The sequence below is a fragment of the Sarcophilus harrisii genome, chromosome 4 (genome assembly GCF_902635505.1).
Source record: "Sarcophilus harrisii chromosome 4, mSarHar1.11, whole genome shotgun sequence".
Lineage (NCBI taxonomy): Eukaryota > Metazoa > Chordata > Mammalia > Dasyuromorphia > Dasyuridae > Sarcophilus > Sarcophilus harrisii.
In genome coordinates, this window is record NC_045429.1 from 361286111 (window position 1) to 361574468 (window position 288358).

Sequence of the window (288358 nt, forward strand, 5' to 3'; positions counted from 1 at the left end):
GCACATGTTTAACACATACTGTGTCACTTGCCATCTGGAGGAAGAGGTGGGGGGAAGGAAGGGAAAAATTAGAACACTGGGTTTTGTAGGAGTGAATGTCGAAAATTATTAATTAAAAATAATAAATAAGGCAGCATAATCCAGGATATGATGAATCTCAAGAAGCCAGAGACAAGTTTACTTCATAAACCAATGAAACATCCTTAGTGTAGCAAATCAAACAAATACCAACACATGCCTTTCACATGTCTCAGTGCAGCCATGGGGAGCAGCAAACTCCAACTTCCAGAGATGCCATGTTTTTCAGTATAGTCCTGGGCAAATATCCAGTGATCAGCCCTATAAGTGCTTCAGCACAACTCTGGGCAAACTCTGGACACCACAGCACCTGGGTCCCATAGCCCTGGGAAAATAGGGCATCCCTCAAAAAACCAGATCAATGTGTTTCAATGTCACCCTGGAGAAATACAGAAATACCCCACTAATCAGACACCAGCACTGGGAACCTAGCTCAGCACCAGTTAATCTGCTAGATCCCTCCAGTCTCTAGCAGTACCAATGATTCTTTATCTTACCCCCTCAGTGTAACACTGGATAGAAGCATACCCTGTCTAGCCATCATCAGTCTAACTAGGTAAAGGTAAAAACCGGCAAAAGAAGCCCAAGACAGTACCTCTTTCATCCTGCAAACAGAACTAAAATTTAAAAGAAAGGAGAAAGGCCAAAACAGAAATGAGCACAAAACAACAAAAAACAATTGAACCATAGAAAATTATTATGCTAGCTGGGAAGAGCCAGATACAAACTCAGAAGAGGACAACAATGTCAAAACCCCTAAGGCAAAATTCTAAAGAAAATCAGGCAATGATCTCAATCCTAAAAGAACCCATGGAACAGTTCAAAAAAGAGCTTAAAATCATATAAGAGAAGAAGAAAAATATGAAAAAGAAAAGAGAGTGATACAAGAGAATTGTGAAAAAGAAATCAACAACTTGGGGCAAGAAAACAACTTTTAAAAGTAAAATTAGACAAATGGAAAAAATTCAAAAATTCACTGAAGAAAACAACTCCTTAAAAAGTACAATTAGCCAAATGGAAAAGGAAGCTCAAAAGCTAACTGAGAAAAAATCTATTTAAAAGTTAGAATTGGACATATAGAATCTAGTGACACTTTGAGACATAAAACAACAAAAAAAAAATCAGAAAAATTCAAAAGAATGAAAAAAATTGAAGAAAATGTAAAATACCTTATTGGAAAAATAACATGAAAAACAGATGCAGCAAAGATAATGTCAGAATATTTGTACTATTGCAAAATCATAATCAAAAGAAGGATGTAGACAGCATCTTTCAAGAAATTAGCAAAGAAAACTGCCTTAATATTTTGGAACCAAAGATTCCAAACCAGGATTGAAAGAGTCTATGAATCATCTCATGAAAGAAATCCCAAAACAAAACTCCAAGGAACACTATAGTTAAATTACAGAATTACCAGGTGAAGAAAAAAAAATACCACAAGTGATCAGAAAGAAACAATTTAAACATTGGGGAGCAATAATCAGGATAATAAAGGATTTAGAAGCAACAATATTAAAGGATCTGAGATTATGGAACATAATATTTTGAAAAGCAAAGGAGCTATGACCGCAATCAAGAATCCCTATCCAGCAAAATTAAGCATCATATTTCAAAGGGAAAAAAAGGTCATCCAATGAAATAAAGGGATTTCAAGCTTTCATAAGAAAATCAGAATTCAACAACAACAAACTCATCTCCAATATCAAGACCCAAAAGATGCATAAAAAGATTAATAGGAAAAACAAAATAGTAAGATGAAATTCTTAAAAGTTGTACAATTAATAGTACAACTAAAATAGGACAGGAACTACATGTAAAAATATTTAAAGCAGTTCTTTTGTGGTTAAAAATATTGGAACTTAATAGGATGTCCATCAACTGAAATAATGGATGAAAAAGCTGTGAGATAAGAATAAAATGATGAATAGGATGATTTCAGAAAAAAAAACTGGACTTACATGAGTTGGTACAAAATGAAATGAGCAGAATCGTACTGTTCTTATTGGTTTTCTGGAGGTCTCTGGACCAGCCTTCCTTTCAGTATGGTAATCATCACAAGAATAGCCAGTGTTGAAGTCCAAATTCTTTACTGCCTCCTTACCTGGGGCTGGGCAGCTTTCTGGAGAACCTTTCAGACTGGACTTGGTCTCAGAGGAGGAAGTACAGGAGGCCAACCACCAGAGTGGTATGAGATGAAGTGAATAAATCTGGCTCTGACCCTGGCTGAGTTTGTCCCAACTTATATGCTCTACACTGAGTATAAACCAATCATTATATCACTAGGAAACCATTATTTGTTGTAAGATTAAATCAATCATACTGAACTTAGAGAATTATTAATCACCAAGCTAAACTAGATAACCATTGTCTTATTAATTCCACTGAGTTAGCACCTTGTAAGAATCCTTATTTCAATTACAAGTACCTTGACTTCTCAGGGAGGTGATAACCCCAAAAAGGAGGTGATCATGCCTTCCCTGACTTCTCAGAAAAAGGGGTGAAAAAAACATAAAAGAAGGTGATCACACCCTCCCTGACATCTCAGGAATGAAGATGAAAACCCCAAAGGAAATGGGTAATCAAACAAGATTAGTGGGTTTCTGAAGGGCCTCACTTGAAACAGATATACATAAATCCATATTTCACAAGGACATCGCAATATAGCACAGGCTAGTGTGATTTAACAAACAGCATGAATCAATATGAGGAATTATACATATCCATAAGTCCTAGAAATAGTCCCAAACCAATCTATTGTACATTACTTCATGTGTCGGGGAATCCAATGATTCCTGTAAGTTTTGAAGTCCTGTAATCGTCTCATCTTGTTTAAGGGAATCTAATGATTCCTGCAGATTTTGAAGTCCTATATCAGTATTATCATGTCTCAGGGAATCCAATGATTCCTGCAGGTTTTGAAGTTCTGTAACAGTCTCATTATCAGCCATGCTCTTTCAGTGTCAGATGTTTCTTAGTTCTACTCCTTTGTTTTGAGATTTTTCTCTGTTTCTGTCTCTCTCTCTGATGGACAAGGTGAATATGGCTCATTGGCACTCATCTGATCCCTTCTCCATTTGTAGAGATACAACCAAACTCTTTCTCCCAAGCAGTTAGCCTATCTAGTCCCTTCCATTCACCACTTTCTGGATTTCTCCTCATCACCTGGCAATTACATTGGAGCTGCTCGTACTGGATACTGCCCTTCTGTTGGGTTAAAAAAAAGCCTGTATTCTCCCCAATTGTAATCCCTTTCTCCCATCTATTTGCTTTTCTGCTGATTGATCATATCAAAGTCCTGAACTTCTAACTACTCTTTGGCTGTGAACTTGGCTGCTATCATGCCCCACCTGTTTTTTGTTTGAAGTCTTGGAGCTGGGCCCCACGGCTCATTTCCCTGGGTCAATCTACATTCTGAGGCTCAATGAAAGCCTTTGTTGCATTTTGGGAACAGGGTTTTGGGTTTTATTCTCCCATCCTGTTTTCTTTCTCTGTCTCTATGCCTATATTGAACTTTCAGATGCCCTACTTTACCACACTGAAAGCATCAACTAGTTTCTCTGGAAGTCCCTTGCCATGAGGGACACTGTGTTCCCATGTTCTGCACCATAGCCTGGGTATAAAAGGCATTTGTATCCACTGTGGCTCAACATCTTATGATGTCCTCTAAAGGGGCATCGTTTTGTAGTTCCTATATAATTCTTCTACAAATCTCATTAGCATTTTCTCTAGTAAATTGTTTGATCATTATTCCTATTGCAGCATTTTCACCAATAGTTCATATGACAGCTGTCTGCAGATGTCCCACAAAATCAACAAAAGATTCATTTGGACCTTGCTCTATTTTTTGTGAAGGCTTCCCCTCTTATCTTTTCCTGGAAGGGAGCCCCATGCTTTTATAGCAGTAGCAGCAATTTGCTCATATGCTATTAAAAGGTAATTAATCTGTGCTGAAATGTCTACATACTGACCTTTACCTGATAGTTGGTCAAAGGTGATTTGTATATTAACTCCAGTTTGCCTGTTTCATTTGGCTTGTATTCTATAGAGTTCACTATACTCCAAAAGCCACAACAAGTTTTGTCCAGGTTCTAAATATATCCTTGCTATAGATTTTCAATCACTAGGAGTTAAAATTTCATAAGCCAAAATTCTCTAATACCATCTTAACATAAGACGATGTAGACCCATAAAGAGTGTAATCCTTTTTCAAATCTTTGATTTTTTCCAGATCAAAAGGAGTGTATCTTTTCCTTTCTTGACTTGAAAAATGAAATTCTTCCAGAGTTCTTTTTCTGGGTATAGCTAGTTCAGTTCATTACTGCTCCATTAGAAATGATTTGGTTGATCTCGTTGCTGAGGATGGCCTGATCCATCAGGACTGGTCATCATCTAGTATTGTTGTTGAAGTATATAATGATCTCCTGGTCCTGCTCATTTCACTTAGCATCAGTTCGTGTAAGTCTCTCCAGGCCTTTCTGAAATCATCCTGTTGGTCATTTCTTACAGAACAGTAATATTCCATAATTTTCATATACCACAATTTATTCAGAGATGACTAAAAACCACTACATTGAATTCCCAGTCCCTATATTTATGCACACCTGCATCTTTGATTTCCTTCACAAGCTAATTGTACAATAATTCAGAGTCTGATTCTTTTTGTACAGCAAAATAATGTTGTGGTCATGTATACTTATTGTGTATCTAAGTTATATTTTAATATATTTAACATCTACTGGTCATCCTGCCATTTAGGGGAGGGGGTGGGGGGGTGGGGTAAGAGGTGAAAAATTGGAACAAGAGGTTTGGCAATTGTTAATGCTGTAAAGTTACCCATGTATATATATCCTGTAAATTAAAGGCTATTAAATAAAAAAAAAAAAAAAATAAAAAAAAAAGAAATAAAAAAAAAAAAAAAAAAAAAAAAAAGAAAAATGAAATTCTTCAATCACAAGGTATGCTTCTATTAAATCAGATATATCCTGTCCTTTTTTAGCTTTAATTAGTGCCTTTTGTAATCTTGTCATAGACTGCTTTCATAGATGGTGCTGATTGTGTCACTGCCCCTCCCCTCCTCCTTCTCCCTCCACCCATGAAGGGTTAATTGAGGGGGGTAGGTCAGGGGTTGGGGAATTTTCTATTGGCTTCTGCTGTAAAGTACCACACTCCTTAATTTCATCAGAATTGTGCTTAACTCCTTTTTTTCCTAATGCATGATGCTTTTTACTTAGTTTGTCAGTATCCTCCCTGTACTTTCTTCTTTTTTCTTATTTTAACACTGATATAATTACTTAAAGCCAATTGTATTAAGTTATATGTTAGGAGTGTTTCTTTAAGAATTGAATTAGGACCATTATCATTGTAATATTCACATAGTTGCTCTCCTACTAATTTCCACTTGTCTGGATCTAATTCTTTTTCCTTAGAGAACCAAAGGGATGTGTATTGTAATGTTTTTAAAAGTTCAATGATCTGCTCCCAAGTTACAATCAAACCTTTTTTTATGAATTTAACTATGCTTTCAACACATTTTGCTTGAGATGGAAAAGAAGGCTGTTTTCTAAACATTTGTACCATTACAGCTGAAATGCTACTTTAGCCCTTAAAAAAGTTTACTTCTTCTCTATTTTTGTACTCACCCTAATTTCTGGATCACAGATGTAGGTCCTTAGCCCCACATTGGGTGCCAAAATGTAGTATTCCTAGTTGGTTTTCTGGAGGTCTTAGAGAAGCCTTCGTTTCAGTAGAGTAATCACCACTAGAATAGCCAGGTATTAAAGTCCAAATTCTTTATTGTCTCCTTGACTGGAGCCCGGTTAGTTTTCTTGAGGCCCTTCAGACAGGCTTTGGTCTCAGTTGGGGGGAGCAGGAGGACAGGACAGCCACCACAAGGCTGATGAAAATGGAATGAATCTATCTCTCCTTGGCTCCAGAGTTTGAGCTCCTGCCTCCAGTCCTCTTGTTTTCTTTGGTTCGGTCTCCAAGCCTCTTGATCCCCAAGGAGAGCCACCAGGAGCCTGACTAAAGATAGAATTGACTCTGGCTCTGACTTTGTCCGAGTTTGTCCCAGCTTAGATGCTCTAAACTGAATATAAACCAATCATTATATCATTAGGAAATCATTATTTGTTGTAAGATTAAATCAATCATACTGAACTTAGAGAACTATTAATCACCAAGCTAAAATAGATAACCATTGTGTTATCAATTCCACTGAGTTAGCACCTTGTAAGAATCCTTGTTTTAAGTACGAGAGTTCTGGCCCATAACACAGAATCAGGAAAATATTGTATATAATATCAATATTGTGTGATGATCCACTGTAAATCAGAGTTAACTCTTCTCACCACTACAATGATTCAAGAAAAGTACAGAGGACTTACAAGGGAAAATGCTATCCATATCCAAATAAAGCACTAATGAACTGAATCCAGATCAACATATACTTTTTTTTCATTTATTTTATTCTTTTTCATGTTTCCCTATTATGATCTGTTTCTTCTTTCTCAGCTATGACTAAAATGGAAATAAGTTTTATATGATAGCACATTCAAAACCTCTATCAAATTGGCTACCCTTTTAGCAAGAAAGGAGGGAAAGGATGAAGGGAGAAAAAAATTGGAACTCAAAATCTTTTAAAAAAGAATGCTAAAAATTGTTTTGTCATGTAATTGGGAAAGTACTATTAAAATAATTAATTGGAAACTAAATGAATGGCTGGGTCAAAGAATAAATCATAGAAACAATCAATAATTTCATTAAAGAGAAAGAAACCAATGATTTAATTTTTCATAACTTATGGGTTGCAGCCAAAGTAGTACTTAGGGGAAAATTCATAACTCTAAATATGTACATCAATAAGAGAAAAAAAGAGCAGATCAATGAATTGGCCTTGCAGCTTAAAAAAGGGGGGGGATTTAAAATACCCAATTAAACACCAAAATGAAAGTCCTGCAAATCAAAGGAGAGATTAACAAAATTTAAAGTTAAAAAGTCATTGAAATAATAAATAAAATAGAAGCTAGTTTTATGGGGGGAAACAATAGAATTGATAAACTATTGGTTAACTTAACTATAAAAATGAAAGAAAACTAAATTAACAGCATCAAAAATGAAAAGAGTATATGTATCATCAATGAAGATGAAATTAAAACCATTATTAAAAGTTATTTTACCCAATTATTTGCCAGTGAAACTGACCTACAATTTGAAAAGGCAAGCAATATAAAACTAAATACATTATGTATGAAGCCATGTAAAACATGTTTCCATATTACAAAAAAAATAACCCACATACATGTAAATGCAAAAATATAAGTGAAAAAAGGATGCTACAATCTTCACTAAGTGTTCAACAATTTTCTTTCTGGAAATGGATAGATTTTTCATCATAGGATCTTAGGTATTGTCTTGAATCATTGTCCTGGTTAAATTAACTAAATCTTTCACATTTGATCATTGTTACAGAATTGCAATTACTGTATACAGTTGTCTCCGATTATATTCACTTCACTTTTAATAACTTCATATCAGACTTCTAAGATTTTTCTGAAGCCATTGTACTTGCTATTTCTTATATCACAATAGTATTACATCCTGACAACATACTTAAACATTTAATTATTTTTCAATGGGAGAGTATCCTCTTAATTTCCAATGCTTTGCAAACATAAAAATAGCTGCTATTAATTTTTCTGTACAGATAGATCCATTCTTCTTTTATTTTGTCTCCTTGGGATATAAACCTCATAGTGGTATTGATAGATCAAAGAGTATGCACTTTTTAATAGTCCTTTGATTATAATTCCAAATTGTCTTCAAGAACTACTTCACAATTCCATCAACATTATGTCCCTATTTTTTCATTTCTCTTCCAACATTTATCATTTTTCTTTTCTGTCATATTAGCCAGTTTGATAGTTATGAAATGATACTTCAAACTCTTTTAACTTATATTTCTCTAATCAATAGTGATTTAGAAAATTTTGAAAAGTAACTATTGATAGCTTTGATTTAACTTAAATAGAATTGTCATTATTATTTTGCCTCTAGTGATCGATATTTCTCTATTTAACTAGGTCTTTATTTGTGTAAAAATGTTTTGTAACTGTGTTCATGTAGTCTCAAATATTTTATATTGCCTACAGTTATTCATGCTAGGTTTTGTTGGTAATAAATGGAAATGCTGACAATTTATGTGGATTAACTTTTTTATCTTACAACTTTGCTGAAGTTGTTCATTGTTTAAACAAATTTTCATTGATTAGGGTTGCTCTTTGTAGAGACCAGTCAGAGATTGGGAAAAGGAGCACTTCTCTTTCCTCCATCTACCAGCATCCTCTTTACCTTCCTATTTGAATTCACAGCCCAATTTGGAAGTTGGTATTGGACACTGTTCAAATTGACCTAAGTATCTTCTTTTCCCTGAGGTACCACTTAATTCTATCCCCATTCCTGCCTTCTTCAAATGCTTATCCCAAGTCTCCCCTAGGAGTTTTGATTGGCCAAATCATCTTTCCAGTTATCTCTTCTAGGAGAAGTCCCCTGGGAAGTCAAAGATTTGGTTCTTGGGACAAAGGGAAAAGAAAACATGAAGCACCACTAGTGTTTCCCTCATTGACTCTAACTCAGGAGAAATAAAACACAGACCAAACCAATCATCCTCAGCCCAGCTCTGCTTAGTTCAGCCCAACCCAATTCATCACCGTTCAGAAAGAATCTTCAGTTCCTGATCAGGTTTGGAGACTCATTGTTAATGTCTAATATCCAAATTCTTTACAGACTGAAAGCTTAGTTGAATTTAAATCATACAAAAAAAACAAAAACAAAAACAAAACGAGGAGGGAATTGACTCAACATTTCAACAAATATATTCAAAGTGTTTTAGAGAGACTTTTCACATCTTTCCAGAAGATCAATGTAGCTATCTATCAATTATTCATAATAATAGTGATGGCTAGTGACCTGATAATGCAAAATTATTTTTAATTGGCTTGAGAATGCATTTGTTTTGTTGATATTTACTTGTTTCAGTGCACGCTTTTATTCCCTGAGCACATAAAGATTTATGTTAGGGGATAAAAATGGAAAATGACAAACTAGAATCCCCAATACAAGGCAGCATATTTTTAGACCTCATAGGTGTCCCTGAGACTTGACTGGAAAATTCTCATTGTAATATTCTAAAAAGATACAAAAGGAACATTATTGGAAAAATTGTTGGAATTTATACTAAGCTATATTTAATCATGTGAGGAAAGCAAATAACTTGAAGTAAGAAGGATCAAAATCCTTCTGGATTAGGGGTATTCAATCTGGTTTAAGAATAGATTTCAGAGAGTTCAGGAACTTTGATAGGAAAAAATGCATGTTTTGTTTTTCTCATCTCTAACTGAAATTTGTTTTTTTTTTTCATTTACTTGAGAACATTATTCTGATGAAGGGTCCTTAGTTTCACCAGACCATAATAAAATAAAATGAAAAACTTCTAACTTAGATGAAGGTCAAGAGAGGAAGAAGCAATATTATTACTAAAGTATAATACAGACCACATAGACAGAATGAGGAAATTAAAAAAAAAAAGAATTTGGAGAAATGGTCATAAGCAAGAGGGGGACTTAATTTATCCAGGTTTCTAGAGGTGTTCTTGCCATAAGCAGAGCAAATAATTACTGCATGGAAGATACCAATCTCTAAATATTTAAAATGAGCTCATGAAGAGGAGGGATTACATTTCTTCTCTTGGGTTCCTGAGATAGAATCAGGAGCTATGGAAGGAAATGGAAATTTTGGGATTGATGTGAGAAAAAACTTTCTGAAAATGGAAACTATCCAAAAAATAAAGGGCTGTTTTATGAGGTTTGTCTTACATCCTTTAAGGGTCTTCAAGGAAAGGCTAAGAAAATTTATCAGATGTATTGTAAAAGGAATTCTTTTGGGGATTATGGATTGGAATAGATAGCCTACAAGAATCCTTCCAATTCTAAAATTCTGTGATTCTGTAAAATTAAGAAATTGAGAATTCACTATAATGGTCAACCTAGGATGGGATTCTGGCAAAGAGTAGATGGACATTTTTGTTCACATATATGTGTAGTAGGAGAGAAGGTGATGCTTTTTTGTATAAAGGGATTAACTATGGTTGGAGCTCTGGGAGACTGTCAATTGCTTTCCTTAGCTATTCCCACCATACTCCCAGGAAACATTCATCCTCTTCAGCTTCTAACTGAGTCAGAGTCAAGTTTTCTTATCTTTACATGGAGTGGGGTAGCACATATATGAAGCATACAACTTGGGAGGAAGACTGAAGTGAATAGCAATCCTGCTGTTTTTACAGATAATGGTCAGATGGTGGTGGTGATGATTGGTGATGATATGAATAGCCAATTCTATATAACAGCGAACATTTATATAGTGCTTACTATGTGCTAGTTCATTGCAGTATTTGTGCCCAATCCATGGCAGAATGTTCTGTCTTCACTGTACCATAACTGCAGCATTGTTATTTCCGTCCTCTTCAAGAATAAAGGACAACAACCAAAGAAAAATGTGCCAGACATTGTGCTAAGCATTTTTTGCAAATGTTCTATTAGATCCTTACAACAACTCTGGGGGTTATCTCCATTTTATAGTTAATAAGGCTGAGGCAGACAAAGATGAAATGACTTGCCCAGAATCACAGAGCTAGTAAGTGCCTGAAGTTGCATTTGAACAAGGTTTTCCTGAGATATTTCTGCTCCATTCATTTGGACCTAAAGAATGTTAGAGCATGAAGAAATCTTAAAAGATCACTGAGTGCTAATATTCTCATTATTAGGGAAATAGAGAGCCAGAATGACCAATTGAACTAGCTAAAATTACACAGCTAATTAGTGGCAGAGCCAGAAAAAAAGCCCAGGTCTTCTGATCCCCAATAAAATATCATTTTCTCTCCCATTTTGCCTTGGTGTCTCAGTTTCCTTCATGCCATTTACCATTTCATAGCTTCCTCTTTCATGTTCCAGAATTTCAGAGAAAAAGGTAAAGCCTAAATGATATGTCTAGGTGGAAAAGAGATAAAATTCAGAAAAGTTAAGCAATTTATTCAGTCAAACTGTAATTTGAAAATGAAGCTAGAATGGAAATTTAATTATCCTTACTCAAAGTCCTATGTTGGGTGGCATTGTTCCAATGGGGAAGCAGTATCACTAAAAGCAATACAATTGGATTTTCTTTCACAGGTATTTTGTAGTTAATTGAGGGAATTGGAATGTGAGTTTCAAGGTGTCTCCAGCTTTAAACTCCCCTGTTCAAATATTCTGATTCAACAGATTTCTCCTGAGCTCTCCAATCCCTCCAGTGAAAGAAATTTTAGAGTAGAGAAGATAGGCCCAAGAAAGGGAATGATTACACTCCAGATGAAGTGGCACATAAATAAATCCCACGACAAACTAGGACTTCTTAAAGAAAATATTGATCATAAGGGTTCCTTTTGTCTTTGGGACAGGAATTTCCTGAATACTCAGAAAGAGGGAAACAGACAAATTTCACAGAATCACAGTCTCAAAGTAGGGAGAAACTGTAATTAGTCCCTAGTATAAACTGCTTACCTGAGTAGAGAATTTCCATTACAGCATCTCAATTAAGTGTCTATATAGCCTCTGCTTGAGCACCTCTCCTCATGCTCATTATCTCCTAAAGCAATCTGATTCAATTTTTGAATATTTATTTCTGCAACAAGCCCCAGAATGTACAAATTGTTAGCTTTGGCTCTTTTTCCTCTTCAAGATTTTAGAGAGATAAGTTCATATTTTCTGTTAAACAACATAGTTCTGTTCCCATCTTCCAACCTCCTAATGAAAAATTGAGTGAGATACTTGAAACTTGAATAATAACTTCATTGATTTTCATTATGTCTCAAGTCTCAATTTGAGATTTTGAGAATTCTTTTGGGGGTTTGGGGGAAAGAAAAAAAATACCAATCTCTTTGGAATAGGCTGGAAAATCCTTAGGGTGTCAGTAAGCAGGACTTCCAAGGTCTAAAACCATATCTTGAATCTCCTCCCTGGAAAAAAAGGCAGGTAGTAGATTTTTACATAGGCCACTAGCATTGACCTAATTATCCTCAGGTATATTGTTTTCTATTTTCAATCCTCATTTCTTTTTAGAAATATTTCCTTCATCTCTTGTTGATTCATTCAATTTTTCATTGTGACTGTTCCAAATTTCCTCTGATTATTGTTATGGGCCAGAACTCTGAACTTCGAACAAAAGATTCTTACAAGGTACTAAATCAGTGGAATTGATAGAGACAAGTTATCTAATTTAGCATGCTTCAGTATGATTGATTTAATCCTACAAGGAGATGTCATGGGCCAGAACTTGAAACAAGGTACTAAATGGAATTGAGGAGACAATGGTTATATCTAGTTTAGCATTGATTTAATCTTACAACAAATAATGGTTTCCTAATGATATAATGATTGGTGTATATTCAATGTGGGACATATAATAAGCAAGAAGCATTCAGGGCCAGAAAACAAGCACACTAGAAGCTCTCAGAGGCTGAGACAGATTCATTCCATCTTCAACCTTTGTTGTGGCTGGAGGCTGAAGCAGAAACCCTTGTCAGGGAGATTCAGAAGCCAGAGAAGGCAGGCACGAGCTCAAGCTCTCAGAACTGAGACTACAGAAGGCCTCTAAGAAAGCTAACCAGGCCACAAGAAAGGAGACAAGACTTGGAAAGAAACAATAAAGGATTTGGACTTTAGCACCTGGCTGCATTTGGGGTAATTACTGAAATGAAACGAAGACTGCCGCCAGAGACCCCATGAAAACCCCAACAAGAGAATATTCCATTTTAGAGAAGAATATTACAGATTATGAAAAAATCTCTCCTCTGATTATGAAGAAACAAGCAAGCTCTTACTTATGAACAACTAGTTGATACTAGTACTAGTTGATACTAGTACTAGAGTCAGGAGGATCTGAACCTCAGACTGAACCTCTGTGATCCTGGACAAATCCCTTATCCTCTGTATGCCTCAGTTTCATCATCTGAAAAATGGAGATGAGGGTACCTACCTTCCGAGGTTGTTGTGAGGATCAAATGAGAAAAATTTGTAAAGCACTTTACAAACTTTAATATAATTTATGAATGTTATTATTTCTTTGCTAAATGTAAGACTATCTGAAATGAGATCCTATACCTTTCTCATCTCTGTCCTATAAAATCTCTTTTCTTCCTTCTCCTCTACTCTTGTCTCTTAGGCTATATAGTTTTCCTCATCTTTGCTAAGAATTACCTTTCCTCTGTGTCTTCAATCCTATCCTCACCTACTAGCGCCAGAGCTTACTCCATAATGATACTTCTTTTGTATATTCAGTTTCTCTCTACAGGTTCTTTGTATTTTGCCTACAAAACACAATTTGGTCTGTACATCCTAATAGTAAAACTAAACAAAATTTCTCCTCTTAACTACCATTTCTACAATCATCTTGTTTCTTATTCCATTTTATATCTAAACTGGGGGGGGGGGAAGCTGTCTATAATTGCTGTCTCCATTTCCTTACTACTCATTTACTCCTCAGTCTCTAGTATCTACCTCTCATTTCTAGTCCACTGAAAATGCCCCCTCAAATGTTATCAAAAAAATCTCTCCATTGAAGACTTAATCCCTCTTAAAATTTTCTCCACCTTTTATTTCCATGGCACTAGAGCCTTCTGATTAATTTATTCATCTAAAATTTCATGAAAAAATTATTATATCAATTAAATAAATAAACAAGTATTTAAAAAACACGCATTGTATGGAGAACACTGTGCTACACATGAGGATGTAAACAAGAAAAGTTAGATACCTGACTCCAAAGAGTTTATGATCTAGTGAGAATAATAGAAATAATAAGATTAATAATAATAGCCTACTCTTCTGTCACTTCCTTTTCTCTCTCCTCTGATGATTCTTCTATTGCTACTTCTAAATATAAGTATTCCATAAAGTTATACCAGCAACTCCCTTTTATTCATTCTCTATGGCCTCTCTTTCAGTAGGTGCCTTTTGACTATCTCACCAAATTTAAGATGCCTCAAACGTACATATTATCATACTCCTAAACTAACTCTTATTCTGTATTTATTAATTTTCAACCCCCTGAGTTAATTCAAAACAACAATCAGTAGTGTCTGATTCTTTCTGATCTCATTAAGGGTTTTCTTGGCAAATTTACTGGAGTGCTTTGCCATTTCCTTCTCCATGTCATTTTCTCAATCTTCCAATCCATCCTACATGCTATTATTATTATAGGAATCTTCCTATAGAATGCCTCTGATCATGCTTTCTCCTTTAAGATCTTTCAGTGGTTTTCTATTGCTTACATAAGTACATTTAAGACTTTCATGATCTAACTCTAACCTACCTCTCCTAGAGCATTTCATAGCCAACTATTTCCTAAGATCTACCCTGCCATGTAGCCAAATGGAATTATTCATTGCTCTCTGAACATATACCATGGTTCTTTATTTCCCTGCCTTTTTCTTATGTTCTTTCTCTGTTTAGAGAGTATAGATAATCCAAAGTACTATGTGCACCAAAAATGACTGATTCTCTGCTTTTGTTTTTTCCACAATAGAGAAGGAAATGCAACAAAGATCCAATATTGAGTCCTACCCCTTTCTCTAACTTGCTTTTTGATGTAAGGTAAATATTTTTAATTTCATTAAGGTTTCCTCATTTATCAAATTGATATTATAATCTAATAACCTGTTCACTTTGGGGATTATAAAAATCAAAAACAAGGATAGTACTCTTCATTCCCCACTTTTGCCTTTTTTCTTTGTAGCGCTAATTGGTATTTTCTTTTATCAGCTTTCAAAAAGGTTTCAAAAAACTCTGTGTTGTATGCTGCCAACTGCCAACAATCAAACGACAGGTTGTCTTGTTTCCCACTAACATGCAAAAGGATCCATAACTAAAGTAGGTATCCCCAAAAGGTATGTGCTGGGAATTGGCTGGATTATGATGGAATGGTTGGAGAATAGGGTAAACTTGCACTGTGAATTTACTGAAGGAGTAATAATGGTTCCCTATGATTTATTGAACAAACATTTATTTAGTGATTATTTGTATATAAAGTACTTAATTAGGCATGGGAAAGTTCAACAGCGAGATGACACTGTCAAAGAAAAATATAAACTGCACCATAATAAGATTAACTTCTACTTGTTGCATTTGTTAGGTAGGTTAACACAGATATAATTCTACCATTTTGGATGTCTTTGAGCCAGGCCTGTGCTTTCTTTGGTAAGGGAATTTGTGGAAAAAAAAAAAACTCAATTTGTCAATGCAGATTGATTCATCTCTACTCTTCAATTTACCGTTTATGGGAGATTGCCTAGGAGAGCTGAGAAATTAAGTAATTTGACCAGCATCAAAAAGATAGATGTATGAGGTAAAATTTGAATTCATGTCTTTCTGACTCAGGTTATTCAATATTACCATAGCCCTGTTCATTTTATAGATAAGAATACTGAAGTTATTTTTGCATAGTTATGTGGTTAATAATAGTGACAGTAATCTCATCCAGGTTTTTTTTTTCAAATCAAGTGCTCTTTCTGATACTTTTTATATGGTACCGTATTGTCTCTTAATTTCCTCATTTATAGAATTAGAGATTCAGATTAGATTAAGAATAAATGATAAAAACATCAAACACATTTATATAGGACTTTAAAGTTTGCAAAATCCTTTACAAATATATCAACTCCTTTTCTTCTCACAATAAGCCCCCCAAAGTTGCTATTATATACTCATTTTACCTATGGGAAAACTGAGATTGAGAGAGGTTAAATAGTTTGCTTAGTAAGTATCTTTAGACAGATATGAATTCAAATGTTCATGACTTCAGAGCTAGTAGTCTATACATCATGCTCTAAAAATTATTAACTTTTCAAAGCAGGCAAAACTGTCACCAGCAACAGAAGGGAGAAACAGGAATGAGTACTAAGGGTGTAGCATAAATTGACCTTATTTATCCCCACAGCCAACTATGAATGCCAAGCTCCAAGGGGAAGACAACTGGACAGTTACCACCCAATTCATCCTTCTGGGATTCCCCACACAGCCTACCATTCAGCTACTCCTCTTCTCACTCTTTCTGGTAGCTTACCTGCTAACCTTGCTGGAGAATTTTATTATCATCCTTGCCATCCGTAGTGATGGACAACTCCACAAGCCCATGTACTTTTTCTTGAGCCATCTTTCCTTCCTAGAGATGTGGTATGTCACTGTCATCAGTCCCAAAATGCTGGTGGATTTCCTCAGCCATGACAAGAGCATCTCATTTGCAGGCTGCATGACCCAACTCTACTTTTTTGTTACCTTTGTCTGTACTGAGTACATACTCCTTGCTGTTATGGCCTTTGACCGTTATGTAGCCATTTGCAACCCACTCCGCTATCCAGCCATTATGAGCAACCAGCTCTGCTGTGCCCTTGCTGGGGGCTGCTGGTTCTGTGGCCTGATGACTGCCATGATCAAGATGGTTTTCATTGCTAGACTCCGCTATTGTGGCAAGCCCCACATCAACCACTACTTTTGTGACATTTCCCCACTCCTCAATGTCTCTTGTGAAGACTCCTCCCAGGCTGAGCTGGTAGACTTTTTCTTGGCTCTGATGGTTATTGCTGTCCCACTCTGTATAGTAGTAGCATCTTATATTGTGATCATCACCACCATCCTAAAGATTCCTTCTGCCCAGGGCCGCTACAAAGCCTTCTCCACATGTGCTTCTCACCTCACAGTTGTCATTCTCTTTTATTCCACTACCCTTTTCACCTATGCTCGACCCAAACTCATGTATGCCTACAATTCCAATAAGGTGGTCTCTGTACTGTACACAGTCATTGTCCCGCTCCTTAACCCAGTCATCTACTGCCTGAGGAACCGAGAGGTAAAGGTGGCCTTGAAAAAGACCATTCTTTGCAGAATTGGAGGAAATGGGGAAGACATATCTTTGCATACTTGATTGTTAGACAGAGTCTTTATGGATCAGTCTCAGAACTGAATCTTTGCATGATAGCTGCCCTGCCCCACTTGCACTTAGCTTTTCCCATTATTTCATAAATTGCTCATTGTTAATTCTCACTTCTAAGGAATTAGTGCTCACCATAAAGAATTAGAGAAAATAAGCATTAGAAGAGATTTCTAAGAATGCCTACTTTTTTTTTGTCTTGAAAGAGAAGATGTGGGATAGTGAAGAAACACTAGCCTTGTCCACTATCTTTGAACAAGTCACTTAATCTCTCTATTTTTCCTCATCTGTAAAATAGAGGTGGGGGTAGATGTGAGGATAATGTGTTATCCACTCACAGAGAATTTTTTTTCTGGTTCTATATCAAGTTTATTTCAGTAATTTGATTTTTTAATATTTTCCCCAATTATAGATAAAAGCAACTTTTAGTATTCATTAAAAAAAAAAAAAAAAAGTTTTGAGTTCCTATGTTCAAATGGCGATCAAACTGTACTCTTTGATCCAGCAAATACCACTACCAGATCTGGATCCCAAAGAGATAATAAAAAGGGGGAAAGGAATTATCTGTACAAAAATATTTACAGCTGTTCTCTTTGTTGTGGTAAAGACTTGAAAATAGAGGGAATGCCAATTAATTGGGAAATTGCTGAACAAATTGTGATATGTGAATGTAATGGAATACTGTTGTTCAGCAGATGGATTTCTGAAAAACCTGGAAAGATATAAATGAACTGATGCTTATTGAAGTGAGCAGAACCAGAGGAACATTATACAGTAACAGTACATAATACACAATAATAGCAATATTGATAGCAATAGCAAAAATTGATCTCCAGATTTTCCCCATGTCTCTCTCATTTCCTCCTTTTTAGACAATAAGGAATTTGTATTAGGTCATATATATATACAATCATGTAAAATATATATTTGATGTTAGTCATGTTCATAGAGATGTTTGTAAAAATCAAAAGAGAAAATATATGTAAGGTATTTTATAACTCTAAAGTGCTATAAAAATGTAAGTTTTTATCATTATCACTTTACCTGCACTTTATGTGCATATTACACATATGAACAAGTGTATACTAATTGATAAAAGTGTGGGGAGCTGGCACTAATCTACAGGCCATAAGGTGATAAGGCCATATTCCAAAAGACTGCCCTAACCTTGAATAGGAATCTCCTAATCACATCATGGAGTTTGACTGCCCTAACCTTGAATAGGCAGATATCTAGGCATCTCCTAATCACATCCTGGAGCTTCCTACAACCAAAGGCACCTGATCAGCTCATCCTTGGGCGGGAAACCAATCCTTTGTCTAGGACCCCCACCCTGTACTAAGTTCAAGCAACCCTGCTGCTATATATATCTGTACTATTGCACCCATTAAAGAGAGGCTTGATCATATTGTTTTGTCTTGCCTCCATTCTTCTGTGTGTCCCCTCTCTCTTGCCCTTATGTCTCTTTTCTTCCAGGGTCCACACACTCTGCCTCGCAGGCTGAGGCATAAAAGTATTGTGAGGAACAAGTGGTTGATCAATCCATCCTTCTATCAATCAATAAAAAAGAATATTTTACTTATCTACAATATATGAGCACCATGTAAGGTATAGGAAGGATAGGAAGACAAAATTGAACCAGTTCCTAAATCAAGTAGTTGACATTCTACTAGGAAAATATAGCATGGTCACAGATAAGTAAATATAGGATCTTTATAAAATAAAGATGTAGTGACTGAAATTTGGGGCACCAAAAATCAGAGTAGAAAGGACCAAGCTTTTTGAAGATGGCAATTCTTAAGTTGACTCTTGGAAACTAAGATTTCCAAGAAATAGAGATAGGAGAATATTCTGGGTTTGATGGAAAGCCTGTACAAAGATATAAAGATGGAATGCCATGTACATGAAACATCAAAAGTTCAATTTAAATAGAATGTATTTTTCTTAAGAGCTAGAAGAAGGTAAGCTTTTTTTATTGTTTCACAAATGAGAAGTCCAGAAAAAACTCAGCTCCTCAAACTACTATTCTCAAATGAATAGATTAAAATGATTCTAAATTATACTAAATTAATTACACAGGGAATGAGGGAAAATTTGTGTTTTACTAATATAAGTCTACAGCTGTACATGATTTTGAAAAATCAAATTTAGCAATCAAAACTTTGAATCTTAATAAGTTAGATTTACCTTTTAAAGATGAATGCCTTTTAAAGGCAACAAGTCATGGGACACCTAATTACACCCATCCATGTGTAATATATAAATGCCTATAATGTATGTGTGTGCCAGTCTTCCCTGTTCCCACAATATATATATATATATATATGTGTATATACACACACACACACACACACACACACACACATACATTATGTGTGTGTGTGTGTGTGTGTATATATATATATATTGTGGGAACAGGGAAGACTGGGATTCATCTTCAGAGGAGTAATTTTAATAAAAAGAAAAAAAAAGTTTCTACCCCTAAGAGTAATGTGAAATGGCTCCCTGCCCAAACAGAATTGTAGAAGAATTTAAAAATCAAATGAGAGACATTTAGGAAAAACTAAAAAAAAAATTAATAAAAACCATTCCAGAAAAGCAAGATTATGAAAAAAAATAACTAACTAGAAAAGGAGCTACAGGGTCTCAATGATGAAAATAATTCTTTAGAATTGGGCAAAGGGAAGCCAATGAAACTATTAGAGACCAAAAAAATAATAAAACATGATAAAGAATGAGAAAATAGAACAGAACGTGAAACATAAGAAAAATGACAGATCTGGAGAATAGATTAAGAAGAAAAAATACAAAAATAATTGAATTGATAGAGTACCAGCTTTGAAGTCAGGAGAACCCAAGTTCAAATCTGGTCTCAGACACTTAATATTTGCTAACTGTGTGACTCTAAGCAAGTCATTTAACCTCAGTTGCCTCAGCAAGAAAAAAAAAAAAAAGAATAATTGGATTGACAGAAAGTTATAACTAACAAGAGAACCTTGATATGATAATGCAGGAAATAATCTAAGAAAATTTTCCTGGAATGATAGAATATGAGGGGAAAGTAGAAGTAGAAAAAAAATCCATTGATCACCACCTCATTTTGCCAAATTTTAAAATTCCCAGATCAAAGAGAAAATTTTGCAAGAAAAAAAAAAACAATTCAAATATTTTGGAGCTACAATTAGAATTGTACAAAACTTATCAGCAGGTACAATAAAAGCTGCAAGTCCTGGAATGATATCTACTGGCAGTCAACAAAATTAGGCCTGTATCCAAAAGTATCATAACCAGCAAAATTATCCATAATTTTGAAAGAGGAAAAAATGGATATTCAATGACCTTGCAGATTTTCAGGACTTTCTATTAACCAAACCAGAACTTAACAGTTTAACATAAAAGAGCCAATGTCAAAAATGAATTTTAAGGAACTCAACATGGACAAACTGTTTAAACATGGACAGATTATTTATTTATTTTTTGCACTGGAAATGTGTACTATATGTTTAAGATTTACATCAACAATAGGGTAACTCAAAGGAAAAATTGACAAGAGTTAAGGTAAAAATAGTAATTGTGTTATACAAATGAGCTGCAGAGGAAGAATAGACACAAAGACATTAGAGTGAGGAAAAGGGTTTATAGTTCAGAAAACATACATTGGGAATGGGTTCACTAGGCAAGACTATACATATATACCAAGAAGGATATATCCCACTTCATCTATAAAGAAATAAGAGGAGAGGGGATGGATGCATGGGAAGGCAAAGGGTGAGGGAAGAAGACAAGGTAGGGATTCTTGGTGGGGTGATGTTAAGTAAATAGCAAGGCAAGTTATGGAGCAGAATTTAATTAAAGAATCAGCAGGTTTAAGAAAGATATGTGTCTATGTGGGGGGGGGATGTGAATGTGTGTATGTATGTGTAAATATATGTATATGTAAATAAATCTTTTAACTGTAACTTGCTTGGGGGTAGTGGGAGAATAAAGAGGGGGAGGGGGAGAAGAAAGTAAATAAAGCGCACAGCAGAAAACCAAAGAACAATTTACAAGCAAGTAAAGAAAAAATGGACATTCATGAATATTATTTTTTTGTTAGTATATATACTTTCTGGTAATTTGTTATATATTTGCCTCTTCCCTAATATTCTGCTGTGCACATGACAATGTTATCTTTTATTTTGTTTTGTATTCTTTTTCTTTTTTTTTCTTAAAAAGAATTTTTCAAATTAAAAAAATAAAAAGAACATTATAAAAAAATAAAAAGAAAAGAAAAAATAAAAAAAGAAATAAATTCCACTTACCTGCCTCATATCTCATATTATAAAATCATTGGTTTAAAGCAGGAAAAGACCTAAGGAATGATCTGGTTGAATCCTCTCATTACAGGTGAGGAAATTGAGATTGATATCCTAAGAGAAAGAGGCAGATATGCAATTTCAAACCAGTGGCCTGACTCCAAATTCATTATGCAGTTATTACTAAAAAACAAAACAAAACAAACAAACAAAAACATGTTTTCTTTCTTAGATCTAGCATAACATTTAGTTGTATGCTTCCCCTCTGTTCTATTCATGTTTTATAAGAACAAAATACTAAAAGCATTCTTTATTAGAAATCAGTCCTCTGATGTCTTGTGACAAAGACATCCTTATGTTGAGGTCTAGATTTGGGGTACCTAAATAAAATTAGCATTTAGTTGAGGTCTAGTGGCAGGTTTGGGGTACAGGGAGTCAAACAGAGCTCCCCTGCAACCCCCTTGGATTCGGTGCAAGGATAGGTGGTAAATGAGGTCTAGTAGTGGCATGAGTCCCCAGTAAAGGAATTTATTAGCCTGAGAGCTAGATTGATAAAAGAGGTTTATTATTGGGTTTAGAAGTAGGAGATAGGTGAAAGTAGAGATAAGGAGGGCACTGGACAGAGGGTCCAGTGGACAGAGGGTCCTCACATGGCTGCCATGTTTGGAATCTCTGCAAAGAGGGGTTCCCAGCGTAAAATAGGAGACTTAGCTCAAGGGGCTTTTGGGTGTAGCCCCAAAGTTGGCTCAGATCCAGATGGGGCTGGGATAGGTCCGGATCTTCTATTGGAATTCAAAGGGACCAGGATTTGTGAGTCAAAGGGTAATTTACATTAACTAGGGGGGGTTGGGAATCAAAGATTGGAATCTTTCCCACATCACTTATATTTAAATAATCTAAATATGTATCCAAGAGTCAAAGTGTCTCACAGCAGGAACTTCAAATAAGATTCTGCATTCTCCTCACTTTTCATATGAACATACATGAAAAAGACCCATAGATACAATAATATTTATAGTTCTTTTCATAATGACAAGGATTGGAAATTGAAGGGGTGTCCATTAATTGGGAAATGGCTTAAAAAGTTCTGTTATATGAATATAATAGCATAATATTATGCTGTAAGAAATAATGCAGTGAATGGTTTTGGAGACATCAAGGAAGATCTGTAAGAACTGATATAAAATTTAGTGAGCATTTAAAACAGAAGCTTGAGGTTTTTTTTTTTGTTGTTGTTGTTGTTTTTTTTTTTTTTAATAAAACAATATTGTGAAGATAAACTTTGAAAAACTTAGGAATTCTGATCAACTAAATGACCAACCACAATTCCAGAGAATTCATGATAAAACATATTACCCACCTCCAAATGTGGAGGTAACAGACTCAGAATATAGTTTGAGGCATTTTTTTTGACATAGATAATGTAGGAATTTGTTTTGCTTGTCTATATAAGTTTGCAATGTGCTTTCTCAAAGGTAGGAGGGAAGTCTGAGAGTAAAATAAAATACAATTGAATTAAAAATATAAAATACTCATTTGATTTTTAAAACTTGACTTTTTCCTACATTTCTGATGTGGGTGTGGTCCTTTTAAGATTCCTTTCTTTCTGATTTCCAACCCCTCCTAGTTGACCTTTTGATTCACAAATCCTGGTCCCTCCTGTATGTGCATGAATGTTTGTGGCAGCCCTTTTTGTAGTAGCTAGAAACTGGAAACTGAATGGATGTCCATCAGTTGGAGAATGGCTGAATAAATTGTGGTATATGAATATTATGGAATATTATTGTTCTGTAAGAAATGACCAACAGGATGATTTCAGAAAGGCCTGGAGAGACTTACACGAACTGATGCTGAGTGAAATGAGCAGATCCAGGAGATCATTATATACTTCAACAACAATACTATATGATGAACAGTTCTGATGGACCCGGCCATCCTCAGCAAAGAGATCAACCAAATCATTTCCAATGGAGCAGTAATGAACTGAACCAGCTACGCCCAGAGAAAGAACTCTGGGAGATGACTAAAAACCATTACATTGAATTCCCAATCTCTATATTTATGCACACCTGCATTTTTGATTTCCTTCACAAGCTAATTGTACAATATTTCAGAATCTGATTCTTTTTGTACAGCAAAATAACAGTTTGGTCATGTATACTTATTGTGTATCTAATTTATATTGTAATGTACTTAACATCTACTGGTCATCCTGCCATCCGGGGGAGGGGGTGAGGGGTAAGAGGTGAAAAATTGGAACAAGAGGTTTGGCAATTGTTAATGCTGTAAAGTTACCCATGCATATAACCTGTAAATAAAAGGCTATTAAAAAAAAAAAAAAAGAAGATAAATATGCTATTCAACCAAAAAACAAAAACAAAAAAAAAACCAAATCCTGGTCCCTTTGAATTCCAATGGAAGATCTGGACCTGTCCCACCCCTACCTGGATCTGAGCCAACTTTGGAGCTACACTCACAGACCCCTCTAGCTAAATCTCCCATTATAAAAGGGCCACGCTGGGACCCCCTCTTTGCAGAGGTCTCAAACATGTCTGTTTGCCCTGAGGCTCAAATCTATTCTGGTTGTGGGAAAAATCTGGAGAGCTTGGAATTTACTAATCTATTCTACCATCTTCCCAGAATTTTCTCCCGCAAGTATTTTTAAAAAGACCAATTATCAAAAAAAAAAAAAGACCAATTATCTTTTCTTTCTCAGATCTCCCCATAACAGTTAGTTATATGAGTTTCTGCTCTTTACATATTCTATATTCTATTTGACATTAGAGTTAGTTTTTCAGTTCATTTATTTAGAGCAGCCTAGCTTCTACTTATAAACTTTTAATTCCAGAAGACAGGTCAGAGGAAAAATAGATTAAAGTGAGGAGAGTACTACCCATAGTTTTTGTTAAACCATTATCCCTAACTTTTCAATGTACCCACATACGTCACCTAGTTGGCACAATGGCTAAAATGCTGGTCTTGGAATCAAGGAGAATTGAGTTCAAATCTCCTTTCAAGCAGTTATTTAGCTATGTGACCTTGGTAATTCATTTTATCTTTCTAAGTTTTAGTTTCTTTATCTGTAAAATTGGGATTATAATAGTACTTCCTTCATAGGACTGTTATGAAAATACAATGAGATAATCTATGCCTCATTTTTCTTTTTTTTTTTCTTTGATTACTACTTGACCAAGACCAATTAGTATCAGCATCTCAACTCTGAGTTGAGATGAGTTTAACCTATGCTTATACTTTACTGATCCAATGTGGATCAGAGCAAGAAGGGGAGAAGAGAACAAGTTTCATACTAACCATTTGAACAGGGGCTATGTATTTTCTGAATCCCAGAGATAATTATCGCTCATAACTGAGTAACTTCCTTAGGACCATCCCCCATCCCCACTCATCAGACATAAAAAAGTGTCCCAGTATCTTCTTTAAAGAGATTCCCTTTCAGCTGTGTGACCCTGGGCAAGTCACTTAATCCCAATTGTCTCAAAAAAAGAGAGAGAGATTTTCTTTCTTCCAATTTCCATCTCTGAGGTTAAGATATAAAGTCATTTACCAGATTGCTCTACTGCTGTAGCAAGAAAAAGTTAAGGCAGTCATGAGTTGGAAAGGAGGTGAGATGAGAAGTTATGTTAAGAGCATACTCTGATTTCCTCTGATTAGAGCTATCAGAGAAGTGACATTGTGAACCAGAGGAATCTAGGATATCTTTGAAGAAGAAACAAATTTATCCATGTGCCAATCACCATAGCATCTACCATTAGTTTCCAGAGGAACAAGTGAGGTCAGGGGAAAAAAATTAAACCTCTAATGCTTTATGAGACCAGTTAGTGAGGGTCACAAAGAAAAGAGGAAAGTTCACTAATAGCAAATAAGTAAGGCTCCTGTATTTGTACTCCAGGGCTCCTGCTGAGTTATGCTATCCTAGATTCCAACAACTCGATTTTCTTATGAAACAAGTTGTCATTATTGTTTAGCCAATCAATAGTATGTAATAAGGTTTGAGAAAAGGTTGCCATTTTGAAATTTGGAATTCAAAAGGGCATATATTCCCTTTTCAGTCTTGAACATTATGTGGGATTGCTATGATCCTTGAGGCATAAGAAGGAATTGAGTCATGTTTCATAGTTCTGAAAAAAAAAAACATACAATCTATGGGAGACATTAAAAAGAGTAGAACATCAAGAGCTGAGTTGAAAGAATCAGTGAAACAAAGACAATAAGGGGAAAAAAATAGAGTTTAGCTGAGGCAGAAAAGGAAAAGATCAAGGAAGTTATGCCCTTTAGGCATTAGAGCTATTGTGATTAATTTATGATTTAATATATACCCTAAAATGAGCTTAATATTTTAATAGAATGTAGCTGATTAAATACTCAGAGGGAAAGGCGTCAGGAAAGAGGAATACTAAAATGTAAAACATAATTAAAGAAGTATTCCCCAGATTTTCTGAATGATATATAAACTAAGTACTAATTGAAAGAATCCAAAGATCACTTTGAGAAAAAAAAATCCTATACTTCAAATTCCAAGATACACAGTAGTTAAATTATTAATTCCAATGACACAGCAAATTCTGAAAAAAATTCTGAAAGCAAATGGTAGAAAGATATTCAAATGAAAAAGAAAGGAAATCTGAGTAATACCCACAAGGAACTGTTGAAAGGAATAGAATAATATTTTCTAAAAAGCAAGGAAACTTAAGAAGAAGCTCATATTGATATAACCAGTAAATCTAAGTCAAATCATCAGTGAAAAAAATATGAAAATTTATTTAACATGAAGTATTTGAAGCATTCCTGCAGAGAGGAAAAGAAAACAGATTTAAGTATATTATCTGACTTGAAAATATATCTAGTAACCAAAACATAAGAAATTTAAACAAATATATCTATCATGGAATGAATAAGTAATGAAATAAATTATTCAATCTCTAAAGATAATTGGAAAAAAAACTAGAAAGAAAAAGTTTTTTTATTGGGCTAAAGGACAACAACAACAACAACAACAATAAAAAAAAACATGAAGAGATTTATTTCTAAGAATCTATAAGATTATAATGATGAAAGCAAAATTAAAAGAGAGAATTGGTGATGGATGAGAAGGCTTAAAATATTATTGAAGAAACTGAACAATTCAATTGCAAAAAGTGAGTCAATATATATTTTGGGACTTAAACGCAAAATGAAAAAGTGAATAAAAGAAGAGAGAAAGGTACAGGATACAGGGAAATGGGAGATATATGCTGATTACTAACAAAGTTCATGAGTAAACAATGAGAGAACATAGTTCTTGTAAATTCTTAGTAAAAAGAGAGGTTACAGGAAAATAGAATGGGAGTGGTAAAAGAAGGGAATGAGTATGAAGAAACAAAGAAGACATTTACTTAATTATTGGAGTATCCCACTTAAAAGCATCCACCAGTAAATAAGAGGTGTATTCAGTAATGAGAGATGGGGACTTTGTAAAGAGCCTAATTTACAAGAAGTTGGAGGATATAAAGAAAAGTTTAAATTGTACTACAGGATTTGGGACAAAGAACAATATTTGACTATTAACAATTCTATCTTGGAGGAGTGGCGCCAAGATGGCAGAGTTAAGGCAGTGCCTTGCCCAAAAACTCCCTCATCCTCTTCTCAATATTTCTAAATAATGACTAAACAAATTTTAGAACATGAGAGTACACCAAAAGATGAAGTAGACCATTTTTCCAGCAGAAAAAAAAAAAAAAAAAACTTAAAAGGTCAGGAAGAAAGGCACCAGGATGAGAATCCAGTACACAGTCCCAGAGTAGGCCATGGCCCTATCTAGTCCTGGCCCAGCCTAGGCTTCAGCAAGGAAGGAGTGGGCCTTGGGGTCTCCAGATCAGTGACAATACTGCTGGTTTCCAGATCTTGCAGTCTAGAAATCACCAAAAACTACTTGGAAGGTTGACAGGAAAGGTTATGTTATGCCAAATCTCTTTGAACTGTTCTACCTCAGTTTTCCTGCACTAGTTTCCCTTATTGTCCTGACTGAGTTTCCCTGAATTGTTCTACCTCAGTTTCTTTAACTGTTCTACCTCAATCCTCTCAGTTGTAAAACCCCTCTCTGGTTTATTAAGACCGAGGACCATTTGTTCTAAAGTTATAAATTGTCAATGTGACACTCAAGATGAGGGGGAGATCAGACTTCCTGCTCCTAACTCCTTCTGCCCTCAAGAATTTATGGCACTACCATTCTAAAATATTGCAAAAGATGAGACTATCCCAGATAACTCCTTGACATCTTTATTTCTGTTTATTCAGACATCTTGACTCTAGCTTTTAGTAAGAATTTATAGCCTCCCCCCATCTGGACAGAACCAAATGGGTCTATAAAGAAGTTTCCCACTTCTTTAACCTTCTTTGTCTAAAAAAAGTATATAAAGACCTGGGATTTTCCCATTCGTCACTGGATACTTTGAGACAAGAGTCCTGTCCAGTCAATTATACTCTCTAATTAATAAAATATTAAAAACTCTCTAATCTCTATCTTGCCTCAGTTTCTCCGGCATTACTGTTAGTCACACTAGAGTGAAAGAGCTTTGAAGAACCATCAGCAGTGGTAACAGCTAAGTCTCAGCCCAGAGACAGTAAGGGAGTCAAACATCTGAACAGAAGGCATTCTCTTTGCCAGCACTGAGGAAGTACAGGACTCTGTTGCTATAGTACTCTAGAATTTAAAGCCACAATGGAGCAGATACCTTCCTCACAGTTCTAGGGCAGCAATGAGAACTTGTAATCATACAAATACACTTGTCCCTGGAAAACTTACAGCTTCCTAGAAGGAGCTCTGAAAATAGCTGCAACCTCCCACCCTACCCTGACAGTGAAATTTAGCACATTGCACCCTCTACCCTGGAAACAGAGCATGCTTTAACAATGAATTAAAAGCCAGGTAATACACTGGGGAAATGAACAAACAATACATAAAGATTCCAACCATAGGAAGTTACTCTACCGACAAGGAAGATCAAAACACACAATCAGAAGAAGATAACCAAGTCAAAGCCCCTACAACCAGAGCCTTAAAGAAAAATAAGATGTTATCTCAAGCTATGGAAGAGTCAAAATGGATTTTTAAAATCAAGTAAGAGAGATAGAAGGAAAATAGGAAAGATAAATGAGAGTATCACAAAAAGAAATACAAAAAAAAAAAACAACTAATAAGAAAAATGCCTTAAGGAAAAAAAAAAAAAAAAAACTTGGCCAAATGGAAAAAGATATTGAAAAAAAAAGATATTTCAAAGAAATTTTTTTAAAAAGAAAAAGAATGTATATGTATAAAAATATTTATAGCAGTTCTCTCAAGTTAAAAAATTTGAAATTGATGGGATGCCCATCAATTAGGAAATTGCTGAATAAATTGTGGTATGTGTTTATGATGGAATATTATTGTTCTATTGGAAATGATGAACAGGATGTACACAGATAAATCTAGAAAGTCCTCTATGAACTCAAGCAAAGTAAAATGTACTGTGTACAAAGTAACAACAATGTTCTGGGATGATCAGACTTTACTATTATCAGTAATACAATGATCCAAGATTACTCTGAAGGACTTAGAATGAAAAATGCTATCCACAACCATAGAATAGTTTCTGAATACATATTGAAGCATATGCTTATTTTTCTTGAAAGTTTTTAAGGGGGTATGGGGAATCTGAGTTTTCTTTAGCAACAGAACTAAATGTTTTGTATAACTTCATGTGTTTCGTTCTCAGTGGAAAATGAGTGAGGAAGAAGGGATTGAATCTGGAACTCAAAGTTTTAAAAACAAATGAAAAAAATTATTTTACATGTAATGAGGGGAAATATTAAATTTTTAAAAAACCTAGGAATAAAAAAAAATCTGTCTTTATTACTTTCCTCATCAATTAACACAGCTAAGAATGAAGCACAACAGAAAAAAGATAATAGAGCAAGATTCATAAAGGTAATAATATAGATGTTGATTAGATGATGGTAGCCATACTTGATACTTTAGACGCTTTAATTTTATTAGTAACACAAAAAGACCAAAAAAGGAAAAAAAAACTATTCTTATTATGAAATAAAAAATAAAAAATAAAAAGGAAAAGGAAAGAGGATTAATGAAGAGAACAAAGCTTTTTAGGAAAAGGAATAGAACATGCCCTAAAAGATGGATTGTTGGACATTATCTCCTATTCTCCTAACTTCTCAAAATTCTTCAAAATAAGAATTATGCACAAGAAGGAAACTAATCACAGTTGTCTTCATAGGTTAAAACATCATGATCAGGCAGCAGTCTGTTAAATTAACAGTAGAGGTTGCCGACACTAATCCTTAATATACATATTTAGTGTTAATTGTAGGACAATGGGCAAGTCACTTAACTTTTTTTTTTTTTTTTGGTCAGTCTTCTCAATTGAAAAATAGAGATAATAATAGCACCTTCCTCCTGGAGTTGATGAGATCAAATGAGATGCTTAGCATAGTATCTGCCCTTACTAGGTATTACATAATTGTTAGTACTGTTAAACTGGTGATGCTGTGCTGCTGAAGCTGTTATTATTATTATTATTATTATTAATATTATTATTATAATTACTATTCAGCTGAAAGTTTCTCTTCTTCTAATCCATTTTCTAAATTGCTATCAAAATCATCTAATATAAGCACTTTGCTCACATCATCTCCCTGCTTAGATAAAATTCAAAATTTTCAACTTGGCACTGAAGCCTTCCACAACTAAACTTCCCTCTCCCTGTCCAGGACTACTGCACATTATTTGTTTCCATATACTTTAAGTTCTAGCTAAACTAATCTACTGGTTGATCTTCAAACTTGGCATTTCTTGAAACCTTGCCTTTGTTTCCTATTTCTGGAATGTCCCTATGCTCACTTCTCTTCAAAGTTTAGTTCATGTGCTACCTCCTATAGAAAGCTACTCATGATGACCCAATTTGTTTATTTCTTTTGTTTGAGAAGTACTTAAAATATGTTTTATTAATAAATTTTATTTTTATATCAATTTCTTTTGCCAATAAATTTGTGAGTTGTTTCTCATCCATAGTGCTATCCCTTATATAAGAGAAAAATAGAGAACATCAATATGTCAGTGAAATTTGAAGCATATCAAGCTTTCTATATTCATAGACTCCTCTGCACTGACTGACGGTGGGGGGGGGAAGGGATACATTCTGTTTTCTCTTTTTGGGGGGACAGTTTGCTCTCATTTTCCCCAACCTTTATAATTTTCATTTTGATTTTTTTCTGGTCAGTTTTGTCAATATGATGGATATGAGGTGGAACCCTGGAGTTGCTTTAATTTGCATTTTTCTGTTAGTGACTTGGGCCATTTTATAATAGGGCTATTAATAGCTTAGATTTCTTGCCTTGAAAGTTGCTATTTCATGTCTTTTCATCATTTGTCAGTTGGGAATGGCTCCTATTCTTATAAATTTGAATTTGTTCTTTATATAACTCTGAAGTGATATTTTCATCAAAGAAATGTGGCATGGATATTTTTTCCCTACTTAAATATTTCCCCTCCAAATCTAAAGCAATAGTTTTGTTTGTATAAAATCTTTTTGATTTTATGTTATCAGGATTATTCATTTTTTCTTTTGTGGTTCTCTCTAACCCTTATTTGATCAAAAAATCTTCCCTTGTCCCTAAGGCAATTTCTTCATTCTTTCTTTGTTATTAATGTGATCTTTTATATATAAGCAATGTATTTATTTGAAACCTTTGTTGATATATAACATGAGGACTAAACATAATTCATGGGAAGAGACTCAAGTGATTATGGGTAGATGGTAATATACCAGGTCTTAGAGGGTCCAAGTTTCCCCTTCAGACAACCTAGAAAACTTTGAAATAAATTAATCTGAAAAGAAATAGAAGCAATCATGTGTAGGCTTCCCCATTTATCTGAGGAAATCCAATGTAGAGACATGTGACAGACAAAACAAAATAGATCAAAGTGGAATACAGGTAACTTTAGGTTGCAGAGGGCTCATGAATTTACATGACAAAAGAGCCTTAATTTAGCAGTATCTCAAACTGTACCTGAAACCCAAAGCCAATGGTTATGCAAGAGCAGCCTTAGGACAATGCAGATAGGTTCAACACAATACAGTCCTTGATTACAGCAATCTAGTGCTCCCCTAGAGAGAAGCTCCAAAGAGTTCCATACCAAGTTCATTATGCTATTAGCAGTCCAAACCTAGTTTGAGGGAATAGGCCTGAACAAAATCTGACCAAAGGAGTTCCTGATATTTGTGATGGGACCCCAGCAAAGAAGTAGTGCCAGGAAAAAAAAAAAGGGAAAAAAGTCCAGGAAGTGACTACAGAAGGATAACTTCCTATACATTTGTAGTAGGAGGGATCCCCCTGCCCTCCAAGCAAAACTCAATACAGAAAAGTCCCAGAATCTCTTGAAGAAGGAACCAAGTCTGGGCCATCATACTTAAGACCAGATCTGCCTACACCATTCAGTTGTAGAGATTGACCTACGCACAGGTCCCTCAAGCTAGAAATTGAAATAGATGAAATGAACAAATCAAAGTAAACTATGAATAACATTAGGGAAGACTGTGATTTGAGAGACTCCTAAAAAAGTTGGTTATTCCACTATAAGTTCAGGTGAAGACTCCAGGTAAAAACTTGGAAAAAATAATGTCTCAACCACAGGAACAGCATGAGTAACTGGAGGAAGAGAACCAAGAGATAAGACATGGGAAAGCTAGGGAGGAAAGATGACAAGGAAAATTTGAACAGATTATGAAAAAAGCTAATGCAAAAGCTAAATGTCCTGAAAATTACAATGCTTCAAATAGAAAACTATGACTCAGGAAGACAAGAACAAATATTTTAAAGGACTATAAAACAAAACAAAACAAAAATATATCAAAAACTCTGGCTTGAAAACCAGGTCAGGAAAAATAATCACAATATCTGAAAAACATGGAGAGGGTTTTTTTTTTTTGATTATTTAAATGCTTCTGAATATTGTCTTTGGGGAGAAATGAAAAATTAAAACTTGCCAGAACTCATAGTGTCAAAGTAAAAAGTGAAAACAGGAAGAATTTTCTGGATATCTAGGGGAAAATGTACAAAATGAGAACCCCTTGGCATTGTTATAGTCAAAATCAATAGTTTTCAAGTCAATGAAAAAAAAAATAAGCAGTTGAAAACAAATTTAAGTATCAAAGAACCATAGTGATAATAAAAATAAATAATAATCAAAAACACATACAACTTAGCTGGCATGGAAAAGAAGAGGAAAATATAAGAGTATGACATTTAAAAAGACAAGAGACAATATTTTATAAGTAAGGATAAGCTATCTAGCAAAACTAAGTATAGTTTCATGCTCATAAAAAAAGGAGAAAAACAACATACCAAAACTTTTAGGATATAATTTAGGCAGTACTAATGGGAAATGTATATTTTTAAATAATTTCATAAACAAAGAGAGAAAGAAATCAAAGAATTAGGAATTAAATTTACAATCAAATCAAATCAAAAGTCCCCAAATTAATATCAAAGGAAATGAATGAAAATTAAAGGAAAGATTAAATTTTGAAAATAAAATGACCACCAAATTGATAAAGAAAACCAAGAGCTTAAAAAATCCTATCAAACAGATAATTTTATCTTTAAAAAGAGAGATGAAAACTAAAATGCAGATAGGTTCAACACAGTACAGCTCTGGTTACAGCAAAACTTGTGAAAAACAAGAATTTACAACAATTGAAAAAGAAAAAAAGAAATCACCAGAAAACATTTTGATCAAATTATATGCTAACAAAGCTAATAACTTAGAAAAAATAGATATATACTTACAAAAAATACCCAATTAACCAAAAAAGGGATGTTGTTATAGCCGAATTGTTTCTGATTCTTTATGATACCATTTGAGATTTTCTTGAAAAAGATGTTGGATTGTTTTGTCATATATTTTTCCAACTCATTTTAGAAATGAGGAGTGAAGGCAAATAGGTTAAATGACTTGCTCATCACAGCTAGTAAAGATCTAAGACCAAATATGAACTTATGAAATAAGTTTTTTTTAATTCCAAATTCAGTGTTCTATACATTACACTAGGTTATTTAAATAGGTAAGAATCAGAAAAATAAATTGAACAAATCATAAATGGACTCCTAAAGAATAAAAATGTCAATACCAAACTATTAACAAATTAATTATATAAAATATTCAAATGACAAATAATTATAATATTACATAACCCATTTTTAGAAAGAAGAAAATATACTTACAGTTGCTTTTTATGATATAAATATGGGTTAGATAATTAAATCAAAAGGGACAAAGCAGAGAACCAAAATTACAAACTAATATTCCTAATAAACATTGATGTAAGAAAAATTGAATAAAATTTTAGCAAGTAGGCTATGATGATATATTATGATAAAGTTCAATTTATATCAGGAATACAGAGTTCAATATAAATTAGACTACTATACAATACATTATGTTAAATGTGTGATCAAAATTAATAAAAATAATAGTTCAAGACATGCTGAAAATGTTTTGGACAAAACCCAAAATCTCTATTAAAACTATAGAAATCATGGGAATAAATGAAATTTTTCTTAATTTCATTTATCTATATAAATCTAAGACAGAAACCATTTATATATAGAAACAAATTTTTAAAACTTCCAATAAAATCAAGGATGAATAAAAGGATACTAATTATTGCCATTATCATTTAATATAGTACTAGAAATGCTAGCATAGCAGTAAGACAAGAAAAGAAATTAAGGTGATAAACAAAGAGGAAACAAAACTAATTTTTTAAACAAATGATATAGTGATAAACTTGGAAAATCATAGTTGTTCAGTTGTTTCAGTCATGTCTGACATCTTGTGACTCCATTTGAGGTTTTCTTGGCAAAATACTGGAGTAATTTGCTATTTCCTTTTCCATCTCATTTTACAGATGAGAAAACTGAGGTAAAAGAGGTTAACATAGGCTCATTCAGCTAGTAAATGTTCAAAGTTGGATTTGAACTCAGGTCTACACTGTATTCATTACACTCTTAGCTGACTAATAAAACCATTGAGAATTAAACAAAATTTAAGTAAAATAATAACTTAAACTGAAGTTGTAGGCTATAAAACAAACACACATAGATCATCAGGATGTCTGTAGGTAACAGAACATAACAAAAAGAGTTTAGAAAGAGAAATTCTATTTAAAATAACTACTGAAGTTATTAAGTATTTGGGAAGTGCATCTATGATTATTCAACCAAAAATATATGAATCCAAATGTTAATTACTCTTTATAGAAATAGAGACACTTAAATAATTAGAGAATAATTATTTGTTCATTGGTAGGTCAAGCCAACATCATGAAAATGGCACAATCATCTAAAATAACTTATTTTATTTGGTACTGTACCAATAAAGCTACCAAACTGATATTTTGTGGAATTAAAAAAAAAAGTAGCAAAATTCACTTGGAGAAACAAAATCTCAAGAATCTAAGGAATAATAATATAAAAAAATGGAGAAAGGAGGGGAATTTATCAGTACTAGATGTCAAACTATAAAACAAAGTAGTAATTACAAAAATTATTTTGTGCTGATTAAAAAAAAAGAAGAGCCTAATCAATGAAATAAATTACATATTAAATATATAAAAGCAAACAAGCATAGTATCCAATAAATTTAAAGACCATAATTATTCAGGCAAAACTCACTTTTAACAAAAGCTTCTTGGAAAACCTAACAAAAGTTTGACATAAACTAGACTGAGACCAACACGTCACAGCATACACCATGTGTCCATTTGGATACATGATCTACAAATAAAAAGTCACATTATCAAAAAAGAAAATTAGCAGAGTAAGAAAAAAAAAACATCATTTGAATATGTGGACAATGAAAAAAAATGCTTTAGAAAAGATTAAACAAGTTAAAATGGACATTTTAGAATGTATAATTTTTAAAAAGCTTCTGCACAAATTGAATAGTTAGAATTGGAAGGTAAGCAAATAAATGATGGAAAAGTTTTGCAACAGTTTCTCTGATAATAATATCAGATACTATTATTGTTTAGTCATTTTTAGTCATGTCTGACTCTGTGACCTTATTTGGGATTTTCTTGGCAAAGAGTTGTTATCCATTTCTTCTCCATCTCATCTTATTGATGAAGGAACTGAAGCAAACCGAGTGAAATAATTTGTTCAGTGACATAGCTAGTCAGCCTCTTGAGTCTTCTTTTGAATGCAGGAAGATGAATCTTCCTGACTTTCAAACCTAGCACTCTATCCACTCTAACCTAGCTGAAGATATATGTAAAGAACCAATTCAAATTTATAAGAAGAGCCTTTTCCCAATAAACAAATAGTCAAAGGATATGGCCAAGCAGTTTTCAAAGAAGAAATCTAAACTAACAGCAATGACATGAAAAAAAAAATTTTTCTAAATCATTTATAATTAGAGCAATGTAAATTAAAGGACATGCCACATTGTCAGACAAAGATAATAAGAAAGAAAAATGAAAAGTATTGGGGGAAGGAGGGGCTGTAAGAAATGTTTATCCTATTAGTTTATCTAAGAATTACCACAGCCATTCTCAAACACAATTTATAACAATGCCTCAAAAGTTACTGAACTATGGAAATTGTTTGATCCAGCTCTACTACTATCAGGTCTATTTTTTCAAAAAATCAAAGAAAGAAGGATAAGATATGTATGTTCAAAGATATTTGAAGAAACTCTTTTCACTGTTGCTAAAATTGGAAACTAAAAGGGTATCTTCCTATTGGGGAATAGCTAAACAAATTGTAGTATATGAATATAATGAAATATTATTGTGCCTCAGGAAATGATAAAATGGATAATTTCAGTTCTAAATCACTATTGATTAGAGAAATCTTAATTAAAACAATTCTATCAGATTGGCTAATATGAGAGAAAAGGAAAATAACAACATTCTAGAGAACAATTTGCAACTATGTCCAAAAGGCTATAAAATCATGCATAGCCTTTGGTCCAGGAATATCGCTATTAATCCTGTAGCTCAAAGAGATTTTTTTAAAGGGAAAGGACATATATGTATACCAATATTTATAGAAGCTTTTTTAGTAGTGGCAAAGAATCAGAAATTAAGAGTCTGCCCAACAATTAAGGAATAACTGAACATGTTGTGGAACATGATTGTAATAAAGTTCTATTGATTAGAGAAATGCACATTAAAACAAGGTATTGCCTCCCACCTATTAGATTAACTAATATGAAAGACAAGGAAAATAATGTTGGAAGGAATGTGGGAAAAATGGGACACTAAAGCACTGTGAGTAGAAATGTAAACTGATCCAACCATTTTGGAGAACTACTTATAACTATGTCCAAAAGGCTATAAAACCATATGTAGCCTTTGATCCAACAATATCATTACTAAACATGTCCCAAAGAGATTTTTTTTAAAGTGAAAGGATATATATGTATAAAAATATTTGTAGCAGCTTTTTTAGTGGTGGTAAAAAATTAGAAATTTAGAGGATTCCACCAATTGGGAAATGGCTGAACATGCTGTGGAGCATGATTGTAATAAAATATTATTGTATTATGAGAAATTATGAGCAGGATGATTTCAGAAAAAAAACTGGAAAGATTTACATTAATTGATGAAAAGTGAAGTAAGGAAAACAGAAGAATGTATATAATGACAGTAATTTTGGATGATGATCAATTATCTATGACCTAGTTATTCACAGCAATACAATGATTCAAGACATGTATAAGGATTAATGATAAAAACTTATATTTCTCTAGAGAAAGAACTAATAGATTCTGAATACAGAATGAAACATACATTTAAATACATATATATACATGCATACATATATATGTATAAAATGATCTTTCTTTCACAACATGACTAATATGGAAATGTATTTTGCATGACCACATGTACAAGTTATATTAAATTACTTTTTCTCTCTCTCTTTTTTGTGTCAATATGAGGTAAGTTGCTTTCTCAGGATCACACAGCTGGTAAGTTTACCTCCTCAATGAGGAAGAATAGAGAGAGGTAGAAAATTAGAAATTCAATTTTTTTTAAAATGAATGATAAATTTGTTTTTATATATAATCAGAAGAAATAGCATATTTTTAAAATAAAAAAGAAATGGACAATTTCAGATAAACAAATGCAGAGGAATGTGAGCAGAATTAGGAGAGCAATTTACACAATGAAAAGCACACTATAGAGACAAAGTTTTGAACACTAATCAGCTCAATAAGAAATCATGAATCTAAAAGAATGAAGATAAACCATATCACTTACCATTTGCCAGAGAGTCAGTGAACTTAAAAAGAAAAAAAAATATGAAGTAAATTTTTGAACGTGACCAATGTGGGAACTTTCTTTGTTAACTTACACATATGAAGGCTTAATGTTTCCTGTTAGAAAGATTGGAAAACACAAAAATAAATGAACATTTTCTTAATATAGTATGTAATATTTGTCTAATAACAAGAAATGGAAGGAATTTCATTGTCATCTATTCTATATGACATAATATTAGAAATGATAGCTACAGCACAAGAAGCAATAAGGCAAAAAAAACAAAACAAAAAAAAAAGGGTGGAATAAGCTCAGGCAAAAAAGAATCATAATTATCATTTTTTGCAGATGATGTGATGGTTTACTTACAGAATCCAGGAGTCATCTAAAATTAATTGAAATAATGAATAATTTTACCTAAGTTTCAGGATATAAAATATATTTACAGAACTCAACAACATTTCTATGTATAACCAACAATAAGAAGAAACAGAAACAGAAGTTTCATTTAAATTCATTGTATACATGTCTACATTATACAGTAATCTGTTGTCTCCCTACCAAAAACACAAGAACTATATGGATACAATAATATAATAGAACTCAACAAAGTAATGACATACTCCATTTTGGAAGAAATATTAATTACCCATGGGAAGTTTGAGCAACATCATAAAATTTATAGTACTATCTAAATTAACCATCCTAATAAATGCAAAAAAAATAGTGAAGGATTACTTTTAAAGCCATAAATAATAATACTGAAATTCATTTAGCAAAATAAAAGGTCAAGAATTTTCAAGGGAAATAATGCAAAAAAAAAAAGTGGGAAGGAAAGGAGCATAGCAGTATTAATCTCAAAAATATGCTGCAAAGAACAGTAATCATAAAATTAGTTTGATTTGCAAACCTGACATACAGAAACAAGCAAAACTAGTAACCTACTGTCACCTAAATTGTTTAGAATTTAGTTATTTAATACCTATTAATTTTAATTGTTTCCTTTCTGGATCTTTATTGAATATAATTTTTATTACATCATCATCATTAAAGGATTTTTTAATATTTCTGTTTTTATGTATTTGCTCTTGAAGTTTTTATGCCCTACTACATAACCACTTTTTATAAAATTATCATTGACAGCTGATAAATATATATATTTTTTATTCCCATTCAATAATCACTGGGGATCTATAATATCTAATATTTCTACAATTATTTTTTGAGTTGAAATTATTTCTGCATCAAATTGTATGTGTAATTGAATATTCACTTCTATGATATCTAAAGTTGTATAAAAGTAGTTGCTATCATTTTCACATATCTATAGTTTTCCATAAAAGTTATGTCTGTAATGATAACGCCTTTCAAGGATAACTTTAATTATGCTTATGAAAGAATATTTGCCCTGAGCCTGCACTCATTGACATAAACACGTTTCACTAGAGAGTTAAATATAATAATAAGTTCTAAAAAGACTATGCTAATATCTATTTTAGCCTAGTAGAGGATTAGATGGTTGAATGTATTTCTTCTTATAGTAGTTCTATTAATATGTAGTGCATCTTTCCTGATACTTGATCTTTATTACAGTGAAAACCAAGAAAATGAAATTCCTATACAGATTTGAGTTAGAGCACATAAACTATGGCTATGATTATATTTCTATAAAGTTCTGTAATGTTTAAATCATATGTTTTTAGAGGAAAACTCTCTCCAGAGCTTATCACATTCTAAATAGTTACCCAGACATCCTTGTTCCTGAAACTGTAAACCACAGAATTAAATAAAGTAGTGTTGGTGTAAGTCATTGTCACCAGCTGGTCATTTTCAGATTAATGTCTAGATGAGTGTCTCTAATGGACAAAAGATTCATATACAAAGTGTACTACAACTACTGTGTGGTAAAAGCCCCAAGTAGGAAAGGCTTTCTTTTCTCCCTCAGTTAAATGTAATCTTAGGGATCCATTCTGTCAATGAAGCCATAGGTAATGAATGCAGATGAAAGTCAGGGGCAGGACATGAGTATCAAAACCTCAGCAATTAATATGGTCACCTCACTAATATAGGGTTTGCTATAGATGAGATGAATGATAGGTGCAATATTACAAAACTAGTGATGAACCCTGATGATGTTACAGAAGGGTAATCTTAAAACCAAATAACTACCAACCATTGAAGTCAGAAAGCTAGTCACACTACAAGTGGCTGCCATCAACTTCAAAATCCATTAATTCACTAGGAATGAATAGCAGAGAGGGAAACAGATGTCATTGTTTTAGTCATAACCCTTCATAGTCAACAACAGACAGCTGGGGATGGCAAAGCCAAAAAAGAACATTTAGATAACACAATTGATGATTGATGTTGTCCTAAGCACAAACAGAAGATTTATGAATATCTTGGGTAGAATGATAAAGGATACCTAAGAATACATAGGGATATGGAGGCTGTATATATATATATATATATATACTGTTGTGATAATGGTGTTGTTTCCACCATTCCACCAAGTACAACCAGGTAGAGTCAAAGAATGACAGCAAAGAAAACTATATTTCTTCATGATTTGAAAACCCCAGAAAGAGCAATTCAGTGACCACAGCGAGGTTGTCTAAAAGAAGGTGCTTTGAGGGAATGATCTAGAGGAAGTAAGGCGGAGAGGTATCACTGAGGAAAACTGGAGTTCATTCATTTCTTCTGAATGGTCTAGATATTTTTTCTACCATGGATTTCTTCAATAATTATATTCTTAGAGTGGGAAGAAGGAAGGAAGATTAAAGGAGAGTGGCTTAGAAGTGAGGGTAACAAAACTCTATTTATGGCAGAAATTATTTGTGTTCAGTCAGAAAGATTCTGGTCAATTTGTGGAGTATATTTTCAAGAAATTGACCAAGATTCTGAGAAAGTTAAGTCATGCTATCAGAACATCAAGTGAAACAATCAAGGATGTTTTATCTTGAAAGGAGAAGGGGGCTTGTTTATTATGCAATATTTGAGAAGCTAGTATGTTTGGAACTTTATTCTACGCTCTTATAACTCACAGGAATTCTTCTAGTATTTCTAACTACTATTCTTCTATTAATTCTAATCCAAGTATTAGATAGTAGCTATCTAATCTTTTAACATCTACAGGGATCAGCATTTCAATACCTTATTTAACCCCTAAAGTAGCCCATTCAAATTTTCACAGCTTTATATTTTAGGAAATTATTTCTTAACTATTCTAAAAAAATCTTTTTTTATATTTCTAAAAAGTGAGTGCTTTTTCCTATCTCTGTCAAATGTTTGGGCATCTGATTTTTAAATCAAATCCTTAAATCTCCTGTTTCATAGGAAGCACATTTGCCTTTTTTTTTTTAACACACAAACTTGTGAATTTATTCTCATCTGTTGCCTACATGTTAGTATTCCACAACACAGGAAAACAGAGCCAAATGCAACTTCAGTATATTTTCCTTTATTCAATCATTGATGAAAATATTCATTTCATCCATCTCTGTGGGAATCCCTAGGGAGCCTCACTCTTCCTACTTTTTCAAGGTAAGAGCCTGTTAAATCCTAACTACTGTTTTCTATTTCCAGCTACATTATCTTTCTGTCCCTCTCTACTAAAGAGCTGAACAATGGCCTTGTAGAAGAAGCAGCATTAGAATTGGGTTTTGAAAAATTGTGGAATTTTCACAGGGGGAGATATAGGGAAGTGACATATTCCATGAATAGAACGATTTACAGGTACAAAAGGGTAGTTTTGAGGAGATGTATAATGAATTAAGTTCATTATGCTAATATAATATTCTTTAAGAATTAGCAGAGCTATAAAATGCAAGACAGGTTAAACTTTTCTTAATTGATTTTAGAGGGTATAATAGGTAAAATGGATGAAAATTGAAAAGAGGCAGATTAAATCAATATAATAAATAATAAAAAAAACTTTCTCAACAATTAAGATTATAATCATAGTGTAATGGATTGCTTCAGAAGGTACTGCATTGATATGTTCTAGAGAGTGGAGCCAAGATAGTGACAGGGATTCTCCTGAGCTCTCTCCCAAATACTTCCAAATAAAAGGAGTAAATTTTCTTTTCAACAATTCATGGAACCGATACAAAAACTGGCCATATATTAGGACATAAAGACCTCAAATTCAAATGCAGAAAGGCAGAAATACTAAATGTATCCTTTTCAGATCACAATGCAATAAAAAGTATATTCAATAAAAAGCCAAGCGAAAATAGGCCAAAAAATAATTGGAAACTAAATAATCTCATCCTAAAGATTTTTTAAAATCTTAGATACTTTCAAAACCAAAATCTATGTAATAGAAATTCATAATCTCATAGATCATTTTTTCCTCTCCTTTGTAAATGGAAATGTGTGTTGATTTTTGCTAAAGCCACAATAACAAAAGAAATAAAAATTTATCATAAAAAGAAAAAAATAAATTATCAGGGAAATCTGCCCTGATATTCTGGAATCAGAGGATAAAACCAAAATTGAAAGAATTTAACAGTCACCTCCTACAAGAGTTCCCAAAATAAAAACTCCCCAGAATATTATAAACAAATTCTAGAGCTTCCAATCAAGCAGAAAATATTGCAAGCATCCAGAAAGAAACAATTCAAGTATCTTGGAGCTACAGTCAGGATAATACAATATTTATAAGCTTCTACCTTAAAGGATTAGAGATCTTAGAACATGATATTCTGGAACTCCAAGGAGCTAATATTACAATCAAAAATTACCTATCCAGCAAAATTGAGTATAATCTTTCAAGGGAAAAGGTGAAAATTAAGTGAAATAAAGGATTGTCAAGAATTCTTGATGAAAAGACCTAAGATGAATAGAAAAGTTGATTTTCAAGTGCAAGACTGAAGAGAAACAGAAAGATAATCAGGAAAGGTACATCATAAGGAATTTAATAATGGTAGACTATTTGCATTCCTATTTGGGAAGATGATACTCATAACTCATAAGAATTTTGTCATTATTAGGGCAGTTGGAAGGAGTGTGTATATATATATATATATATATATATATATATATATATATATATATACAGAGAGAGAGACAGAGAGAGAGAGAGAAAGAGAGAGAGAGAGAGAACAGTGTTAATTGAATATGAAGAGATGCCATCTAAAAAAATAAATAAGGAGAGAAAGTTTTGGGAGAAAGGGAAAGGGGGAAATAGAATGGATTAAATTATTGCACATAAAAAAGTCAAGAAAAAGCTTTCACAGTGGAGGAGAAGAGGGAAGAAAGTATAGGGGAGTGAGTGAATCTTAACCCTCATCTGAATTGGTTCAAAAGAAGGAATAGCATACATACTCAGTTGGGTATAAAAATCTATCTTATCCTACAGGATAATAAGAAGGGAAGGGTTATTATACTCTTTGACCAAGAAATACCACTACTAGGTCTGCATCACAAAGAGATTTGAAAAAAAAGGAAAATGATTTATGTGTACAAAAATATTTCTAGCAGCTCTTTTAGTGGTGGCAATGAATTGGACAGTGAGGGGCTGTCCATCAATTGGGAAATAGCTAAGCAGGTTGTTAAATATGATTGTGATGAAACATTAATTTACTTTAAGAAATGATGAATAAGATGCTCTCAGAAAAACCTGGAAATACTTAACATGAACTGGTATAAAGTGAAATGAGTAGAACCAGGAGAACATTATACACAGTAACAACAATGTTGTATAATGGTCTATGAATTACTTAGCTATTCTCAGCAATGCAATGATCTAGGACAATTTTGTAGGATTTGTGATGAAAGGTGTTATTCATCTCCAGAGAAAGAACTGATAGAACTTCTTTCCTTTCTTTATTTTTCTTGGATTTTTAGTCTGTTTTCTTTCACAGAATGACTTAGATGAAATGTATTTTACATCACCACATATGTGTAACCTATTTTAAATTCCTTGCCTTTTCAAAGAGGAAAGAAGGAGAAAAATAATTTGGAACTAAAAATTTGAAAATAAAAGTTAAAATTGTTTTTACATGTAATTTGGGAAAAAAAATTAAATAAGAAAAGCATTGTTTTTTAAAGTATTTTCTTATCAACACTAATTCCCATACCCTGATCTATAATTGTCCCCATAACCCTGGGGAACCATTACCAACCAAGGTTGTTCCTTTCCTTAATTAGTAACTAAGATTCAACAGGGGAAACCATGGTTAGGTAAATGAATGCCAAAGTGGTGTCATCATATTGGGAAAAGAAGACACTAAGAAGGAGAATTTCTTGGTTTTCTTTCATAGGTTTCTTTGGTTCTCACTAGGGAGCTGGCTCTTATTATTATGTGTGAAGGCAACAAGAAGTCTTTGCCAATTTCCTCTGTGAGATTTATATGTTTTCTGGTTCTTAATTTCTTAAATTATGAGATCCTAAATCAAACTGGTTAATCCCCAACTTCATCTCACCTAGAGAATAAGGCACTAAAGTTGGAATCATAATGACCTAAGATCTAATCCCACCTCTAGCATTAACGAGCCCGGTGACTCTTAGTCTCTATATTTCAGTTTCCTTATCTGTAAAATTAGGAAGTTGAATTCTATGGTATCAAAGGTCCCTTCACCTTCCAAATATACCACCTATTATTTTCAGAACTGGCTAGAACTAGCAAAATTGAGCCTGCAAAGATAGCAATAACGAGCAACTGGGCAGCAGAGAGAATTGGAGCATCATCTAAGACGTTTGCAAAATGATACTAACAATTGTTCAATTGGTTTTTTTTTCTCCCAGCTTCAGGGAGCTCATATATGTTTATGTTGAAGGTGACTAGAGGAAAGGGAAATATTCTGTCAGAAATTAGGCAGATAGGTGGCAACAGGCTGATTTCCAAAGGGGGTTCAAACCATTCTCCTATCTAACTGATTTCCACAGCCTCAACTTCAGCCTCATCTAAGTTCATTTCAAAAAAAACCATAGTGATAGGCAGGAGAAACAGGGGTGCTACAACCAGTGATGACATTTGAGGCCAACAAATACGCTTGTGAAAGGCTAAAGCCTGTCTTTCAAGGGAAGACTCTTCAGGAAGGAAGAACTTTAATATTATTGAACCTGATGATTTGAACCAAAAAAGTAAAAGTTAATAATTCTGTACAACTAGAATCAAATGATGTGTGCAGTCAGTTAGGGCACTCTATTGTGGAAGACATAGTGTTAGACTTGGATTCAGAAAACTTCTACTAAAGTCCAAACTTTGACAATGACTAGCTTGTTTGACCCTAAGTTAGCCACTTAAATCTTCAGATTTCTCAATCTCAAAATGTGAATAATAATATACTATCTCAAAATAAATTCTCTATAATGAAAACAATTTAGGTATGTTTTATTTTATCATTACATAAATGTAACTTATTATGAGCTTTATTCTTATAATCAAGACAAACCTTTCCACTTTTTGGCAAATCTGTTAGGAAGATTTTCTTTCTCCTTTCCTGACCCTTTAAGACAACACTTTTTAATCTTTTAAATATGCTACCTGAAATTTGGGCAGCTAGATGGTGCAAAGGATGGAGCACTGAGTCAGGAATATTCACCTTCATTTTTCTAAGTTCAAATCTGGTTTTAGACACTTACTACTTGTGTGTTCCTGAGAAAACTATTCAATTAACCCTGAAAATTTTCTCATTTGTAAAACTATATAGAGAAGGAAACAGAAAACTGTTCCAATATCTTTGGTGGAAAAAACCCAAATATGGTCACAAAGACTAAGACACAACTAATCATCAACAATCTTAAGTTAATTGTCCAAGATTATACAATTAAGAAGTTGAGATTTGAATTCACAAAGATGAATCTTCCTAAGTCCAGGCCCAGAACTATACCCACCGTACCATTTTAGCTGCCTCTATATTCCTACATAGATATATGGATCTAGTACAATACATGTTTATATTAATGTTTCCCTAGACAAATCACTGTCTAGCAACTTTCTTCACCTCTTAGATTTGTGAAGATGACTTTTTTTGAAGCCAAGTATATGATTTTACATTTATATTAAATTTCAGATTCCTTAATTTAGTCCATCAATGTACCCTGTAAGGATTTTCATGGCTCATTGCGTTCATACTTCCTCTTGGCTTTGGGTAATCTGTAAATTTGATGAGTTTGCCAAATAACTTTTTATCACAGTCATTGATAAAATTGAATAGTCAAAGCACCAAAGAAAAATCCCAGGAGGCATTCTCTAGATTCCTTTCAAGTTATCATCAATCCGTTAGTAACTACTCTAGGTACATAATTTGACAAACTTCCAATTCACCTAACTGTACTATTATTTAGCTCACATTTGTTCATCTTCTTCACAAACATAATATGATAAACTTTGTCAGACATTTTCTTGGAAAAAAAAAAGTTAATTTAGCTCTAATATACTTTAATCTACCAGTCTAGTAACTTTTTAGGGAAAAAATTGTTTTGAGCATAAATGGTTTTGTATGTCTATATGTATATTTCATTATGTGCTCATATTATACACATGTGATATATACATATATGTCATTTTGTGTGAATAAAATTAATATTTTCCAAATATCCAGGAACCTTTTCAAAATACATTCCTTGAAAATAATTAAGGAGCCAGACTGTAGGGGGTGGAGCCAAGATGGCGGAGAAGACACATGCATCATTCTAAGCTCCCCTTCTACCCTCACTACTAATTACCAAATTCAACCTCAGAAATAATGCTTGATTGGTAAAATCCATGAATACAGGGAGTACAACAAATTTCCAGCCAAAGATAATCTCGAAGATCGCCAGAAAAGGTTTGCCCTAATCAGCAGGAGTAGGCCAGAGCAGGCAGGGAGGCAGAACACAGAGGCTAGCACACTGAGCAGACTGGAGGCTGGGGTGGTCTCCACGGGTGGAGAATTTGCAGGGAGGACCCACTCTTCTTTGGTTGCAAAGCAGAAGATCAGCAGAGAAGTTACACAAATGCCTAAGAAAATCTCCAGAACTTAACAGGACTTGGCTATACCCACCCAGCACCAGAAGTGACTCAGCACAGACCAAGCACAGCCATATTCTGCAGCATGGGGCTTTTGCCCAGGGCAGCCATGCTTCTGCACAGCGGGGGGGTGGGGGTGGGGGTGGGGGGGTGGTTCTTCCCAGGGCAGTAGAACTTCTGCAGTGTGGCCATGCTTCCCAGGGCAGAAACACTTCCACTGCGGGGCTCTTCCCAGGGCACTTCTGCAGCTCGACTGCTCTTTGCAGCCCATTTGCAGTACAGTTGCTGTCCGTCTATCTATCCCTGTCTACAGAGGAATCTGGTAACCTCCTTGCCCTGAAGGCAAACCCTAAGGACTTTTTAAAAAATGAATTAAAAAAGCCAAGCAAATGCTAACTATCAATAGCTTTTATACAAAAAGAGAGCAGGTTTTCAATCATGAGGAGACTAATAGCAGACAGTCTCCAGACAAAACCTCAGAGGGAGATGCAACCTGATCCCCATCACACAGGCTCTTCTAGAAGAAATTATAAAAAAATCTTAAAAGAGCTAGAAGAAAAATGGGGAAAGGAAAAAGAAGCTATGCAAGAGAGTACAGAAAAGGGTTATAACTCACTTAAAGAAAAATTTGATGAAGTGGGAAAAGAAAACAACTTCCTGAAATGTGAATTGGAAATGGTAAAGAACTCCCAGGGAGTGCAGGGAAACAGAATGTGTGAATTAGATAAGATAAAGAATTCCCAGGAAATTAGAATTTGAGAATTGGAAAAAGAAAATAACTCAGTAAAAAAAAAAAAAAATAGTGAATTGGGAAAAAAAATTCCACTGAGATAAACAACTCATTTAAAAACTCAATTGGACATATACAAAAAGAAGTAAAACAAAAGCTAATGAAGAAAATAACTCATCAAAAATAAGAACTGAACAAATAGAAATGAATTATTAGTTGAGACATCGAGAATCAAGACAAAAAAAATGAAAAATTAGAAAAAAATGTTAAATACTTACTTGGAAAAACAACAGACCTGGAAAATAGATCTAGGAGAGATAATCTGAGGATTACTGGACTTCCTGAAAATTATGATGAAAAAAAGAGCCTAGACACTATTTTTACAGGAAATGATCAAAGAGAACTGCCTATGTAATAGAATCAGAAGGTAAAATAGGCATCAAAGGAATTCATCAGACACCTTTTGAAAAAAGACCCTAAAATAAAAACTCCAAGGAATATTGCGGCTAAATTTCACAACTATTAGACTAAGGAAAAAAATATTACAAGCAGCCAGAAAAAAACAATTTAAATACTGAGGTACCACAATAAGGTTCACTCAAGATCTGGCTGCCTCCACATTAAAAGATCGAAGGTTCTGGAACCTGATATTCTGAAAGGCAAAAGAACTTGGAATGCAGCCAAGAATAAACTACCCAGCTAAGCTGAGATTTTCTTCCAAGGAAGAAGATGGACATTTAATGAAACAGATGAATTCCATTTGTTTCTAAGGAAAAAACCAAAACTAAACAAAAAAAAAAAAAAATCTCCAACCATAGGACTCAAGAGAAGCAGAAAAGGTAAAAGGAACTCTTGAGAATTGTATTTCTGTTGTGGATATATAAAAAGACTACATGTATAATTTGATTTTACTGATATAACATAAAAAAAGGGAAGTAGATATGGAAAGGAAATAGAAGGGAAGCCATAAACTGGGAAAATATTTTTACAGTCAAAAGTTCTGATAAAGGACTCATTTCCAAAATATATAGAGAATTGACTCTAATTTATAAGAAAGCAAGCCATTCTCCAATTGATAAATGGTCAAAGGATGTGAACAGACAATTCTCAGATGAAGAAATTGAAACTGTCTACTTATATGAAAATATGCTCCAAGTCATCATTAATCAGAGAAATGCAAATTAAGACAACTCTGAAGTATCACTACACACCTGTCAGACTGACTAGAATGACAGGGAAAGATAATGCGGAATGTTGGAGGGGATGTGGGAAAACAGGGACACTAATACATTGTTGGTGGAATTGTGAATACATCCAGCCATTCTGGAGAGCAATTTGGAACTATGCTCAAAAAGTTATCAAACTGTGCATACCCTTTGATTCAGTAGTGTTACTACTGGGCTTATATCCCAAAGAGATATTAAAAAAGGGAAGGGGACTTGTATGTGCAAAAATGTTTGTGGCAGCCCTCTTTGTAGTGGCTAGAATCTGGAAATTGAGTGGATACCCATCAATTGGAGAATGGCTGAATAAATTGTGGTATATGAATGTTATGGAATATTATTGTTCTGTAAGAAATGACCAGCAGGATGATTTCAGAAAGACCTGGAGAGACTTACATGAACTGATGCAGAGTGAAATGAGAGGGACCAGGGGATCATTATATACTTCAACAACAATACTATATAACGATCAATTCTTATGGATGTGGCTCTCTTCAACAATGAGATGAACCAAATCAGTTCCATTTGTTCAATAATGAAGAGAACCAGTTACACCCAGCAAAAGAACTCTGGGAAATGAGTGGAAACCATTACATAGCATTTCCAATCCCTGTTTGTGTCTGCTTGCATTTTTTATTTCCTTCTCAGGTTAATTTTACATTATTTCAAAGTCTGATTCTTCTTGTGCAGCAAAATAACTTTATGGATATGTATACATATATTGTATTTAACATATGCTTTAACATATTTAACATGTATTGGTCTGCCATCTGGGGGACAGGATGGGGGGAAAGAGGGGAAAAGTTGAAACAGAAGGTTTTGCAAGGGTCAATGCTGAAAAATTACCCATGCATATATCTTGTAAATAAAAAGCTATAATAATAATTAAAAAGAAAGAAAATAGTTAAGGAAATATGCTTAATAGGATGACTGAAAACAAGAACACAAAGTTGCCATTTTTGTAACTTGGAGATTACTGACATTGATTGATGTGTTTTATCTGAGTTTCATTGCTTTTCAGTGTTCAGATACATTCAACCAGCATTTATTAATTATTTATATAATTTTAAATATATATTTAGATATAATTTATATGTTTACATAATCTAGACATTTATATAATTATTAATAAAATTAGTTATCAAGCACCCAAGATAGACAGAAAGAAAGAGAGAGAGAGAGAGAGAGAGAGAGAGAGAGAGAGAGAGAGAGTCATAGGGAAAAAAAAAGGTTAGTTCTTTGCTTTCATGGAATTCAGAATTCATGGAATTCTACTTTGGGGAGATTGGGGACTGTGGAAAAGCCAAAATTATGATTTGTTCCATTGACATAGGAAGCTCCCCATGAGAAAACTTCTTATAGGAGTACATTTTTACCAAGCTTTATAATCTTTAAAAATTGCTTGAGTCGCAGAAAAGTTCAGTAAGTTTTTCAGTATTGAATGAATATAATGCTAACCCCAGGACTGCCTCTATATTTTCTATACACATTGATTCTACTTGGAGTAAAGTAAATGTATATACCAAGGAAAATCAAAGTAGTTTTAACAGAAAGAGTCCACTAACAACTGCAGGGAGGAGAAGGGAGGAAGACATCAGAAAACATTTTTTTCCTAGAAAACAATCCCTGAATTGATTTTTGAAAGACCTTAAGGATTCCAGGAAATGGATTTAGGAATAAAAAAAAAAGTTCCAATTATGGGGGGACAGCTTAGGGATGGTGATTTCTTTCACAAATTACTCAAATTACTCTCAAAAATTGAGGGAGTGAAAAGCATTTTACCATATCCCTTTTTTGAGAAAAGCTTTTTTAATACCTAAATAAGGGAAAGATAAATTTCAGAAGCTAAAAAGGAGAACTACAGACCAATATCATTAATGAGTTACAATTTAAAAATTTAAATTAAAATTTGGCCAAATAATATAGTGATTGATACAAAGTCTACCAAGGTATGATTACTACACATTCTATATCTTCTTGGAGCTGCAGAGGTGCTAGTCTTACCTGAATAAGCATGTGGTACAATGGATAGAGTGCCAGATCTGAAGTCAGAAAAACTTGAGTTCAAATGTGATCACAGACATTTAATAATTATATGTTCCTGGGCAAATCATTTAACCCTATTTGCCTCAGTTTTTTCATCTGTAAAAGGAGTTAGAAAAAAATGGCAAGCCATTATAGTATTTTTATCAAGAAAATTCCAAATGGCCTCATAAAGAATAGCCTAAATAACTAATCTAGTTTCTGTCCAGATTGTTTGACACAATCTGGTTTCTGTCAAGTATTGTGGTAGAAATGCAAGTAGAGGGAAAAAGTTAAAGGTGAAAGAGTTAATTGAAAACCTTGGAAAATGTCGTTGATCTAGAGTGGCTAGATTGGAAATCACATTACAAAGATCTGAAAAGTGAATAGGAAAATGATGCAGTGAAAATATCATACTGTATTGCATCATTGGAATCCGGTTTTATTTTTGTTGTTGGGTCACTGCACATCTTATCCTCTAGTTCATTTCCCTCCTACATTTCTTCTTACTATTCTTCCCATGTTTTGTTGATTTCTTCATATATGCCATTTCTCAAGGCACTACTTTTATAGTCACGTGTTTCTGCTTCAAGGAGTCATTACTAATAGGTGGGAAAGGAAAGGAAAATCTCTTTCTTTCCTTTTTGTAGCACTCTCTTGGAAGAACAAGAACAAAGGTAAAGAGTAAATTATTTTCTCTGGTCTCAGGCAGTATGACTTCAAAGCTAACTGGCTTGTTTTTTAGAGGTCAGTTTTTTTCTTAACCAGTCAGTTTTATTCAATAACCAATCTCTTATAATTCCTTCAAGTTTATGGAAGAACTTGTTTAAACTTTATTGTTAAGTTAGTTGAGTAATTACTTTTAAAAACAGAGTTGTGTTTTGAGCTTTTCTGAATGTATCATTTAGAGCTACTTTTTTTTGACTTCCTGAGGCAGCATCAAAATGGAGTTATAGAGAAAGCACTCTGCTGAACCTCACAACATTCCCCTCCAAACAACTTAAAAATAACACCATAAATCAAATTCTGGAGTGGCAGAGCCCACAAAATGTAAGATGTTCTTTCATCTCAAGATAACTTAGAAATTTGAAAAGAGAGATTTGTGACACATGGAGACTGACTATGAGACCATATGGATTAAACAACAATGGTGGAATTTCATGATGGTCACAGAAGCAGCACCATTTTGGGAAGCTTCCAAGTTATAGATGGTAAGAGGACCCAGTAACTGATCATAAAGAGATTACAGAGGATTCTTGTCCTTGCATTGGACAGAAGGCCAAATAATTTTTGGTAACTCTATTACCTATATTCACTTTCATGTCATAGTTCAAAGGGAGGGAAAAGCACATTCAGTATTGAGAGAGTGGAAGCCTGAGAGGCAGTATCAGTTTCAGTACCAAGGAATTAGGAAATCTGAGTGACATTATCAATTACAATCCCAAGAGATCAGGAGTCTTCCCTGGGTAAAGACCAGAGTGTAAAATAGATTAATAACCACAGATCTCACTCCTTTGGAAGCCCTGAAAACTTCTAGCCTCTACCCCCATAACTAGTTTTGAAATGGAAGCTAATGCCTATATAAAATATCAAGAAAGAAGAAAAAAGTCAAGAACATGAGATGATAAAAGAAAATGTGAAATATCTCATCAGAAAAATAAATAACCTGGAAAATAGACTGAAGGGAAATACTTTAAAAGTTATTGGATTGACTTCTGGGGGCAGAGCCAAGATTGCTGAGATGACACATATTTCTCTCTGACCTTCTTTACAACCCTCACAATAATTACAAAATCCAGTCTCTGAATTAGCTCTGGACAAGCAGAACCCACAAATATTGAAAGTGCAACAAATTATCAGCAGAAGATAATTTCAAAGATCACGAAAAAAGGTCTGTTTCAATTGGAAATGGGAGGGAGACAGCCATGGCAACCAGTACAATTGCCAGCACAGACAGCTCAGAGTCTCAGGGAAGATAATTTATAGGAGGAAACAGACCAGAAAAGATTTGTTTCAATCAGAAACAGGAGAGAGGCATCAAAGCACAAACAGCTGACCACTAACACCAGCACAGAGAGAGAAGAGCCTTGGGGTGAGCAGTCTCAATGTGTTGGTGCAACCTCCATGGGTATGTGGAACCCACAAATATTGAAAGTGCAACAAATTATCAGCAGAAGATAATTTCAAAGTTCACCAAAAAAGGTCTGTTTCAATTGGAAGCAGGGGAGAGACAATGAGGCCCGGGCAGCTGACCACAAATGCCACCACAGATACCTCAGAGTCCTGGAGCAGTGCAGTCTCAGAATGATGGTGCAGACTCTGACCACAAATGCCAGTGCAGACAGCACAGAGCCCCAGGACATTGATGATGACTCCACATGGCAGACCCAACAACAGGAGTGAATCAGACCTGACCCAACATCAGCTACTGTGGCTTAGAAAACCTCTCCCACCATAAAGCCAGACCTTAACTTAAGTTTAAAAAAATGAGTAAAAAAGTAAAGAGGACTCTAACAATTGATAACTTTTATGGAGGAAGAGAAGAACAGATTTCAAACCCTGAGGAGACTAAAGGCAGATTGCCTCCAGATGAAGCTCCAAAAAGTGATATAACTTGGTCTCCATCACACAAGGCTCTCCTAGAAGACCTTAAAAAGGATCTTAAAAAAGAACTAGAAGAAAAATGAGGAAAAGAAATGAAAGCTTTGCAAGAGAGTTTGCAAAAGGCAACATAAAATAGACACAGTGAAATGGAAAAAGCATATAACTCATTAAAAGATAGATTTGACAAATTGGAAAAAAGAAAGCAACTCCCCAAAACAAAACAAAACAAAACAAAAAAACGGAATTGTAGAGTGGTTTCTCTCCATCAGACTCTGTTCAGAATCTTAGTTTCTAGGGTTGGAGCCAAGATGGCAAAGTAAAGTCAGGAAGCTGTTTGATCTCTCACAGTTTCTCTCAAAACCACATGAAATCCTATAAAGAAGTAGGAAGAAAAACAGGAAAGAAAAGGGAGGTATAGGATAGAAAGGAGGGCAGGAATACTATGAAAAAAGTTAAGAGAAGGAGGGAAGGAGTGATAGAAAATTAGGAAGTGGGTGGGTTAAAAAAAACACTACTAAGAGAATTGGGGAGGTGTGATAGGAGATAAAATAGTGAGTATGATGGGTTAAAAGCACTAATAAGGACAGGGTGCAATGACAGAACAAAAGTATAAACAGGAGAAGATAGGATAAAGGAAAATATAGAAATGATAATCATAATGGTGAATGAGAAGAATCCTTCCTTAAAATAGAAATGGATAATATAAAGGATTACAAAACAGAATACTACAATATGCTGTTTTCAAGAAACACATTTGACACAGAGAGACACATGCAGAGTAAATATAAAAAGCTGGAACATAATATATTATACTTCAGCTAAAGTAAAAAAAAAAAAAGCAGGGGTAACAATTCTGATCTCAGATAAAGCAAAAGTAAAAATAGATCTTATTTAAAAATAGATAAGGGAAAAAAGTACATCTCAGAGGGTACCATAAACAATGTAGTAGTAAGGTACTAAATGTATATGAACCAAGTGGTAGAGGAATCAAATTCCTAGAAATTTTAAGCCAGTTACAGGAAAAATATAGGCAGCAAAACTGTACTAATGAGGGACTTCAACCTTCCCCTCTCAGACAGACAAATCTAATCACAAAATAAACAAGAAATAAATTAGGAAGGTTAATATAATCCTAGAAAATTTAGATATGATAGGCTTCTGGAGAAAATTGAATAGAAACAGAAAGGAATATACTTTTTTTTGGCAGTATCTGGTACCTACACAAAAACTGACCATATATTAGGGCATAAAGATCTCATAATCAAAGCACAAAAAGGAAGAAATAGTAAATGCTTCTTTTTCAGACCACAATGAAACAAAAATTTTATTCAATAAAGAGCCAGGGAAAGATAGAGTAAAAATCAATTGGAAAGTAAATAATCTAATTCTAAGAAATGAGTGGGTCAAAGAACAAATCACAGAAACCATCCATAATTTTATCCAATGACAATAATGAGACAACATACCAAAACTTTTAATAAGAGCAGTCAAAGCAGTTCTTAGAGGAAATTTTATATCTCTAAATAGTTACATGAATAAAAAAGAGAAAGAGGAGATCAATGAATTGGGCATGTAACTTTTTTAGTTCAATGAGGTTAAAAAATTTTACTTTATTTTATGTAGAAAGATGATAATTTTTTTTAAATTTTGTTTCTAATTTTTAGGAAAGTTAGAAAGATTCTACATAGAGAGTATAGGAGTGAGTTAATTATATTCAAATGAAGTAAACAAAAGTAGATAGGCAAGAGAGAGGAATCTTTTAGGAGAAGGGGGAAGGAAGGAATGGAAAAAAATATCTTAAATAAAAGAAGTGTTCAAAGAAGAGCTTGTATGATGAAGAGGAAAATGATGCATGAGAAAGCACTTGAACATCATATTTATATAATTGGAAACTAAATAATCTAATCAATTATTTCAGCAAATACAATATTGTCAATGAAATAACATACCAAAATATTAGGGAAAAAGTTTATATCTCAATTTTAAAAAAATAGAGAATGAGAGAGAGAACGAGAGAGAGAGAGAGAGAGAGAGAGAGAGAGAGAGAGAGAGAGAACAGATAAATGAATTGGATATGCAACTAAAGGAAACTAGGAAAAAACCAAACTAAAAATTCCAAGTCAAATAGCAAATTATATATACTAAAAATCAAAAGAAATTAATAAAATTAAAAGTAAGAAAACCACTTGAACAAATAAATAAAATTTGGAAATTGTATTATGAAAAAACTAACAATCAAATAGGTAAGTCATTAACCAATTTGATTTTTAAGAGAAGAAAACCAAATTTCTAGCATTAAAAATGCAAAGGGTGAATACACCATCATTGAAAACGAAATTAAGGCAATTTTAGGAGTTAGTATCAAGAGGCTAATCACCAACATTGTAACATTGTACTTGAGATCTTAGAGAAGATCAGCCTTCTCTTTTTTTTTTCCCTGAGACAATTGGGGTTAAGTGAGCTGCCCAGGGTCACACAGCTAGGAAGCGTTAAGTGTCTGAGACCAGATTTGAACTCAGATCCTCCTGACCTCAGGGTTAGTTCAATGAGGTTAAAAATTTTACTTTATTTTATGTAGAAAGATGATAATTTTTTTTAATTTTGTTTTTAATTTTTAGGAAAGTTAGAAAGATTCTACATAGAGAGTATAGGAGTGAGTTAATTATATTCAAATGAAGTAAACAAAAGTAGATAGGCAAGAGAGATGAATCTTTTAGGAGAAGGGGGAAGGAAGGATTGGAAAAAATTATCTTAAATAAAAGAAGTGTTCAAAGAAGAGCTTGTATAATGAAGAGGAAAATGATGCATGAGAAAGCACTTGAACATCATATTTATATAATTGGAAACTAAATAATCTAATCAATTATTTCAGCAAATACAATATTGTCAATGAAATAACATACCAAAATATTAGGGAAAAAGTTTATATCTCATTTTTAAAAAAATAGAGAATGAGAGAGAGAACGAGAGAGAGAGAGAGAGAGAGAGAGAGAGAGAGAACAGATAAATGAATTGGATATGCAACTAAAGGAAACTAGGAAAAAACCAAACTAAAAATTCCAAGTCAAATAGCAAATTATATATACTAAAAATCAAAAGAAATTAATAAAATTAAAAGTAAGAAAACCACTTGAACAAATAAATAAAATTTGGAAATTGTATTATGAAAAAACTAACAATCAAATAGGTAAGTCATTAACCAATTTGATTTTTAAGAGAAGAAAACCAAATTTCTAGCATTAAAAATGCAAAGGGTGAATGCACCATCATTGAAAACGAAATTAAGGCAATTTTAGGAGTTATTTTGTTCAGTTATATGGCAGTAAAACTAACAGTCTCAGTTAAATGGACAAGCACTTACAAATAGATTAATTGACTAGATCAACAGATGAGGAAAAAGAATATTTAAATAACCCTATATTTAAAAAAGAGAAATGACAAACCAACCATGGACTCTCTAAGAAAAAAATCCCCAGTTACAAATGGATTTAAAAGTGAATCCTACCAAACATTTAAGGAACAATTAATCCATCCCAATACTAAATTAACTATTAGATAAAATAAGTAGAGACAGTCACACCATATTCCTTTTATGACACAAATATGGTGCTTATCCTTAAACCTGAAAGAACCAAAACAGAAAAAAAATTATGAATCACTTTCCCTAATGAATATTGATGCAAAAATTTAAACAAAATAGAAGCAAGTGGTTACAGCAATGTATAACAAAGATCATACATTAATATCAGGTGGGATTTCTATTAGGAATGCAGAGCTGATTCAATATTAGAAAAATTATCAGCATAATTGATTATATCAACAACAAAAATCATACAATTATCTTAACAGATGTTGAAAAAACCTTTCACAAAATATGACCTCATTTCCATTAAAACCATTAGAGAGCACAGAAATAAATGGACCTTTCTTAAAATAATAAGAAGTATCCATCTAAAAACAGAAACAGGTGTTATCAATAATAGGAATAAACTTGACTTCACAATTAGATCAGGAATGAAAGATGGACATTGATTATTAATATCATTATTCAATATTTTATTAGAACTCTGAGACATAACAATAAGATAAGAAAATGAAATTGAAGGAATAAAAATAAGCTTTGATGAAACAAAACTACCTTTCTTTGTAGATGATATGATAGTATACCTAAAGAATTTTCAAAAATCAATTTAAAAAACTAGCTTAAGCACATAATAACTTTAGTAAAGTTATGGGATAAAAAATAAACCCACATTAATTATCAGCATTTCTATGTACTATCAATAGAACATAGCAGCAAAAGTTAAAATGAGGAATTCCATTTAAAATAATTGTAGACAACCAAAAATACTTGGGAATCTAGCTGCCAAGACAAACCCAGGGATTATATGAACATAATTATGAAACTCTTTTCACACAAAGACAAGCATAAACAATGGGAGAAATACCAACTAGACTGAACCAATATAATAAAAATGATAATTCTACTTAAATTAATTTAAATATTCAGTTCCATATCAATCAAACTATCACAGGATTATTTTATAGATTTAGAAAAAAATGACAGCAAAATTCATCTCAAAGAGGAAGTCAAGAATATTAAGAAAATAAATTTTAAAAAATAAAGAAGCTAATCTATCAGTTCAAGGATTCAAAATATATTACAAAGAAATAGTCACCAACACAATTTGATACTGGCTAAGAAATAGAATAATGGATCACTATACTAGATTAGGTAGACACACAGTTGTAAATAACATAGTAATTTAGTGTTTGAGCTTTGGCTCAAACATTTGGCAAAAATTGCTAAGAAAACTAGACAGCAGTTTTGTAGAAACTAGTTATATGTCAGACAATATACCAAGAAAAGGTCAACTTTGGTATATGATTTAAATATAAAGAGTGATATAATAAGTAAATTAAGACAACATAAAAAAAAACCATCAAATTTATGAACAAGGTAAGAGTTTATGACCAAACAAGAGATAAAGAGGATTATGGTAAGTAAAATAAATGATTTTAATTATATGAAACTAAAAAAATTTTTGCACAAAGAAAACTAGCAGCTAAAATTAGAAGGAAAAAAGAAACTGGTAAAAAAAATTACAACCACTTTTTCTGATAAAGACTTCATTTCTTAACTGTATAGAGGACTGAGCCAAATTTATAAAAATAAGAGCCATTACCTAGTTATTAAATAGTTAAAGGCTATGAACAGGCAGTTTTCAAAAGAAGAAATGAAAGTTATGAATTGTCATATGAAAAAAGTGCTCCAAATCACTGCTGATTAGGGAAATGTAATTTAAAACAACTTTTTATACTGTCTCTCATACCTATCAGATTTGTATTTTCATCCTTAAAGGTTCTCTTTCAATGATGTATCTTTTTTGAAACAAGAAAATCATTCAAGATTTCTTGAAAGATATAATGGAAAAGCCTTATTCAGGCTGGTCATAATCACTGTGCAAGACATAAAACTAAGATGTTCATCATTGTGATAAGAGAAGACATAACATAGAGTTTAAGATGTATTCCTTGTGGATAGTGAATTGCCCAGATGATCCCTTTTATTAATGGCATCATGCTTGTAAATCAATCCTGGAATACTGACTGATCTCTTGGAAGATATAAATAATTATTCCAAAAATTACCAAAAAACTAATTCCAAATCACCCACCCTAGAAAGATTAAAGGAATGAATAAATGCCATTGCCTAATTTATGCTATACATTGAGAAGAATATGTTAGAAGCCTGTGAATCAGATAAAATATACCCTTAGGTCCTAAATTGACAGCCAGATATGATGAACTATTGTCAGTGATATTTGAAAGATAATGGGGAATGGGAGAGCCATCACAAGTTTGGAGGAAAATTATCTAATTTTCTAAAAAAAGAGAAAAGAATTGAATGTGAAAACTATATGAGCTGCACTAGAAATTTTAGAATACATTATTAAAAAGGTTATTGGCAAAGTGTCATGCCAGACAGATTCAGGAGACACCTTTTCTGTCAGAAACTGTCTTCCCAGGGGCAGAATCCAAGGTTCCATTGGGTAGGAGATAAGGATAAATACTTGAGGTCAACTAGCATGGTATAGAGATGACTAGGAAGGAGTCTGTAGGCTATATTTGAGAGATTTGTCTAAGGTTCACTTATCAGTGCAGAATTCCCCTGGATTAGAATCCAACCATCCAGTGGAAGAGACTTGAGGATGATTACCAGAACACAGACAATATGTTATACATATATGTATATATACATATGTATATATGTAAATATTGTTTACATTTTGTGCTTATATGTCTATAAGAAAAATATACACAGATTTATATGGATATATATTCATGAGATTTATATGTATTTATGTTGCAATATTCCAATGGATATGTGAAAATGTCACTGTTGATATTCTCTATCTAATACTGTAGATCACAGCCAATCTATGATTAACCATTTTGTGAAATCTGTCTTCTTACAAGTTCATCCCCGGGGAATACACCCAATGTATTGGTGCCTTTCCTTCTTTTGTTTTGACATTTTGTAGGATATCGATGTAGAACAAAGACTACTCCTCAATCTCACTATGGGATCAGTTCCTATTTAAAAAAAAAATAATAATTCTATGTTCCTCCTGTCATATCATTTATACCACTTTGAATAATTTCCTGTTTGTTGTAAATTGTAGCTTATCTATTTTTACATATGCCATGACACTGTTCTTTGTGTGACCCTCAACTTCAATTCTTTGGAAGCTATAATATTCTATGACCTAATAATCAGCTCTCCAAAAAAAGAAAGCAATATACTTTTAAAATTGAACCTCCTGCATTAACATTTTCTCCATTACTTGCTTAAATCCCCAAAATAAAGCTAAAAACAAAAAACAAAAATCTTCGCCACCAATAGCAAATAAAATTCTAGTTTTAGTATTTGCCAATTTATTAGATGTAAATGCTCACACGAACATTTAACAATTGACTTTTAGGAGCCAGTTGGAGTTGTCTCCAGAAAAATTCAGCTTGTGTGTGTGTGTGTTGTGTGTATGTGTGTGTAGTCAAAGTTTTTCTGTATTCAATTAATTAACAAATGCTTATCAGGTAGGCTCTGGGATATAATACAGTAATAAAATGGTCCCTGCCCTCAAAGAGCTTGCATTCATTTTTTTTAAAAATTATAATTTTTTTCTGAACTTAAGAAGTAAAACAAGTATTTTTATAATGTAAGAAAAAAAAAGATTATGCTCATGAAACTGAAAATCTATTATTTTTCAATATGGAGAAAACAAATCCTCTTTATCCATTTATTTTATCTTGTGTAGATAATTACCACAAATTCTTTTGAATGTCTCTGAATCTCATTTAGGAGACGCATCAGTTTTCTAAATTTCATGCAATTAGCATGTTATGTGTCACAAGTGGGAACACTTGAAATATTTCATCAGGTATAGGGTAATTTTCAACTTGATCTTAGCTGTTTCCCTTCAAAGATAGTAGTTGATATTCAGTAAACTATATCAACTATTTGTGTCTCATTTTATGCTCCCCATGTTATGAATCAAGGAGTCTTTTAATAAGTTTATCTTTGCTGTTATATCTTTCAAAGGAAAGTTATCATCTTGATGTGCATGAGAAAAATCTTATTGGTAGAAATGCTTTCTTTCTGATGATATTTTACTCTGCTTAATCAAAAATCATTTAATTGCCCTAAACACTAAGTACAATGGGATGGTGCACTCTATATTTTTCAGTTAATTATATGATAATGAAAATATAGTCTTCTATGGAATATTGTTTATATAAATCTGTCTTTCCCTTTTTAATGTCCTTGTAAAGTATGATCATACATTTTTATATATAGATGAGAAACTAGTCAAATTGGTCGGTGGTTATTGATATTCTCTTATTTGTCTTTTTTTAACTAAACATACTTAATATTTAATTATATTATCAAATATAAGCAAATAGGGACACTTGAGAACTGCCCCTCCTCCACCATAGTTGTGATTATCATTTCTCCTTTTGATACTTACTGTCCCTAACCATCTTTGTGCTGACTCTCTTCCCACCCTTATCTATTCCCTAAGAAAACCACCAGTTCTGTTATGTTAAGACTCATGGGACCACTAATGCCTTTGCAATAGCCATCAATCATCTACAAAACCCCCCTCTCTCTCTGCTTGGGTGAGCAGAAAACTACCAGCTATAATCCTTCCAATAAGCTAGCAGACTGCAGGGTCTTACCACCTACCCTGATGATTTTGCCTTCTTTATCTACCTCCAGGATTTACCATCTTCCCTGTCTCAGAAACCTGCTATATTTGAGTTCCTTGAACACCAAATTCATAATTAGAATTTTAGATCTTTGAGAACAGGTGCTGTCTTGCTGTTCTATTTGTATCCCCTACTATGAGCACAGTGTTAGACACATAACAAGTGCTAAACAAATGCCTTTCCATTCCACACATGTATTTTCCTTTTTTTTTTTCTTAGCATCTTCCAGAACTGAGCCTGACATCTTCAATGTTCTTCCCACCTCATTGCTTGACACTATCTTCATGGATTTTGTTTCACAGATAAAATTTTTCCCGTGGCCTTATGGGAAACTCATATTGTGAGAGGTAAGAAAATTCAATTATTTCTCAAAGACTAAAGGATTTCTTCTCTTACTTGATATGTGAAGAGAAAGATAGAGAAAGGGGAAAGAATGATAAATTGAGATAACAGTGATAAATAAAGAGTCACAAGGTTATTGTAAGAACTAAAAATAAGCTCAGTTTGAAAGAGTAAAAAAGAATAAAAGATAGGGGACTGGTTAGAACAAGTAATAACAATGTTTTGTATCTGAAAACTGGTACAATTCTGAGAGATGGTAAGGTCTAAAATATTACCATTCTGGTGTGGTATACAAGTAGGATAGGCAAGGAAGTAGCCAGCATTAAAAAAATTAGGAATTTTATAGCTTAGATGTAAGAGAAGTTGTCACTTAAGAATTAAAGTCCATGTCAAGAGGTGGGATGGAGAAGAATATCATAAGTACTAAAGTCAGTGAAAAAAGTTGGGAGAATTTCTTGTAAGTTGTAGATGACAGTAAAAACAATAGTTATATGCACCAAAGATGGCAGTGATCTTTTAAGAGGAAAAATTATAGGGTGATGGTGGTAGAAAAATAGTAAGCAAGTGGTACTTGGGAACAAGGAATAAGTTCATCCTTTGCCTTAGTTAGGGAGTTGCAACAGTGGAAAAGTATGTTATATCTTTGGAAGACAAATCATGTTTCTGATAAAGGAAAAAAGGAGCAAAATTAACAGAATATAATGTTAGATCTAAAAGGAATGCTAAAACATTAAAAAAAAAAAAGAGGGGAGAGAACCTTAGAAATAATTGATTTCAACACTATTATTTCACTAACAAAATCTGTGGCCTAGAGAGTCAAATAGCTTAACTAACATCAGATAGTCAGGAAGTGATAGGTTCCTCTCCCCATTGTACCATGATGCTTTCAAAGAGAATGAAATTAAAAACACAAATACAAATTTACAAATATTTTATTGAGTACTTAATATGCATCTGACATAATGACCTCTATCATGAGTAGACTGATAAATCAGGCCCTAGAATATATTTCACTTAGTCAAAATTTCTTCCATGGCTTTTTGATTTGAATAGTTGAGAAAAATGGAATTTTCTCAGTTCTTGAGGTCAAGTCAAAGTCAGATTTTATGATTTTGGAAACTACCTTCTGGTTTAGGAACCAGGAAAACAAGTGTAATGCTACCAATATCACCAAGGATGGCATTTTGGATCAGGCTTGATCCAGGCACAAGAAGACATAACTCTGAAGATCAGTCACTGATGAAGACTGGAATTGGATAATAGGAATCATAATTACAGTGTTCATCACTGTGGAATTAGAGAGAAGGAACTAGGTAGAATACCTGGTTGGTCAAGACCTTTCATCTCTCAAATGTCCAGTCTGTTGTTTTCTGCCAATTATCCAGCTAAGCCTCTTGGACCAGAGAGAATTCTTTTTTAGAATTGAAAGAGACTCCAGAGATTATTTAATATAACCTCTTGTGGTTTTCCCCCCAGATGATTAAAGTCAAATGGAAAAAAGGTTTGGTAACTTATCTTTATATTTTTATCTTCTAATTCCAAATACATTTATATCTATTACTTAGCATCTTGCCAAATCTGATCTAGAAAGGTGGGAACAAGAAAATGGCTTATCTATTGATGAGTAAAGAAGATGAAAAAGAGATGGAACCTCCCCAGACCTCTGTTATGGGCCAGAACTCCGAACTTGAAACAAAGGATTCCTACAAGGTACTAAGTCAGTGGAATCGATAGAGACAATAGTTATCTAATTTAGCTTGGTTCAGTATGATTGATTTAATCCTACAGGGAGATGTCATGGGTCAGAACTTGAAACAAGGTACTAAGTGGAATTGAGAAGACAGTGGTTAAACCTAGTTTAGCACTGATTTAATCCTATAACAAATAATGGTTTCCTAGTGATATGATGATTGGTTTGTTCTCAGTGTGGAACATATAAGCAAAGGGAATGAGAGCCACAGAGGAGAAGCTCTCAGGGCCAGAGAGGACAAGTGCACTAGAAGCTCTCAAAGGCTGAGACAGATTCATTCCATCGTCCATCTTTGTAGTGGCTGGAGGCTGAAGCACAAACCTTTGAAGTTGGGGAGATTGAGAAGTCAGAGAAGGCAGGTGGGAGCTCAAGCTCTCAGAACCAAGGAGAGAGATAGGCCTTCAGAAAATTCTATTTGTGGTTCTGTGGGGAATATAAATACTTTCCCTCCTATGAAATATTTTACATACTAGTAAAGATAGAGCATATACAGGGTGTCCCAAAAGTTTTTAGTGCAGTTTAAAATTATTAAGATCTTAAAATCAACTAAGACTTTTGGGACACTCTGCAAACAGGCTCAGTTTTGATGCTGAGCAATGTATATATGGCTCAGTTTTGATGCTGAGCAATGTATATATACTATATAAAAGGTCAAAGTGAAGCATTATTTGCATTAGGTTAAAAAGAAGAGAAATTGTGGCTTAGGGGAAAGTGCTGGCTATAAACATGTTGGGGCTTATTAGCTGACTTTGAACAAATTACTTCATCTCATCTGGCCCTGAAGTTTCCTTCTTTGAAAAAGTGAGGAAATTAAAAAAGAAGATCAACGTCTCAGATTTGAAAGGAAATGCAAAGATTATTAAACCTATAGTGAAACAGGAGTTGGCTCTGAAACATCCCTTTCAGGTCTCTTAGAAGATTTATCTATACTCTCCTCTTCTGTAAAATTCAATGATTAGGCTAAATTTTTTCTAAGTTCTCTTTCTAATAAAGCACACATGTTTTCTTCTGGGGTTGTGCACTACTCATGAAGCTGTAGTATTCTCTCAGGTGCACAGATTATCCTTAGACTAAACTCAACTAGGACATCATCCCCTACCACAGGGAAAAAAACTTTGTGTACTTCCTCCACTTTTTGTTCTTGTTCTTGTTCTTCTTATGGTTTTAGTTCTCCTCCTCCTCTTTCTTATTCTCCTCTTCTTCCTCCTCCTCCTTCTCCTCCTCCTTCTCTTCCTTTTCTTTCTCCTTTTCCTTCATTTACTGTTGAAACTTAAACTGTACTTTTTGAAATATATTATTGCAATCCTTTTGTGATACCCTTGTGATGGCAGAAGAGTATTATGTTATTTGAATTTTCCCCTTTATGTTTGAAGATTTTTCTCCTGCATGGTTAAAAAAGGTATTCTTTGTCATTGAAATTGTGAAATTTCACTACCATATTTCTTAGACTTGAGTTTTTTCCTTCTGCCAAAAGTAATTTTTGGATTCTTTGAACAATTATTTGCTATCTATATTCACAAATGATTGACAGTTTTCTTGTTTTATTTTATGCATTGGCCTATAAATCACAATATAAAGAGATTATATTATCTCTGAACAACTATCAGATTTTATGTTGTTTACTTATTTTCTGCCAGATTTTCCTCACTTCAAAATTTTTGTTCCAAATATTTTTATCTTATTTCCTTAGAGACATTCTCTAGTAGATTTTTCAAAATCTACTAATTGCTTTTAAATTCTGTATTGAAAGTTCTTATTTCTAATTTCTCTGTTTATGAACATATTTTCTCCTTTGACAATCCTGAAAGTTTTTCCCTGTTCTTACATGCTCTCTAGGGAGTGGTTCTTGTCTTTTAATAGATGTTATCAATTTACTTTATGGCATAATATAGTTTTTAAGAGAGTTTTGAATTCTTTTTGTGGTTTTATTCATTTTGCATTTTGTGTTTAAGATCCTCTTTGTTCATTTATTTGTGCTTGTATATTGATTTCTTATTGAGGCTTCTTCTTTTGATACTCTTAGTGTTTTTTTTTTCTTTTTGTTGTTCAGTCATTTCAATTGTGCCTGGCTCTTTAATGGAATGTGACAACTAGGAGCCAATTTTATGAATTTAAAAAATGTGTGTTGATGACTTCATATTTCATTTCTTATTTAAGAGATTTATTTAAAGATTTATTTAATCTTATTTAAAGATTTTCTTGACAAAGATAATAGAGTGGTTAGCCATTTCCTTCTCCAGCTCATTTTGTAGATGAAGAAACTGAGGCAAACCAGATGAAATGATTTGCTCAAGGTCATACAGCTAGCAAGTAGCTGAAGCCAGATTTGAACTCAAGAAGATGAGTCTTACTAATTCTAAGTCCAGTGCTCTATCTACTTGTCATCTAGTGACCCCCTTTTTTTCCTATAAATTGTTTTCTCCTTTTATCCCCTTTACTTGTTCTCTGGCACCTGTGCCTTGTCAGCCTCATTCATCACTCCGAATAACTTGGGGGAAAGAAGGGAGAGTGAAACTAGTACCAGCTGGCTTTCAGCATCTTTTCCTTCAGGCTTGATAATACTGCAGTTGCTGGCACCTTACACAATGTTCCTTCTTATTTTCTTATTTCATTGATAGTTAGGAAAAAGAAGTATTTTCTGCTTCTTGTCATATGGGGGACATGGAGTTTGGTTGTTCAGACAGAATTTTTACAGCTGTAGGGGATCCCAACACAGGTCCTGAGACATAGATATGTTGGTATTGTATGTCCTGATTTATTATGTGGAGAAGGCTTAATAAGTGTTGTACTAAAGATCTTTCTATAGAATATCATAAAGTATTTTTTCACCTTGTCATTGTTTTATCATTTTGCATTTTCCTGTGGATTTAGCCATAATTATTTTTTCATTTTTCACTAAATACTAAAGGTTTGAACAGGTTTGCAGAAAGTAGTTGATCTTGCTGAACGTTTCAACTATGATTTTATATGTAATGAAGGTATTATATACTACATGTTCATGTACTAGATATGTGGTAATAAATACTTTTACCACATTTACTTACAGTATTTACATTTATGATGCAGTCACATGGGAAAAAAAAATCTGGGCAAAGGGATTTGAATTAGGTTGGAGTGCAATATCTAATTTAAGCCACTAGGTGGTAACCTAACCATTCTTTAATGATCCATACCTATATGGATCTATTGCTATTTTATAAACTGCAAAATTTCCACTGGTCTCTAGAGTGAATTCAATCCTACAAATGGGGTTCTCTTTGTAATCCTCCTTCCATTCCTCCCTCCAAGATTTTAACTTGCTTTTTACCCTTTTGCCTCAGAAGCTGCATTTTATCTATCCCCTAGATGTAGTCTTGCTCTAAGAAATGAAATATAAAGTCATCAACACATTTTTTAAATTCATAAAATTGGCTCCTAGTTGTCACATTCCATTAGAATTCTTAACACCTTCCCAATTTCTCCTACCTACTCCCAGACCTTCGTGATTGTCTGGGCTATAGCTCCACCATCCAAAAACAGAAATGGAATATTGTTTCTCTATAGATCAAAAAGTGTAGCTTTATGTCCCTACATAGGGTTAAAGAATCATGAAATTGGAGGAGATCTCCAAGGTCCTTGAGTTCAACTTATACCCCACCCCAGCATCCCTGACATATTAATGTATTTCTTTCCCCAGAGCCCATTTCCGTTCTCTGCCAGCAGCTGTACCATAGAGCTGCTCACATATAGTTCAGTATAAAAGCCTTGAACTCTGATTTTTTGATTAAGTCCCCACTACTTAGAGATCAGCTTCCTCTTATTTATACCCCCTCCTACTTCCATCCCCCATCCTCAGATATAAGGTCTGTACATACCATTTTCATTAGGCCCTACCTATATTCTGCACAAGGCTGTCTCACAAGGGATAAATTATGCACTCAGGCTGAGAGTAGATTGATTGGTGCACATACCCAGCCAATTCCTGTTTGAGATGACTGCTGTGATATATATTTCTTCTCTTTCTTAGAACCTGCATCCTTTTTAATGGGAGATAACAAAATTTATTGTTTTATGTACCCATTCAGTTGCTCAGAAGAAAAAGGAGAGAAAGAGCCCATCTCCCTTCATTGACCTAAGTATCATTGTACATGATGTATGGAGGCTTAATAAGGAAGCAGCCCAGGGAACAAGGCTTAAGGTGGTGATTCCTTGGAGATTAACCAAACAACAGTGCAACAAAGAATGAAGACTCTATACAGATACTTCTTCCAGTAAGACTACATTAGAAATGAGCAACAAAGATGGGTATGCTATTCAGTGTTGTGATAATATTCTGCTTATTGCCAATCTCCTTTGTTTAGTGGTGTTTACAACAATTCCCCAGAGAGTACAGAAAGCTAGGGGCTGTATTAAATAAAATTTGATTCTACTTCAGAATTAGTAGGTTGAACTATGGGAGAACTGACATTCACATTATCCTGCTTATCCTTTAATAAACTTTTATAGCTTTGTAATTTTTTTCTCACTCATTTACTTACTTGTATAATCTTACAATTTAAACATTAATTTGTTAGTTCATCAAGCTAACACAATAAGGTTAATTTTGTTACAGATACAATCCATGAGCTGAGCTACATTAATGATGACCAGTCAGTGTTAATTGGTCTTATGAATAAGAAATAACTCCCAGTTAACATCCTATTCTTAAAACATTCATTGTTCAGTCATGTCTAACTCTGTGATCCCATTTGGAATTTTCTTGGCAAAGCTACTGATGTGGTTTTCCATTTCCTTCTCCATCTAACAGGCTTAAGTTACTTGCCCAGGGTCACATAGCTGGTGTCTGAGGCTGGATTTAAACTCAGAAAGAAGAATCTTCCTGGATTTTAGACATAATACTTTATCCACTGTGCCACCTAGTTGCCCTAGAAACAATTATAGATAAGGAAGATTTGAGAATTAAAACCCACTCTTTCAGTATAATTTTACCCTGACCCATAAGGCACATAAATTCACTCAGGAGAAACGGAGTAGGAAACCAAACATCTGTATGAGGCTAGTATTAGCCAGATGTCCTATAAGAATATGTTTGAGGCAGTCTAATATTCAGTCTACATGCACATACCCTTTGATCCAGCAGTGTTACTACTGGGATTATATCCCAAAGAGATTATAAAGAAGGGAAAGGGACCTGTATGTGCACGAATGTTTGTGGCAGCCCTTTTTGTAGTGGCTAAAAACTGGAAACTGAATGGATGTCCATCAGTTGGAGAATGGCTGAATAAATTGTGGTATATGAATATTATGGAATATTACTGTTCTGTAAGAAATGACCAACAGGATGATTTCAGAAAGGCCTGGAGAGACTTACACGAACTGATGCTGAGTGAAATGAGCAGGACCAGGAGATCATTATATACTTCAACAACAATACTAGATGATGACCAGTTCTGATGGATCCAGGCCATCCTCAGCAACGAGATCAACCAAATCATTTCTAATGGAGCAGTAATGAACTGAACTAGCTATGCCCAGAAAAAGAACTCTGGGAGATGACTAAAAACCATTACATTGAATTCCCAATCCCTATATTTATGCACACCTGCATTTTTGATTTCCTTCACAAGCTAATTGTACAATATTTCAGAGTCTGATTCTTTTTGTACAGCAAAATAACGTTTTGGTCATGTATACTTATTGTGTATCTAATTTATATTTTAATATATTTAACATCTACTGTTCATCCTGCCATCTAGGGGAGGGGGTGGGGGGGGTAAAAGGTGAAAAATTGGAACAAGAGGTTTGGCAATTGTTAATGCTGTAAAGTTACCCATGTATATATCCTGTAAATAAAAGGCTATTAAATAAAAAAAAAATCAGTCTACATGCACAGAAAGTAAATATTCTAGTGAAATGGATAAGTGGAGAAGAATTCCAGAGTTAACTAACAATAAGAAATTCTTGCTAATTGTTATGGTCTAATCATGACATGGTTGTATAGATATAGAATGACCCATCCCTTCAATTGTAAATACTGCCTCTAGCAGTGTGGCCCCAATCTATTAATATGATTAAGCAATTTGTGTTTACTGACACTGAGAAAGGTAATTTATATATACATGCTTGCTTTTCCAGAGCTCAGTATACAAAAAATAGGACATTTTTGTACATAGTTGTCAGTTTGTAATAGTAGGTAGGAAGCTTACTATATTTGGAACCAGAAAACCTGGGTTCTAATTCTGATGCTGCCTTTGCCATTAGTATTGATTTTTTGATTAAGTCCCCTTTTTGACTATCAGGTATTTTTATCACTAAAATAAAGAAATGAGTGTGCAATCAAAATGGTGGAGTAAAGGTAGAGATTAATCTGAGTTCTCTCAAATTTGTCTCCTTCAAAAAACTTTAAAGTAATCAATCAAAAACAATTTGAGGCAATATAACCTACAAAAGGTCAAAGAGAAACAAATTTCCAGCCCATGACTACTTAGAGGGTCAGTTGGAAAGGTCTCACTGAGATATGAGTTGAATACAGTTTAGGTGGCAGAGTCAGGGCAGGCAGCACCTAGTAAGCCAGAAGAAGGACTAGGCAGTAATTAATATGGTGATAGTAGTAGCTTCCAAAGCTCTCGGTTCCAAGGCAGTAAGGAGGTCGGACAACTGATCAAAAGAAGATTACAAGGGATATTTTGCATTTTTTGAAAGTAAAATTCTGCTGCTTTAACCCATATGTGGTTCTAGGTTGCAGTCCCAGGGTAAAGAAGAATACAAGCAATAGTATTCTAGCAAAGTATTCTAGCATGGATACTAGCAGAGAATAGTAGCAATAGTGGGGATTCTGATTACTGTTCCAGGAAAGAAAAGAAAGCTAGTGGTAGTTCATTGATTAGAGCACAGGCCAAGAAAACAATGACCATCACTCTTCTTAGATCATACTACTTTTACAAAGCTTGAAATAGCTTTAAAATAGCAGCATGAAAAACCTGTGCTCTCTTCACCTCAGGAAAAGCACCCAAATTTGACATAATGTTAAAAATAGAAATATAGATTGTAAAATTAGCAAATAGAAACAACAAAAAGAATCTGATTACAGCAAGTTATTATGGTGAGAGGAAAGATCAAACCACAAACTCAGAAGAAGATAACTACAGGCAAAATATCATGGAAAACTATGAATAGGTCTCAGGGCCAAAAAAAAAAACAAAACAAAAAAAAAAACTTCCTAGAAGAACTCTAAAAAAAAATAAAAAAATAAAAAAACCACAAAACAAAATAAGACTGGTAGATTAATTGGGAAAAGAAATGACTTCCCCCCCAAAAATGAAAAATTCAACTACTTGGTAAAGAAGGTACAAAAATTTACTGAAGAAAATAACTTAACAACCAGAATGGGCCAAATGGTAAAAGAGGCAGAAAAACCCACTGGAGAGAACTATTTAAAATGCAGAATTGGCCAAATGGAAAAAAGATACAAAAATTCAATGTTGAATGTAATTCTCAAAAAATTAGAAGTGGATTAGTGGAAATTAACGACCACAAGATATCAATAAACAAAGAAAATTTAAAATAATGAAACAACAGGAGAAAATGTAAAATCTATCATTGAAAAAGACAACTGACCTGGAAAATGGACTGAGGAGAGAATTTAAGAATTATTGGGATACCTAAAAGTCATGATTTTTAAAAATAGCCTAGAGTTTTTTTTTCAAAAACTATTAAAAAAATATATCCTGATAATCCTAAAATTAAAAGATAAAATAGAAATGGAAAAAAAAATCCACTGACTGCCTACTGAAAAAGATCCCAAAATGAAAACTCAAGAATAATGCAGTCAAATTTCAGTTCTTAAGTCAAGAAAGAAATGTTCAAGCATCCAGAAAGAAACAATTCAAATATTATAGAGTCATAGTTAGGTAATATTGATTTGATGGATTCTACATTAAAGGATTGAAAGGGCTTGGAACATACTATATTCCAAAGGGCAAAGATGCTAGAATTACAATCATGAATTGCCTACCCAGTGAAACAGTATAATCCTTCAGGAGAAAAAAAAAAAGAATGTTTATTGAGATTAAGCACTTTTAAACTTTTTTTTTTTTTTTTTTTTTTTTTTGTGAGAAGGCCAGAGCTGAAAAGAAAATCTAATTTTTAAATACAAGTCTCAAGAGAAGCATAAAAGATAAACAGGAAAGTAAAACCATAAAACGGTTTATATTCCTATATGTTAACTCTTAAGAACTTTATCATTCTTAGGGTAAAGGAGTATACTTAGAGAAATAAGGTCAAGGTTCATGTTGAATATTATTGAAATCTGTTGTACAAGTTGTACAAGAAACATACTTGAAACAAAGAAGCACTCACAGAGTAAAGGTAAGTAGCAAGAGCAGAACCTATTAAGCTTCCTCTGAATTAAAAAAAAGAAAAAAGAAAAAAAGCTTGGTTAGCAAACATGAGACAGAGTGCATCTAATTCAAAGAGAAAAGCAAGGCAATTATATCTTGCTAAAAAGGTGCTGTAGACAATAGCATTAATATCAATTAATTAATAGTGATTAATATAATAATTATATTGATTGTAACTATATTTTGTATTTATATAATATATTATTAATTAATATAATTTATATCAATTATTATATTATAATAATATATAATAATTAATATTAAACATATACGCACCAAGTGATATAGCATCCAGACATCTAAAAGAAATGTTAAATAAATTACAGTAGGAAATAGTGATAGATTCTACATTAGGAGGAGAGCTCAACTTTACCCAGTTGAGTAAACTGATACTCAGAACCACATAACTATAACCAAAATAAATGAGAGAAATTTAAAAAATGAATAAAATGGTAGGAAAGTTAGATATGATAGACCCATATGAATAGGAATAAACAGAATAAACTTTTTTTCTCTCAGTGGTACATGGCACCTTCATAAAAACTGAGCATGTCTTAGATATTAAAAACCACAGAACCAAATACAAAAAAACTAGAAAAATTAAGTACATCATTTCAGAACATAATATAATAAAAATTACATTTAATAAAGTGCTATGGAAAGTAGATTAAAATTAATTGGAAACTATAATCTAATCCTAAAAATGAGTAGATCTAAGAACTAATCACACACACACACACACAAAAAAAAACAGTAACAATCAATAGTTTCATTAAAAAAAATGACAACAACAAGAGATAATACACCAAAATTTATGGGATATAGCCAAAGCAGTACTTAGAAGGAAAGTTATAACTTTAAATGGTTACATTAACAAAATAAAAAAAGAACAGACCGATGTTTTGGGTATGCAACTAAAAGAACTAGAAAAAATGACAAATTAACAATTCCCAATTAAGCATCAAATTGGAAACCCTGAAAATCAAAAGAAGGATTAATAAAATTGAAAATAAGAAAACCATTAAATTAGTTAATAAAACTAGGAGCTGGTTTTATGAAAAAAAATAAATAGACTACTGATTAATATGATAAAAAAAGAAAATAAAAACTACCTAGATCAAAAATTAAGAGGGTTAATTCACTACTAATAAAGAGGAAATTAAAACAATTCTTGTTATTTTATTGTATTATACTGCAATAAATTTAACAGTCTAATGAAAAGACTCTATTTACAAAATCATAAAGTGACCAGATTAATAAAAGATTGAATAACCCCATTAAAAAAAAAAAAGAAATTGAACAAGCCGTCAATGAGTTCCTGCAAGAAAAAAATCCCTAGAATTAAATGGTTGCAAAAGTAAAATCTACCAAACATTTAAAGAACAATTAACTCCATTACTATTTAAATGATTTGAAGAGAAAAAAAAATGTAAATGAGTCTTACAAAATTTCTAAGCTAGGAAGAGCAGAAATAGAGAAAGAAAAATATAGACCAATTTCTTTAATAAATATTGATGCAAAAATTTTACATAATATTACTAAGAAGGAGATTATAGCAATATTTCATAAAAATCATACATTATGACAAGGTAGGATTAATACCAAGAATGCAGACCAAGTTCAATATTTGGGAAACTATTGGCATAATTGACAAAAAACCCCAAAATCACATAACTATTTCAATATATGTTAAAAAAAAAAAACTTTTGACAAAATATATAATATTCATTTTTATTAAAAAGCACTAAGACAAAAGAATAGAGCTCTCTCTAAATCGATAAGTAGTATTTATCTAAAAACCATTAACAAGCATTACTTCTAATAATAGAATAAGAGCTATAATAAGAAAATAAGATCAGTAGTAAAATTAGGATTCCATTATCATCACTATTATTCAATATTGTATCAAAAATGCTATCTCTAGCAATAAGAGAAGAAAAAAAAGAAATTCAAGGAATTAGAATAGACAATCAGGAGACAAAAGTATCAAGCAGGAGACAAAAGTATCACTCTTTGCTGATGATAACTTGATATACTTAGAGAATCTGAGAGAATCAACTAAAAAACTAGTTGAAATAATTACAACTTTAGCAAAGTTGCAGGATATAAAGTAAACCCATATACATTATCAGTGTTTCTATATACTACCAACTAAATTGAGTAGCAAGAGATAGAGAAATTTCAGTTAAAATAACTAAGTATAAAATATTTGAGAATCTACCTGCCAAGACAAACCTAGCAACTATGTGAACACAATTACAAAACACTTTTTTGTGCAAAAAAAATTAAATCTGAAAAATTGGAAAAAAATATTAATTGCTCATAAATGAGATGAACCAGTATAATGAAAATGACAACTCTTATCTAAATTAATTTACTTATTCAATGGCATACCATTCAAACTGCCAAAAATTATTTTATAGAACTAGAAAAAAAATAACAAAATCCATTTGGAAGAAAAACAAAGGTCAAAAATATCAATGAAATTTATAGGAAAAAATGTGAAAGAAGATGGCTAACCCAAACCAAGATCTCAAAATATATTACAATGCAGTAATTATCAAAACAATCTGGTACAAGCCAAGAAATAGAATGGAGAATCAGTGAAATATATTGGGTCCACAATACACATTAGGTAATGACCACTGAAATCTGATATTTGATAAATTCAAAAGAAGTTACTTGCATGAAGAACATTGAGTCTATGCTATATGCAAATCAGTTAAATGAAGAAGAGATAGCTTAAAGGGAACATAGTAGTTATTTTCAAATATTGAAAGTATGTGATTGGGGGATTAGCCTTGCTCTCCCTGAATGCTAAAGTAAGCAATAGGTGGAATTTTATCATGTTAGTGCTATGGAAGCAAAAATATTTCTGAACAATTAGAGCTATTCAAAAACAAAGAATGGGCTCCTTCAAGAGTTTGTGAATTTTCCCTCAAGAGAGTCCTTCAGCAGAGACTAGGTGATCACTTTATTGAGTATGTTAGAGCCAGATCTAGTCAATTCTTATTTCTTTGTATATCCCCCTTTGTATATTCCCCCTTTCCCTGCAGAATAATCCCTAATAATCATCAAGGTTCTAAATTCCCTCTGGGGAACTAGAGAGTCCTCAGAGAACACATTTATTTGGCTGGCAACTGATATAGGCTCTAACTGAGACTAGAGACGTATGAGGAGACTTTACTACCATATGGATATATGACAGCCCTGCAAGAACAGTAATCCTTGAGATGATGTCTCAGGCCCACCTTCTATGCTTAGAAGTAGTGGTGGTCATGGCCAAAGAGGTATTAGAATGAGCAGAAAACGGAGGTAAGCAAAGAAGCTTCTCTCAGAGTCCTAATGCAAATCATGGTAAATTCTAGAGCAATGTTTCCCAAAATAATGTGAATTTAGAATACTCTGGGCTTTAAATTCATTGGTAAAACTGGGAAATTCTGGTCTGGAGAAACTGGGCTCATGGCATATTTTGGGGAGTAAAAGGGGTTAAGGAAATTTTCAAGAAAAACAAAAGCAATTAAATTTATTTTTAAGTAAAACGCTGCTACACAATCAGTTTGTGTTTATGCACATATTATTTAATATTCAATGTTTTGGGAGGACACGATCAAAAACATAACAATGTTCTTATGGGCTCACCTTTCTAAAAGATGGAACTCCAGGGTCATAGGGTCTTGATGAGAGAGATCTCATGGGTGATCTAATCCAACCATATCATTTAATAACTTAAAAAAAAAAAAAACAAGCTCAGAGAGGGGTCTAAGATTACATAAATAGTAAAACAGCAAGAATTCTAATCCAGATTATCTTATTCCAAAATCGGGGCTCTTACTGGCTTTTGACACCGTTTGGAAGAATATTTATTCAAGAGGCATTCAAGAGTTCTGTACTGGGGAGTCAACAGCTCTGGGCTCTCAGCCAACTTGGGCTCTGGAGCCCCCTCAGATTCTTTCTCTCAGAAAGCAAGGGGATAATGATCTCTGCATCTCCTTCTCCCCTTATTTTATCATTCTTCCCAAAGAAAAAGAACCAACTCCATATCACTGTAATGTATTTAAACTATGGTGATGAACAATTGCTTATTCTTTGTGGGTATCCAGGAAAGCAGAATAATAAGGTGCAAAGGGTATGATAATAATAATAGTTGTTATATTGTAGTCATAAATTCTGTTTCTATCTCCAAATCTTGTGTGATTTTCAGCAGGTTACCCTTTGAATTCTGGTTTTCTTATTTGCAAATGAAAGAGTTGGGTTAGATGCTTCTAAGAAAATTTTTATTCCTAAAAAGCCATGATTCTAGTTCTGTGGCATAAGTCATTTGTGTGTGTCTGGGCATTTGTATAAATGAGTTGGAGTATGGCTATATGCCTATTTGTTTTACATAAAAAATAACAACCTAAATTTAGGATAATGTCTTAGAGTTTTAGGACTCCACAGGATGTGGGAGGAAAGATTCCCCAATTTCTTTTCACAGTAAATCCCCAGCTTCATTGGCAAGCTAGATACCCCTTACAAAGTGCACTCAGACAACTGAGAAAAGCCTGATCTTTCTCCTCTTAGGATGGGACTGTGCAACGAAACCACTTGGAGGAATTTTGTCTTCTTGGGCTTCTCCAGCTTTGGGAATCTGCAGTTCCTGCTCTTTGCCATCTTCCTCTTCCTCTACCTCATCACCCTGACCAGCAATGTCTTCATCATTATCATCATCCGGTTGGACAGTCACCTTCACACTCCCATGTACCTTTTCCTTTCTGTGCTCTCCTTCTCAGAAACCTGTTACACTCTGGGGATCATCCCTAAGATGCTTTCCAACCTGGCAATTGGGAGTCAGGCCATCTCTTACGTGGGTTGCGCTGTGCAGATGGACTTCTCTGCCTCATGGGCCTGCACTAATTGCTTCCTCCTCGCAGTGATGGGCTTTGACAGGTATGTGGCCATCTGTGCCCCGCTCCATTATGCCAGCCGCATGCACCCTACTCTCTGTACCCAGCTAGTTGGTACTTCTTTCTTTAGTGGGTATCTCATAGGGATGGGAATGACGCTAGTTATCTTCCGACTCCCATTCTGTGGTTCTCATGAAATACATCACTTTTTCTGTGATACCCCTCCAGTGTTGAGCCTGGCCAGTGGAGACACTGGCCTGAGTGAGCTGGGAATCCTTATCCTCAGCCTTCTGGTCCTCCTTGTCTCTTTTGCACTCATAACCATCTCCTATGTCAACATCTTGGTCACCATTATGAGAATACCCTCAGCAAAGGGGAAACAAAAGGCCTTTTCCACCTGTGCTTCCCACCTCACTGTGGTCATTATCCATTATGGCTGTGCTTCATTCATGTACTTGAGACCCAAGGCTAGCTATTCCCTGGAGCGTGATCAACTCATTGCTGTCACCTATACTGTTGTGACTCCCCTCCTCAACCCCATTGTTTATAGTCTGAGGAACCGGGCTGTACAGGCTGCTTTTAAAAATGCCTTCCAGGGGAAACTTCTGGGAAAATGATGAGGGCAAAGGAGGCAGCCTAATACGGTAAACAGAAAGCTGAAGATGGAGTAGGAAGAAAGATTTTTTAAGAAAGAAGTTTTTTCTTCCTCTTACCCCCCAAAACTTGTACATTTTAAGTATTTAAAAATGTTTATTGGATGGAATTACTGAATCTGAATCCCAACAATGAGACTTAATTTCTATGTCACTATGGCTATCTAACTTCTCTGTTCCTCATTTGACTCATCTGTAAAATGGTGATAAAAAATACTTGTACCAGGGCTGATGTGAGAAAAAGCTTTGTAAATATTAAAATGCTAGAGAATTGTAAGCTATTGTGACCTTTTTTTGCGTGTATGTGTATGTGTGTGTGTGTGTGTGTGTGTGTGAAGTTCTAAGATTCTCAGTATTTCATTATTAGCAAAGAAACTCAGAAATGCTTTCAGGGGTGGTAAAAAGGGAAGACCTAATGAACTGAGAAGGGACAGCCTTCCTCCCTTTTGGGAAAATGCAACAAGATCAGGGCAAAAATCTCTCAGAAGCATTTGCCTTGATGAATCACGCAGGAGATTTCTAACCTGTAGTGTTTAGAATCTAGACCACATAAAGGAGGGAAAAGAATATTCTGCTCAGCCCTCCACTAGCACCATCAAATCTGAATACTTTTCTTTTTTTATTAAAGTTTTTTTTAAATTTTCAAAACATATGCATGAATAATTTTTCAACACTGACCTTTGCAAAACTTTGTGTTCCAAATTCTCCCCTCTTTCCCCTCATCCCCTCTCCTAGATGGCAAGTAATCCAATATATGTTAAACATGTGCTATTCTGTAAGCTATTATTATGGAATGCCTGAGTGGATAATTTTCTCAGAAGGCTGGGCATATCTGCAAGATATAAGCCATTGAATTTTCTGGGACTCAGGCAATTACTGTTTTGCTCTTTATTTGCTCCAAAGGAGAGTAGATTCCTCTCTTGATTGCCCTTCTAAACTCTTGGCGTCTGTTTGGAGGCAGTGTGATGCAGAAGAGAGAACATTAGGTCTGGAATCAGAACACCTGGATTAGAATCTACCATCTGTGTGACCTTCGGCAAATCACTTAAATTTCTGAACTATAGTTTCCCCCTCTGTAAAATGAGATGTTGGAATAAATAAGAAGGTCTCTTTCTTCTTCTAAATGCACACTCCTTTGACTTAGAATGGAAAGAGGCAAAATGCTTATATAATAAGCCTCATCACCTTTATTCAAATTCTGGTTCTGATACTAAAGAAACTGGATGACCAGGGGCAAATTATTTAATCTTTGAACTCTTTTCCTCACATGCAGAATGAGGATGATCATACCTGTGGCACCGAAGGCAGAGTTGTTCTGAGAATTAAATATGTATAGTTCTTTGAAAATCTTAAAGCATGAAATACATGTTGGTTATTGTTATTCATCTTTATTTTCAGTTTCAGTCACACAATATCTCCCTGGGCTTCCATTTCCTTATATATTCAATAAGGGGAATAGATAAAATAATCTCTGAGGTATTTTCTAGCTTTACTCTCATAATTAGATTTTCTGTGGATTCTACTACTATTTCATGTGTCATGCTGAGTTGCATAGGAGATAATAATCCCTCTACCCAACTTCACTCATCTCCTTTCCAATATTCTTCTACATTCAGCCCCATTCCTACGATAGAAATTCACTCACTGTCACTGAATTGATTCTTGGATTCTCACCCTTAAGACGCTAAATTCCTAATAATTAAGGATTATTTAAATAAAATCTTAAATGATGCTTAACCTCTCTAAAGTCTCTTTCCTCACCTATATAATATAGGACCTAGACTAGAAGATCCAGAAGGTCTGTTATTCTCTCACTTTTTATGTCATAGTAGGAGTGATATGGGACAACTAGATAGTACCATGGAAAGGGCACAGGGTCTGGAGTCAGAAAAAAAGTTCAAATTTGACCTCACATACTTTCTAGCTGTGTGATCCTATGCAAATCATTTAATTCCTGTCTGTATCTAAGAAATGACAAACTCCATAGACATTTAGTCAGAAATGACTAAACAACTGAACAACAGCAAAGTACAGTATTGTGGACTAGATTTAGAATCAGAACATAAGTTCAAATCCTATAAAATTCAACTAGGTGGCACAGTGAGTAGAACACCAGGCCTGAAGTCAGTAGGACCTGAGTTCAAATGTGACCTCAGACACTTAACACTTCCCAGTTGTGTGACTCTGGGCAAGTCACTTAACCCCAATTGCCTTAGCAAACAAAAGAAAAGAAAGAAAGAAAGAAAGAAAGAAAGAAAGAAAGAAAGAAAGAAAGAAAGAAAGAAAGAAAGAAAGAAAGAAAGAAAAGAAAGAAAGAAAGAAAGAAAGAAAGAAAGAAAGAAAGAAAGAAAGAAAGAAAGAAAGAAAGAAAGAGAAAATTATTGTTATTGTGTGATTCTGGAAAATTCAAATAATTGCCCCATGCTTCATTTTTTAAAAAAATATTTCTTTAATAGTATTTTATTTTTCCAAATACTTGCAAAGATAATTTTCAACATTCAATCTTGCAAAATCTTATGTTCCAAAATTTTCTCCCTCTTTTCCTATCTTCCCCTCCTCAAGACAGCAAGCAATCTGAAATAGGTTAAACATGTGCAGTTCTTCTAAACACATTTCCATATTCATCATGCTGTGCAAGAAAAATCAGATCAAAAGGGAAAAAGATGAAAAAAAACCCAACAAAAATGTAAAAATGTTAGGCTTTGATCCACATTCAGTCTTCATAGTTCTCTCTCTGGATGTGGATGGCACTTTCTATCACAAGTCTACTAGAATTCATGCCTCATTTTCTTTACCGTAATATAATAATATTAAGTTTGATAATGTCTAATGTCTTTTTCATTTCTAAATTTATGATCTTCTGTCCTTTGTCCATTTGTGGTGCCCATGTGTATGAGAGAAGGGAAAAGAGAGAAAAGCAGAGGGATAAAGCAAAAGATAAATAGAAGAGTGTGAGAGAAACAGAAAGACAAAGACAGAGAGACAAGGAAAACCTTTAGGTTGAGATTTTATATCTTTCTGAAAGATAATATCATCCAATTGAAATGTAAAACAGGGATCATGGAAACATTCAGCAGAAAGCCAGAAGGAAAGCTTCAGCACTGGGATCTCAATCTGTAGGTCCATTACATTGTTTATAATGTGTAATATAAACTTGGAAGCAGAAGACTCAGCTTTGAGTTCCAGAACCATGGTTTACTAGTTATATAAGCACTGGTAAAATATTTTTCTTTTTTATACTCTTCCATTATTTCTGGAAAATGAAGAAATAATACCTGTTTGCTTATTCTATATGATTTTGGGGATGATAAAATGAAACCATGTGTGAAAGTATCTGGTAATTTGTGAAGTACTTCAAATGCAGTAGAATGATATGGAGGATGAAATCAGGACTTATGAGATGAAATGATATGTTTTGTCTCTGAAAACATCTCCCTTTGGAAGATAAGAATATGACTTTACTCTTAGAATCATAAATTGAAGACTCTTAGGGACCTTAAGGAGCACTTGGTCATCTAACCTCTCATTAGATGAGGAAACTGAGGCTTAAAGAAGGAAACTTGTTCAAAGTCATTCAGGTATTAAGTCATAGAGCCAGGGTTCTATCAATTTTCTGATACTACGTTCAGTGCTATTTCTATCTCACATGTTAATGGTGACATCAAAAATATCTTCTTGATGGGGTATTTGGATTACTCTTGGACTGTTAACTCATTGATATGTTATTGAAGATGACTGGTTCAGTGATGACTCTTTTAGATTTGTCTTAATTCCTTGGACCCAGACCATGATTTGGCCAAAGACAGGAAAAAAGAGGTTTTCCTTTCTATTTTCCCCCTTATTCAGCTTCCTTTTGTATTATCTCCTCCTCTGTTAGATTATAAGCTTCTTGACGGCAGGAACTTTCTTTTTTCTAAGTGTATCCTTAATACTCAGCACAATGTCTGGTACATAGTAGGTATTTAATAAATGATTACTATATTATTGCATTATACAAGGAATCCCTCAGCCTCAAAGAAAGAAGGCAATACACAAAGACACCAGAGTCACACAACTATTAGTAGGTAATAAGTAGTCAAATCAAAGCTGCTTCTACCTCTAGTATCACATCACATTCTACAAAGGACTGGTACAATCTACCGGACTTAGTGTTATCCCCAGATTTGGGGTTTCCATAAAGGGAATTTTGCTAGAGATTTAATTTCCTTCCCTTTGGAGATCATTAGTAGATGCCAAGGTCCAAGTTTGTGCCTTTACATCTGGACCATTCTTCTTATATTTCTCTCCTCAAGTCTTGGTTTGAGGACTTTATAGAAATTTAATTCTTTCCATGAATCAAGGAACTGAGTGCTCTTCAAGGCAACCTCTTTGCTTAGGAAGCTAGATCCAGAGTTTGAAGTAGAACTTCCTCTATTCTCTCTTAACAAACTGAGGCCAGGAATACCTATTTTTTCTAGTTGCCTCTAGCTTCTCACATATTTCTGGGGTCAAAGGGTTGCCTTGTGAGTAGGCAATTTGGTGAGACAGGCTTATCTTCTACTAAGTACTTTAATCTTATTTTGGCTTATCTTTAGTTCTTCCAAGATTTGCTTGCTCTATTTTATAGGCCCCAAACTAATAATCTCTAATTACTTGAATCCATCAATTATCTACAGTGGGCTATCAATAGTTCAAGGACTTTTTCACATTACGTAAAATGTCTTTAATCATATTGTAGTATCATTGGGGATGTTTCCACCTTCTAGAGGAAGTTGTTTTTAAAGATAATGATGTTTAATTTTATTAATCCTCATAAGATTCCTCTAGGTCACACTGTCTATAATAATACTCAAGTGGCAAAAGCAAAAAATGTGTTCCAGTATTAAATAAAGATTATTAGGTGATTATATTATTATGATTATTATCCATTAATTCTGGAAAGCACAAAGACTCAGTTGAATCAGTAGGACTTTAATTCAGGTCATCCCTTTACAAAGGGAGATCTCAGCTTCATCAACCCACACATTCTTCCCCCCTCAACCCTTCCCCCCAGCCCCCATGGTAGCTCAAATTACACCTAAAACTAAAGTTCTTGCTAATATCCAGGTTCTTGCCAAGGTATAAAATTTATTGTTCAACCATCTTCCCTCCTTTCTTAGACACATCAAGATCTTCTCATCAGTTACCAAAGTATGAATTTGTGAATTCAACATAGTCATAGCCAGCAGTACGACCACGAGAATCTGTATAGGGTTGCATCCGTGAGGCACAGAATTGTACCTGCTCTGGAGTGAGGGCCTGGAAGACAGAAAGCTTTGGTGATAAGCATCCTAAGGAAAATTGCTATTTCAGTTTCTAAGCCCACTGATGGAAAGAGCAATAGATGTAAAAGATAGCGCTATTTCCCCCTTAACTCATCTCTCCCACCAACTTTATACATATATATTAAGATGGCTTTGAAATTCCTAGAGCTTACCTCATCCAAGAAATCTTTCTTGATAAACCCCCAAGTAACTTCACTGGAAATTACTTAACTTCCTTACATGGATCAAGAAACTGAGTGCTATTCAAGACAGCCCTTTTGCTTTAGAAAGCTAAAAAGCTAGAGCCAGGGTTTGAAATAGAACTTCCTCTCTTCTCTCTTAACAAACTGAAGCCAGGAGTACTTATTTTTTCACAGTTGTCTCTAGCTTCTTACATATTTCTGAGCTCAAATGGTTGCCTTGGGAGTAGACAATTTGGTGAGACAAGCTTACCTTCTGCTAAGGACTTTAGTCTTATTTTGGCTTATCCCTAGTTCTAAGATTTCTTATTTTTGGCACATTGGCTTGCTCTATTTTATAGGATCAAACCCAATGATATGATTCTGTTCTCTAATTACTTGATTTTATCAATTATGCATTAATGCATTAATCTGTAGACTATTCCTTTGCTTTTATTTTTTGAGCATCTGTAATTGCCTCTATGTCTCTCCATTCAGATAAGAAGCAACCAAAGAGACAAAGTCATGACTTGCTGATTCTCATCCTCTCTCCTCCTCTTCCCCACTCCAAACCTAGGCAGAATAAGTTTCGTGGGTGCCTTTCTTCCATAATCTTCATGCTAATCCCTGTATTCTCTTCTTTTTTCCTGAATTAATAAAGACCATCACCCTTAGGGGAAAAAATCCAGAATATTCATTCCACATAGACTCTCAGGTTTACCACCCTTCTTTCCAATGGTTATATATGAGGACCTCTACCTTTGGAACATGCATGGCTGTTCAAACCACTTGGATAAGCAGGGAACCACAACTATAATCCCACTGGTAAAATACAGGATTTCCAAGACTAATCTTCTCCCTGCTTTTGCATTCCAAAGTCCCTGGGGCCTTACAATCAGATTTGGCTTTGCCAGTGCTCTCATGTGACTTGCATCATCATGTACCCTGAGAATTCCTGGGTATTCAAGGTCTTTGCATTTACTCTGTAGTCAAACTATCTAATATTTGTTGTCTCTATAATTAGAATGTGGGCTTCATGAATTCAATGACTATACCATTTTTTGATATGTAAGCTTAGAGCCTCTTACTGTGCTTGATTTATAACAAACACCCATTTTTTTTTTTAATCTAGTCATTTATTTTATACTTCTGGATATCTCTTTAGTGCTCAGAGGGAAGAGAGCATAGAGGAAAAAGTATTTAGAATCTGTTCAGAAATTACTAAAGAAGTTATAAAGAAGTATTTAAGCAATATAGGGATCAAGACTGACCATAATGGTGCATTTGGAGGTCACTGACCTAATTAGGGATCTAGAATTTGGGTTAATCCTCACCAAACAAACAAACAAAAATAGAAGTAGCCTTTCGAGTAGAGGAAGGAGAGGAGGGAAAATTTCACAGGAGGACTGGCCTATAGAAAGACACAGAAGCAACAACCAATTTAAATGCAGGGTGTGGAAATATAACCAAATTTGCAGCATAAGAATTGGTTATAGGGTTGAAAGACTTTAATACAAATTCTGGCTCCCTGGTTCTGATACTATTTATTTAGATTTTTGGAGTAGATGAGAAAGGAGATTCTTTGCCTCAATTGTGGCCTCAATCAGACTGAGAACTGTTGAAGACAAAAAAGCCAGGGTCTCCCATTACATCCAGGGCCATCTTCAGGGATCCTGATTTATATCTGACCACTGGACTCAGATGGTGCTGGAGGGGAAAGTAAGGTGGGTGACCTTGCATAGCCCTCCCTCACTTAATCCAATTAGCTTGTACATTATGGCATCACTTCCCTCATGTCATGGTCCTCTTACAAACAACAATAATAATGTCCTTGGGCAAGTAGAACTCTGTGCAAATCATTTTAGATTTCTTAGGTTTTGGTTTCCTTATCTACTAAATGAGGAATTCGGTGATTGGAGGATCATTCTAATTAAATCTTTGGAGAGTATATAGTGATCATAGATATTACTAATAATAAAGATTAGTATAATTAATTAATAAAGATAATGGAGTCCAGTTTGAAGGTGAAGTGGGAAAATCTTTAAAACAAACACAGAAAGGTCCAGATCTTTTGAAACTATACAACTTCATAATTGATCACAAAACTATTATAATTAAATAATAAAGGGAATGGAATCTAATTTGCAGAAATGGGGAGGAGGAAGTTCTTTAAAGTAAATGCAGAAAGTTTCCAATCTTTTGAGAACTCACTGATCACAAAGATTAGTATAATTAAGTAATAAGGGAATGGGATTTAATTAGGGGAAAATCTGTGAAGAAAATGTAGAAGCATTCAATTTGATATGGTAGTCAAAAGAAAACTACTTTTGTTCTTGGGTGGGAGAAGCAAGTAATGTAATGTTGGTTCCTAGGACCATAGATTTAAAATGGAAAAGACCTTAGAGATTGTCTAGTTATCCAACCCCCTCATTAATGGATGAGGAAACTGAGGCCCAGAGTAATAAATGATTTGCCCAAGTTGTATAAGTGTATACTCTCAATCCTGTGGATGCTCACAGGATTGAGCATATACAGGAGTATACTTGAATCTGCTTGTATCAGCTCAGGAAAATATACTTAAATATTCAGCACAAGAATTTATATATCAGAAATCAGCAAAAACTATAAATCATTTTGCTAATTATCTAGATTTAAGTGATAAAGACAAGGCAAAAGGGGCAGATTCAACTTGAAAGTGCATATAAGTATAAGAGCTAGATATGTTCCCTCCAAATCTAAAACTCTTTCTGGTGTATTATCCAAGTTATTCTACCAACCATGTGTAGGACGACCCTATAGAAGAAGCCAAAGACCAATAAGCAATTAAGTAGCTCTAGCAAGAGATAGTTAAGTTTTATAATCAGATGCTATGGGAGGAAGGGAGGTGAAGAAATGAAGAAGGGATGGGATGCAGAGTCTGACCTGTTTCAAATCATCCTTTGTGATGTAAGGTTTGCCCTCACCCAGGGCCTGGAAGCCATACTCAATTTCCTCTTTAGACTTAATGTTCTCTGACTCCTTGTCAATCAAGAATGAGGTATATTCATCCAGTGAGATATAGCCCTTCCTGGGGGAGAGGGATCAGAAGCAAATAGTTTAGCAGCTATGTCCTTTCTTAGGAGAAAAAACTCACATTCAAGTTCAAAAAGCATGGATTGAAGAATTTTTATCTAGGTTCCCATGGGTACTAGAGAAAAAGTTGACCACAAAGATAAAATATGAAAGTAATCTTTATATTTCAAAGGGTGTGAACTTTATCTTGGCCTTTGACTTTTGATTATGTTTGCTCCTTTGGAGGTCACTGACTCACTGATCATCTTTAAAGTGAGGATATCAGATGACTATCTCAGGTCCTTTCCAGCAGAAGTGACTTTCTGCTGGCCCTTTTAAAATTCTTTTTGACAAGCAGATCTTTAATCTCATTCATTGAATCTATAATATGTCTCCCTCGCTTCATGAATTTTAGACAGATCTTTTCCCACTACTGTGGCTCCCTGAATGCCACTCATAGAAATTCTCACATTTTTAATTCTGCTTCTGACTCTATTCTCATATAGGGCCAGAGAATCATCTATTCTCCTCCTTTCACTCCCCTTAAAGAACTAAACAAAGTTCATTACCAAAGTCATATTTAATAATTATGAACAGACTTATTAATCTTACAGATGATATCAACTTTGCCTCCTACTAGTCCTTCTACTTGCCACTCCATTTTTCTTTTTTTTTAAATTATTTTATTTTTAATTTATGGAACAAAACAAGCATTTCATAATATAGTATAATGAAAAAAAAAGATGAATGTATTTTTCACACAGTCTTCCTCTCTCCTACAATTGTCCACCATAATCTCTTCTTTTTCCTATTTTTCTAACACTTCCTCCATGTTCATTTCTATTATGGTGATTAATTTTGGGAATCTTGAATATATGTTCTGATAGCCTAGGTGGACCAGGAGACACAGAGTCAACTAACATATTAGTACTTTCTTTTATTCTCCCTATTAAAGGAGAAACCCAGTGAATAAATAAAGAATCTGCTCTATCATGCTTTTTGAGAACCTTCTTACTCCTAACTTGCAACTGCTGTTTTCATTTCCATCCTTTTTATACTTCTTACCTTTCAGGATCCACAGCATCCAGGAACTTTTCAAACTTGGGCTCAGGTTCCCCTTCCTCCACCATGGGCAAATAGTAATTGAGGCCTCTGAGGCAGGACCTAAATTCTTTGTGGCTCAGCCGTCTAGTGAAAGTCTCATCAAAGTGTCTGGATGAGAAAATATTGAACACTGATATTTCTTATGGAATAACATCAATAAGTCAGTCAGTCAACAATGATTCATTAATCACTATTAAGTGCCAGGCACTGTGTTGAGTTTTTTTTTTTTTTTCATTTTTTAAATAAAAGCAAAAACCAGTTCCTACCCTCACAGATAGTTCATTATAATGTGAGAAATTTACATTATAAGGTAAATAATTAGGTAATACAAGATATATACAGAACAGGTACAAGCTAATCTGAAAGAGTCCATTTCTTTTTTCTTATAATCACTTTTATTCCAAATCCTGTGGATGCTTGCCTTCTTATACAGGAGTATATTTGAGTCTGAATGTACCAGCTCAGGAAAGTAAACTTAAATATTCAGCTCAAGAATTTATATCAGAAATCAGCAAAAATAATAAATCAATGCTTGATTTATCATTTTGCTAATTGTCTAGATTTAAATTATAAAAACAATGTAAAAGGAGCAGATTCAACTTGAAAGTGTACCCTGTGTTTTCCTAGAGAATCAGTTGTTAAATATTTGCCAGCACATCACTGGTATCATACTTACTGATAGGTTGTATTAAATTCCTTTAGTGTCTCTTCACTCACACCAATCATGTCCCTGTAAAGAATAATCATAACATCGCATACTTTGTCACATATGCCTCCTAGCTCTATCAGTTCCCACTAAAAGAGACTGCATCCTCATCTGCTAATATCAGTTCACTTGTGATTGAAATGGATTCCCTTAAGAATGGCCCATGGGCCATGAAACAAAAATTGGAAAGCTATCGGTGCCTTGTGGCATTCTCAGCTGGTTACTATTTATAACTCCATAGTGGAAAAACCAAAGAGTCTTCAGAGATACTGAAACTGAAAAAAACTTACTATCTGGTAGAGTAACCATACCCATAGGTTATAGAAATGATAGAATCTTGAATATGGAAGGGCCTTTTAATCCAGTCTTTCATTGTTATTTCTTAGTCTTCCAGAAATAGGAATTTCCTGACTGACTTCATTTCAATTTTACTGGGGAGTAGGAGAGTGAATTAGCCAACAAACATTTATTAAATATTTACTATATGATTATTGGCTATGTATAGAAAGGGCAAACTGCTACAGCACTTGAGACCCATTTTGGCTTCAAGGAGATCCTTCAGAAAGACCTTACACCTGAACTTAAGGAAACAAAAGCTAAGAATATAAGGAACTTGAGAGAAGTTTCAGGCCAGGGACAAATACCGTTCCAAATCATTCAGTTTCACTTGAAAAGAAATTTTATGTGTGTATGAAGTGTATAATGTATTTTGAAGGGCATCCTGACATTAGATTGAATGCTTAACTTGAAACCAGGAATCCACATCCAAGCCATATTAGATGCATGACCAGGGGCAGGTTATCTAACTTTTGTAAGCCTTAGTTTCTCTTCTCTAAAATGAGTATACTAATACTTATCAAACATAGTTAATGCTACAGTGAAGTTCTGATGAGATAACATATAAATTTTGAAAACTTTAAAGTTCTATTTACATATCATATTATTATTATTATAGTTAGAATATATACGTAATCATAAAATGCTCACCAGAAAAAAATTCCATTGAGAAGGTAGTACCGGTAACCTCTAAGCACAAGTCTTGGCTACCTACCCTACATGGCAAATTCCATGACAAGTTGTGCTTTTGTCCCCAAACTCTCACTAATACATCTAGAATTCTCACCTCTCCAAGTCTACTCAGTCTGGAAGGTTCCCAGATTTCCCAGGGACCAACGTACCTGACCTGGATCTGCTGCTCAAGATTGTGCTGTCTCCTCATTCCTAGCTGGTGGAGCTGGTCCCACTGCTGGGCTAAGCCAATAGTGCTGTATTTGATATCCAGGATCAGAGCATCCTCCATGGTATCCCCCAGGTCCTCAATCTTGTTCAACTGACGCTTCATTACTTGAATTTCCTTCTGCTTTCGCTGGAGAGCAAGAGGAATGGAGAGAGATTAAGGTTGATCAATGGAATGACAGCAAACTGGATGGATGTATATACTGAAGTACCTTAACCCTCTTCAGTTCAGCAGCCTGGATTGATGGACATAGAGTCTACCTTGGAGCCAAATCCTGCTTCTTTGTGAATCTAGGCAAATCACTTACCCTCTTAGTGTTCTAGGCAACTTTCTAATTCTATAGGCTTTTGTTCAGTCATTTTTACTTGTGTCTGACTCTTCTTGATCTCATTTGAGATTTTCTTGGCAAATAGAGTGGTTTGTGATTTCCTTTTCCAGATGAGGAACTAAGGGTTAAGTGACTTGCCCAGGGTCACACAGCTAGTAATGTCTGAATCTGGATTTGAAATCAGATCTCTCTGACTCCAGGCTTAAAACTCTATCCATTGTGCCATCTAGCTACCTAGTGGGAGGGTGCTAGATGGTCTCTGGAGTCTCTTGCAGATCTAAGTTTATGATATAACAAAATAACGATAAATGTAAATTCCAGCATTTTTATTAGTAAACACTTTTACCTTCTAAGAATAAGAAGGAGACATTTTTTATATTTTGTGTTGGAAAAACAGGGTTTTAACTAACAGCAAATTTAATATGAAGCAATGTTAACATGGCTGCTTAAAAAAAATTTTAATGAAAAATTGAGAAAAGAAAATTTTGTGACTTTATACAATATTAAGAAAAGGATAGTGTCCAGAACAAAAGAAGTGGTATTCATAGTGTACTCTCCCTGGTCAGACTAATTGGCAATACCAGTTCTGGATGCTATATATTTAGAAAGACACGGTTCAGCTGGAGTATATTAATTAACTGACCAGGATAGTGGAAGAAGTGAAGAATATAACATCTTAGCATTCATCAAAGATACTAGGTCTATTTAGCTGAAGAAGAGAATATTCAGAATGCACAGGACACCCAGTCATCAGGTATTTGTCAAAGGGCACAGTACCTGGCACATAGTGGTTCTTAATAAATGTTTATTGAATTCAATTGAGATGTCACTTTAGCCCCAAAAGGAAGAACTAAGAATAATTCGTGGAAGAAGCCCACAGGTTAAAAGCCCACAGATTATTTTTAACTTTCTTTAAGGAAAAACTCTTAACAATTAGAACTATGGGAATTAAATGAACTATAGTAAACTTCTAATCATAGAGTTCTATGAACACTTAAAAGAAATGTGGTAGGGAAAATTCATTCCCTACCTTGTTAATTCATTCAAGGATTGGACCAGATGAATATAAAGATTCCTTCTAATTTTTATTCTGACAGTTATCTATGTCATGAATTGAGGGACAAGAGGGCAGATAGGGTTCTGGCATATTTCAGTTGATTGATGGTCCTCAATTATCTAAGATCTCCCATTTTTTCCATGAAAATTGAGAAAGAGCATGCAGCTGTAAACTAAAAGGAAAGTATGGTAAAGGGACATTCATGATGTATATCCTGCTAATTTCAAGATAACTGCCTACTAGTTACTGTCTAAACTCTCAGAAGACCTTTTTAACCACCCAGCAAATTCTTTGAACTCCTCATCACTATCAGGCCTACTCTCCATCACCATTTTCCTCCACCAAAACATATGAGAATTACGTGGCATTTTGATCTGCTTCAGCTAATTTTTCTCTCCGTTTTCAGATATTTTATTGTCTTATTCTACAATACATTATAGAATATATTGTAGCCTTCTTACAGCAACAAGGAAAGCAAAGAACATAGAATGTGATATTAGTGCTATTCTCTCTCTTCACCTTGGAGTTCACTTTCATTTACTTTTATAGAGATAGTTATTCTAATTATTGGAAGGAAACTTTGTCACAAGTAATCCAAAATGTAAAATTATCCCCAAAACATTCCATTTGGGTTTAGGAATATATTTTGATATTTTGCAATCATTAATATTTCTTAATTCTGATTACAGAAGGAACAAAGCTATATATGATTATATCTATATCTCTAACAAGATCTTAACTTATATCTATCTATGTATCTATCTATATATCTATGTATCTAGCTCTATCTATCTATCTATCTATCTATCAGAATAAACATATACTCTTCACAGTTACCACAAGGGGAGGCCTTTTCCTCTGAAGATCTAGTAATAAAGAAGAGAAAAAAATTCTTTATGACATGTTAGCTTGGGGCTCCAGAATTTGATAACATTATAATGGTTCTGGCTAATGCTAAAATTGGTCTTCATTTTCTGGACATCCGTTGACTGACAATGAGAGGGAGATAGTGCTAGGTTCCATGAAGAAACAGTATGGGATTAAACATTTATACACAGCAAAGTAGAGTGGATATAGCAATTCACTCAGGGACAGAAAAATTGAGGTTCAAATTCTGGCTGTGGCTACTTTGTGTCTTTGGGAGAGTCCTTCTTAAAGTTGCAGCTTCATTATCTGTAAAATGAAGTGGTTGAACTAGATAATTTCTCAAGATTGGACTTGAATCATCTTTTCAATGATTAATAGAACAATAGAGTTGTGAGATTTTCCACTTCAAATTTCACAGTGGTATCTCTCAAGTTACTTGCTGTTCCATAAACAAGACACTCATATTCTTGGCCTTGGGCAGTTCCTTTAACTATTGCTCAAGATAGCTTCCCCTGGATAGTTTCCTTCAAGTCTCAATTGAAATCTCACCTTCTACTGGAAGCCATTCCCATTTTTTTTTTTTTAACCATTTGTTCAGTTGTTTCAGTCATATATGATTCTTCGTGACCCCATTTGGGGTTTTCTTGGCAAAGATACTGTAATATCCTGCTATTTCTTTCTCCAAGTTGGTTTACTGATGGCAATCTGAGGTTAATAGGGGTTAAATGATTTGTCCAGATTCACACAATCTTGTAAGTGTCTGAGGCCAGATTTGAATTTAGGAAGATGATTCTTCCTGATTCTAAGCCCTAGTGCTCTATCTACTATGATCCCTAGCTGCCTTAACCTTTTCTAACTCCTCCTAATTCCAGTGCCTTCCCTCTATCGACTATTTCCTATTTATCCTATATATAGCTTGTTTATTATATATATTTGTTTGCAATTAGAATGAAATATCAGAGACTCAACTAGCTAATTAAAAAGAAAAGGATTCAATTTTAAAAACAAAACAACAAAAAACCCTTGAGTCTTGTTGCTATTTTGACCCAACCCACAGCTAGACATAATCTAGACATAGAATATTACATATTTTACAAGCAGTCATCCAGCCTCTGCTTGAAAATCTGCAAGAGGGGATTTACCACCCCCTGAGGTGGCCCATCCTACTTTGGGGTAGTTCTAATTGTTAAAGTAGTTTTCAGCATTTTGGTTTAAATTGCTTGACATAAAGCCCAAATTGGTCTTTTTATCCACTGGAGGCTGCTAAGTTTTCCTTCTGGATCCAAATAGAACAAGTCTAATTTTTCCACCATGGGATGTTTGAATGAACATGTTGAAGGCAGCAGCTCATCCCTCTAAGCAGGGTTTTCTTGCTCTATGTGATTCAAGTGGCTACAGGCACTGTAGGCACTTACTTTATTAGCTTCCAGCTGGGATTCCAGGGTTCCAGTTTCTTTGAGCAATGATCTAGTCAGAAAAAGCAGAGGAAAATGTAACAAATTATAGAGATTGACGGTGCCTGTGGAGTTCCACCTGCTCAAAGCCTTTCCGTTTTTGTTTCTCCTCTTCTGCTCCCCATTGTTTCCTGAGTTATGCCTTACATATAAAATGATCTCCCACCTTACATCTTCCCTAAGCCCCAATTATCCCGGAAATTTTCATTTCCTAAGAAGCTTCCCTGGATTAATAAGAGGATGTTTTTTTCCCCTAGCTTGCTCAGCCTAGGAAGGGGCTCCAAATCACTCTGTAACTCCTCTTTCACCGATTCCTATTTTTATTTTGATACTACAGGTTACAATGAATGCCAACAGAAGAAATTTAAATGGGCATCATAAGCATTGTTTTGTTCTTTGTATTTATACCCTTTATCCCTACCTCAATGCCTGACACAAAATAGTTACCTGATAAATGCTTATTGATTGGTTGATTGTCATTTACATCCCTTAACAATTTTAACACATTTTCCTCACAATACAATCCAGCCAATTTGTTTTCCTTTCACTTGACACCCTAGCTTCCATTTCTAAGCTTTTATTTTAGCTGCACCCCATGCCTGGAATGCTCTTCCTCTTCACTTCTTACTCCTTCCTACTCTTAAGAATCTTTGGCTTCCTTTAAGAGTTAACTCAATCACCAACAAAAAAAGACTTTTTTCAATAGCTCCTAGTGATTAGGCCTTCCTTTATAAAGTTACTTTCTATCTAATGTTAATCATCAGGAATGAGGCTAAAGACTTTATGCAATTCTGCCTCACTTAAATCCAATTCAAGTCATCATAAACCCAGCATGTCTGTCTTTGTTCCTTTTCTAAAGTGAAGGACAAACAACAATATATCTTTGATGTAGCCTTTTATGTCATTTAATGTTCTCTCCCCCATTAAAACAGAAATCCTTTCAAAGCAGGGACTACTTTTGCTTTTTCTTTGAATTCTAGGGCTTATTACAGTGCTTGTCACAAAGTAAATGTTTAATAAATGCCTGTTGATTGATTGATTCTCTTCATCCCCCGATCTGAAAGGTGTGCCTGGGAGTATAACAAAAGCTCAAATTTACATAATAGTTTAGAATGACAAAATACTTTTCATATAGGATCTTAACTCATACAACACTTGAATGGATTTGTGATCTCATTAATGTAGGTACTCCCAGGAAAGCCTTTTCAATCTGTTTTGTAAATGCCCTCCTATAAATCTTCCATGGACTCTCCAGTGGGGCTGGTAGGGATCTCTTTCTAGATGTTTTGATTACATGGGTACTTTATAGCATGTGGGCTGCTCACCTCTTTTTCCTTTGACCAGTCCCCCTCTTTTTCTGGTGATAACATTTCTCTGATGATTTTTCTATACTATTTTTGTGGATGCAATTCATCATTTGTAATATGCTGCAGCCTATTTGCACTCACCATGCATCTCTCCATTACCTTTTGGGTGACCTGCAATTTCTATTCCTCAGAGCCTTTGGTATTCCCTGATTGCAACCAGAAAGCCATATCAGAAGAAATGCTTGTTTACAAGGTGAGATTTTATTTCGGGGAGAAGCTCAAAGTCACTGAAAACACTCAAATTCTCAAATTCTATTCAATCCACCATCTTCCTTCTGTATTCAATTCTAGTCTCAATTCATTGTCTATCTGCAGCATCTCTCCAGGATCTGTCTATTGATAAATTAGCTCTGTAGGCTGGGCTTACAAATGAATATAGTCTAGCCAGTAGGCACTCTTCAGTCACTTTATATATTTGCTTTCCACAATCCAGGAACAGAGAATAAGTGTCATCATTCACATTTTACAAATAAGGACATATAGCCTCAAAGAAGTCAAACATATTGCTGAAGGTCAAACATTTAATAGTGGAAATGGAACTAGAATAAAAGATCTTTGTCTCTAAATCTAGAGTTCCTTCTATGATATCCTTTTGTCATTAGAAGGTAAGTGGAGAACACTGAGGATCAGAGCAGTTCCATTACTTTACCATGGTGATGGTGAAGAATTTTATAAGTTGGTGTTATGATGCTACATGTCTACCTGTTGCTTAGCTATTTTGACCTTCATTTCCACATTGATAAAATGGGATGATGTAGTGTGGTGTGGTGGATAGAGAACAAACCTTGATTCAGAAAAAATTGAATTTAAATCCTGCCTTTGGCTTTTTCTGTTTATATAACAATAGACAAACCATTTAACCTCTATAGGGTGAAGGCAACTATCTAAAACTATTTCCTAATTTGTAAAATTAGGGGTATGAAGTAAATGATTCCTAAAGCCCTTTCCAGTTCTGATTCTATTACTGTTACAGAGGAGTTTCATTAACAATGGAGAGAGTTTTCATATAGAAGTCCTTCACATTGATTAAATCCTAAATTGAAAGCAAAAAAGTGAATATAATGATTTTCCTTTGTCTATCTCACAAGAATATTACAAGCATCAAATAAAATAATGTATATGCTGGGATTTGGTTTGGTTCGATTTAGTTTTGCTATAGAATTATAAGCTTTCACTAATCTTAAAATTTCCTCACTTTAGGCTGTACTCCTCTGACTTAATAAAGGATGAGGACTAAAATGCATAGGCACCAAGCAAGAACTGACAGGCTGATTACTTTATTCACTATTTGATTCCTTTCATACTCTTTCCCATGTTAAATATAAACTTTAATACAAACCCATCTAGGAAATAAGTTCTGGACAGGCAGGTTCCAGGAACAGGAGCCAGAAGGAATAAAGAAAGAAAGAAAAAAGCAGATCAGTCCAAGTTACTCAATACAAAGGCATCTTATTTCCCTGAATTTTCAATATTTTCAAGCTATGGCTCTGGGTTTGTTGATTTGAAGAGTCTCTTCATTGATCAAGATCATAGCTCTCAAATCTCTGGCATCAAAAATTAATCAGATTGCCAATTGTGGCATATCCCCACTCATTTACCCCCAATTCTGCCTTTTGATAAAACCCACTTGTTCTTCTGAAACAATAAACACTATTAGCTCCCATCTCAACAGATTCAAAGAACATCACAGTCTACCTTTAGCAAAACCTACCAGATTTCCTTTACAGCGCCCAAGAAAAGTATAAAAAGGCAAAGGCCATAGCCTTAAGCCATAGCCATAGTTTGGTTAAGCAATTTCCTTTATGCCTACCACCTGATTTCCAAGGGCCTCTTCCTGATTTCCTTCAGACCAGAATGGTCTTCTTGGTCTAGAATGGATAGGGCCAATTTATTTGGTGCCTTTTTGAGCCACTTGATTCTGTCTTCAGAGCCTGGCATTGCTTTATGGTATAAGTAAGAATGAACTCAATGATACAATGAGATTTGTCTGAGGGTAAGGATGAGGACACTTCTAAGCTATTTCTCATCCACTTATCTGCCATGATTTAAAAAAAAACTTCATCATTAAAAATCAGTTCGTTTGGCTAGAGCTATTGTCATCTCCAAACCCCACTCTTTTCAAAACAAGTATCATCCAAGAAGGGTAACTTTAAAAATCTCAGATAAGAAATCTATAGAGACCCTAATTTTCCCATATGTCAAATAAAAATGTGCCACTGGATCATTTTTAAAAACCTCCTAACCTCACCCCCCCACACACCTTTGTATAAGCAGTCACCACTAAACAATCATACTTTGTTGTAAATTAGCTAATCAAACATGTTCCTCTGTAGCAGCTACCTGAGACCAAAGTAATTTCTTGTAATTTATGAGAGTAATGAGAGAATGGGGCATAATTTCATGACAACACCTCTGCATCTCTGTGAGATGCCATAATGACAACAGTAAAAGCAGAAACAATATTATGAGGGAACAATTTGTAGGCCCCAAACTACTTGGAATTTTTGCCTACATTTGGTCTCTTTTTCAGTCCTTCCCAAAAAGGAAATCAATACCCATAATGAGAAAAGAGAGAGAGGAGAATAGGGCTACTGATTTCCCTCTGGGAATGTGGTATTTTTCCCTACAGAATCTCCTATTTGGGAAAAATAGACTCTGGACTCAAAGATTTCAGGGTGTGATGAATCCCTCCCCACTGGAAGTTGAGGGATCCAGATGAGACAGCAGACCTGGTTTCCTGGATCCATTGGGAAAATACACTGGCATCTTGTTCAAACTCTTGGCACAATTCATGATTCTTCAGTTGTCTTTCTTCCTCTTTTTGTAGTTCCTCTTCTCGTTCCTACAGGCCCAAGTTAGAGATTAAGGTAATAATAATTATAGTAATAATTCTTTGGTAGTCCCCACTTAGACCATAAGTTACCAATCTATATCTCAAATAGGATTTCATTTTATAGTTAAGTGGTAAAGTGGGTAGAGTGGATAGGACCTGGAGTAAGGAAGCCTCATCTTCTTCAATTCAAATCTAGTCTCAGACACTTATTAGCTGTTTGAACCTGGGCAAGTCATTTAACCCTGTTTTTTCACCTGTAAAATGAGCTAGAGAAGAAAATGGCAAAGCACTCCAGCATCTTTGTCAAGAAAACCCCAACTGGGGTCACAAAATGTTGAACACAACTGAAATGACCGAACAATAACAAGAATAAAACCCACTGTCTAACATAAGGCCTTGCATATAATAGTATAGGAAAAGGTGCTAGATTTGGGATTTCATTGATACAAGAAAATTCCAAATTAATAAACTCAACTTCATCAATGCAGGTCAGTATCTTCCCCATAATCTATAATCATAAATCTAAAATCCATAATTATAATCATGAAAATATATAATCATAATGTATAATCATAAAAAGTTACCTAGAGACTGCTAGGCAGCATAGTGGATAGGGGGATAATTTAAATCTGGCTTTGAACACTTTCTAACTGAGTGACCCTGGGTAAGCCATTCAACCTCTATCTTCCTCCATTTCTTCAGCTATAAAATGGGTATGATAATAGCACCCACCTCCCAGTTGTGGGAATCAAATGAAATACTTATAAAGCTCTTAGAACAGTGATTGACACATAATATATGTTGGTTTTAGAGAACTGAGACATTAAGAAATTTTAGGATGACAGTCAGCACGTACTATAGGGTCGAAGTGAACCCATGTCTTCCTGCCTTTGAAGCTCATTTTCTCTTGAACATGCTATGTTGCTTTACACACAATGAGATCTTAATGATTATTCATTGAATTTGTTCAATGACTATTGCAGTTCAAAACTTTCCAAGAAGTCTTCTGGAACTTTTGTGTTCCAATACTTCATTCTTTAAACAACTAATATAATACTTGATGAAGGAATTTGTCTAAGTAGTCAATTCTAAATTATCTATGCAAAAGGCCATAGCAAAAGCAATAATCCTCAATAATGGGCAATTTTGGATGAGTAGCAGGGAGACCCAGATTCTAATTTTGGTTTAGCTGTGTTATCTTGGATATTTCATTATCTCTTTTGAGCCTACCTCTTCTCAATTATAAAATTAAAATTAGTAGGTAGAATTAGTAGATGCAAAACACTTTATATATGCTAACTCATTTGGTCCTTACAATATCCCTGTGAAGTAGAGATAAGGAAATTGAGTCTAATAAAGATTAAATAACTAGTAAGAGTCTGAGGCAGGATTTAAATTCTAATCTTCTTGGTTTCAATTCCTTTGCCTTCTATCCACTGACCCACCTAACTGCCTAAAATTAAGTCATTAGACTAGATGATATTGATGATCTTGCCTAGTCCTATAATTCTATGATTTTATTTTTATTAGACTTTGGAATTCTGCATAAAATCCTTTAGCAGAAGTAACCTGCATTTTTAAAAACTAAGGTTAAACAGAGTTTTTATTCCTTGGGACAAATCAACCGATGGAATTGAGAAGAGATATGGTTCAAGGGTATTCTGAGCAAAAGGGGAGATGGACCTTGTCCTTGACAGGTTTCAATTCAAATAATCTACATGCATTTGCATAATCATTAGCTAACTATATGTTTTTTGTAGATTCTGTATGTATGTGTGTGTGTATCTGTGCATGAGGTCCCCTTTATCTGCTTGTCAACAATCTACTTGTTAAGTACAGAGGCTACTGTTATTTCTTAATAAGAATCTCAAACATTCTTGTTTACTGATTGTTACACTGAGTCATTGGGTTGGCCAAGGGGACCTGTGCAGTCATCCTAAAGCATCAAGTCAACTCAGGGATGACTCAGGATTCCCTGAATATTTCTGTTATGGATCAAAGTCATTCCCAAATTCCAGTAATGAGTCAATTTGACTCTTCAAATGAGTCAATTTGAAGAGAGGGTACTTGTTCTAGAACAGAAATTCATAACTTGGGATTTACTCATTTAAAAAAATATATACATATTGGCAATTGTTTCTATATAATTGATTCCATTGTAGTTCTATGCATTTTATTTTATAAATTTGAAAATGTTATCTAGAAAAAGGATCATAAGCTATATCATACTTCCTCAAGGGTCCATGTCTCTTGTGCCCGGAATGCTTTCCTTTCTTGCCCACATTTTGCAGGAAATCTTTCCCAGTACTCTGCCCTACCCCACTTGCAGTGTCTTTCCCCTAAAATTATATCCCATTCAAACTGATATATCCTATAGGTGCAAGTTGTTTACATGTTGTCTTTCTCCCTTAAGTTGTTAGCTCCTTCTAAGAAAGCACTGAATTTTTGCCTTTCTTTGTATTTCTAGAATTTATCACAATTCAGAGCATACATTAGGTACTTGATAAATGCTGATTGATGATGAAGATGATGATGATAATAATGGTAAGTCACAAAAACTTTTAAGAACTGTGATATGTTATTATGTCCACATCTTTCCTCCACTTTCATATTATATGGTTGAGGAGCTATAATTATTAGATTGTGAGTTTTCCAAATGCCTAACCTTCATCCCTCATGCTATAGTATAAGGCTGATTATTAACATTTTTTTAAATTTTATGTCCTCAGAGATGAGTATCCTTATTTAAAAATATTCCCAAAACTAGAAAAGCATAATTAATTTATACCTCAGGCTTCTCTTTCCTAGAATTCATAATCCTAGTTTTTGCTCTTTTATTTTCCGTTTTTCTATTCTCCAAAGTTCTCAGAATTGTCTCTTGTTCTTGACTCCTAAGCTAAGCAAGAGTGGAATTGCAATAAATGGCTTACTATCCCTGATGTCAAGTTACTTAGTGGTGTCAATAGAATTAGATTGCTTTTGTCTTTTTCTCCCTTGGCCTGAGAAAGCATTGAGGTTGTTTTCTAGAAATGTCTGATGACCCTTTGGATGGTGCTACCAGTGAATGCCTTCCTTAGCAAGTATGTAGTTCTATGGGGCTCCTTATCAGGGGTTATTGCTATGAAAATGTAGTATGGCATAAATCTTTCTATGTATTCCCTTCCCAGATCCCAACATTCTTATACTTGATTTCAGTGACTTATGACTTCATCAGTAGTATTATTCACTCCACTAATGCTGATTACATCCATCCATCTTTGAGTAATTATATTCATAATTTGCTCTCTAGCATCCCAAATTCATCATCTGGCTGCCATCTTTCTGGTGATGAACCTCTCTGAATTAAGCCAGTTGAATCTAATATGACAGACTCATAGTTTATCATTTGTCTTCTAATCAAAGCTTTTCCAATCTGGTAGGGCTTGCCAAATCTTGCATTCCACAGTCTTTGAGAAGCCAGGGTCAACACCATCAATATCAAGCAATGGAGCAGGATGCTTATAGTCCTGAAAAAATTCTGGTCAAGGAGACCAGATGAAATATGGTGAAATTGAACAGAAAAAGGTAGGCTTCAAGGCCAAGAGTTGTGACAAAAGGGCAGCTTATGAGGTAGGGGACCAAGTGCTCAGATTCAAATCCAGATATATACTAGCTGTGTGAAAATGGACAAATCACTGAACCTCTTGCTGTCTCATAAAATAACGTTAATAATACATCTTCCAAGATTATTTTTAGGATAAATGAGATAATATTTATAAAGTGCTTTGCAAACCTTAAAATACTACTTCTCCTTCTGGTTGTACTATTATTATTATTATTATTAATATAGAAGTGAGAGACAATGCTATCTGTTATGCCTGTAATGCTATGTATATATTGGGGATGGGGTAAAGGAGGGGATGGGGTGGCAAAGGGATCTTTGGGCATGATTATCTGTATGAGAATCTCATCTTCACTTTTAAACCTAAATTGTCGAGTGGAACCCCTTGTATATGTACCAGCTATCTTTCTGAGTTAGTGCCCAACTATCCAGAATCCCAAATGGTATATGGCTGTGATTATCTGTGACATAGGGATGATTTTGTAATGGAAGAGACAAATTCAGAGCTCAGTTTAACTTAGTTATTTCATAGATAAGGGAACTAAGGCCTATAGAGCCTAAAAGCATTTGCCCAAACTCATATATGGAATAAATATTAGATTTAGAAAACAAAGGTATTTCTTTGACAACAAATCTAAAGCTCTTTTTATTGTTTCCCTTAGGACTATCCCCATGATACCTTGATGATGTTGGGCAGGTTCAACCAGATGCTTTCTAGAGCCTCCATTGTCAACCAAGTATATAGGCTGGAGGGCATGTTCAAGGCTTTAATTTGCTGATCCAATTCTACCAAATGATCAAAGTCAGCTCGAGCTCCTGTGAGGGAGGCCAGAAAGACCTCGTGGTCCTTCTGAAGCTGCTGGATCTCTTCTAAGGAGAAACAGTGTACAGGTTCAGAGAGATCCTCTTCTGCATTCTCACACCAGTTGTTGAAAGCTGAAGCCTTCTGAGCAAACTCTAAGAACAACTCCTCAGCCTGGGAGAAAGAGAGAGAGAGAGAGAGAGAGAGAGAGAGAGAGAGAGAGGAAGAGGGGAACACACCTTCCTTTATCATGCAATCATTCATTTTCCATGTTCTGGAGATAGAGACATTTATCAGAGATATCATAACTGTTGCTCTTAAATAAGTGCACAAATAAGAATATTAGATGGATAGTATAGGGAACCAGACTTGGGTTAATATGTATAGAGAGGACAATTTCTAAATATTCCAATTTTACTTTTGTCTTAACTTCCATGCTTCAGTTTACATCTCCTTCTGCCCTTTTTCTCATTAATGAGTTCTCCCTAGAACTTCCATGTGAGAAGATCCCTGAATTGCCACTGACTAGACTACCCTCCATACCTGACATGCTTTCTCTCCTGAACTCTACTTCTTGCCTTCCTTTAGAATTCAGTTCAAATTTGACTTGTATGAAGCCATCTTCAGTCTTCCTCACTGCTAGTGCCTTCTCACTATAATTACCTGCCAATTATTGCGTGTGTGTATCTATATCTATATCTATCTATAAATTGTTTGCAATTTGTCTCCTTGTTTAGACTACTAGAAAGCAGACTTCTCCCCCCCCCACTTTCCTTGTATCCCCAGCAATCAATACACATTTGTAGCATATGATAAGTATGAAATATACTCTTTTTAAGAAACATCATTGATGAGAAAAGTAGGAAAAATATGTAAAGGAAGAAATTCATATTTATATAGGGAAACTGGAAAAAAGTATGGCAGAAATCAGGCATTGACCAACAGAAAGTCAAAATGGGTTCATGATTTAGACATAAAAAGCAATATTATGCACAAATTAGGAAAACAAAGGATTATCTGCCTCTCAGATCTGTGAAGAAGGGTGGAATTTATGGCCAAAGAAGAAGAGAACAGAATACATTAAATTAAAAAGGTTTTGCACAAACAAAACTAATGCAGCCAAGATTAGAAGGAAAATGGAAAACTGGTTTAAAAAAAATTACAGCCAGTGTTGCTGATAAATGCCTCATTTCTAAAAGACATAGAAAATTGACTTAAATTTATAAGAATAAGAAATTCTCCAGTTGATAAATGGCCAAAGAATATGAATAGATAATTTTCAGATGAAGAAATTAAAACCATTTCTAATTATGTGAAAAATGCTCTAAAATCATTATTGATTAGAGAAATGCAAATTAAGATAACTCTGAGCTACCAGTTTATAACTCTCAGATTGGCTAAGATGACAGCAAAAGATAAGGATGAATGTTGGAGGGAATGTGAGAAAACTGGGACACTAAATGCATTGGTAGAGTTGTGAAATTATCCAACCACCCTGGAGAATAGTTTGGAACTATGCTCAAAGGACTATCAGACTATCAAACAAAATATCCAGTGTCTCCATTGCATATCCAAAAAGATCATAAAAGACAAAAAAGGATCCACATGTGCAAAAATGTTTATAGCAACCTTATTTTATTGGCAAGGAACTGGAAGTTGAGTGGATGCTCCTTAATTCCTCAACTGGGGAATGGCTGAATAAGTTATGCTATAAAAATTTAATGGAATATTGTTGATCTTTATAGAAATGATAAATGGGTTGATTTCATAAAAGTCTCAAAAGCCCTACATGAACTAAGTGAACTGAGCAGAACCAAGGAATATTGTACACAATAACAACAAGATTATGTGATATCATCTGTCAAGGATTTGGCTCTTTTCAATAATGAAGTGATTCAAAGAAATTGCGATAGACTTTTTTGTTTATTTTTTAAAATTCCAATAGGCTTATATCGGAAAGTGCCATCTACATCCAGAGAGAGAATTATGAAAACTGAATATATATCAAAGCATAATATTTTTATATTTTTATTGTTATTTTCTTATTTGCTTGATTTTTTTCTTTTTTGTGCTTTTTTCCATTTTTGATCTGATTTTTTTGTGTGTGCAGCATGACAAATATTGTAATAGGTTTAGGATATTTGTACACATTTAACCTATATCAGATTGCTTGCTGTCTTGGGGAGAGGGGAGGGAAGAAAAAAGGGAAAAATTGGAACACAAAGATTTTGCAAAGGTGAATGTTGAAAACTATTTTTGTGTGTATTTGAAAAGAATATAATACCAATTTTTAAAAAGATAAAGATTAAGGATCTTTTATTTACTAATAATTAGAAATCTGTGATTGTGAGAAATAGAATTTCAAAGACATCACAGAAACAGATTACTTTATTGAAGATCAGAACTAAGGTATAATAGGTCCCCTCATTTAATTTGGATTTATATGTTTTGGGATAAAAGAAGATAAAAAAACTAAGAGAATGGGATATTGTAGAAATACTATCTTAGGTAGGTTTAACAAAAAATTGTGAATTTGGTTTGGGTAATTGAGGAGTCCAGACTTTTTAAACTAAGCCATCAGACACTGAGACTTGGAAGATTCTTATTTAAGACACTGAATGCAAAGAACTGGGGCAGTTGCATTAGTAGAAGGAGAAAGAAACATGAAGGGGAGAGGTGAAAATATTCATATCAGAAAAGCTGTTTGTCTGAGAGGCAGTTAATTTGGAGAAGACTTCAGTGAAGTGATTTCTAATTGGTTTAAAGAGATGGATGTCACTGGCCAAAAGCTCCTATGGGAGTATTACTTATCAGCATCACCCAGAGCTGGAAAAAACGTGAAACTATTCATAAAAGTGTTGCTCTCTGCTGCAGTTCCATTCTGGCTTGAGAAGGAAGTACAAGACTTTTCAGCTTCAGTATTAGATTCAAACGTGACTCTGAATTGTGTTGCTGAGGAATGGAACTGTATTATGATATTATAATTGGACAGTGTAAAATTCTGATGAGCAAATAATTGACTGAATTGGGTAATACAGCCCAGAGATAGCCAATTTGATGAACATAGTGATTATCTGACTTAAAAGGAATTGCTACTAATGCAATGATTCAAGAAAATTCCAAATGATTCACAATAATAAAAAGTTATGTCCACATCTAAAGAAAGAATTGATGGAATAAGAATGTAGATTGCAGCATACTTTTTTTTTTTACTTTTTGAGGGGTAGTCTGTGTAATCTTTCACAACATGATGAATATGTAAATATATTTTGCATGATTGTACATGTATAACTCCCATCAAAATGCTTACTTTCTGGGTAGAGAATGGAGGAGAGGAGGAACATCTGAAAGAATATGGAACTCAAAATTTAAAAAAATAAATTTTAAAAATTATCTTTATATATAATTGGGGAAAATGAAATATTATTAAATGCAAAATATCTGCTACATACATTAACACTTTCTAAATATATTTTTGGTTAATTGAAACAATCTGTAAATATTTGCTAGCTGAGTAAATTCTGGGCAATTCATTTAATCTCTGATTGCCTCAGTTTCCTCATTTGTAAAATGGGAATAATGATAACACCTATATCACATTTGGGAGATTAAGTGAGATAATTGAAAGCACTTAGCACAGTGCTGAGCACACAGTAAGTGCTATATGAATATTAGCTATTATATATATACATACACATATGTATATGTCTAAATACACATAAATACATATATGTATAATCACACAAACACATGTAATATCCACATGTACACTTCACAATCTACTTATAATTACATGTATATATAAACACATTATACATATGTTCCCAGATGCTGAATAGCAGTGAGGATCAACAATCATACAGTATTCAGATGAGCAATTTCATGTAGTGCAGATGTTCCTTAAGAAAGCAGTGATATTGAAACTTGCAATCTAGAATTGAGTGGTCCTCCTCCTTCTATTTCCCTGCCAGATTCATCTACTTCTCACCAGTTGTTGAGTGCACTGATGGAATAGTGTGATCTGGCTTATATGTATATTGTGATATATATTTGTTTCAACTTGTTTTTATCTAGAAATTTCACTATTATAAATATTATTATATATTATTCGGCACTGTTTCTTTTTATGATCTAAAATGTCATTATAATGAATGGCTAGTTGCATAAATGTTATATAATATTTGTGTGCATTACCCTAGGAGTGGCTGAATGTGTAGAAAGAAAACATATTGTCTGGAGGCTCAAGAGCTAGTGTGACAAAAAGGGGAAGTATATTTTGCTTTACTAGAATTATGCCGCAGACCCTGAGAGAGTTTAAATATAATTATATTGTGGTCACCCATCACTGTATCTTTTAGTGTGAGAATAGATAGGACTGAGAGAGCCAAATCCAGAGATTAGTGGTGTTTTCCAAGAGTCTGAGTGATAGATTAAATCAATAATGGTATAAGCTCAAAACCCTCATCTGATGTGACCCCATCATAATATAATTAGTCTCTTTAGATTGGGGATGGGGTGGGGAATAGAGTTGACCACACCTACTTGTCTCTTTATAAAAGCCCTTAATAATTATGTGATGATTGGCTGATTCTAGAATTGCATCTGGAATTTATATAGGTTCCTTGCTAGACCGTTTGCTACTAATCACTCCTCTCTGGGGTTACCTTCTTCAGGGGTAGCTGTTCCTCCAGCAGCTTTGCCCTTCGGGCTGCAGCAGCAGCCAGTAGTTCGTCCCAGCGTTTGAGAAGTGCAGCATGCCGGTCCTTGATGATGCTTGCTCTGCTGTGCTCTGATGCTACCAGCTGATCTTTTAAGTCTGTTATTTCGTATAGTCGTTCCTGCTCAAAGCTTTTCAGTCCATCATCCAGTGTATCCTACACGAGGGCAATGGAGAAGAGTAAGCAGAGGCTATTCCAGTGGAGACCAAGAGAGTCTCTACATCTGGCAGACCCCAGATTTGAACACAGTTTGAGAAGGGATGTGTGAAGATCAGAGTGATGGCCAAGATACAGTCTACATAAGTGATATAGGAACCATAGGTTAAAAGTATTATGCATGTAGAGTTAGAAAACGTCTAGCCTAACACTTTCATTTTATAAAGAAAACAGGGACTGACACAAATGAGACTAAGAAACAAATAAGAACTAGAATTTGAACCTTAGTCTTCTAACTTCAGATCTTATAAACTCTACTATATTATAATCAGCAAGGATCATGTCTACTGTCACAAAAAGAAGTGGGAGTCAAGTTTGAATGATTAAATCATTCACTCAATCAACCCATTATATGATAGAAACTCTATTAAATGAGAGAGGAGTAGCTTATCTAAATTTCATAGGTCCCTTCAGTTTAAGTACAGTACTCTGCATATGGTATTTCCTTAATAAAAATTTGGTGATTGAACATGACATTTGAAAATAGTATTTCCATTAAAGCAGGGATCAGCGTCTTATACAGCTTTTGCAGCTTCCTCAGGATGTAAGAGAGAAACTAATGCAGAGGCCAAAGAGACCTTAGGATTCACATAATGGAGGACTCTTTATTTTACAGATAGTCTCAGAATCTAGGACTAGGACTAAAACTCAGGTCTTCTGATTCTCTCCATCCCAGGATATTATCTGTTCATTGCTTCAAATATCACTTCTATGTTGGACCCCAAACAAATGGAGGATTTTGGAATGTAGATTTCAAAATTAGAATTATGCTAACTGAACCAGGAGGAGCTTGGTTTACTACTACCAAGTCTTACTACTTGGTAAGAACTGACAATAGAAGAGTCAAAATAATAGAAGCCAATGTAAAATAACTTAAGAAGACAAAGATTGCCCTCCTTTCCCAAGTCCCTCATTCCATAGACTTTCTACTTTCCTACTGGTTAACTTTCTGATAAGAGGTAGCTCCCATTTTTACCTGTTTAGCAAGTAGCATACGGTAAGTAGCAAGGTCTCCTCCATTTCCATTTATTTTCAGAGTGGATTCTTTTTCAGCTGAAAAAGCATAAGATTATGAAAATAACCAAAATTTTTGGGAGGAGATTGGAGTATGACAAAAGTAGAAGCAAATTTCTTTAAAGCATAGCAAGAAACATTTAGGCTGGAATACCACAAAGGATTTTCTAACTCTAATAGCTATGAGTCATTGGTATGTATAATGCCTTTTAAAGGTGTTTTCCCTCCTAGGCTGGGCCAGTAGGAGTGAAATTTTAAGATCACAAGATAGTAAGATTAAGCTTTTGAAAAGTCCTTGGAAGTCTTTTAGCCCAATTTTTTAATTTTATGAATAAAGAAACTTAGAGTTTGATGCAGTTGTCCAAAGTAACATGAATAGAATTAATAGAATTGCCATTCAAATCTAGGCCAAGTTTAGTGTGATTTTTTTGTTTTAACTATACCATGCAGAAAGGGCCAAAAGATAAGTTTAACAATTAAAATTTCCACATTTAAAAAAATAAGATGTGCAAGAAGAGTGTGTTAGAAGCAACTCCCATTATATCATAAGTGCCAGATGTTAAATTTTCAGTGTATTTAAGTCTGGGAAATAGACAAATGTTACAAATCATGTCCTAATTTACTATTCTATGATTGCTCAGAGTTAAGAAAGTGATGGAGAAAATGTTAATAATTCAGATTAAATTTAAAAGTCTATTGTATTCTCATCCTACACCCCCCCCCCCCAGAACTAATTGTTAACTATTTATCAGCGTGCTCTTGAATGTAAAGTCCATGTGAGCCTATAAAATCAAATTTTATATGGTATTTAAAGGAACAGCAAATTGTACACAATAGCTTTGCAGTTTCATGTGTAATAATTTTTATATTTTATTGTATCTTGTATGTTATTGAGCAGCAAAGTCAAGAAACAGATTTCAGCCTCTAGTCAGAAAAGAGGTTAAGATTCAAGATTGATTTTTTTAAATATTTTAATTTATTTTATTTTCAGTTTATGGAATAAGACAAGCATTTGATTAATAGTATAATATAAAAATTATTACACATGAAACTGCAAAGCTATTGGGTATAATTTGCTATTCTTTTAAGTATCTTATAAAGAAACCAAGATCTCTAATATCAAAAAGAATGTGTTTGTCCCCAATACTGCAATTCCCACCCTATCAGTTCATAAAAGGGTTCCAAAAGGATGCTGTGGAGGTGTATAAAGATCCCAAGTCCAGATTAGTCTGCTCATCAGCTTCTCAATATACACAATACCGAATTCTACAGAACATACTTATCCATGACTCCACTGTGTCAGCCTTCCAGTTAAACAATTGGAAAGCAGCATCCTCTTCCAATTGGGCCTTCCAGGCTTCAATTGCTTTGGATAGAGCAGGGATCTTTGAATTCAGGCTATTGATCTTGGCTTTAATTTTCTCTTTGTGTTGTGTTTCTTCCTGCCTCACAGGAATAGAAGGGAAAGAGAGGAATCAAGTAATCCATCAACAAGTATTTACTCCTTAGAATGGAAAACTACCCAGGCCAAGGTTAAGATCTTGAAAAGCTTCATGTGTGACTCAAACATTTTGGAAGGAAGTAGGTATATCACATTAGAAAGGAATGTCAGATATCAAAGAAAACTAAAAGGACATTGAAAGTGACCTATACTTGTACAGGAATTCTCTTTATAGCTTCTTCTATTAAGAATCATCCTGCAAGAAGTCTAACAATGGATGATGGATATCTAACTACCTCTTGAAGCCAAATTTACTCTTGGATATATATTATATTCTATCTCTCTTTCTCTCTTTCTGAATCTATCTATCCAACAATGGATGAATCTAATAATTTAGGGCACTGAAATGATCCATTTGGTTCTACTGTCTATGAAACCACCAGGAACAATTTGTTGATATTGGTTATTGTCTATAAAAACATCAGAAGAGGTTTGTTGGAACTGATGAACTGCTCAGTTATTGTCTTCCTTTCCCTTCTGTCCAAGAAGCAATAGAGTCATAAGATCATAGGATTTAGAGCTTAGAAAAGACCATATACCTTGTTTTGTCCCATCATGTCATAAAAGAGGATATTGAGAGAGGTAAAATGCAATTAGCACAATTAGGCTCAGTAATCATAAATGATAATAAATATTTTTTTATTTATTTGAATTAAATGAATGAATGCTGATAATGAAGAAGCTATGATGGAGTTAAAAGCATTATATCAAGAGTCAGAGGATTTGGTTATTAAAGAGAGACAAGAAAGATAGTTCCTGCCCTTAAGGGACTTAGATTCTAAAAAGAAACAACACAGACAGGAAAAGAATGGCCAAGGAGAGGCATCTGGTTTGAGAATCACAGGAATGGTGAATGGGGTCATAGGCAAATTATTTAACATAAATATAAATAAGCAAGATACATGATATAATGTTATAACTGAGCTTATAACATAACACTTTTCCTATTCCATAATATTATAAATAGAGCGGGGAGAAAAACAAGATAATCAATTGATAAACACTTATAAAGTGCCTACTGTGTTCCAGACACTGTGTTACTAGGATTAAAAAAAGAGCCCCAAAATACTGTGCCTGCCTCAAGCTACTTACAATCTAAGGTTAGGGTGGAGGGCAAGGACTATACAAAGTAAGCTATATAAAAGATAAATTCGAAATAATTAATAGAGGGAAGTCACTAGAGAGAAGTTGGGGAAGACTTCCTGAAGAAAGTGGGATTTTATTTAGGAATTAAAGGAAGCCAAGGGGGTCAGCAGTTAGGATAGATGGCAGAGAGTGTTCCAGACTTTGGGGACAATAAAAAAAAAATGTCCAAAGCAATAATTTATTTCTTCATTTTTCTATTGCCTAAAATAGACCTTTAATCAAATTTTTAAACATGTTAAGGCATGATTTCTTTACTTACCTTGCTCAGAAGATCTTCTCCTTCAGTGCAAACTTCCTGCACTCGAGTCTCATGGTTTACAAAGTCATTCTTCAAAGCCTCATGCTTCTTTAGTAAGCTCTGTATGGAAAGGTCACAGATTAGTTTGTTAAAATCACCATACAGAAAGGTGATAGACTAAATAGGTGGAATAAGCTACAAATTTTGGAACATGACCAAAGTGCTTATTTCTTAAAAATGATTTCTCTCTCTTTCTCTTTTTTCCCCTTCAGTGGGGAAAAGATAGTAGAGAGAGAAAATAAATGTTTATTAATTAAATACATATATATACAAAAATATGTACACATGTGTGTACATATATATATATATATATATATATATATATATATGTATGTATGTATTACCCAGGCTCATAGTCTTTGAATATGATCTGCTTTTACCTTTCCAAGCTGTTAACTGTCACTTGAAAAGGAAACTTTCTTTCCTGTCTCACTGTGACAATTGTTTTATGAGCCTGCATAGTCTCTTGCCAGGGTTATTTTAGCACAATCAGAGAGGCGAAAGAGTTATCTGGGAGAGCAGGAAAGCAGCAGAGGTTGCCAGCAACCACAAGGAGAGTGCCAACCTTAGTCCCACTCTACAATAGCTACTAAGCACCACATAAATGCAGCAACATCCCAGGGCTACAAGAACATATGTCCATATTGAGGTGCAATATGAAATTAGAAAGAATGATGGAATTGAAATAAGAAGGACCAGTTTTGAATCTCTTTATTTCCACTTACTACTTATATGAACTTGGTCAAATTCCTTAGCTTCTATGAGAATCAGTTTCCCTATTTGCAAAGAAGGAGTTCAGTTAGATGATCTCTAAAGTACATTCCAGCTCTAAATTCCAAGATTCCTTATTGCTTAATTATACATCTTATGCAAAGGAGGCTGATCAAGATGACAGAGGTGTGAAACTGTTTTCCCTTTAATCTGTAAAATTAACACTCTAAAATTGTGTACCCTTTGATCTGTAAAGAAGGGAGATTCGAGTCTCAGGCCCTCCTGGGAGGCATATCTCCCCAGACAAGTTAAGTGGTATCATCCAACTGGGCCATTTCTAGGGCAAGCCTTATCTCTATTCAAATTCAGGCTGAGGAAGCCTTCAAAGCAATTTCATTTGGGAGATCCTGATCTGATCAGCTGAAGCTGTTGCCCTCTCCACTCCCTCCCCATCCCCCTACCCAAAATCTGCTCATATAATAGCTTTCTGTTTACTCATTTCTTTTCAGAATGTCCAAAACAGGACTATGCCTTATTCCTTGGTATAGCTGCCAGGATCCTGCCCGCTGAGAAGACATTCTCTTCTCAGTGCCAGCCTCCATTCCCTAACAAGACTTTGTTACTAAAGAAGTCAGTCTCTTAGCAAAGCTGACCTCTCATGCAACAATAAACTTCCATTTTTGCCACCTAAACCTCTTAGGGTTTGTGAATTCTTTCACAAAGAACCTGCACTTTTGACCAAAAGGGGATTTTCACAACTCACTTCACTGCCATTAACCTCATCAAAGAGACTGTGGACCATCAGGTTACCCAGTGTATCTGGTTTGTTTGCATTTGCTATGTTCCCTTGTGTTGGCTATTTCTAAGAGTCTCATGCATTGAGGTATATTTTAAGATGTTAAGGGATGTCAATGATACTGCTACATCACAAAGTCAGTAACAGTTTCACAGGGTACAGCAGATAGAGCTCTTGTTTAAAAGACCTGAATTCAAATCTAGCCTGAAATGCTTACTAGCTGTTTGTTGTTGGGCAAGTCTCTTGACCTCTGTCTCAGTTTCTTCAGATTATAAAATAAGGATAGTGATAATACCTACCTCCCAGCGTCATTAGAAGGATTGAATAAGGTTTATGAAACACTTGGCATATAATGCCTGACATATTGTAGATGCTACAAAATGCTAGTGTAATAGTAGTAATAGTAGTAGTAGTAGTAATAGTAGTAGGGGTGGTAATAGTAATACTAGTAGCAGTAGTAGCAGTAATAGTAGTAGCAGTAGTAGTAGTAGTGATTGTGGTGGTGGTAGTAGTGGTAGTAGTAGTAGTAATAGTAGTAATAGTGGTAGTAGTAGTAGTAGGCATAACAGTAGCAGTAATAGTAGTAGCAGTAGTAGTAGTAGTAGGCATAGTAGTAGTAGAAATAGTAGTAACAGTAGTAGTAGTAATAGTAGTAGCAGTAGTAATAATAGTAGCAATAGTAGTAGTAGTAGTAGTAGTAGTGGTAGTAGTAGGCATATAGTAGTAGTAATAGTAGTAGCAGTAATAGTAGTAATAGTAGTAGCAGTAGTGGTAGTAGTAGTAACAATAGTAGTATTAATAGCAGTAGTAGCAGCAGTAGTAGTAGTAGTAGTAGTAGTAGTAGCAGTAGTAGTAGTAATAGTAGTAGCAGTAGTAGTAGTAGTAATAGTAGTAGCAGTAGCAGTAGTGGTAATAGTAGTAGTAGTAGCAGGGTAGTAATAGTAGTAGTGATTGTTGTGATGGTAGTTGTGGTAATAGTGGTAATAGTATTGGTATTAGTAGTAATAGGGGTAGTGGTGATGGTGATGGCATTGGTAGTAGTAGCATATTAACACCTTCTGAACCTTTTTTGTTCTCTTAAATTGCCCTCTATCAGAGGTTGAGGGATTCTGGCAATGAGAATTTTCTAGATCTTAAAAGACAATTATCTTTTAGCCCTCTCTTGTCCATCCTATGGATGACTAGCAGGATCACTCATTTGGATCTTACTTCCCTATTCAAGAATCTCTACTTCACGAAGTCCTGTGCCTGGCATTTTAAAGTGGTGATAATAGAATGTTGACAGAGGAGGCTCCTCCCCTTCCCTTTGAAGTTGTCCAGACTCCCTTAGTTTTAGTTGCCTCTTAGAATGTCAGGCACACTACAGACTTCTCAATATACAACATATTGTTTCAGGGCTGGAGAGAGGCACTTGAACTTCCATTAAAAGTTATGCTTTTTCTCATTTACATTTCAAAATAATGAATCTCAACTGCTGTCAGTTCAGCTTGTCTGGATAGAACACTTGTATCTTTAATTGTTCAACTTTGGAAGTTGGTTTTGATTTTGGATGTGCAGTAATCTGAATCATTCATTAAAGGTCTGATAGACTTAATCATGTTTCCAAATGATTTATTCTTTTAAATATCTAACTAAAAACTTGAACATATGAAAATCATTATTATTATATTAAGCTATTTGGCTTAAAAACAGTTTCGGTTAATTTATACCAAAATTTCTGAAACTGTGGGCCTCAACTCCATAAGTGGTCGTTTTATTGAATGTGGTGGTTATAAAAGATTTGGCAACAGCAAAAAGTTTCTGAATGCAATGAGCAAAAATTAATTCAAGATAAAATATGTAATGAATCTGAGGTGTTTCTGGAAGTGTTTGCCTATGTTGCATGACTTCACTGTAGCCTCAGTTCTGGATGCACGACATGCAGTTTGCACTAAGCGCACATATGTATAAAAATTTCTTGGGCAAAAAGGAGTCATGAATGGAAAAAGTTTAAGAAGGACAGTTAGATGGCATGATGGAGAGTGTTGGACCTAAAATCAAAAAGACTTCTTCATAAGTTCAAATCTGGCTTCAGATACTGGCTAGCTGCATGACCCTGGGCAAGTCACTTAATCCTGTTTGCCTCAGTTTCTGATCTATAAAAGAAATTGGAGAAGGAAAGGCCAAGCCACTCCATTATCTTTGCCATATGAGGTCATGAAGAGTTGGATATGATCGAACACATATCATAACATGTAACATGAAAAACAGAATCTGGGATCCCTAAACTGTAAGGATCTGACCTAAGCTTTTTGCAAAATCCCTAGTACTTTCTTTTTCAATTTCCAAGACTAGGACACTTGATTATATGCATTAAGTGGCTCATAGCTCTTTTTGTGGTAATAAAAAAAATGGAAAATGAGTAGATGCCCATCAGTTGGGGAATGGCTGAATAAATTGTGGTATATGAAGGTAATGGAATATTATTGTTTCATAAAAAATGATGAAAAATCTGATTTTAGAAAGACCTGGAAAGATTTACATGAACTGATGCTGAGCAAAAGACGCGGAACCAGGAATATATTATACACAATAACAGCAAGAATGTGCAATAATCAACTATGAAAGACCTGGTTCTTCTTAATTATTCAGTGATCCAAAGCAATCCCGATAGACTTTGGACAGAAAAATGCCCCCTGTATCTAGAAAAAGAACTAAGGAGACTGAATGTAAATCAATACATGCTATGTTCTCTTCTTTTTTTTTTTTCTGTTTTTTTTTTCTCTCTCCCATGGTTTTCCCCTTTTGTTCTGATTTCTCTCTCCCAACATGATTCATAAAGCAAAGTGTATTAAAATAAATAAACTAAGTGGAAGGAGAAAAAGATAAGTGGCTCATGGATTTAGACCAGGGATGGATCTTAGAATTCATTCATTACAACTTTTCATTTTATAGATGAGCAAAATGAGACATGGACAGATTTCAGTATTTTTCTCCATTAACACAGCTAAATCTCTGAGATAGAATTTGAATTTGGATCTTCCTGACTCCAAATGCAAGGTTCCATCCACTATCTGTGTAATTTTTTTCATTTTAATGAACTTCAAACCTTTCGCTGAGTTGTCAGAATAATATAGGGTTAAGATTGAAAGGAAATTTAATAATCCTCTAGTCCAAAAGCTGGCAGACTCTAGCTCATACAGCCCATGAGTTAATTTTTTCTATCATTTAAATAAAGTGTTATTTTATTTAAAAATCCAAAGACCATTTTTAGTTCACAGATCTATCAAAACAAGCAGGGAGGAGGGGTATTCGGCTCTTGGCTAAAATTTGCATATCTCTACCTGTGACAAAATGCTTCTTTTACAGAAAAAGAAACTGAGGAAGAAGTGAAATGATTTATTCAAAGTCACAAAATAAGTTGGTGACAAAGGGGGAGGAGATGTTAGGTTCTTGAAGTATCTTTTCACTCTACATGATACAAACTCTATAAACATTAGCACTGAATGGTACCATAATGCACAGAGTGTCAGGTCTGGAGTCAGGAAAATTCATCTTCCTGAATTAAAATCTTGCTTCAGACATTACTTTGTGATGGTGGGCAAGTCACTTAACCCTGTTTGCCTCAGTTTCCTCACATATAAAATGAGCTGGAGAAAGAGATGGCAAACAACTACGATATCTTTGCCAAGAAAACCCCAAATAAGGTCACAAAAAGTGAAATAAAACTGCAGAATGACAAAACTCTATAAACAGTTCAGGCATATTTTTGTTTAAATTCTACTTTGTTCTCTTTAAATATTTTAAGTGGGCTCCTTATTTACATATTCTGAGGGGAAAGAGTCTGGTACCTCATAGAGAAAAGCAAATTTATAGGAGGATGGAAGCTTGAAAAAGTTAGTAGTAAGGAACCTTAAATAATGTATTCACAGATGTAAGTAAATAATCTCTTATACAAACTCTGGATTTTGAAAGATGGGATGCTGAGCAGGATAATGCCAAAGATGAAGAAAATTATATTATAACTGCAAAAGGATTGTCACAAGATTTACAATGGAAATGAGTAGTGGTCATAATCTCTCACTCAGAGTTTAAGAAAAATGTATGTGAATTAAAGAATTCAGAATGCAAAAAGACAATTTCTTATTTATGAAATAGGGTACAGAGTTGACTGAGTCTTTCGATCAGCTGAAGAACAAATTAGGATTGTTTAAAGAAATCAATAAATATTTACTAAGTGCCTACAATGAGCATGGCCTTAGATCAGGACATGGAGATGCAAAGATAAAAATAAAACAGTTCCTGACCTCAGGGAGTTTATTTTCTACTTGAATGGCAAATCAATGCCTTCTTGTTGATAAAGGCTAAGCAAGTAATTAAATGATGTCCTTGAAATGTGTGTGGAACATATCTGGAAAGATTTTTGATTCTAAGATGCTCTGAAATCTCACAATTCTGAAGCAAAAGCAATGTGACCTTGAAAATTTCTGATTCAAAAAAAAAAAAAAAATCAAAGCTTAGCATTTTACATAGCTTCAAAGAGAATAGTAATGATTGACCAAATAATTGAACATTTCTGAGGAAGTATTTGACTATATTTCAGTGGTTTTCTTTTTGTTTTTGTTTTATCTGATAGGCACACTGATAGGCAGTGTGACCTAGACAATGAAAATTGTCTCAGACATTTATTTGGTATGTGAATATGGGCAAGCAGCAACCTGTTGTGAGGAAAGGCTATATAAATATGGGAGGGTATCTGTTTATATTGAGTAATGAGAAATAAGATTAGTGATATAATTGACTATTTTAATAACATTTTAAACAGGAAAATAATTGATTGTATTGGATGCTATAATCTATAAGTTCTCTGATCAGCACATGGAAATTGTCAAAAGCAAATTATTAGTTTACACACACTCATAGTAGTGTAATGACATAGCCCACATATGACTTTCTAGAGGAATCTAAATCTGAATCAATCAAATAGGAAGTTACCTATTGCTGGAAACAACAATTCTAGAAATTCCATCTGCAGAAATAATATTTACCAACATAGCAGTCCTACATAGTGGGAAGATTACCTCAAGAAAATGGGTATACTGAGTTTGGGTCAAGTTTTGTTTATGGCTCTAAAGAAATATGTTCTTATAAAAAGAGTCCTTTATAATTTTAATAAAGCTGAGCTCTCTAGATTCCCTGATGTCTTCTCTTCATAGACAGAACCCCAAAGACAAAGTTTGGATTTTAATTCTTTTCCACTCTTTTTGGCTTATTAAAGTTAGAGAAATTCCCTTGGCCCCCTCAGAGTGTCAGTATTCCCTCCTCCGCTCTGTAAAAAATAACCCATATCTTCCCATCCAAGATGGTGGCATTGCATTTAGGAAAAATTCAGGACTACAAGTTAAGAGACTTGGATTTTGGTGCTGGCTGTTCCATGTACTAGATGTACAATCATAAATAAGCCATTTTCCTCCTCAAGGCCTCAGTTTCTTTATCTATAAGATGAGGAGGTTTGACTGATTGATTTCTGAGGCTCCTCATTTTGTTTTCTAGGTACAAATCCCTTTCTGTCCCTTCTAGCCATTTGAGGGAAGTAATAAAATATCATGAATGATAGCACAGTATCTAAGAAGCAGCACACTCTATAAACAACAGGGAACTAGGAGAAAATGAGATCCATTCCATGTACTTCTCACCTGTGTAGCAGGTAATATGTCTCCTGTGTCCCCTTGGGCAACAAGAGCCATCTTCTCATTGATCCATGCTTCTTCTTCTTCAGCATACTCCATGAACTGCAGATAGTTCTGGGACTCATCTAATCGGAGGCCTCTGTAAGGTTTTAGGGCAAAGACAAGAAATCAGGTGGAGTCAGTCAAGGACTGGAAGACCATAAGATGAGTTAAACTTGACAAGATAGTTTGTTCATAGCACCAACCAGGATGCAGCAATGTTATAGGTCAATCAAGAAAAATCAGGAAAATTTTAAGACTTCTACATAACTCTTGGTTTAGCTTCAGTATTTAGAAGCTTGAGAATGTTTGGGTACTTCAGAGACTTGTAGAATAATCAATATATCCTGCTCCATCCTTGGTGGCAAATGGCCTTAGTATAGTTCCATAAAACTCATGATTGAGTAGAGGGGAAGAAATGTGTTGTTATTATACAAAGAGTACTAGTTTGAACATGGCTTTGAATCTCAGCTCTGTCACTTACTGGGGCAACTAGGCAACACAGTTGATAGAGTGGCACTGGAATCAGGAGGAACTGAGTTCAAATTTGACCTCAAACACTTAATGTGTGCAAGCCATTTAGTCCTATATTCCTCAGTTTCCTCATCAGTAAAATGAGGTGAAAAAGAAAATGGTAAACTACTCCAGTATTTTTGCCAACAACCTCCCAAATAGGGTCATGAAGAATTAGACATTACTGAAATGACTGAATCAATAAGAAAATCTATTACTTACTAGCTGCCTGGCTGTGCCCAATACATTTGGACTCTGACTTTTTGTGTCCTTTTTTATAAAGTAAAGAAGCTAGACCAAAAGATACTATGATACAAGAGAAAGAATGCTTTAATTAAAGTCAGGGATGCTGATTCCTCTCTTCCTTAGAAACTCTACTCTGAAAACCAGAATCATTGGTATTTGTTCATCCTGATAGACAATGATTGCTCAACACTGCTTGTTGTGCATTGGAAGAACACATGAGGACACAAAGGTCTCTTAAATGTTCCTGTGGAATAGGAGCAGTCAGGGTAAAGTTGGGTGGGTGGGAATAGGCTTAGAGAAATAGAGACAGAAACAGAGATAAAAGTAGAAACAGAGATTGAGGGATAAGAACACAAAGAGAAACAAATGTTCATTTGAGTTTCCCATATGATACAAAGGCCTCAAGAGGATATGCTAATCATTGCTACCATCTTGTGCCCTTATCTTCCAGCTCCTGGAAAGAATTCAGTCTAACATCTGGCACTCACCGAGTGTTGGCCAACTCCTTCAGCTCATTCCAGTGTTGTACCAGCTGAGCCAGCCTCTCCTGGATCTCTTCTCGGCCCACAGCATCACTGTCGCCCAGTTTTTCTGCAGTCTCCAGCACTCCCTGTATCATAAATAACTTCTTATATTGAGGCAGTGCTAGAATGATCTATATACCATCCTATGATTTTAGAGAGTCATTTCCCATCTCAGCCATATACCCCTCAATTACTCTATTTCCAGATTTCTTCCCTCATATGCTTTTCAGTTTTTAGAGCCATTTTAGGAATATTGGAAAAAGGGGAAGTCATCAATGACATCTACATTGACCAGATGTTGTAGGTATTTTTAAAATCATTCATTAATATCTTAATGAAGAGCAAAGTAGAGCAAAGAGCCACTTCCTTTCCACTGTAGCTATGTATAGGTAGTTTTCTTCTCAGCTCTATTCTAAATATAGCAAATATATTGTTGTTAAGGTCAAGATATCAATAATTAAATAAGATACTGGTTCCAGAAAGACAATTTTCTCAGGAATGTTTTGAAGCCAGCGCAAGATATTCAATTTTTATATTTTCAGTGTGAGCATCTTAACTTTAGAAAAGGGCAAATACTATAAATCAGGTATAGATTTAGTGTACTGTTGATTATCTAGCCTTAAGAAAGTGATGGAGAAAATGTTAATAATGCAGACTAAATTTAAAAATATATCATGCATACTTTTGTTATACTATATCATCTTCATCCCAGAGAACTGAAAGTTAAGCATTACCTGAACACCCTTGGTTGAACACTACCTGAATGGCTGGTTCATGGGCATCCAACTCCCCCTCCAGACGTTTATGTTTTCTTTGTAGGTTCTGCACACCGGGAAGGTCCCTTCCATAGTCCTTGGAGCTCACTCGTAGTAGCTTTTCCCTGGGGACAGAATATGGAAATATTTCATGTTATATCAGAATCTTGACTCTCAAAGGGAAGAAGCGAGGGGAAAGTTCTGGGAGCCAATGGACATTTAGGTTACAAGTATCCAAACAGTTGTTTGCTGTCAGTTGAAGCAACTTCTGATGATGACCTTTTCAGACTTCTGTCAACAGTTTTATTCCATTTACTAATTTGCCCACTGCCCCCTAGGGTGTTCAAAGCTTTGCTAATCACCTTTCCTATTAACCTTTTTTTTCTTGCCCATTTATGCTTTCTCTCCTCTTCCAAGGACAAAAATACCTGTCACTTCTTTTCTAAACAGCCTGGAAATTGTGACAAAATTTTTTTAAATAAGGATTTGTGAGGGTTTGGAGGTTGGGTAGAGAAGGGAAGAGGGGAGGGGGGAAGACAGGAGGGAAAAGGAGAGGAGAGTGAACAGAGAGAGACATGAAGGAAAAAATAGATTGGCCTGAGTTATAATATGTAAATTAAGTGACCTTGAGTAAGAGATGCCATTTAGGAAAGAGAGTTTCTTCTTATAAGATACCTTAATGTGGCAATCAGTGATAGGGATTTGAAACTTATTATTAACCTTGAACTTAGATGGGAGGAGAAAAAAATTTCATCTTTATTTTCAGTTACCTCTAACTGAAATTCATGTGTGTGTGTGTGTGTGTGTGTTTATATACACATATACATAAACACATGATGAAGTCCCAAATGGTGTGCTGGACAGAGAGAAAGTAAAGAATTGATCCCTGAGACATGCAGAGAAAAGACATTGATAGAAATCAGTTTAGCTCCATGGTCACATCCTCAGAAGTTGTCCAGTCTGAGAATCCAAGTTATGTCAAATCCCTGAAACTCTTTCTTTGTAGCGGACTTGAGCAGTTTCATGTTGCCAAGCCCTGTCAGAAATCCGACTCATGTGCCTGAGGCTTAATTTTCCCTATAAAATCTACCTATGGCTGCTGCCTTCCTTTGGGTCAGTCCACCACAGCACTGTGTTTTCCCCTTCCCCATGCTACGTGATATCTCTCCTAACTCTACTATGCTTCCCAACCCCACTTTTCCTCCTTATAGCTAACTAACTCTTTTAGGGTGCTAAGTCCTTTTCAGAATTTAGCCTGCTAGCTAAGGACATGCCCCAACTTCATGGGATGTTTCCTTTCCACTGAATAAGTGTGAATTCCACTGAAGAACTTGGAACCATTGTTCCAAATCTATAAAATGAGTTGGAGAAGGAAATGATAAAGCATTCCAGTATCTTTGTCAAGAAAACTCTAAATGGGATCACAAAGTATCAGATACATTGAAACAACTGAAATGTACACACATATATCTATAGATATATATGTGAATTTGGATGTTTATATGTGCATACATACAAATACATATATTTTATAAACATATATAAGGAAAGCTGAATTTTCATATATTGCATATTTGCATACATGTGTTTAGATACATGTATGTTGTTTGTCCTTCATTCTCAAAGATGGCCATGAAATCAGGGAGATGATGCCATGACATGTCAGTGAGTTGGATTTAAGTGAGGGAAGACAGTGCAAGATCACCTGCCTCACTTTCCCCTCCAGAGCCATCTGGATCCAGTGGCCAGTCATAGATTAGGAGAACTGGAGATGACCCTGGATGAAATGACAGACCTTTTTAAGGTAAGGTCTTCAACAGCACTTAGTTTGACTGAGGTATACCCATACAGTGATTAAAATTAGATTGCATTTGAGACAAAGAATCTCCTATTTAGCCTAGTCCCAAAAAAATCTAAATAAATAAATAAATGAAAGAATGAATCTGGGAGAGGAAGACCCTCATGGTCTCTGGCCAAAGCAGAAGTGATTGCTATTTGCTTTCAATCTGAGTCAATCAGGATCCAAACAATGACTAACAGGGCTTGGCTTAGGTGGCCAATTAGAATCGGATTACTTTTGGTTTAAGTCTGTTCCTTAAAAAACAACTCAAGCCAGTAAATTCCAAGATATGTGTGCATAATACATGTTATGTATATATTACATAGTAACTATAATGATACAATGCATAACATGCACATATATTCACAAATGTACATATGCCATTGAATGGGACAAGTAAAGATTTCTCAGAAACTGTAAAGTAAAATAGATCAGACTCTAGGCCTAAGTTTCAGGTTATTCTGCCAAAAAAGGAGACATTGTTGGCCAACAGCCCCCTTCTATGTTCCTAAAGAATTCAATTCAACCAATGAATTTAAAGTCAACAGAATAAGGGAGGAACTGTGGTTTTTGGCTATATAATCCAGTTTCTGCTTCTTCACTGGGCCGCATCCTACTAGACTGCCTAGAAAGTGTTCTGGCCGGCTTCTTGCAAGAACCAAATAAAAGCTTTCTGTTTATATCTGGAGACACCTCTGAGGAGTCAGTTTGGATAAAGGGGGTCTAGCAGTCTACCCCATGCATTATTATATGTTACACACTATATATATATATGTGTGTATGTGTGTGTGAAGATAAGCAAAATATAGATTATGTACATGTATAGGTATATATCTGTGTATATTTGTACATGTGTATTTTTGTTTGATTTAACAGATTGCCGGAGGGCCCCATGGCATTCGCTTGCATGCATACATACACACACACAAAAGCTCAAGAGCTCCTGGATTAGAGGATAGAAACTTAGGGGAGTGGACCCACAGTCCCCTCTGGCAGCCAAAAAAATGTTAGAATATACTTGATCCAGGATTCTTCATCATCCAAGTCCTGGAAGAACTGGAAAAGGGCATGGGCCTCCTTGAGCTTTTTGTGATGTGCAGCAGCCAGATTTTGAACATTCAGGAATCGATTATTAACACTCTCCAGTTTCTCCTTGATTTCATCAGCATTGAAAGCTCCACTGTCAATCAGGTGAGTAGCCAACTCATTCAAGTCCTTAAGAAAGTCCTGTAAATCCAGAGTGGGTTCCACATGAGCAGAGGCATGGGTCTCCTATGTTCCCAGTCTCCCTTGTTTTGTTCCATAAAGACATATATATATAATTACAAGACTGAAATATACCATACAATTTTCCATTCAACTATATGCCATCTTTACTTGTATCTATTTTTTCCTATGTCTTCTTTCTTTCAACTAGTTTATAATTTCCCAGAGATGAGAGAATGTACCATATTTACTATCTTTTGTGTAGTCCTTCACCAAAACCAGCAAAATCCTCAGCATATAGTAAGCAACAATTCTTGCAAATCATACACACTAATGGTGTCTTTGAAGTCGAGTCTTAAAGAATATGCATAATAATTTTGTTATATATTTTGAAGGGAATAGCAAGTGGTACGTAGGAGATTTGCAATTTCATATGCAATCATCTTTTTTTGTTGTACTATTTTGGAAACGCTTGTTTTATTCCATAAATTAAAATCAATTTTTTAAAAAGTGTAAACAACTAACAAAAAAATAATTCTGGGGTACTTTCTAGGGTATAAATATTTAAATTACATGAACTACAACCTATTCCAGCACCTCTGACCTTCTGCAGATTTAATAGCCCTACTGGATAGAAATGGCCTCTACGTCTAACAAAAGGAAACTAACACTTAATTTTATATACATTATTTAACCCCACAGAGCCACAATTTTCACATAGGTAAAATTGATGTAATAGCATTTATAGCATTTATATAGAACTTTTAAGAATAACAAAACACTTTATATATTATCTTATTTGATCCACATGCGACACTGAGAGTTAGATACTATTGTTTCCATTTAACAGATGAGAAAACTGAGCCACAAAGAGGTTATGTCAATTAGTCAACAAACATTTATTAAGCGCCTTTGGTACTTTGGTACTACATACCAAATATTAAGGAAGGTGAAAAAAAAATTGGTTTCTGTTCTCCAGGAGGTATTCTTGTCTTGAGATCCAGAACTCTATCCATTCTACCATCTAGCTCTTCTAATAATAAATGTAACTACTTCTACTGCATACCTCACAGGATTGTTCAGAGGAAAGCAACCTCACATCTCAATGGACTTAAAACTATGAATCATAATTATAGTAACAATTATAATTGTATTACATAGTAGCAATTGTTATTACAACAATTGTACAATATAATATAATACAGTTATATTGTATATTGGAATTATAGTCACAATTATTACAGTCTTATAACTTAGATAAATATGTCCTCATGCTACCCTGCACACTCCCTGTTGCAGTTCAAAAATGACAGGGTCTCAGAACCTTTGCCTTTTAAGAGACAGCGTATGGGTAATGCAAATATTATTCTTCACCTTACAAGTGGAATAAGTAAAGATTAGAGAGATGTAATGTGCATGACTTAGAATTAGGAAAAATTGAGTCCATCTTTCTTGGACACTTCCTAGTTCTATGATCTTGGGCAATTCACTTCTAAACCACTCTGTGCCTCAGTGTCCTCATCTGCAAAATAAGGAATTTGGACTCAGTGGTCTTTAAGGCTCCTTTCACTTATAACTATCATTCTGCGACTTGATCACAAGAATACAACCAGTAATGGTCCATACTTCACCTATTATCACACAATAGTAATGTGACAAGGGTTTCCTATTGAAGCCAGGATTTAAAAAAAAAAAAATTCAAATTCAAGGCTCTTTTTGCTTTACAACAGTTTTGCAGCTAAGGTTTAGGACCAGAAAAACAGCTTACTCATTGGTGGAGTTAAGCAGCTTTCTATAATACTGCTTGATCAGGAAAAAAGTCAAAAACACTTCCATTCTGGGTAAGGAAAAGGAGTTTCAGCTGTCACTTACCTCACGAGCTGACATCTCTGTTTCCAGCAGTTGATGCTTCTTAAGTAAGTTGGCTGCTGAAGCCAAGTCCCTGGCTTGGTCTTTCATTGCCAGCAAGGTCTCTGCCTTAAATAAATAAATAAATAAACAAATAAGGGGAGAGGAAAAGGGATAGATAGATAGAGAGAGAGACCAAGATATTTGGTTAAAGATCATTATTCAACTGAGGGTGACCATCTTCTGACCTTCCATCTTGACAAAGAATCTATGGCCTTATGTCTACCCTGGCACTATCTTCTCAATGAAAGAATCATCATTATAATGAAAAAAAAGAAAAAGGACTCATAAACTTTTTCTAAGAGAAAGTTTTTAGTCTCTCAAGAGGACCCTGGGAAAATCCAAGGAAATCATGAAGAATTACAAAATGGCCTCCTTCATACTCTGAATTGTCTTCCTACTTTCTTGCATTTCCAGTCTTTCAGAACAACATCAATGCCAAAATGAAAGTAGAAGTAAAGGGATTTTCAATAACCATTTTCTGAATGAGGAGGATCATCAGTTTTGATTAGATTTGGCCCTGCTTCATTTTTCTTTTTGACTGTCTACTGCACACATCGAGCAATCATCATTGTCAAAACTCATACTTATAATGGGTACCCAATTCCTATCTCAATCTCCTGATTCTTGGGAAGTTTCCAATACGGCCTCATTACAAAACTCCAACCTCTCCCCATTGACCTACTTGGGCTATCTCCTACCCCCATCATCCTTTTCTCTATCTTCTCCCTCTAGACCTATTACCTCAGACAGCCAGAACTCAAAGTCACGGATGCCGGTGTTGAATCTCTGTTGCCGGCTTGCCTCGTTCAACTTTTGTCCTTTGTCTTTGGTTTTCTCCAAGAGATAGTTCCAGTGTTCATTCAACCCCGACAGTCGTTCCTGCCACAAATATAAATAGATGGATATATATACTCATATGTATATATGTATATATATATATGTATTGTTTATGTATATGTATATGTATGTATATACACACGCGCATACACACACACACACACACACACACACACACACACACATTTGAACTGGGTCCTTGGTGATATGTGGAGAATTTGAGAGAATTTGAGGGAATGATGGGAGTAGAGAAAGGAATTGGGTAGGAGAGAGACACTCTTATTTCATTCTAAAATAGTAGTTCTAACACTGGGAGTCAGATTGACTAGGGAAATAGAAGAGGGTCCTAGGAGAAAGGACTTCTGTATTGGTTACATGAACATAGAGAATGCTGAGCACCGATAGTTGTAATAGCAGTTTAATTTTCCAGCTATTGGAGAGGTATACAAATGTAAGCTCAAGGATATTATAGAAGCCCCAAATATTGTTTTAGGAAAAGAAACAAAAGGTGTGTGATCTCAGAATGAAAAAGCCTCAAAACTTCAGGCCTCCTACATGCAATAGACAGATCTTCTAATAGGAATGTTAACTAAATCATCTTTTTCCTAGAAATAGGGAAGGATAAGGAGTTTTAGATCATCTACCTTCTTAGAATAGATAGATCCCCCATACCCAGCACACTGCCATGACCTGAGGGAATTACTTGTATACCTTCACATCTTCTTCCTGTCCATCACATGCTTCCCGATCAATAAGGGAGTTCCCCAGCCTGATGACAACTTCAACTTCGTCAGTCCGGCCATAGACTTCATTTTCAAATGTCTGATGCTTCAAGTATTTTCTCTGGAAAAAAGATAGAAACAACAGTATTACCACCCTACTTGGAAAATCAGGACAAAAAGGATTCTACACATTCATTGGGAAAGGCCTCCTATGTAAATCATCTAAGTAGAACATTTTCTAGGGGTTGGTGACCTCTCTTGGATATCAAAACCCTTCATTAATTAAATTGATTAATTCTAGAGGGCAAGGCTAGTGTCTCTTCCTCAGGATCTTCCAGTTTTCATCCCCTTATCCTTTCCTAGGTTGTTGAGTATTTAAGGGATGGTTGAATGACTAGTAAATATTAATCTACTATATTCAGGATATGGATCAGAAATTTAACAAACCACCAAGAAACAACCTGGATATTAGTGGGATCTTTGTAGGATTCATCACAAGCTGTGGGCAGCATCTCACTGATCCAGTCTTCAAGATCTTCAATGTCACGGTAGAACTGTTTTAGGTCTGCATAATCACCCAGCTTGGCTCGCTCTGCCATCATCTGTCCTTTGAGAGCATTCCACCTGATGGAGGAGGCCAAGACCACTCTTTTACCTCAAAACTCTTCCCTAGATGACTCTGATTTCCCTCTCACTTTCACTTCTATTTATTTTCCAACTTGGTCTTTTTGCTCTTCTCAGACAAATTTATTTGAAGACTTTTCATTCTTTTAAAATTTTGTTTTAATAGTGTATTATTTTTCACTAGTTTTATTTTAGCATTCATTTTTACAAAATTTTGAGTTCAAATTGTCTCCCTCCTTCCCTCCCCTTTCTTCTGCTTCCTTATTCTCATATTGAGCATATTTTGAGGATAAACTCCTTGACCTCCCCTCTCAAAGCAGTCTCTCATCTGGACTGATTAGGTGTATGACTAATACACAGAGTGATTCACTTTAGGTCATGAATTCCTGACCTAAAGTCTGAGTACTGTCTATGACACTTTAGATCATGAGTTGCTTAAATTTCATGTTCTCAGTTTCCTTATTTGCAAAATAAAAATAATAGCCCCAATATTGCAGGGTTATTGTGAGAATCAAATGAAATAACATTTGCGAAGCTGTTTGCAAACTTTAAAATGCTATATAAATGCTAGCTAGTATTACTCAAATTCTTCCCTGAAACCTACCTCTTTTAGAATCTTCTCCAAATTAATCACAGGAAAGCAGTATTCCCTGGTTACCAATCTCTTGAGAGAGATGGCTAGTATCCTCCCTCTTTTGACTTGACTACCTTCATCTCACAAATTGGTCCCCATTTCAGGTAAGATGAGAAATGACATTTCCCTTTATTCAGTTCTCACTTAAGCTTTCACTTCTTCTTGAAACCTTGTTTCTAGGTTAATATAACCCTTTATCTTTTATCTGAAAATTTAAATTAGCACACCTATAAGACTAATCCTAATAGGAACTAGTCATTGTTCCTAGATAATATATGATACTTTCAGGATGTAGAAGGAAGAGAGACTGCTTTCTTCAAGATATTCCTTGTGTATCTGTGTTATCTATATTGGCTTTTATAAAAAGTTCTACTAGACTATTATGAGAAAGCCATAGTCTTTTTACCATCATCCTCTCTTTTTCCAGAATAATAATTCAACCCAATAGTCCTCATGCTTCACTCTAAAGTGCTCTTAGTCCCGCAATATTAAATTTACTTGTATCAAATTATGGAACTAATAGTCATCCTGGATGCATTTTATACAATTGTTAATTACAGAGGCTAGATTAGTATTTGAAAGGGGTGTTATAAAAGGAAATCCCAAATTATATGGGAAGTTAGACTATAACAATTCCTTCAAACAACTATTTACTAACCTATTTATTAATTTGACAAACATTTATTGATTATATTCTAAGTGAAGATACTGATATTGGGTCTAAATGATCTTTATAGCTTTGTTCCAACAATAAATATTCTATAATTCTATGAGTGATTAAAAACATGAAACTTCCAATAAACCCCAGCAAACAAAGAGGCTATAACTGTGAAGTTCATTTTGTACAAATATTAGTTTAACCAATAAACAGTGCTTCAGTACCTATTAGGTGCCTGGCACATAGTAAGCATTTAATAAAGTTGTGACTATTTACAGATTGATTATTTGTGGAAGGTCTCATATGCAGACAAGTATCATATGTGAACTGGCATTTATTAAAGGTTTCCTGGTAATGAAAATGACAGAGATGAGAGCATAGTTTATTACCAGAACCCACATCTTTCTCCCTCTTATCTGTCAGTGCAAGCATATCATTTTTGCATATCTCATTTAAAATCCCCCTATGATTATTTGGGAGCTCTTGTCCCCTCTCAGGTTTCCCAGTACAAGTCCTTAGCCAGAGGGAAATCTTTCCCTCCTTAGGAGATCATAAGTACAGGGTTTTAAAGATATAGTTCAACTATTTCAATCTCTTCATTTTGTAAGAAACTAAGGTCCAGAAAGGTAAGTTCATATAGATATTAAATTCTGAGCAAAGATTAGAACAAAGGTCCTTGGATTCAGAATTCAGCACTTTCCCCATTTGTTGCACAGTGCTGCTTTATGTTCTCTTTAATTATCTTGTTTGCACTTTTCCGCTTTTCTTTGTATCTTGGCTCCTCACATTTTTGCTTCATTCTGCCTATATGATTACATGGTAGTTAGACTATTTACTATCTTTGTGACATTGTTTGGTTATGTCACTTATCTCTTTGAGCCTTAATTTCCTTTTCTGCAAAATGAGGGATAGGAGATTTTTAAAAAAATTTCTTTTACCCTTAAAGTCAAATTTCATATAAAATGGTGAACATGGAAATATTAACTAGGAGAAGGCTTTGTCACAGAGTGCCTATATCCAGAGAGAGGTGAGATACCCATTTTTTACCTCTCCATGAGGTCCAATATAGCCTAAATCATAACAAAAAAAATTTCCCTCAGCTTATTGCCTCCACACCCACCCCAGGGTTCTGTCACTTTGGTCTTTTCTCATAAAGTCACATATTGTTCTGAATCCCTCAAGGAACAAAAATAAAATCATTCATTTTCCTAGATTGCATTCATATTTCTGCTATTCTGAACTAAGGTTCTCCCAATATATGCCCTGTCCCTTCAAATGTTTTTATATTTGGTGAAAACAGTCCTACCATGCAGGGTAGTGTTGGACTCTTTCACAGTTAAACCAATAAGTTGTACAACGATTTACTATAGATTAACAACAAAATGAAAAGGCTAATTCCCTTCCCAAACTAAACTCTTGAGGGCAGGACTCTTTTTTTTAATTGTCTTTTTATCTCTAGCATAATACTGGAAGAAAATAGATGCTTCATATCTATTGAGTCACTATCCATCTAAGCCCACCTAGCAAACAATCTTGGGGAATGAAACCACAGGCCACCAAGAATTATATGTCATGAAGGAAATGATTGATGATTCCTGACCTGTCCAGCACTCTCTGAAGGCGATCAGCAATCTCTTCTTTGGCATAATGGTCACCATCTATGAGCCGCTCTGCAAAACTTTTCAGTGAATTGATTTTTTCTTCCTGTTCAAAGAAAAAGTGATAGAATATTGAACTGAGAATTAGAATGCCTGGATCAAATTCCAGCTATGATTGGTAATAGTCATGTAACTATGGTCATTTAACCATATTTCAAAGGTTATATTTCAAAAGCTAAGTTTCTTCATCTGGTACAATAGATGGGGACCAAGCACTTTAGTTACAGAGTTATTGAGAGGAAATTGATTTGTATGGCACAGAAATTCCACATTATTTCTCAAATCTTAAGTGGGAAACTTAACCAAACCCTGCTTCCTGGATATCCTGCCTATTTATATTTTGGGAAAGGGAAAAAAGCCCTTTCTGTCTACTCTGTTAATGATGCTAAAAGAACATTGGCCTTTGGCATTAATTCCAGTTTAACTTTATTACAAGAATTGTATGCTCCATTAGAATGTATGTTCCTTGAAGGCAGGTACTCTCTAGCTGTTCATTTCTTTATTGCATTTTCTTATTGTACTTCTTTTTGTATGCACGGGCCATAGCATCTAGAAAGCACTTAATGCTTTTTCATTAATTCATTCATTTTCAGAATACATTGGGTAAGGACAAAAACAACCCTACACCACACAAGGGAGATTTTTCTTCCTTTCTTCTTCATTATTTTTTCCTGCTCCACCTGGATTTGGTCCGAGTTTCAAAAAGCATTTTTTCCTCCCATTTGCAGACCATTTAATAACTCTCTTACACAGTTGGCATTCATGATTTGTACTGAATAATATGAAAAATTTACAAGCAATGATCCATAAATCTGTACCCTGTGTGCATTCTTGAAGAGATGTATGTAAATCTTTTTTTTAAATGATCATATTTAAAATGTGCCAGAAGAGTTTGTGATTGAATAGAATCCTAGAATCCTAGGATGATTTCTTCTATGAAGTGAACAATTATATAAAAATTAATTTGTTTGGGAAGTTGGGATATTCATATATGGATATATACATACATACATAAATGTATATATATTTGTTCATATCACATTCACCCTAACTTCCCAAACAAATTTTTAGATAATAGATTTATACACATATACATATGTGACATGTATGAACATCCTAATTTCCCAAATATGTATGCATGTGTTAAATATATGTATAGATAATACAGATGCAATGTGTGGATATATCATACACATGTGTTATGTAACATACAACATACCTCCCTATAACATGCAGATATAAAACATACTGATATTAATAAATGATAGATTTTGTATATGTATGTTTAATGAAGGGTTTGCTTACATCTTTATGTTCTAGAAATGCAATGAAAACTTATTTTAAGAATTCACAAAACTTATTCTAACTATAACTTGGTTAACTTTAATTTGAATAGGGTTCTCAATTGATCAGCATCCACCTAATCAGGGAGTCTAGAAACAATTATCCTTTACTTCAAGAGACAACTTGACTCCCAAATTCAAGCTGCCAAAAGATACCTAAATACCCTCTATCAGATCAGTATGGATATTGTCTATTTCCATGTTTTCAATGAGAGGTATCAAAGTGCTTTAGTGGACAGAGCTCTGGGCCTGGATTTAGGAGGACCTGAATTTAAACATGGTTTTGGACACTTTATATCTGTCCTTGCTATATGACTCTGACCAAGTCACTTAATCTCTTCCTGCCTTACTTTGTTCTGTAAAATGGGTATCATAACACCAACTACCTCCTAGGGTTATTGTGAGGATCAAATGATACAATTTTGGTAAAGCACTTAGTTAAGTGTCAGGCCGATAGTAGGCCCCTTAAAAATGTTTTTCTTCTTTTTTAATATTTATAGAATATTAATTTTAATATTTCCCCATAACAAATTAGAGAGATACGTAGGGCAAATACTAGTTTCCTTTTTTACAGATGGGCAATTGAGGTTCAGGGAAGATCATCACAGGATTTAGAGATTAAAAGGAATTTAGAGATAAGTCAATCCAACCCCCTAATTTTATGAGTACACCAAGGTTCAGAGAGCTTGATTCACTTGAACAAGATTACTGAGTAAATGAATCATAGAGGCTGGGATTCAAAAAACAGACATTCCATGTCTGGTCATCTCTCTACTATACAAGTTTACCTCTCGTAATCATGAATGTGACTCTAGATAACTCTGTCTCTGCATTTCCTTAGTTCCAGCTTTTAAACATTTTGTTTAGGAAACATGTTCTGGTCTCAACCTAGTTTCTCCAATCCTACTACTCTAGGCTAAGCCTTCATGTAAGAATAGCCAAGGGCTCCAGGGGGTGAAGACATCAGAAAGACATCCTGGTCTATATACCTGGGCACTGATTGCCTTATCCAAATCATCACGCTTCTTCATCAAGGCATCCAGACTATCCAGGGAGCTTTTATCATCTGTTCTCAGGGAACTTTCCCGGGCCATCATCCAGCTCTCTGCTTGATCACAGTCTCCCTGGAATAGCTGTTGGGATAAAAAAAAAAAATCTGTTACTATTTCTACAACATAATCTTTTCTCCAATAATGACATTGGAGTCACCACAACCAGAAGTCAACATGAGAGTCCCTGACGTGCTTCATGAAGAAGCAGGATTGACAGCAAAGAAAACAAACTTCTCATTCTAGTGGTTTAAGCCCTTCACAGACTTCACAGAAAGCTATCTTTCCAGGCTTATTTCTTTCACTCCCCTTCTCTATTTTCCTTCTTTCCTTTCTGTTCCAGAGCTTCTTTCAGTGCCTGGGGCCACCTTGTCCTAGGAAATTCATCCACCACTGTAGCTTCTCAATCTGGAATATCCATTTGTAAGGCCTTCTCCCATTAGTGAGTTCTTATTGAAGTTCTTATTCCATTTGTCTAAAATGTTATAAGCTGGCTTTCTTTCCTGGCATTATTCCTGGTTTCTGAACTTTAACAGCCCCTTCCAGTTCCACCCCTGATACTGTTCAGCTCCTTTTCATATATTGCTTTCACCAGTAGAATGTAAGCTCCTTGAGGGCAGGAACTTTCTTTTTAGCTTATTTGAATCCCTACCATTTAGCAAAATGCCTGTCACATGGTAAAAAGCTAATGTCTCTCTTCTTCCCTCCCTCCCTTCTTTCCTTCTTCCCTCCTTCCCCCCTTTCTTCTTCCCTTTCTCCTTCCCTCCCTTCCTTTCTTCCTTCCTTGCTTCCTTCTTTCCTTCCTCCTTCCCTCCCTTCTTCTCTCCTTTCCTCCTTTCTTCCCATTCTTTTTTCTTTACTTCCTTTCAGAATACAACTGGGAATACATAATTCAACATACTCGAGCACACAATCATCCTACTTTTTAATTTTATTCCCCTTCTTTTTTAGCTCATTTGTCTATAGTTTGAGAAGGAAGGATCGGGCATAAGATTAAGTGGAATTACCAACTCACAAAGAGGATAAACAAGAGCTGAATCTTCATAAACAGCAGAAGACCAGTGTTGTAAGAAAATATCACAGTGAACACAGATTGTATATTTGTGACTAATGATAGACAAGACCTAGTTACTGATATGCAGGAACTGGCTATACCTGGAAATCCAGACATTGATCAAGCATCTTCTTTCGCCTCTCCCAAGATCTCTCCAGATCATCTCTCTCAGCTTTCACAAATTGCAACTTCCCTTCTATCTCAGGGCCAGCCTGGTGCCCACTGCTCAGAAGGTCTATACCAAAGTCTTCTAAGGCTTGGAAAGCAGGAGCCTCAGCCTTCATCTCATCATAGTGTTCCTACCAATGGAAAAAAGAAAACATTTACATCAGCTGATGGGTCCAGTCAAAACCAGGAAAACTACTTCAAAGGAAAATATCATGGATAGATATGACTCTACCTGATGTCTCTCTAGTAAGATCTCAGTCCCTGTAAGGTCTTCAGCCATTTCTGCTGATGAGACAGGGCCACGTATGCCATTGATCCATGACAGTATTTCCCTATGGAAAAAATTTGTATTCATAAAATAAAATGGGGAGAGTTCTCTCCATTCTGGATATAAGAGAATAGAGGAGAGGGCCCAAGGCAGAGCTTTGGGGATTATTTCTGTAATTAGGGACTATGTTGTGAATAATGATCTATCAAAGGAGACTGAGAAAGGACAGGATTAATGATGGACAGTTAGGAAGAGAAACAAGAAGATGTATATTCATGAAAATTCAGAGCAAAATTAAGTGTCTAGGAGAACTAGATGGTCAATAGCATCAAATGCTGCAAAAGTCAAAAAGGATCAGAACTCAGAAAAGATCATTAGACCTTTAGAAGCTAACTCCTAAGATCTGTTTCCCACTCACTTTATAGCTCCTCTAGTAATAACATCTTACATTTTAATAACTATTTAAGGGGCAGTTAGGTGGTACAGTGGATAGAGCACCAGCCCTGAAGTCAGGAAGACCTGAATTCAAATCTGACCTGAGACACTTAACACTTCCTAACTGTGTGACCAGGGCAAGTCTCTATCCCAATTGCCTCAGGGGAAAAACAAAACAAAACCAAAAAAAAAACAGTATTCCCAATTAACTTTTCTCAAAGCAACTTGGTAAGCTAGATAATATAATTGAGTGGCTTTGGAGTCATGAAAAGGACATGAAATTTGGAGCTAAAAGACTTGGGTTTCAAATCTAAGTCTTATGTGTATTACTCAGAGGAATTTTGGCAAGCTCCTTGACTTCTCTGAGCTTCAATTCCTCCATTTGTAAAATAGATGTAATAAAATTAATAACTTTATGGAAACTAGAGTTCATTGGTCTAATCAACCCTCTCCTAAAAATCATAGAATCATGGATTGAAATCTAGAAAGCACCTCAGAGGACATCTAGTAAGTCCACTTGCTTAGTCTCAGAGAGGTAAGGTGACCCAGAGATAGAATTTAAAACTGGGCCTCTTAATTTTGGTTGACCAGGACCAATCACTTGATATTTTGACAGGTAATCTGCATTTATTTTGGTACCCTTTCTAAGAAATGAAAATGCCTTCAAACCTCAGCAATGTTATAGGATAGAGACGTGTCCTGGGAAGGAATAATTTACCATCCATGATGATCACCATACCTTCCTTGCTCCCAACATGTGTTTCTGTCTCTCACCTGGCCTGATTGAGGAACAAATAGAGTTTCTGTGCCTCATTTAGGTCATCCTTTCTTTCTTCTGTGAGCTGAAGCAAATCATCCCAGGCCCCTTCAAGTTCTGTCCGCTGTTGCCACAAGTCATCTTTGGCATCTGGGTGGGACTCAATGAGCCTCTCTGCCGTTTCTTTCAAAGTAGTCACCTGGGAAAGTGCCAGAACCTTACTCATCAAAAGCCATTAATCTAGGAGATCATGTCCTATTTTTTTTATTATACTAACTTTTTATTGACAGAATCCATGCCAGGGTAATTTTTTTTACAACATTATCCCTTGCACTCACTTCTGTTCCGATTTTTCCCTCCCACCCTCCACCCCCTCCCCTAGATGGCAAGCAGTCCTATATATGTTGAATATGTCCTAGTATATCCTAGATACAATGTATGTGTGCAGATCCAAACAGATTTCTTGTTGCACAGGGAGAATTGGATTCAGAAGGTAGAAATAACGTGGAAAGAAAAACAAAAATGCAAACAGTTTACATTCATTTCCCAGTGTTTTTTTTTCTTTGGGTGTAGCTGCTTCCGTCCATCATTGATCAATTGAAACTGAATTAGGTCTCTTTGTCAAAGAAATCCACTTCCATCAGAATACATCCTCATACAGTATCGTTGTTGACGTATATAATGATCTCTTGGTTCTGCTCATTTCACTTACATCAGTTCATGTAAGTCTCTCCAAGCTTCTCTGTATTCATCTTGCTGGTCATTTCTTACAGAACAATAATATTCCATAACATTCATATACCACAATTTACCCAACCATTCTCCAATTGATGGGCATCCACTCAGTTTCCAGCTTCTAGCCACTACAATTTTTAGCCACAAACATTTTGGCACATATAGGTCCCTTTCCCTTCTTTAGTATCTCCTTGGGGTATAAGCCCAGTAGAAACACTGCTGGGTCAAAGGGTTGCACAGTTTGATAACTTTTTGGGCATAACTCCAGATTGCTCTCCAGAATGGTTGGATTCATTCACAGCTCCACCAACAATGCATCAGTGTCCCAGTTTTCCCGCATCCCCTCCAACAATCATCATTATTTTTTCCTGTAATGATTTCAATTTCATCATCTGAAAATTGTCTGTTCATATCCTTTGACCATTTGTTTTCTCTGATTAATAATGATTTGGAACATTCTTTCATATGAGTGGTAATGATTTCAATTTCATCATCTGAAAATTGTCTGTTCATATCCTTTGACCATTTGTCAATTGGAGAATGGCTTGATTTCTTATAAATTAGAGTCAGTTCTCTATATATTTTGGAAAGGAGGCCTTTATCAGAACCTTTAACTGTGAAGATGTTTTCCCAGTTTGTTGCTTTCCTTCTAATCTTGTTTACATTAGTTTTGTTTGTACAGAAGCTTTTTAATTTGATGTAATCAAAATTTTCTATTTTGTGATCAATAATGGTCTCTAGTTCGTCTTTAGTCACAGATTTCTTCCTCTTCCACAAGTCTGAGAGATAAACTATCCTATGCTCCTCCAATTTGTTTATAATCTCGTTCTTTATGTCTAAATCATGGATCCATTTTGATCTTATCTTGGTATACGGTGTTAAGTGTGGGTCCATACCTAATTTCTGCCATACTAATTTCCAGTTATCCCAGCAGTTTTTGTCAAAAAATGAATTCTTATCCCAAAAAGTGAGGATCTTTGGGTTTGTCAAACACTAGATTGCTATAGTTGACTATTCTGTCTTGTAAACCTAACCTGTTCCACTGAGATCATGTCCTATTATAGTATGCAACTAGCATAATACTTAGATCCAGTCCTCAGATGTTCTTATGAACACACCTATTCAGTTCCACATATTAAGAGTACTATCCTCACATTACCATGAGGAATGCCAATGAGGTAAAAATGAAAAATTCAATCATATTTAACTTTGGTAAAATAATAGCAATAATAATATATTTACATAATATATTATATTCAAAGCACTTTCTTTTTTTCACTTAAATGTCTTTTTTTTTTTACAATGACATGTAAAGATAGTTTTCAGCGTTTATTTTGTAAGATTTTGAGTTCCAAAGTTTTTTCTTTCCACCTCCTTTACTTCTCCCTTCCCCAAGATAGTACACAATCTTAAAAAGGTTATACATGTGCAATCATTTTAAACATATTTCCGTATTAGTCAGAAGGTGAAAGAAAAATCAGGATGAAAGGGAAAAATCACAAGAAAGAAAAAACAGCAACAACAACAAAATGTGAAAATACTATTCTTTCAACCACATTCAGTCTCCATGGTTTCTTCTCTCTGAATATGATTGGCATTTTCCACCCTAAGTCTTTTGGAACTGTCTTGGGTAACTATATTGCTGAGAAGGAATAAATCTATCATAGTTGGTTATCATATAATCTTGTAGAAAGTGCCATATATGTTTATATAATACTAAAAACTAGCATTTATATGGCACTTTAAAGTTTATAACACATTTTATAAACATTTGATCAACAAATCTCATTTCATCCTCTCAACAACCCTCTAAAGTGCTACCATTATCTTTATTTTTCAAGTGAGGAAATTGAGCAAACAGAACTTAAGTGAATTGCCAGGATCATATACTTAAAACATGTTGGAGGCTAGATTTGAACTAAGAGCATCCTAAGTCCACATCCAGCATTCACTCTATCCATTGTGTCAACTAATTACTCACTTTCTAGTAGTAGGAAGAAAGCCACAACTAGAATATGATTTTTCAAAAATAAACCTTATTCAAAACGAATTTCTTCTGTGTTCATAAAAGTGCATAATTATGTCAGTATTGGTGTGTTCATCCTATTAAATAGTGGCCCTTTTACAATGTAGTTTTCTGACTTGCTGTAGTCAATTAAAAAAAAAGAAGAAAAAAAAAAAGCATCACTTCTGCAGCCAGTCACCTGATGACAAGTATCTTCTAAATATACTAAACTGGTGCTCAGGAGCAGACAGATAGTCTACGATTATACTTATATTTCAAATCTTTCCAGTTTAAAAGGTCCTAGAGGACCTTACAGTCTACTGGAACAGCATTTGAGAAGTCAGGGACAATTCCATACCATTCAGAAGGAACACAATATGTAACAGTCAGTACAATAACATTGAATATCAAAAAAGATATACCACACATTATGTGAGAAAATTCATGAGTTTGAAGGAGTATAACAAAAAATAGATTAAAAACAAAGTAAAAAAAGAAATTATTTAGTCATAACAATCCATAGTAAAGACTTCTTGTGCAGAAGAAAGAATTAGAAAGAATTGTGCAGTAGTTCAAGGAATATATTACAAATCTATCTTGGAAGTAGTCTTAGAAGACATTAATTATCTTGACAATTGCTATAGCTTTCTGTCACTGCCAAAAACTAAGCAGTTAGAAAAATCTGTAAATTGTATTAATGTCAATTTCATCCTTCAAAAGTTTAGAGAAGTAGCAAGAGAGATGTCTTCTAGACCAAATATTTCAGTTCAGAATTTCTGAGATAATAATAGGAATCTTGGCAGTGGCATTGGTCCAGTTTTGTAGAACTTATGAAGGAAAAGGAGATATGGGATGATAACTATTCTAGATTTGGAGAAAGTAAATTTAAAGAATTAGAAGAAAGGATAATAAAGATCTAAGATACTCATGTTTTGAAGAAGAACTTGGTCCCAGATAGAAAAGTTTTCAGAAAGAAAAAAAAGGGAAAAAAAGAAATTTGCATAATAACTTTATTATATATTTAAAAAGAATGGCAAGTTGTATACAATGGATTTGTAGTTTCATGTGAAAATTTTAAATATATAATACTATGTTATAGAAATGCTTGTTTTATTCCATAAATTACAAGTACAATAATTAAAGATTTAAAAAACAGAAATCCAAAGACAAGCAAAAATTGTTCTCATGAGCAATGAAGTTCATGGAGTCTAGTAGCAAGAGGACTGTCATGTGGAAGATGGTTTAGATTTATTCTGTTTGTTCCCCAGATCTCAAAAGCAAGAGGAAAAGGTAGAAGATTGAAAGTATATTTTGGCTTCCTAATCACTAAAGCTGTCTAAAAGGTATATGGGCTGCCTTAAGGGGTAAGCAGTGTGTTGTACCTCATTGGAGGAATTCAAGTAAAAGCTGCATAATTAATTATTGGTGGTATTATGCAAGGAATTATTAGTAAAATAGCAGTTGGATTAAATAGTTATTAAAATTCCTTCTACACCCCTAATCTACCTCTTTGTGAAGGTGTGAGTTCTATGGATATTACACATTGAGAAATTTAGCAAACATGTGCAATGTATTGAACAGTTGTGCTGACTTTCCCCCCCCTGTCTTTAAAAAAAAAAAGTCAAATGAAATAGTGCTCAGGAAGGGGAGGGGTAGGGATAAATAGGATACATTTTATATCTCCAGAGTCATGTAAAAAACAGAAAATATCAATTTTTTTAAAGATTCCTTCTAACTCAGAGTCTGTGTTTCTTTGAGTTATGTGAAAGACTGTCATTTGTAATACAGTTTATACTTGCTTTGCTTGGTCCTGGAAAGCAGAACTAGGAATAGTCATGACGATTATATGAAGGGATATTTAAGTTTGACATAAGGAAAAAAAAACTTTCTAACAATTAGAGCTTTCCCAAAGTGAAATGGGCTACTTTGGTTGGAGGCAGGCATAAATTCCCCATTGCTAGAGGTACACATGCAAAGATTGACAACCACTAGATGGAGATGCTGGAAAAGATAAAATAACTTGTGTAAGGATGAAGTGGAAGCTCCTTGCAAATCTTAATATTCTATGATCATTTTAAAAATAAGAAAGCAATTAAGTGATTTGTCCAATGTTGATTTACATTCAAAAAGTCCGAATTCCATTTCTATCTAGTTGCATAACTATGGAGAAGTTATTAAATTTCTGTGAATTCAAGTTCCTGATATGAAAAGTGGAAATAACAATATCTCTTAGCACTAATAGGCAATTGAAATATAAGATAATGTACATACATTACTAGGAAAGTTAGGTGGTGCAGTGGATAAACCACTGGGCCTGGAGTCAGAAAGACCTGAGTTCAAGTGTGGTCTCAGACACTTACTATTTGTGACCCTGGGCAAGTCATTTAATCCTGTTCACCTCAGTTTCCTCATCTATAAAATGAACTGGAGAAGGAAATGGAAAACCACTCCAATATATGCCAATAAAATCCCAAAATTATATCACAAAGAGTCAGGCACAACAGAAAATGATTAAATAACAAACAAACAGCATAATGTGTATCCATTCCAAGTATCTCCACTTTTCTCTCCTTGCATTCTCTTGTAACTGCTTTGCAAATTTGGCAGCCTGCTTCATCATTCAATTGAAACCTTTCTCCAAAATTATCAATAACTATTTACTTTTTAAATGTTAATCTCTTCTCAGTTCTGATCCTTCTTGACCTTAGCATCTTTGACACTATTGATTACCTTCATCCAGATATTCTCTTTTTTCTAGGTTTTTATGGCACCGTTCTTTCCTAAATCTTCTTCTACCTTTATGACCTCTTTTAAATCTCCTTTGCTGGATTTTCTTCCATGTCATGCCAACTAGTCACAAGTAGCCCCCAATGTTTTGCCCTGGATCATCTACTCTTTTTCATCTATTCTATTTCACAAGGTGATTTCATTTGCTCCCATGGATTCAATTATCATTCCTATGCAGATGATTCTCAGATCTATATTACCAGCCTTATCTTCTCTCCTATGCTGTAGCCTCTTTGATATTTTACAGTGAATGTCCCATATACATCTTAAACCCAAATTGTAAAAAATAGAACTAATTTTTTTTCCTCCTTCCTGATCTTCTTAAATTTCTATTAATGTTAAGAGCACCACTATCTTCCCAGCCAGTGAGGGTCATGATTCCTCACTCCCTCTCAAAGCATACATCTAACTTGTTTTCAAATCTTATAATATCTGACCTTACAATTATCTTATTACATCTGACCTTTCAGTATCTCTCTTATTCACCCTCTTTCTATTCACACAACAACCACCTTAGTGTATCTTTTATTGTTCCATGATAAGATTATTGCAATAGCTGCCAATTGGTCAATTTTCTTCAAGACAAAATGACTATCCTAAAGCACAGATCTGAAAATACCATTCATTTCTTCCATAAAATTCAGTCCCTAAAACCTCCAAATAGTACCTGTTTCTAGGTCACTCAGGTACAGTTATTGACCTGTATTAATGCTTTCTTAAATATGATTTTCAATTAAGAGGTGAGGAGTAATTTTCTTTGGGGAATCACTTTATTTCAGGACAAAAAGGAAAAGAACAATGAAAATGAGAGCAATGAGAAAATGAGAATAAAAGCAAAGAAGCCTAAGCCTGAGAGAAACCAAAAAGAAGTAGAGCTTGAATTGAGAATATGAATTAGATTACCTTTTCTCCAAGAGGTTCTAGATCCCTCTCAAAAGCATCATGGCGACGCTGAAGTGCCTGAACACTGAACAGATCTGAACCAGAATCTGCAGCTTTCAAGGCCTGACTCTTCTTTTCAATACGTTCCTTGGTGTCCTCTGCATCTCTAGAAGTAGCAGAATGAAGAGGTCAAAAAGGGTAGAATGGAGAACAAACAAAAGCCTAGTAAAGTTCAGATTTGTGCTATGGTATTACATAAAGAGTTAACCTAATCTGATAAGAAATTAACCTTCCACCTTACCTCTACTACTGATTATTGTATGAAATACAAACTCTCATCTGGAAAGCTTCCACCCATCTCTTGGGATCTTAGATTTAAAGTTGGAAGGGACTTTAGTGGTCATCGTGTTCAATTTTCTCATTGTACAGATAAGCAAACTGAAGCTTGGTCCAAGTCACACAGGTATTCAGTAGCAAAACTGGAATTTAAATGTGGAACTTATAGCTCCATGACCAATGTTCCTTCTAGTATAGCACACCAAGACTTGCCAAGTACCCCTCTCTCAGGAAACAATCATGGAATAATAATTCAGACCTTTATTCTATCACCAGCTAATTATGATCTTGAATAAATCATTTAACCACCTTGAACCTCAACTTCATCATTTGTAATATGAAAATAATAATGTTCATATGGTTATAAGGAGTATATGAGATGATAGTATATTCACAGTGCTTTGTAAGCCACATAATATTATGCTCTTTTTTTATTATTGTTATGAATTAAATGACATCTTTATCAATCACTTAGCACAGTGACACATGATAATGGAATTTAATAAATGCTTCTTTCTTTTTGTTTCTCCTTCACCTTATCATTATTTCTGTTATTATTATCATTAGCTGTTATTATTGTTGCTAAAATAAGGGCACTTGATTAATGTAATGATTTCTGCTTTCTGCTTTAACATTGTGATTTTATGATTCTCTCCTCTCTGGTCATAGAGTTCACTGTCCTCCTTATCTCAGAGTGTCTCCTTGAATGCCACCATCACACTCTTTTTTAAGAGTCTTCTCTTTATAGAACACTGTGTTAGGCACAAGGGATAGAAAAATACATAAAATATAGTTTCCTAGGTTTGAGCACGTTACAGCCGATTCAGCAATATGAATAGATAGATTAAATGATAAGATAGATGAGGGGAGAGTAAAACAGAAAAAAAAATATATATATATATATATATATTCAGATCTGTGCCAGATTAGATAGAGATACAGATAGATAAATAGATAATGAGAGAGAAACAGACATATATATGCATGTATGTGTATATATATATATATATATATATATATTAGATAGATATAGATATATGATGAAACAGATTATATATGGATATATATATATACACACACACACATATATCCATGACATATTAGATAGATAAATATTATATAATAATTAATAGTGAAATTAGTGTGTACTGAATGCCCATTGAGTATTGCAGACTAAAAATACTAGTTGTGTGGACACTGTGTCCACAGTATCCTGTAGCAATATGGGATCAAGAATAAATAAAAACAAATGAATCCAATGTCTGAAATAATTGTAAGAGCCCTTAAAATGAGTGATTTCTTTCCCATTTCCCCTTGGCTTAAAGATAGCTACAAAGCCAGTATGGTATCTGGCATCCTCTGCTGGTAGCTTCCTGAATAGACAATTGACTTTCAGCTTTCCCTCTTTATTTTTTCCTCTTCCCTGAGACTAATGGGTCTCAGAGAAAAAAAGGAAACTAAAAGTTGAACAAGTGCTGCTAAGAAGGGAATATCTTAGGAATAGTTTCCTTTTAGAGTCCCCAGTCAGTGCTATTTTCAGAATTAAATGGAATCCTTACCTGTGGAACATTTGGACAGCATGGGCACTGCCCAACAGCAGGCGCTGTTCCTCTGCGAGTCTCTGCAGAGAATCCCAACGGGTATTTAACTCCTAAGGGAGGGGAGACAAAACTATATTGCAGTTCAATCCTGTGAAATTTGAGCTGGAAAATAAATACGGTTTGTTTTGTGTTTTTATGTCAAAGAGGGTATATAGAAGAAGAGGGTCTGATTACTAATTTCTCATGGTTTTCTCTTCTAAAATCAGAATCCTGAATCAATTCTGTGTTTGATTCTCTCCTTTATTATGAAGGAATTTTCCCTTCCCGTGGAAGTTGGAGAAGTTTCTTCTAATTCCTCCTAGACATCATTTGATTGCAGAGCTAAGCTAAAATTCTGGGGGAATTTGCTGACCCTGTATTTAAGGCACTCAACTATAAATCTCAGAAAAATATATGGGAAAATATTGTTTGTTATAGGTAGAGTTCAATATTTTACCTTGAAAGAAATTCTAAATCTCTCCAAAGCAAGGAAATAAATGGATATTCCCTCTAGGAAATAGGTAGATTTTTCTCCATTCTTTCTACAAATATGCAGAAGGTTATTTTCCACAGCTTTATAACAACTCAAGTAGCCAGCCAAAGAATCAAATTATGTCTTTATGATTTTATTCTGAACACTGATCCCAGTCAATTAATTTTCTATTTAACCTTTCTTTCTCTACCATCCTCGCTTCAAAACCCAAAACAAAATGTACCCTTTCCAACACGTCTTTCTTGATTAACATAGTCCCATTTGGATCATTTACCTTAGATTTATGGCCTATATTTGCATCTTCTATATCTGCATACTTTAGTGAGTGTCCTTAAATCACATCAGGTATGTATACTCAATATGTTCAAAAATGATCAATCAGGCTATGGTCTTCTTGAAGGCAAGGCCTCTAAGTATTTGTCATTGGCACAGTGGATGCTTGATAAACTTTTGAGAATTTACTTGAGTAAATCTAAGTTAGCAATGGAGAAGTCAAAAATGGATTGGGCTTCACCTTGCTTATCCTGAAATGAGTCCTAGTCCTGCCCACTATCATCATCCCAGTCATCATCAAAGCTAATGAGATCTTGCCACCAGCCAGTGCTACTCTAGCTCCAAGCTGGGCCTCCACACTCCTCATTCCCTTAATTGTCCTTTACACAATGAAACTGAGTGAGGTGGGGAGAATAAGGCACACAAAAGCCTGCTCTGGGATGAGACAGGAAAAAGAGCAGGCAAGAAACCAAGGATCAGTAATGAGAGGGTGACATTATTCACCTGCTGGACTTCAGCTCCTTGTGGAGTCAAAAGGTCTTCCAATCGAAGATCATCAGCTACTTTGTTAATGTCCCTTAGTCGAGGTTCATTGGACTTCAGATCCTGGAAGAATGAATGAAACAAAGAATGAGAATATGAGGTACCCAAGATATATGGAATTGTTTTTAGTTTTCCTTTTCCAAGAGTATACACCATGTGTAGACTCCCCTCTGGGGGGAAGGGAAGAAAAAGGGAGAGAGAGAGACAGAGAGAGAGAGAGAGAGAGAGAGAGAGAGAGAGAGAGAGAGAGGAGAGAAGGAGGAAAAGAAGGAGGGGAGGAGGAGGACAATGAGCTAATCGGAATGAAATAAATGGTCTATATATTCTTGTGTTGACAATGCTATAAAATGAATAGAGGACAATAGGAAGCCTGGGAAAGATTGCACAGTATAAATGTTGGTCTCTATTCACCGTCTGGAAGTCATCAAACTTTTTCTGCAGCTCATGGACATCTTCCAATTCTACCCCAGTATTCTCTGCCTTCTTCTCTCGGATCCAGTCCAACATGTCTCCAGCCTCATAAGCTAGCAGAAACTCCTTGTATCGCTGTAATAGACGGCGTCTACGTTCCTCTGCCCGCTCCAGGAGAGAATGATACCTGGGGAAGGAGAGCAAAAAAGGGGGAGGGGGAGTGTTGGAAGAGAGAAGCATCATCAAAGAAAAAGACAGGAAAAAAACGATTTGAGAAAGGAAGAGGAGAGAGGAGAGAAAGAGGAACCAAAGGAGAGAAAAGACAAAAAGGGGATGAGAGAAAGGAGAAGAAATAGAAAGGAATAAATGACCAGTGTGTAATTAACTGACATTTATATAGTATTATATATATATATATATATATATATATACATATATATATTCAAAGTACATTACATAAGTAATCTCATCTCACTAACACTTCAGGTGTGAAACTATATTACTGATATTATCACCATCTTAATGAGGAGGAATCTAAAACTCAAAGAAATGAAATTATTAATCCAAAGACACTCAACTGGTAGAAGAAATGAGTTTTGAACCTGGAATTCTTAGGACTTAGCCCAACAATTTAACCACTATCAATGATTCTTTATTACCTTAGACCTCCCTCAAAACATACCCACAATTCTCCCTCACTCCAAATTAAACTGCTGTGGATATCAATTCTATCTTGTGTTGTTCACCAAATACCTTTGTGCCACCTGGAAGCATCTTTGAGAATAGGGCCTGTTTTGACTTTTAATTTTTATCCCTCGCATTTAACACAAATTTTTTGACATGTAATAAATAGTCAATAAATGTTTTGTTTGCTTTAATTCATTTTAAAAAAATATATCCCAGGGTGGTATATCACTAGACTCAGGCTAGGCACATTAGATATAGGTATGGATTTATTTATGCATACTTTCTCATCCTTTCTCTCAATCCCTCAAGTCTTACTGGTTCTCAATTTGCTCCTGGCGCTGGACAATGTCACTTGGCTGTTCTCGTCGCCGCCGCTCTGGCCTGGGAAGCTCATCCCAGGCCAATCTCCTGACATACACAGCTGGTACAAAGCCTTGGTGATCATCAGCTTCTACCTTCCACCAGTCCTGGAAGGATAACAAAATCCCACACATGGCTTTTAACAAAAGTGGTCAAATGGGACATAACTGGAGAGCATCCCAGTCTCTAGATACAGGCAGAATCTATTAGCCAGGGTAAGCAGAATACAGTTGAGCATTTGCTTAATTTTTTCCCATTTTTTGAAGAGCTCCGGAGGGGATTGGATGGAACACAATAGAATCATAGAATTTCTGAGTTTAAATGGAATGTTTACATTTCCACTTGAGTAGTAATCTTGTTCACAGCATTGACAAGTGGTCTTCAAGCATCCACTTGAAGACCTCAAGCAATGAAAAAAATTATTACCTTCTGAGGCATCCTCTTCTATTTTATATAGCTTTAATTCTTAGAAAAGCATTTTTTCTTTATATTAGGCCTATTGATTCTACAATATATACACATGGTTCCTTATTCTCCCTTTTTGGGTATTAGAAAAGGTTTAATGCCAATTTTGTATGAGAACCCTATTGATGCTTAAAGATTGCCATGTTTCCCCTGAATTTTACCTTCTTTTGGTTCAATAGTCTCAGTTCCTTTTATTTCACAGTTTGATGTCCACTTATCATCCCGGTGATAATTATTCAAATATAGTCTAGCTTGTCAACGTGTCCATTTGGGAGGGGCATTAATGTCCATATGTGGCTTTTCAGTTAATGTCTATTTGTGGCTTAAGCACCTGGAAACCCTAAACCCTCAGGCACCCTAAATCTTTCAGGAATAAGATAGATCTGTTGTCAGATCCTAGAGAGAGTTCCCCACAAAACTGGGCAAACTTTTTCATAAAAATGTCAAAATCCACGAGGTAAGGCATTAGGCTGGACTTCCTGACACCTAAGAGTTATGAGATTGATGATATCACTAGGATGAGAGACAAAGGAAAACATCATCAACCAGATACTTTTCCATTATCTCCAATACCCTGAGAAAACGTGGGCTACTCTGTCTTTACACCTGTGTGAATACCTTCTGGAATGGTCCTACTCTGATGCCCAGAATTTAACTTTTACTTGATAAATTAATCTGTTTCCTTAAGGAAAGTGCTATAAACTGTAGGCTCTTATGCACATAAAATATTTGTGTGGTCAATTGACTCATCTCCTTTGTTTGGAAGAAAAGGAAAATCACTTGTCTAAGGCCATTTAACTGATTAATGACAGAGCTCAAATTAGAACTTAGGTCTTATGACTTTAATTGTAGGTCTCTTTCTAGGTTCATGGGACCTATATCCACTATTTAAATTTAGCTAAGGACCAATGGTTCAAATTTATAAAACAAAAAAATGCTTTCTTTGCAATAAAACCACAAAGTAGATAGAGCAACTTTTACTATCCCCATTTCATGAATGAGGGACTGAGACTCAGAAAGGTTAAGGAAATGTCAAGAGTCCCTCAGCAAATAGGAAAGGTAGGATGTGAACCCAAGTGTCCTGGCTCTAACTCCAGTGCTCTTCCTTTCAAAGCACACTGTCTTCTTGGTAAGTCCCAGATTCTTCCGTTCCCCTTCCCTCCCAGAAATTTGTGAAGATGAATATCAGTTATGAAAGCTTTTTAAGAATAAGCAGGAATAGCAACTAGCAAGATATATCATTGGTATAAGATAATAGGGAAAGAGATGGAGGTAGGAACAAGGAAAATCCTTTTGCTAAGTCAGATTAATAATTTATAGTCTAAGAGAGTTGCCTAAGCATGAACCAGGTTAAAATATAATTGGGAAATGTTTGACAAACTAAATTAAAATATAAAACAAATAATGTTAATTTGTGGTTTTTGAAGTTAACACAGGCCATAGGGATCCATTTCTCTTTGAGTTTGACACCATTGACCTAGAACTCTAAAAAATTAACTGATCTGTCTAGGGTTATACAATCACTATGTTTCAGTAGTGAGACTTAAACCTGTCATCCTACAATATTCCCTAACCTAATCTATTTATTTAGTATTATGCCAAACTCCCAAGAAACTATTTTATGAACTAGAAAAAATAACAACAAAATTCATCTGTAGGAATAAAAGGTCAAGAATTTCAAAGGAATTAATGAAAAGAAAAGCAAATGAAGGTGGCCTAGCTGTACTAGATCTAAAATTATATTATAAAGCAGCAGACATCAAAACCATTTGGTACTGGCTAAGAAATAGAGAAGTTGATCAGTAGAACAGGTTAGGTTCACAAAATAAAATCGCCAATGACTCTAACAATCTAGTATTTGACAAACCCAAAGGCTCTACCTTTTGGGATAAGAATCCCACTATTTGGGATAAGAATGACACTATTTGAACTTCTGGGAAAATTGAAAACTAGTATAGCAGAAAGTAGGCATAGACCCACACCTAACACTGTATACTAAGATGAGGTTGAAGTGGGTTCATGATCTAGACATAAAGAATGATACTATAAATAATATAGAAGAACATAGGAGAGTTTACCTCTCAGATTTGGGGAGGAGGAAGTAATTTGTGACCAAAGAAGAACTAGAGATCATTATTGATCATAAAATAGATAATTTTGATTATATCAAATTAAAAAGCCTTTATATAAACAAAACTAATGTAAACAAGATTAGAAGGAAAGCAACAAACTGGGAAAACATTTTCATAGTTAAAGGTTCTGATAAAGGCCTCATTTCCAAAATATATAGAGAATTGACTCTAATTTATAAGAAATCAAGCCATTCTCCAATTGATAAATGGTCAAAGGATATAAACAATTTTCAGATGAAGAAATTGAAACTATTTGTAGCCACATGAAAAGGTGCTCCAAATCACTATTGATCAGAGAAATGCAAATTAAGATAGCTGAGATACCACTACACACCTGTCAAATTGGCTAAGATGACAGGAAAAAATAATGACAAATGTTGGAGGAGATGTGGGAAAACTGGAAAACTGATACATTGCTGGTGGAACTGTGAACAAATTCAACCATTCTGGAGAGCGATTTGGAACTATGCTCAAAAAGTTATCAAACTGTGCATACCCTTTGATCCAACAATGTTTCTACTGAGATTATATCCCAAAGAGATCTTAAAGGAGGGAAAGGGACCCATATGTGCAAAAATGTTTGTGGCAGCCCTTCTTATAGTGGCGAGACACTGGAAACCGAGGGAATGCCCATCAGTTGGAGAATGGATGAATATATGAGTGTTATGGAATATTATTTTTCTGTAAGAAACGACCAGCAGGATGATTTCAGAGAGAACATGAACTGATGCTAAATGAAATGAGCAGAACCAGGAGATCATTATACATGGGAACAAGAATAAACAACAATCAATTCTGATGGAAGTGGCTCTCTTCAATATTGAGATGATTCAAACCAGTTCCAATTGTGCAGTGCTGAAAAGAGCCATTTATACCCAGAGAGAGAACCATGGGAACAGTGTGGAACACAACATAGCATTCTCACTCTCTCTGTTGTTATTTGCTTGCATTTTGTTTTCTTTCTCAGTTTTTCTTTTTCTTCCTTCTTGATATGATTATTTTTTGTGCAACAAGATAACTGTATAAATATGTATACATATATTGGATCTAACATGTATTTCAACATATTTAATATGTATTGAAAACCTGCCAGCTAGGGGAGAGGGTAGGGGGAGGGAGGGGAAAATTTGGAACAAAAGGTTATGCAAGGATCAATGTTGGAAAAATTACCTATGCATATGTTTTGTAAATAAAAAAGCTTTATTAAAAAAATTAAAAAATTAAAAAAAATAAAAAACAAAAAACCTATGCCATTCTGGGGAACACCATTTCCCCAACTATTACAATATACTTACAATCTTTTGAAAGAAAATACAAGATAAATATATCATTTATCATTGTATTGTACCATTGAACTGTCAGACTCATTTCTTGAAAGGATATCAGGCTAGGGAAGATGAAGAACTGGAATAAAATGTAAAATCTTTAAGCAATTACCTGTTGCTCCTTACCATCCAACATTGCACTATTGGAAAACAGACACATGAAAGGAGATAAAGGGAGAAGGAGACTGGAAAAGAGAACATTGGAGGACACAAAATTCACCAGCTGAACTGGTGACAGAGGCACCCTAAGATCTGAAATTAGAAGAGATGAGGGTTAAGCATCTCACCTTGTTGATAGAGCTGAGGAGAGTTAATACATCATCTTTCTTCATGGTGACTTCTCTGGGGCTCCTGGCCTGGAAATCATATAAAGCTATGACCCGTTCTTCCAGAGCAGCCCCTTCCAAAGGTGCAACTTGTTGCTAAATGGGATCCAAAGTTAAAGAAGTTTGTCAAAAAATGCCTCAAATCAACAAATATTTATTCAGTGCCTAATATAAATAAAACTCTGTGTTAAACATAAAAAAACTCCAGCATATAATGACAAAAACAAGAAACAATTACTTCTCCTAAAGATCTTTTATTTTAATGTTCCCCTACTACACAGACCTAGTCAGTCTTAAGACCAATTCTTTTACTTTCATTCAATTTGTCTCATCAAGATCCAATACCCTTTTCTCCATACCAATAGCAAGCAATGTAATATAGAACTGAGGTCATCAATACATTTCTCTCTTCTTGATCTTCTGGGAATGGCATAAAGTCACATGTTGATCAAATAATCACATGTATTTGCAAAGTAAGATTAGACTTTTATTTTATTTGCAAAGTAGGATTAAACTTTTAATTAGTTGTTACTAACATGGGAGTCAACAGAAAATTCCAACAGTAACAGTGACAGGAATTCTAAATTTCTAATAGTTGTTTTGTGGTAACAGGATAAATGGTAAAGAACTCATCTCTACCCCCTTATCATCTCAACTTTCTCCCCTCATCATCCTCCCTTGACTTTTAAATTAGCAAATTCAAGAACTCTGGATCCTCAGCTTTGGGGTGGAGAGGGAATAGGACATGGGTTGTCTGAAGGAAGGAGAGGTGGTTCATGTCTAAGATGAAAAAACTTGAGAAGATAAGGCAAGCATTTAAAAATATATATATATATATATATATATATATATATACATTTTTTACACATTTCTTTTTCTTATGATGAGAGACTTTCCATTTTCTACTTTCCCCAGGCAGCTAAGCACTGAGAATACAAGTGGGAATAGGAACTGTTCTATTGAACAACCATGTCCCTACTCTCCTTAACAGTACTCTTCAAAATGAACCTTTTTCCAAACTTCCCTGCCTCACTCTATTTGTAGCAATCATACAATTGTTATATCTTCTTAGTGCATCTTTTTATGATGCAAAGGATATAAATTTAAACATTTCTATTCAAACTCCATAGCACAGGGCACAGATTTGGGCACATAATCAGTGCTGGCTGACTCATTTTGGCTTGTTTGTCTCTCAGTCTGTTTCTTATGTCTATTTTCTTTGAGTTCCCATCTCTCCCATTAGACACTAAGTTTCCCAAAGGCAGGGATTGTATTATTTCCTTTCCCTGAACAAAGCAGGAGCTATTGAATGAAATATAGAAGCTCAGAGTTGAAACCAACTTCAGAAACCAGCTAGTTCAACCCCCACCTGAACTAAATCTGATCTGCAATATCCTTAGGAAGAAGTTATATCCAGTTTATCTTAAGAGGCTTCTTGATATAGAACCTCAATATTTTCAGAGAAAGCCCATCCCACTTGGGAAACAATTTTAAGTAATGTTGTCCTTATATTACTGGGTCTAAATTTGCCGCAATTTCTATCCACTTGTCTTGGTTCTGTCCTCTGGGGTTGAATACCATGGAATTAATATAATTCTTCCATAAGGCAGCTTTTTGGATACTTGAAGGCAGAGGACATTCTTTTCCCTTGGCCCCCATTCAGGTTGATGAGTTACAATGGCATTTGGTAACAGCTGCTCTGTTCATAGTGAGAAATAGGACCCAGTAGTGAATAGCACCTATTTTGCTTGTTGATAGGATATCAGTTCCCTAGCATCCCTCACCTCTTACTCACCTGGCATGCCTCTGCCTGCTCCCTCAGAGCCTGCATGCTGGTTCCAAAGGCATTAAGATCTACCAGGAAGGCTTCATGCTTCTTCAGAAGAGCCTAGAAATGAAGGAAAGTGGTCAAAGAGAGTCAAGGAGCAAACAAGACATTCAGGGGCCAGAGAAGGCTAGAGTGCCAAAGTGCAGCCTTGACAAGTGCTCCCCTCTCTGGTTCATAGTTACTTCTTATATATAAGAGGGTCATTGGGCTAGGTTCAATCCAATCCATTCCAATAGGCATTTATTAAACACCTATTACAGACATGGCATTGCGTTAAGTGTTGTCACTTTCAGATTCTTTGGAACCCCACTTTGTATTTATTGGCAAAGATACTGGAGTGATTTACCATTTCCTTCATTAACTCGTTTTACTGATGAGGAAACTAAGATAAACAGGATTAAGTGACTTGCCCAAGGTCACATAGTTAGTAAGTATCTGAAACCAGATATGAACTAAGGAAGATGAGTCTTCCTGACTCCAGGTCTGGCACTTTATATTGCTTCCCCTTGTTTCCTATTGTGTTAGGTACCGGGGATAAAAAGATAAACACAAAACAACCTCTTGGGGAGATGTATCAAATCTAACTATAAAAGCCTATGCTTATCTGGCTTAATTTCTATAGATTGGATTTCTATTTTTATTGACATAGGGACCATGTAAATGAGCTATTTTCCCCTGCTAGCAATGGAAATCCACATTCCTTCTGTGATTTACAGACCTAGAAAATATCTTCAAAAACTGATTTAAGGTCTAACACAGGACTTGATCTCAGGTTTTCCTGGCTCCGAGGTTTGCTTTCTTCCTACCACATCACACTGCCTCCATCCTGAGGAAGGAGCCTTAACAGTTAAGCAGGGGTTTCTAATTAATGATCCCATGACCTTGTTGGATTTTGGTTTTATTTTTTAATAATATTTTGATAACTGTATTTCAATATAGAGGGTTTCCTTCGTAAACCCATATTTTATTTCAAAAACATTATTTTGGGAGGGGGGCGGTGTCCATAAAATTCATTAGACTTCTAAAAAGGGTCCTTGGCATACAAAAAAATTTCATTGTGAATTAATGAGGGAGAATCAGAAAAGAAAAGCCTCCCTAGAGGTGGTAATGAATAAGCTGATATTTGAATGAAACTCAGAATTTTCTAAGGTCTCTACCAATCCTAATTAATGATCTTATGATTCTGTGTCTACCTAACCCTGGCAAAATGTTGGAATCACCTTAAGATTTGAGTCTCCTTATTATCTCCATAAAAAAAGTGTTAAGGTGCTTGCTGTCCACAAGCTTAGTTGGGAATTCATACCAAAGAAGCTTTGAGAGTTTATAATGGCTCTAGAGGACAAATACTCTGCAGCGATGTGAGAAAGATCAGACAAGGAAAGTAAACTGATTTCATACCAAAATCTTTCTAATGAAAAATGGGGTATATGCAAATCTTTCCAAAGTTTAGCTCCTTTGTGGATCTATGGAACAGAAATGTAGGCTGGCATTAGCTTATGGAATAAGAGTTGAGGTTATTCTTACAATTGCCCAGTAACTTACAGGGTAGTTTTATATATTTACTGTGGAACAGCTCCAATTACCCTTCCTCTAACCCTGGTTAGAGGTTATTACTCAACACTACTGCCATCCTAAGGGAAAGAAACACCCCATTAGCAACATAATCCTTAGATGGCAAGGACTTCTAGAAGTCATTGTTTCAGTTTGAACTCAAAGTAGCTGTTCAAATTGTGGGAAGAGAGCAAGATTTGGAAGCAGATGATCTGGCTTGGAATTCGGGCTCTGTCACTAACTGTCTAAGAGACCTTGGCCTCCATTTCTCCTTCTGTAAAAAAACATTGGTTAGATTCAATGACTCTTAGAATCTCTTCCATAGCTGCATCTATGATGAAGTAGGAGCAGACATATTTCCCAGAAGCAGAGATAAGTGGTATACTTGAGATAGTCCTAGATTTAACTTGACCTAAATTCATATCATCTCTCCAGACTCTTACAAGTCATGAGACTATGGGCAAATCATTTCCTTCTCCTAGCCTTATCTATAAAAGATGGTACTAAAAGCACCTGGGGGCAGGTAGGTGATGTAGTGGATAGAGCACTGGACCTGAAGTCAAGAAGAACCAAGTTCAAATTTGACCTTAGATACTTCTTATCTGTGTGATCCTGGGAAAGTCACTCTTTTAACCACTGGAAAAGAAAATGGAAAAAACATTTTGGTAGCTTTGCAAAAAAAAAAAAAATCTCAGCAAATCTTAACAAAAAAAAAAATAGATCTCAGGACAAGCCAAACGTTACTAAAATGACTAACTAGCAACAATAATAGCTCATAGAGATTCGCTGTAAAGGTACATATAAAATAATATATGTAAACTGCCTTAAAAACTTTAAGGCTATTTATTTAAAATTAAGATACCATTACTTGTATATAGCTTAGATTTAAATAATTTTTGTTGTTGTTCAGTCCATTCAGTTATGTGGGATTTGATTGGCAGAAGTATTGAAGTGGTTTATAATTTTCTTCTCCTGCTTATATTACAGATGAGGAAATGAAGCAAACAGGTTAAAGTGGTTTGCTTAGGGTCACACAGCTAGTTAAGTGTTTGAGGTCAAATTTGAACTCAGGAAGATGTCTCCCTGACTCCTGGCTCAGCACTTTGTTCACCATATCACCACCTAGTGGCTCAACATATATTTAAATATTTAAAACTAATAAAACTTTTAAGGCTTTAAGAAAGCACAATTCAAATTCATGATGAAATAGTGGGCTATGAGGGAAGGAATGCTAGATTTGGAGTCAGAGAACCTGGTCTTTCCTGGTCATATGATCTTAGACAAAGCATTTAGTTTATTCCAACATTAGTTGTTTTTTGTTTTGTTTTGTTTTTAATCTGTAAAATAAAGAGGTTGGATGAAAAGGTCTCATATGGCCCTTCCAATTCTAAATTTGTCTTTCTAAATTCTAAATCTTGGCCAACTCATTTTTGAGCTATATCTTTTAATCCAGTTTGGTAAAAACTAATTTCTAATTCTAACTTCATCATAATCCCCAATATATCATTCGGAGTTATAAATAACCATTTCAATACATTCTCTCCAGTCTGAGTATATTCAAAGGAATATACAGACTTCGTCAAAATGATAAAAGAGAATTAATTCATTTGGACCCCTACTCTATTTCAATCAGTATTAATCAATTTGATAGAATCATATAAAAGTTCTGTATGTAAAGGCTCCAGAGCAGTGAGCTGCAGATTCTAAGTTCATTTGCTGAACTTTAGGAAATTAATCAATTAATTAATTTAAGGCCTACCACCTTTGTTTTCCTGACAACTTTGACAAAGTCCAGCATGTCAGAGATCATAACTAAAGTGAAAGTCCTCCCAAATACACACACACACACACACATATATATATATATATATATTTTTTTTTTTTTACTTCTGAACAAATCGCTTGCCCAACAGGAGTCCTTCGATCCATGACTATTTGACCTTCTACCATTTCCTCCTGCCCAAAACAAGAAATCTGTTCATCTTATGTGGAGATATTCCTTGTTCACCCAATTTGTGACACTACTGACATATTATTTTTCTTCAATAGAATTATTCTGTATTTGGTATAGCTGTTCCATAGTGGCAGGTCATCTAGCCCTGTAAAAATAGGGCCCTGGAAGTAGGAGGCATCTCAGATCATGGAAAAGATTTGAGGTCTACTTCATCAGAGGGGACCATAAACACTCTAATTAAGTGCCATTGACTGAGACCTCTAAGTTAGCCTCTCTTATTTTTAGGTAGGATAATTTTAATCTCCACAATACATAGAATTGTAGATTTCTAGAACTAGAAGGGATCTAAAAGTTTCTTTCTTAACACTTTAAAAATAAGATAAAGAGAAATAAATCTGGATTTTACAATCCAACCTCTTTATTGGACAGATGGATGAGCTAAGTCTCAAAGTGACTTGTCCAAAGTTATACAGGTAGGAAGGATCAGACATAGGATTTGAATTCAGGTCATCTGCACTCCAGAATTTGTGCCCTTTCCAAAGTATTGTATTGACCCCTTAGAGGAGATCTTGTGTCTATTTGTGAAAAATTACAAAGTATTTTTCTGATAACTACCCAATTAGATAGGCCAACAAGTATTTCCCCCCATGTGACAGAAAAGGAAATGGTCTCAGAGAGGTGAAGTGAATTATCCAGATTGACTGTAAGAAGTGAGATTAAACCCAAATCTTTGCTCAGTGATTAAAAAAAAAAAAGTGACCCTGTTGTTTGTCTCCTTCTATTTCAGGCTGGTTTTATTTTAAGTACATATAATCTTTTAGATAGCTGTCTACCCTCTGAACCCTTGGGTAGCATCAGAGAATTTTAGGAATAATCTGGGGATTTTTGGATGAAACCAGGATAGTTATGCTCCATTTTGTATGAAGAAATCCTTTTTTTTTTTTTTTTTTTTTAAGTAGGCAATCAGGATTAAATTAAATTAAGGCCACACAGCTAAGGCTGGATTTGAATTCAGATCCCCTGACTCCAGATTGGTAAGCTATCCACTAGGCTCTCTTAGTTGTCCCCAGCTCTCAAACATACTAAGGAATCTTTATTATTGTATATCAATGTAAAGCTAGAAGAGATCTCAAAGGCAAATAAGTCCTCCCAAGTCAAACCCCTCAGATGAAGAAACTGAGTCAGGCACATTGAGTGATTTGCCCAGCATCACCCAATTAATAAATATCTAAGATAGTATCTAAGCCTAGGACACCAAATCCAATGCCCTACCTACTATATACACACTGTCTCTCAAACAAAAAACAAACAACAAACTTTTCCTGAAACTTAGGGCCTTTTAAATCTTCAGTATGACATGCTCTCAACCAAGTAATTTTAGATCTTTGAACAAAAACAAGGACTCTTTGGGAGAGTATATCAATTTGAGGGCCCACCGTAAGATCCTATCAATTCCCAGGGATTCCAAATATGTAAGACCAAAGTAGATTCTTCCAGATTCTCCAAAGAATCATTGAAGAAACAACTGAAGAAATCTTAGAAAATACCTAGTCTAAGTCCAGATGAGAAAACAGAAGCCTAGAAATGGGAGTGTGCTGGAGCCAGCTGGAACCAGCTCATAGAACCTATTGTTAAATTTTTAGTGCAAGCATTTATACCTTGGAAATCAGCAAATGCTATTTATCAGGGTCCAGTTTATTGCTTCTTTGCTTGTCTGTTCTTAAGTGAAGGAGGAAATGTTAATAATTCAGATTAAACCTCAAAGTGTGTCTATATACATTTTATTTTCCTAGGGGGCCAAGTGTTAAACAATTACCAGCATACTCCTGCCTAAGATTATATGGATAGAAGTATACAGAGACATGTGCAATCCATATCTATTGTTCTTTCCACTACTTATGCATTAAATTCTTTAGAATACTTAAGCACTGAATGATCCATCCAAGGAGATAGGTTCCATCTGGTTGGGATTTCCTGGACCCTCTTTCCAACCTACCCCAGCAGTTTCCTCATCAGCTCCATAGTTTGTGTTGTCCACAATGGGCTCCTTCTCACGGATCCAGGCCTCTGCTTCATGTAAATCTGCAAGGTACTGCTGGAATTGCACGTTGTCCTCCAGGCCACGCTGTCGCTGGGCAGCCCGAGCCTGAAGGGACTTCATGTTTTCATTCAGACTCTTTACCCTAGAGGCTACATCATCTGCAGCAAAGTGCCCTGTAGAGCAGGGTATAGGAAATGTTTAATGACCCTTTTCCCTAATATACAGATATTCCTACAATATCTCCAAGAGTGAATAAAACAACTATAAAGAGATCATCTATTGTGTAAAAATCAAGAGGCATATGTGGTCATTGGGTTGTAGGGCAGAACTGGTATTTATTCAAAGGATTCCATAAGTTATTGTGCTGTAAGGTTCAAGAATAACTAGGTATAATTGAGTCTCACAAATTCTAGAAGGATCCTAGAAAATTAATCATGAGGGAACTGTAAGAATAATCCTAAGTCATCTTATCAGACTGGAATCACTAGGCATCTTCTCAAAAGTTTTTGGGAAAACCTGATCTCTTGGACATTGGAAAAATGGCCTACTGACTCAGTTATGGATAGAAATAACTGCTCTAATATGTATTAGTCAAACCATGTGGAATATCAGGTTCAATTCTGGCATTGGCAGAATTTGTGTTTTAAGGACACTGACAAATTACTCAGAGGAGAATGACCAGGATAGTTAATAAATCCAAAATCTATATCTTGTGAAACTTAAATGAAAATGAAATGTTTCATCTAAAGAAGAGGAGGAAGATATAATAGCTGAGTTCAAATATATGAGTTCATGTAAATTGATGAATAATGGAGTAGAGCTGTTCTCTCCTGTTCCTTGATCTAAAGGACAGAACTTAGAGGTACTAAATGGTTTCTGAGACCACTTTTATACATTTGGGGCTGTAAGTAGAAAAAATGTGACAGGGATCAATTTAAGTTAATGAAAGAAAGGGAAAAAAAAAAACCTTTAACTAATTAATGTTGGATTTACAATAGAATGAATTCCTCACTGAGAAAAATACTTAAGTAGAGGTCAGATGAGACCAGTGTGTGGATACAGTAGATACAATGTGTGGATGGGGAAGGGAAGAGAAAAAGCATTTTTAAAGTACCTACTATGTAAAGACATTGTACCAAGAGTTTTATAAATATTAACTCATTTTATCTTCACAACAATCTTAGAAGGTAGATGATGCCATTTTGGATTGAGGAAACTGAGGCAGATGGAGCTTAAATGACTTGTCTCCCTGACAAGATCCAGAGCTTTATCTACTACACCACCCAGGAGCATATATTAGGACAGGAGATTAGCTCAACAACTCTTAAGGGTTCTCCTAATTCTGAGATACAAAGTTGACTGAGAGGGACGTGTCTAGCCTCTAATACCATACCTTCTTCTATCATTTTGTTTCCTCTTTCTGTGATGACACGAATTCGGGGTTCATGACTGGCAATGTCAGCCAGGATGACCTGGTGCCTATTCAGCAGGTTCTGAGAAGCAATTAGGTCCTTTCCTAAAATGGGAAAAAAATGGTTCTTAGACTCCTAATTGACAAATTTTCAAGTCATTGCATCTGGTAGAAAGAAAGAAGAACATTTGTACTTGATTCAGAATTCCATTCACTCTTTAATTCCTGGGGCTAAAACTTCATCCCAAAAAATCTGTCTGGTGGCTAGGTATGCTGGGAACTGACGCATCAATCTGGGAGGGCATCATCCAACTTCATTTAGTCTTTTTCCTCTAACTCCCAAGACTTACATTAATTATTTCATAAAAGGAAAGTGAGCATTTATCATTCATCCTCTCTATCAGCCTGAGGATAAGATAATAACTTCTCAATGTGCTTCCATTAACTCATTCTTAGTCCCATATATATGTCCCTCATTTCTTATGACCCTCTTGGTTTTGACTTTCTGGCTCCAATCAAGTAAACCTACCAGATTTATTCCTACACAAGCTTTACTCTCTCTTGTCGGCAACCTTATGCTGTTTCTCTTATCCAGGATTTCATGCCTGTTTTTCTCCATATAAGCTTGCATATCCTTCAAGATTTAAAACTAATGACAAAAATACTATTGCTTTTCTCCAGTGGTGAAGAAATTCTGGAAGCCTCCAGCTCTAAATAAGATGGGTGGAGGCTGCAGAAGGTTCAGTCTCCAGATATAATCCTACATAGTCTTAGTCACTAAAACTCCATTGTCCCAGGCTTAAATCCACATTTTACCTCATGATATTTATAGCTATTGTATATACATCTACATTTAACATATTAGGAAACTGAGGTCTAAACACATGGAGTGACTTATGTCGACATGAAAATTATGAATGGGAGATCTGGGAGTCAAAACTAATTCTCCTGATTTTAAAATCTGTAATCATCACACTATTACCTTAGAAAGAGTTCCCCCAAAGCATAGATCCTGGCTTATCCATCCTCCTCTTCTCCCACATTCTATATCCCATTTAATGTCCTGCAAATTATACAATTTACGGAGCATTCCCTTAAACAGAACTTAAACTCTAGCCCTGATTAGCACTCTTTTCCACTATCATTAAGCAAAAGGAAGAGAGAACAGCAGTATGATAATATTATATAAATTTCTTCCAATATCCTGACACCATGAGAATTTGGCCAGATTTGTGGCTGACTCAAACCCTGGAGGTAGACTTCATTTAGACTGGACAAATTCTCCAATAGGAAGAAGCAAATTCCCATAAAGTTAATATGTAGGAGATACGGGTCCTTTGTCATTTCCCAAGTTCAATTTGTTCATATCTACTTTCATTTCTATGCATGTGACTTTTCCCAATTTAAGAAGCCCTTCCTTCTAGCCTTTTCTTTTACTCCCAAATACTCACCCCATAGTTAATGAAAAACTAAGATACTATTGTCTTCCTCCTGTAGGAAGGAAATTCTGGGAGCTCTGGTTCAGTGTGCACTAACCAAGATGAGTGGAGGCTGCAGAAGGCTCAGTCTCTTGGATCCAAGCCTCCTCATCCTCTGTGTCCCGACAGATCTGTTGCAGTAGCAAAAGGTCAATGAGCTTCCTCTTCCTGTTGGTCAGTGGTTCCTTCAGGGCATCATAACGTGTTACCAGTGACTCCTGCCTTAGTTTCATTTCTCCAGCATCAGGATGCTCCACCTCCTCAAAATAGGTAGCCAGGTCTGTGATTGTGTCTACTTGGTCCTAATAGTGAAAAAGAATATGCAGTTGTTTCTTTACCACAGTCAACGGAGACAGTCCCAAGAGAAGATCAGCATTTATATGTCAGGCAAGGCAATATTTCTCTTAGTTCTAGAGAATACTAATAAGATTCTTCTCAATGTTCTACCTCAAATTCATATTGAAAGGGACTGATTGGATGAAGTATTTCTCAGTATTGAGTCACATGATCCCTGTTCCCAGAAGTGGGACCCTGGGGGGAGGAGGATCATAAGATTTCTGGAGGGATGGACTTTGAACCCTGGGATATAGGAAATTGCAGGAAGTGACAGTGACCTGTGGGAGGCAGCCAACATTGGTGACCATTGGTCAAGGATGATTACATCCTTTTAGGCTATCCGATGAGAAGGCTCAGGTCTTTTGCTTTTAAATCCTGCACAAGGCAGAAGCTGGTCAGGTTCCAGGAGCATGTGGTGGGAGTTGGGATGGTTCCCAGGTGTGTCTGGGCTTCTCCCTGCAGGGATTAAATAAATGTTTTCTCTTTGTACTTGAAGATGCCTCTGATAAATTTATTTGGGAAAGGAGGTCTTGCACCCATCCCACACAATAAGAGAGCTAGGGTAAAAAGAGACTTAGAAATCATCTGTTCTGAAGCAAAAGATGAGAATTTTCCAAAGGAAGAAGCTCATGTAAACTGGCTTGCTCAAAAGCTAAACTGAAAGAATTAGAAATCTAATGTAATAGTGATCCTCTAAACATAACCCAAAGGGAGAATGGAAGCCATTGGGTATGGGTAACATGGAAATAAAAATAAGGATGGATGAATGGAAAGGAAGATGAACTTGGTATCAAGAAAAACTTCTATTCAAATCCCATCTCTGACACTGAATGACATATATAGCTATATGACTATGCTTAAACTCTCTTGAGTTCATTTTCTCATCTATAAAATATACATAATAACCCCACCCCCACCCACCCCCTCACTCCCCTATCCCATCCCACCCCCGCAATCCCCCCCACCCCACCCAATTTTATCTACCTCAGTCCTAAGGACCAAAGGAAGTCATAAACATTTTGAACCTTCTCAATCCTAAGGTACTTTGATTACTCTGAGTTACTATACAACAAAAACTATTAATTTGAGGTTTTCTAAGTGAAAATACACTAAAGATCCTTTTTTTATTTGGGTTTCACACCATTGCAAAATCTTTGAAAAGAAAATCTTAAATGTTATCATGAAAAGTTCAACAGTACTGAAAAACACCTGAATAACAATTGATCTTTCTCTGCCACTTATATTTTTAGAGAGGTGTCCAGAGGGTGTGAAACAAGCAATTAATGGGGTATATATGCCCAGCCAATTATTATGCAAATAGAAGTACAGGTCAACTTGATCTTCCATCTACTATCCCTCTCTTGAGGACAGAGGTTCGACATATTTTTTTTAACTTTTCTCTCAGCTTATAATTTAATGGTGATTCCCAGTTAACTATTTGATGTGGGCAACATGGTGTACTTAATAGAGTACTCAGCTTGGGATCAGGAAAACCTGGGGTCAAATTCTGCACACAACATTTACTAATTTTATAACCTCTCTCAAATTCAGTCCCCTCATTTATAGAGTAAGGCTAATTCTTCAGTCTCTTCTTCACAGTGTTGCTGTGAGACTCCAATGACACAGAATATGCAAATTTTATAATATATAAAATACATATAAAATATATAAAATACATATGCCATCAAAATTCAGAAATAGATTTGTACAATTCATAAATAGATATGTATTTTCAAGATATATTTGTCCACCTAATGCCTCTCATTCTGATTATTTCAAAATGGAATACTTTGGCTAGGACTCTACCCCAGACAGGAAATTCCGCATGTAGATTCAGTTTTTGCATCTCACAGTCTTTACCTAGGTTATTTATAGTTCTTGATTTGCCTCTTTCCCTACATCCCGGTCCCATCACAAAAACAGTTCATTTCCTTTATCCAAAGTGTCCTTCTTTTCTGCACCTATTGGAAACCTACTCAAACTTACCTCATGTGGCTATTTTCTCTTAGATCTCCCCTAGTGCTTTCCTGTTCTGATATCTAGAGGTTTTTCCACCCAAATTATAGGCCCTAGTCTCTCAATCTTTAGGTCTATAGACTGTACCTATGCCCTGTCTATCACATTATAATTATAATTCACATTTCTATAACACTTTAAGGATTAAATTATAACACTTTACTCATAAAAGTCCTCAAATTAGGCTATTTGCATATTGATAAAGAAATTGAGGTACAGAGAGGTTCATTATGTCCTCAAAGTGACATGACTAGTTAGTTCGTTTTTTTTACCCTGAGAAATAATATAATAAATATTCTGTTTCTAATGATTATACAGATTAGAAGGGGATCTATTGATGTTTGATCTCTACCCTTTGCAAGAATTTCCTTACTTTCTAATGAGTGCCCAAACAATCAGTCAATAAACATTATTTAAATACCTGCAATGTGTCAGGCACTATGCTAAATTCTGGAGATACAAAAAGGGCCAAAAGACAATCCCAAATGAGCTCCACCCTCAATAGACTCCAATAGCTAAAGGATTTAGGTACCTGATGAGCATCCACACTGGTCTCTAGGACTCCATGTTTCCTAAGGAGATTCTGGACATCGGCCAGGCCTTTCCCATAATCCTCAGAGGTAACCTGACCTTCTGCTTCCTCTAGCCAGCGTGCCAAATCTTCTACACTCTGTTCAAACTGTAGCTGCTTGTTGGCTTCATGAAGCTGGGCTCCTGTGGTGAGACATGAGGCTCAGGCCTAGGCCCAGGAAAAGACTTACCTTATGGGAGCAGAAAAGATGGATTGCTGGGCCTAGAGTTAGGAAGACCTGAAATCAAATCTCATCTCAGACACTAACTGGTTTTGTGATCACTTAAGCTCCATTTTCTCAATGATAGTAGGTGCTGAATAAATGCTTATTTACTTTTTTTCTGTGATGAGTTTTCATTAAACCAAGTTTAAATCTCATTCCCTCAATGCTTAAGAGACACAGGAAAGTTGGAGAAGACTCTCATGGTAATGATTAAGTCTCTATGTTTCCTATGGAAGTTGTATCCAATAGTACTGGCTTTGCTTTCAGCATTGGAAGCCTGGCTAACAAGTGTCCTTAGTCTCTTCCTAAAGGCTATACTATTATCAATTGGCTGTTAAATCCATTCATAAATTGGCTGGATATCAGGAGCTGTAGCATTCCAATTTTTCTTCCTGCTTTATCTTTGGCTGATAGTCCTTTGTTCTATTCTTAGTCTTGATTATGATAATTCCTCAACCTAGGATAGCTTCTCTTCTTTTGCAATTATCCTACCCTTCCTATTAAAGTCTATTTCACATGGCTGCCTTTCAGAAAGTTTTCTTTCAGATTTCTCACCTGTAAATGAAGAGAGCTGGATCAAGATCTCTAAGATCACAGCCAGGTCTAAATTCCATGATCTATGACAAAACCCTTTGGATAATGATCTCTCCCCTAGCTGTATGCTCAACAACATTTATGTCTCCTATTGCAGCCAGACTAAGTCTTTCTCAATTGTTTGTTAGCAGTCTAGCAGACAGAGACTAGTGACAGCTATCCAAGTCAGCATAAGAAATAACACATAAATATACTAAACATGACAGCCAATAAGGTCACTCTGCTTAGTGGAAGTAATGATGGTCACTGGGTAATTTTATGGAGGACTCAATATTAGGAGGTTGTTAGTGATTTTGAAATTACTACATTACTACATTTTGAAACAACATAATTTTTTATTTGAACATCTCTGCCATGTACTTTCATTGTGAGCTCCTTGAGAGCATAGAATATTATTTTCCCCCCTGAATTTTTAATGATTAACACAATATCTGACACATAAGTGTTTAAAAGATACTTCTTGGCTGATTGACTGACTGTACCATCCAAATTTGGAATTTGAAGATGTTCTGATTTTCTAATAATGTGTGAATGTATCTGTAAGCACTGAATAGTTCTTTCTGCTAGAATGGATATCTAAATGATGTGCTTGTATCTGTGTGCCCTTAAGGAAGCAACATAGTAAATGTGACAATAGCTGTTTCTTTCTAGAGTTGTGGAAACAGTTAGCCTGGAGAGCTGGGAACTGATGATAGCAGAGAAATATACCAATGACAGTTAGACAAAGACTTGGTTCATTCAAACTTAACTGACACATCCTGGCCAAAATAATGCTCTTTGCTGTCATCTTCATCCTATGTATATATTATTTCTGTCCTATCTGACTAGGAATGCCCCAAGGACAAATATTTTAACTCCTTCCCTTATCCTGATTTCCTTTCAATGTTCAAAACCACTGTCTGCACATAATTAGGAGGCATTCATCATGGGAAATAAAGTAATTGTTAGAAAACAAGGCATTTATTAAATGTTGTTGATGGGTAATTGGTAGCTAAGTGAATACAATGGGATCAATGAAGGGAGGTAGATGATAGCTCAGTGGATATGATATATTTTCTTAGAGGATTGTCCTTGCCTAGGTTGTAGGAGGAAAGCAGAAATAATTAACCTTCAAGTCCTACCCCTAATCTTGTCTTATATAATATCACTTGGTATCATGTCAGTCTTTAAAAGTCCAGTTAATAGCTTAGCTCTGTGGAAATTTGTCCAGTTAAATGAACAGAAGAAGTACAAACCTCATCATGAGAAAGTAGATAGCATATTAGGCTCTGAGCCAGAACTAAAATTTATGTGCATTGTTTTAGTAACCATTTAAACTAGAAAAAAAAGTAAGTTAAAAGAAAAGATGGGAAGCTGAATAATATCTTCAAGAATAGAAAAACTTCAGAGACACACAAACAAGAGAAAATGGACTAACATAGCAGAAAGGTTGGTGCATATTAACGGCAAAGATGGCTGGAGTTTATCGTAGCAAGACTTATACCTGCTCTTGGGCAGGACTTTTATTTTTCTAAGATTGTGTTACTCCATTGCTATTCCAGGGGAGTGGGAGTAGAGTTGGGGAGGGAAAGTATTATATTTTCCTATGAGATTCATAAATGGAAATGTTTAGACAAAAAATACTGATATTTAATAATAATGATTAACTTCACATTGAGCTTTAAGATTTGCAAAGCACTTCACATATATTATCTCACTTGATCATCACAACAAACCTATGATAAAAGTGTGATTGTTATCTCTATTTTACAAATGAAGGAACTAGGATTACAAGAAACTAAGTGACTTCCCCAGTCATACATCTACTCAGGCAAGATTTGAACTTACATCTCCCTGATTCTAAGGCTGGAAATCGATCCATTACATTACCTTGTTTCCTTGAAAACTCAAGCTATAAGAGCTGAATCGTCTTACTCTATACAGTAGTTTAATAGCATGGGGGTAGTGGTGGTGGGGTGGTCACATTGTAATGTCCTTATATAAATAGATTATATAAAAGGAGGGAGACTCCAGAAATAAGGATTATTCTTTTGGTCTTTGTGTTACAGAGACAGTATTACTTAGGGTTCCTCTGGTAGAGTTAACAATGAATTATCACAATATATACATGCTCCCAGGGCTATCTTTTTGAGCAATGGGACCTAGTTAACCCAAGAACATTCAGAAAATTCAAGTTGTAAAAAGGACTTGATGACTATAAGGCAGCCAATGGAAAGAATAATCAAAGGACAGTGGGAAATATCATTCTTTAGACTAGACATTAGCAGGAGGCACCTTCATATTTGCAGTAACATAGGTAGAAAGGCCCTGGTCAGGATCATGGTCAGTAACAAAATTAGTGAGTCTTGAGAAGTCTTTCTTACCTTTTTGCTTCGTGGCCTCCAGAAGCTCCTTCCAGAGGGCAGTGATCTCACTAATACGGGCAGCCACATTGTCAGAAGCATAATGGTTGTTATCAATCATCTCCTGACCAGTTTTCTTCAGGTCATTGAGACGAATCTCATTATTCATCAGCTCTTCTGAAAACACTTTCTGCTTTTGAACTCGGCTCTTTAGGTTCTGTGAGTCCTGGGGTTGAGGAAAACAGAAAGGAAATTCAGTATTAGAGGAAGAAGTGAAGGCAGAAGAGAAAAATTAGAACTTAGAAGAAATTATCATTCTTGAAAACCTAGCCACCTAGCAAAGAAATGGAAAATAAGTAGATGCCTATCAATTGGGGAATGGCTGAATAAGTTATAGTATATGAAGGTAATGGAATATTATTATTCTGTTAAAAAAATGATGAAAAAGTTGATTTTAGAAAAGCCTGGAAAGATTTACATGAACTAATGCTAACCAAAATAAGCAGAATCAAAAATACATTTTATATAGTAACACCAAGAATGTGTAAAGATCAAATATGAAAGACTTGGCTCCTCTCAATGGTTTAGTGATCTAAGGCAATCCTAATAAACTTTGGAGAGAAAATGTCATCTGCATCCAGAAAAAGAAGAGAGAGAGAGAGAGAGAGAGAGAGAGAGAGAGAGAGAGAGAGAGAGAGAGAGAGAGAGAGAGAGAGAGAGAGAGAGAGAGAGAGAGAGAAGGAGGGAGGGAGAGATTTAGTCACATCAGCAAAGAAAAAGAGGAATTTTTGGACATACTAACTGCCTATTTGTACATGTCCTTCTAATTCGCCCCTCTTGCACCACACAATAATGTCTTTCATCTCTACACATGAGTAATGATGAATACACAAATATAGAGGTTGTTTGTTGTTCACTCTTGAAGAGGACCATGACATCAGGGAGGTGATGCTACGATATGCAAATGAATTATATTTAAGTGAGGCTGGTCCAGAGGTCAAATATAAATCAAGATGACTGGAGATGGCCTTGGATGCCATGGGAAACCTTGGCCTTTTTAAGTTAAGATCTTCAACAGAGCTCAGTTTGACTGAGACTGGACTCATTCAGTGATTAAGGGTATTTTGTAATTGAAGCAAAGAATCTTCTCTTTCACCTAGTCAAAAAAAGAAAAACCAACTAATTAAATTCATCTGGGCAGGGGGGATGATCGTCAGTATTTCTGGCCAAAGCAGAAATGGTTGCTATTTACATTCAGCACCTAAACAATAATCAAATAAGACTTGATCTTTATTTGCCAGTCAATGAGTCAATGAGAATCATTGATTTTGGTTTAAGACATGGTCCTTAAGAAAAAAATCTCCCCATGTACAATAATGATGAAATATAAAAGCAGTATTATATTGAATGAGGTGTGCACTAGAAAGATCATAGTAGAGGAGGCTAGGGGTAAGAAGACTAGTTAGTGTGGTTATCACAATATACTAGATGATGGTTGGTGAAAACCTGAAGTAAAGTGGTTATAACAGGAGTGGGATAGATGAGTTAATAGGACTTGATACCTGATTGGTTGGGGGATATGAGTGAGACATATGATTGGAGGACATGAGTGAGACATAGGAGTCAAAGACAGCTGAGTTATTGAGTCTGAGTGACCAGGGAGCAATCTGGAACTATGTCTAAAGGGTTATAAAATTGTGCAAACTCTTTGACCCAGCATTGCTGGGTCCCACTACCAAAGAAATCATAAAGAGGGAAAAAGGACCCACATGTGCAAAAATGTTTGTAGCAGCTCTTTTTGTGGTAGTAAAGAACTGGAGATGGAGTGGATGCCCATCAATTGGGGAATGGCTGAACAAGCTGTGGGACATGAAAGTAATGAAATACTACTGTTCCATAAAAAATGATGAACAAGCTGAGTATAGAAAGGCCTGGGGAAAGTTACATGAACTGATACTGAACCAAACAAACAGAACTAGGAATACATTGTATATAATAATAGCAAGAATGTGCATGATCAACTTGATTCTTGATTCTTGATTCTCTGGGCTTGATTCTTCTCAGAGGTTCAGTGATTCAAAGCAATCCCAATAGACTTTGGACAGAAAATGCCATCTGCATCCAGAAAAAGATCTAAAGAGACTGAAAGTAAATCAACAAATCCTATGTTCACTTCTTTATTCTATTTTTTTATCTCTCCCATGGTTTTTCCCTTTTGCTCTGATTTTTCTCTCCCAACATGATTCATAAAACAATGTGTATTAAAAATAAATAGATTCACTAGAAAAAGGGGGTGGGTAGGTTCATTGATTGAATGGCTAAACAAGTTGTAATACATGAATGTAATAAAATATTTCTGTACCACAAGAAATTATGAATATGAAGAATACAAAGATGCATGGAAAGACTTATATGAATGAATTCAAAGAGAATAATAATAATAATGACAAATGTAAATGAAAAGAACAATAGCAAACTTGGAAACAGTTGAACACTATTTAATTATAGTGATCATTCTTGGTACCAAAGAAAATATATGAAAATGGGCTTCTCTTCCTTCTTGGAAAAAGTGTGGATTGTAAATTTGAAATATTATTGCACAGGTTGTCGAATTTGAATGTATTTTGGATAATTTTGCTGAATTACTTTTTTTCACCTCTCTTTTTTATATAGGTCATGGGATTCAGGTTGGGGCTGGGGATACAGATATAGAATACATGATGAAAGTTATATAGAAATAAAATATATCCATAAAAAATTAAAAAGAAAAAAAAAGAAAGAAATCTAGTCTTTCACATGTTAAATTTGAGGTATCACTAGGACCTCCAAATAGAGATGTAGACATTTCTATGCATGCAATTAAAGATGAAGAATTGAAGCTCTGGAAAGAGAACTAAATTAGAGAGATAGATTTTAAAGTCCTATACTTAGAAGTGGTAAATAGTTAGTCAAGAACAGAGCCTTGGAAGATGTTTATTTTTAAGAGGCAAGAGAATGAAGAATCTGTGAAGAGACCAAGAATGAGATGTTAGAAGTAAAAATAAGATTATAATAGAGTATAACATCATGGAGATCAAGGAATAAGACAAAAATTTTTCTTCCCTATGGATTTCAGTTTTCTAGTTTGTAAAATATATGGGTTAACAAAATAGGGTCTTGGAACTCTGAAATTTGTGGAGCTGGTCTGTGTGGTGTCCCAACTTCCAGCCTCTTATGTCAGCAATATATACATCACTTTCCTAACACATAAGAGGTATAAAATGGCCAAAAGGACAAAACAGAAGACATAGATCTAAAAACATGTCCAGGAAACAGATAGAATCATCATTTTCCAAATTCTACTCTGGATGAGGAATAGGAAGAATTACTCAGGATAAAGAACAATAGCCTAGTGAAGAAATCTGAAACTAGGTTCTCTGCTCACCCTGTAATCCTCATCATCTGCTATTTTTTTCTTCTTATTGATCCAGTTCTTCAGGTCATCTGAGTCTTGATAGAGCTGCTGTAGAAGTAGGGCATCTTTCAGTTGCTTCCATCGTGCAGCAGCCCGAGCACGTAGGGCATCTTGCCGTGCTAGAAGCTACAAAAGAAACACAGAGGACACGTTGCCATCAGCAAAACCACAAGAGCTATGCAAAAACACCAGTAACACCAGCCACCATAGTACTTACCACACTGCTAAGGGCCTGAAACCAAATTGACAGATACCCCACTCATGGTTATGAAACACACAAACATACCCTATCCCTGATCTCAGCGATGTTCTTTGAATCATAATGGTCATTGTCGATCAGTTTGGTTGCTGTCTTGTCCATCGTCTGGTGAGAGAGAAGGGTTTCTCTTTAGTTACAAGAACAGTGGACACAGATTGTGCAGTTATTAAAGAACACCCCTTGGAAAGCAAGTACTCTGGAAAGAAACTTTTCAAAAATTTTAGAAATAGGTGACATAATCCATAGTGTCCCTGAGAAAAATGGTTAGAAATTAGACAGAGATGATCGGCAAATCCTGTTTCTTCTTTTTATCAGGAATGGGAAAGTTAGCCAGAATGGATGAGAAACTCTGGCACACTGGATGGGAAACCAGGTCTGTGGTAAAAATGAACTCAGTTCGAATCTGTCTTTAGACACTTATTACTTGTGGGACCTTGAACAAGTCATTTCACATATTTGCCTCAGTTTCTTCATCTGTAAAATAGGGATAATAATAATAGCACTTACCTTCCAGAATGGTGAAATCCAAATAAGAAAAGAACTGTAAGGTACTTAATATACTTCCTGGAGCATCTTAAGTAGTATATAAATGTTACCTGTTATTATTGTTGTTACTGTTAGTAAATACAAACTATGGTCTCTGAAGATAAATGAAAAGAAGCAAGTATGGCAAATAAAGACTGAAGAAGATTGATCATGAAGCAAAAAAAAAGTTGTATTTAAGGTGCTTTTTAAAATAATTATTTAAAAAAAACAAGAAAAATCCTACTAAGAACTAAAAGATACATAGTAAGCTAAAACTAGGAATCTATTGCAATGATTTAGACAGACTTTGATTAGACTCTTAATGCCAGTAATGGACTCTACAGCTTAAATGGAGTATGGAAAACTTGAGTAGAACAGAGGAGAAACAGGGATAAAAAAAATGATAAAATAATTCAATTCAATGTAATTCAGTAAATATTTATTGTGTCTGGTATGCACTAGAAATTGGTGCTAACATTGGAAATACAAACACTATCCTCAAGGATCTTACATTTTACTAGAAAAGAATTATGAATAGCTGACTAAATAGATACAACTTGGAAATCCAGATAAGATTCCAAAGTTTGTTTGGTGGGTTTTTTAAACTATTCTTCAGATTAGAGAAGAGAAAGTGAAAGGCCAATCATATATTAGTCTTCAAATACATGGAGAATGGTTAACTAGAATATGGAGAAATATTGCTTTCTATCTTTACTAAAGTCAAGAAAAGGAGAGTTGAAGTTAAGAAAACTCTTTTGGTAGTAAGGCTTGTTGGAAACTAGAAAGGGTAAGAAAAAGGAGGCAGGAGATTAACTCTTCTAGAACAAATCCACCCTCATAAAAACGACTACAACACTATAATCTCAGTGAGACAGTATAGGAGTAGTCTGGAAACTGCAAGATCAATCAGGAGGCCACCAACCACATAAAGCTCACTCTAAATCCAAGACCCAAGACTTACTGTGATCTTCTCTTCTTGGGCATGAAAGGCCTCTTCAAAGTCATTGTGCTTCTGAAGAAGGGCTTCCACACTGCCCAGGGAATTGCCCAAGTCCTCATTCTCCAAGAAGGCCTAAAGAGAAGATACCAATAAAAGTGTGTACTCAGATCAGTTAGGCTTCCAAGATAATAAAGAAAAAGAAATCCAAAAGGCTTTGGAGCTGAGGGCTTACTAACTCCCCCCACTCAGAAAATACTCATCCCTGCCTTCCTATCTTTAAAGTAGATGGCATTTCACAAGGTTATGAGACCGCTTCTACTTCAATCCCCTTCACTAATCTACGTATGTTGCTTCCTTTCATATCTATGACAGAAAAACCCCTGCAATGTTAAGTCTTCCTGACTCTGGTTTCTTTTTTTAATGTTGCCTGTTCTGCAACAACGTATTCATTTGTACCTGCTTGTGATCTTTGTGTTTTGTGATTTTTTTTTTATTATATTTGTTCTGATACCACAAATGAACTATATAGCTCCCAAGTAAACAGTTTAGGAACTTCTCCTTCTACCATCCAGATCAGCATAGGCCGACTGTGCTCTTTCATTACCTCTTGTCTGCTCATCCAACTGTCTACTTGTTCACTATCTCGATAGAAGAGGTGCAGGTCCAGGCATTGCTCATACTGGTGACGACGTCTCTCCCATAATTCCAAGAGTTCAGCATGAGCATTTTTAAGAGAAGTCATCTTTGAGAAAGAGGGAGAATAGGGCATGTTGATTGAGGAAGGGGCTGGTTGAGGTAAGATTTATGATTATCCAACTGAGTCCCCAATTGTTTCTTAGTGGTGAGACCAGTGTTATTTTATGAAAAAATCCTAAAAACCAAGAACTGCAAGGATCAATTTATGGGCTCTATGACCCTTGCTCCACTTTACCTTTCTCAGATTCAACTACCCCATCTATGAAATAGGAATAATAATAGCACCTAACTCACAGAGTTGACATGAGGAATAATGACATAACATACATAAGGTCCTTCCCAAACCTTAAAGTGCCATATAAATGTAGGGTGTTATTATAACTGTCTGTCTAAGCTAACTCACTCAGCCACTTTCTCTTACTGAGTAAATCAGATGAGTTCCTTCATTTGCAGTCACAGCAGGAATCACATTTCTGCAGTCAGTAGGTATAAACTTCAAAATAAGATGGATCCCCAAATTGAGTGACAAGATCAGAAGGGAGGGAATAGCATGAGATAATGGAAATCAGAACATTTGGAATCAAAGCACTTAGATTCTTGCCCCAGTTCCACCTAGTGTGGCTCAGCTGACTTTGCCAGTTTCTCTCTCTGGGGCCTCATATAAAAAAGAGTGTTGAGTTTTCTAACTTCTTTCAAACTCTATACAAAAGACCTAAAAACTACCAAGTGAGGATGATTCTAGAAAAATAAACTGACAAGTGAGAGAATGAAAGTGGAAATTCTTTTGCTGGAGACGTTTGGTAAAAGGCATACTCATGTCTGCAATTGGATAAAGTCTTACTCATCAGAGAATTTTGAAGCTGGAAGAGACCTTTGAAATAAATTAGTTGCACAGAGGAAGATGCTTTCCCAGAAATTCTCTCATTTCAAGCTTTTAGTACCTTTTTTGGGAGTGATAAGGAAACAAATTACTAGTGATCAATATGTCCAAATTACCTTTTCCCGAACTTCTTCAGAGGCCTCATGGTCAGCATCCAACAGATCCTGGCCAGTCTCTGCTGCAGACTGAAATCGGTCTTCATAGGAATCAATTTCATGCTGTGATTATAAGACAAAACATTCTTAAGTTGAAGTTAGAAGGATTCAGATTTTTCTACCACAGAAAACTGATGGTCAAAGGAAGCTATGGAATCTTGTTAGAAATCTTGAAATAGATGTGACTTTATCCCATGACCCACTCCTGGTTTTTGGCTGGTCCAGAAATTGACAAAGTATGATCTGTTGATCAGATCTTAATTTTGCATGGTCTGCTAGCCAAGAATGACTTTTAGATTTTTAAAGCTCATAGGCTATACAAAAACAAGCAATGAGTTGGATTTGGATTTCAAACCATTGTTTGCTGATTTCTAATCTCATTCCATCAAATCATCATCTCTTAGCAGTATTCCCAAACTGGGATAGAGATATTACACAAACAATTAGAGTAATTTGAAAGCCAAAGGAGGAAAGTCATATGTTAGAAATCCCTATCTCTAATACTTTTAGAGCCAGTCCAGGATCAGAGTAACTACAAGCTCTTAGAGCCACTCATTCTTAGGATTTTCAGTCTTTTTTTCACTGTTTGTGATGATAACAGATTACACATAAATCTTTGTTATAATAGATGCTGATCACAATATCTGATGTTATTCAAAGACTAATAATAAAGAATGTTCTCATCTTCCATTTATTATTTCCTTGAGGAAAGTGACTCATAGAAGATCTGAATCATCATCATTCTCCCCATCAAAACAATGATGAGATTGTGGACAGTGTATCCTTGGTCACAAATTAAGTGTAAAAGAAGAGTGGCCAACCCTGAAACTGTGGGCTTTGCCAATGTGGAAAGAGATTTCTTCTGATCTCATAAGGTCTGCACAGATCTGACCATATTACCTTTCTGTTTAAAAGTCTTAAAGGTTCCCTCTAATGGATGAAGGTATAGACTTCTTATCCTAACAGTTACATCCTTCCCAGGCTCCTTAGCCTAGGATCTACATTGTCCCCATCCCCTTTTCAATCTAGCTCTAATTTTACTTCCCTTTTTACTCCTTTCACTCTAAATTCCAGCCAGATTAGTACTGGCAATTCTTTGAGGTCCTCTTGCTGGTTCTTACCTTCATACATTCTGAAAACAGTCATCCATAATTCTTCATTGCCGCCTTCAACACCCAATCCAGGTACTTCTTCATATTTATTCTGTCTCTCTCTCTTTTTTTTAAATTTTGCTTCATTTTTTATTTTGTGTTTTTTTTGTTTTTTGTTTTTTGTAGGCCCAGTGCTTAGCATAATGTCTTGCATTTAGTGGCTGCATTAATAAATGTTTATTGATTTATTTTCTTTCCCCCATGATCACTTTCTCGGTCCCTCTAGAAGAAAATGATGATTCTTCTTTGGGTGTTCTTTAAATTCTTTGTGTGTAAACATACACACACACACACACACACACACACATATATATACACACACATACACACACACACACATATATATGTAGACACATTTATATACATACATATTTACATACTTGTGAATAGGAACATGTCCTGGGGAACACATGCCATACCTTATGCTGTTGGTGCCTGTCTAGCAGGGCTTCCCCACCTGCCACATCTGTTGGCAGTTCATCTGCATTGATAAGTTCTGTTTTCTCTTTCATCCAGCCTGTGAGTTCATCAAAGTCAGACAAGAATCGCTGGTACCTAAGATAAGAAGAGGGCAAAGGAGCAGAAGAAGACAGAGAAAACCAGTTTACCTAGCTAATTAAAGCACCTGGAAAGAGAGAAAAAAAAATATTCCATGTGCTTAAATTTCCACAAAAGGAATGTAACTGTATAGACATTCTGATTAAAGGGTTGGTTAAAGGTTAAAGGATGGTTAAAAGATGATGCGGTATATTTTCTGCCGCTGGAGATCAAAGCTCAAGAAACCAGATCTCTCTTCAATTTACATCAGGAAGTTTATGAAACTTATTCAAGGTCATAAAAAGTAAAAGAAAACAGATAACAACACCAATGACAACAAACAAAAAACAAATACAAAATCTGATTAGCATTATTGTGATTTACATGTGAATTATCTACTTGGTGACTTGTCCACAATGCATATTTTAACTCAGGTGTCTTTTTCCTTTTCTTCTTTCTCTGTTAAATTGCTCTTCACTTCCTATATGTGAACACAGTGTATTACTCAAAGATGCTCCTAAGTGTTTGTTATTTTGTTGACTTTGCTCAGATAATATAGGCATATTTACTTTATAGCCCAAGGAAAACATATAGAAAGGGAATCTATACAAAATTCCATTCAGAACCAAATATATATTATATTTTGCGTTTCAAATTATTTATTGATCTCAAATAACTTGCACTGAGATGACTGCGGAACCCCTAACTTTGTATTTATTCACTTTATATATCATGTTCTCTAATATGTTCTCTTTATGACTCCAAGAAAGTAATTTAAATTGACCTGCCTCACTTTCCCTATCTAAAAACAGATAATATATAACATTGTGCTCTATCAAATATAAGGGTTATTGGGATAATAAAATGCAAACCCTGTTGTGAGGACATATTACAAAATTAAAAGTACTTTTTTATTATAAGAGATATTTCCATTATTCAGATTAATTTTGTTTAACAATTACTGGTCATTTCTATTGGTATAAGTAATTAGAAATACCAGGGTCCTTTCACAACTTGTTGCCAACATGTTGTAAATCAAAATATTTTTAAACTGTTTAAGTACATGGAAAAAGCCATACATATATACAGTTAGAGCTAAAAGAGACCTCATGAATTCATTGGTTCATAGGCTTAGGGATAGAAGGAAATTTAGGAATCAATGAGCACAATACCCTCATTTTACTATTGAGGAAATTTGGGCTATCTTAATTATAAGAATGAAAAATGACCTATATATGTAGTTATATCTATAGAGGCATCTAAAATACTTGTAGGTATGCAAATATATGTAAATGAATAATATGACACATCTATGCACACATATACATATATGTATACACATATATCATACATCTATTGATCTATCTATCCATATAGGTATGTATGTATGTGTATATATATACATACATATATATATATATATATATATATCATTTGCATTGTTATATGGTCCAATCTTACACTCTCATGTTTTTCCTACCAGTATGAAGCCTGAAGTTTGGCATATCTTTTGGTGGCTAGAGCCCGGATACGTGCCCAATTGGATTCTAGATCTTCTCTCTTCTCCTGGATCTGAGGTGCGTCTGAAGGATGGGAAACCTGTAGCTTATCTGCCTTAGCACACAACTCTTTCACCTATAAGATGAAAAACCAATTTCAATATTCACCTAGAACTCTTTGGTATGGACAGTTATCTCCCTTAGATCAGCAAAGCAAATATGTGATATAGATTTAGAGGTACTGGAGAAGGGATCTTTGAGAACATTTTATCCAACCCTATTGCCTTCATTTTACAGACAAGAAAATTGAGGTCAAGAGTAAAGTGTCTTACCCAAATCTACACATGTAGTGAGTGACAAATCCAGGATATGAATCCTACTTTCCAGGCTGCAAATCTAGTGATCTTAATACTAAATGATTATGCCAGATGAAGTTTCTGGGGGTGAGTGTTCTGAATCAAAGGCTCAGGGGAATGATGTCATCCCAGTCACTGACAATTTGTTATAATTTATTATGGAGGGACTGAGAAAACATATTCCATTAGACCCTATAAATGCCACATACTGACTATATTCTGGGGATTCTTTCTGAATTCCCCAACTGGACATAGACTTATAGAGGGACAACCATAGGGAGAGAGTCAAGGACCTAAACTCAGGAGCATGGCCATGAAAGGGGAATGGCAAATGTGAGGGTTTTTTGGTTCGAGTTTTTGGCTGATTAAGGAACTTAGCTTGAGATGGCATTAGTGATTTCTGCTGTTAAGAAGTTATTAAATTATCCTTGACCTAGCTTTAGAATATCTATACTCAGCATCAAATGATAGTGATGGTGGGGATTGGGGATTTATTAAACAATTCTTATCCAGGCTCTAGAATACCTACACTTCTGCTTTGGCTAAGTGAGAGATAACAGTATTAATATCATTTAGCCTAAAGAAAAGCTTGGAAAATGATTGAATAAGTGGATTTCTAGTGTTTTGCAGGGTGGGGTTGTTAGTCATAGGTGGTGGTGGTGCTTTTCCTAGGACTAAGAGAAACAACAATTAGCTTCATAAGCAAGTCTTTATTAAATAGAAGTAAGGACTTCTGGGCCAGAAAGTGAAGGAAATTTTCATGTATCATTTTTATATGCAGGAGAATTTTTCATGCATCCATGGTAAGTTATTTGCATTTTGAGCCTTTAAGAAAGGTGGATAGGGAGGATAACAGATCAGTTTGAGAAGCCAGCTATTCTTAATGCTTACCTTGTCTTCCATAACAGCTAAGTTCCTTTCCAGCCCTTTGTGACTGTGGAATAGAGCTTCAGAGCTAACCAGATCTTTGCCAAGGTCTTCTGAGATGAGAAGAGGCTCCTTCTCCTTGATCCAGTGAATGGCTTCAGCCACATCCCTATCAGACACATAGATAAATTCCAAATTTGGGAGTGTTCCAAGGAACCAGGGAAGCAGCAACACAGACATGGTGCCCTCCTTATCCTACATGTTGAGCAGTAGATGTTGGCACATTAGTCAGGCTGTTTGTTCAGTATCCATTACCAATCAATCAGCACCAATATTAGTATAAGTAACAATTTTTGTAAATCAAAGCATCATTTCATCAATATCAGTTGTACTGCTTCAGAAAATGTTCTTAATTTGGTAGTCTGTCTTTAGACTATTGCTGCAAAGTCCTTTTCTGGTTCCCCATTTGGATTTGATACTCCCATGAACTTTGGCTGGATTATGCAAAGCACTTCATTCACTTTCTGTGTTCAAGCCTTGGATCCCATGCTTTCCTCAGGGCTTTATTTCCATGTGTCCTACATTGATTTTGGATCACCAACTAGCATTAGTAAAAATTTGGGGGGTGGGATGGAGAGAGAGGGAAGGAGGGAGGAAGGATTAATAATTCATTTTTTTTTCAAAAGGGAGGTGGGAGGTTATAAGAAGCACTCTCTCTAGGCTCATTTTTTTTTTTTTTGATGCTGTCACTTAAGTTATAACTAACCCCCAGGAGGTATCCCTGAACACAGCTTTCTGCAAGGGAATTCATCCTTCCTAAATAGCAAATACTTGCAAAATGCCCTTTTGGACAAATACTCATACAGAAATAATGTTAAGGGCCCATTATTTGGATAATGCATTTAAGTCCTGTGCCTTCTTAAGATTGGAAAAACCTCAGCTGCAATCCCTCCCCACCTCCACTAATCCTTTTACCACCAATAATTTAGCATCTGCATCCCCCAAGTGTGATATTTGGGTGGCAAATATTTGGGTGCCACCCAAACACCAAAGTGCTCTCAATTAAATATAATATGTAAGAACAAATTATATATTATAAAGATCCTTAACTCCAGAGATTATACTTCATCCTTTTTTTTTAATTGTAGTAAGTTTATTTATTTTTTAATACACATTGCTACATGAATCATGTTGGGAGAGAAAAATCAGAGCAAAAGGGAAAAACCATGGGAGAGATTAAAAAAACAGAAAAAAAGAAGCAAACATTCAGTCTCCTCACATATTTTTCTGGATGCAGATAGCATTTTCTGTCCAAAGTCAATTGGGATTGCTTTGGATCACTAAATAGGTGAGAAGAACCAAGCCTTTCATAGTACCACATTTTTACTGTTATTGTAAACAATGTATTCCTGGTTCTGCTTGTTTCACTCAGCATCAGTTCATGCAAATCTTTCCAAGCGTTTCTAGAATCAGCTTGTTCATTATTTTTTATGAAACAATAATATTCCATTACCTTCATGTACCACAGCTTGTTCAGCCATCCCCCAACTGATGGACATCCACTCCTTTTCCAATTCTTTGCTATCACATAAAGAGCTATTACAAACATTTTTGCACATGTGAGTCCTTTTTCCTCCTTTATGATTTCCTTGGGATAGAGACCCAATAAAAACACTGCTGGGTCAAAGGGTATGCATAATTTTATAGCTCTCTGGGCATAGTTTTAGATTGTTCTCCAGAATGGTTGGATCATTTCAGAACTCCATCAACAATGCATTAGTGTCCCAATTTTCCCAAATCTCTTCCAACATTTTCATTATCTTTTCCTGTCATCTTAGCTAATCTGAGAGGTATGAGGTGGTACCCCAGAGTTGTTTAAATTGCGTTTCTTTAATCAATATTGATTTAGAGCATTTTTTCATATAACTATAAATGGCTTTAATTTCATCTTCTGAAAATTATATCCTTTGACTATTTATCAAGTGGAGAATGACTTGTATTTTTATAAATTTGACACAGTTCTTTACATATTTTAGAAACGATCAGCAGGATGATTTCAGAAAGGCCTGGAGAGACTTTCATGAACTGATGCTAAAAGAAATGAATAAGCAAAAAAAGGAGATCCTTGTACACAACAACAAGATTATACTATGATCCGTTCTGATGGATGTGGATCTTTTCAACAATGACATAAAACTGAGGCCAGTTCCAATGATCTTGTGATAAAAAAGCCATCTACACCCAGAGAAATGACTATGGGAATTGAATATGGATCACAACATAGCATTTTCACTCTTGTTGTAGTTGTTTGCTTGCATTTTTTCTTTCTCATTCTTTTCCTTTTTGATTTGATTTTTCTTCTGCAGCAAGCTGATTGTATATATATATATATATATATATATACACACACACACACACATACATTGCATTTAACATACATTTTAATATGTTTAACATGTATTGTATTTCTTGCCATCTAGGGGAGAGGGTGGAGGGAAGGGATGAAAATTTGGAATACAAGGTTTTGCAAGAGTTAATATTAAATATTAAGTATGCATATGTTTTGAAACTAAAAATTTTTAATGAAAGAAAAAAAAAAGAAATGAACCCTTTATCAGAAATACTGGCTACAAAGATTTTCCCCCCAGATTTTTAATTCCCTTTTAATCTTCTTTCTTTTGCTTTTGTTTGTGCAAAAACTTTTTAATTTAATGTACTCAAAGTTGTCCATTTCATAATGTTCTCTAGTTCTTCTTTGGTCATAAATACCTCCCTTCTCCAAATATCTCATAGGTAAATTATCCTTTGTTCTCTTAATTTGTTTATGTTATCATCCTTTATGTCCAAATCATGCATCCATTTTGATCTTATTTTTGTATGGGGTGTGAGATATAGGTCTATGCCAATTTTCTGACATACTATTCTCCAGTTTTCCCAATATTTATTTTTTCAAATAGTGAGTTTTTCCTCCAGAAGTTGGAGTTTGGGGATTTACCAAATTCAAGATTGCTATAGGTCTTGATTATTGTGTTGTGGGTCATACTCCATCCTTAAGAAACCCCAAAATTAATGTATCAGTACCTGTTGAAGCGTTGTAAGTCAGCAGCATCAGACAGAGTGCCCCGCCTCTGGAGAGCTAACCCATGGAGACGTTGCCAGTTGGTATTTACTTCATCTTGCTTTGACTTGATTAGGTCTAGCTCTGGGTGAGCTTCCTTTGGAGACCAAAACAATACAGGAATTAGAGAATTACTGAAAGCAGATGAAATCAACACAAAGGGAATTTGTTTTTTATTTTTTTCCCCCTAATATATCATGAAGGTAATCCACACTTCTCTAACTATGGAATAGTCCACACTAACCTGGCATAAAAGAGTTCCCTCATTTCTTCCTAGCTTCCCTTTGACAGTATTTTCAAACTTCTACAAACTTTAATTCCAAAAATTGTATCCAGTGTCTTGCACAACTTGAAAAATAAAGTATGACTTTAATTTTTGTTTCAAACCTCTACTTTTTTGATCTCCTATAACACTCTGTAAGGACAAAAAAAAAATTCTCTAATAGTCTTCTCTCTTTCTCTCTCTCTCTTTCTTTAACTCTGTCTTTATATCTCTATGTCTCTCTCTGTGTCTCTGTTTCCATGTGTCATTCTCTCTGTCTCTTGTCTCTTCCTGTCTATCTCTTCTCTGCTTGTCTGTCTCTGTTTCTCTGTCCCTATGTCTATTTCTCTGCCTCTGTTTCTCTATTTTTATCTGTGTCTGCTCTCTCTCTCTCTCTCTCTCTCTCTCTCTCTCTCTCTCTCTCTCTTCTTCCCTCCCCTTTCCTCTTGGTCAGTCTGAGCTGTTCCTATATAAGTTACTTCACTCACCTGAGAACCTCCTTTTGTTGATTGTTATCATCTATGAGGCCATGAGGACCCAGCTCAACTGATAAAGGTATTTTCACATTAACTTATATTCCTGAATCTGAGTATAAGTCAGTGTCCTTCCTATACTGTGCAGACATTTCAAATTAGGGATAAGAGCTAAATATGTGATTTCAGTGTTATAGGACTTTCCCAAATGAGAAAACTCCCCTCTAACAATGCAGGTCAGCATCTAGGACTTACACTCAGAGAGTTACAAATGACACTGAGTTATTAAATGGATTCTCAGGATTAAAAAGCTAATATTTGTCAGAGGTATATGAATCCAAGCCCTCCTGGGTATGAGGCCAGCTCTCTACCCACTATACAATGTTGCTTGGAAAATTCAGAGAGTGGAGGTTAGAAGTTGGTAGAGGTCAATAAATGTTTCTGAGTAAAGAAAGTTCTTAATTGCTTATCAGGATATATAGGTTTCTGTCTTGGACCCATACTTTGCTTACTATAGGCAAATCATTGATCATCAATAGCATACACAGACTAATCCTCATAGTTCACAGGTATCTTCTAAATAAAATAAGATAAATAGATAGTTATCTCTTAGTTATCTCAATGTGGATAATTAATGCGTTAGTTACACACTGTCACTATATTCTAAAAACGTTTAGTCTACCTCCCTTAAACAATATAGTAATAAAGTTTAGTCTATCTTTTTCTTTTTATTCAAAATACCCATATGCTATTTCCCCCAAAGTTAGTGTTTAGCATTAATATGAATCTTTATTTTACTATCAAGCTTAAAAATAGAAGGAAAATCTCTTTCTTTTAAGAAAAGAAAAAATCTGTAATTTATTCCAGAGTCAAATAGGAATGGCTTCTCTATTTGTCTAGCGATATTACTGTTTATTTCTGTGAATATGGAAAATCAAAAACTGGTTGTTTTTACCTAGTAGTACTTCTTCCTATCCTTCCAAAGGACTGCATTGGAACCAGGAATGACAGCCAGCAGTTGTGCTCATGGTCCTTTTCTCAGGAGATGAAACATCCTTTCTCCCTAGATATGTTCCACCCACCTCTGTTGTATCTATCCTAGTTTGTCCTACACCTGTTATCCACTATGGCCACTGTGCTTAGAACCTGTGAGTATATCTCCTGCTCCCATGTTACCTGAGCACACTGGTTGGCAAACTCATTCACTGCAGTCACTCTTCCTTCACGAGCTGCCAAGTCGACCTGGAACTCCTCAAATTTCTTGTGCAGGATCTCGGCCCGCTCCCAATCTTCACCCAGTTCTACTGATGTCACAATGGCTTCCTGTAGAAGTAAGAAAAAAATCAAGAAATTCTCTAGCAAAATCTAGACACCAGAAACATAACATGGATAGAAATTAAATAAGGATAATATTAAAAGAAGATCTAAGGAAAATTTTAGGGGAGAATAAATGGTAGGATAGGATCCCTCTTGACACATATAGGATTTATCTAATGGCCCAGGGAATCATTTGCTCCTAGTTTTCACTGAGGGAGAACAGAGTGGTCACAGAACCTTTGAAAACACTGCCTGGTGGTTTAAAACCATCAAAATTTGCATAGTCTGTTTTGAAGGAGCTCATTTGAACTGTTCTTCAAGTATCCAGAAGGCATATCTATTTTCAATGTGTCACTAAAACTATAGTAATAAAGGCACTCATCAAAAGAATAGATGTCACTGAATCATGAAAGAATAAGATTGAAGCTGAAAATATTTATCAGACATGAAAACATTTATCAGACATGTCCTAAAATAATTATAAAGTATCTCAAAAGGCATCTAATAATTGTGGTAGGAAAGGAGAAAACAAGTCACTTAGATTCTTTGGTACTTAACTTTCTTCATATGTAAAATGGGAGTAGGGAGAGAGGGGTAGATTAGACTATTTTTAAAGTATTTTTTTCAGCTTCAACATAACTGAATATAAAAAATTTTATGGATTCTAAATTATTCCTTTGTGCTTTGGGAATAAATCATTCAATATTTCTCTTGTCTATGTTACACTTTGAAGTGTTTATGATTATTCTGGAATAAAATATACCCTGGAGTAACCTTCTCTCCTCCACCATCAAAATTCCCACAGGACTCATCCAAATCCATTTTTTATCAGGCTGCTTCTTCCTCCATCACTATCAGAGAACGAAGCATTCCTATCTGAATTCTGCTTTTATCCCAATTCTTTTTCATTTGGTTGTTATTAGAACTAGGTGGCAGACCAGCCATGGGTCACTCGCTTCTTACCTTGTCACTGATCCATTCCAGGATGTCAGCACACTCTTGCAAGTACTGTTGCAGCTTCAGGACCTGCAACAGCCAGGCACCTTTCTCTGCTATCAACTCCAGGAGTAAATTCCACAGTCTCTTCAGCTCCTCCAGATGTTCCTAGCAGGAGAAATCACAAAATCAGAAACTCATTTAGAAGGCAGCTCAGAGGTCATTGCATCTAACTCACATCTGAGGAGGATCATCATGCTAGAGCATTTCCAACAAGTGCTCACCTAGCCTTCATTGGAAGACTTCCAGAGAGGGATTTATTTCCCAGAAAACCTATTCTTCATTAGTACAGATTTTGTTTCTATAGTCAATGAAACAAACATTTACAAATCACAGAATATGTTCATTGAACAATACCAAGTTCTGGGACTGCCCAAACAAAAAAGTGCTTATACTCAAGGAACATATTCTATTGGGAAAATTTCTTTTTTTTATGGAATGGAAATTGACTACTTGGAAATTTTTATTCATTACTCCTAATGCTGTCCTCTTTGAATGAATAGCACAGGTTTCATCCCTCTTCCAAGTATAATCCATGAAGCCCTTGAATCCTGTTTTTCCTAAATCTTTCTCTCTCCAGATTATACAGCTCCAGCTCCTTCAAGCAATTATTCTAAGGCATAGTCTCTGGTCCTGTCATCATCCAGCTGCCCTTTGGTGGACATGCCTCAGAAGAGCAGAACATGCTATAGAGAAGAGCATGGCAGAATAAGAACCTATGCCCTACCTTAGATTGCACTTTATCAGGATGTCCTTACAATGAGTGTTATCTATTCTGATTGAATGAATATAAGCACTTTGAGCAAGTATAGTTGCATTTTCTATTGAGACCTAGCCTAATACTTGACTACAAAGCAGACATTTAATAAGTGCTTCTTGGTTCACCGATTGATTATTCCTAGAACTCCACTCACCTTAGTGTCTTCATGAGCTAAATGTCCTTCAGGAAATCGAACTTCCCTGATTTCTTCCAACTCAGGAATAGCCTGAGATTTTGCTTTCACCTCATTTTCAAAGGACTGATGTTTCTGATATTTCCCCTGTAGTTTAGAAACCAGAGAAGATGATTAGGACATTTCAGACCCCATCCCCACTTTCTAGGATCCTCTGGAAATCATCAGAGTTCACCTTGTCCCTTCTTTCTTTTTGAGGTGAATTAATAATGAATGGATATGGCTAGGGTATCTTCATTTTAGAATAAATAATCCTCTAGGGATAGGGGAAATTGAAAGGAAAGAGAAGAATATTCATGACAACATTTTTTTAAGGAACTAAGATACCAGAGATAAAGGACTGTGTATATTCATTATAAATATAATACCATCAAAACATCATATTAAAAGTGACTAACTTCAAAACTATAAACTTAAGATCCTTCCAAGCTCTAAATATATGATCTCATAACAACCAGTCATTTATAATTTGCTAAAAAGAAACACATTTACATACAGTGACTTCACTGAAATAATATATAAACTTCAAAGACCTGTGAATGTAACAGTATGTACATTTTCACTAATGTAGAACATTTCACTCTCTTCCCCTTCCCATGCCTTAGTAGTCGTTGTAAATTAGCATGATTAGCTCTTTGGAAAATTGGATACTGAGGGTAACCAAAGATTCCCTGCAACAGATGCAATAATGCGATATTAAATATTGCCTCCACAGTACTCTGCTTCAAACCCCATCTTCTGGTGACATCACATGGGCTGCCATGGAAACTCACTAATCTGATATTTTGGGCCTTTTCCAAATGGTTACACAAATTTTTGTATTATATTAAGGCTAAATGAACCTATCTATTTTTATATCACTCCTTTCTTCTAGTCTCACTTCTCCAACATTTCATCTACCAACTTGGTAAAAAGAGCAAGATGTCATCTTTCCTTCTGGCCAACTTTCCTTCAGATTCCTTTTTTTTTTTTTTTTTTTTTTTTTTTTTATGACCTCAATCCTAATGCTGTCCCATAAAAATAATTTTTGTCTTTCCTGGGATTAAAAATAATTCTGGAGAAAACCAGTTAGATAGAGTCCCTTAAGTGACCTGTATATTAGTTGGGTCTCTGTAGCTCTTATCAGAAGCAATGTCAATTTTCTCGCAGATCCATTTCTCCAAGTCATCTGCATCTCGCCTGAAAACCTGATAGTGATAGGAATCTTCAAGCTTCTGACCACGTTCAGCAACAAGCTCTTTGAAACGTCGGTACCTTCTCAACACCTCTTCTCGCCTTTTCTGGATCTCTTCAGCTGTTTCCAGCACTTTTGTTCCAGTACTCTCCATTATCTATAAAATTAAAAACTTCTGTCAATGGCTTGCTGGTAAATTTTTATTCTATTTCCCATGTTATCTGCTCTTCTTGGGGCTCTGTTAAGATATAAATTTATTTAATTTCTTTTTTCATTATAAACTAAACAAAACATTGATAGATATGAACACTACACACACAGAGAATGAAAGAGAGAAGGGGAGGAGAGAGAGAGAGAGGGAGAGGGAGAAAGGAAGAGAGAGGGAAGAAAGAGAGAAAGAGAGGGGAAGAGAGAGAGGGGGGAGACAGACATAGGGGGGAGAAAGAGACAGACAGACAGACAGAGAGATAGAGAGAGAGAGAGAGAACAGACAGAGGAAATGGGAAAACAGCTGTATATCTTTATCACATATAATTTTTAAAAAATTATTTATTTAGCTTAACATAACAGCTATCAGCACTGCTTTACATGTCTCTATTTCCTTCTAGATTTGCTTTTTCTCCCTTCTGTGTATTTTTAAAAATGTTTCATTATGCTCTTTTTTCCCCCTTCTTTTTGCATTACTATCAGTATAACTACTCATCTTTTCCTCCTCATGGTAGATAAGTATAGTCAAACAAAACTCATTGACCATGTATGTTTCTTCCTGTACCCCCCAACACAGTTTTAGCTTGTAGAGACATTATAATCCTTAATTACCCATAGCATATGCACAACCGCCACTACTAAAACAAGCTTCTCTTTCCCTTTGCTTTAGCTACCATATATGATACAGTACCATTGACTTAGAATCAGGGTTTTTACTAGCTATGTTGTTTGTTCCCTGTGTATTTTTGGACAAGTTACGGTCTCTCTGACAATCATTTTCCTTCTATGTAAAATAAAGAATTGGATTATATTATCTCTCAGATTCATTTCACTTCTGAAGTCTATGATACCATGATCTACTGAACTTTCCAGGGAACTGGTCTTTGAGAAAAGTCCTAATCTGCTCCACCAATGTTTTCAGAGTCCTGATTTTGCTGACAAATACAGCAAAATCCTGCTAATTTAATAAATTATTTGGGATTAATGAGAGGTCTGAATTATAGAATACTTTTAAAGGACTATAATTATCTTGCTTTCAAAGATTTAAAGCAACAGGAATTGATTTAACAAGTGTATTTTCTTCTAGATTTTCTTAAAAAAAATAAGAATAGTTTGACATCATGCAATATAATATGTTCAAAATTCTCAAAATGTCTGGTTGTAAAGGTATCAAAATTATTGTATTACAAACTTTCTGAGATCAGAGACTATGCTATGCTTTATCTTTGTATCAGCAGTACCCAGCTCATGCACTTAATAGTCTCTTAAGAAATGGTAAATTGAATAGAGTAACTTATGTACAATATTAATTTGTTTAGTAATCTTTGATTTCACAGAAAACACACCAAGGTAAATTTCAGTCTAGCCACCATTTATTTACCATGAACACTGAACATTTGAGAATTGAATTCAGAAATGTTTATGTTATTTTCAGTATTATAAATTCCATCTTCTCTTCTGTACAAATACTGACAGTCTCTTTCCCTACGCAATGACCCAAATCTTCTCATTTGAAACAGTGGTCATCCCTATATAAAGTGACATCTCTATCAGTCCTATCTCATTCATTTGAAGTCATTTACAATGACTTCTTATTTAGCCAAGTCTTGGAACCTTCCCTTGATTCCTTTGCCTATACTTTATTTCTGTTTACTGCTGACATATTCAAAGAATGGGCTTATTCTTTAAATTTAATGCTTAAAGTTTAAATCCCAGCTAAAAATTATAATCTGGCTCCAAATTTGGCATAATAAACCATGGATTGTTGCTAAATCCCCCCATTACCCCCCCCCCCCAAGATTCAAAGACACAATACATCATGAGAACTATTGTTCCATATGGAAAAATAGCTCTCCTTTTCTGAGAAATAATGCCAGGAATAACAACACAACAATAATAACAACAAAAGATACAATCTCTTCACTTAATGCCCTTGTTAGGGCTAAGATAGACAGAACTAATTGAATTAATAGCATTTTATACTAAGGTATATTCTGTACTCACTCACAATCTCCCTTGGTAAGAGTTTCCCCTTTTTGTGGTGTCTGAGACCAAATTGCAAATACTCTCTTCCAAGAGAAAGAAAAATTTGCTGGAGACTCTCTAATACAACCCGCTATTGGGAGTATGGATGGGAAATGTAGAAATGTGGCCCTACCCAGGCCGAGAACCATGCCATAAAAAATTCACATTATCTGTACTAGACAGAAACAACTCAGTCCTCTCTCCAGTTGCTATATGACTCAGCAGTTTTCTGAGGTGTCTCAGTCTTCTAAAGAGGGTGAGAAAGACTATTTTTCAATTAGGAAAACATTGATCTGATTATAAACTAAGGAGCATATTTGTGATTTTTTTTTTTAAGAAAGAACAAAGTCAACATGTCAATAAGCACTTATTAAGTGCCTACTATGTGCCAGGCACTGTGCTAAGTACTGAAGAATACAAAGGAGGGCAAGAACGTTGTCAGAATATCAAAAAGATTCAGGGTTCCTCTAGCTTGTTTATCTAAGCTCACAGACACACAAAATTTCAGAGTTGAAAGGGAGCTCCGAGTTCATCTCTGTTATGAGTTCTTAAATTTTTTTATTATTGTGTTCTATGGCTCCTTTTGGATATGTGATGAAAATGATGCTCTTCTTAGACTAATATTTTAAAGTCATGAATAAAATACATAGGATTGCAAAAGGAAAGCAATATATTGAAATAGTTATAATATAATTTATTTTTAAATGTTCGTGGATGCTAGATGAGGAACTCCTCATCTAGTGTACTTCTACTAGAAGAAGAATCTTGTCTGCACTCTTCCTGAGAATTATCTTGTCTTTGCCAAGTGGCACAGTGGATAAAGTGCCAGGTGTAGAATCAGATAGAATCATCTTTGAGTTAAAATCTGACCACAGATATTCAGTGACACTGGGAAGGTACTTAACCTTATTTGCCTCAGTTTCCTCATCTATAAAATGTGCTTGAGAAGGAAATGGAAAACCACTCCAATATCTTTGCCAAGAAAATTCCAAATGGAATCACAAAGATTTGGACACAATTGAAAAGTGCCTGAATTTCCAAGGAGAGTACTGGTCTCAGAAATGTTATATGCTACCTTTTGCTCCTATATACTCCATCATAGGGATAGAGTGGGGGGTTGATAAGGCTATGAGCAACTGACATTTTATCAAGGAATGACCTTCTGGTGATGACTATTTGGAAGGAGACATTACACAGGGAAAAATGAAAAAAGGTTAGAAAACTATTCTTAATCAGACAATTGCTCCAAGAAAGAGATACATTATTAGTTAAATTAGGCTTGCTGGATATAGATGAGACAATCAAATAAATTAATAAGCACCCACTATATGCCAGATACTATGCTTGTTACTAGGAATATACAAAGGCAAAAAATATTAGATGTTATAGGCCAGAACTTGAAACAAGATACTCAGTAGAACTGATAGAGACAATGGTTAAATCTAGTTTAACATTGATTTACTTCTACAACAAATAATGGTTTCCTAGTGATATAATGATTGGTTTATACTCTGTGTAGAGCATATAAGCTAGGAGCCTCTCAGCCAGGTAAATTGAGAGAACACAAAGGACTGGCGGCAAGAGCTCACGCTATTGGAACCAAGGAGAGAGATAGGCCTCTAAGAAAGCTAACCCAGCCCCAGGAAAGGAGACAAGACTTTGAAAGAGATAATAAAGGATTTGGACTTTAACCCCTGGCTGTACTTTTGGTGATTACTGAACTGAAAGGAAGGCTGCCCAGAGACCTCAAGGAAACTGAAAACAAGAGAACATTACAGTTAGATACTTCCTACTGTCAAAGAGATTATTCTACTGCCACTCCAAGCATAGGCTGGGAAAAGCATTCTTCTCAATAGGAAGCTGAATATGAGGTGGTGCGTGTGTGTGTGTGTGTGTGTGTGTGTTTCATCTTTCAGTTATATTCTTTGGAGTTCAAATTCTCATATTTTATTTGCAGCTCAAGGGAAAGAGTGCTTGGCCTGGGATTAGGAGTCCTGGGTTCACATGTGACTTAACACTAGCTGTGTAACCTAGGTATGTACTTCATATCTACCTGTTTCCTGAACTATAATATGAAAATAATAATAATTATGGTGTGGGATTGTTATGAGAATCCCATGAGCTAATATTTGGTAGCACAGTGCCTGTTACATAGTAAGAGCTTCCCCCTCCCCTCTGCTTTTTCCCCTTTCAAAGTTTATCTTCAATATGGAACAGACCCAAGACCTTTGTGCTTTTTCTTTTTGTTACTTTTATGGTATAAACAGCTAAACATCAAACCATGTTCTTGTACTTATAGAGAAGAGAAAAAAAGGAATTATGGTGATTCTACCAAGTTGAACAGAGGAAGTATTCCCAGAAGCCCAGGAATCATTTCCCAAGAACTAGGTACCATCTTGCAATAACTATAATCATACAAATGCTTATATGTTAAAATGTCAATGTATCTGTGGTTTCATTAGTATGGTACAGATTAGAATCCATCATACCTTTTCATCCTGTGTGACCCTAGTCTATATCCCCTTCCCATAATTATTCCATAAAGGATCTACCCAATGCACTGGAGAATTTCTTTAAAATTCCTTAACATTATACAGTTATGAAGGCAGCATTTGCCTTATTCATTCATTATTCCTTTCCCTAACTCCTGAAGCATCCTACTCCCTTCTCTTTCAATAATATTATTTGAATCACTTTTTTGTATGTAGATTTTCATCGGTCATGTGCTATATACTATTTGGCTTAAGATCTAAAATTTGTATTCACCTAAGATTGTGGAGTTCTATTAGTTGCAGCATCTTATAAGAATACTGGTGTTAAAAATATACATATTTTAAAATTTTGTTTAGGAAATGCCTTACTGTCATTGTATATGTTATGCCATTTTCTAAATGTATTCTCTCCAACTCTCATCTTCCTCTTAAAGTTTGAACCCAGCTCATTATTCATCTGTAGTATCTGTCAAAGATATATGTATTAATGAACCAGCTTGCCATATGATAGCATCTGTATGTATATAGTAGCCTGAATGACAAACATTTTTTTGATTCACTTGGTTTTCTTTCTGTTTAGTGTTACACATGTAGAATTATTTTTAGTGATCTCATTTGGAAGACTCTACAGCAGTGGTTCTCAAAGTATGGTCTAGAGAATCCTGGGGATTTCTGAAACCCTTTTAGAAGGTCTACAAATTCAAAAATAGTTTTTATTTTCAATATGTTAAATGTCTATAAATATAATCCAGATAAACAAAAATGCTTTGGAGACATCTTCAATAATTTTTAATAGGATAAAGATACTAAAAACAAAAGTTTGAGAACCACTGCTCTACAGTGATCCCAGGATTGATGCAATTAGTATTATAACATCCACAGGATCATCCATAACATCTTACCATCTATAGTAAATCTCTAATACATTTGGTTTCAATGTTGATCATTCCCTAATGTCACCTGCAAATATTCTTGGTAAGTACACTTGACTCCAACTGTACAGTTGCATGTTTTAAAGAATTTTTTTTATAACTTTAATGTGAATGACAAATGCCTTGTTGAAATAAAGTTTTCAAAGTTCTCTTTTGTTTATAATCTATTGTATAAATAGATATAGAAATGGATATATGTAGATATAGAGATATTTTATAATGTAGGCTGAATAAATTAATCTTATTTTTGCCTAAATCCCTATTTCTTCTAGCCAATAATAACTCTCCCCCATTTTACCCATCCATCACTTATTTTAGATAATTATATTCATAATCTTATACCAACTAGTTATTCTGATTGAAAGTAACATTTTCTCAGGGCTATCAATCCAAGTCATGAGAGATGAGAGTGATGGACTAGGTCATGACTAACATGGACGGTTAGGTAAAATAGGTAAGTTGAGAAATAAAGACTCAAAATAAAGAATGTCTATCATTCAAACTATTCTATGGTATTTTATGCCATTTCATAGAGCAAATTCATATCTTTAACAGACACTAAACATGAGTAAAGGAGAAGAATTAAATTCATGAATTTAAGAAGCTTTTGATCATGTCCAGAAATCTAAAGGGCAATATCAGGAACTGACTAAAAAGTCCAGGAGAAGTCCAAGGCTGTAACTGGCTCAGCCAGATTCAAGTGGTTTTTTATTAGAAAAATCAGGTCTATCTTATCCCCATCCTGACTACCCAGGGCTTATTCTGGCTAAAGAACCTGCCTGATCCATAAGGAGAATCATTTATTGTCAGTATTATTTGCAAGGAGTGCCTTTTGGAGAAAGACTTGAAAGAAATTCAGGATTCAGAGTCCTAACTTCTTTTTCATCAATATTTTCTTTTTCTAAAGGGTGAGTAACAATTAGGCATTGTGAGTGTCCAAGAGGAGCAGACAGAAACAAAGAGACAGAGAAACAGAGAGAGATAGAAGGAGACAGTGACAGCGAGAAAAAGACAGACAGACTAAACATTTATTAAGCACTTATTATTTGCCAAGTACTCTGCTAAATATTGGGTATACAAATTAAAGAAAGCAAAATAGTCCCTACTCTCTAGGAACTTACATTTTAATGAAGGGAAGCCCTCATTAATGCAGGCACTGGAAAGTAGGTTAGGAAGTGTCTGGAAAAATGTAATGAGATTAGAAAGTGGAAATAGAGGCCTAAACTGAGCAAGGTAAGACTAAAGCTAATCCATCAAAGTCCGGGGTGGTTCCAATGGTAAATTTTTATACTCATTTGGGGGAGTAGAAATGATGGTCTACTACAGTACAGATAGCATAGCTAGAGAGAGATTGGGGAAGAGACAGGGCTTCTTGAAGCTTGAAGCTATCATGCTTCCATGATACAGGAATGAAATGCATATTAAAAGCGTGACATACACAACAGATACAAAGAAGCACATCTGGACTATCAAGGTGTTTGAAGTATAACATTTACTAAAAATTTGGAAGATACAGGAGAAACCAGGTGGAGGAAGGATAAAGTGATCAAAGCTATATGAAGTGAGTAAGGGAAGGCAACAGAAGATGAAATATTTAATTAAAACTTTGAAAATGGAAAAGGAAGAGCAACTAGACCACACAGTGGATAGAGTACTGGCCCTGAAGTCAAGAAGACAGGAGTTGAAATCCAGCCTTAGACACTTAAATACTTCCTACTTGTATGACCTCAGGCAAATCACTTAACCCCAACTGCCTGGCCCAAAAAGAAAAAAAAAAGGAAAAGAAAAAGAAAATGAAAGAGAAGACACATAACTTTGTAGCAAAGGGAATGGATAGCATGGCAACTTGGAGGAGTGAACTGCCTGTTAGAATTGAAAACTAGTAAAATAAATGTTACTGGAGAGAGTCAATATCTATGATGATATTGAATTCTATATTACTTTGTTTTGTCTTTCTTCTCAAGAGTTCATAATACTCATAACACAATTTATTTGTCTTTCCCCACTTATTTTCAAAGTGATCTTTGAAGTAGGCAGGATAAGGATCATGCCCCTATATTTGTGGATAAAAAACAAAAACAAACAAAAAAATTGAAGACTGGAACCATAGGCACATAATAAAAACTCATTAAGTGCTTGTTAACTTGATTCCATGAACACAAGTAAAGCTAGGAGAGAACTCAGGATATAAAAGTGTGTCCTTTATCATACTCTATGCTAAGCAAAGTACTGTTTCTTATCCTTATCCCATAAGATACAAGCTTTTTGTGTACTGGGGGTAGGGGAGACAAAAAAGAAGAGATTCCATGTACCCCGTGTAAATACCTACCCCTTTATAGCATTTTCCTATTTATTAACATGAAGGACACAAAGAGTCCCATTGCCATGAGAAAAATCTAATAGGAGGGATATTTGTGTATCATTATCAGCTCTGAGCAGATTTGGGCTTTTCACAGCAAGCTAATCAAGCCTTCCCAGACAGCTCATCTCCGCCCCTTCTCATCCCCACTACAGCCAAGTCTTGGGCTTGACATCAGCCTCTTAAAGTCTTTTTCTATTTGAATCTATCCTTTACTCAGACTTCAAGTAATTTTCTTAAAACACAAGTCTGACCATGTCATTCCCTTGATCAATATGCTCCAATGACTTAGGGTCAAATGCAAACTTTTCCATTTGGCATTTAAAGCCCTTTGCAACCTGGCATCAACCTGCTTTTCTAGTCTAATACATTATTCCTTTAACATTCTAAAATCTAGGCAAATTTCTTGCCATTTCTCATACAGGATGTTTCATCTTCCACCTTCCTGTCTTTGCACTGACTTTCCCTCATTACAAGAATATATGCTGCCTCTCACCTCCATCACCAAAAATCCCTAGTTTCCTTCAAAACAGCTCAATTTCCACCTACTACATTAAGTTTTTACTGGCTACCCCAGAATATTTTCTGCATTTTCCACCCCCAAAAGTTATCCTATAATGTATATTTTGCATGAAAGGTAGTATAGTGGCCTGGGTTCAAATCTTGCCCTTGTACCCACATACTGAGTGTGTGACCCTGGGACAAATATCTGAAACTACTCAGGACTCCAGATAATACTTTAAGAAAGGTGGTTTATAGAGCATCTGTGTGGCTCAGTGGATAGAGTATAGGCCCTGGAATCAGGAAGACTTGAGTTCAAATCCAGTCCCAGACTCTTACTAGCTGTGTGACCTTCACTTAATCTCGATTGCTTTAAACAAAGAAAAGTGGTTTTATATACACTGGTAGAGGAATTTCATTACTGAGAACTCTCTATACTGCTAAAATCAGATCCAGTTGAAAAAAATTCAGGAGCTCATATTACATAGCTAGATATATAACTCTCTCTGTATATTACATATATAATATATATATATATATATATATATAAATTATAGCTATAACTGTATCCATGTATATATCCATACATGTAAATGTTGCATGCATGTTGCTTCCCTGAGAGCTAGCAGACTGTTTCATTTCTGACTGTATATCCAGATTCTTATGAAATACCTGGCAAATGGCAAATTATTAATAAATATTTCATAAAATGATTGGGGGTTCTGGGATTCCTTATTCTGCAAGTATACTCAAGTTAGCTCCTAAACTCTGCAGGTCTGGAATCTTGACAGCCATACTTTTATTCAGGGTGAGAGTTTGATGCCTTTTTTGGAGTTTGCCATTTTTGGAACCATTTTATCAGGTACTTCTCCTTTAACATCTTATTCTTCCTTTATTTAAAATTAATTCTCATTTTTAAAAGGATTTATAAGTCCATCTAATGAAGGGATCTGCTAATAACTAGATCTCATTTATTTGAGTTTTCCTATCAAAGTCAACAATTACATTCATGCATCTGGGGCCAGGTTATCCCAACAAAACAATCAGATAAATCTCCATGCCAAGGGATTAGATAGCCATTTCAGGATGATAGGCTATTGATGCTTTGACTCCATCAAAAACAATCCCAAAAGTACTGATTCCTAGGCAAGTCGCTAGAATAAATGTCCAATTACCTTATGGGTCAATCCTGCATCTTCCTAGATGCAGCCCCCATTTTTATAAGCCTGGCTATTCTAGAGAAACTTTCTGATGAACATTAAAATATGAATATCTCACTATGAAATAGTAAAAATATAGATTAGAGCTCACATTTCTCTAGTTCTTTATAATTTATTAAGTATTTTTCACAAAAACAACTGTATGAGGTTAAAAAATATTATTATTTCCATCACATTACAAATGAGGAAACTGAATCCCAGAACAGTTAAGTGACTTGTCCAAGGCAATATAGCTAGTAAGTAATGATTCTTCATTATAAATTCATCTCATTCTTAAGCTACTGTTCTTTCCATTGTCTTGACTGCTTGATAGGCATATTACCTAACTCAGACAAGGAGCTTAATAAATGTTTGTTGATTATAAAAAGCTGATATACATTTGTTACTTTTATTAATAAAATTCCCAGAATATTAACTGCATTTCCTACCAAATATAAGTACAAAAACATATTTATCAAATTATCTCCCATTTGGAATTATATGTTACTATTCTCCACAAATGAGAACTGACTGAATTTACTAATAGAAATTGCAAGGAGCTTTTCAAAGTCTTGTTTGGATCTGAGAAATGTGGCATTTACTTTTCTGATCCCAAGCCTTGGGAAAATATTTAAGGAAGAAGAGATCTCAATCTGGCTTCAAAAGAGCAGACTTTCAGGAAACTAACAATTCTTTCAAAACAGCTTTGGCTATGCTGATTATTGAATTCTCTACTTCATTTCTGAGCATATTTAAAAGCCTGACCAAAAAAAAAAAAAAGTCTGACCACACCATTTACTATGTGTTAACAGAGTAATTAAACCCAGGAACAGAATTCTTTCCTGATACTTATATAGTCAGCTATTCAATAAAAATTTATTCAACACCTACTATGTGCCAGATACTGTGCTAAGCACGAGAAATACAGAAAAGTCAAAAGTTTCTCAGTGAGCTCACAGTCTAACAAGGGAGACAACAAGCAAATAAATATGTACAAACAAGCTCTATACCAGATAAATTGGAAATAACCAAGAGAGGGAAGACACTAGAATTGACAGGGATTCAGATAGGTTTCCTGTAGAAGGTGGGATTTTGATTGGAACTTAAGGAAGCCAAGGAAGCCAGGAGTTTTAGTCCTTAAAGCTTTCAGCGTCCAGTTTTCAGTAGCTACACCATTTTAGTTATTTGGGATAAAATATGAAAATCTTTGATTGGAACATATATTTTTTGATGGCCCCTTTAATTTCCTTGTTTCTCAGACTATAAATAATGGGATTGAGGAAAGGAGATAATACAGCAAACATTAAACTAATGGTAGTGTCCCAAAAAAAGGAATACTTGGCATTGAAGCGCAAGTACATGAGGGCTACACTCCCAAAAAAGGTCAAGAAAATAGCAAGATGGGAGGCACAGGTGGAGAAGGCCTTATGACGTCCCTCAGATGACTGGATCCTTAGAATGACCCCAATGATCCGAATGTAGGCCAAAGTCACCAGCAAGATGGCTGAGATGATCTCCATGGCATGGACAATATCCACGATCTTAATCAACACAATAGAGCCTGTGTCTACACAAGCTAGATTCAGTATGGGGTCAAAGTCACAGAATATGTTGTTAATTTGGTTTGGACCACAAAATGGCAGTGTGGAAATCCAGGCAATTTCAGGGAGTGGAGTAAGGAAACCAAAGAAGCAGCAGCCTAGGGTCAGTCGAATATAAAGTTGTGAAGTCATGATGGTTGAGTAGCGGAGAGGGTAACAGATGGCCAGATATCTATCAATGGCCATGGTGGTCAAAAGGTAAGCTTCAGTGATACCAATGGAATGGAAAAAATACATCTGCAGGAGGCAACCAGCAATGGAGATAGTCTTCTGCTCACTTATCAGATTAGTGAGCATCTTTGGGATGGTGGTTGTGGTATACCAAATCTCCAGGAAAGCAAGAACACCAATGAAGAAGTACATGGGGGTGTGGAGATGAAAGTCTAGAATGATAGCAATAAAAACCATGGCGTTGCCTATGATTATGAATAGGTAAATGAGGAGAAGAAGGAAGAAAAAAAGAAAACCTCCATCTTGGAAGTGGGGGAAGGCAGTGAAGAGAAACTCAGTAGCCATAGTCTGGTTCTCATTCTCCATCCCCTTGGTTGCATGACCTTTCAAGGCAAAATAAGAAACATGGGGACTCTGATAAGAATTCAGTTATTTCATGCTCAAAATGTTGTTATATTAAACCACCCAAATATATCATTCCTCCACTTTTCAATAATCCATTACCTTCCCTAAATGGCAACAAGAATTAAAATAAATAAATAAATGTGTGTGTGTGTGTGTGTGTGTGTGTAATTTTTATATATATATATATATATATATCAGAGAGACATATCACTATTCAGATTTCTGACTTGCCAGCCTTCTCTTCTGCTCATTGACTTCAGTCTTCTATATTGGCCCTTTTCTTATTTAGAATAAGGGGGGGGGGGGAAAGTGTATATATTACATATACACATGCGTGAATGCATATGTATATGTTTAAACACACACATAGATATGCAGGTGTGTATCTATCAACTGATCTATCTATATTCTTTATACCTAGATAGCTATCTATATCTATATATCTATACCTATGTATATATATATATATATCATGTGTGTGTGTGTGTGTTTAATGAAAGGAGGAGGTGTTATTCATGTTATTCATAGAACAGATATCTTAGCATCCTGGCTCAATGGTTCTAGAATCTCAGAGCTGAATATTGAGAGCTAGTGAAGAATGGTAGAAGCCAATGTGACCATTTTTCATTCTTTCTTCCCTTTCTTTGTTCTTTCCTTCATTCAACAAACTATTATAAAGTTTTCCTCTACAAGGCAGGTGAAAGGGGAAGTACACATATAAATTAAACATAATCTCTCACCTCAAGGAAGATAATTACAATTTGGTGAAAGGAGATAAGAAATGTGGCAAATATCAATAATGCAAAATACTATATGATAAGGGGAAAAAAAGAGAATTAAAAAAAAAGTTCCTCTGAAGGCTCAGAGAAAGTAGAGATGATGTCTGGCTAGAGGGAACAAGAAAGACTGCACAGAAAGGATTTCATATGAATTGAGCTTTCCTTGAAGGAAAGAAAGGTAAACTATACATAAAGAACAGCAGGAGCAAAGACACATGGGCACCAAAGGATAGATATCATCAGGAAGAGGAAGTAACCTGATTTATCAGTGGCTTGAACCACTGAAGAGGGTCAAGAAAAATCTGGAACTGAGTTCTATCTTCAACACTTTCTAATTCCATGCCATCAAACAATCACAATCTCCTGACTCCTCAGTTTCCTTATCTGTAAAATGAAGGTAATTATACTTGCAATACCTACTTCATAAGGCTTTTCTAAAGAAACTAATTAGAAAATTTTAGAGCACTCATAATGAATTAGAAAGAATTCTTATTATTACATAAGAGTGCTGTGAAGTTTGAAAGATGGTTATAATCTATCTTTGTGAATCAACAAAATCTGGCAAAACTAGAAAAAAGTAAGTTACCAAAGAAATTAGTTTTAAACTTGTATTGTACATCATATGCAAAAGTAAATTCCAAATGAAGTCATAGAAAGGTCTTATTATAAACAAATTTAGAGGAGAATGGAAGGAGATTTCTTTCATAATAACAATAGAAATAGCTAACAAGTATACAATGCTTATCATGTGCCAAGTGTTATGCTCAGTTCTTTACAATTACTATCTTACTTGATCCTTACCACAACTCTGAGGGTTAAGCAGTTATTTTTATACTCATTTCATATCTAAGAAAGCTGAGGCAAAGGATGAATGACTTGCTCGCCATTATATAGATAGTGTCTGAGGCTGGATTTGAACTCGTTTTCCTGACTCCAGCACAGATGATAGCACCTAGTTGCACCCTAATATACCTAGAGGAAGAATTTTTAAATAAATAAGTAATAGAATTGAAATTAAAACAGACAATTTTAACTACATAAAATCAAAATGGTTTTACATAAACAAAATCAATGCAACTAAAATTAGAAATGAAGCATTTAATTGGAGAAAATATTTGCAGCAGAGATTGCAAGTAAAGGTTTAATATCAACATAAAATCAATATGTGAGAATAAGAGTCATTCTTTCAGTAGATAAATTATCAAAAAATATAAGGATGTGAATAGGCAAATTTTCAAGAACCATATGAAATAATATTCTAAATCATTAATGAGAGAAATTCAAATGAAAACTTCACAGTTTCACTTTACACACAGATTAACAAAATTAAAAAAAAGATGAAAATGTTAATATGGGAGAGACTGGATAGACACATTCACTAAAGGTCTCAGCAGAGATGTAAATTTATCAAAAGTTCAGGAACATGATTTGGAATTATTTCCTCCATCCCCCAATCACTATACATGCATGCACTTTAATCCCAGAAAACTCTTATGAGGCATATGCTCCAAAGAGATTAAAAAAATAGAGGGAATGAAGATATATGTATATATATATATATATATATATATATGTATATGTACATGAGTATTTATAGCAGCACTTTTTGAAGTAACAAAGAATGTAAAATGAGGAAACTCCTCAAAAATAGGAGAAGGGTTGAACAAATTATAATATGAGAATATAATGGAATATTACTGACCCATAAAAATTGCTGTATATGGAGAATTCAGAAAATTTAGGAATACTTGCATGAACCAATATAAAGGGAAATGATCAGAATCAAGAGAAAAATTTAGATGATGACTCCAATTATAGAAAGGAAAACAACTCTGAAAGACTTCAAAACTCTGATGAATATAGAAACCAGTCATGATTTCAGAAGACTGATGATGAATCAATCATGGTTCCCACCTCCTAAAAGAAAGATGATAGATTAGAACAAGAACCAAAATGTCCAGTGGATTACAGTTTTCTGAGCCCTGGATTTGTGAAGAATGAGACATATATTTCCCTACTCAGCTAATTTGTTGATTTGCTCTGATTAACTATAGTTATTTTCTACAAAGGAAGGATATAGTATTATAAAAGAGGTTGATAATGGGAGGTAACAGGTTTTAGAAAAAAACAAAATTCTCAATAGAATACAATAACATATACAGAGAAAAATAAGAGAAATTAATCAGAATGGGATGCAAACTGGAAAATTTTGTTATTACTTTGATAAGTTTAAGCTTTAAAATGACAATGAAAACCCAAAGTGTTTATAACAGAAGTTCATAGTTTCTTTTACAACCCTAAAAAAAACAAAAACAAATACACACAAAACAAGCAAAGAACAAATAAAAAGAACATTGTAGATTAGAATGTGCTATTTCTTATAGATTAAGTTAAGCTTTGGAAAATTAAAAAGAATCAAATTCTGTGAATTCCCAAGTAAGGCATTTGAACTTCATTCCATTAGCAATGAGGATAAATGGAAACATTTTTAGCAGAGGAATAATATGATTTGAGCATTGCATTAAGAAGATGAATCTGGCATCTGATACTTCTGGACTGGCACTCCCTTACATTTACCAGCTGACTCATTCAGAGAAAAGGAGATTCTTGGCAATCAATGAAAGTCCTGACCATGTAGAAGCAAGGGGGAAAGTCCATCCCCCTACTTCCTATTCCTCCATTACAGTTTGTATAGACCTTTCTTCTGCTTTATCTCAACCAAGATTTTCTCAAGAACAGCCCTACTAGGATCACTCACAGGAAACTCACTTACCTAGTAGGCTAAACCTACTGACAAAAAAAGTGTGACTCACTTTGCTAAACATAAATAAATCCCATATGAACAGCAGAGGAATTGGGCTAGTTGTATAAAGTTAGTTGAAAAAAAAAATCTCTCCTGCATACAACCATCACATTATTTGTGTGCCTTCACATGTTGAATAGCAAAAAGGAAGAGGAAAATAACTATTTAGCACTCACTATGGGTCAGGCACTGGGCAAAGAATTTTTACAAGCAATCTATCTATCATTTGATCCTCACAACAACCTTGAGAGATAGGTGTTGTTATTATCCATTTTTTATAGTTGAGAAAAATGAAGTATATAGCTAGCTTAGAGTCACACAGTTACTAAGCATCTGAAGGTAGATTTGAATTTAGGTCTTCCTAATTACCAAATCCTAGACCCACTGTATCATCACCTGTCTTTCATGTTTTTCCAATTTTGTTGTCTTCTGATTTTGCTCTGGCAATTATTGTTTTCAAGAGAAGCATGTCTTAATGGGATAATCAGTAATTAGAAATAGCAAAATTTTGCTACTGACTGATGCATACTGACTGTCTATGATCAGTGGTTTAATCTCTCAGTACTCCCAAGGAGCAATAAGCTCTTCACTCATAGGAGTTTTCTTATGGGAAATTACCTTCACCAATGCAATCACTAGTTTTTATTTTACAAAAAGAAGAACAAGAAGAAAGAGGAGAAAGAGAAGGAGGAGAAGGAGGAGGAGGAAGGGAAGGAGGAGGAGGAAAGAAGGAAGGAAGGAAGGAAGGAAGGAAGGAAGGAAGGAAGGAAGGAAGGAAGGAAGGAAGGAAGGAAGGAAAAAATCTTATTGTATCATTGATTTAAAAAACTGTCCTTTAAATCCTTTTTCAAGATATCCAGCATTTGACTGAGATTGTTCAGCTTTTGTTCTAATTCATTAATTCTCCTTTGGGTTTTTCATTAAGGACTGTTAATTGCTTTTCTTATCTCTTTCTTCAATTCCCATTAAGCTTTCCTACCACTTTCAGTTTTGTTGTGGCGTTTCCATTCTTTCCTACAATCCCTGGGCTCCATGTATAGATATGACAGAATTTTATTCCTTTCTAGACATTTCCCCTAACATTATAGTACCCTTTAGTAATCTTTTTGAATTAAGAGCTTTTGTTTGTTCATTTCTTTCCTTCTCTATTTTTTTTCACTTATTTTAATTTTCCCCCCCTACACATTGGGGAGTTTTAAGGGGATTAGGGGAAACTGAATTTAAAAATAAGATAATATATGTAAAGTACTTGGCAGACCTTAAAATGTTAATAAATCTTCACTCTTATTATTAACTATTATTAAATCAAAGCTCTCAGCCATCTATATGGAAATCCACCATCTTCACATAATGTAACAAATCTTCTTGAACAACTGAAATGTGTATATTTATAAATCCTAGGATTTAGAGTTGGAAGGAATTTTAGAGATCACCTAGGGGCTAGATTATAGCCCAACCCCCTACTTTACAAATAATAAAACATAGGCCTAGAGAGTTAAGAAAGTTGCCTGAGGTTCCATAAGCATTTAAACTCTTATTTCTCTCACATGTTTCACTATAATCCACAGCCTCTTGGCAAATTTTAGAGAGTTGTAATAACCTTGCTGCATGACAATGTGCTTGTTTTCTTGTTTTACGGTTCCAGAAAGTATGGACAGATAGCCATAGTCACTTTCCTTATCCCAGGAACTCCCCCTTCCTCCCCCAATTTCTTGAATATCAATTCATCTGCTTCTTGAGGGTGGGGGACAGCAAGTAGGTGTCAGCAAAAGACAAGCAGTTCTTTCTTAGCTGTTCCCTCCTGTTTCTCTCTCAATAGAAATACATATGCAGGGACCTGGGATTCTGCATTGCAGGGGGAATAAAGATCTATTTATTTGAAAGTCCTTATTATCAGTACAGTCAGAACATTAGCCCTGAGCCATCATATCCATTTGTATAGAAGCCAGGTGTTATAAATTACAGTGCTTACAAAACTACAAAGCCAAGAAGCAGAGAGGTTTGCCCATCAATTCTCCATCTCAATTTGTTCAACCATTTCCTTACTTGAGAGATAGTATTGCCCTATGCCTTTGCTCATAAATCCTAGATCTATAGGATGCATTGAGTACGACCAGTGTGACAAGTGGTAGAGAGAGAACTACATTATACTAGAAGCTACAAAAGTCAACATCTCTCAGAGACTCTGTCCCAGGTGTTTCCTGACACTGTCACTGGATGTTGGAATGGCAAATACTATCTACTCTCCAGAGCAGTCTCATCCTTCTGATGCCAGTGTGGTCCCTTTAAGATTCCTTTCTTTCTGACTCCCAACCCCTCCTAGTTAATGTAATTACCTTTTGATTCACAAATCCTGGTCCTTTTGAATTCCAATAGAAGATCCAGACCGTCCCACCCCCACTCAGATCTGAGCCAACTTTGGGGCTGCATTCACAGGCCCCTCTAGCTAAATCTCCCATTATAAAAGGGGCCAAACTGGGACCCCCTCTTTGCAGTTGTCCCAAACATGCCAACCTTACACATGGCATGTCAGGGCCCTCTGTCCACTGGACCCTTTGTCAGGTGCCCTTCTTATCTCTACCTTCGCCTATCTCCTTAACTATACTTTAACCTTACTTCCAAACCTCATAATAAACCTCTTTTATCAATCTAGCTTTTTGGGCCAATAAATACTTTTATTGGGAACTTGTACCGCTTCTAGACTTCATTTAACTGTATCCTTGAACCGAATCCAATGGGAGTGCAGGGGAGCTCTATTTGACTCCCTGTATCCCAAACCTGCCCCTAGACCTCAATTAAACACTGATTTCATTTAGGTACCCCATATCTATCCCTCATCACTTCTTTGGACCAAATGGGGGAATAAGGAAAAATAAGAATCCCAATCTTATGTACACTGTGAATGTGTCACCACTTCAAGGAAACCTTTTATCACTACATCCTAGGGCTCCCTCTCTTCTCCTGTGCTGATAATATTCCAGTACACATTACATGGTTTAACTTTTTAATCCCTGAACCTCAAGATGAAGTAACTTTATTCCCTTCAGTAGATTTAGTCTTAACCATTTATAAACAAATTGGTCCCTAGATAAGGTTCAGTCTTCGGTCACTCATGCTGCCCTCAATATTCTTGTCCAATTTTGAAATCTATTTTTTGAAAATAAAATTTTCATTTATTCATATCTTTGCCTTATTTCCCAAAGCCTTTATTCATGTCCTAGTATTGCTGCCTTGTTTCTTGGTTCCTCTAGGAATGGAGATCTGTATTACTTTTTTCCATTCTTTATGAGAACTTGAGCTCTGCCCCAAATGCAGTCACTGTGACTGGATTTCTGAAATGTGATTCTAGATTTCCTTGACACCAGGTAGTTTTTTTGTTCCTTTTCCTACTCCTTATCACCAGGCTATCCTTATGGGACATTTTTCTAGTTTGCCAGGGCCCGGTCCTTGACACATTAAAGAACTTCTGTTGAATTTCATTTATTTGCTGTAGCTAATTATTTTCTCAATGCTCCCTCTTTCTTCACAGACATCTTAGTATGCATGTACTTCTGGCACCTTGTGGGAATATTTGCCCCATAGTTATGCATCTGTTTAGTCTGAATCCCATTTATTCCCATTCTGTTCCCCTTGCTATCCACTTAAACTCACTGAAAAGCCCATTCATTTTTTCCTTTCTTGAGCCCATTCAGTATTTAAATTTAAAACATAAGAATTAACCATCAAATGTTTTATCTTTGTAAATTCACTGAAGTTCTATATTTACTTTTTTCATGATATCTAACATAATGTTGACTATTTATTTGGACCTCAATAAATAAATAAAATAATTGATGTATTCATTAGTAGGTAGAAGAATGTTGAGTCACATGGAAAGAAAATCTTTACCCAATGACTTCCCCTTTCTCTTTCCTTTAATTCTATAGTAATATTTCAGAAACAAATCTAGCCATATACTCACCTTTCCCTCAACCCAGTGGAATTCTCTATTTTCTCTTTCCTCTGGAAGATGGGTTCATATAGAAGATGCCCCAAGCTTTTCTAGAAATAAGGATAAAACAAAATTTTCTCCTGGGGTTTCTTCCAAAATAACAAGGAGTTTAGAGAAAAACATTTCCTTCCCATAAGACTAATTAAGAGGGGGAAAATTCTAACATGGAATTTAAAAAAGGTTTCCACACCTCTTAGGGTTTTCCCCTGTTAGTAGATCCCTAGAACATAATGAATTCAGAACTCTAAGAGGTAAGGGACAGATAATAAGAAGAGGCAAATGATGGAAGAAGAATGCATGGAAAAATGAAAGAAAAAGAATTGGATTTTCATGGAGATCATGGGGAGTTCTCCAAAAAATAAGATCATCTGATATAAAGCTGAAGAGAACCTCTGTTCAGAATTTCTAGGTGCCTAAACCAGCTCTTTCCCAGATATCTTCTTATAAATGCCATTATCCATTGCCTGTTCCCCAGGAAGGAAGAAAATGAAACTCAGTCAAAATGTCCTTAGATTTTTGTGTCAGTTTTAGTTGTGACTCTTTCTGACATTGTTGGTATTTTCTTGGCAAAGATGCTGGAATGGTTTGCCATTCCCTTTCCCATTTTATAGATGAAGAACTCATTTTATATATTTATTATTTATTGGCATTGAGAAGCCAGCTTGTTAGGAAGACAGACTTCTTAGTGAGCAAAAGGTCCTATTAGGAAGATAACAAAGGTTAACACTGAGAAGAGAATATCCTGGCAGGACAGCTCATTTTACAGATAAAGAACTGATGCAAATAGAGTTAATTGATTTTCCCATGATCCCACAAATATCAAATTTCCCAGTCCAGATTTGAATTCAGGTCCTCCTGACTCTAGGTGGGGTGATCTATCCACTGTTCCACCAAACTGCTGGATTAGATCCTACCATGGTCCAATTCATTGGCCCCTAATTCTTAAACAGATGTAGGAAGGACTAAAGTGGAGCCATAGTGTTGAGGAGTGAGAAATACCCTAACAGCGATGGGGACCCAGACTGGTGTCACAGGTTTTGGTGAAGGAATTCACAGTCCCAATCATTAAGCAAGGTTTTTGGCAAAAAAAAAAAAAAAAAAAAAAAAAAAAAGGATTTATTTTCACTTAGAAACAACTTCCCTCAGCAGGCTACTTCCTGATTAGAAATTAGCAAAGGTTTGGGTACAGAATCTTGTTTTTTTATTAGCCTTATAGATGGCTATACCTAAGAAGTTTGGGGCTAAGGAGTGATTAGGGGCTTGTTTTCAAATCAAAAAAGGGTGGCGATTTTTCCCAGACCAAAGTGATTCCCAGATCAATTGGGAAGTGGGAGTTTCCTGTGGGAAACCAGGCAGCTTTCCCAAGGGAGACTGAGGTGGGTGGGGATCATTCTTAGGAATTTCACCTGTCAAGGTGGCCCACTCTCCACAAAGATCAGAAGGACAAAGAGTTCCATTACATCAATAGAATCAAGGTTGCAGAATTGGATGGATGGGAGCTTGGAGGCCATGTATTTGAAACCATATAAGAATCTTCTCTTTGAATTCATATTTAAGATCTCTCAAATACACCCTAGTGATAATGTGTCAAAGTCTCAAACTCCTTATTAGAGATGCATTCAGCCAAGCTGTCTTAAAGTGGCCTTTATTATCACAGACTCTTATGAAAACACTAAATTATCAGTCTTTTCACCCACACCCACACCCACTAAATAAAGTAACCACAATATTCAAGACACTACAGAATGCAGCCATAACCCACTGCTCCTCTGACTGCCTTATCATGGATCAGAATAAAAGAGGAAAAACAAGGGAAATTTGTTTTCCTCACTAAAGCTTTCCTGGGAACCTAGACAATTAAGTCTTTCCAAACCCAGAGAGCTTATCTGTGTCTGAATTATACTTGACAAACAATTGTGGCTAGTCTAATTATTCATGAGCAACAAATAATTTCTATAGCTCCTCCTCTTCTTTCCTAAACATCCCAGCAACATGCTGAGATTAGGGTTTGCAAACCCTAAAGGACTAGATAAATGTGAGTGAATTTATTATTATAATGGCCCTACAGCAGTACTCAGAGATGCAATAAAGCTTAGCCTTTTGTTTTTCTAGCCATAGTGCTGACCAACAATCACAAGTCATTATCTTGTCTCCTTAAAGGCCTCTAGAGATTTTTGCAGTCACAAGTTTCCCATGTAAATCTTTCCTCCATTTTTGTATGTTTCTAGTTTTTAGGGAAGTTTTTTTTTCTATTTTTATTAATCTAATCTCTTACTACATGAAAGCCCTTCAAATATTTGATGATATATATCACTACTACCCCTGATATCATCAAGTTAAATATTCTTATGTCATAGTTTCCTATTCCTTTATTATTGTAGTGCTATCTAGTTTAGTATTCTCTGAATGTGATCCATATCCCAAGAAAGAAATGTGGATTCTGAATACAGACTGAAGCATACTATTTTCACTTAAAAAAAATTCTTTCTTGGGACACCTAGATGGTGTGGTGAGTAGAGTGCTGTCCCTGAAGTAAGGAGGACCTGAGTTCAAATCTGACCTCAGACATTTACTATTTCCTAGCTGGGTGATCCTGGGCAAGTAACTTAACCCAATTGCCTCAGGGGGAAAAAATCTTTCTCATGTTTTTCCCCTTTGTTTTAAGTCTTACAACATGAATAATTTGGGAAATATTTTCAACATGACTATACTTGTACTACTGATATTGGATTGCTTGCTGTCTTGGGAAGGAGGGATACGAAGGGATTGAGAGAAATGGATGTATATTTACAAAAATATAGATTGCCCAGATTAACAAAAGTGGAAATAAAATGCTTAAATAGTTCCATTTTAGAAAAACAAATTCAATAAGCCATCAATGAAGTCCCTAAGAAAAAATATTCAGAGCTAGATGGATTTACCAATGAATTCTACTGAATGTTTAAAGAATAATTAATTCCAATATTATGTAAATTATTTGGAAAAATAGGCAAAGAAGGAATCCTACCAAATTCCTTTTAGGACATTGATATAGTGACCATACCTAAACCAGGAAGAGCTAAAAGAAAATTATAGATCAATTTTCCTAATGAATATTAATGCAAAAATCTTAAATAGAATATTAGTAGAATATTGTAGAATACTACAATAACTTATCACCAGGATAACACACTATGACTGAGTAGGATTTATATCAGGAATGAAGGGGGAAAAATTGACAAAATATAATGCCCATTAATAATAAAAACTTTAAAGAACGCAGGAATAAATGGAGTTTTCCTTATGATGTAAACAGATCTTTTGCAGGGATATGATGAGGATGAACCCTGAAACTTCCTGCTTCTTGGGGGAAGTTTCTGGGTCTCAAACTCTCCTCTGGGAAAGAATCACCCTTAGGGAACTCATTTAAGTGATCTTATTCAATTGGAGATCTTTGCCAGTGATATGATTGCACCCTCTATTGAGTTGAAAATTAGTCTGGCACCACTCCCAGTAGTCCAAATTCCCAGTTATTTTAGTCAATGAAGATCTTGGCCTGATAGTCAGGAGTCAGGAGTCAAATTGCTCCTCAGCTCCCAGGCCAAGATTTACCCATATAATCAAGGGTTGGTCAAACTGTCTTTGCAGAAGTCCTAAACAGGATTATGCTTGCCAAGGAAGCTGTCTTCTTAGCAAGCTGTCCTGCCAAGATATTCTCTTCTCAGTGTTAACCTTTGTTATCTTCCAAACAGGACCTTTTGCTCACTAAGAAGTCTGTCTTCCTAGCAAGCTGGCTTCTCAGTGCCAATAAATAATAAATATATAAAAATATAAAAAAGTGGCTCTTTTTGCCACACAGATTTCAGGTTTGCAAATTCTTTCACATAGGACCTGTGCCTCCAACCAGAGGGGATTTCCCATCCCAATCCTCACACTTCATCACAACCACCACTAACTTCATCATTTGCACCTCATCATGTAAAATAATAAATAGCATCTATCTAAAATTATTAGCAAGCATTAAATGTAATAGAGATAAACTAGAAATATTCCCAATAAGATGACGGGTGAAACAAGGTTACCCATTATCGCCAGTATTATTCAATATTATACTAAAAATATTGGCTTTAGCAATAAGAGAAGAAAAAGGCATTAAAGGAATTAGAGTGGGCAATGAGGAAACAAAATTATTACTCTTTGTAGATAATATCATGGTATATTTGGAGAATGGTAGAGAATGAACTAAAAAAAAACTACAAGAAGCAATTAACAACTTTAGCAAAGTTGCAGAATATAAAAATAAATGAACATAAATATCAGCATTTCTATGTTATCAATAGAATCCAACAGGAAGGGATAGAAAGAGAAATTTCATTTAAAATAAGCATAAACAATATAAATTATCTGCAAGTCTACCTGCCAAGACAAAGCCAGGAACTGTATGAATACAATTACAAAACACTTTTCATACAAATAAAGTTGCTGTCTTGGGGAGAGGGGAGGTAAGGAATAGAGAGAGAAAAATTTGGAACACAAAATCTTATTTTGGGGAGGCAGAGACAAGATGGCAGAGTAAAGGTAAAGACTTGCCTGAGTTTTCCTTCAAATTCCTACAAATTTGTTTAAATAATGATTATAAATAAATTTTAGAGCATCAGAACACACACACACAAAATGGAATGGAACAAGTTTCCATCTGAAGACAACTTAGAATGTCACCAGGAAAAGTCTATGGTATCAAGGTGGGGAGTCCGACATGCAGTACCAGCTTGTAAAGCCTTGACCCTAGCCAGGGAGCCAGTAAAGTAGGAATGGGCCTTATACCTCTGAATCAGTACCAGTATTCAGTTTCCATATCTCTTATCCCAGAGACACAAAAGATGACATGATAGGGTCTTAGGAAATCATCAAAACAAGAGTGGAAGTAGTGGCAGCAGCTTATGGAGACCTCAGTTCACAAAGGCATCTTTATTAGCATTGAGGAAGTATTCTGTTGCTGAGTACACTAGAACTTGCAGTCCTCATATTTCCAGGGCAAAAAAAAAGTGTACTTATTGTCAGGTCCCTAGAAGGATTTCTGAAAACAGCTATAGAAAACTCTACAGCTGAAGCTTGGAACAATGCTTCCTCCACCCTGGAAACAGAGTCCTACTTTAACAAAGAGTTAACAGCAGAGTAATAGATTGAGAAAATGAGCAAACAGAAAAAGTTATGACCATAAAAAGTTACTATGGTGATAAGGAAGATCAAAAAACAACTTACCAGAGAAGAGCTCAAAAGGAATTTTGAAAATCAATTAAGAGATAATGGAAAAAATGGAATACAAATGAGAATGATGCAAAAGGAAATAAAAAAAAAATCTAATGAGAAGAAGAATGCCTTAAGCAAAACTGACTAAATGGTAAAGAAGGTACAAAAGGTCACTGAGTAAGATAATTCCTTGAAAATTAGAATTGAGCAAATGGAAGCTAACAACTTTCTGAAAAATCAAGAAACAATAAAACAAAGCCAAAAGAATGGGGAAAAAAAAAGAAAATGATGTGAAATATCTCATTGGAAAAACAAGTGACCTGGAAAATAGATCTAGGAGAAATAGTTTAAAAATTATTGGTCTACTGGCCACCCTCAGCAATGAGATCAACCAAATCATTTCCAATGGAGCAGTAATAAACTGAACCAGCTATGCCCAGAGAAAGAACTCTGGGTGATGACTAAAAACCATTACATTGAATTCCCAATCCCTATATTTGTGCCCACCTGCATTTTTGATTTCCTTCACAAGCTAATTGTACAATATGTCAGAGTCTGATTCTTTTTGTACAGCAAAATAACGGTTTGGTCATGTATACTTGTTGTGTATCTAATTTATATTTTAATATATTTAACATCTACTGGTTATCCTGCCATCTGGGGGATTGGGTGGGAGGTAAGAGGTGAAAAATTGGAACAAGAGGTTTGGCAATTGTTAATGCTGCAAAGTTACCCATGCATATAACCTGTAAACAAAAGGCTATTAAATAAAAATTTTAAAAAAAATATTGGTCTACCTGAAAGCCATGATCAAAAAAAGAAACTATATATCATCTTTCAAGAAGTTGCCAAGGAAAATTATTCTAATATTCTAGAACCAAAGGGTAAAGTGGAAATTGAAAGAATATATCAATTACATCCTGAAAGAGGTCCCAAATGAAAACTCCTTGAAACATTATAGCCCAATTCTGGAACTCCCAGATAAAGGACAAAATACTTCATGCTTTCAAAAAGAAACAATTCAAATAGAGTAGCCATAATCAGAATAACACAAAATTTAGCAACTTTTACATTAAAGGATTGGAGAGCTTGGAATATGATACTTCAGAGAGCAATGGAGCTAGAATTACAAACAAGAATTACCTACCGAGCAAAACTGAGCTTATTTCTTCAAGGGGAAAGGTGGATACTCAGTGAAACAGAGGATTTTTAAACATTCATGATGAAAAGACCAGAATTGAATAGAAAATCTGATTTCCAAGTGCAGCTCTCAGGAGAAACATATAGAGGTAATAGGTAAAGGAATACCATGAGGAACTTAATAAGGTTTATTTGTTTATATTCCTACATGGGAGAATGATACTTGTAACTCATAAGAATTTTCTCCTTATTATGATAGAAGAAATGTATATAGATATGGGTTGAATATAAAGGATAATATCTAAAAAAAAAAATCAAGGGATGAGAGGAGAACGAGAAAGAGAGAGGTAGAATGGTGCAAATCATGTGTCATAAACGAGGCAAGAAAAACTTCTTTTATAATGGAGTGGTAGAGGTGAAGAAACGAAGTGAGTAAACTTTCTTCTCATCAGAATTGACTCAAAGTGGAAATAACATACACACTCAATATGGGTATCAAAAATCCATTTTCCCTACAGGAAAAAAATAGGAGCAGAAATGGATATGAGAAAATGGAGGGTACTAGAAAAGAGAGCATATTGGGAGAGGGAGCAATAAGAAGCAAAACACTTTTGAGGAGAGCAAGTTAGCAGTAGTAATTATGAAAAGAATTCTGAAGAAAGTTTCTCTGATAAAGGCTTTATTTCTCAAATAAATAGGGAACTAAATCAAATTTATATGAAGAAAAATGAGAGCTATTTCCCAATTGATAAATGATCAGAAGATATAAACTATGTTCAAAGGCCTATAAAATCATGCTTCCTCTTTGACCTAAAAATACCACTAGTAGACATGAATTCCAAAAGAGATTTTTTAAAAGAGGAAAAGGACCCACATGTACAAAAATATTTATAGCAACTCTTTTCTCAGAGCAAAGAATTAGAAATTGAGGAAATACCTATCAATTGGAAACTGGCTGAATAAATTATAATATGTGATTATAATGGAATATCATTGTTCTATAGGAAATGATGAGCAAGATGAACTCAGAAAAATCTGGTAAGTTCTCCATGAACTTAAACAAAGTAAAATGTATTGTGTACAAAGGAATAGTTATGTTGTGGGATGATCAGTTGTGAATGAATTTGCTATTCTCAGCAACATAATGATCCAAGATTACTCTGAAGGACTCATGAGAAATGCCATCCATACAAAGAAAAAGTACTGATGTGTCTGAATACAGAATGAAATGTTTTCTTCTTTTAAGTTTATTTTTCTTTAGTTTTTTTTTGGGGGGGTGACTTTTTTGGAAATGGAAATGATTTGCATAAGTTCACCTATGCATATGTCTTCTTCATAGGGGTGGGAGATATGGAGGAAGGGAGAGAATCTCTAACTCAATGTTTTAAAAAAAATGTAAATTGTTTTATATGTAACAGGAGAAAACAAAATATTAAATACATTTAAAAATTTTAAAAGCAAAAGTCAAAATGAAAATGAAAATGAATGTGGGGAATTATCTTTATGTGTGCTTGGAAAAATAAAACTATTGAGGAAAAAAATAATGCTTGATGTATACATTGCTCTTTGAACTAATTTTTCTGGCTAAGTATATATTGCAATAGAGAGACAATGTATTAGTCCAAAGCTTCTTAATGACCCCCAAATGGGGTCATGTAACTTAACATGGCCATCACAAAAGATTTGGCAATAGTAAAAAGTATCAAATATTCTGCCAAGATTAAAGCTTTCTGTAAAAATAAACAAGCACACACACCTTATTAGAATGCAAATTTGCTTTCATCTTCAATAAATGATAAAATTGCATGTATACAAAAAAAAGTTTTAAAATAAAATTTTCATGTTAAAAAAACTTGGAAAGTGTTACAGAGATGGACGTTGAAAACTATCTTTATATGTAATCGGAAAAAAATACTATTAAGTAAAAAAAAATCATGTAATGCATATTTTAATTGAGAGCCCATTCATATTCAATTAGATAATCCAAAACAGTTTGGATTCAATTTATGTATCAGATGCATCCTGTGGCTAATCATGTCATAAAATAATAATTGCTTTGTTTACTTAATGCTAAGAAAATATGATATAGTGAATAGAATTCCATACTTATAGTCAGGAAAAAGCAGATTCAAATCCCACCTGAGATAATTTTCTTATTATATGACCCTGGGTAAATCATTTAATTTCACTGCCTCTAAGTTTACTTGTCTGTAAAATAAAGAAGTTGAGTCCATGGTTTCTACATTGGTTTCCTTCTAGCTCTGAATCTATGAGCCAATGAATTGTTTTGAGAATGAAATAAGTTAATATGTGGGAAAGAATATTTAAAATGGTAATAACATAGTGGATAGAGCACAGGACCTGAAGTCAGGAACACACTAACTCAAATCCTGCCTCAGACACTTCTTGGTTATGTGACTCTGGGCAAATTACTTTAATGTCTATCTACCTTAATTTCCTCTACTAGAAAATTTAGATCATAATAATACCTACTGCTAAGATTATTGTGAAGATAAAAATGAGGTAATGTATATAAAGTGCTTAGCATAGTACTTGACATATAATAGGTACTATATAAATGCTAACTGTAATTATTATTAATGGAGAATCTAAAGATTTTTATTATTCTAAAAGCTGTATATCAAATGAAAAGCTGTTTATTGAATCCTACTTTTCTTTGATCATTTATTATCATTTTAGAGATATAGTATCATATATAGGGGGTGGGGGGTGGAAAAGCCAATGAATATAAAGGGTCAATTGTATAATAAAAATCTTATTTAGAAATTCTAAAATTTACTCTAAGATATATTAAAAGTCATACTTCAGAATCCTAACATTTACATCAAAGAAAGTTGCACCTTTTCCAAAGGGCAACCTCCCACATACCTTCGACAAGAAAAGTAAATCAAATGGACAGCCTATCTACTTTATATTAGCACACTTGGTGAGAACATACACATATTAAAATGTGCCAGGCACTAAATGATCATTTCACTGTCAGTTCTTCCTGGCTACACAGGACTTGAATATTGAAACAGCTGCAATGACTTTGCTATTGCTTTAAGTATGCATCAGAAGCTGCTAGCTGAATTCACTAATATCTAAGGCAATACCAGTTCACTAAAATAAGATCTAGTTGTACTCATTCAGCATGTGTTTAGATCCAACATAAAGAACACAATTCTCTGCATAGACTGAAGACTTCATTACCACCTTTTGATTTGTTGGAAGAAATCCCTTAGAATCCAGAGTAAAAATTACATTTTTTTAAAGTAAATGCGTTTTATTTTCTTTAATTCTACATTTAACCTTAATGTTTAAAAAGATACAGTAAAATAAGCATTCACCTCACTGTTCCACTTCTATCTCTCTGGTGTTTTGGGTCCTAACCTGTCAGGAAAGCAAAAAAGCTAGACTTCTTTGTAGCTCAGTTTGAGAATCAGAAAGCAATCAGACCCAGGCCTTGAAACTCTTAAACCGAGATTCCGGTAGCAGCATTTAAGAATAGAGTCAGTCCATCTTCAACACTAACTAACTGCCACTAGGTTTTAGGCACTATACTAAATATTAGCCTATTTCTTCTGACATACACTATCATCTCTTTGATGGTTCATTTAAAAGAAGATTTTAGAGAAAGTAAGTGGCCACAGGAACCTAAAATCTTTCCAGTGGCCAGAACTATATTTAGGATGGGGTAAACAGATTTCTGTGTTAGGGAACCAAACTTTAAAGGGAATATTGACCGTATTTTCAGTCCTTCAACAAAATAGAAACAACTAAGCTCTTTAGAAAAGAGGTTTCCTTATGTATGAGCCTGAGTCTCTGAATTACTCTAGAGAAATAATCCTCTTTAAGAAGATAGGAAGAGTAGACCAGTCTGTTGAATCGAACAGAAGTTCTATGTTCATGTGTTGGGGATCATCTCTTAAGATAGGTAAAGGTTTTTTTTTTTCTTGCACACTGGCTCATTTGACTCCTACATTAGTCCTGAAAGAAATAATTTACATTTGATTTAGCTCATTCCTAAATTTTCCCCAAAAGAGAATAAAAGTTACTCAATGTGTAGTACAGAGCAAATTTAGGAAAGTCATCAAAATGCATAATAGGAAATATTTAAATATAAAGCAACAAGTTATATAACTCCCATTATACTTTACCAGTAGGCTGATATTAAAAATATGAAACATTTTGTGAGGCTGCTTAATAAACTTTTCACCTCCTCCTCAGCCTCATAGTTCACATTGAAGTCCCTCAAGGTGTCTTCTGACAAGTTTGGCTAGGGGTTAGATCCCTCCTCCTTTTAAAAGTAGTTTGTTCCAAGAAGCATTTTAGAATATGTAAGGGATTCTTTCCAAAATACAGTGGAAAATAATGAGGAGCCCAAAAATTTCTGAGTAGATTACCTTTCAGGATACCTTTTTTTTCCTCTCAAAGTTACCCATCATCTTTTAATTGCAAATCTTTTTTTTTAATTGTTATTTTCCCCACTTACACATAAAAACATTTTTTGTTGACACAGATAAATTCATTTTTTAAACATATTTCCCCATGAATCTTGTTGGGAGAGAAAAATCAGAAGAAAAGGAAAAATCACAAGAGATAAAAAAATAGAAGAAAAAAATAAATATAGCATGTTTGATTTACATTAAGTGTCCATAGTTCACTCCCTGGATGTGGATGGTGTTTTCCATCCAAAATTTTTTGGGATTGCTTTGGATCATAAACGACTGAGAACAATCAATTGTCATAGTTGATCATTGAACAATCTTGCTGTCCTGTGTACAATGTTTTCCTGGTTCTGCTTGTTTTAATCAACATCAATTCATGCAATTCTTTCCAGGCCTTTCTAAAATCAGCTGTTCGTTATTTTTTGCAGAACAATAACATTTGATTATTTTCATATACTATAATTTATTCAGCCATTCCCCAATTGTTGGGCATTTACTTATTTTCCAGTTCTTTGCCATCACCAGAAAAGCTGCTACAAACATTTTTGCATATGTGGGTCCTTTCTCTCTTTCATGATTTCATATCTCAGTAGTGACATTGCTAGATCAGGATCACTTTTTAAATACCTATTATCAGAGAAAGAAATGGAAAGCAGAAGATGCTTAAGATCAGAAACTATAACTGATATGGAGAGAGAGAGAGTTAGACACACACACTGAGAAAAACAAAGACAGAGACAGAGTGAGAGAGACAGACAGACTGTCAGACAGAGACAGACAGGCAGAGAGATGGTGAGATAGAGACAGACAGAGAGATAGAGACAGAAACAAAGAAACAGAGACATGGAGACAAAAAAAGGCAGAGAGACATGGACAGGCATAGAGAGACAGAGAAAGAGACAGACATTAATAGACACAGAGACAGAGATAATCATATACCACATGTTCCAGAGTCAGAAAGAAACTTTGCCATAAAACAAAGATATTCATTTTAATGTCAACTGTATTGTCAGCTTTTGTTTGGAAAAAAATAAAGTGAAGTCTGATTTGAATAGGATTTTTTGCATCCCAGAACATGAAAAAATGGTATTATTTGGAAATTTCAGTTGGGACCAGGTTGGGAACAATTTTGAGTGACAAGTTAAGGAACGTAGCATAGTGCCACAGAAAATTTTTGAGCATAGAGATGACATAGTTGTTTTTGTACTTCAAGAATATTAACTGGACAGCAATATATAGAATGATCAGAATTGGGTGAAAGATTGAAATTAGGGAGACTTTAGAAGACTATTTAAATCATCCATGGTAGAAGTAAAAAGGGACATTACAATGGTGGAGCTCAGAGTAAAAAGAAGGAATAGATGTGGGAAGTATCATAGGTATAGAATGGATGTTGGCATTCAGTTGAATGTTGGAAGGCAGGAAAGATGAAAGAGTCAAATGACTCACATTTGAAGTTCAGGCTAACTTTAGGAATAGAGAAGTCAAGAGAGAGATAAATTAGTTATGGGCAGGTGAATTTGGCTTTAAAAAGGCAGGTTTGACATATCAACAGTCACTCAGGTTGATTTATCTAGAATGAAAATTAGATGACATGTCTGAAGCTTGAAAAGGAAGTCAGAGATGGTGATTCATATATAATAATAAAAATAACTAACATTTATATCATGTTTTAAGGTATGCAAATTGTTTTCCATATGTGATCTCATTTTATCTTCACAATAATCCTGAAAGATAGGTGATATTATTATCCCCATTATATATATACATATGTGTATACATACACATTTACATACATATATGTATATATATAAAGAAACTGAGACAGAGATGAAGTGACTTGCCCAGGTTTTATCAGCCAATCTGTATCCCTTAGAACAGGGTCTGTAATCCAAAAAATCATAGGGAGGATTTGACCTGGATTCTTCTTGATTTCAGTTTCAACATTCTATCTCTACACCTGTCTTGCTGATATAGGAGTCATCTGAATAAAGGTAATAAATGAAACTTTAGGAATGGATTGCATTGCTAAGGGAGAATGGGTATATAGAGAAAAGTAGAGGTGCTAAGCATGAAGTCTTAAATAACATTTCCATTTACAGTAGGAGGCAGAAGAAAAGACATGAGGACCAAAAAAGAGGTGTCAGAGATTAGAAGAATCAGGAAAGTGTTGCCAAGGAAACCCAGGGAAGAGAGAGAAGCCATAAGAAGCAGATGGCTTTTGGGTAAGGCCAGCATAGAAGATCCCTGAATAGGAGAGTCATCAAAAGAGATATAGAGAAAGTCTTATAGAAAACGACATTTAAGGAATGCAGTGTGGATAGTGAATTGACAGCTTATATTTGTGGAGCCCCTGGGCATAGCTCACAGGAATGCCAGAAGCATTTGAGCAAACCTGCAGTGACCTTCAAATTCTGAAATTCTTCTGGACATTGGCCAGGAAGTCACAGCTGCCTCTAAAGAAATTACAAAGTAATCTCTACTCATAGCAGAGTAAGGCCATGAATTTTCCTTTTATTTATGACTGTAATACTTTGTGAAAGGACCCAGTAATTCTTCTCTTCAAATGACCTTTGCATATGGATCTTACATTGGTGAGATTTAAATTGAGAGCTAAGACTGTACTGGGGACAGCTGCTTCTCATAGGAGTGACAGTTACACACTTTTTACAATGCTTGATCACTAAGAGTTTTAAGGTATTTTAAAAATTCTGGTTTCATACCAACTAAGATAAAATATAGATATGTTTTTGGGGAGATCAGAAAATTGAGAGGTAATTTTAATGAGGGGCAAATGCTAGACAAATACAATGCAATAAGTTTATAGAATACGGTGTACTATTTTTAAAATCCTTTAAATTCTAGATCAAACCAAGAAGAAATCAAGTGAGAGGTAGGGTGGCAGTGCAAGAAGTACTTCCCCATATATACCTAAAGATAGACTATCTGCCAGTTTATTCATGCTTGAGGATGGGGACTGGTAGCCCCATTTAAGAGCTCTCCCTAGTGACCCATGCCAAGACTGCACTTTGAGCCTCTCTTCTAGTCCATACCCCAGGAGACAGAAGGCATTAATGCATAACCACTTTTCTTTCTTCTTTGTCCACCATGCAAAGGGAAGATAAATTAGTAAAGAGGGAGACTATCTGAAACACCAGAAAACCTATTTTACATTTTCTTATTCTTTAAACCCCAAATGGAATGCCACTTACTCTAAGCAACCTGACATCTGATCAATAATGACCTTTCTTCTCATACCTAGCATAATAATGATAACAATTATATAGCATTCTAACGTTTGCAAATCACTTTGTAAATATCTCATTTTACCTTCACAATAATCCAAGAGGTAGGTGCTATTATCACTCCCATTTTGTTTTTATTGTTCAGTTGTTTCGATCATGACCAACTCTTCCTGACTTTATTTAGGTTTTTCTCAGTTAATACAGTAATTACTTATCATTTCTCTCTGCAATTTATTTTACAGATAAAGGAACTGAAGCAAATAGGATTAAGTTACTTGACCAGAGTCACACAGGTTTGTAATTCTCCCAGGCTGGATTTGAACTTGGGTTTTTCTGTCTCCAGGTCCATCATTTTACCTGCTGTGCACCCTAGGTGTTTCCACATTGGAATTTGGTTATGTAATCTTGTATAGTATATTGCCTATACATAATAAATGCTTAATAAAAATTATTGAGTGAATGACTAGTAAGTTGAAAAGGAAGGTATGCTTGTAGGCCAGGTAAGGAGAGGTTATTTGGAGCCAATATAAATGCATATGTTGAATATTTTCAAAAGTCAAGAGAAAAGCTCTGATAAGATAACTTTCCAAGAAATTTTCTGTTAAGATCGTATATTTTAAGATCAGCACGAGACAGGAATTCAGGTTAGGGGAAAATCGTCAGTCTTTATTCTCAGTGAAGAAGGATCGGAGGTGGAAGAGAATCGGCGATAGCAATGTGTGCAGCTGAGTCAAGAAGCTAGCTCGACCAGCAGCCACACAACCAGCAGCTCGGAGTCTCGAACTCAGCCCAATCTCTCCCAGCTTGTCTTCTTCCCTCTCTCTCTGCCTCCACCCCCCAAAATCGTCATTTCCTATACAACACATCAGGACTTGCAAGGAGAGTGGGCAGGGACCATTCTTTATCCAATCATGTATATTAATAGAGTATAGCCCAATTACTATCTAGCCTCATGTACTTGGGACCTCAGTGCATCAGCTCAAACCTCAGCCCATTACATTTCCCGCTTTCTTTTATTTTAGAACACCGGTGGTCATGCCATCCCTGACTCCTCAGGGAGGTCAGAGCCCCCAAGGGGAGGTGATCACAGCCTCCCTAACTTCTCAGGGAAGGAGGTGAAAGCACCGAAAAGGAGGTGATCACAATTTTCATTTCTGTTAGAATGTCCTTCTTTGCTTGATTTTTATGAATCTGAATAGCTTTGTTTTCTTTCTTTATCTCAAGATAAAATCCCACCTACATAAATTCTAACTGAAATTGTTTAGATACAGACTTGTTTCAGCCTTTTCACTATTACCTGAAAAGACTACAATAGTAGGAGATTGGAAACCTGTTCTTCCTGAGTGGTAACATTACTATCTTCTAAACCACAGTTTCTTAAAATTTTTCCACTCAAGACCCCTTTTTGCCATAAGAATTTTTAATTGATCTTGGGTATATCAATATAAAGAATAGATGCACAAATTAAACATTTTCTAATAACAAATCATAATTTCATGTCCCCCATGTTCAATTATAACCTAACCCACAAACTGGTTGCCAACCTCAGTTTAAGAAGCTGGGTTCTAGAGTAACTTGAAAGAGAGATAATGAAGTGGTCTTATAGTAGATTTCATCCAAAATACTTTCTGTGGCAATAAAATACTGCTATGTTTAAGGCTTGTTCATCTCATGCCTGATTTCCTGACATCCAACACAACAGCTGGGCTCTTGTAAATAAGTCTCTGTGAATACTTAGAAGAATCATAGAAAATGAAATAATCTCTGTACTTAAGGTTAGCAAATTTCAGTGGCTTACAATAACACACAATAAACACACATTATCACACATTGCCTGTAATACAGTCTGTTCAATGCACCTTTCAATGACTGTATTTACAGATCTCTGTTGTTTGTACTGTGTATTTTAAAACTTGATTAGACCTGATCTAGCATTTTATTGTAAACTACTCTCTGCTTTATGTATTTAAGGTTTGTTTCCCCAACAGTTTCTCTCTTTGAGGGTAGATTGTGATTTTCTTCCCTGGATTTCTCCATATTATTACATTGATACTCAATAAGTAAAAAAAAAAAAAAAAAAAAAAAAAAATCAGTAGGTATTCAACAGATGTATGTTGAATTGATTTTTTTCCTCGTATCCCCAAGGAAGTTACTTGGGGATTTTTTTCCCCTCCAAGAGATTTCTCTGTATTCTGTATCTCCATTGTATTGCTAAATAATCCTGTGGATATTCAGTTAGGTGCTACATTAATAAAGCTCATACACACATATACATATGCACACACATATGTGTATATGTGAATATATTTATTTTGATTTAAAAACATTATAGATATTGACATATATATGCAATAAAAGGCTTGAGCCCAGTTACATACGACTTTTCTCCTTAGTAGAGATTAATTACTAGGTGGTCTACATGACTGGTAGACTTGGCAAGAGCTTGGGAAAAAAGAGACCCTATTGTGGCTTCGAGCTTTGAAAGAAAAGCTTAAATGGCTCCAGACTGTTTTCATAGAGGGATCCTTGAAGGGAGAGAAATATTCTGGGAAGAAATTAGCATGTAAAGAAATAAATATTTTGATCATGCCCCTATCCCCAGTTTGCATACTTCAGATAATTTTCCCTTGAGTGAGATCTCAATCCCTTTCAACCCCCTTTCCTTCCCTCTCCTCTTTTCTTCTTCTTCATCTCTTCCTCCTCTTCCTTTTTTTCTTCCTCCTTCTCCTGCTCTTTCTCCTCTTCATTCTCTTTCTCCTATTCTTCCTCCTCTTCTTGTTCTGCTTTTTTTCCCTTTATACTTCATATTCCTCCTTCTCCTCCTTCTTTTCTCTCTGTGTCTTATTCTCTCTCTTGCTCTTTCTGTTTGTATTTTGGTCTCTATCTCTATCTGCCTATCTTTGTCTCTCTGCTCAGTATCTTTGTCTTTGTCTTCGTCTTTCTCTCTCTCTATCTCTGTCTCTGTATAAGTCTGTTTCTCTCTCTTTCCCCCTTTCTCTCCCCTGGCAGAAAAGTTTATTTATCCTTGTTTTATCTCATTTATTTTTATCTCTATGACTTCTCTGGTTTTTGTTTACTGTCAGTTTCAATATATAGATTTATTTCCAGTTTTTTTATGTGTAGTTTTTATGTAATTGGCACTTGATGAGAAAGGAGCTAGGTCTTTGTATGTATAGCTTGGATTAAGCTTGAACCCAAAAATTATGGGATAAGATATATATACATATATAAGTTATATATGTAGATATATATCTCTATTTATAATTTTTCCTCCAGTTTTCCTTTTTTGAGTGGAACAGAGTAATCAGTCTCATGGTCCCAATATGCTGCTTGCTACCTGAGAAATCAAAGTTTTCCTTAGAGAAAGATGGTTAGAGTGGTCTAAAGAAATCCATTCATATCTTCTTGTGAGCTATATATAGTCAGTTGGTTTTCATCTTTCTTGCTTGAAGAATACCAAAATCACATCACTACAAAGGATCAAGGTACAGTGTGTTGACTGAGACTGATTGGATAAATATGAGCTTGGAGATCTACTACACATTGGACACAAATATTTCATATGAATATTTGGAGTTGAGATTTTTCTAAATTCGTGCATATGACATTTCTTTTGAGCTGCTGCAATTCTGTGTCATTCATAGAGCATAAAACCTTCTTTGATTGGGTATGCCACATTGAGTAGTCCTGTGCCAGTGTTTCCCTTGACCCACAATTGATTTCAGAGTCCTTCAGGCTTGAGACCTTGAGAATGTCGTTTTGCTCCTTCTCACCTCTGTACGAGCATTTTCCTTGTATGAGTTCTCTGTAAAATAGTCTTTTAAGTAGATAAGGTATTTATATGGACAACACACACTTATTAATATTTTATATATAAATGAAAGTTTTACCTAATGCTTCTTTAATCACTTAGTGGCTAATGGATTTTAATTAACTGGCAGAGTATGTGATCATCTTTAGCTGGCATATATTTTAATGGTCTCTTCAATGCAATTGTTACTCAGACATAAGTAATGGAGTTTTAAAAAGGACATATAGGGGATGTTCTGGAAGATCTAGCACCTGTAGAGTTTGGGCTTGTCAAGCCTTTTCCAGGGCTTATGATTTACCTTCAGTGTTCACCTTCACCCACTTTCACCTGTGGCTATAAGAAGCTATAATATGTGTAGTGAAGTAAGAAGTGTAATTTAGGCATATCTCAGTAAACTGTCTTGGCAAATGAGCTAGACCAGGTTGAAGGAAACTGAAAGCTCTCAAATCCATCTATGACTTAAGGAGCTATCTACCCTAGGCATGTGAACATCCCCTAGCAGAATGAATAGATGAGAACAATTTGTTCCAATGACCATGAAAGCATCTGAAGCAAAGGCACTGTAGTGTGCTAGAGCTTTGTCCAACATTGAAGATGCCAAAGTCATCCACTGAAGCCAAATCTCCTTGATTTTTGTCCTGCCACTGGAAGTCAATGACTCTGGAAGAGAGAAAGAGCCAAGACTTTTTGCAACTCTGCCTCACTTAAATCCAATTCACACAGAAGTCAAATTACCACTCCATGATGTCATTGGTCCAGAAGACAGGCAACAAGAAAGTGGTTAGTACTCTAAATATCAAAAGTTTCCATTAGATTGTTTTCATAGCACCTTTTTGAGTCTTTTTTTTTCTTTTTTCTTTTAATTTTAAGTGAATGAGTCTCCTGAGATACAGAACCCAGATGAATGGCAAGACTAGAAGATACATCAAAGCTATTCTAGAACCTACTAACAAGCAGTATCCTAAAATCAATGGCAGCAGTAGCTGAGTTTATAGCATCACCAAAGAGTTACCTGCTTGATCTGGCCCATCGGGGAGCCATATCAATTAAATTAAAGAGTAAGCAACTCATTCCTTGGCTGTATTATACCCAGAAGGAAACTTGGTGGTAATTTTGAAAAGAGAAATAAGGACTCCCAGTTCTAGGAAGTGAAAAGTACCCCTAGTGGTGGTAGGGAAAGAGCAAAGAATATTTTATAGCAACCACTTTTGGTCCAAATCTCCTCTCCCCAGGGACCAAATGGGCATGTAGAACAAAGAATGCCACCAATTTGTGGAAAGATTGATATACTTCCATCCTTACTATTCCTTTTCAATAAATGTCATTTTGTATTTATTAATTGTTATGAATTAGTTAATTGATATTGTGGAAATGTTAATTAGTTAAATTATATGGGGAAGCATACTGACAAAGTTTGAAAACTTATAGGTAAGGAAATACTAACCCACTCAGGGTTACAATAAATTATTAATAACAGCCATAATCAGTGAGAAAACACAATATGGAAAGTGGGGATTGTCCGGAGAGGCTGTTATATCTATTTGGTATTCCCTGGGGCACTACACATACATTATCTCTTTTGATCTCATTGAAACCATATAAGGAAATTCTCCATTATTTCCATTTTACAGATGATGTAAACTAAGACTAAGAGAAAGTATGACTTATCATGGTGATATATTTAGTAAGTTTCTGAAGCACAATTTGAACTAAAGCCTATTTGTCACCAAGTCACACCAGAATGCTACAGGAGAACGGACTTTTTTTATAATAAAGTAAGTTGTATGTTTATATCTTACCCCTACCAGTTTTGGAGTACATAGTATCTCAGAAAGGTAGTTTAAAAAGAAAAATGGAATTAACCATGAGAAGAGAATGGGCAACTGATATCTTATTAGAGGAGGATATGTACTCTTTCTCTCTAGTTGGTTATACAGGAATTAAAGATCGAAGCCATTTATTCCCTGTTGAGAAAAGGTCCTTTCTCATTCTTTCTAGGTGAAAGGGACCAAAGAAGTTACTAAATGAATATAACCAAGAAAAAAACATTCTGAATCTGAAGAACAAAGATGGTATCAATAGAATAAGGAATCAGTTCAAAAATATGGTGTCTGCTTGCTCAAGCCATGCTTGAAAGCTTCAGAGAATATCTTGAGTATAGTTATCTGAATTCCTTTATCAATCCACCCTGAATATGTTCTTATCCCTCTTAAAATTTTTGTATTAGTAGAAAAACCCTGGTTCTATTATGCTGCTATAAGGACAACTGAGAGGAGAAAATGCACTCAGAATTAAGGGAGGGACCAAAAAAAAAAGTATTCAAAGCACAATATAAATTAAATTGGAGCATATAAGTTATCCCCACAAAAAGAGTGCTAAATTAAAAAAAAATCACTTTCATACATTTATATAGGGAATCCTAGTGAAAAATCCCAGTGAGTTTTAGGCATACCTTTATCTAAATTTGTTTGCTGAGAACTTTGAAATGTACTCCTAGATCTCAGAAAGCATTAGGAGAATTGATCATCCTCCCAGTGCCTTAATTAATGAATATCTTTTATGGCAGGCCTTTGTTTACCCCCAGAAAATCTGGCCAGTTCCTGGAATAAACATAATCCTCCTAGAGTAATGACAAATATTCACTTTGATGATCTTCTTGTGATGGAGAGATTCTGTACTTGAAGAGATTACTCTGTCCTAAGGGTCATATATTAAATGAGAATAGTTAATGTAATGCCTTCTTTGTTCTCAGCCTATAAAAACCCTTTAGTGGAAAGGGACTTTGAGAACTCAGGAGGTTACTACCATTTACCTAACACCACTTCCCACTTGAGACTCTGTATAACCATGACTTGGATTCTCCAGATGTTGGAACTTCTTTAAAGTGGTGAACATGTATATTGTATGTTGTCTATTCTTTGTTTGCTTCTTATATTGTTTTAGCGTTCACTGTGTCTTTTAATTGCACATTACTTTTATGCTGTAAGTTTCCTCTTTTTCTTATGTTATTTAAATCTAGGTTCAAGCAGTTATAAAGTTGTACCCACTCTCTTTATGACTATGCCTGTTGAATATGAATTTTGAACCTATTTTAATCCTACAAAATAATGAACAAAAACAGAAGCAAAACTTTAAAAATGAGATTTAGTAACAACTTATACTCAACATTACCACCTATTGGCTAATTGATACTTGAAATTCATCAGAACATAAAATAATTTGTTAGACCATTATTTAGAGACCTCAATTCTGCAATATCCAAACAACTTCTAGTACATGTTCACCATTAAAAATCCAACTTGATCAATCCTCTTGATGATAGACCTCTCTGACACAAAAAGTTTCCCTGCTTCCAGTCATCTCCAACCCTCTAAGTCCTAGAAAATACAGAACTCTTCCTCACAAGGTTGCTTTCACTGGACATTTCTATCTCAGAATGGACACTCATTGACCTAAAATTAGGAAAAAGCAAACCCAAAGAGACAGCCCAAACTCAGGCTCAGATTTGTCTAGAAGGACATATGCTTTAGTTGCCATATGTTCTGAACTATATGTAGTTAGAAGTGGGAAAGATGGCCATCCACACTTTCCCAAATGTCTTTCAAGATACAGTTTGAAAGTCCTTCATGAATCACAACCTAAAAGGAAGAGAGCTGAATAAACGGCCTCTTCTGTATTTAAAGTCAATAATGGAGTCCTACATCAGGTCTCCATGTAAGTTCTATAGCATGAGTCACATCACCCCTTCCCATCTAGCTTCATCAGGTCACCCAGATATAAAAATAGCGACTCTAAGCACATTCCAAAAAGATGGCCTTCACTATATGAGCCTTCTCATGCATTTTCTGGAGATCATGGAAACAAGAGAGTATCTAGAATTCACTCTCACATTGAAGCAAATATACAAAACTAATGAAAATGAAAGAAATCTTTAATTATAATTTCAGGTAGAAGAGAGTTATGAAAAAGTGTTGGAGTAGGGAATTTCAGAGAAACTCCAGACTGTAAAGAAGGCAACTGAGATAGTGAAAAATTCATTGTATTTGTGGAAAGGTTGAAAATTATGAATGTCAATAAGTTGAGGAGCAGCAATGTTTACCCATCGACCCATAAAATACTCTCATATTCTACAAAAAAGTTGTGAAAGTCCCAACTTTAATATTGTATCAGAAAGAAGTTATCTGCTGACCTACAATCTCATATCTCCAGTTTCCTTTTGGACATTACAAACTCTATATCAACTCAACATGTCCAAAACTGAACTTATTATCCTGTCACATAAACCTTCCCTCTCTCCTAATACTTAAGAAATTTAAGGACAGCACCATCTTTCTAGTCACTCAGACTCACAAACTAGGCACCATTCTTAATTCTTTACTATCTCTCCCCTCCCAGATCCAATTTGTGGCCAAGGCCTATACATTTCACCTTAAAAATAATTTTTTCAATATGTCTTTTTCTTTCCTTTGACACTGCAACAGATTAGCTTTAGGCCCTTATTCCCACATTTGTGGGCTATTACAATAGCTTCCTGCTGGGTCTGAGTACCTCATGTCTTTTCCAAAGTCTAATTATTTTCCATTCAGTAATCAAAATGATTTTTTAACTGCAGATCCAACCATGTCACCTCTTCCTAAGTAAACTCCAGTGGTCCCCATGATCAAGTACAACATTATCTAATTGTCATTCAGAGTCCCTTATGATTAAACCTTCTCCCACCTTTCTAGTCTTTTTGCAGTCTATTCCTCAATATATATTCTTCAATCTAGTGACACTGATCTCCTAATTGTTCCACAAATTACACAATCCATCTCTTGACTCTGACATTTTCTCTAGGTTTCCCTTATGACTGGAAAATTTTCCCTCCTTCTCATTATGTCTTGGCTTCCCCGACTTTTTTTTAATGTACTAACTAGAGTCCCATCTTCTACAGAAAGCCTTTATCAACCCTTCTTAATTCTAGCCCCTTCCCTCTCTTAATTATTTCTTATTTAACACCTCTAAATTCTAAAATTCTTCTTGCTTTTATTTTTTATTTATTCTTATTATATGTCTTGTTTGTGCATGTATGTTTGCTTTTATTCTCCCCCAAAAGATTGTGAGCTCCTTAAGGACAGGGACTGTTTTTAGCTCCTTTTTTATCTCTGGAACTTGACACAGTGACTGGCCCAAACTAGGCATTTAATAAATATTTATTGGTTGATTGAATGATGAAATACAAACTTATTTTCATTTGCCCATATTAAAAATTGAGTCTCATGCAAAACAAGTATTCATATTAGGCATTTGAAACATTTGAATTATACTCCAGCATGTTAAGAAATTTGTACCCTGTGACTTTTTTGACTTCCTATGTTAATAGGATTTTCATTAATAGTAAGCTTGGGAATTCAGTATGTCGCCACTACTGTTATTCTACTATTCCCCTGGTAGGCAGGAAGCTCTAGTGGTCCCTCAGGGATATGTCCAAACAACACTGAAATTTAAATAGTGAGAGTATAAGAATATTGTTTGGCTAATGGGAGGGACAACCTGAAATTGCCTCTAAGAATATGAGGCAAACAAAATGAAGCCTAAACCAAGTAATGTTTCAATCAAGAATTAAATTGAATTACATTTTTTTAAATGTTAAACCACTGGAAAGAACTTGTGAATAAAACTAAATATATAGAATAAAAATGAGTCTAGGATAACGTAGAATAAAGGAAGGTCAAACATTTTGCCTTAGAGTAAAAACTGAACATTTGACCAATTATCGAAAATTTAGTAAAGACAATTTAGATTGTTCATGTGTAATCCCAGAGTTCACCCTCCTTCTTTCTCTCCCTTCTTTTCTCTCTCTGTTTCTGTCTGTCTATCTGTCTCTGCTTCTCTTGATTCCCTCTCTATATTATGGGGAATTATTTTTAAGAACTAGAGAGGAAAACCTATAAAAGTTCACTTGAAACCAATGGAAATTTTTTTCACATTTTTAAAATGTGAAGTTAGAATTATGACTTCTCCAGGAGAAAGATAATGACTTAATAATGGTTGAACTTAAGTTTATTGTTGTAGCAATAAAATAAAGTTTGAAAAGGCCAGCTAAGGTTATCATATTAGGAAGGAAATTAAAACAGACAGACAAATAAATTTGTCTATAGGACTTATATTACTTTAAAATTCTATGACCACATTGTCTCTATCCAGAAATGTTTCAAGTACTATCCAAATTTCTCTGCCTAATCCATAAAGTACCATTGATCTCTTTACTACAGATCATTTCAATAATAAATAATAGGTATGTAGTGAGGAAATGAAGTCCTACACACCCAAAATGTATTTTCAAAGGAGCTTTTGCTTAATAAGTACAACAATTCATCAAAATGACTGCTACATATAGAGAATATAATATATAATGTATCATAATCTTTAACCTTAGTAACTCCAAAGATAGAAGACATTTATAGCTATCTTCAATGTAACTATTTGGGCCTTAGTTGACATGCTGTTATATGAATTCTCTATTCATTTATTATTAGGGGTGGTAAAGGGGTAGAGGGCACAGACATAGAAGGACAGAGACAGATACTCAGACAGAGGCAGAGTAAGACACAGATTGATAGATAGTAAGACTAAAAAAGGATGCTTTATGCTCCTATGACCATCATATTAGTTCAGAAAGGAAAGTTAAGAGATATTGTAGTAGTTCAATGAATTATTATAATTGTCTAGCCACGAGGTGACAAGGACCTAGATCTATAGTAGAGTCAGAAGATAAAAAGAGGCATATTTCAGAGATATTACAATGGTGAAATTGAAATCTCTTCAGGATGCTACTAGACTCCAGGGAAGTCCCTCACACATATCTTTGCTACTATCTTCAAATCTGGCCTATTGCTATCCAAACAGTCAGTTTTTCAGATTCTGTCCTAAAGTTTTTAAATCTTGTTATTACTCATCCTAAATGTTGTATATGTTGAGATAAATATTTATATACTTTTTCTAAACTCTATGCTGGATATTACAACCATTGTAGGTGTCTTCCCTTTTAAAGAAATGTCAGTTTTGAATGAAAGACTGTCCAATCCTATTCATAACAGAAAGCTAGCATCTTAATTCATTTGCATTACTTCTTAGGGCCTAGTTTCTAGAGACCTAGTACTCTGGATGAATTTAAGTGTAGGAAAGACAAGTAATTATGCCCCATACACATTCTAAAGCTAGAATATAACCCCTGTCAGCTGATAATTATGATACTACTAAGAAAAGCTAAGTAGACCTACTGCTAACATTTAGTCCCTCTCTCAGAATAAATAACGTGTAATTTAAAGGCTTTCCCCCCATTCTTCAAGTCTTTAAACATATATTTATTATCAATCAATACATGTATCAATTTGTTAATGTGTATATTTACTTCAACATATAATTTGCAAACCTTATGTCAAAAGCTCTTACATGCCACTTTCTAATCTTAAGTCAAACAGAGTATTGCTACCATTTCTCTTTATAAACAGTCAATATACAAAGTTCGATGAAGAAAGGTTTACTTAAAAGGTCAAAGAAAATAAAGAGCACTTTTATTTGAGACTATGTAATATAATACCATCTACTGATGAGAAATCTATCCTCAGAGACTTGAACAGACTCAGAAATCACACTTCAGGCAGGTCTCAGGTCACTTGATGTCTTGCTTCTTGGAACTCTCCATGGTTCATAGCAGGTAGAACTTGTCATTTTCCTACCACTTTCTGTCTAGCAATATCAATGGTCATTCCCTGTGCTTTTTACCTTTTAGATAGCTCTGAATTGTTACTCTGTCAGTTCTTTGTGACTCCCAACAGAAGCCACTCCTAGCCTTTCTAGAGGAGAACTTCATGTTGATATGTAGAAGGGGCTACTTCACAGTTTCCCTGGTATAAAAACATACCAGCTCAAACACTGGAACAGACTAATGCTTCTGATGATTTGGGTGAATCCATAGTCTGATATGTCTTTATTTCTTCTTTGTCTTAACTCTTTGGTGAACAAGTTCAACTCCTAATTGTCCTTTTCTTTCTGTGCTACTTAAAATCTTGTTTTCTCACACCTCAGCCTCAATATATTATGCCTTCACTCCTACATGCTTGAAGCTTACAAAGCTAGAGAAAACATTAAGTCATGTTAACTGGATTCATTACAAATGTATTTTACATAATCTCATTAGGTCCTCAATGAAGCAAGGGAACCCTTTTACACCTCACTAACCAATTCAATATCCCACTTAACACATATGACTTTTCTAAACCTTTTCTTGCCTCTCATGGCACACTTTGACCCTACATTCTCAGGTGAGAACCTTGACTCATATTTTACTGAAGGAAAAAAAAAAAGAGCCATTCTCCATGCATTCTTTCTTGTCCTTCCTCCTCATTGTATACTGTTCAAGTATTTTCTATCAATTTCTTTTTTTTATCCTTGGCTTACATAAAGACATGGACTTTATCTGTGCCAAGGTAAATCCTTCTACATGCATAAGTGATTCCATTTCATGCTGTCAGCTCCAGCAGATTGTCCCCTCTATTATTTTCACTCTCTTATCTTCAATCTCTCTGTTCTCTGCTTTCCTGAAATTTAGGAACATGCTCACATCTCCCATTCTCAAAAATCCCTCACCTAACCGATTCATTCCCACTAGCTATCCTTCTCCCTCTATGCTTCTATCTTTTATAATGAAATTCCTTGAGAAGATCACTAAGATGCCTCCACTTCCTTGCCTTTCATTCTCTTAATCATCTATAATCTGACTTCTGACTTTTTCATTCAACTGAAGCTATTCTATCCAAAATTACTAACACTCTCTACTTGCCAAATTTAGTGGTCTTTCCTCAGTTCTCATTCTTTTTTTTCAGCTTTTTGATACTATTGATGACAGTCTCCTTCAAATACACTCTGGAAGGAAAGAAGGAAGGGAGGATGGAAGAAAGGAAGGAAGGAAGAAAGGGAGGGAGGGAGAGAGGGAAGAAGAGAAGGAAGGAAAGAAATGGAAAAGAGAGGAGGGAGAAAAGGAAGGAAAAATAAAGACAAAGAAGGAAGGAAAGAAGGGAAAAAGGGAAAGAGGAAGAAAAAAGTGTTTATGAAATACCTACTATGGGCCAGGCACTATACTAACTGTTAAGAATATGAATATAAACAAAAAAGACAGATAGTCTTGGTTCTCAAAGATTCTAATTCTGATGAGGAAATAACAACACAAAAAAAGTAAAGAAAATAAGAGGGGGTGAGTAAGAAGTAACTTGGCATGGGAAATGGTTTGGAAATACAGAAAGTTAGGAACAGGGTGAAGAAGAAAGTTAAAACATACTGGTCTAAGACTTTCCTCTTCCTCCAGGAGGAATTCACCAATGGGAGAATTCATGGAAAGAGAGCATATTTCTTTCTGAAGTATATTCTAGAATAAGCAGGGGTTGGGACCAGGGAATGAGAACCCAAGAAAGTTCTAAAATAAGCCAGGAGTAGAGAAGACATGGTTTTAAAGTCTAAAAAGATAGGGGCAAAGCTACAAAGAGAACAGTTTTCATGATATAGCTGTCTCCTACTTCTAGTCCTACACTTTGACTGTTCCTTCTCATTCCCTTTGCTGGAGCTTCATCTAGGTCACATCACCTCAATGCTCAAATTATTATCCAGCCCTAATTTCTCTTCTCACCTCCAGTCTGATTTTCCCAACTATTTTGGAAATCCACTTTGAAATGGATGACCTCTAGACAATTTAAATTCAACATGTTCAAAGCTGAATTCATTATTATCTGAGAGAAATTGTTATATTGTTATTATATTAATAAACAATTACTAAATGAGGATCTAGACTTTTCTTCATTTCCTTTTTTAGAATCCACCCCTTGTAAAAGGTCAAGCAGTCTCTGAAAGACACTGATGAAGTTGTCTTAATCCTCAGGGAACATACTTCTCCAGATTCCATTCAATTAGGAGAACTTATTTCTGTTTAAACTGTAAACACAAGAGCAGCTAGACAGTGAAGTCAGGAGGAACTGAGTTCAAATCTGAACTCTGACACTTAATACTATGTAACCCCAAACAAGTCACTTAACCCACTTTTATCTTACTGGAAAGGAAAGAAAGGAGGAATCAAATCTAAGCAACTGGGAAATTATTTCTTGTCCTTGTAACCCTCCATTAGAATTTAGGGTGACCCAGCTCATGAAGAAGAAAGCCAGAGTAGGTGCAGATGGATTTCCCTGTCCAGATTGCTGGAGGCAGCTGAGTCTCATAATCAACCCTTGTTCTCAACAAGAGGAATTGAAGACTTTTCACTTGTTAGGAGTATCCCATTCTACAAAGGTATTTAATGCATCCAGTGTTCCCATTAGAGATTTCTGTTCTTCGTAGAGAGGTCAGTGACCATTAATTTATTGCTTATTAGCTAGCTTAATTAATAGATTCATTATTAATTATCCTGAAACTTTATCTCTCAGGGTTATTTGTTCATATTAACCTATTTATCTTCTGCTAAAACTCTGCTTCTTCCCAAGTTTCTTTTTATTTTCAAGGTTACCACTCTTCTTTTCAAGCAAGATTGAAAAAAAAAAAGTCTTATCTTCATCTTCTCTTTCTCTCTTAACCCAGGTCCAATCTTTTGCCAATTCTTATCTTTCTATCTTTGTAACATCTATCATATGTGATCTATCTCTCCATTAACACTGCCAGCAAGCACCTTTATGAAGTATCATATCACCTCATACCTAGATGTTCATAATTGGCTGTGAATGGATCTGTTGAGGTCTAGATTTGGGGTACCTAAATGAAATTATGGTTTAGTTGAGGTCAAGTGGCAGGTTTGGGTACAGGGAGTCAAACAAAGCTCCTCTAACAACTCCCTTAGATTCGGCGCAAGGATACGGCAGTAAATGAGGTCTAGTAGCGGCACGAGTCCCTAATAAAAGCATTTATTGGTCTGAGAACTAGATTGATAAAAGAGGTTTATTATTGGGTTTGGAAGTAGGAAACAGGTGAAGGAAGAGATAAGGAGGGCACTGGACAGAGGGTCCAGTGGACAGAGGGTCCTCACATGACTAGCATGTTTGGAATCTCTGAAAAAAGGGGGTCCCAGCATCTCCCTTTTATAATGGCAGATTTAGCTTCAGGGGCTTTTGGGTGTAGCCCCAAAGTTGGCTCAGATCCTGATGGGGCTGGGAATGGTAGGGATCTTCTATTGGAATTCAAAGGGACCAGGATTTGTGAGTCAAAGGGTAATTACATTAACTAGAGGGGTTTGGGAATCAAAGAAAGGAATCTTTCCCACATCAGATCTACTCATTATATAACTCCAATCCAATTCATTATCTACTCAGTTGTCAGTGATTTTTCTACAGCACAAGTCTGACCATGTCATTTCTTCCCCACTTATTACTACTCCTGTACCAAATAAACTCCAATGAATCCTTATCACTTCTATTGGAAAATCTTTTATAATATAACCTACAACTTTTCAGGCTTCTTACTCTTTATACTCTCTTACTCCACCTGCACACACACACACACACACACACACACACACACACATATGTTCTTTAGTCTAGTGACACTGGTTTCCTTCCTGTTCTTTAAATAAGAGACTCCATTTCCTGAGACTGTATTTTTGCTGACCATCTTTCATTGCAGGAACTCTTTCCTCTCCTCATCTCCACCTCCTGGCTTCTTTGATATCTCAGCTAAAGTCCCAGCTTCTATCAAAAAGAATTTCCTTGTCTTCTTTTATTAATCAATCAATAAACATGTATTAAGCACCTATAGTGTATCAATATGCTAAGAGCTGGAGAAACAAAGAGGTAAAAAGACAGACCTCCATCCTTAAAGAGTCTATAATTTAATGTGAGGCAGAGAATGTGCAAACAAATATAGATAAAGCAAGCTATATACAGGATAAAAAGAGAATAACAGATGGAAAACACTAGAATTAAGAGGAATTGGAAAAAGTTTCCTATAAAAGATGACATTTTAGCAGAGTCCTAAAGAAAGACAGGGAAGTTGATCAGTGGGAGTTGAAGAGGAAAAGTATTCCAGGAATAAAGAACAGCCCCAAAATGCCTGGGGTAAAGAGATGGAGGGTCTTTTTTGTGGAACTGTCTAGAGGGCAGAGTAACTGAATAAGAGTACATGTTGAGTAAATAAATTGTAAGAAGATTGTAAAGGTAGGGGGAGACTAGGTTTTCAAGGGCTTTGAATGGCAAACAGAGCTTTTTATAGTTGATTCTGGAGACAATAAGGAACCAGTTTTTCTTTTTTTTTTCTTTTTTTTTTTTTTTTTTGAGTAAGGGAATAAAGTTAGATTTTTAAAAATTTCATTATAAATGATTTGGGGCCTTTTAATGTAGAAAATATTATTATTTGGTCCAAATTTTACAATTAAGCCCATGTACGAGGAATGTTATTGAAAGGGAGAAAAGAAAAACCTCTCCATAGAAAAATATTGATAACAACATTATATTGTTGTTGTTGTTTATTCAGTCATTTCAGTTATTTCTGACTCTCCATGATCTATTTGGGGTTTTCTTGGCAAAGATACTGGAATGGTTTGTTATTTCCTTCTCCAGCTTACTTTACATATGGGGAAACTGAGGGAAACAGGATTAAGTGGCTTGTCCAGAATCACATAGCTAGTAAGTGTCTGTGGCTAGATTTGAACTCAAAAAGATGTCTTCCTAATTCCAAACCCAGTGTTCTATCCACTGCATTTGAATCTCGACTAAAAACTTTTATTTCCAATGGACAAATTATGGTACAGCAAAGTAGAAATGAGGATGGTGATAGCTAACATTTATATACCACTTTAAGATTAAGAAATGCTTTAATCCATGTTAACTCATTTGATCCTCACAAATACCTTAAGAGTTGCTCTTATTATTCTCATTTTACAGTTGGGGGAACTGAGGCAGAGGCTAAGTTGTATATTCAACATTACAAAGCTAGTAAATAAGACCATATTTGACTCTGGGTCCAGTTCTTTGTCCATTGTGCCATCTAGCTACCTCTGACATAAGAACTGTATCTGTGATTTTATTGGTATAAGGGACTTCCCAAAATGAGGAAACTATTTATACCAGTTTAGGTTGGCCACTGAGAGTTTTAGAGTTTCCTAGAACACTGAGAAGTTAAGTGATTTGTCCAGAGTAACAGGGACAGTATAATCCTGGACTATAATGCAGGTTTTACTGACTGGTCCCAATTCTCCATTTATTATGTCAATAAAAATCTAGAAAAATACACAGAAGAAAAGTAATAGTTCAAGTGGGACAATGGAATCAAAGACTTTTATTATCAAATTGCTGAAATAAATATGCACAAATAAATTACAGGAATAAAATAAATCTTACAGTTTTATATGTGATCACTGCTATTTAGTTATGCATTTTAATGTTTTTATTGAAAGTTTTAAGTACAGAATAAAATTTAAGTATATTAACATGTACCTGAAAAATACTCTGTCATAATAGAACTGGAAAGATGGGAATTCAGTTGCCCCATTCTGATACCAATTATTTGTGTAACTAAGGGCACATTATTTAACATGAGTCATCTTTCTAAAACTGTGTTATATTAAAAATTTTGGATTGCTAACCTGTGAAGCTATTTCCTATCCAGTTAAAAGAATCCAAAGTTTTAGGGAACCATGGCCACCTTGAAAGGCACAGAACCAGAGTTTGGTGATGGGAATATGTGCAGTACCTGCCAATGATAAGGAACAAGGATTGAGAGCAGCCCGTGAAATAAAAGGAATTAAATTCCTTAATGAGTTCCAGAGAACAAAGGATTATGCTTATGCCAAATTTGGCACAGTCTGCTTGCTGGATCTTAGCTCTGGGAAACAGGGTATCTCCAAAATATTTTGACAATCTGCATCAGTGAAATGAGTTTTTGTGTGAGGAGGTTCATACACTGAAGAAATTATAAGTCTGATCAAGCAAACACACACACACATACACACACACACACACTTTGTAGCATCTGGATAATGCTCTAGCGTGGAAGATCAGCAAATATCATGCTTTTATAAAATAATATAATTTCACATAATTGAAACACTTCTGATAAAATAAATATAAAAGATTTTTGAGTATAATTTTGTTGAATAGATTTGATTATATTACAGAATCTGAGAGTTGGAAGGATCTTTAGTGCTCATTTAATCCAATCCATACCTAAAAGTCCTCCTCAATAAAGCATAGCTAACAGTGGATATTTAACCTCTGCCTTGATGATCTCTAACAACAGGAAACCATATCCTATGTAAGACAATCTATTCCACTTGGAAGTTTTCTGTGACATCAAACCTGCACTGGCCCCTTTGAAACTTCTAAGCACTGCTCTTTATCTTATTTCATATATTTCCTTTAATTCATTCATTATTTATTTATTTTAGCATTTGGAAAAAAATTAAACTTTCAATTTTCTCCCTCCCTGTTGCCCTTCTCCCACCTACTGAAAAAGTAAGAAATCTTGTATCACTTACACATTCAACACCATGAAAAACATATTTCCATATTAGTCATATTTTTAAATGCAAGAAAAACAAAGAAAATTATACTTCAGTTAGGACTTAAGAGTTCATCAGTTCTCTCTCTGGAAGTAGATAGGATATGAGATCAGCATTACAATATTGTTGTTACAGTGTACAATGATCTCCTGATTTTGTTCACTTCAATTTGCACAGTTCCAGGTTTTTCTAAAATCATCCCCTTTGTCATTTCTTGTAGCACAATAGTATTCTATTATAATCATATGATGCATCAGTAACTTCCCAATTGAAGTATGTTTTCTCAATTTCTAATTCTTTGATATCGCAAAAATCTAATATAAATATTTTTGTATATTTAAGTTCTTTTTTCTTTTATCTCTTTGAGGTACAGACCTGATATTGTTATTGCTGGATTAGAGGGTATACGCAATTTTTAGCCTTTGGAAGTATTTCCAAATTGTTTTTCAGAATGTTTGGACCAGTCCACAATTCCACCAAAAGTTCATTAGCATATTTATTTTCCATCATCCCCTCATCTTTCCAGCTTTTGTTAGATCTGACACATGTGAGATAGTTCCTCAAAGTCATTTTAATTTGCATTTTTCTAATTAGTAATTGAGAGTATTTTTTATGTAACTATAAAGTTTTGATTTTTTCTGAAAACTTTTTGTTTATATCCTTTGACCATTTGTTAATTGGAGAATAGTTTTTTTTTTTTTTGCATATTTGATTTAGTTCCCCTTTGATTTGAGTGATGAAATCCTTATCAGAGAAAATTGCTGTAATTTTTTTTTGATATTAATTCATTGTCTTTGGTATTTTTTGAGCAAAGTATAGTTTTCCCCATGATTATTTCTTTTAATTAGTTCTATTTCAGTTTTTGCTTTGCCTGAAATTGTGATTGATAACCTTGCTTTTTTTATTTCAACTAAAACATAATAGATTTTGACTCTAGCCCTTTATTTTAACTTATTATATGGATCTTTCTCTTTCAACTATGTCTCTTTTAAACAATATATATATATATTCTTTGGATTCCAGTTTCTACTCCTTTCTCCTATCCACTTCTATTTTATGGCTAAGCTCATCTCATTCACATTCACAGTTACACCTTTTATTCTTGGATTCATATATTTTTAGTATTAAACTTATCTTTTCCCATATAGTAGCCCTTTATATACCTCAATAAAAGTAACTGTCCTTGCTACCTGAAACTTCTCTCTAGGCTAAATATTCCAGGTTCCTTACATTGATCCTCAGATAAATTTAAGTTCTTTTTAAAACATTCAATATCAGTGTTCAATAACAGATCTATTTAAATGAGAAAAAAATTTTATTAGAATAGAATTATTTGTTTAAAAATTTCAACCACAAAGATAGGTATTATCCTTATTAAATTGGGGGTTGGTCTTTTTATTATGCTTATAAATTGTTAATTAATCCATTAATTACTGTAGGAAATTTCTCACACTGATGAATTAATGTCTTGACATTTCTTTTCTCCTCAATAGAAAATAACAGACAGTAATTACACTCTTTGTTTGTATGGTGGTCAGCACAGTGATAATAATCGTGATGGTTTGTGGTATGATTACTGTGAAATCAAAACTGGGAAATGAATGCAAGACACCTAATCCTTCTGAATAATTTAAATATTTGCTCCTTTTTTTTTAGCTTTTTATTTTCAAAATATATGCATAGATAGCTTTCCACTTTCACCCTTAAAAAGACTTATGTTCCAATTTTTTTTCTCCCTCCCTTCCCCGTACCTCCTCCCTTAGACAGCAAGTAATCCAATATATATTAAATGTGTGTAGTTCTTCTATACATGTATTCATAATTATCATACTGCACAAGAAAAATCAGATCAAAAAGGGACAAATGAGGAAGAAAATAAAATTTTTGTTGTCTTCTTCCCCATTAGATTGTAAACTCTTCAAGGGCAAGAACTTTCTTTTTCTTAGTTGTAACCCTAGCATCTATCACAGTGCCTGTAGACACTTAATATATATTTATTGGATTGAAATGAATTTTGAACTGTTTTCCTTAAACCTAGAGAAAGACAGCATTTTGTGGTATTATCATGTGAGGGTGTATGATAGGTGTACCCCCATCACCGTGCTCTCTTTGAGGCACCATGCCAGTAGCTACTTCAATTCCTCTGTCATGGTCTTCTTGAAGATTGCAGTATCCCCACTGGTTGATAAAGGGCTATCTTTTTGCAAATAAATGGGCTGCTCTTCCACAATAAAGTTTAATCGATATGCAATTATTAAGTCCTTTCCATGTATCAGACATTGTAGTAGGCACTAGGAATATGAAGACAAAAATGAAACAATTCCTGATCTTGAGGAGCTTGATTTTATAGGAGGAATCAGCATTTATAAATTTTTTAAAAATACAGCTTATATGAAATCAGCAAACAAGTTTGGAGTGAAGCAATATTGGAATATCCAGCAGTATAGAGATGAAAATCTTGAAGCCAAACCACTAAGGAGGAAATACTTGTTGGAGAAGGGAAAAGAGTGCTTTGACCTCCCTTTTCCCTCTTCTCTCTCCCCTTGAGTAGAGAAGGATCTTGAATTTCAGAGGACCAAATCGATTTGAATTTTTTCATTTCCTTCCTAACTGTACTCAGCATCAGGAGCCAAGGACAAACTAGGCACACTGAAAAAAGGCAGCTTAAAGCCTTCCCAAGGAGCACAGCAGAAAGTTACATCATCCTTAAGTGAAACTTTATAATTATCCCATGAAAAAAGAAAATGGCTTCTAGAGTCTAGAAATGCTCTTGCCTCTTTTACCACATGTGCTCTTTAAACATGAGGTCACTTTTTCCAGTACTTTTTAATTCTGATTGGAGAGTATTACAATTTTTTTTTTTTTACCAGGCGGGGGTGATGAAGGCATGTGAGAGGGGCATTGTTTTGTACCAGCTGTTTATAATAAACTACTTTTAGAAAATATTCCTTTCTACAAGCTGATTAAATCTCAATGACTCATTGATACCAACTGATAATTATATGGGGAAGCACACTAATGAGAACTTATTAGCTGCAGTGTTAGGAATCACTACCATTTCTCGTAACCTTGAGGGGAGAAGATCCCCTCTGGGGAACCCATTATCTAAATGGGAGTTGAAAGAGCAGCTTCAGAGATTGTACTCTACTTGTGCACAGGCGCTCGCGCGTGCGCACACACACACACACAAGCACATGCATATACTTATGTGTATCTTATACATATATACTTATGCATTCTCTTTCCAATAATGACAATGATTATAAACAATAGTTATCATTTATATAGCACTTTAAATTTGTGAATACTTTACACATCTTTTCCTTTTTGAACCTCACAATGAATCTATAAGATAGGTTCTCTTAAGATGGATCTCTGTTTTACAGATAAGGAAACTGAGGATGAGAAAAATTAAGGTACTAGCATAATATTAAGTGTTTGGGGCAGAATTTTTATTCAAGTCCTTCTGACACTAAGTCCAATAATCTATTTACTGTACCACCTAGATATCACCAAAGCTACTCATTCTCCATTTAGATTAATTCTAATGATTAGATTGGGGGAATATTTTTTCTTTGCATTGAGCTGAAAATTTAGGATCATAAGAATATAGATGCAGGTCACCTCACCCAAATCCCTCATCGTTTCAAATGTGTAAACTGAGATCCAGTGGGGTTAATTTATGTGCCCCAGATTATACAGATACTAAGGAACAGAGCTCAGATTCCAAACTGGTTCTGAAATATCAAGTTCAGACCTCTTTCTATTCTGTTAGTTTTTCACACTCTTCTATTTTTGCTCTCCTAGGACCAAGCAAATTAAGTCTCATCTCTCTTACACCTAGCCCTATCTAGGGAAGAAAGAAAAAATGTCTTTTTTCCACTTGCCTTTTGTCTGGAGACCAGAAGCTCTTTCCATTTTCCAAAGTATACTCTCTACTCCTCTTTTTCAAAAAATCATTCTCTGAAAGGCTGTTTTCAATCCATGAGGGTTTAGGAGAATCTCTGGTACCATTTTCCTTTTATAGAACCCTTAGTACTCTTAAGTAAACTCCATGAAGCACCAATACTCATTAGAGTCCAATCTCCCCAAGCCCAGTCTGAATATTTAGTCTTTTCCTAGAAGTTCTTTATATGAGTTTCCTGGTTCATCTCAGAAACAATCCTAGAGAAAGAAAGTGATTTTCTCTAATAAAAACACCTTGTAAAACACAGGAAACAAGAGGTAGTAAGTCTCACTCTGTAGCTAAAAGGGTAAGAACACAAGATACCATTATACTTTTCTCCTTTCCTCTCACTCCCATAATTTGTATGTTTTACTACATTATTGTTTAGTTTTAGTTTTCCATTTTTCTGTATATAGTGAAGGAAAGAACAATAACTCATATTTGGATATTAGCATCACAAGAAGGACTCAAGTAGTTAAATTCATGACATGAGCTTTTTGCCTTTATTCAAGCCATAATTCTAGCTGATTGGCAAATGACCAACTTTAGGGCACATCATACTTATTGATTCCAAAATAAGATTTTTCCATCAACTGGTATTTCACTACTTTGTCCAGTTAGTTACCAAAGAAATCAGTTGCTTTGTCTATTTGAGCCATTTTTTTTTTTTTTTTATTTTATGTTTTAGATTTTGTTAATCCTACAGAAAACTCAAGCACTTTTGTGGATGCAAATTTCTGAAAATGTGTCATAAAAGACCAAATAATTCTCTTTTTTAAAGCAAATTTCTGATTCATATTTTTTATTTAAATTCATTTTATTTTTAAAATAACTATAACAAAGACCACTCATTCATTAGGTGGACTATGTTTGAAAAACATACAAAATGCATGGACAAGTAATACAATGAAGGATGTGATCCAGGTGTACCTATATGCATAAGATCAAGAATGCATTTAAATGTCAAAATTCATATCATCTGGTCTTATGGAAAAAGATTCCTGGCTGACTCATGTACTTTTTAATAGTTTCCTTAATCTCTTTATTCCTCAAACTGTAAATAATAGGGTTGAAAAATGGGCACAAAACTGTGAATGCCAAGGCAATACCTACATCCCAGATTAAGGAGTGAGTGTCAGAGAAACGAAGGTATGTGAGTCCCACTGTACTAAAGAATAGTGAAACAACTGTCAAATGGGAGGCACAAGTAGAAAAGGCTTTACGGCGACCTTCAGCTGAACGGATGCGCAAGACTACTACCACAATGCCAGCATAAGAGAGAAGGATGAAAAATATGTCTGCAACTATCTCCATAGCATGGATCACATCAACTACCTGGATCATAATAATGGCCCGGGTATCTGTGCAGGCCAGACGCAAGAGTGGGAGGAAGTCACAGAAGACATGTTCCAGGTAATTAGAACCACAGAATGGCAGTGTAGAGATCCACACAACCTCTGGCAGGGGTGTGATGAATCCACAGGCACAGCAAACTAGGGTTAATTGGACACATAGTCTTGGAGTCATAATTGTTGGATAATGAAGGGGTTTGCAAATGGCCAAATAGCGGTCAAAAGCCATGGCTCCCAAAAGGCACATCTCACTAATGCCTGTAGAATGGAAAAAATACAACTGTACCATACAACCATTGAAGGAAATGCCCTTCTTCTCACTTAGCAGGTTTGACAGCATTAGTGGGATACAGGTGGTGGTAAACCAGACCTCCAGAAAGGAGAGAGTACTGATAAAGAAATACATGGGAGTGTGGAGGTGAGCATTTAGTTGGACAACCATGATGATTATCACATTCCCAATAAGAATGAAGGCATAGATGAAGAGCAGTGGGACAAAGCAGGTAACTGCATCTTTCCAGTTCCTCGGGAATGCAGAGAAGATAAATTCTTGGGCAGTAGTCCAGTTATTGTTTTCCATCTGAAGGAAATACAAAAAGATAATGGATTCCAGCAATATACAGGGCTTTTGAAAGCAACCTACCTTCAGTTTGTCAATGCTCTATGTGAAATGCATTATAAATTATTCCAGAGGATTCATATTTTCAGGTAGGGCATTATATTTATACTGTATGTATAATGATACAGAATGAAGATAAGACCTAGTCCTCAATTCTGAGAAGCTCATACTCTACTGGAAGAAAACATCTAACACACATAAATAAAGTTCAAGATTCTATTGAAAATAATAGAAATAAAAGCAAAGATGAAGAAGAAGGCTATTTAAGAGCAGCTTAAAAAAAAGATGTATTTATGAATTTTGGGAGGTTAGAGAATTAGTTGGAATCTTCTCTTTTAGTTATTGCTTATATTTTCCATAGCATTTTCTACTCCACTGTTACGAACTTTCTTTGGTAAGGATGAATAATACTAGGAAAAGAGTACTAGATTTATATAGATGTAATGTATAAAGATGTAATTTTGAAAATCAGCTAGGGAATTCCTTAACTGTCTACCCATGGGAAGAGTCATCCAAACTCTCTGAACATCACTTTTCTGTTCTAGAAAAATGGGAACATTTATGTGAATAGCAATGTAGTATATTGGATAGAGGGTTGACTTTGGAAATCAGGAAGATCCACATTAAAGTTCTCCTTCTGACACACAATACTTGTGTCTTCTCAAGCAAATGGCTCTACCTCTTGATCTTTCCAGGAAACTCAGCTATTCTAAATTAGATGAATTACTAGCTGCTTTAGTGTTCCCTATTACAATGAATCGGGTCCACACCTACTCTTAGCTTATGACTGATATCCTAATCTACTGGAAAGATAAAGTCCATTATCATATTTTTTCTCTTAAAATATCTTTGTCTTTGTGCCCATCTTTGTCTTTCTTTCATATACAGAAAGTTCCCTTTTCTTTTCTAAAGACAATCCTCTCCTCTGTGTCCTTGCTTGCTCAGTCTCTCTTGTTTCTTCCAACATATTTTTTTTTCCCCATCAAAGATTCCAACTCTCACTGACATCTTCAGTGTCTCCCTCTTTGGAAGCTTCTTTTCCTCTTCTTTCAAACACACATGGATTTTCCTATTTTTGGCCTTTCTCATATAATGACAGAAAAACTGAGCAAGATAGAGATTAGAGTACAATTTAATAATTTATTAATGGAGAGATATACTGGGACCAAATGGATCCATGGTTTGGTCCCAGGGCTGAATGAGACTATTGTCTCAAAGAAGCCAGCAGTGAATGTCAGGTACAAAATTCTTTTACAGGGTAATAAGAACAATGACATAATGGGGGAGGTACCCGGATGGGGATGACCTAATGGGGGGAAACACCTAGGATGACATAATGGGAGGTACTGGAGAGGCTCCTGATATTCTAATGATGTCTAAAATGAATAAAGACCTTTATCCCGTCAAACATTAAGAGGGAATGGTTATAACCTGAGGCAGAGTTACTAAATAGGACAATTAGGGAAATTGGGTCAGGACATTAAAAGAGAACTGTGGCACAACACTCACCCATTGTTAACTACCTTCCTAAAAACAAATGATTCTATAAAGTATGCTCTATTCCTCTACTTCTTCATTCACTCTCTTTCCAACATAATAGAGTCTAAATTTTGATTCTCTACTTTATTGAATGGGTTCTTCAAAGTCAATAATGATCTCTAATTGGCTTTTCTTTCAGTCCTCATTTAATTTTCCTGTAATGTTGATGATATTTATTGGTCCCCCTCCATCTCTCATAAAAACTCTGCTCTCCTTCAATCTCCTGCTCTCATTTCTTTGCATAGTCTTCCATCTTCCTCACTATTTGTCTTCCTCTATTTCATTTCTTAAATGCATCCACTATCCAAGATTCAATCCTCAGCAATTTGATCTTCATACTTCTCTATTCACTCCCTTGTTGAGTTTGCAATACTTTATGTCTTTTGCTACCTCTTCTGTGGATGACTTCCAAATATCTTCAGTCAGTCCTGACCCCTCTTCTAAGAAATAATACTATATTTCTAAATTTTAGAAATGCAACTTTCAGCATGATTTAAGAATTCATTTTGCTGCCTGAATTCAGATCCCCTTATTTTTGTTACCATTCTCTCAGTCATCCAGGTTCTAATTCTAAGAGTTAACTCACTTTTTCATATCCCTTATCCCCTGTGTCTAGCCAGTGACTAGTTTGTGTTGGAACTTTATTTTCAATGTGTCTGAATATTCTACTTTTTTTCCCCATTCATACTACTACCCTTTAATTAAGGGCCTCAACAATTCATTCCTGGATGAAAGATGGAATCCTCAAGATCAATGGATTTGGCTCCAGTTTCATTTGAACTTGACCATAACCTATTTTTCCTAAAACATTTTGTTTTATAGGCCATTCCTGTACCATCCTTCAGCTATATCAAAACTTAGCCATTTAACAAGGCTAAGCCTCCAAGGCTTTCCCTCAATAAATTCTCTGGAAATGATTTTTCTTTCAAAATATAATTATCTAGGCCAGATGTGGTAGTATATACCTATAATTCCTGCTTCATGGAAGACTGAGATTGATGGTTCACTTAATTCAGGAGTTCTGAGCTGTAGTAGAAATGATCAGGATCTGATTTTGTTCTAATAATATTCAAAATTCATTTTCTTCAAGAAGACTTCTGACATTAACCACACCTTTCTCTAATCAGGGCATTTATAGCCACTCTGATCACATGCATATTTAAATTATTATTATTTTCATCTTTTACCTTATTTCTTTATAAACATTCCTGACTTCTCTTAGAGGTCTATGAATTGGAATTGCTTCATATTTGTGGGTGAGAGATTACTTTAGCATCTTTGGAATCACCCATTTGTACTTAAAACAAGACTTGGCTCATGTCCCACATGATTGACTGAATAACCAAATCTAGGCCCTTAGTCCCTTAGAGAGGTTGTAGGGTGACATAAAGGAAATAAAGGACAATTGCTGGTGATTCACACAAGAACACATTTATTTCTTCTTCTATTAATGACTCTAGTTCCAATCTTATCTTATGTCTCAGGTCTGCTCAGTACCTATGTATATATTCACGAATTCCATCTAAATTACTTATACTGAATTATTTTTGACTATAGCCTGTAGTCTAAGCTCCATGAGATGGAAGCTAATAATTCTTCCTCTGACATACACTTGTGTGCCACATGTGACTTAATTTCCCTGGGCTTCAGTTTTCTAATCTGTAATATGAAAAGGTTAGACCATCTGAACTATGAACTTTTTAAATCTTTGAATGTGTTATATCTAGACTCCTAAAATATATACAATAACTTACCAACAAATGTTAGTTGAATCAAATGAATTTTGATTTTTCCTTTTAGAAATAACATTTTCTTAGTTCTGGTTGTATCATAGTTTACCAATTTCTGAATATTTAATATTTAAAGTCTTCATAAAGCCTGCCTTTTCCCTCAAGGGTTCTTCTTCGCAGATTTCTATTCTCAGAATTTTGTTCCTATCTCAAACACATTCATATTCCTGATTACACACTGGACCTAGATTTTGTATAGGAAAGTAATTGTTGCCCAAACACTGTCCTATACCCCAAGGTGAAGTAATCATTACTATAGTGAACTACTGACCTTGTTGCAGTGGATTTGGGGGTTAAAGGGAGTCTATAAGCAGTTGCTTTCTTGTTCACATGCTGGAGTGTCCTCATTCCTCATTTTTATGTTCTCACAGATTCTAGGATGAGTCTCCCTTTCTTCTTCCATAATATTTTCACTTTGTCTCTGCATTCAAATTATCTTTCTTTACTACCACACAGGGAAATACAAGCATCCCTGTTGGTTCTCAAGGGGGACATCAGAGAGGCAAAGATTGTCTCTCTTGGGAATTTCACAAATTAGATGACTCAAAATCTGGAAGAAAACGATCTCTTCCATAATGGAACTAATTGGGAAAAGTTTCTTCCTAGTAATTAAATTCTAAGTTCCAAATTCCTGTTCTTCCTTTCTAAAAATCTCAACTATCCTGCAATTATCACCAACCTCTTGGAGGTAATGGAACTCCATTGACATTAAGAAAGTCTAATGAAAGAAGTATTCTTGGAGGCTCTGAAAATTGAGAAAGGAACATAAATTGTAAATGTAGAAAAACTGATTTAGTGTCTGGTGAGTAGAAGGTATTATGGCAGATGCAAAGCAAGAAAAAAAAAGTCCTCAAAAAACTTTTGAACTGATAAGAGTAACAAGGCAATTATTTCCTATAATTTGAATACATTCTCTCTTTCTCATCACATCCTCTCATCCATCATCATGCTATTGTTCTTAAAAATCCAATTCAAATACCAAATTTTTTTCTGTAACATTTTCAGAGAGGTAAAGTTGTTTGGACTATCAAAAATATAAGCTAAGTGTTGGGTCTCAGAAGAGGGCAGATTCTATACATAGACATAAGAAAGGGAGTGAATAGTCTTTGACAACTTTCCCCTTTCCTACTTCATATAGTACTTTTATCTGCATGTTTATCATGTAATATTGCATATTAGACCCCCTTATATTTAAGTCTTTTATTATTAGGCAACTAGATGGTGTAGTTGACTGAGCACTGAACTTGTAGTCAGGGAGATCTGAATCCAAATCTTGCGTCAGATATTTATTAACTGTGCGACAAGTCTACTTTAATTTCTCCCAGAATTAAGTCTAATCATCTGTAAAATGGGAATAAAATAGCATCCACTTCTAAGACATTTTTGGGTAGGGATCAAATTAGACAACATATGTAAAGTATTTTAAACCTTAAAGTGCTATACCTATGTATATCTATATATATGTACAGATATATGTGTTCAGATATATACATATATACATGTAATTATGTACATATATATGGATACACAGTAAATGTGTGTGTACCTATATTTGTATATGGTTGTTCATATTTATTTTCTTTCATTCTCAAAAAAGACCAAAATGGCATCACTAAGTTAGGGTTAAAATATGGTATGTCTGAACTGGCTGATCAGACCAATGTGAGCTCAGAAGGCTCTACCACAAGTCAGGAACAAATAGTCCAGACAAACTTTTGGAGTGGAGACAGTTCTAAATTTGCTTATCTCATGTTTCTTTTGCGCTACTTCAATTCTGCATTGCTCATATAACATAGCACCTTCTTTGACGCAGGTAAACCATGCTGACAGTTCTGTGTCAGTGTGTACCATGTCTCACAATTCATTCCAAAGTCATTCAGAGGGACCTTGAGAGTGTCCTTGTGCTACTTGTAATCTACATGTGAGTGCTTGCTTTGTGTGAGTTCTTGGTAAAATATTTTTTTAAGCAATGCATTTGGCATTGGAATAACAGAGCCAATCTCTCTGAGCTGCACTTATTGCAGTAGAATTTGAATGCTTGGCAATTTAGCTCAAGGACCTCAGTATTTGGTACCTTATCCTGCCAAGTAATCTTCAGAATCTTCCTAGGACGCATCAAATGGAAGTGATTCAGTTTCCTGGTATGTCACTGGTCTATTTTCCAGCTTTCATAGGCATATGACATGAAGTCAGCACAATGGTTCTGCAGACCTTCAGTTTATAGGCAGTTTAATACCTCTTTTCTCACACTTTCTTTTAGAGCATCCCAAACACTGAACTAACTCTGGCAAGGCATGTATCAATCTCATTATCTATGCATATATCTCTGGAAAGTATACTGCCAAAGTAAGTGATTTTATCCATGACACCCAAAATTTCTTCAGTTGCTATAATTGATGATTACACATCTGTACATAAAGGTTGCATTGTTAATGTATACACACATACATAGGCATATATATACAAGTATAACATGCATGACCACACACATGTGTATGTTGTGTATGCATATTCATATATTATAGTGCATGCACACATATAAATACACATATATATATTCATATATGTGTGTATACCACTTCTCTAGGATAAGTTAAACTCCTTGAGAACATAAAACATTTCTCTTCTCAACCTTGTACTACCTCCATACACAGCACAGCACAATGGATAAAAATGTGTAAAGTCTGCAAGTGAGGCAGGATCCATACAAAAGTAATTGATAGTTGTGAGTAAAAAATTAAATAATCCCACCCAATTGTCTAAGAGAGCTATCAGGGAATGCAGTTGAGGTGCTTGTTTTGTTTTTGAAAAAGTAAGGAATGTTCTATTGGACAAATATATAACTTCATGCTAGAAGGTTAAAGAATATGAAAATGTGCTCATTATACATAATCATGGGAACTCTCCTGAAGTTAGAGAAAAAGAGATCTGGCTCCCAAGTAGGTTAGTGTTTGGTCAGAGGATAACAGCATTAATGATATGTCATAGGGTCAAGAAGAAAGAGGACCTGATTGTACAATTGCCATGTATCAGGAGCTGTACATCATAGAATCACATTAATAAAATCATATAATCATTTTATCAGAGGATATATGAAACAAAGTCCCAAGTACAATTTAAGAGAATGTTTTTCCCTCTCTAGTTAGTTGTTCTTACAAAATCTAGGAAACTCATTTTATGACACCACATGCTATCACAAACACCCCAGGTGAGTACACAGTTAACAAAAGTCAAATAAATTTTATATATCAATGAAAGAAAACAAATAGAATTCACAGGTATTTTGAGAGGTCAACAAATCTGTGAGCTTGTCAGTGTGGAATTTCATCCCAACAATGCACTTCCTGACCATCCATGCATTCTAAATTTAGCTTTGAGGCAAGGGAAAAACAACAGTCCAATGATTGGAGCTTATAAGAAGAGTGGGCTAACATTCTATTGATTCTATTACTTCAGTTCATTTAGCTGAAGCTAGATGACCATTGGTCTTTGCAATGAGATGAAATAATGGAGGGATGTAGATTATGATACCAAGGATACTTTGGTTATTGAGTAATTGTACATAATATGCCTGGGTGAATAAAGATTATTCATCCAAGATGAGGAATGACAGAAAAATCTAGATTATCCAAAGAAAAGAAAAATTGGTCTTTATTTCTGCATCATCTGCATAGCAAAATTAGCCATGTGATTTGATGGGAGCAAATCTATGCATGACTATTAAAGGGATACTTTATAGAACTAGAAAAAGTAATAAGATATTTTCCAATACATGGTAGAGTAAGAGATAGAGTTTTTTTAAGTACAATTCCTCAATATCTCTTATAAGAAAAGAAATAACTGCTCCAACATTAAAAAAAATTACGGAAGAGTTGAATTAAAAAATGGGGAAGTGACAAAAAAATCTTAAAAATAGAATAGCTATTCAGAAACACAAACAGAATAATAAAAGAAATAAACAAGCACAGGGACAAGCCCACTAACATAAAAATAAATGCCATGGTTTAAAGTAAAATGAAGACAAGTAACTAAAAGGGAAAAAATATAAAAGATCATACAAGACTGTACTAGAAATGAAGTCTGAATAATTAGAAAGTGCATTGAATTGGACATTGAAAACTAAATAAAATAGATTGAGAAAGATACAAAATTTGAAAAACAGCTATCAAGTTTTTAATGAATAAAACAAATGCTATGGAAAAAATAACAACATAACAAAATTTAGCAGGGAAATCTGAAAACAAATGCATAATCAATGGGAAATAGAATTATTGCCCTGAAGGGCAAATAGGAAGAATATGCCGGAAAAATGAATCAAAGGTCAGCTCAATTAAAAGAAGGCTTAAAGATTTTTATAAGTAAAGAAGACAGAGAAACTTAAATAAATTTTTTTTCAATCAAAGGGGAAAATTTTTATCAAATAATTTAAATATTATTAATCCAAGATTAGAAATGACAGAAAAATTTAGAATATTAAAAGAGGGAGAATTTGTCTTCATTACTTTCATCATAAGTTATATATTTTGAGGGGGAGGGGGAAGTATATATGACTCTTAAGAGAATACTTTGTAGAATTAGAACTATTAAAATCCAGCTAGATGAACCAAGATCTCAAATATATTGGAAAACAATGAAAAAGTAGGAATGCAGCATAAATAGCACCTCCAGATTTCAAATCATAATATAAAGCAGTAAAAACATCAACAACAATAAACAAATCATTTGATTCTGATTAAACAGGGGAAAAATAAATGGTGGGAACCAATTGGATAAGGAAAAAAATGGTGAACTCAACAATCCAGTGTTCAATAAACCCAATCACAAAATTTTCTTAAGGAAGAATTCCATATTTGATAAGAACAACTTGAAAAGTTGGCTTCCCCTCATCGCTAGAATGCTTTTCCTCCCCCTTATTGCCTCCTGCTTTCTCTAACTTCCTTTAAGGCCCAAATAAAATCCCATCTTCTATAGAAATCCCTTTTGATCCTCCTTCCCTCTGTTGATTATCTCTAGCTTATCCTAGTACATAGTAGTTTGCAAGTTTTCTCTACCATTAGAATGTGAACTTTCTCTATTACCATCTTCAGTATGTCACCTATGTCACCTATACCCTGTACCTTTATATAAAGATATTTTGAAGCTATGGAATTTATTGCTGGTTCCTTTCTTGGAAATTCCTTCCTGTGAGTATTTGATATGCTATTCTGCTTTATTTCGATAAATGATATTAAACTTAGAACATGATGCAAGCAAACACAAATACCAAGCCATTGCATTATGCACTAATTTTTATTTGTTAAAAGTATCACTTATTTCCCAGAAAAGCAAAGAGGTATCTTACTTATCCCTCAAAGGATTCAAGGAGAATATTTTAAAAAATAATTTACCATCAAGTTATTTTAGCAGGGTCTTCATACCCCTATATGACTGGGATTCCTCACTTCTCAACTTTAGGCTACTATTTGGGATTTTAAATCTCTGGCTTGCACCCATGTTCAATATATTGTCTGTAAATCAAACCATATTTGACATATGACATTATTAATAGAAGGCATTTAATGAAAACAAAGTAGCAAGGTAAATCAGGGTCTGATTTGAGCAGACACACTTTGGTTAGCTATACCATATGGTTACTTTCTCTTGCCATATGTGTCTCTTAGGGAGGACTAGTCATGTTCCCATTTAACTCAATGTCTCCCCCACAGTGGAAGAAGGCTACATCTGTTAGTCCATACAGAGTATAATCTAATGAGTATTTTCTATTGCAGAATATGGCTGCTCTCTACAGCTAGTTTCCTAACACTTTAGACTCCTTGGTTGATATTTATGACTGACTTGGTCATTTCTTTACCAGGTCTCTTCTTTGCTTCGTTTCCTGTTCTTGGTCAATTTTTTCTTTCCTCTTCCAAAATATGCAGGTATCTTCAAGGCAAGTTTGTATTAAGCCTCTGAAGCAATATCTCCTGTTAAACAAGACATTCTACCAAAAATTCAAGCATAGTACTCAGGACATAAAGTTCTAAGACTTTTCTCCTTAATTAGTAAACTGTCTTGGTCTGAGGGCTTGTATGTCTTGACTGGCTATTCACTTTTACATTTTCCTTTAATTAGAGATGCTTTGAATTGTTCAGTATGCTAGGGCTTGCAGCAGCTTAGCAGTCAACAAAAGCAGTACAGCTTCTGATTTTCTATTGAAAGACTGGAAAATATTTCAAATAAGTCAGAAAGAAAGCATTAAGTTGCCTTTCCAGGACCTTCAATTAAGTATGAATGCAAAAATACCTGACTTGTTCTTCCTGACTCCTCTTTAACTTCTCTCAAAGAAAAAAAATGAAATGGAAATAGAAAGGGAAATTTATGTAGTGTTTGGCCAGGGATCTCCCACAAAACACTGGATTCCTTCTTCTATGATTATCCTGTCATGAAGCTTATTTATTGCTCCAAATCCATATCCTAATTGAATAAACCATTAGCTGCATCTCCATAAAATTCTTTTAATTCTTCCACAGCTACCTGCCCTGTAGCTATGTTAAAGTGCATCTGGCTTTTGATAGGGATTTTTAAAAAAGGGATTTGAAATGGACAAAACAAAACTGCTTATGGAGTTGTAATAAGATATTATTTTCTGGAAGTGATACATTATAAACAATTAGGCATCAATCAAATATGAAGAAGAAATTCTCCTTCAGTTTACTGAATAATAATGATTTTTATTATTATTCAGCTTATAATATTACATTACTTACATAAAGCATTTATTATTTGGTTTGAAGAAAGATTTACACTTATTTAGTACCTATTAAATTTTTACTAACTTGCTATTTGACAAATGAAAATGCTTTAGGGACACACAACTTTTTAATGACCTCCTTAATCTCCTTGTTTCTCTGACTGTAAATAATGGGGTTAGAGAAAGGAGATTAAAATGCATGCAATAAATTAATGATTGTTTCACAGAACAATAAAAAAAAGAGAGAACTTTGAAAAACAGAAATACAGAAATAACATCCACCAAAGACTATCAGTAAGATGATAAGTTGAAAGATAAGGGTAGAGAAAACCTTTCTCTGATCTTTGTAGCTGGTTATACAATTTGAAATATCACTATCTAGATCTGGATGTAGATCAAGGTCATCAACAAGATAACACCAGTGATGGCAAATGCATGGATAATATCACCCATTTTGATGATCCTTTTTATTATTCATGCAGGCCATGAAAACTGGACCACTATCATATATCAGTATGATTTGGACCACAAAAAAAGGCAACATATAGAAGATTCATGAAATTTCTTGGAGACATGAATAAAGCTAAAGATACACGTCACCTAAGATACACCTAAGAAGCTGAGGGATCATAATAATTCTGTAATGGAAAGTACTACAGATGGCCAACTATTTGTCTACAGTGAAAATGGTCTGGAAGATATTTTATGATATCCCAAGTGAATGAAAGAAAAACTGTCATGAGAAATAGTGACAAAGTGATGGGAATCATTAGAATTCTAATGATGAAGATGTTGAAAAGAAATAAAGAACCTGATGCTACCTCCTGACAATTGGAGATCTCCTTTTAGAGAAAAGAAACTCTTCTCAGTCACTATACTCTGGTTTTCGATTTTTATTTCCTATCTAGTTTATTCTCCTATAAAGGCAGGAAAGAAATAATGGAATTAAGATGCTTGCTAGCTTATTATGGATATTCCCCCCAGATTTGGACCTAGAGCCTCTTCTTCTTCTTCTGTTGCTTTTTTTGGAACTTCATTTCTCATTGGTTTAATTATCATGTTTTTGCATAATAAAAATCATTCCTCAAATGATAAATTGTCAAAAGATATGAATAAACAGTTTTAAGGGAAGAAGTCTAAGTTATTGATGTCTATGTGAGAAAAATGCTCTAAATTACCAAGGATTAGAGAAATGCAAATTAAAATAATAGTAAGATTCAATCTCTTATCCATTAGAAAACAAAAAAAAGATAAATGTTAAAGATACTGTTGGAAAACAAGTGCATTAATATACTGTAGGTGGAACTATGATTTGATTTATTCATTCTAAAAAGCAATTTGGAATTATGACCCCAAAATCTATTAAACTATACCCAATCATATCATTTGCCTTCTCAATGAGTAAGGGACTGAAGGAAAATGGGGAAAAAATTGAATTAAATATTCTTGAAAATGAATGTTTAAAATAAATGATAAAATGTAAAAATAAACTGTTCATAGCCTTTGACCCTACTGTTAATAGGTCTATATCTCAATAAGATGAAAGAAAGAAGAAAAGGATCCATATGTACAAAGTTATTTATATCAGCTCTCGATTTTTTGTGGTGGCAAAGAGCAGGGAACTAAAAGAGTGTCTCTCAGTTGAGTAATGACTGAACAAGTTATGGTATATAAATATAATAGAGCAGTATTTTTCAGTAAAAAATGAAGAGAAAGATTACAGAGAAACCTGGGAAGATGCAAGAATCAAGAGGGAAGTAAGCAGAATCAAAAGAACAACTTTTACAATAACAATAAAATTCTAAAAACAAACAGAATTGAAAGACATAATACTTGCATAAACATATTAACTAACCTCAATTCCAGAGGACTTATAATGAAAAATGCTGCCCTTCTCCCGAAAAAGAGATACTGAACACATTGTAAATTATATAGACACCCATATGTATATATTACAAATTATTATTATTGTATTTAATGTTATATTTTATATATAAGACATGGCTAAAGCAACAAGATTATGCAAAGATCAATTCTGATAGACATGGCTCTTTTCACCAATGAAGTGATTCAGGTAAATTCCAATAGACTTGTGATGAAAAGATCCATCTGCATCTAGAAAGAGGACTATTGAGATTGAATGTGGATCACAGCATAGTATTTTTACTTTTTTGTTGTTTGCTTCCTTTTTGTTTTTTTTCTCTCTTTTTCCCCCCTTTTTAATCTGATTTTTCTTGTGCAGCATGATAGATGTGGAAATATATATAGAAGAATTGTACATATTTAACATATATTGGATTATTTGTTGTCTAGGGGAGCGATGGGAAGAAGAGAGATTTTGCAAGAGTGAATGTTGAAAACTATCTTTGCATATATTTTGAAAATTAAAAGCTAGTTTAAAAAATACATGACTAACATGGGAATTTGTTTTGCTTTATTATATGTGTTTATAATGGTTTGTGGTTTGGGTTCATTTGTTTTGGGATTTGGGGTTTCTTTTTTCCTTTTTCAATGGATTATCCCTTATTCCTGAAACACTTTCTTTCCTCATCTCTTCCTTGTACTTTCCTGGATTTCTTCAGATATTTCTAAAATCTCACTTTCTCTAAAAAGCCTTTTCTGGTCACCTCTAATGCAGTATCTTTTCTGGATTTCAGCTAATTTATCCTATCTACATCCTATTTGTACATAGTTGCTTTCCTGTTGAGACCATAGCCCATAGGACAGCACCTGGAACATAGTAGGTACTTAACAAATGCATAGTGACTGCTTGACTGATTTTTTCATTGGTTATAAAATAAAGTTCAAATTTCTCGGTGGGCTATTCAAATCTTTCCAAGCTCTGTACTTATACTATTAATTTAACCTTGCCCCATATTAATGCCACAAATGAATTCTTCATTCCACCAAAACTCTTTCATCAACCATCATTTATGATTCCTTGATAATGTCTTCAAGATCCCAATACTTCAAGGATCTGTGATTTAAAGTGCAGACATTACTGTTCTTGACATATGTTAAATTAATATAAATAAAAGAAAATAGAAAAGTCTGAGTCAAGTATAATGATATAATTATCAAAGTGGACTATTGTCTATCAAGCCAAGTTGTCTGATTCCTCAGAGGTTAGAGATGAAGGAGTGATTCATAGAGCTTAATTTTTTTTTTTTTAACAGAAAAGAAGAATTAAAATTATAGCAGTTTTGGGAAACTTGTTTTGAATATAATTCAATTGGATGAGGCAAGTCATCTGACTAGTTAACTTTTCATGGGCTTCCTTAATCTAAATTCATATTGTTGACAACATCTGGGCTATGGGCTTATTGGGGGCATATTGCAGTCTCTAGGCTGGGACAACTATTAAATTTGGTATTCTTTTAGATTAGGGCCTGTATCTTTCGATCTGTCTGTCAAAGTGGGATTGCTTTAGTGATCTTTAGCCTGTAGTTATAACATTCTGCAATTTAAACATATTAATTTTAAAGTGGCCTGTAGAACTAGGAAAGAGAACTTAACCTTTAGTTCAAGAAAAAAAAAGGAACTTTATCCACTAAAACTGAAACGAATAATTTAGAATCAATAAGCTAGGAGTCAATCTCCCAGCCCTTCTCTCCAGCTGCCAAGTTTTATGATTTTGTTTTCCTATAAAGACATATGTCTTACTCCAAATTATCTGCTACCAAAGGATTAATTCTTATCTACTATTTACTAAACCTATAAATAATTCAGATTTCAGATAATCTCTGTTAATTTGGTTTAACTAAAGGCTGGCTTTTCTGAAAGAAGAGAACTTAATTTTATAATAAAACTAAAAATAAATCAAAGTAACCAGTACTAACTGATTTAAAGGTTGTTTATTTTCACATATATCAGACTTCTAAACCTTCATAGCCTTTTTGAAAAGGAAATTTTAATCTCAACATCCCATTCATTACAGACATTCTTTGACAACTTACCATCTGACCTGCTGATGAATTCCCTTTCCATCTGAAACAGCAACATATGGATTGCCCCTTCCCTAATTGGCTCTATATTGCACTTCAGATTCATCTATCTTGGACATTTTGACATCCATACTGCCCCATGTGTATAGCCTCCTTTCCAGTCCAAAACCTCATATCTTCTACTCTAGCCCTAGAGACAGTAATCAAATAGATAATTGACTTTTATGACTTCACTCACCATTTCTTTGATTTCCAAGACAAAGATCTCCCCTCCCTATTCTAATCCTGTTTATGTATTCTTTCCCATTACTAGAATACAAGGTCTTGAGAAGCTGAGCTGTACCATTTTTGTCTTAGTGCCAAGAACACAGTAGTCACTGAATAAATGTTGTATTCAATTATCCTTCCATTCATTCATCTCATATTTCATTTTCTCCAACTCTAAAATGGGGCATAATTTAAAGCAATCTTATCAATATAGAGAAATAAGATTTTAATTCAATTCAACATGTGTTTATTGTGTTGCCATATATCATTAAGTGGCAGTGTGGCATATTGCATCAGCTGTGTAATACTGTGAAAGCCATTTATCCTTTCTGTTTCTTGTTTATATGTCTGCAAAATAGGCATACTTAAGTAAGTTCTGGCATTCTATATATAACATGTGACACAGAGCACTGCCGTAGTGCAAGCAATTCAAATCAGGTCATGTGTTCCTTCCTTAAATTTACACACACACACACACACACACACACACAGTCTGTCACTATACTGATGATGCAGCAGGAACTTTGATATAAATGAATGAATGAATGAATGAATGAAAAGCTTTTTATTTAGTTCTTACTATGTGTGAAGCACTGTGGTAAATACGAGAGATACAAGTAGAAAGTCAAGAGAATTTCAACTCTCAAATTCATTTATAATAGGGAGAGAGCATATATATATATATATATATATATATATATATATACACATATAATTTTAGCTACAAATATCAAGGAAAGATGTTGTGATCTTTAAAGTACAGTGGCAAAGCATATATAATGAATCTTTTAAGTGAAATTTCAATTGATGAAACCATACTTATTTCTGATATTGAACTATTTAATGATGCCAAGGTGTTATCTTTTGTGGGCAGACCTTTTATTTCCATTTCTTTAACATTTGTGGCTGTTGAGGATATAACAGCTGCAGTACTATCAGAAAGTTATGAATCTCATTTAAGCAAGAATTTATTTTTGAATAATCTAAAATGGTAAGTCTAAACTTGGGAAGATTTCTAAATCAGGAGTTTTTGGATTTAGCTGTCCATCAGCAGTAATTTATTAATAGTTAGTGCTAATAGTGACAAGAATAGCAGTTCCCTTTTCATGAGGCTTCCTTCTATTGAAGATGGATGTTGATTTGGGCTAGAAATAGTTCTGATGCAATGAGATCAACCAAATCATTTCTAATGGAGCAGTAATGAACTGAACTAGCTATACCCAGAAAAAGAACTCTGGGAGATGACTAAAAACCATTACATTGAATTCCCAATCCCTATTTTCAGCACACCTGCATTTTGATTTCAACTGCAGCTAATTGTACAATAATTCAGAGTCTGATTCTTTTGTACAGCAAAATAATGTTTGGTCATGTATACTTATTGTGTATCTAAATTTTATATTTAATATGTTATCTATAGTCATCCACCATTTAGGGGGAGAAATTGGGGAAGTGAAGGTAAAGGGGTGGAACAAGAGGTTTGTAATTATTAATGCTGTAAATTTCCATATATATCCTATAAATAAAAGCTATTAAATTAAAAAAAAAAAAAAAAAAAAAAAAAAAAGAAATAGTTCTGATGGCTTGAGAGATACTACAATTTTAGTAATGCTTATAATCTGGGTCCTAGGCTAGGATTAGATAGTGGTCATAATGATAGAGATTATCCAATGGATATATGTCACATGCTATTTTTCATGAAGGATACCTTGTTGCTTCAGGTATCCTGGCTTATTTGCTCCTTTCTGCTAGTTGGTTAGCAGGTAGTGATATAATAAATGTAGTGGTATAGTAAATATAGTGATAATTGGTTATTTCTCCAACATTTGTTCCTCAAGATAATGGCTATTTAATATTGGGACAATGCTATTCCCAGGTCTCATGAATTTATGTATTCACAGGTGGAAATTGATCATTAGAACTGTTTTATCAATTTCTCATAATCATCTCTCAGGATCTAGTGATAATAATAATAACGAATTCATGATAACATGGTCACAGCTACTTGAGACTTTTTCAACTCCTTATAATCTATTATAAAATATCTGGTTGCCTGTGCTCCAATGTCTGGTTTATTTTACAATGCAAGTTTTGGCTCATCCTCCTCCAGTCTCAGATGCTGGAGACAGTCTTTGATCTTCTTAGTTCATAGTAACGTCACTAAACATTCTGACCTTAAAGCAATTTCCATGTACTCTCCTTATGACGAGAACCACTGCAAACAGTGTTCCTTCGCAGGGTGTAAACATCTGTAAGTGATTGAAGAAATTTCTGGATTCAACGGAACTTTTAAGTTTGTTCTCTGGCGGTTATTAGACTTTCTTCGGTACAATGATGAAACGCCAGATTGAAATATTATTTCGGTAAAAGTGGAACAAATTAATAAATCAACGGATATCAATTAAGACTGGTTATATTTGTAGTCAAGTTAATTGCTTTATTTTTTACTTGATGGTTATAGACATCATATGCTGGTCATTGTGTTTCTGTTTTCAAGATTATTATTAGTTATATGGGAGGATGGTTCTACCAGACGGGGATATAAAGTTGGATGATGATTTAATCTCTAAATTTTCTGGACTGACATGGAATGATAGTTCTGTGTTTATGGATTCGATGTGTTTAATACTTTATAGATCAATTACATAGATGGATTGGATCAGTTCTTGATGCTTAATTGATCCACATTTATTGATGTTGATAGTAAATCATAAGTTTTCACCAAAGATAATAATGTACCAATTGCGTATATAAAATTCTTTGTTATTTTTTATCTTCGGTTCGGTGGTCCTAATGAGGACTGATATATTTATGTGGTTGGTAGCATAAAATAGGATAAAAGAAACGTTGTTTTCGTCAGCATGATTCTTAGGTTTGTTTAAGTTCACGGGTTTTTAAAGGTCAATTGACTTCCTGTTTGCGTTTATGGTTTGGGAGAAGACATGGATAGTTATGTGGTTTGACAGAAATGACGGGCGTAATAGAATGCGGTGTAATGGCGTGCTGGGAAGGTTCTTAGATGGGCTCATGTTTTCACGATAGATATATGATTTCCTCAGGCTGTGGATGTGGGGTTAAAGGACGAACAAGTGGTTGGTTGGGGACGATCGCATCCCAAGGATAAAGATAATGGCGTGGTGTAGATTATACACTGAGGACGTGAGGTGGGCTGGGTGGAAAGCTTTCTGACGGCCCCTCAGCTGAACGGATGCGCAAGATCACAGCCAAAATGACAGCATAAGAGAGGAGGATGAAGAACACAATTGTGACAATCTCTACAGCATGGACCACATCAACCACCTGAATCACGATTATGGCCCGGGTGTCTGTGCAGGCCAGACGCAGGAGTGGGAGGAAGTCACAGAGACGAATAATTGGAGCACAGAATGGCAGTCATAAGATCCACACAACCTCAGGCAAGAGATTTGTGATGAGCCACATTACCGCTTGGGTAGGATCAACTGTACATAATCTGGAGTCATGATGGTTGGATAATGAAGTGGTCTGACCGTAAAAGCTAAGAGGCCATGACTGTCAAAGGCACCTTCATATACACAAATGGAAAAAAAGCTGGCTGGGCCATACAACCATTCCAAGATACTCTTTTCACCAAAAGTAGGTTGGAAAACATGGTGGAGATAGTGGATGTGGTACTAGCTCCAGGAAGAGGAACCAATAAAAGAAATGCATGGGAGTATGGGTGGGCTCCTATTTGAATATTATATAACAATGATCAAGTTTCCAACAATGATGAAGATGTAAACAAAGAGTAATGGAACAAAACAGATGATAGAATCTCCCCAGTCATGAGGGAAAGCAGAAAAGATGAATTCCTCAGCAGATGTCCAATTTTGTCTCTCCACATCAAAGGAGGACATGAGAGTAGTATTTCTTCTTGGCTGTGAACTGTAAGAAGGAGACTGGCTGTGATCAATTCAGAACATTTTCCCTCTAGATGTGGGTCATTTTCCTGTATTGGAAGAAATACACAAGAAGGAAATACAGGTCATACATTTAGAGGAAATTCCCAATGGAAAGGGGGATGAAAAGAATCTTCTTAAAACATTTTCAATATAGTATTCTTCTGCTTCTCTCTCCTTCCCTATCCATACCCTACTCATTATACTTCACAGTGACTCCATTCAAATCCTACTTTCTCTAGGAAGTGTTCTATGACTATCCCAAAGTGATTTTCCCTGAGCTGAGTTTCTCTTTCTGCTTGTTTCACACTTCTGTGTTGCTTCTCTTAGGAACACAGAATGTCAGTTCTACAAATAGACGTTAGAGGTTGCTTCAAGTTTTATAAAGCAAGCCACCAAGCTTGATATTGGATTTCAGGTTCTGAAAGTTTGAGCCAAGAAATAAGCAAGAGGGAACATTTTTGTTTACTAATGGCTCAAAGTGGCTATTTCCAAAAAGGCAAAGAATACACATATATAATATACACATGTGTTTATGTGTGTGTGTATATATATATATATATATATATATATATACACGTGTATATATATATATATATATATACACACACACATATATATATATATAAATCATATGTATATAGTTGGAGATACTTTGAAACATTATACATATATATACATATACATGAATACTTATGTGTATATATATGTATAAATGGATGTAGATGGGGAAGAGACAGAGACAGAGGCAGAAAGACAGAGACAGAGAGAGAGAGAAAATTTTTTCTACCCATATAATTGTTCATCTCGAATTCCTAGAACCATCACTTTCAGAGACAGGCAGTGACACAGCTCTCCCTGGAACAACTGCCAACAGTCCCAGCTGGGGAGATTCAGGATAAGTGGGATGTAAGTCTTTTAGACAGCAAGCAGGGAGACTAAGCAAACATAGTACTAAGGGAATAGCACTGGAGGAATTGAGTGTCCCATGCTGTGAGAATCTAGCCTTGATAATTATACCTGTTTTGTGCAGGCTATCTATCTCAAGGAAACTATAGCAGAATCAGGGACACAATCAATATAATCATTCAAAAGCCTTGAAACAATAGCAGGTTGTCAGTTTGCATAGATTTCTAAGGTCTTTTTGTTAATAAGATGCCCCTTTAAGGACAACCTAAGTGTGACAGAGGGAAAACTAAACTCCTTGCTCAGACTCACACTGATGGTAAATAGCAGAGTCTAGACTCAAAAGTCAATCAGTTTATTCCAAGATCAGTTTCTTTCCACTATCTCTCAACACTTCTTACTCTCCTGTATCAATCTGTTGTATGTATCTCACTGATCACATCAGCTAAATTGGAAATTCCTTGAAAGGATGTAGCTCATTGTCTAACGTAGTGATTTTTTCTAAGGTAAATATTTTTGACTGGTTCTCTTTATACTTATTCTATTTAAGACATGCATAAATGGGGTAACAAATTGCATTAGATAATGATCTGGATCCTGGAGCCTGGAAGCTCCAGATTTGAGTCCTGCTTCCAATATATTCTGTATAAATTGGGGTAAATCCTCTAATCTCTCAGTGCCCTAGACAAGTAATTATGATTGTAAGTTACAAAGAAGGGGACATCCCACACTGGGAGGGAGATGAAAACCCAAGTCCAGGCTCTATCCCTATTCTATTTGAGACTCTAGGCAATCTGGCTCTATGAGGCAAGTGCTATTTTTTTTATTTAAAACAATCTTGCTCCAATTTGGAATCTTATATTTATTGGTGCTTCTGAAGCTCAACATACTATTTCTTGTCTTTAAATTTTCAGGCAAATTATCCCCCTGCCCTATGCTTGGAATGCATTTTCTTTTCCTTTCAACATTTAAGGGTCTAAGGTTAAGTTCAGGAGTTTATGAGTAATTCCTCTCTGTAATTTTTCTCAGGTCAAGAGCACATTCATGAACCCCTTTGGCTCCCTTTTGTTTAAAGATAACTAATCTTTATTTATATTAATCAACTTGTAAGCTTTATTCTCTGACTGAAGTATTTTGTTATTTTTTCTGTTTGTGTGCCTAATACAATCCCTTGTACACAACAGGAATTTAGGCAATATTTGTTGAATTTAATACTACCCATGAAAGAAATTCACAGTTACATAGCACTTAAAGGTTTGCAAGACACTTTACATATATTGTGTTATTAGATTTTCATAATAATCTTGACCATAGGTGCTACTATTTTCATGTTATAGATGAGGAAACTTACTCAGAATTCAATGAAAGAATTCACCCTGAGTTGAACTTCAACTTCATATTACACACTCTAGACATCACTTAGCTGGCCACCAGAATCTTCTTCTAATATTTGCTTTGTTTTATCCAAATCTGCTCAAGAAGGGATAGTGGATTCCTTAGATTTATCATATCAGTTTAAAATCCTCATGTTGGGTTCCAAGACCCCTTGCTTTCAAACTTTACCATATTGTTCTCCTGTGATCAGTGAGCATATATTTATCACTTACTCCAGTCAGGCTGATTTTTGTCAAGTCCCCTAGTTAGCAGAGACATGCCTCAAATATCATCTGATTCAACCCTTACATGAAACTTGAATCCTCTCTACTATATTATTTAGATCAAGCCTTGTTTTGAAAACTTTCAGGTATGAAGACTAAATATGTCAGCTTTATTTATTTTCTGGCAACACTAGGAAGTTCTTCCCTCTATCTGAAGCCCTGAGTTCAAAGCATGGTTCTACTATTCACTTTGAACAAATCATTTAAACTCCCCAAAATCCTCAATATTCTTGTGTTTAAAATGAGAGTTTGATAATCATTGACTTTGAACTTAAGGGTACTTTAGAGATCATCTAAGATCAACCATTCCATTGGATAGAGGAAGAAACTAAGGTTTGGGAAGGTTGATTTGCCACCTACTCACCCATAGTATAAGAGGCAGGATTTAAATTCAGATCCTCTGAATCCAGAAAGTGTTTATTTCCATTATATTCACCAAATAAATGATCTGTCTGCTCCACTGGTCCCTCAAAGAGCAGTGCAAATAGAGGATTTACTGTACTAAACCAAATTGATTTACAACAGCATTTATTCAAATCTGCTTCTCAGTCTCCAATTTAGTCTTTGAATTTCCTTTAGCTTAAGACTGTACATAACACACACTATCTGCTTAGTAATTATTTGCTGGTCTGAATTTCTAATCTCATCTCTAAATTTTAGAAAAAAGAAAAAAAAGCTCCTCAGCTCTGAAGCCCCAGAAATTTCCCATATTTCCTGGATTGACTTCAGTAATTAAACTCATTATCCAAAATAGTATCTCTCACCCTGGTTCCTCTGTCCAGGCTTATTTGCCAAGTACTTACTCAGAAAACACCCTCATTTCTATACATTTATTAAACCCAAATGCAACGTCTATACATGCTGCTTTCCCCCAAGTTAAGCAATCATCTTTGCTAAGATCCACTGACCTTGGTTCAGGGGTAGGAGAAACCCTGAAAGAAAATATTCCCTTGTTCCCATTCTTCAATGTCCCCTCTTTAACTTTAAACACACTTAGATATCAGGATCACTCATTTTCCCACTTTTTCTGCAGAGGTTACACTTTATCCTTCCATTCAAATTATCTCTTTCCTCCACCAAAGGGGAAAATATAGATGTTACTGTTATTACTGATGGGATATGGAGAGGAGAGTAGGAAAGGAAAACATTTCTCCTGTGGGTTCTTCTCAGGTGAAAAGATCAAAGAAAAACAATTCATCCCATGAGGAGACTAATTAGGGAAAAATGTTCTAGCTTTTAATTAAAAGCATCCCAACTAATGACATAGAAAAAAATATAACAAAATTCATATGGAAAAACAAAAAGTCAAGAATTTCAAGGGAACTAATTAAAAAAAAATCAAATGAAGGTGGCCTAGCTATACCTGATCTAAAACTAAAATTTAAAAAAATAATAATAAATAAGAGACTTGTTATAGAGCAGTGGTTACCAAAACCATGTGGTATTGGCTAAGAAATAGACTAAATTGATCAGTGGAATAGGTTAGGTTCACAGGACAAAATAGCCAATAACTATAGCAATCTAGTGTTTGACAAACCCAAAGATCCCAACTTTTGGGATAAGAATTCATTATTTGACAAAAACTGCAGGGAAAACTGGAAATTAGTATGGCAGAAAGTAGACATGGACCCACATTTAGCTCTGTACACCAAGATAAGATCAAAATGGGTTCATGATTTAGGCATAAAGAATGAGATTATAAATAAGTTAGAAGAACATAGGATAGTTTAACTCTCAGACTTGTGGAGGAGGAAGGAATTTGTAATCAAAGAACTAGAGGTCATTATTGATCACAAAATAGAAAATTTTGATTATATTAAGTTAAAAAGCTTTTGTACAAACAAAACTAAGGTAGACAAGATTAGAAGGGAAGCAATACAGTAGGAAAACATTTTTACAGTTAAACGTTCTGATAAAGATCTCATTTCCAAAATATATAGAGAATTGACTCTAATATACAAGAAATCTAACCATTCTCCAATTGATAAATGGTCAAAGGATATGAACAACTTTCAGATGATGAAACTGAAACTATTTCCACTCATATGAAAGGTAGAATCACTATTGATTAGAGAAATTCAAATTAAGACAACTCTGAGATACCACTAAATACCTCTCAGATTGCCTAAGATGACAGGAAAAGATAATGACAAATGTTGGAGGGGATGTGGGAAAACGGGGACACTGATGCATTGCTGGTGGAGTTGGGAATGGATCCAACCATTCTGGAGAAAAATTTGGAACTGTTCTCAAAATTTTATCAAATTGTCCATACCATTAGATCCAGCAATCTTACTACTGGGTTTATTATATTAAAGAAGGGAAAGGGACTTGTATGTGCAAAAATGTTTGTGACAGCCCTTTTTGTAGTGTCTAGAAACTGGAAATTGAATGGATGCCCATCAATTGGAGAATGGCTGGGGAAATTGTATATGAATGTTATGGAAGATTATTGTTCTATAAGAAATGACCAGCAGGATGAACACAGAGAGGCTTGAAAAGACTTACATGAACTGATGCTAAATGAAATGAGCAGAACAAGGAGATCATTATACACTTCAATAACAATACTGCATGAGGATCAATTCTGATGGAAGTGAATATCTTCAGCAATAAGAAGATCTAATTCAGTTCCAATTGACCAGTGATGAACAGAACCAGCTACACCCGAAAGAACACTGGGAAATGAATGTGGACTGCTTGCATTTTGGTTTTTCTTCCCTGATTATTTTTACCTTTCTAAATCTGATTTTTCTTGTGCAACAAGAGAACTGAATAAATAGGTATACATATATTTTTTTCTCCTAGGAAAAATTTATTATTATTTTAATAACGTTTTATTGACAGTACATATGCATGGGTAATTTTTTACAACATTATACCTTGCCCTCACTCCTGTTCTGAATTTTCCTTTCCCTCCCTGCACCCTCTCCCCTAGATGGCAGGCAGTCTTATACATGTTAAATATGTTACAGTATATCCTAGATACAATATATGTGTGCAGAACCTAACAGTTCTCTTGTTGCACAGGAAGAATTGGATTCAGAAGGTAAAAATAACCTGAGAAGAAAAACATAAATGCAAACAGTTCACACTGATTTCCCAGTGTTCCTTCTCTGGGTTTAGCCGATTCTGTCCATCTTTAATCAATTGGAACTGAATTAGATTTTCTTTTTGTTGAAGATATCCACTTCCATCAGAATATATCCTCATACAGTATTGTTGTTGAAGTATATAATGATCTCCTGGTTCTGCTCATTTCACTCAGCATCAGTTCATGTAAGTCTCTCCAAGTTTCTCTGTATTCATTCTCCTGGTCAATTCTTATAGAACAATAATATTCCATAATATTCATATGCCACAATTTACCCTGCCATTCTCCAACTGATAGGTATCCATTCAATTTCCAGTTCCTAGCCACTATGAAAAAAGCTGCCAATAACATTTTGGCACATACAGGTCCCTTTCCCTTCTTTAGTATCTCTTTGGGATATAAGCCCAGTAGTAACACTGCTGGATCAAAGGGTATACACAGACTGATAACTTTTTGGCCATAATCCCAGATTGCTCTCTAGAGTGGTTGGATTCGTTCACAACTCCACCAACAATGCATCAGTGTCCCAGTTTTCCAACATCCCCTCCAACATTCATCATTATTTTTTTCCTGTCATCTTAGCCAATCTGACAGGTGTGTAGTGGTATCTCAGATTTGTCTTAATTTACATTTCTCTGATCAATAGTGATTTGGAGCACCTTTTCATATGAGTGGAAATAGTTTCAATTTCATCATCTAAAAATTGTCTGTTCATATCCTTTGACCATTTATCAATTGTAGAATAGCTTGATTTCTTATAAATTAGAGTCAATTCTCTATATATTTGGGAAATGAGGCCTTTGTCAGAACCTTTAACTGTAAAAATGTTTTCCCAGTTTGTTGCTTCCCTTCTAATCTTGTTTGTATTACTTTTGTTTGTACAAAGGCTTTTTCATTTGTTTCTATTTTGTGATCAATAATGATCTCTAGTTCATCTTTGGTCACAAATTCCTTCCTTCTCCATAAGTCTGAGAAGTAAACTATCCTATGTTCCTCTAATTTATTGATAATCTCATTCTTTAGTCCTCAATTATGGATCCATTTTGATCTTATCTTGGTGTATGGTGTTAAGTGTAGGTCTATGCCTAATTTATGCCATACTAATTTCTAGGTTTTCCAGCAGTTTTTGTCAAATAATGAACTCTAATCCCAAAAGTTCGGATCTTTGGGTTTGTCAAACACTAGATTGCTATAATTATTGACTATTTTGTCCTGTGAACCTAACCTATTCCACTGATCAACTAATCTATTTCTTAGTCAATACCAAATAGTTTTGGTGATCACTGCTTTATAATATAGTTTTAGATCAAGTACAGTTAGGCCACCTTCACTCAATTTTTTCATTATTTCCCTTGAAATTCTCCACCTTTTGTTCTTCCATATGAATTTTGTTTTATTTATTATAGGTCATTAAAATATTTTCTTGGGAGTCTGATTGGTATAGCAGTAAATAAATAGATTAGTTTAGGGAGTATTGTCATCTTTATTGTATTTGCTCAGGCCATCCAAGAGCATTAATATTTTTCCAATTATTTAAATCTGACTTTATTTGTGTGGAAAGTGTTTTATAATTTTGCTCATATAATTCCTGACTCTCCTTTGGTAGATAGATTCCCAATTATTTTATGCTATCAACAGTTATTTTGAATGGAATTTGTCTTTATGTCTCTTGCTGTTGGATTTTGTTGGTAATGTTATAAAAATGTTGAGGATTTATGTGGATTTATTTTGTATCCTGCAACTTTGTTAAAGTTCTGAATTATTTCTAATAGCTTTTTAGTAGAATCTCTGGGGTTCTGTAAGTATACCATCATACCATCTGCAAAGAGTGATAATTTGGATTCCTCATTACCTACTCTAATTCCTTAAATCTCTTTCTTGACTTTTATTGCTGAGGCTAGCATTTCTAATACAATACTGAATAATAATAGTGATAGTGCGGAACCTTGTTTCACTCCTGATCTTACTGGGAATGGTTCCAGTTTATTCCCATTACATATGATGCTTATTGATGATTTAAATAGATGCTCCTGACTATTTTAAGGGAAAGTACATTTATTCCTATACTCTTAAGTGTTGTTATTAGGAATGGATGTTGGATTTTATCAAATGCTTTTTCTGCATCTATTGAGATGATCATATAGTTTTTGTAAATTTGGTTATTGATAAAGTCAATTATGCTAAGTTTTCCTAATGTAGAATCAGCCCTGCTTTCCTGGTATAAATCCTTCTTGGTCATAGTGTATTATCCCGGGAATGATTTTCTTTTTGCTAATATTTTATTTAAGATTTTGGCATCAATATTCATTAGGGAGATTGGTCTATAATTTTCTTTCTCTGTTTTCAACCTACCTGATTTAGGTAACAGTACCATGTCTGTGTCATAAAAAAGGTATTTGGTAGGACTCCTTCAATTCCTAATTTTTTTTCAAATACTTTATAGAGCATTGGGGTTAATTGTTCTTTAAATGTTTGGTAGAAATCGCATGTAAATCCATCTGGTTCTAGGAAGTTTTTCATTGGGAGTTGATTAATAGATTGTTATATTTCTTTTTCTAAGATAGGACTGTTTACCCAATTTACTTCTTCCTCTTTCAATCTGGGCAAGCTATATTTTTTAAGGTATTCTTTCATTTCATTTAAGTTATCGAATTTCTTGGCATGAAGTTGGGCAAAATAACTCCTAATTATTGCTCTAATTTCTTCTTCATTAGTGGTGAGTTCTCCCTTTTCATTTTTAAGACTAACAATTTGATTTTCCTCTTTCTTTTTTTTTTAATCAGATTTACTAAGGGTTCTTGGATTTTTTTCATAGAACCTGTCTTAGTTTTATTAATTAAATCAATAGTTTTTTTTTTACTTTCGATTTAATTAATCTCTCCTTTTATTTTTAGAATTTCAAGCTTAGTGTTTGACTGAGGGTTTTTAATTTGTTCTTTTTCTAGCACTTTTAGTTGCAAGCCCAATTCATTGACCTTCTCTTTCTCTATTTTATGCAAGTAGGCCTGTAGAGGTATAAAATTTCCCCTTATTATGGCTTTGGTTGCATCCCATACATTTTGGTATGACGTCTCATTATTGTCATTTTCTTGGGTGAAGTTATCAATTATAAATCTATGATTTGCTGTTTCACCCAATCATTCTTTAATATGAGATTATTTAGTTCCCAATTTTTTTTGTTCTATTTTCTCTGCCTTTTTATTGAATGAATTTTCATTTCATTGTGGTCTGAAAAGCATGATTTACTATTTCTACCTTTCTGCATTTGAATTTGAAGTTTTTATGTCCTAATATATGGCCATTTTTTGTATACGTTTCAGAAACTGCTCAGAAGAAAGTGTATTCCTTTCTGCCTCCATTTAGTTTTCTCCAAAGAGCTATCATATCTAACTTTTCTATTATTCTATTTACTTGGTTGCTTTCTTTCTTTTTTATTGTGTGGTTTGATTTATCTAATTCTGAGAGTGCAAGGTTGAAATCTTTTACTATTATAGTTTTGCTGTCTATGTCTCCTTGCAATTCTCTTAATTTCTCTTTTAAGAAATTAGATGCTACAGCACTTGGTGCATATATGTTTAATACTGATATTGCTTCATTACCTATCCTACCCTTTAGCAAGATATAGTGTCCTTCCATATCTCTTTTAATTAGATCAGTTTTTACTTTTGCTTGTCTGATATCAGGATCGCTATCCCTGCTTTTTTGACTTCACCTGAAACATAGTAAGTTCTGCTCCAACCTTTTACTTTTACTATGTATGTATCACCCTGTTTCAAGTGAGTTTCCTATAAACAACATATTGTAGGATTCTGGATTTTAATCCATTCTGCTAACCGCTTCCTCTTCATGAGGAAGTTTACCCCATTTGCATTTATAGTTAAAATTACTAATTCTGTATTATTTGTCATTTTGTTAACCCCTGCTTATGCTTTTCTCCTTTTTTCCCCCTTTATCCCCCTCCCCAGTATTAAACTTGTGAACTCCACTTGCTTCTCACAGCTCTCCCTTTTTAGTATCCCTTCCCCATCTTAAAGTTCCTCCCCCATCTTACAACTTTTCCTCACAATTTCTGTATTCCCTTCTGCTTAGCTTACTCCTTCCCTTTTCATTTTTCCCCTTCCACTTTTCAATGAGGTGGGAGAAGTTTCACCATAAATCAAATATATCTAATGTTTTTTCTCTTTAAGCCAATTTTGATGGCAGTAAGATACACACTATGTTCATCCCCCTCCATTCATTTTCTCAGATACAATAGGTTTCCTTTGCCTCTTTGTGAAATGTAGTACCCTCATTTTACCCTTTTCCCAGTACAATTTCCTTTCCACCTCTATTTTCTAGAACAAAGTATACATGTGTTCTTTTTATATCTTTATAACAGAAATACAGTTCCCAACATTTCTTTTTACCTTTTTAGATTTCTCTGGAGTTCTATATTTGTAGATCAAACTTTTTGTCTAGTTCCATTTTTTTCATCAAAAATAGAAGAAATTCACTTATTTTGTTGAATGTCCATCTTCTTCCTTGGAACAAGTTATTTTTGGCTGCATACCAAGTTCCTTAGTCTTTTGGAATATCATATTTCAGGCACTTTGATCCTTTAATGTGGACGCTACTAGATCCTGTTAATCCATATTATGGCTCCTTTATATTTGAATTGATTTTTTCTAGCAGCTTGCAATATTTTTTCCTTCATCTGATAGTTTTGGAATTTGGTCATTATATTTCTTAGAGTTTTGATTTTAGGGTCTGTTTCAGTAGGTGACTTATGAATTCTTTCAATGTCTATTTTACCTTCTGTTTCTATGACTTCTGGGCAGTTCTCTTTGATAATTTCCTGGAAAATAGTGTCTGGGCTCTTTTTTTCATCATGTTTTTCTGGAAGTCCAATAATTCTCAGATTATCTCTCCTAGATCTATTTTGCAGGTCTGTTGTTTTCCCAAGAAGCTATTTCACATTTTTTCCATTATTTCATTTTTGGGGTTTTGTTTGACTGATTCTTGGTGTTTCTTCCAGTCATTCATTTGCATTTGTTCGATTCTGATTTTTAATGAGTTATTTTCTTCACTCACTTTTTTTACATCTTTTTCTAATTGTCCAATTGAGTTTTTAAGTGAGTTGTTTTATTCTATGGAATTTTTTTTCCATTTCATCAATTTTATTTTTTAAAGAGGTATTTTCTTTTTCCATCTCACTAATTTTGTTTTTCAAGGATTTGATTTCTTTATCCACTCTATCTTTAAATGAGTGGAATGACTTATTCAGACTCTCTTGCCAAGCTTCCCTTTCCTTTTCCCATTTTTCTTCTAGGTCTCTTGTGAAAGCCTTTTAAAATTCTTCTATGAGAGTCTTGTGTGTTGAGGATCAGATCACATCCCTCTTTGGGGATTCATCTGGAGACAGTCTGTTTTTAGTCTCCACAGGGTTTAAAGTATGCTCTCTATCCATATAGAAGCTATCAATAGTTAGAGTCCATTTTATATTTTTACTCATTTTGTCAAAGAAGAATCAAAGAAAACAAACAAACAAACAAAACACAAATGCAGTCTGCTTTTTTTTTTCTTTCTTTCTTTTTTTTATTTTTGGCTAGATGGTATTATTGAGCTTCCTTTACAGACTGCAGGGGGCAGCAGTGAGGAACCAGCAGGACAGTAATGGTGGCACTACATCTGTGCTCTGAGACTCTGAGAGCATGCTGAGACTAGCTTTTTGGGGTTATAGTCTTTACCTCCATGCTTTTAGCGTCTCTTCTTGTCTACTGGCTTGCTGCCAGGCCAAAATAGCCAGCATTGTAGTAAAGCTCTCCCTGCAGAAACAGCTGAGATCACACTCCATCCCTCTCTGGTATGCTCAGTGTGAGCTGCATGCCTTACTTTGCCTGCTGTAGTCTCTCTGCCTGCCCTCGGCCTGCACCTGATCTAACCATCTCCACCCATGAGCAAAAACAAACCTTTTCTGGTGAATTTTGAGGATATCTTCTCTTGGTAATTATTTGTGGTTTTTTTCAGTAGGCTTGCTATGAAATAAATTATTCTGAGAGAAAAGATGGAGTTTAAGCATACATGTGTGTCTTCTCTGCCATTTTGGTCAGAAGTCCCTAGAAGCCACATACATTGTATTTAAGATATACTTTAATATGTTTAACATATATGAGACTGCCTGCCATCTAGGGGAAGGGGTGGAGGGAAGGAAGGGAAAAATCGGAACAGAAGTGATTTTAAGAGACAATGTTAACAAATCACCCATGAATATGTTCTGTCAATAAAAAGCTATAATAATTTTTTAAAAAGCATCCTGTGAAGGTTTTCTTGGAGGCTGTCTTAGTCTCAGTTGAAATAAATAATTACTCCAAAATCACAGCCAGCTGGTAAAAATGCAAACGTTTATTTCTCCTTCCAAATTAGCCCGCTTAGATGAGGCCTATCTCTCTGCTTGAGCTCTTAGAGATCTTGCAGCTTTGTCCTTGGCTTCTGCCTCTGCTTTCTTCAGTCTCCAGCCAGCACCAAGTTGGAAGATGCAATGGATCTCTCTTGCCTCGAAGATAGGGCTTGTAGGCTTTTCTTCCAGAGTGTTCTGTCTCAGGGCCCTTTCGATGTTCCAGAGAAATTCTCTTGAGTCGCTCACTGGAACTGTATTTATGTTACTTCTCTGAAAGTGGGATTGTGGGATATCTCCCAGCATGCTCTCTGAAATCTCCCAAACATGTGAACTCCATTGAGTTCTTAGATACTTATGAGCTCTCTAAAGGTGTGAACACAAGCATTGTTTCCATCAATTGTTGTGCTTAGTACCTAGTTCAAGTTCTGGCCCAAAATAACTCTTTCTAAGATTAAATCAACTCCAATGGCTTAACACTTTGTAAAGATTCCAACATCTCCCTCTTTCTTTTGATTTAGAACATAGGCGATCATAACCTCCTTGACTTCTTAAGGAGGTGAGAACTCCAAAAAGGTAATCATGCCTTCCCTGACATCTCAGGAAGGGGGATGAAAATACCAAAGGAAATAGAAAATCAAATCAGATTAGCGAGTTTCTAAAGGGGCTCACTTTTGCCACTCTGGGATGGTCTCGCAGCATACATTAATTTGTGTATTAGTATAAAAGGTGTATATACTATCAGGTCTTGTCTCAGATAATTGTATTGCTCTCTTAATGGCCTTTAATAAAATTCTAGCCAGAAGCACTGAGTATGGAGTAAGGCTTTGGTCTGGTTGTGCCGGGAGGTTCACCCACTCTATCACACTGTCTCCTTGATGAAGGACTGCTTTGGGTCCCTCTTTCGTAGCAAAAACTGATATTTCCAAGGGTTTTTGAGTGACTCTTTCAACCACATTGGATAAAGCCAGTTCAACTTCTCTCAAAGCCTCTTGAGCTTCTTTTGTAAGCTGGCATGGTGAATTTAAAGCAGTGTCTCCCCTTAAAATGTCATATAGAGGTTGCAATTGATTGGTAGCTAAGTCGAGCACTGGATGCATTCATTGGATATCTCCTATTAATTTTTGGAAATCATTCAAAGTATTTAACTTCTCTGTTCCTAAAGACAGTTTTTGTAATGTAAGTGCCTTAGGATATATTTCATATCCTAAATATTGAAAAGGAGCATGCCTTTGAATTTTTTCGGTAGCGATATGAAGTTTGTAGTTTCTTAGCGTTTCTATGGTCTTTTGTAGACATGCTTCTAACATTTGTTCTTCAGGTGCACACCCCAAAATATCATCCATATAATGCAACAATATTATCTTTGGAAATGCTTTTCTCACTGGAGTAAGAGCAGCAGCAACATACATTTGGCACAAAGTAGGGCTGTTTTTCATTCCCTGTGGCAAAACTGTCCATTCATATCTTTTATAAGGCTCAGCTAAATTAACACTGGGCACTGAAAAGGCAAAACTTTTCACATCCTCCTTATCTAGAGGGATAGAATAGAAACAATCCTTGATGTCTATAACCCAAAGAGGCCATTCTCTAGGCAACTGAGTAGGAGATGGAAGTCCAGGCTGAAGAGTTCCCATAGTTTCCATCTGTTCATTTACTTTTCTTAAATCTGTTAACATCCTCCATTTTCCAGATTTCTTTTTTATAATAAATACTGGAGAATTCCAAGGACTCAGAGAAGGCTGTAGATGTCCTTGGTCAAGTTGTTCTTGCACTATATCTACTAAGGCCTGAATTTTATCTCTTGTTAAGGGCCACTGTTCTACCCACACTGGTCTATCCGTTTTCCACTGAATAGGAAGAGGTGAGAGTGTTGGCAGGCCTTCGACAGCAGCCCAGCCTAAAAAACCGAAGTACTCAATTGTAATTCTATCTGCTGTTAACACTTTGTAAAGATTCCAACAGCATCCCAACTTTCTTTTCCTGTTTCTCTTTTCTCAAATGCCCAGACCTTCTAAATTAAACCCCAGAACTTTAGAAAGTAATCTTTAATAGGATAAGAGAGACTTGGCACAAATTTGTCAAACAAACTAGGCTTGAAGACTGATCAAAAACAAAACAAGTTTTCTAATTCACAAACATATCTAATATGCAGGATGCAGGATGAAGGATCTGAGTAACTCAGAAGTCACCTGGTCTTAAAGAGCTTCTTACCTGACTGGAAAGATAACAAACCTGTATTGCTTCCCAACCCCTACATGATTGTGCCTGGAAACTTTTCTTTTCCCTCTTTGTCCATTAGAGCTTTATTTATCCTTTAAAGCTCAAGTGAAATGTTAGCTGAAACTTTTTAAGGTTACATAGAAAAGGGAGTCCAAACAGGGTGATTACCAAATAAGTAACCCCACTGACTAGGGCTTAGAAAAGGCAGTATTAGACAGTGGTAGTGACATCTTCTCTTTGTTCTATATCTCTTTACCACAGGAATCATGTATCTCTAAGAACTATAGTTATACAGGGTTTTTTTTTTTCTGGACTGTCAGCTACATGAAGGATGATATTAGATATTACTATACCTTGGACAAGTCACTTTGTTGTTTCCAAGAGTCATAGTTTAGAGTTGGTTTAAAAGAATTCAAAGAGATTCTCTTGTAGTAACAAAAGGCTTTATTTTTTTATTTGAAAATTATTTTTTATTAAAGCTTTTTATTTTAAAAACATATGTATAGATAATTTGCAGTATTCACACCTGAAAAACATTGTGTTCTAAAATTTTCCCTCCCTTCTCCCCCAATTTTTACCCTAAAAAACAATTAATCCATTTTATGTTAAACATGGGCAATTCTTCTATATCTATTTCCACAATTATCATGCTACACAAGAAATATCAGATGGAAAAGAAAAAAAATCAGAAAGAAAACAAAATACAAGAAAACTACAACAAAAAAGGTAAAAATACTATGCTGTGATCTGCACTCAGTTGCCAGAGTAGTCTCTACTAGAGGCCAAATAGCCAGTAAATGTATAAATTATTCTGCTCCAACCCTACTCAGCTGTTTATCTAGCCACAATCTGAATTAGACTCATGCCAAAAAGGAGATAATATAGAATATTGATAAATTATGAAAATAGGATATTTATGAAAGTACTACTATATTCAGAATCTAAGACAACACTGCACTTATTCACAAGCTTTAGGTACTCAACATTCTAGGACCACAATGAATACATTTACACACTACAAATAAAAAAGGAAATATTCCTTCATGGAATCTACTACCTCTAAGCATCTATTAAAAAAAACAAAACCTTCCTTTAGACTTATTTTACTTGTTCTTTGGATATGACTGGAGACTTTCCAAACTGAACTAATCAATAAATCACAAAAAAGGAAACCCTAGGGAAGTCTGTGTCAATGATCTAGCTCTGGATTATGACTATAATTTTTAAGAAATCTGGGAAATGAGATCTAATAATGATCTTTAGAACTGTTTTGTCAGTCTCTCATAATCATCTCTCAGGATTTAGTAACGATAATAATAATGAATTCATGATAATAGATGGTCACAGATACTTGAGACTTTCTCAACGCTTTATGATCTGTTATAAAGTGTCTTGTTGCCTTTGCTCCAATGTCTGGTTTATTCTACAATGCAAGTTTTGGCTCATCCTCCTCCAGTCTCAGATGTTGGAGATAGTCTTTGGTCTTGTTAGTTCATAGTAAGTAAAGGTGTTCCCAATGCTCCAAATCAGTTTCCATATACTCATATGACAGAGAAGAAGCTTCGCTACAATCCAGGCAAATATCTATTCCTTGTTTCCAGGGACTACTAGGAAATGTCTATGTAAAAAACAATTGAAGAGAAAAAGGAGATTCCAGACTCGAGACTTCACTCAAGTCTATTCCTTTCTCTATGTTCCAGCAGGAATTGATGTTTCCTGTGAGTGTCAGCTTTCTTCACCCAATGAGGGAAGAGGGCACAATGATCATTAGAAATACTCTTTCAAGTCAAAAAAAACAATATATACAATGAAGATTTCTTTTCAGCACTTTGCTGATTGTAGATTTTGTTTAAATTCTGATTTTAAAGAAGTCAAATATTGACTTCCTATTAGGGTTTACAGTTTGAGAAGACATAGACAGGTTATAATTAGCTTTGACAGAAAGCTATTGACATTGACGACATCAACCAAAATATGATGTATCACTTGATCTTACAGGAAAATATCCTTGGATGACTCATATGCTTTTTCACAGCTTCTTTAATCTCTTTATTCCTCAAGCTATAGATAATGGGGTTAAAAAATGGAGACAAAACAGTGAATGACAGGGCAATCACTGTGTCCCAGAATAAGGAATATGTGGCAGAGAAACGTAAGTACATGAGTGCCACACTGCCAAAGAACAACACAAAGACCATGAGGTGGGAGGCACAGGTGGAGAAGGCTTTTCTACGACCCTCAGCTGAACGGATGCGCAAGATCACAGCCAAAATGCCAGCATAAGAGAGGAGGATGAGGAACACAGCTGTGACAATCTCTGCAGCATGGACCACATCGACAACCTGAATCATGATTATGGCTCGGGTGTCTGTGCAGGCCAGATGCAGGAGTGGGAGGAAGTCACAGAAGACATGTTCCAGATAAGTGGAGCCACAGAATGGCAGTCTCGAGATCCACACAACCTCAGGCAAGGGTGTGATGAAGCCACAGACACAGCAGACCATGGTCAACTGCACACATAGTCTTGGAGTCATGATGGTTGGATAATGAAGTGGTCTGCAAATAGCCAAAAAGCGATCAAAGGCCATGGCTGTCAAAAGGCACACTTCACTTATACCTGTAGAATGGAAAAAATACAACTGGACCATGCAACCATTCAAGGATATACTCTTTTTCTCACTAAGTAGATTGGAAAGCATGAGCGGAATAGTGGATGTGGTGTACCAAAGCTCCAGGAAAGAGAGGGAACTAATAAAGAAATACATGGGAGTATGGAGGTGGGGCTCTATTTGGACCACTATAACAATGATCAAGTTTCCAACAATGATGAAGATGTAAACAAAGAGTAATGGAACAAAACAGATGATAGAATCTCCCCAGTCATGAGGGAAAGCAGAAAAGATGAATTCTTCAGCAGATGTCCAATTTTGTCCCTCCACATCAAAGGAGGACATGAGAGTAGTGACTGCTAGTTACACATGAACTGCTTAAGAAGGGCTAGATGTTGATCAGTCAGCACATTTTTTCCCTCTATTGTCCTGTATTTGAAGAAATACACAAGAAGGAAATATAGGTCATACATTTAAAGGAAATTCCCAATGGAAAGAGGGACGAAAAGAAAAACAACCCAACTTATCACAAAAAGAAAAATCATAGGAGAAAACAAATAAACCAATGAAATTAAAAACAAGAACATAACTTGTACCAGTAAAGAGAACTGTATGTATACACATTCTCTCTCTCTCTCTCTCTCTCTCTCTCTCTCTCTCTCTCTTTCTCTCTCTCCTCCTCCTCCTTCTCTGCCTTCTCTTCCTCTTTCTTCTTCTTCTTCTTCTTCTTCTTCTTCTTCTTCTTCTTCTTCTTCTTCTTCTTCTTCTTCTTCTTCTTCTTCTTCTTCTTCTTCTTCTTCTTCTTCTTCCCCCCCCTCCTCCTCTTCATCCTCCTTCTCCTCTTCTCCTCCTTTCTTCCTCTCTCTGTCTCTCTCTGTTTCTCATAGCATGTGTTTGGCTATGTGTGTATTGAGTAGATTTCAATCATCCTCTTGTCTTTTTTCCATTGCTTTATTTTTCCCTAATATTGTGTTCACCATTGCTATCCAAAACTTCTTTGGACCAACAGTGAGACAGATTGGAAAAGGATGCAAGATTTGGAGTCTGTGAGTTGGAAATATTCTCAAAAAACCTGTTACTAGTATTACCATCAACAACTCATAAAAGCTTTATAAACCCATATTTCCTCATCTGTAATATTAGCATAATGAGACTTGCTCCATTTCCCTCAAAAGGCCACAGTGAGTTGGTATTGTGAATAGAGTACTGGACTTGGAGTCAAAAAGATCTAAATTCAAATTCTGCCTTAGATACAAGCCTCACAATCTTAGTCAAGTCACTTAACCTTTCTCAATCTCAGTTTCCTCATCTGCAAAACAAAGATAATAGAGCTGACCTCCCAGAGTTATTTTAAGCACCAGAGTAATTTCATATTTAAAGACTTTATAAATCTTAGAGTGCTACATTAGCTCATAGGATCAGTGATATAAAGCTGGGCTTTAGAATGTAGTAAAGTTCTCTTATTTTACCAATGAAATGACTGATACATAGGTGATTCAAAACAATTCCAACAGACTTGGGATGGAAAATGCCATCCACATCAGAGAGAACTATGGAGACTGAATGTAAATCAAAGCATATTACTTTCACCTTTTTTGTTTGCTTGTTTACTTTTTTTTCATTTTTTTCCCTTTTGGTCTAATTTTTCTTGTACAATATAACAAGTATGAAAATATCTTTAAAATGATTGTACATGTTTAACCTATATCAGATTACTTGTTCTTAGGGAGAGGAAGGAGGCAAGAAAGGAAAGGAGAAATAAATGGAATAAAACGTCTTATAAAAATAAATGTTGAAATATATTTACATATATTTGGAAAAATAAAACATTATTGAGAAAAAGATAACTGATGCATAGACAAGTCACATGACTTATTCAGTATCTAAGGCAGAATTTGAACTCGTCTTTGTAACTTCAAGTCCAATGCCCTATCCTCTATGTTGTACTCCCTCAAACCCAACCCAAACACCTGTGCTTAAAGAGTTAAGTGACTTGCCTGACACCACACAGCTATTGAATATTGGAGGATCAATAGGACCTTTGATCTTCTTAACTCAAGATCCAGAACGCTATTCTCTGTATCAATTAAATCTCTTTCTACTCCCACCTCATGCACCTTCATTCTTGGCAGTTTAATGCAAATTTACTGAGAAAATCTATTTTACCAGTAACCCCAAACATCATCTTTTTCTATATTAGGAAATATTATATATATATATATTTTTTTTTTTTAAAAAGTTAATCTCTTCATTATATATTTGACACTCCTCTCTAATTCCTTTTGCTTCCACCAAGATACTGTCACATAAATAGCATTTGTACCATACTATTTATAACATTTCAATTTCTCCTTCTCCAATCTTTTTTTTTATATGCCTTTAAATAAACAAAGCTCTCCCTATTCTGAACATTGTTACTTGATACTGTAGTTCCATAAAACTACTACCCTATAAATATATATATATGTATATATATACATATATATATATATATATATATATATATATATATATATATTCCCTTTACTTTTACTTCCACATTTCTCTAAGAAATGTATGATTATTGTTTTCATTCCCTTGAAATTTTACATTTTGGATGGGGTGTTGCTCTTTCAGACAAGGAGATTTGAATTCAAATACACTTTGATGTTAGACAATTTAAATGCCCAGCACCTTAAATTCATCATATGCAAAATAGTGATGGTAATACCTATGGCATTTATCTTTCAAAGATCTTTGTGCGATGAAAATGAGATAATAATTAAACTATGTAAAGATCAGAGTCTCCTACTCTTTTATTCTACTAAGTCATTAACCGATTCCTAATTATCAAAATCCAATGAATTCATCTTATTTACCCCTTGAACTCCCTAAAACAGTTCCACTCTTGATACTCCTCCCTTCTTAAAATTTTATTTTCCTTTGCTTCCTTGAAATTATATTATCCTGTTTCTGTTGCCATCCCATTGACAACTTTTTCAATCCTTTCACTTTCTCTTTTTTTCCCTGTTTTTGAAATAAAGCTGGGATAATTTCCACCAAAATCAGCTTTTAGATGTTTTATTTTCATTTTATGTTTGCTCCCTGGGAGATTTTATTTATTCTAAAAGTCAACTATTACCTCTATGTGAGTGACCTCCACATTTATATCTTCATGCTTGACCTTCCTGAACTCCATTTGTACATCTTAAACTATTATCCTAGCCATTTTTGCTGTAGATTCTGGTCACTCGCTCAACATGCTTAAAATGAATTCATCCTTTCTGCCCAAACTTGATTTCCATCTTGATTTCTAACTTTTTTGAATTTTGAGTAACACTCCAATTTTTTTAGTCATACAGGTTCCAAATCTCACACTTATTTTTCATTCCTCACTACTTCATTCTGAACTTCTCTAGTTTTATTGAGAACATCACCATCCACCCATTCACCTACTCTTAAAGCTTAAAGATTTCATTCTCAACCTCATTCTCCCTCACTCTGTATGTACAATTCCTTATCAAACCAGCATCTCTCTTATCTACAACCTTCTCTACTTGGATACTGCCACATCAGTGGTGCAAGCTCTCATGACCTCAAGCAAAAACTGTTGCAATAATCTTCAGATTGGTCTCCCTTTCTCAAACCTCTCTTAAGTATGGTTCATCCTTCACTCACTCATCAAATTAAATTTCCTATGCAGATGATCTTATCATTTTACCTCTCCTTTGAATAAACTCAGACTCCATATCTTCTCTAGTATCAAATATAAAATAAAAAGATCATCAAAGTCTTTGATAATTTGACCTTCTATTTTTTTTCCATTCTTTTTACACCTTGATTTAACCCCTGGTCTACTCTGTGATGCAACAGCACTGAACTTCTTGCTATTCCTTGAACCCATCACTCTGTCTCCTGGCTCTAGGCATTTTCCTTAGTGGTCTGTCTATCACCATTGGAATTTTCTCCTCCTCACCATCTCCTGGGTTATTGGCTCCCTTTAGATTCCAGGTAGAATCTCATCTTGTGAAAGAAGCCTTTTCTAAACCCCTTTAATCCTAGTGTCTTTCTTCTATTAATCTCCAATTTATTCTTTAGTTGTAGAAACAACTAGGCTGCACTGTAGATAGGGTGCTGACCCTGATATCAGAAAGACCTGACTTCAGATCTAATGTTATGTGCTTACTAATTGTGTGGCCCTGGAAAAAAAAATCACCTCATCTCTGTTTGCCTCGATTTCCTCATCTATAAAATGGGGATAATAATAATATTTACCTCAAAGAATTGTTACAAAAATCACACAAGGTAATTTCTATATAGTACTAAGGCTTTTCATTAATGTTTATTCCTTTATATATCTTATTTTATTTTCATCCTGTATCCCCATTATATTATGAGTTTCTTGTGGACAAAAATTTTCTGTTTATCATTTTATGTTCACTACCTAGAATAGAGTAGATGTTTAATAAATAATTATTGATTGGCAATCATTAATAATGTAATATGGTTGACTCTGGCCCTATTAACTGAAGACCTAGGCCTTTTATACTTTACTCTTCCTATCTGATTCTCAGGTATTTTGTAGGGGATGAGGAATCTTTTTTTTCTCTGCCACAGTCTTGAACATTCACTAATTATGTTCTTCCTATAACTAATATCCTAACTGATTTAACTATGTAACATTAAAGTAGTTTTTACAATGGGATATTTGCTTCAAAGACATAGCAACAGTAAGTAAGCAATCTTATATTGTTTATATAATCAAAACCTTCATTTTATAGATAAGAAAGATGAGGCTAATATAGATATAGGAACTTGTGCTAGAGTGACACAACTAATAGGAGTCTGAAATAAGATTTGAAATTATGTCTTCCAAATTCCAAATTTATGAATCAATCCACAAGTCATCTGACTGATTTTAAAATTCTTTATTTGAAATGTTCCAAAACCTTGTCTTTCTCCCCGTTTGAATTTCTACCACACTAATTCAGTTCCTTATCAATTCACATGTAGACTAGTTCATTAATCTCTCAACTGGTCTATCTAAAGTTTTTCTCCTGCAGTTTATCTTGTGCCCTTGTCCTTGGGACAATCTTCTTAAAACATTTTCAATATAGTATTCTTCTGCTTCTCTCTCCTTCCCTATCCATACCCTACTCTTTATACTTCACAGTGACTCCATTCAAATCCTACTTCCTCTAGGAAATATTCTATGACTATCCAAAAGTGATTTTTCCTGAGCTGAGTTTCTCTTTCTGCTTATTCCACACCCCTGTGTTGCTTCTTTTAGGATCACAGAATGTCAGTTCTACAAATAGACCTTAGAGGCTGCTTCAAGTTTTATAAAGCAAGCCACCAAGCTTGACATTGGATTTCAGGTTCTGAAAGTTTGAGCCAAGAAATAAGCAAGAGGGAACATTCTTATTTACTAACGGCTCAAAGTGGCTCTTTCCAAAAAGGCAAAGAATACACACACATAATATACACATGTGTGTATGTGTGTGTGTGTATATGTATATATATATATATATATATATATATACATATACACATATACATATATACACACACACACACATATATATATATATATATATATATAAATCATATGTATATAGTAGGAGATCCTTTGAAACATTATACGTATGTATATATATGTACATATATATGAACATATGTGTGTATATATATATATATATATATGTATAAATGGATGTAGATGGGGAAAGACAGAGAGACAGTGAGATAGAGCAATAGAGACAGAGGCAGAGAGACAGAGAGAGAAAGACAAAGAATATTTTCTTCTACCCACATAATGGTCCATCTCGAATTCCTAGAATCATCATTTTCAGAGACAGGCAGTGACACAGCTCTCCCTGGAACAACTGCCAACAGTCCCAGCTGGGGAGATTCAGAATAAGTGGGATGTAAGTCTTTTAGACAGCAAGCAAGGAGACTAAGCAAACATAGTACTAAGGGAATAGCACTGGAGGAATTGAGTGTCCCATGGTATGAAAATCTAACCTTGACAATTATACCTGTTTTGTGCAGGCTATCTATCTCAAGGAAACTATAGCAGAATCAGGGACACAATCAATACAATCATTCAAAAGCCTTGAAACAATAGCAGGCTGTCACTTTGCATAGATTTCTAGGGTCTTTTTGTTAATAAGATGCCCCTTTAGGAACAATCTAACTGTGACAGAGGGGAAACTGAACTTGCTCAGACTCACACTGCTGGTAAATAGCAGAGTCTAGACTCAAAAGTCAATCAGTTTATTCCAAGATCAGTTTCTTTCCACTATCTCTCAGCACTTCTTATTGTCCTGTGTCAATCTCTTGTATATATCTCACTGATCACATCAGCTAAATTGGAAATTCCTTGAGAGGATGTAGCTCATTGTCTAACAGTGATTTTCTCTAAGGTAAATATTTTTGACTGGATCTCTTTATACTTATTCTATTTAAGGCATGTATAAATAGGGTAACAAATTGCATTAGATAATGATCTGAATCCTGGAGCCTGGAAGCTCCAGATTTGAGTCCTGCTTCCAATACATTATGTATAACTTGGGTTAACCCTTTAATCTCTCAGTGCCCTAGACAAGTAACTATGATTATAAGTTACAAAGAAGGGTACATCCCACACTGGGAGAGAGATAAAATCTCAAGTCCAGGCTCTATCCCTATTCTATTTGAGACTCTTGACAATCTGGCTCTGTGAGGTAAGTGCAATTTTTTTATTTAAGGCAATCTTGTTCCAATTTGGAATCTTATATTTATTGGTGCTTCTGAAGCTCAACATACTATTTCTTGTCTTTACATTTTCAGGAAAATTATCAGGAAAAAATCATATTGCCCTATGCTTGGAATGCATTTCCTTCTCCTTTCAACTTTTAAGGGTCTAAGGCTTAGTTCAGAAGTTTATGAATGATTCCTCTCTGTAATTGTCTCTCTTCTCAGTTCAAGAGCACATTTCACGAACCCCTTTGGCTCCTTTTTGTTTAAAGATAACTAATCTTTATTTATATTAATCAAGTTATGAGCTTTATTCTCTGAGTGAAGTATTTTATTATTTTTCTCTTTGTGTGCCTGATACAGTCCCCTGTACACAACAGGAATTAAGGCAATATTTGTTGAATTTAAGACTACTCATGAAAGTAATTCACAGTTACATAGCACTTAAATGTATTTACTTTAATGTATTTACATTACATGTATTGTGTTATTAGATTTTCATAACAATCTTGGAATATAGGTGCTATTATTTTCATTTTATAGATGAGGAAACTTACTCAGAATTCAATGAAAAAATTCACCCTGAGTTCTTTCAACTTCCTATTACACATTCTAGACATCACTTAGCTGGCGACCAGAATCTTCTTCTAATATTCCCTTTGTTTTGTCCAAACCTGCTCAAGAAGGGATAGTGCATTCCTTTGGTTCATCATATCCTCATTTTGGGTTCCAAGACCCCTTGCTTTCAAACTTTACCATATTGTTCTCCTATGATCAGTGAGCATATATTTATCACTCACTCCAATCAGGCTGATTTTTGTGGAGTCCCCTAGTTAGCAGAGACATGCCTCAAATATCATCTGATTCAACCCTTACATGAAACTTGAATCCTCTCTACTATATTATTTAGATCAAGCCTTGTTTTGAAAACTTTCAGGTATGAAGACTAAATATGTCACCTTTATTTATTTTCTGGACAACACTAGGAAGTTCTAACTTCTATCTGAAGCCCTAAATTCAAAGCATGGTTCTACTATTCACTTTCAACAAATCATTTAAACTCCCTAAAATCCTCAATATGCTTGTGTTTAAAATGAGAGTTTGAGAATCATTGACTTAGAACTTAAGGGTACTTTAGAGATCATCTAAGATCAACCATTCCATTGCATAGAGAAAGAAACTAAGGTCTGGGAAGGTTGATTTGCCAACTATTCACCCATAGTATAAGAGGCAGGATTTAAATCCAGATCCTCTGAATCCAGAAAGTGCCTATTTCCATTATATTCACCAAATAAATGATTTGTCTGCTCCTTTGGTCCCTCAAAGAGCAGTGCAAATAGAGGATTTATTGTACTAAACCAAATTGATTTACAACAGCGTTTATTCAAATCTGCTTCTCAGTCTCTAATTTAGTCTTTGAATTTCCTTTAGCTTAAGACTGTACATAACACACACTATGTGCTTAGTAATTATTTGCTGGTCTGAATTTCTAATCTCATCTCTGAATTTTAGAAAAAGAAAAAAAGCTCCTCAGCTCTGAAGCCACAGAAATTTTCCATATTTCCTAGATTGACTTCAGGAAATAAAGTCATTATCCCAGATCATATCTCTTACCCTGGTTCCTCTGTCTAGGCTTATTTGCCAAGCACTTACTCAGAAAACACCCTCACTTCTATACATTTATTGAACCAAAATGCAATATCTATACAGGCTGCTTTACCACAAGTGAAGCAATCATCTTTGCTAAGATCCACTGACCTTGGTTCAGGGGTAGGAGAAACCCTGAAAGAAAATATTCCCTTGTCCCCATTCTTCAATGTCCCCTCTTTAACTTTAAACACACTTAGATATCAGGATCATTCATTTTCCCACTTTTTCTGCAGAGGTTACACTTTATCCTTCCATTCAAATTATCTCTTTCCTCCACCAAGGGGGAAAATAAAGATGTGACTGCTATTCCTGATGGGATATGGAGAGGAGATTAGGAATGGAAACCATTTCTCCTGTGGGTTCTTCTCAGATGAAAAAATCAAGGAGAGCAATTCATCCCATGAGGAAACTAATTAGGGAAAAATGTTCTAGCTTGTAATTAAAAGTATTCCAACTAAAGACCTAGAAAAAATTATAACAAAATTCATATGGAAGAACAAAAAGTCAAGAATTTCAAGGGAACTAATTAAAAGAAAAATCAAATGAAGGTGGCCTAGCTATTTCTGATCTAAAACTAAAAATAAAAGAGAGAGAGAGAGAGAGAGAGACAGACAGACAGACAGACACATAAAGCAGGGTTACCAAAACCATTTAGTATTGGCTAAGAAATAGACTAAGTTGATCAGTGGAATAGGTTAGGTTCACAGGACAAAATAGTCAATAACTATAGCAATCTAGTGTTTGACAAACCCAAAGATCCCAATTTTTGGGATAAGAATTTATTATTTGATAAAAAGTGCAGGGAAAACTGGAAATTAGTATGGCAGAATGTAGACATGGACCCACACTTAACACTGTACACCAAGATAAGATCAAAATGGGTTCATGATTTAGGCATAAAGAACCAGATTATAAATAAATTAGAAGAACTTAGGATAGTTTACCTCTCAGACTTGTGGAGGAAGGAATTTGTGACCAAAGAAAAACTAGAGATCATTATTGATCACAAAATAGAAAATTTTGATTATATCAAGTTTAAAAGCTTTTGTACAATAAAACTAATGTAGACAATATTAGAAGGGAAGCAACAAACTGGGAAAACATTCTGATAAAGGTCTCATTTCCAAAATATATAGAGAATTGACTCTAATATACAAGAAATCAAGCCATTCT

At 34.9% G+C, this 288358-nt stretch overlaps 6 protein-coding genes and 1 long non-coding RNA gene across 7 annotated transcripts; 3 read left to right on the forward strand and 4 right to left on the reverse strand.

Moving 5' to 3' along the window:
• The first annotated feature begins 16104 nt into the window (after nt 1-16104).
• LOC100924926 (olfactory receptor 6Y1) lies at nt 16105-17082 on the forward strand. The gene has a single exon (XM_003767897.1). The coding sequence runs from the start codon at nt 16105-16107 to the stop codon at nt 17080-17082; it is 978 nt and encodes a 325-aa protein (XP_003767945.1).
• Nucleotides 17083-28328: 11246 nt separating this feature from the next.
• On the forward strand, nt 28329-68075 carry LOC116423713. Its single transcript, XR_004234217.1, has 4 exons — nt 28329-28500; nt 61734-61861; nt 63422-63566; nt 67671-68075. It is a non-coding gene; the product is annotated as an uncharacterized LOC116423713 (long non-coding RNA).
• An 8473-nt stretch (nt 68076-76548) lies between these two features.
• LOC100921257 (olfactory receptor 10Z1) lies at nt 76549-77487 on the forward strand. The gene has a single exon (XM_003767884.1). It carries the CDS (start codon nt 76549-76551, stop codon nt 77485-77487), a length of 939 nt encoding a protein of 312 aa, XP_003767932.1.
• Nucleotides 77488-82457: 4970 nt separating this feature from the next.
• SPTA1 (spectrin alpha, erythrocytic 1) lies at nt 82458-186152 on the reverse strand. The gene is made up of 51 exons (XM_031966830.1): nt 185916-186152; nt 184786-184911; nt 183839-183979; nt 182735-182881; nt 180787-180920; nt 177730-177874; nt 176464-176618; nt 174866-175001; nt 173257-173358; nt 172169-172306; nt 171586-171696; nt 170127-170204; nt 169811-169966; nt 166408-166612; nt 163189-163370; nt 160363-160606; nt 158809-158931; nt 157371-157588; nt 151837-151929; nt 150003-150137; nt 145749-145900; nt 144747-144933; nt 144297-144398; nt 143006-143097; nt 141132-141276; nt 134719-134900; nt 133474-133573; nt 133175-133372; nt 131960-132103; nt 129570-129673; nt 126515-126677; nt 126043-126174; nt 125236-125373; nt 124456-124560; nt 122396-122604; nt 119542-119662; nt 118747-118868; nt 117467-117599; nt 110246-110344; nt 108619-108781; nt 107302-107378; nt 106056-106265; nt 101269-101565; nt 96885-96997; nt 95495-95512; nt 92750-92801; nt 89024-89211; nt 87816-87869; nt 87101-87247; nt 85907-86051; nt 82458-82800 (listed from the first exon to the last, which is right to left on the reverse strand). Exons 1-51 carry the CDS (start codon nt 186150-186152, stop codon nt 82681-82683), a joined length of 7218 nt encoding a protein of 2405 aa, XP_031822690.1. The 3' UTR covers nt 82458-82680.
• A 10742-nt stretch (nt 186153-196894) lies between these two features.
• Nucleotides 196895-197857, reverse strand: LOC100924401 (olfactory receptor 6K6-like). The gene has a single exon (XM_003767896.2). It carries the CDS (start codon nt 197849-197851, stop codon nt 196895-196897), a length of 957 nt encoding a protein of 318 aa, XP_003767944.1. The 5' UTR covers nt 197852-197857.
• A 44912-nt stretch (nt 197858-242769) lies between these two features.
• On the reverse strand, nt 242770-247370 carry LOC100924139 (olfactory receptor 6K2-like). Its single transcript, XM_003767895.2, has 2 exons — nt 247362-247370; nt 242770-243726 (listed from the first exon to the last, which is right to left on the reverse strand). The coding sequence occupies exon 2, from the start codon at nt 243724-243726 to the stop codon at nt 242770-242772; it is 957 nt and encodes a 318-aa protein (XP_003767943.1). The 5' UTR covers nt 247362-247370.
• A 30831-nt stretch (nt 247371-278201) lies between these two features.
• LOC100923609 (olfactory receptor 6K2-like) lies at nt 278202-279163 on the reverse strand. Its single transcript, XM_031968822.1, is given in 2 exon segments — nt 278202-278233; nt 278236-279163. Coding segments are annotated over 2 exon segments (960 nt in total).
• Nucleotides 279164-288358: the final 9195 nt, after the last annotated feature.

Coding starts and splice junctions, on each gene's coding strand:
- LOC100924926 (XM_003767897.1), top strand. CDS start 16,105: ATGAATGCCAAGCTCCAAGGGGAAGACAACTGGACAGTTACCACCCAA.
- SPTA1 (XM_031966830.1), bottom strand. CDS start 186,152: ATGGAGAGTACTGGAACAAAAGTGCTGGAAACAGCTGAAGAGATCCAG. Junction 182,882..183,838: donor TGGAATGGATCAGTGACAAG/GTAAGAAGCGAG, acceptor TTACTTCTACAG/GAAGCCATTGTGACATCAGT. Junction 175,002..176,463: donor AAACTTCAGGCTTCATACTG/GTAGGAAAAACA, acceptor TTCTTATCTTAG/GTACCAGCGATTCTTGTCTG.
- LOC100921257 (XM_003767884.1), top strand. CDS start 76,549: ATGGGACTGTGCAACGAAACCACTTGGAGGAATTTTGTCTTCTTGGGC.
- LOC100924139 (XM_003767895.2), bottom strand. CDS start 243,726: ATGGAAAACAATAACTGGACTACTGCCCAAGAATTTATCTTCTCTGCA.
- LOC100924401 (XM_003767896.2), bottom strand. CDS start 197,851: ATGGAGAATGAGAACCAGACTATGGCTACTGAGTTTCTCTTCACTGCC.